Consider the following 244,750-nt stretch of genomic DNA (forward strand, 5'->3'; position numbering starts at 1 on the left):
AAAGTTGATCCTGCAATTCCATCTTAATCGAATTTCGAAGGCTAGACCATGTAAAAGACAGCGCTCGTGTTTTGGCCGTGCGGAGTAGATTAGTTAAAGATGGCGCACACTTATTTGCCAGCCTACCGCGTCGCATAAAATTCTCCAGATGGAAAAAATGACCATTCGAAACGTTATACGAAATCAACCAATCAAATGGAAGGAACGTACTAAATCAACCAATCAAATGGAAGGAACGTACTAAATCAACCAATCAATGATCTCATGATACGTACTTAAATACAAACAGTAATACACTATAAGTACTTTATTAATGTACACTATTATTAGTACACGATACAAAAACATGTATATACCTATCACTGATGGTAATAACATTCAGGGAAGAGTGGAGACTATAACTTCACTCTTCCCTCGATTACTTTAAAAAAGAATAAAGTTCATATTTAAAAAATCTTCGATAATTATATTAGTATTACATAATGTCGCTAAAACATCTCGGTTCGTGGAGAAATAATTATTTACCTAATATTTCTTCATGATTGACAAAAACGGTGTCCATCATTTTATAAACAGGCTACAGTAGTTTTGACCACCCCGTTTGACCCAATCGCTAACACAGATAGTAGGCCTAAGATTGGAAAACCGATGTCACGGAACAGTGAATCGCGCTCGCTAAAACTCTATTCTTTAAGATAAAGAATTTTATTATCATAATCATAATAATTTTAAAATCAGGAGTTTGATTAATTTTAGGCTATATAACCCAAGACGGTGTACGCTTTGCCTGAATTCAGTATGGTCATTCACTTGTACCCGCAAGTAAAATGTATACGTACTCTTTTAATGTAGGCCTAACAGATTGAAAATTCACGATCTTTTACAGTGAATTGTCACTCTTTTGGTGATTGTGCCCGAGGAACACTCTTAACAGAGTGAAAGTCACCCTTAACAAAGTGAAATTCACTCTTGATAGAGTGAAAGTTACTCTTAATAAAGTGAAGGTCACTCTTAACAGAGTAAAATTCACTCCTGACAGAGTGAGTGAAATTCACTCTTGATACATATTTCCACTCCTATAGAGTGAACTAATTTAAGCGATTACATAATTTCGGACGAGTTTAAAATATTTTACCATCGAGAGCCATTTTCATTCGTTTACAGTAAGAATGTATAGTCTATACTATTTTCACAAAACTAGCTAATCACAGCTTAGTATAGTATCACGTGTTTAGATTTCTAAATATTTACTATATATACAGTTATGACGTGTCATTTTTTGTATATACATATAGCTTGATATGTTTGTATATTAACTGTAACAAAGTAAACAAAATATACGTTACTATATAAAAACATATATTAAACATAAATTGTGACAATATACATTATGATATAATATAATCATTAACCCGTACATTGTTTGTTTATAAGCCAATTGACCGTGTGAATCCGGTCTTGGGCGGTTAAGTAGGAAATTTGTTCTTAAATAAGCTGTAGACTATAGATTTATTTAGAATATAACCAGGGAAGAGTTAAATTACTAGTTATTACTAAAGTATTAGTAATTGAAGTTAGTTTATTTACAAAACAATAGAGAACAATAGCGATTTAATTGGATTAACACGCATCAACGGCTCGTGAGTTTTCTATGTAATTTAACTCTTCCCTGATATAACCTACTGTACATGAAAATGAAATTCAGCGAAATACAGGTAGGCTATACCCAAAGCAGTTGTCTTAACCGTAGTGACCCTGGATGCTGCAGGATTTCATCCCTCTTTTGAGATAATATTTCCATTACTATACCCACGCCCTCTTTGGTTTGCCAAGCAGCCTTGGTGCGCACGTACGCATTTTCACAGTACGCCTGCGTAAAGTGTGTAAAGCGTCAGAAATAGCGGTTTAAATATATTTAAATATAATATAACTACTAAACCTACTAAAAACATTGATATTGGTTGTAATCAATTTAACTGCATGTCATAAAAGATCTCCATAATTATTTACAAAGTTACACACTCTAATATTCTAAGAAAAAAAAAATATTAAAAGAAATATTATTATTGGTCACGTTTTTCAAAAACATATAAAATATTAAAAATTTACATAATTTACAATTAGAAAATATAATATAACTACTAAACCTACTAAAAACATCGATATTGGTTGTAATTAATTTTAACTTCATGTCATAAAAGATCTCCATAATTATTTACAAAGTTACACACTCTAATATTCTAAGAAAAAAAAATATTAAAAGAAATATTATTATTGGTCACGTTTTTCAAAAACATATAAAATATTAACAATTTACATAATTTACAATTAGAAAATACTTTGACGTCATCTAAGACATGGCATTAGAGCCAACTCAGACAGCATCGTACAACGAGGCCCGACCAAACGTCTTGACTCGTCGGTGCTGTTTGAGTTGAATCCTGACGAGACAAGTCGTTTGAGATAGCGTCGGGCGTAGTTTTTAGGTCGTCGGGAGAACTTTAAACACGTATAAATTTCTCCCGAAGAGACGACTCGTCGGGTCGGCCTCGTCGTACGACGTTGTCTGGCTTTTATACGTACTTTTGTACGTATAGCCGATTGTTGTCGGTACTGTGTACATTTACCGTAAACAAATACTGTGATACAGCGTCATATATAATTGTATAACAGTAGGCCTATGTGCCACATGTAATACATAATGTGACCCTAAATAATTTGCCTATATGATACTTGACAATAATGTGTTTTGTATCGGACACCGATCCCGTATATTATGATGTTGGCCCAGGCGGTTCTTGAACAGTAGGCCTACATCTTCAATAGGTGGTGATACAGTACTTTCTTCTTGAGAGAAAAGCTGGTTAAGTACCGATTGTCATATTATGGATGCGCAGCCTATCATCGTCCAGCCTCGTCTTTAACATCAACATGCGTACCAGGAACTGTTATATTAGACAAGTTCTATTTCCTCTGAAATATGATGTAAGAAGCATTTTTGGGTAGAAGCTGGGATCCACTTGATTTAGGATATTTCGACCTCGCTGATTACGAATATGGCGGATCCCAAGCGAAATTCGGCCATCTAAGCCCTTAATTTGCATAATTAAAAATGGCGGCCATTTTTTATAATTACCCTATATCTCGAGAACCACTAGTCACAGATAATTAATTTTGGTGTCAAAATGTTTTAAATATATGTTTTTATATTCACTTTAATGACACATTTTCTCAAAAAATGGATGCAAGTCTTATTTCTGACATTTTGACCTTTGACCTTGATTTATCGTATCTCAGTAACCAATAATCGGAGAGACACGAAATAGGGCTCAAATTGTTCAGAAACTATACATTCTTATTTATTATAATGAAATGTTTTTACAAAAAATGGCCGATTCTACAACTATTGACCTTTGAACTATTAGTCAAATATAATAATATAATAATAATATAACTTTGAAAATTGTGGTCTTATGAATTTTTTTTTCTTTTTAAATTGTTTAAAACATGTGTGTTTCTATACAGTCTAATGGCACATTTTGTACAAGAATGGCCGATAGTATGGTTATTGACCTTTAAACTACAGCATAGGCCTACTGTATACTGAATATAATATAATTGCATAACTATGAAATTATTTATACTCAATAATAATTAGTAAAATTATAAAATTCACTGCCATCAAATATGATGTGTTATGATTTATATAGATTAAAAAAAAATTGAACACGCAAGTTACATTTGTTGAAATTTGAAATTACCTGCCATCAATATGATGGAGTATGATTATAGATTTTTAAAAATGTGAACATGTCAGCTACATTTGGAAATTACCTGCCATCAATATGATGGATTATGATTATAGATTTAAAAAAGAATTTGAACACATAAGCTACATTTGAAAATTACCTGCCATCAATATGATGGATTATGATTATAGATTTAAAAAAGGATTTGAACACGTCAGCTACATTTGGAAATTACCTGCCATCAATATGATGGATTATGATTGTATAGTACCTGCCATCAATATGATGGATTATGATTGTATAGGTTTGAAAGAAAAGTGAACACGTAAGCTACATTTGGAATGAACATGTTAAGGGCATCAGTTTTGATCATTCATGCAAAGGTTTCCGTCATCTTTAGCGTTGTTACAGTAGCATATTAAAGCTGTACATGGTAGTTTTGACTTTTTGCACCTACATCTATATGGTTATGCATCGTGTCTTGCATCAACAATAAATCATCTCTAACGAAGCAGTAGGAATAGCTCCATTTTTCAGAAGCACTGGTTGAAGTTTACCATTAGATAGCTCCCAACCAAAATATGTTGGTGATGGCAAATGCTGGATTGGCGATACAGCTTTTTTCAATACGAGTGCTTGGAAGTGTGCTCTTTTTATATGCTGGTGCACTGCATCGCTTGTTGGAGATAATGCCTCTGGTTTTTTGTTTTTTTTAACATGGCATGCCTAACTTAAAACTGTCGATAAAGGACACCACCAGACAAAGATGAACCAAAACACAGAGACCAATTCGTCGAATTATAGAAAGTGGTGAAATACCGCTGCCAAATTGCTGGTCAAACTTGTTGGCATTACAAGATAATAATGCAGATCTGACACGATTTCTATCAGAGGAGTTGATTCGTCAAGCTCCTGTAGACAAAGAAATTGTCACAGCTGGTGGATTTATGAAAGAATCAGTTGTTAAATCATCAAAATTGTACACGAATACGTTGTCTCTGGTCAGACCATGAAGAATAGGACACGAGACTTGTCATGCTGCCAATGTCCGATACGACACAGTTGTAGTTGCTTCTAGGGATACAGACGTACGTACTAGTGATTCTAGTGTCTAACTACCAAAGCATGGTATCCAAATGGATGATGATAGGGACATCCAAAAAAAGAAAGTATCTATAAAAGACATTTTTCAAGCCTTGCCCGAGGGTTCTGCAAAAGCAAGCGATGCAGTACACCAACATATAAAAAGAGCACACTTCCAAGCACTCGTATGGAAAAAAGCTGTATCGCCAATCCAGCATTTGCCATCACCAACATATTTTGGTTGGGAGCTATCTAATGGTAAACTTCAACCAGTGCTTCTGAAAAATGAAGCTATTCCTACTGCTTCGTTAGAGATGATTTATTGTGGATGCAAGACACGATACATAACCAATAAATGTAGGTGCAAGAAGTCAAAACTACCATGTACAGCTTTATGCCGCTGTAACAACGCTAAAGATGACGGAAACCTTTGCATGAATGATCTTAACTGATGCCCTTAACATGTTCATTCCAAATGTAGCTTACGTACGTGTTCACATTTTCTTTTAAATCTATACAATCATAATCCATCATATTGATGGCAAGTAATTTTCAAATGTAGCTTACGTGTTCAAATTCTTTTTTAAATCTATAATCATAATCCATCATATTGATGGCAGGTACTATACAATCATAATCCATCATATTGATGGCAGGTAATTTCCAAATTTCCAAATGTAGCTGACGTGTTCAAATTCTTTTTTAAATCTATAATCATAATCCATCATATTGATGGCAGGTAATTTTCAAATGTAGCTTACGTGTTCAAATTCTTTTTAAAATCTATAATCATAATCCATCATATTGATGGCAGGTAATTTCCCAATTTCCAAATGTAGCTGACGTGTTCAAATTCTTTTTTAATTCTATAATCATAATCCATCATATTGATGGCAGGTAATTTCCAAATGTAGCTGACATGTTCACATTTTAGAAAATCTATAAGCACACTCCATCATATTGATGGCAGGTAATTTCAAATTTCAAATTTCAAAAAATGTAACTTGCGTATTCAAATTCCTTTTTAAATCTATATAAATAATAACACATCATATTTGATGGCAGTGAATTTTATAATTTTACTAATTGTTATTGTGTATAAATAATTTCATAGTTATGCAATTATATTATATTTAGTATACAGTAGGCCTATGCTGTAGTTAAAAGGTCAATAACCATACTATCGGCCATTCTTGTACAAAATATTCCATTAGACTGGATAGAAACACGTCACATGTTTTAAACAATTTAAAAAGAAAAAAAAATTCATAAGACCACAATTTTCAAAGTTATATTATTATTATATTATTATATTTGACTAATAGTTCAAAGGTCAATAGTTGTAGAATCGACCATTTTTTGTAAAAACATTTCATTATAATAAATATGAATGTATAGTTTCTGAACAATTTGAGCCCTATTTCGTGTCTCTCCGATTATTGGTTACTGAGATACGATAAATCAAGGTCAAAGGTCAAAATGTCAGAAATACAACTTGCATCAATTTTTTGAGAAAAAGTGTCATTAAAGTGAATATAAAAACATATATTTAAAACATTTTGACACCAAAATTAATTATCTGTGACTAGTGGTTCTCGAGATATAGGGTAATTATAAAAAATGGCCGCCATTTTTAATTATGCAAATTAAGGGCTTAGATGGCCGAATTTCGCTTGGGATCCGCCATATTCGTAATCAGCGAGGTCGAAATATCCTAAATCAAGTGGATCCCAGCTTCTACCCAAAAATGCTTCTTGATTCGTTTTCTAGGCCGTTTTTTGAGAAATGGAACCTGTCTATATATGGTATGTATTGTGTGCATCCCTATTCTGACGAGCAGGCTTCGCCACCTTGCTTCCCAAGTTCCTCTTGTGGTATTTTACCTGTTGAAATATAATATTGATTTGATTACTTCATTCAATATATAGCCTAATAAAGTAGAAATGGTATGTTGGATGAAGAAGGCCACATTTCACATTGTAAATACATAATGCAACCGTCACTAGGTAGAACATAACTGACAATTGCAAGTCAGCTAGTGACTGGGAATATATAAAGGTAAATAATACACTTCTACTTTTTAGATGACTTGCAATAGTCAGTTAAGTTCTACCTAGTGACAGCTGCTAAAATCTTTACTTTACGTGTTTGTGTACCTTCTTTGCTTATGTTTTATTTGTATTCGAGATCGTTGTTGTTTCAGTAAATATTTACCTTTGGAATTATATTTTTCCGTTATTAATTATGTTTTCCACATTTTATTTGCAACTGACATTTAAATTAAACGCTACAAAACACAATATACTATCGAATTTCGTCAACATTCGACAAAATTTCTTTTTCCTAATAACATATAAAAAAGTCTCACGTCAACGGTCGATTGAAATCTCTGATTTTCCAATCAGTATTCATTCGGACAAAAAATGAGTTTCGGATTACAAAAAACTATCAAATGAAATGTGTTATAAATTATATTGGCTTCTTATAGCTGGAATTATTATCAACTACTCAGCGTATACAGTTACCGTGATTTGGTTCGATTTCCGCACATTGTTTGAACAATAAAGTTTTTACTTTTTGCCTGTGAAGGAACTGTGAAAGAGTGACTTTCTACTTTTATAGTAGGCCTAGTTGTATAATAAAGGAGTGAGAGACGGTCTTTGTCGTGAGATGTCGTGGTGGGCCAGTAAAGGGCTATCCTGGGCCAGTAAAGGGGTGTCCTGTGCAAGTAAAGAGATATCCTGGGCCAGTAAAGGGGTGTCATGGGCCAGTAAAAGGGTGTCCTGGGCCAGTAAATGGGTTTCCTGGGCCAGTAAAGGGTATTCTGGGCCAGTAAATGGGTGTCCTGGACCAGTAAATGGGTGTCCTGGACCAGTAAAGGGGTGTCCTGAGCCAGTAAAATATTCAAAGGTCTATCAAATTTATGTTATGTGATTTACGTTTTCATGCTAATAAATGTGAAAATAATGATAATGACGTCACGATGCCGTTATGATTCTACAGTTTACCGATTGTGCCAATGAAAAGTTTGTGATCATGATTATGATAATGGTTTCATCAAAAATAAATGTTGATGACAATCACGAATGATCACACTTATCATGCTCTCTTACGTTGGTTCTTGCAACTGCTGCTGTACGCCTGTGATTGGTTAAAATATGACAACAAAATTACGCGTATTCATGACGTCACAATGATTTTTCTGTATAGGCTGTTCTAATAATAAGCCTTGAATTAATCATATTCCAGACATTGTCCATTATATGTCTTGAATTTGAAAACAAAATAGAAACAAGATGAGGACATTTTTAATTTAGTAAATCACAAAAAAAGTGGTATTTACCTGGCGGTGTATTTTCTATAAATTTGCATTTGAAACAGACCACCTGTAATTGAATATATCAATTTAATCTAAATTTTAGCCATCAAAAGAGAACATAGAACTTGTCATTTCTTGAACAAATACTGTATATTTAGAAGCGTTACAGTACTCTGTTACAACCTGTATGTAAATAACACACACATGTGTGCTCCGATTCAACTGTTGTTTACGATTTGTGTGTAACAATAACCGCGTTGTTGTTGCTGTACGGTAAGTTTATACTTACGAATAATGCCTATAATATATAATTATTATTATTAGACAGTTAATATATGCCTAATATGATACAGGTATTATTGGTGTGGAGCGATCGATTACCATAGATTGGATATTGCATACAGAACTGAGACAACTAGTCTCTCTGTAGAAAGCAATATGGTATTTAAAATGGGTACTTTACCTTTTTTTATAATAATAAGCGTGTTTTGTTGAAAATTTTTGAAATTTATGAAGTATATTGAGTACGGCGGTAGCGTATCCTTGTACTAATCTCATAAGCCAGATTAGCTCTTTAAAAAAAAAACCGGGTATACAATCATGAATTGGATATGGTGTATTATTAAGATATGAAGCCATTCAGGAAGTGTATATAACATAAAATAGCATTTAATTAAATATATGATTTTTCTTTAATGACTTTTCAACTTGTAGAAAATCTAGGGTTGCACCACTCCGTCTTTATAATGTTGTCATAGACTTTCGTCTGCTTTCTTATAGATTCTTCATTACCGGCATTCTCGAGAGTTCCGCACGCAACTGGTTTTGAATACACCTGTAATGTTACATCAAATCAATACAACCGCTATGAAATGAAGGTAATAATCATTTTTAATTGCGTAATGTGGCTTGCGTTGTAATCAAATCAAAACCCTATTTACAAAACAAATGACGTGACCTTTGATTAGTTAACGTCTATTCGTCCGAATACACTGTAATAAATGCATCGGTTTCGATTCGCCTCGTAGAAATGATTACGCCCTTTCCAACGGGTAGCGTCGTTACCAGCACGGAAGGATAACGTTAACGTGCACGCACACATACGAGCGACCTTTGATTATCTAACGTCTATTCGTCCGAGATACTGCGTCACCTGGGACGAACATCCACTGTAAAATGCATCGGTTTCGAATTCACCTCGTAGAAATAATGATGTCCTTCCAACGGGTAGTGTTGTTACCACCACGAAAATATAAAGTTAACGTGCGCGCGCACACAAGAGCCGTTTGTCATTTAAACGCCGGCGAAAAATATGTTCTTGTTTATCTTCAGTTGAGTTAGAAATGCCCATCTACAGTAGGCCTAACTTTTCCGTTGATTTTTATAATAGAATAATGATTTGTGGCTGTAATTGTTCGGATTTATTATTCTTATTATCAATGGGAAAGTAAAGAAAGCTCTCTGCCATTTCTTGACAAGATAGCCTGAACGGTACACATTGGCCTCCCCTCCTTTATACAAAATGTCTAATAATAATAAATTACGCCTAGAAAATAATCAAGTCATCCTAACTACTATAATAGTAACTTCATCAATCGAACAAGGTATTAAATCAAAACAAATATATCAATCAATGAAACAAGTCAATCATTGAAACATCATTCAATCAAGTAATCTAAAATTCAGTCTATCATTCAGTCAATCAATCATTCAATCAATCAATGATACAGTCAATCAATCATTAAATCAATTATACAGTCAATCAACCATCATAGCAATCAATCAATCAAACGATGACGTAACTGTGTGCGTAAAAATCCATTTATCGCCTAACTGATGAATCAAACAAATCTCGTAATAGTTACTGTGAAAATATATGGCTATTGAAAACTTAATTAATTAATTAAAATGTTGATTATTATATTAAATTTACCGTAAGAAGTCTCGCTGAACGTCATCCTCGTTGTATTGTTTTCTTGTCTGGCATGGTTACGGTTCAATGAGCGCACATTCTTTTCGGGCTGGCAGACGATAATGTAAACCTTTGGCAGGAACATACAGCCTAAAGTAACTGTAGCACTTAGGCTGATTGCTACACACAGTGTTGTACTTTGCACCTATAAAAACAAAAATATAATTCATTTTAAGAATGTGCACTTAGAATAACATTTACAGGATGTTGGTGTCCTGAAATAACACGTATAACTTTCGATTTAATTTGATTTTTATACATTCGATACGTACAATGTAATCTCCATATAATTTCATTAAGAACTATTATCGATACGCACTTAAGCATAGATGTAAGTCTTCATGAAACAGCTGAAAATAGTCTAAAGAAGTTAGTTCTTTCTAACATCCACAAAGCAATACATAGAATTCTGTACATCCATAGAAAAGAATCATACCATATTTCCAGACATCAAGAAGTATACCTACTTCTACAAATATAGAAAAAACTTCCTATTTTCAAAAAATTACTTATAATTTCTTAAGATCTAGTTTAAAGTACCTAGTTCCTGACATCTAGTCAGCCAGAAAGAAATATGTTCCTTAACAACCAAAGAGAAGCATCTGCGAGCCACCCAAAAAAGAAGTAGCTACTTCCCGAAATAAAGAAAGAAACATCCACTCCTCCCTGACATCCAGAAAGAAGTACCTACTTCCTGACATGCAAGAAGAAGTATCTACTTCAAGACATCCAGAAAGAAGTATCTACTTCCCGACATCTAGGAAGAAAAGTATCTACTTCCTGACATCTAGGAAGAAGTATCTATTTTATGACATACAGAAAGAAGTATGTACTTCCTGACATACAGGCAGAAGTATCTACTTCCCGACATCTAGGAAGAAGTCTCTATTTTATGACATACAGGAACAAGTATCTACTTCCTGACATACAGGAAGAAGTATCTACTTCAGACATCCAGAAAGAAGTAAATACTTCCCGACATCTAGGAAGAAAAGTATCTACTTCCCGACATCTAGGAAGAAAAGTATCTACTTCCCGACATCTAGGAAGAAGTATCTATTTTATGACATACAGGCAGAAGTATCTACTTCAGACATCCAGAAAGAAGTAAATACTTCCCAAAATATTGAAAGAAACATCCACTTCTAGACATCCAAAAAACAGGAACTACTTCCTCATATCCAGGAATAAGTATCTACTTCCAGACATCTAGTAAGAAGTACAGTATCTACTTTTAGATACACTAAGAGAAAAGGACCCTCTTTGTGCTAAATGATAAACAAGCAACTTAAAGTTCGTTTTATTCTACTGCAATCCCTAATATTTATAAAACAGAAATAATCAACAAGCAAAAAGCTGACGTGTTTTTCATTTAATAGTATGGGTAGACTTTCAATGATATGTCTTGCATACAGTAGGTTTTCTTCATACATAACTACGTATTCAGATGGTAATTGCTTGGAAGATTAGTCAACAAATCAGGACAAAAATACATCTACGAATCTTGTGTTCAGATGCCGATTCTTGTCAAAATGTATTTACATCTGTTACACAGTTAGCGGGCACAGTAGGCCTACGTGGAATTGATTGCAAGCGCGCATCCGAGATGAACAATTTGAAAATTGTGCAAATTTGTCACAGACGGCGACGGATCACTTTTCACTACATTACTTTGTCAATATTTGTTTAATATGTTTGCACATTGAAAATCAAAGACCTGTTTCTATGGAAACCTGTTTCTATGGAAATTGTAATTTAAATCTATGAATGATAAGAGTATATTGAGTTATATTAATTAATTCCCACTTTTTCTAAGCACTGTGGACATTCGTTTGATAATGTATTATATCCGGGAATTTCACTATTCCTAGGCCTTGATTATAATTATTTCTAGCATGGTCAGATCAGACCAAACATACTATACGTTTCTAGGCCAGTGTTGCCGGATGAAGAAGCATATTTTTTGAATAAGATACGATATTGTTTTACTAGGCCTAATATATTTAGGCAAGTCATTGATACCGATTGCACCTGAAATGTTTACCCCAGCCCCGTGGGCGAGTTTGTGCCAAACAATCCGTACCGACCAAAATCAAGTTACACCGTTAGGAACCAAAAGATAACATGCGTAGTTGAAACCCACTATTTTCCTTAATGTGCATGGTTGAGAATTATTACATATTTGTTGCCGTTTCTTATCCGAAAGTTTGTTCAATCGCCACTGGATCAATGCAAAGTCTTAAAGCCCACGCTGAGATTTAACGAACATTGAACCCCTTTAAATGGTTGGTTTTGTGTACTGTCTCTTTAAGGCATAGATGACAAAAATGACACATAAACTAGAATATCGACACTTGATGGTGGAAATATTCCTTAAATCTCTTCTTGAAATACTCGTTATAGATATAATCGTTTTCAAATCTATTTCAAGTGTGGCTAGTTTTCTATACTGCGTAGGTTTGTCCATTTCGTGCTCTAAATTATTTATATTTTCAAATTAGAATGTAGGCATATTCGACAATGCTTGTGGAACTAAATGGTTAGATTTATCCGGCTAGTATTTTAACTAGATGTAGGTATAGTAGATTTTTACTGCAAATGGGCATAGTAGAGGTTTTTTACTTTAAATATAACAGATCTGTGTTTTGATAATTCGTTTTTTGTTTTTATAACCGACCATGTGTTCATGTAACCATTTGAATCACCCGCTCTGTCCCCGTATGCCGACTTCAGTTGTGTCCAGGCAAACAATATACATTCGGTTTCGATGTTTAGATGTCTGTTTATCGATCGTCGTTTGACCGGAGGTCAAAATCACTGATGCGTGTGTATCTACCATCTTCTACTTTCGATATGAACTCGTTACGTAATAGCTTTCCGCGACCAGACATAAAAGTAATAGAGTACGCCGCGTACATAGCGCTACATTTGAGTCTTGATTCGGAACATTGACAAAGACTGGTTTTTATTCACCATTGAAACATTTTTTTCTAAATAGTAGAAAGATAAACTTTAGTGTCTTCCGCGTTTTTATCTATTATTTATCTTCTTAGTCACTATTGAATACCTTTTGTAAACAGTAGAAAGAGAGGAAAACTCAACAAAATATTGAAAACATCTTCGGGTCTTTGTCGAGTAAAGTTCTATTTATATTATTGGTATTTATTATATATTAATTTACGTTATGATATAAACAATCGGTGTGCTACAAACACATCTAGACACTAACACCATTCGGTTTAGTCATACACTTCCAGATTCTAACTTTTGTTTTAGAATTGCATTCTACAATAAATATTCAATTAACAGAATATGTAATTGAGCTTTTTAGATTATGTATTTATTATATCTTTTGTAGACCGGTTGGTTTAGAGTTTCTCTTTATGTCTTTAAATGAACATTAACTTTTGATGTTTCATTTTAACGACGGATTTATTAAGTACTTTCCTATCTAAACACGTTTCATTGTTGAACGAAACTAAACATAAAGAAAGATATATACCAATGAAATGCAACTAATCTAGATTCCCGAGTGCTCTTTCTTCACATACTATTTATTTCCGAAGTATCATAGCAATATTTCGTAATACAGCATCTCATTTATATCACATGTGGTGCAATGTAAGGTTACTAAAGATACATTTGAAAAACGTGATGTTGTATAAAACTTATGTGACAGAAAAATGTAATGGGGTTAGGTTACTACTGGAAATGGACATGATGACGTCATATCACAGCGATATTTGGCCATATCACTACCATATTTGGGCACATCACACTTTTTGTTGTCAAATTGGTTTGATAGTGTAGACGGAGCCTTATCAAATATTCATATGATACTTCGGAATTATGCAGTACCGAGAATCGGCTGTTTGTTGAGTACTGTATGTGTGTATCAACTTGCTTATGGCATGCCCCCTAAACCAGACTACCCTCCTTAAACACAAAACATTATTTTATTCAAAAGTCATGTAATTTATTTAAATCTGATTCTATAGCCATTATTTCTGTCTGGCACACACGAGTATTTAACTTCAATCGTATTCCCGTATATAGAGATATTAATTACGATTATTAGATCGAATTTGACGCAATCCTATACTGCTACTCCGATGACATTAAAACGTAAAAAGACAATCTGATTATCAATTTGTGGATTTAGTTTGCCATAGAATAATTTTACGTTCGACTGTGCTGATAAATTGAATCAAATTAAGAACATAAGATTAGATTCGCTATTCCTGTAAGAGCCACTCTATAGAATATGTGACATTATACAGCATTTTCTATCGTGACGTGATCAAAACATGTACAGTATTTCATATAACGCTTAAACACACGTGATCAGGGGTTATTTTTTCTACAAGCGTATCAATATTTGCGTACACAAACAGCACGCTGTCGATTTTACGTAATTACATCCTGCCTACCGATCACGTTTTGCGCTTAAAAGATACTTGTAAAGCTTGCTGTAGTGTTTCAAATTACGCGTAAACGCACGTAATCAGGGGTTATTTTTTTCTTCAAGCGTATCAATTTTTGCGTACACAAACACGTATACGTAACTGACTGACTTACGTAATTACGACGGTCATCCTGCCAATTATGCGTATTCTGGTGCGTACATACGACTGCGTTTTACGCTTAAAGATTGGGGCTTGTAGGGGCCTAAATGTTGCTAGCTAACATGTTACGCATAGTCTGCGTGTTTGGTTCACTGACAAAAAGAAAACAGCTCGAGGAAAATTGATGACTAGCGCGGTAATTGGTCATCCGTCACATAATTGATATTTAGTTCTTAGCTTTTAATGCTCTCAATAAAACCATGATCTCAACTGATCCACTTCCTAATTGGGCTTAACGAGTTTGTTTAGGCTGAACATAATTAGTTTTGATGTTGACGCGTTGACATCCCGTCATGCGTTAGGGATGTACACGCGATAGCGCTGTAAGCGTTTCGTTTTTTCGTTTGTGTTATTTGACCATATATTTCTATTTCACTGCTATGTTTTTGTGGTAATTACAAGAAAATTACTAACTATGCATTGAATATATGTAATTTATTTATTAGCTTGTTAGGCTCCGAGAAGAATACTATTTCTATGAAAATATACCCTCCCACGACTACAGCGTGTTCCACCAATACAGTACATCAAGTCCATTGATTGTGGGTAATACCCCGAATCGGCCTTCAGGAAAATAACATTGCTTAAGATACTAAACTTGTGCTTTCTTGATATACGTCATTAGTTTACGCCGATTCGCTTAAATAAAGTCAAAACAACTAGTAGATACCTAATGCTAAATTTCCGGTATTATATGTTATATCATCAATAGCCATTTCGGAAACGACTCATATCCAATTATAATACAATTATTGTAGAATAGTTTCTTTTTATTGCAATGTCGCCATTCAATAACTGGCATCTGTATACGCACATCATCAATAGCGCGTTTTGTAGTATTAAAATGCCTTTGTACGCCGCGCGGTAGAATATTTGACTACGTCCCCCTTCGCGAAAAGTTTAGTTTGGGGCTTTTTCGACGTACGGTAGGTGTGATCGGCTACTCTTTAAAATACCTCGATGTACCTCCTTTAAATCGTTGATGTCCCTCCGTTACAACGGCGATGTACCGTCCGTTATAACTTCGATGTACAGTCCGTTATAACTCCGATGTACTGTCCGTTATAACTCCGATGTACCGTCCGTTATAACTCCAATGTACCGTCAGTTATAACTCCAATGTACCGTCTGCTATAATTTTGATGTACCTCTGTTATAATTCCGATGTACCGTCCGTTATAACTCCGATGTACCGTCCTTTATAACTCCGATGTACCATCGTTATAACTCTGATGTACCTCCGTATACTAACTCCGATGTACTTCCTTATATCGTTGATGTGCCTCCGTTATAACTCCAATGTACATCCGTTATAACTCTGATGTGCTTCGTTATAACTCCGATGTACCTTCTTTATAACTCCGATAGTTTTCAGATATCTGATTTAACGTTACACCATAATTACACAACCGATTGAAACACTGTATTTAACAGGTCAAAGGTCAAAGTGTGTTTACACAGAAGCATGTAGTGTAGCCAGTGGGAGAGTTAGTTTAGAGGCATTTAAGCCAACACATCCAAGCTAATTAATCACATATTATGGCTTAACAATTGGCTGGTGAGTGTTTACGGACTTTTAATCAATTTTTTCATTTCCTTACAAAGTGAGTTATGAATGCGTTAATGTAACGTCGCCTCTAACCCTAATGACAGAATAATAACCAAGCCCACACACTCTTGATCACTGTCTGTAGATACTCAAAACATTCCATTAAGTAACCATCCCCCTTCCAACCGCTTATAGATTTTGTAACTAATACAACAGCCTCGGAGAAAGTTAGCCCCTAGCTATAATGTTTCGTTACTCTCATCAGCCTGAAAATTACTAAAATGAGCCGACAACTCAAGAACCAAAATGTAATTATTATCGTCCTCAAGTTTAGCAGGAAACTGAGGAAATTCGATTAGACCATAGAGATATTCACTATAATATCTCTATGATTATACCCTATACCCACACCCGCAGGGCAGCACCTCTTAAATGAATGACAGGGGATCGGATCAATTCACCGGGGTACCCATGCTAATTTAAAGGCCAGGTGCGGGCAAAAAATTTCTATTGATCATACATTCCAATAATTATCGATCTATAGTTTCCCCTATGTTTCATAATTTTTGGGATTTTATTTGTGTTACACAAGCTTGTTGAAAATAAGCACTTTCTTATCAGTGGGGGGATAGTTCAAATTACACAGTAAAATCTCTATTCTTTTATACACAAATTTTGTAAATAGAGAGGCATTTTAAAAAGCTATGAAAAATAAACGGTGTGGTAAAAAAAGTTATCAGATGACTAAATATAGGTAATATAACTTGAATATTACATTTCTGATATTTTTATTCAACTTCAGATTTTTATTTTCATGCTATAGCAAAAATTATCCACCGTATATCCACCACCTTTTTTCACCGTCTAGGGAGTCACCAGACATGTTATTACATTAGGTTAACTACCTAGCTACTGAAAAAAAGGTCTTCCTGGTTTTTATGGAAGAATTTTGCAAAATTTTGTATTTGGCCATATTAAGGGAAATTCATGTTTTTTTCGTCTTGATTTCTGTTACAAATATTTGATTTATGTACAATTAACCAAATATTATATTTAAAATTCATGCCTGTACCTGAGCTTTAAAAGATACACTGGGTTCTGTTAAGCCAGATGTGTACCACTGGACCTTCAGTCCTTATCCAACACGAACTATGGCCTAGGGGAGCCTGGAACCTATGTCGATTGTATAGCTACGGTTTTGTAATCCCCTGCTTTGATAGCTCAAACATTCGAAAACAACAACAACACCAACTAAGTGTTTAGAAAAGAAACTTTATCGTCATGAAGGAAATAACTAAATTTCCTCCATGGTATCGTAAAGCTTTGTCTACACTATCAAACTTTATGTGACAAAAAATGTGGTGTGCTCATATATGGTCATATCACTACCGTATTTGGGTATATTACAACCATATTTGGGCACATCAAACTAGTTTTATAGTGTAGACAGAGCTTTAGTCTACATGTGCTTTTTAAACACGTGCCTACACTGTACTCATTTTCCTTGCACTTTTTACTTTCATTAAAAAATCTAGGCCAGTTCCAAATATCACACAAACGTTTTCGTAGAATTTTAGAGTTCGTAGAAATTAAGTTTGGAATCTTACAACAATTGAATGTCTTAATAATATTCCGAGCAAAACAGTACGTTACTGTTTAATTAAACAATTACGTGTTCCATATTTTTATTTCACACAATGTGCTATAAAATTCTAGGCCTATGTGAAATAAATAACATTACAACATCAAAGCTATCTTACGCGAATGGCAATTTCACTTTAGTAAATTTATACGTTAAATGTGTTCTTGATCTTATCAATAAATCTGCTGTAATTTTAGTGATATTAAATTTCTTTGCTACAAGAGCCGGTAGTAGGCCAATAATTCTCTGCTTTATTCAATGTCTTTTCTCTGACCGACTTTATGTTATAATTTTATGAAGAAAATCCTTTGATTTTTATAGTTTTCTCATTCTCGGTGATATAATAATTGTCAACCTGTATCATAAAAATAATATCGTAACTTGTGTTTTATGTATTTTTAATATTAGTTTATATAAAATTCCGGAAAATAGGCTACACCAATTTCATTTATAAAGAAAGGTTCAAAGCATGTATGGCCTTGTGGTAATTAATATTAAGTCCGCATGGATATCGTTATTTTATACGTTTCCATTTTTGCAAGTTTAAAATACAACATCATTTTTTTTTCAATTGATTAATTACAAACATGAGCATATTGTCGATCGTTCGTATACCACTCACGTCAGATGAAAAAATAGCGAGATAAAGTCACGTGTGCAGTGTTTCGACCAATCACGATAACGTTTATTCTAACATTTGTTAAACTCTACTGAGCCTTTGGTTCAACTGACTCAGATGCCTGTAAAGTTTTGACAATTTCTTTTGAATGCTAATCCAGTAAAATAATTCACTATAGCAAATTGATGATACAACTGTGATTATAGCTCTCACGAGTAAATATATTAAAATCAATCAAATATTGACAATTTCGTGGACTGTACTTTTCCAAGACATTTGTCATCGTTTAAGAAACACAAAAAGCATTCTAAAACGTCTGTACAATCGTCGTCGATTAAAGTTGAATTTTAAACTACTCCATCACGTTAAACAATCTAGTTTCTTCTGCAGCTTTCGTGCAATCAGTACGAATACTTTATTTATTTTCAGTTATATTCTATTAATATTCTGTTTCTGTTGTCGTTATTTTCTAGTCAATCTTCTCTCTAAAGCTTTGTTCACACTAGAAGACGCAACGCGAGGACGTAGACACAATGCAAGCGAGTTTATCAATGTCTTACCTTAGTAAAAATTTGGCAAATTGTAATCAGTACGAATACTTTATTTTCAGTTATATTCTATTAATATTCTGTTTCTGTTGTCGTTATTTTCTAGTCAATCTTCTCTCTAAAGCTTTGTTCACACTAGAAGACGCAACGCGAGGACGTAGACACAATGCAAGCGAGTTTATCAATGTCTTACCTTAGTAAAAATTTGGCAAATTGTAATCAGTACGAATACTTTATTTTCAGTTATATTCTATTAATATTCTGTTTCTGTTGTCGTTATTTTCTAGTCAATCTTCTCTCTAAAGCTTTGTTCACACTAGAAGACGCAACGCGAGGACGTAGACACAATGCAAGCGAGTTGATCAATGTCTTACCTTAGTAAGAAATTGGCAAATTGTAATCAGTACGAATACTTTATTTTCAGTTATATTCTATTAATATTATGTTTCTGTTGTCGTTATTTTTTAATCAATCTTCTCTCTAAAGCTGTGTTCACACTATAGGACGCAACGCGAGGACGTAGTAGCAACCAAGCGAGTTGACCAATGATAAGCGACTGTTTGAATAATCCATAATTTGTGATGGGTCGACTCGCTTACTTTGCGTTACGTCCTTGCGCTGCGTCTATAGTGAGAACCCAGCTTTAGTATCAATAGGAAAGCTGTAATATGGATATCTAGCCAATCTGTTTGAAAACTAAAGTAAAAGAAAAATGTGTAATGTAACAGTTAGTAATCATTTATTTGAACTTTCAATTGCCTTGATTAAATTTGCAAGTTGAATTTTCCGCGTAACCTTATCAAGAATTAATGTAACATTTCGACCGCTTTCGAAAGATGCTTGAAAGAAGATGATTTTGCAGTAATACGAACATTGAATTTTTCATCAATCTCAATGTACTTAGTATGAAGTACCGTACAAATTACGTCAGAGTAGGGCAAACAGCTTACCAATTACTCAACACCCTGACGCAAAGCCACCGTAGTTAAAAACAATTACAAAATTGAATAAAATGTCTTTCAATTGCGATCTTTGATATAAACTATAACAAATCTATAGTATTGTAAAAGCTCTTTTCTAGGCCAAACTTCCTAAAACGTTCTCTCAAAAAATTGCATTGACAAATTGTGCTTGAGTTTGGCGTTTGTGAGAGCATTTTGTCTGTTTTATAGTACAACTTTAAATAATAGCTCTTTTATATGTTATAGTATCGTATTAGTCATCTGAGTCAATAACTGCCAGTTTTCTTTGTACATGTAACAAATAGCGATTTACTCGTTTTTGAAAGATAATTACTGTACATCTTTATTAAGTTATTGTTAGTGTCTACTAATATATGTTATGTCCATACACTGTAGACCACTAAACTGTGTCAGAAATTCCCCAGTTACTGCAGCACAGATAGTTTTAGAATTGAATACGAAGATAAAGATATGAATCATGTATCTTCAAAGATCCAAAATGCTAGAAACTCTCCAATTCTAACGTTAAGTGACCAAACTTGAAGACCGTTATTTTATTGACATTGGGAATAATACAATACGGGAAAAAACAGTTAAGTGTTAATTACGCTGCAGGCGTTATCATTACTGTAACCTCGCGCCAGTTGCAGCATTCATGGTTAGATGTTGCAAAAACAAAATTCTTGCTACTTGTATTACTTAGCTATTTGATATTATCTTTCTATGTAATTTGAGCCAATCACATTATGAATAAAGAAGAGCCCATTTGGTATCGTACATTAGTAAATGAAGCAGTGATAGCGTGATTTCTTTGAAACCACTTAGGCTGCCCATGTTAGATGGAGTAGGCTATAAATTGCGCCAGGAATCTATATTTGTTTACCTTATTTAATTACATTGTATTGTTTTTGAAACATTTATCTTTAGTCCCTTTCCACAACTCACTCACTCTTTACTATCTATTATAACAGATATTGAATGATTATTATAATTGCTAAAATCAATTTAATTTCCAATGTTTTATTTAGCAACACATTTTAAGCACACTCATGAGCCCCGCGCAAGCTTAAGTATTTACCGGGTGAGTTTGTTCATGGGCACCCGATATCGCTAACTGTTGTGGGGGAGGAACCAACTTACACTGGTAAATGACTAAGCCTAGCCTCTATATAATCTATGTTAAATTGTTTATATTTACATTTGTTTTTGTATACATTTTTTTCTATTAAGTAACCCATTACAGCAAATTACCACTTCAAATTCGGGACCAATATCTTAAGTGATGCCTGTTTTCCATTAAACGAATGTATTCGCGCGAATCGAATATTCCTGAGGTCTGATTGGTTGTTGCGCATTTCTTTGCATTTCAAGTTGGTAGAAACATGTGGTGAAATATGCATTTCGATTTGCGCGCCAATAGTATACATGCACACACAAAAAAAAAAATACAAAAAATCGTTTGAGGCATCATATATTGAATTATACAGGACAGTACAGTAAATTTGTAAACATAGATCAATACCTTCTCAACTTGTAATCAATCGTTCTTTTATAGCTATGAGGCGGCGTGACTCACCAAATGCACGGCTGGATCAAACCCATACGAAACGCCTACGGTAGAGTCCAGTAAGGAAATCAAGTTGACAACACTTAAGTAAGTAAAAGCATTAATTATAATAGTATGAAAAATATGGAAAACTTACCTTAAAATCGTTTGCTGTTCCAAAGTATAACGGTACAAATGCCAACCATACGATACACGTTGTATACATCGTAAACGCAATAAACTTGGCTTCGTTAAAATTCTCTGGAATTTTTCGCGTTTTAAACGCATATACAGTACAACAAAACACTAAAAGTATCGCATAAACTAACGAAACCATTAGAGAAAGTTCAGATTCACTGCATTTTAAAACAACAGTTGAGTTATTGTTTGAATAATCCAGTCGCACTCCGGGCCTCTCAATTATAAGCCATAATAATGAGCCAACTAACTGGATAGCCACCATCATCATGCATATGATTAATTGCGAGAAAGGACTTATATACTTAGGTCTTTGAGGACTCTGCGTTGAATTAAAAATTCTTGCTATGCGATTTGTTTTTGTTAGCAATGCGGAATAGCACATAGCGAACGAAATTCCTATACCAACTCTTCGTAAAGTACACGATGGCAGAGATGGCTTTGCTAGGATCACAAAAGTCATGAAGTAACACCAGATGACACCAGCCAATAGGAAATAACTTAACTCGCGCGCGGAAGCACGCACAACAGGCGTGTCGTTATACTTTATGAATATGCAAATTACAATAGATGTAGCAATGACACCGCCTAAACTGAAGATGACTGGAATAATTGACCACACTTCATTCCAGTGCATGTAGTCGATTGGAATGACGTCACAGCCAGTTTTCTCCTTGTTCGGCCATTCTCCTAATTTACACTTTTCGCACAGGAATTCATTCAAAAGAAACTCGTTTTCGCGACAAGGAAAGCAGATCCAACAACACGGTTCTCCTTCCTGTAGATTCTTCACCTCTCCTTTTTTACACGGTTCACTGCACTGCGAAAGAGGTATCGCATTGTCTGTGGAGAGCTTACTGTTGAATTGCACCATGTCGATATCTAGGTGTAGAGTTCCCATAGACCAGTTTCCGACATTCACATAGTGATAATGTTTGTCCGATCCCATACGGTAATTCATGATGTCGTAACGGCCTGGTCCATCACCCCGCTCGTCAAAACTTACTCTTGAGCCCGTGATATCTGTAAGAAAGGAATCAGTGAGAATCAGTAGAATTATACAACACAATATAGGGAACTTCGATTTCGGAAGACCAGAGTAGGCCTACGTATACATTGAGTTTAGGGGTTTTTATCATTTTTGGACCAAAATTTCCGTCGATTATAAGGACGACCAGACCTGATAGAAATGTGCAGACTGTTACTACCCTTATATGTGTTGATATTGACTTATAATACTCAATATACGTATGCAATGAATTTCTATTTTTAGAATGACAAAGTAATGTATTGTTAATAAACCCATCATAATTATTTCAGAGTAGCTATTAAAGCGTTTGTATTTTTGTCGGCAGCGTGCACAATATCTGAAATTACTCAAAATTGGCATATCATAAGTAATTATTCTATAGATCATTCAACATAAACCTACCCAATTGAGCACGTAGGTCTATTAGCAATACGGATGAGATGTACATAATGAACAAATAAAATGTTAGCGCATGACTTTTTCTTATCAATAATTTCGAAAAAGTAGTAGACTTTTATAATAACAATTTTAATTGATTCCTTTTATTAAAATATTGTCAGTAAAAATAAAGTAGAGAAATAGACTTAAATAACTTAGGGCGGAAACGACATATTTGTCCCCATGTACAGTATAGTGAACAGTGGTCTAATGTGTCACCATATAGTGAACAGTGGTCTAATGTAACCCCGTGTATAGTGAAAAGTGCTTCAATGTGTCCCCATGTATAGTGAACAGTGCTATAATGACGGTCTTCGTATTTAGTGGACAGTGTTCTAATGTGTCACCATGTATAGTGAACAGTGCTCTAATATGTCACCATGTATAGTGAACAGTGCTCTAATGTGTCATCATGTATAGTGAACAGTGCTCTAATGTGTCATCATGTATAGTGAACAGTGCTCTAATGTGTCACCATGTATAGTGAACAGTGCTCTAATATGTCACCATGTAATAGTGAACAGTGCTCTAATGTGTCACCATGTATAGTGAACAGTGCTCTAATATGTCACCATGTAATAGTGAACAGTGCTCTAATGTGTCACCATGTATAGTGAACAGTGCTCTAGTCTGTCACCATGTATAGTGAACAGTGCTCTAGTCTGTCCCCATGTATAGTGAACAGTGCTCTAGTCTGTCACCATGTATAGTGAACAGTGCTCTAGTCTGTCCCCATGTATAGTGAACAGTGCTCTAATATGTCACCATGTAATAGTGAACAGTGCTCTAATGTGTCACCATGTATAGTGAACAGTGCTCTAATATGTCACCATGTAATAGTGAACAGTGCTCTAATGTGTCACCATGTATAGTGAACAGTGCTCTAATGTGTCACCATGTATAGTGAACAGTGCTCTAGTCTGTCCCCATGTATACAGTGCTCTAATGTTTCTCCATGTATAGTGTACAGTGCTTAAATGTATCCCCGTGTGAACTGTGTTCTAATGTGTTACCATGTACAGTGGACAGTGCTCTAATGTATCATCAATAGTGAACAGTGCTTTAATGTATCCCCGTGTAAACAGTGCTCTAATGTGAACCAGGATTCACTGACACTGTATAGTTACATACAACATGATATAACTAATTCCCATTATCTTCAGTGACCAACTATTAATCCGTGTAATTGCACTAGAATCTCGCGTACCTACTTGAAACCTACTACTAGAGTTCGTACGTTCACAGAGCACTTAACTCACTGACCCAACATGGTGGTTTAAGCCTAACAGTTCGAACGGTATGTTAAGCATTCTGTCACCCACATCATGGAGATGGACTGTATGCCTATTGTCAAGCGGTCATTAAAAAGTTCAGATATGCCTAATTTTCTAGCGTTAAATGTAAACCTAGGCCTACTAGTATTCTCGGCTTGTTATTCTGTGGGCGCCTAGGCCTACTAATATTCTCGGCTTGTTATTCTGTGGGCGTCAGATAACGAAGATGATGTGCCCGGTGTATCCACCGCCAGTTTATCTAACCATATTGTCTGCAGAACGGTAATTTCCATAATTAGGCCTATATACTGTATACCCTTGGAAATTGATTACATTGATAGATTGATAGATAATTGTAACACAACAATAACACGATTTTTCTAGCATCAGGTGTTACATTTGGCTTTTAATTAGGAAAGCTAATCTTGTTTTCAACCCCACTTGTTAAAAAATGAATTCAATTTGGTGTTTAACCTTGTGGTGACGTTTTAAACACTGCTAATAGGCCTAAATACTTTTTTTTGCTCCACAGCGTGTAGCAGATGTGTTAGTAAAATTATTTTAATAAATTTATTTTATTTTATTAATTTCTTACACAATTGGCGTATTTACTAGGTCTAGTAGATTGGTTATCGTTCATGGAGGCTAAACAAATTGTAATTATGTCAGACACTCTCTGTCTACACAATCATACTAGTTTGACAAAAACAAGTGTAATGTGCCTAAATATGGTAGTGATATGCACACAAAAAATGTAGTGATGTGACTTCATCATGTCCATATATGGGCACATCACATTGTTGTTGTCACATAAAGTGTGATAGTGTAGACAGAGCTTTAGATGGCTTTATAGGTTTACGTAATTGGGCGCACACGTACAGGCTACTATTGAATTAACAGCTTTTGAACGCCGCTCTGACCAGACGATCATGTGATAGTCTGCGTGAAGTAGGCCTAGATAAAAATCCCGCCACACTGCATCTTGATAGGTACGCCATTGTCACGTCATATTCTAATTTGCAAAAAGCGTGGAAACATAATTAAAAACACGTATTTAATCTATAAAAGTAATTAAATATCGGTTTTTAAATTTGATTACCAATTAATCTGTCGCTATTACCGTTGCAAAGTTACTGTGGAGTGCTTTTGTTGAATGGCGTTGTTAAAAATGGATTCTCTAACAGATTTTATCAATTGAATCGATTTTATTAATGTTAATATCTAAAAAGAAATTATAACCAGATCTTGTGGGGATCGAGGTTCTTGTTTTGTTATTGCGTCATAAGCCTTTATTATAACATTTCAGATTATTTTCCGGAGTCAAGCTATTGTGTTAAGCTATCAACTCCCATCTTATGCAAGACGTATAGGCCTACAGAAATCATATTACGTAATGTATATAGATATAAAACCGAAGCCATAACGTATCAGTTCATTTGTGACCACCGCGACGACCAATGGTGGCGTAGGCCATGCGCCTTCATTTCCGACTGATTCCGGGTAGAATATAGCCTAGGCCACCATGATATAGAGCTTTTGCTTTTACGACGCGCCTCTCGACTAGCACCCGCGGCTGTCGCGTCATTTTGCGTACGCTTAGCAATATGAGCATGCGCAGATTTTTTACTCGACAGTTACTCAGAATATAACAAACAGTATTTGTGTAATTTTCTTATTACTTTGAAGCAGCAATTAACACGTATTAACAAAAGCAATTTTGTGAATGCATACGGGTGTGTACCGTTTTGTGATAAAATCTTGACATTAAGAATGCTTGAACACAAAAAAATTAATTATCCAGTTATCTACGACACGCGGAAGAATGCAGACGGCGCGGTATTAATAAATATCCCCGATGATCCAAACATACGACCTGTTATAATGTTATCACTTTAGTTTCGATAATAGCGTTCAAATGAGAAAAACTATTATTCAGAACATAAATATTCCTAAGCCTAAGTTTCAGAAAACGACGGGTAAATGCTGCGATTTAAACGCATGCGTATATGCCATGCGTCTCTGCACGAACATGGTGTACAAACGTCTGTTCACAAGGTTGATTGGCTACAAGTAATTTCTGCTGACAATTTTCCTCATTAAAAGAACAATATATAAGAATCCTCGCTTATGGTAAAAATAAACATTTAATTAGTAAAGTATCGGTCCCAACGGCCCAGGGCTTTGTTGAAGCTATCAAAAATAGTTTTTAGTCTCACAGAATACCCCCAATTGTATAGAAAAAAAACTTTTAAAATTGGTTGGAATATAGGCCTATTGAAGGATGAACCAATTAATTATGAAGATGGCAATATATATCCGTATTTTTCTGTCTCAGAAAATACCCCAACTGTATAGAAAAACAATTTTTCTGTCTCACAAAATACCCCAACTGTATAGAAAAACAATTTTTCTGTCTCACAAAATACCCCAACTGTATAGAAAAACAATTTTTCTGTCTCACAAAATACCTCAACTGTATAGAAAACAAAACCGTTTAAAATTTGAATATATTGACCGATAACCCAATTATTAAAACCATAAAACTGGCACCGTATTTTTCTGTCTCATAAAAACCCCAACTGTATATGAAAAAAAAACCGTTTAAATTTGGAATATATTGGCGGATGAAATATACTGTAACAATAAGGCATTATGCTTGTAGAGAAGAATTAAATTCTTATTAGGCTAGTCGCTTAGTCATAAACATTAATCGAAACACTCGTAAACTGTGACATAATATTGCTCACTTAGGATTAAAGATTTAATAGGCGAAATAGCAGATAAAATCCTAGTGTTCCCAAATCTAAATGTGTGATTTTTATACGTCCCTTGTTACTGTACTAATGGGTATTTTTGTAGGAAAAAATTCAACTTCAATAAGTTTATCGAAAAAGGCGAGGAAAAACAAAGCCTGTGTAACATTTAACACAAAATAGAACGCGGGAAAAGAAGGTCAGACAAGTATTTAGTGATAAAAAGGGCGCGAAAAATATCTTTACGTCTAAACATGAATGTATATCGTCTGCCAAGTAGAGCGCAGTTTACGCGCAAATCCAAGCTGCTCACATATGTTTTAATAACGTGTCAAAATGATGATGACTTTTGAATTATAGCAATTATCAACAAAGTCGCGATGTTTTAAAGGAATCAACGAAAGAAGATTGAAAAGTAGGCCTAGGTTGAGTTGATCTAACGTCGACGGTGTGCCCACACAGTTATACATTAATGCAAAAAATCTTGTATGTTATGACCAATAACAGAGACACACTATTATAGTAAATCCATTTAAAGCACTGAAGTTAATTAATTTTGATAAATTAATATAAACGTTTATATGACTTGGTATTAACGTTTGCACTTGCATTATTTGCCATGCCATACATTAAAAAGCTATAAGTATTTGATTTATCTCCGTCGTAGAGTAGTTTAATATAGGTCTACTTTGTTATATAAACGTCGTCGAGTACGTTGGTATAGTTTTACACCGGTTGGTGAGTACTTCGGTATACTTTTTACCCGTCGTCGATTGTTACCTGGCTATAAAATTATACCCGTCATCGCCGGTACTTTCGTATACATAGTATGTCATCGAGTACGTTAGTATAGTTTTACACCGGTTGGTGAGTACTTCGGTATACTTTTTTACCCGTCGTCGATTATTACCTGACTATAATGATATATCCGTCATCGCCGGAACTTTCGTATACATATTATAGTTTTATAAACGTCAACAAGAACCGGTACTTAAGTATATATTTATTATTAGTCTACTCGTCGTCAAGTGTACATGCTTTAGATCTAGGTTTATTCCCGTCGTCGTCGGTACTAAAGCTTGGTTCCCACTAGAACGTAACAAAAGGACGTAAACGCAACGCAAGCGTTTTAACCAATGACAAGCGAAGTTATAGACAGTTAGCAATCACAAGCGAATAAGCCATCGCTTGTGATTGGTCAATTCACTTGAGTTGCGTTACGTCCTTGTGTTGCGTCGCTAGTGGCAACCACCATGATAGTTTGTTACACAGCCGTTGTCTTGAATACTCGTCGTCGTCGTCGTCTCGAATATAAATCCCATTATGAGACACTGATTCAATTAACCTATATTCATTATTATATATTATTATTATTATTATATTAACATTTTGCAATTCAACACCAATTAATTGTACCCAAATTAATCCTATTTATTGTGACGTAATAAAATGAGTTGACTTACCTTCAAATGTAACGTTAAGTAGATAATCTAAGTAAAATTTCTTGCCTTCGTCCGCTGTAGGAAGTCCACAAAATTTGTTTTTCTCAAAAGTACAATTTGTAGTCGATTCGTGCCGAAAGTTATCCAGCGCATGCGCCATCGCGTAGACGGCATCAACAACAAATTGTATCTTTTTCTCTTGCGCGTACGTATCGTTCGTGAGTCGCAAAGACTCGTCACATGGATTTTTTGAATTGTTACCTAACTGGCAACTGAACTGATCTTCCCAAAACTCCTTAAACCAGGCATTCCCTTTTTGGTTATCGGGGTGTAAATTTAAAAAATATTCATCAAACTCTTTGATAGTTTTAGTTTGTAATTCTATAGTTATAGCACCTTGAGCGACTTCTTCGTTGCCTTGTACGGGTACCTCCTGAACGCCCCACCCGTCGCTTGCGAGCCAGACAAAGTTGTACCCAGCTCGTTGAGCCGCAGCCATGATTTCCCTAGCGTCATCCATACGGGTGAACAGTATCACAGCTCTTGCCTTGGCGTTATTGTTATCAAGATTTTTTACAATTTTATCAAACGTGATATTGTTCGAGACAAACGGAACCGTCTCGGACGCTGCTATACATATATTTCTAGCCCGTGCTTCCCGTTCAAATTGATCGATTCCAGGTTCGCCATATTGGCCTTCCGATGCCACAGTAGATACGTAGTCCCACTTGAAAGCTGCAACGATGTCAACCATAGCCTTAGCTTGCAATGTATCAGGCGGCACAGTTCGAGCGAAGTAATCAAACCGAGTCTTGTCTGACAATTGAGCGCTGGTAGATGCGTAGCTTATCTGCGGTAACTTAAACAGACGAAGAAGATTCGCAACTTGCGACGTTACTGTGCTGTAAGAACCACCAATAACGCCGAACAATACTTGATCGGCGATGTTGGTGCCATCTTGATTACACGGACAATTTGAAAATTCGTCTGAACTCAATGACGACCTGACAAACTTCAAAGATTGCTCTAGCGCGTATATATCGAGGGAGCACGTATCGCGAATTTCCGCGCCTAATGTAAGTCCTTTTAGCAGCGTCGAATCATTGTTGATTTTCTTTACGGCGAATCGCATCGCTTCCGCCCGCTGGATGCCACGGTCAACGTTCATCGGTCCACACGGCACTCCATTCGAACCCTTCTCGTGAATAGGAAACAATCCACCGAGTATCACATCCCCAGGTTCAAATATCACATGAAAGCCTTTTCCTTCCTCTTCATTCTGGCCTGTCAAGCATTGATAACATGTAAAAAGCACGATTGAAATTAAAAGTGAATTTGTATGCGTGCGTCCAGCAGCGTACATGATGCTCGATGTCTATCTCTCTTTAGCTTGCGGCTCACAAGGCACTGAATGGCAATATGTGCACCAGCGTAAACACACATCTACTTCAGACCGTCTTCCCGAGACTACTGTAGTACAATTAAACAAGACTTCGCTATGACGTCACACTAATCAATTATATCATAATTTGGTATACGAAATTAACAGTAACGAGTAGAAATCAAAATTACTCGCTACTCCGGTGTACGCATGTTGAAATAATATGCTCGTTTTCTAGTTATTAAACTTGCTTTCAAACATTAATTCCTTGTGTACGTTGTTTCGAATGTCAATCGTCTGACGGCAGTACGTAGGATATATACGTTCGAAAGGTAATTAATGAAATTATTTTACGACCACATGCGCATGTGCACAGGTTAATTGAACTAATATCACGTGTTAATGTTGGTTAGATACCGTTGCAGACGATAACGTCGGTTAAACGTTGTGACTTCTGCGCATGTTCCCTTAAGCTTCGTTTAACATCCCAGTTTTGTTGATCTGAAATGGGAAAAATAAATTATAAAGATTGTAAAAATATAAATAAAAGAAAATGCATCTATGAATAAAATGTTTAAGAAGTAAAAGTCGTTTAAAACTACCAATTTACGTTTATAGCTCTTAACATTATGGAACGCTACAAGGGCAACTAAAAATACTAGCAATTCATGGCGTTCCATATGAAGTAAGAGTTAATATAATGTGAGTGCTATTCAAAAGGTATACAACAGCCGTAGAATTATTTGTCAAATATTAACAGAAATCATAAAACTGTCCAGTATGCACCTGCCAATATGCTTTTTGTATTCTGCTCCTTTCCATGAAAATGTCATTCGATTATATTTAATTATTAATGAATATATTTGATAATTTACTAAATTATTACAAATGTCCATTAATGTATTTTATCTTTTTGAATAATGATTATGAATGCATTCGGAAAATAACATCGTAAATTAGAGTTTCAGAACGAGAAAAACATGAAAAAAATGAAGATTAATTAAATCACACTTTAAATATGTTATTTTGTAGTTTTTATAAAGTTAATCACTTCCATAGAAAAAAAATATTTTTCACTTATAAAATGACAAAATAAATGGTTAAATTCAACCAAAAACCCATTGGCTGACAGCCAATTTGACCATTTTTGTTTAAATTGCAGTTTTTTCAGGTAAATACATTTTTTTTCGATCCAATTTTTGGTCAAAGTGGATAACTATTATGTTACATTAAAATGGCATACTCCAAAAAAAAATGTAAGAATTATTTTTTCAGGGGGACAATGCATCTTTAATGTATTGTCTCATTTCGAATAATGATTATGAATGCATTAGAAAATAAATCTTACATTAGAGTTTCAGAACAATAAATTGCTTGCATCGAACGAGAAAAAGGAGAAAGGTGAACTTATTAAAGGAAACTGTATTACTATCAATGCAATTAAATTTATTTCCACAATACACAATAACATACAAGATAATTAATACAATGAAGTAATCATGTAGGGGGGGGGGGGCGGTCATATAAGTCAGAAAAACTGAGTATTGCCCACCCCAAGCTATGACATTAAATACGAATACGAAAAGAGAGAAGAAACATCCAAATATCCAATCTTAACTGGTCTTATGAAATATATATTCAACGTTCATCATATCTTGAAAGTAAATATCACTAATTAACCGTTAAATATATGCATTAACTTTATAAAAAACACCCGTAAAATATTACATTACAAATGCATTTCTTTTATTCAAGCACATTTTGATGTTCAATCTCTGAAAGGAGAATGCTACCCATGTGTGAGTAATCGAACTCTACGTTTTTATGAGTTTCTAATCGTCAAATGTTTTTTTTTTTCATTCCTAGCTTCTTTGGGGACTAATTCCTGATTGTTTTTCTTTAAGAATTTCAGACGATCGATAAGGATGCGCGCGTAACCTGTCCGACAGGAGAATATGATCCTGCGACTCGTATTGATTTCGTGTTAATTGTTAGGCAATCAAGCCCATTCTGACAAAGCTATAGTTACTCGTTATCAAGGATCATGTATTATTTAACATTGATAAGAGCAAATGCAAATTGCACACGTAAAAATAGTTATTCAATACATTTCATATTTCTTCTCGGTATAATGATAAAACATGTTTTTATTGTCACCCTCGAATTAAACTCAAACAATTCACGTTTTTGGCCCTCAGATTCTTGATTTCACGCTATTCTTTTGTTTGTCAATTTACTGCTAATGATTGACTAGAGAGACTATGCAATCGTTATAAGTTATGCTATTGCTATAGGGGGCAGTATACTTCCGGTATTATTTAATACTTATAGTTAATAGAGGGCGGGCTATATCTTGTTTTTTTAAATAACTTTTTAGTTGTGTTTTTTCAACACAAAGGCACGGTTCCACTCTCCCATTGGGACACCTATTACGCATGGGCAGCAAATACATAATAAAAGATGTGTTAGAAGTGTCTAAACTTTTCATTCTTAAGGACGATGAGCTCGAAAAAAATAGATCGAAAATCTACTTTCGACTTCAATGTACAGTATACTATAGCGCCGCTGCTGTGGTTATTAATCAGAAAACACGTCTTAATGTTACTGTTCTTGTTTTTATTGTCTTAATCTTAGCTAATATTACTCATGTCAGTAAATCACGCAACTAGGCCAAATTTCATATAGAGTGTGGGTTGTAAGTGTTACAGAGATATACTTAAGAGAAAAACACACGCCTGTTCTAGGGAACGTGCTTTTATTCGATGACTTTCTTACTCGAAGTGTATCGCAGGCTACATTAGTTAATTCGCTGTTAAGTATAATTTATACTTATATCGTGTAACGGTACGCGCTTTGTGCTCGTAAACGTGTTTGTGTGTATATCTAAATAAAAAGAAAAAATCTGCAAGAATTTCCAGACCTTATACTGTACTACTGAGCAAATACAGGGCCCAAAAAACAACATGGATCGGACCCGTTCAGGCTTAAGTATGGACCAGGCATAAGTTACGGTTAAACCCACTAGCGCGTTCGATCGCTTTTGTTTTAGTTGAGTAAATCTAAATGTAAACTGCTGTCTGTAGTGAGTAGCTTGTGTTAATTATTGACTGTTTGTTCTTCAACTTGTCTGGCAGGCAAAGTATTTCGGGGTTTTTTTCTACGGAAGTGAATAAGTTTATTAAAACTGCAAAATAACCTATTTGATTTTCGAAGACTGATTTAATTATTAATCTTCTTTTTATGTTTTTGGGGGGACAATACATCTTTAAATAAAGACGAAATGATGAATGAACGAACGCCACATTCAATGCCATAGTAAGCCGTTGCACTTTTCTCAATCAGGAATTTGTGACAATTTAATCCCGGATTTATGGGGGGAAAAAATTAAACCAAAAACATCTAAAAAATGTAAAATTCACAATGACTTATCCTTGTCAATAATGCAGTCAGACATAACTATGAATTCTATTGTATTTAGCAAGCCATTAAACAAAATCCAAGAAACGATAACATTGATTAATTAAACCCGTAAACGCATGTGAACCATCAGACATGCGCATTAAAACCAGACATGCGCAGTAAAACGTAGATGTCAAATTGCATCATTCTCTAATTAATCCCTTCGTTCAGCAATCCTAAATGTCTCGTTTAGTTTACGCTAATTGTTTTGTTCTTTTCAGGAGGTAACAAACTTTTATTCGAATCAATGCCCCAAAGGTGCAATCGGTTACATTTGAACCGCAGGAAAATAAAAAATGGAGACAGTTCGCCCACGCTTTTCTATCTCTTAATTTCATGCGAATTTGTAATTTTTTTAACAAATCACTTAAGATTTACGCTAATGAAGGAATATATTTTATGACAGGATACAGACTATCAATGTACTTGAATGCTGGGTAGGCCCTATATATCCTTACTGAAAATGGATTTGTCTTTCTTCAAACTTAAAGAACCAAACCAAACTTATTTTCACCATATATGTAAGCGTCTCAAAATGTGTTTTTGTTTTAATTTTGAAAGAGAAATCGCCATTGTTATGATTAGGCCTAAATCGCCATTGTTTCAGTTTAGGCTAAATCGCTATTGTTTAGGTTAGGCCTAAATCGCCATTGTTTCATGGTAAGGCCTAAAGCGCTATTGTTTAAGTTAGGCCGAAATTGTCGTTGTGTCAGGTTAGGCCTAAATCGTCATTGTTTCTGTTAAGCCTAAATATCCAGTTATAGCATGAACGAGGCACAAACCGTGCACGTTTTTAAAGCTAAGACTGTAATTAAACGGCTTAGGCCCTAATGATATTTTATCATGAAATTGCGGCTACTGTTTACAAGAACTAAGAAAGCATGCCATATCATTACTTTAAAATAATGTAACAACCTAATTTATTTGATTTAAAACTATAGATATTATGCCATATGTAACACGTTTCTATAATGATGGATTAATAACTGATTTATATGTTATATAAACTAAAATAATATTATTTACCGCGATGATGGATTGGGCGGTGTGTGGAACTTGTGACCTTTGTCAAAGAAGTGACAGATTACGTCGTACGAAGGGTATTCCGCTGCCGGGCAAAACGGTGAGTCGTGTAAATTAAGACGTAAGAACAAACCGTGATGCCATGGCTGGTTCGTTCAAATTAGTCGTATGTTTGGTTTTTACTGGCCTAAGGGTCATTACGCTTTTAGCTTCTGACGTTTTAACATGGCCGAAGTGAAATATCCAGTCGGCTGGAAATAGGTGGATTTGTTGAACTGAGCGTCTCCTCGGGTCAGAATTTTCATTTAGATGTCGTCGACACAGAATCAAAGTTATGTCGTTTCTTTTAAGAGGCGGTGGCCATTTCAGAACTGTCAAATTCCCGCACGTTTGTCGCTGAAACAAAAATACAACTTCCTCCGTGTAATGCAATGGTCGATAAGCGCGCAGAATCCAAATTATTCACTTTATCCCTTTTTGTATCCCATCCTCTATCTGAGATTATGATATGTACATTCCCGGATGTTCTTCTTTTTCTTTCTATTTCACCTTACACATAGCAGGAAAGAGTGAACTCTTCCTTGATATTTATGATGCATTTATCCACTTATCACTGAAATAAATTAAATACAATTTTCCATAATTTCCTAAACCTTTAGAAATTATCTAGAAGCTTTTATACGAAGTTTAGGCCAATGCACTGTACCATTATTTCCTATTGTATAATCTCGAAACAAATATGTATAATACTTATTACATCATGGTAATATATACAAAGAATAATGTCCTTAAACAATATGTTTTATCAAAGGTCTTTTCCGTTACATGGCCTAATCGATCTTCCATAGTTTCAAAAGTTTCGTAATTATCTATGTTATCAATGCGGAGGTCGACAGAGGGCGCGCTATTTAATGTTTCGATCTATATTGAATATAGAGATAACTCGAGATTTTATTAAGCTTATGTGGCTTGACCAATATTGGTGATTATTAATAACAATTTTCATGAAAAAATGTTATCTTTGTTTTGGCGACAATAGTTGATTTCCGTACTTCCTGCCGTTTGCTAAGTTGTCTTTGACAGCCTCTCTCTCTCTCTATCCTTACCATGCAGTATTTCCATTTATCTTGACAGTAAAAACTGTATAGAATCTACGATGTTGAGGGTCTCTACTATATATAACTTAGGAAATCTGTAGCCGTGCCAATGCAAGATATATTGGTTCGTAAGCATGAAAATATATTTACTGCATTCCTTTTGGTTTGGCACCGCGGTGTTAAATGCGTCAAATCCGTTGTAGTGTTTCTCAGTCTATCTTTGTAATATTTGGCGCCGCGGTGTACATGCGTCAAATCCGATGTAAGTGTTCCCTGGTCTCCGGTGTAAGACGAGCAGTTTTTCAATCAAAAACTAACCCATGTTTAATTTTTTTGTTTTAATTAAAATCCTTAACTCAAACGCGAACTCTACAATCTTCAATTTCCCGTGTCATTCATCAATCTATACTTTTGATTGCTGTTCGGATCATGCATATTTTATTATTCTTCTCTCTATAATTTTATGACTTGAACATTAAATAATATTAATGACGCTGTTTCCTGTTTCATTGTACATTCTTGCCAATTTGTTTTATTTGCATGTGAAGGTTTACTGTCTCTACTTTAATTTATTTATTTATTCACTTTATATTTTAATTTGTTATCTCTCAACACCACCGCTGCTGCTGCTGTTATAATATTGACTGTGAACGTTTGTATTAGTAGACAATGCGGCATGAAGTACTGTCGTGATGGCGCTAGTTACTATCCGTTATACATGATTGATTATTAAAATGACGTAATGCAAAACGTCATAAATACGTAGAAAGATGGGTACTCGGAGGTTCGTACGGCCGGGAGGACCAGCTTACGTTATGGTATTGTAACAGGCCAGATGCTGGTCAGAAGATTATTTACATAGCACACTACGCAGTGACTAACGAGCATACGCATTTACATTTACTAGGTTTCTGAGCGTGCGCAGAATGTATTTTAAGCTCGATGTACTTGCGTAGTATGTCATATTTGAGCGGGGTTTGTTTCATCGTACGGCATTATATCATATCAGAAAAGTCATAGCACAATGCATGATGGGAAGGGTTTGGGAGCAATAGCGCCACTGTATAATACAAACTGTACATATTGGTGGTGGCGCTATTGCTCCAAAACCCTTCCCATTATGCATCGTAGTAGTTATTTCTAACTTGTGACTAAATGTAAGTATGTAAATAGACAGGTATCAAACCCTGGAACTCTCTGGAAAATGGCAAGATAATATCGAAGTACGGAATCTAACCTACGCATCAAAAACAATATTGACAAGACTTAATCAATCCATGATAGCTTGACATAAAAATGACATTAACTAAAATTTAGGATTATTTATAAAAGAAAAATGTCAATAACTAATCAATATGAGACATATATTGTACATATCAAACTCGTTGAATACATTTTCGTTAGATATCTGATATGACGAGTAAATTATCTTTAAATGTATAGATAGATTGTAACAGTTTATTAAAATACAAACTTAAGCTCTGTCTGTGCCCATATATGGACATGATGATGTAATATCACTACCATATTTGGCTACATCACACTTTTTTGTCACATGAAGTTTGATAATGTAGACATAGATTTAAGTGGTTTCAAAATCAACTATGAATATTGGTGTATGCAAAATAGGCAGCTAAAATGTAATAACGGTATTACGATTTTTTCTCAAGCTTGGTTCCCACTAGGATGCAAAGAAATGACGTAATTTGATTAATTAAGCGTGGTTTCCACTAGGACGTAACGCAAGGAAGTAAATCGCGACGCAAGCGAATTGACCAATCACAACCGACAGTTCGAATAATCCATCGCTTTTGATTGGTCAATTTTTTTATTTCGTTAGATTTCTTTGTTTTATGTTGGAAAAATGCGGAAAAAATCGTCGATCTTTATCATCCTGGTGTAAATGAGCCTTTATTATCATTACAAAAAGAAATACGCCTACTATAAATATTTGTTTATTCTAATAATCATTTCAGTTGGAATTCTCAACATCAATGGTTCTATAACGTAAAACATAACACTATAAATAATTGTATATGCAAAATTAACTGATGTCCATGATATACATACTGAAACAAAAATATTCTTTTTTGAAAGTTGGATGTGATTTATTGCTGTACGGTGATTTCGTTTCTAACTAGTCATTTGTGTTTGCTAATTACACTCGCGATACCTATGTATTCCCATTCTATCTATTGTTCATTCCAAGTATTCCTCGGTGACCAAGCTGTAGTTAGTTACCACGGAATATTTAATGATACACATGTTTCACTTTCTGTCAGTTGTTCATTTACATTTAAGACCGTTGATATGAATGATATATTAATGGCACCTTTGGCGTTTCATAGGTAGTTTTTTGAAAAAAATCGAAACGTCGACTGGTGTTGGACTAATTTTAAAAATGTATGACATTAGTCTAGGTTCTAGACGGAATTTTTAGATAATTTGTTTCATATGTAGTAGAACAAAATTCAAAACGCCGACATAAACAGGACATACTACAGATTTGGGCAAGTTTAGTATGACATGTGTATAATATCTGTTAGGTGGTTCAACCACCTTCAGCATACAGTTAAGGTATGACCCGTAACGGCAATAGAAACTAATTCCTGACTATAGATACAATGTGTGATGTGCCAATATTATGTACATGATGATGTCATATCACTACCATATGTGGATATATCACTACCATATTTGGGCATATCACTACCATATTTGTGCACATAACACTTTTTTTTAAACTAGTTTGAGTGTAGATAAAGCTTTACTTCAAGTTATTCCTTTTAACTTGAATATTCTACTTCCTTTTTGCTTTATGCATTTTCATTCATAATTATGTATTTCCTGTTGGTTTTTCTGAATTAATTAATACAATATATTACAACAATGCCATCTCTACGTTTGTTTGGCATTTATTGAATGATACAGTACAGTGTAATTATATGGCTTTTAATGCACTACCTGTATATATACTACATATGTACTATGTTGTATATTGTACATCGCATGCAGGGCTCAATAAAATATTCACTTCTCTCTGTGATTTGACATTTAACGTTTCGTTTCATTCAGTCATTTCATTAGCATTTATTTTGCCAAATCAAGAAGAACAAGACTACATACGATTGAATATAAATTAGAACTAGGTAGGAGCCCGAGGTTTATCATTTGGAAAATAGAATCTCTTTTATACTAAAATAAATGGAATAGTTAATCTTATTTATTTGCAGTATGTTGGTTCGTTTCTCCAATTATATGAGCTTTGTTTCCCACTAACGTAACTCAATGACGTAAACGCAACGCAATGACGTAAACGCAACGCAAGCGTGTTGACCAAACAAGCGACAGAGAATAATTCATCGTTTGTAATTGGTCAACTAATTTACGTTACGTTACGTAACGTCATTGTATTGCGCCTCTAGTGGGAACCAAGCTTAAGACACACCGCAAGTGACAAATCACAAGTGATATTCGAACTGTCGCTTGTGATTGGTTAACTCGCTTTTGCGTTGGGCTAAATTACGTCGTTGCGTCTTAGAGTAACCCAAGTTTTAGTTAAATAATTTCTTAAACCCCAGTAGGCCTATTCCTTTCTCAGTAAGGCCTAACAACATGTCGCTGAGTTCTTTAATATTTTATTACCTAATAGATAGGCCTCTTATCCTACCAGTAAACTATATAATTCCCTGTTTAAACGACTATTAAATTAAATTGTCCTATTAAATTAAATGTAATACTGTATAAAGTTCTCCTTGAGTAGGAGGCCTATATTACGTCATCTGTTTCATTTGTTTTTATGGCTGTATGTTTTACATATTTTTCTCATTGACATAATCTCCTATAACCTTTTAACAACGACCATATTTTGTCGTAAAACAAATCGGAGGACATCTATGAAATTCGACATTCATGTATCGAATGGGATGCAGCAATATGTGGCGATATAGTTACCACCTGTTTGTCAGATCTCGACAGAGAAGGCCTCGAGATGATTTTACAACCAGCCATTATTCTAGCTAATGCATGGAATTGGCGTTCAGACGTGATATGAATTTCTCAGTTTTGTAATCAATGTATCGCTGCTGATATCTGAATGTAATTTTCTAACGAGATTATATTATTTGAATGGCTTTTATTGGTTTTATGTGTACCTTTCGTTATTAACGTTATTAATTTGACGTACACGTACTATAAATAAAGAATATATAAATATGAATGATTTAACATTTAATTTCTCGTTTGAAACAGATATTTTTGTTGTTCTATTTCTCGTTTATAGCTTTTAGCCACCTTAAGCTTTGTTCACACTCACACAAGGTTCCTTGTCCGGTAGCCAAATAAAAAAGGTGTAGGTCTACTGTTAGTAACCGTTCACACTCTCATTCCGGATTCCATACAAAACATGTAGGCTTATGTAATGTAAGCACGTTATATCGTATATGGAGTTTCCTCCAACCACCAGTGTGAACGCAGTTTTAGCCGTGATAAATTCTAACATAATAATACTTTTTTTAGTTTTATAAAAAGCTTTTGTTGTTGCTGCTGTGATGATAGTATGAGATGCCACTTCAAAACTCAACAAATTTCTTTCGTCCATTTCTTTTGTTTCACTAGTGAATGCTTGTTCTTTTATTCCTTTCTGTAGTATTTAATGCAACCGTGGAGACGGCCATATGTCCAATTATATAGAGTAATTGGCCATCAGTTTCAGAATAACATGTCCAAATAATCCATTCATGAGTGTTGTTAGGGACAGCTGATATCATAATTTCATCCAGACGTCTTTCAGAGCCTCGTCTAGAATTCATCATCCAGACGTCTAGCTGTCTTCATTTTAGAAATTGCTTAGATTAGGTGTCATTACCAATTGTTTTAAATGTCCATGTAACTAGTAGCTAGATCTTCCGTGTCTGTCATGACATACTCTCTACAAAGTCTATGCTTTTTTAAGCTGTCTATTCTAATTCATGCTTCGGCTTAAGAAATTCACACTGCCGCCGTGTTTCGGTGCTCTAATCAAGAAGGAAAACGACAATAATGTTGGCCTACTTTCAATAGAAATGTAACTTTGCTCCTACTCTATATATATTTTCGACAAAGCGCTGGTTTCAGCAGTGGTCGTATAGAAACGTAGCAAGAAACAGTAAAATTCTTTGTTTAGCCTTTTGGGCCAGGAAAGATACGTTCACACTGTAGCGTTGTGTCCAGTTTGCGCAAGCGTAAAGCTCTATCTACACTATAAAACTAGTTTTACCAAAAAAGTGGGTATGGCCAAATATGGCAATGATATGACATAATCGTTTCCATTAAGGATACATCATTTGACAGAGACAGAGCTTAAAATACAATGAATGGTGCTGAGATGTGAAAATCCAATATATCGTGTGAACCAACACTTAGTGAGCATGTGACAAAATTGTGCTTAACTCTTGGAAAATGCAGTTATACGTCATTACAATTTTCTTCGAAATATGTCGAATACATATAATATAATTACCAACCGGATTTCGTATTGTGGATTTAATTACAAATATTTATTCTAAACACATAAATCTATGATTAAATTAAGGATTGGTTATAATCAACACTTAAACAATTAAGTACTATTAATTCTAGAATAGCGTAATGATGAATCGCGTTGTATTGTAAGCACTCATTTCAGAGTTATATTTAATAGCTTGAATGTAGGAAAACATTAATCGTCAAGCGTGGTTCCCACTAGCGACGCAACGCAAGGACGTAACGCAACGCAAGTGAATTGACCAATCACAAGCGATGGCTTATTCGCTTGTGATTGCTAACTGTCTATAACTTCGCTTGTCATTGGTTAAAACGCTTGCGTTGCGTTTACGTCTTTGCGTTACGTTCTAGTGGGAACCAAGCTTCATCGTCACAAAAAGATCATGATTTTATTATTCCGCAATACAATATTCAATTTATATTGTGTGGTTTGGTTTTTAATATACATTTTATAGTATATCGACAGGTGCTGTTTATTACATGTAATATATTGCTGCTATTTACGTACTCTTGTGTAGTGCACTGACCTGGTGCTACACGTACGCTTTCAAGTAATACTACTACACGTACTACGCGTACGTACGTGTCAACATTTGTTGTTGCTGAACACGTACCTTTGCGTAATTCGTTACTGCATGTTTCACGAGTCGTGTATAGTGCTACACGTACTACTGTGTAGTACAATGCTGTTAGCACATATAACGTTTGATAACTGTACGTTGCTACTACGCATACTATTGTTTCGTGTGTTACACATATAACGTTTGATAACTGTACGTTGCTGCTACTACATATTGTGTATATAGTGTTACCATGCTGTTAGCACATTATAACGTTTGATAACTGTACCTTGCTACTACACATACTATTGTGTCGTGTGTTACACATACGTTTGATAACTGTACGTTGCTGCTACATATTGTGTATAGTGCTACAACGCTGTTAGCACATATAACGTTTAATAACTGTACGTTGCTGCTACACATACTATTGTGTCGTGTGTTACACATATAACGTTTGATAACTGTACGTTGCTGCTACACATACAATTGTGTTGTTTGTTGTTACATTATAACTTTGTTACGATAATTGCTGTTACACACTATAGGTGTGCATTGCTGCAACATATACATGTTGTGGTGCCACAGTATCATTCTTCGCCTGCGTATGCCTTCCAGAAAACATTTCCTAATATGAACACAATGTTTGTTTTTCCCACCATACTAGTTAGTTACGTCGTAGTAATAACCGTCACACGCACACGTGCACACTACGTATATATGCTATTGTTCGTTCAGCGTGGTTATCACTAAGACGCAGCGCAACGACGTATCAACGCAAAGTGCTGTATTGCATAATCACAAGTGGGAACCGACGACGCAACAATGCTACAAACATAGCAGGTTTGATTTTACGCAGGCGGGGGCAAACACAATTATGGGAAAGGCATTTTCTTACGTTGCGTAGGTTGCGCTATGTTGCGTCGCTAGTGGGAACAAGCATTAAGCGTGGTTCCCACTAGTGACGCAACACAAGGACGTAACGCAGCGCAAGTGAATTGACCAATCACAAGCGATGGCTTATTCGCTTGTGATTGCTAACCGTCTATAACTTCGCTTGTCATTGGTTAAAACGCTTGCGTTGCGTTTATGTCCTTGCGTTACGTTCTAGTTGGAACCAAGCTTTAGGCATTTTCTGTTTGATGATACAAAAGTGCTATTAACTTTTTAGCAAAATCAATCAACATATAATTGTTATTTCAAGTAACTCTAATCGCCATTACGAAGCATCTCAATCACTTATGCCTATAATTAAAATAATGATCTAAAGAACTAATCTAGACCCTTGACGATTGAAAGCATTAATATGTCGTAATCACGATGTCATGTGATGTTGAAAACCAATCAAGTGATGGACAGTTTGCACATGTGACGTTGACAACCAACTTTCGGACAGTTGCTTGCATAGCTGGGTGTTTATTGTCGACGACCTCAACGACGTAAACGCCGTTTGACTTACGAATTGCATACGGTAAAATTAAAATATGTTTAATGGCAAGAACCGTTTATCTGATCGGATTTAAAATATACTGACAATATTCCTCGGCAATAAATTAATTAAAAGCTCAGAACTATTACAATAAAGAAAATTCTTTATTGTAATAAGTCCTGTGCTTTTAATATAAAAATCGCTTGAAATTTATACGTAGGAAAATTAGTTTAATATCCATTTTTTCTCATTTGAAAGCGGCAATTATTCAACCGCGGTACTTATTCAAATGCAGTACATATTCAACCGCGTTACATATTCAACCGCGGTACTTATTCAACCGCAGTACTTATTCACGGTACATTTAGGCCTGCAACCACAGTACAGTACATACAACCGCTGTAATAATTCAACTGTGGTTCTTGCGCGCTCTACCATTGCGGTAATTGAGAATCCATCCCGCTGTTCTAATTTCCTTATTCGCGACATTGACACTTATTTAACTTTCGACATTACTCAACAACGAACCTTAATCTATTAGTACGACACGTATTTAACTACGGTAGTTACTTTATACTTACTTCACAGCACTTATTTATAGAAAACCCATCTCGTTGTTATTCACTTATTTAACTTATTCGCCATTACTCAATAACGAACCTTAATATAATCTATTAGTGCGACACTTATTTAACTACGGTATATAGTTACTTTATTCTTACGTTGCAGCACTTATTTATAGAAAACCCATCTCGTTGTTTTTCATTTATTTAACTTAGTACTTATTCGACATTACTCAATAACGAACGTTAATCTATTAGTACGACACTTATTTAAGTAAGGTAGTTACTTAATTCTTACGTTACAGTACTTATTTAACTACGATAGTTACTTTATTCTCACGTCACATCACTTATTTATGGAAACCCATCTCGTTGTTTTTCTAATTTCCGTCGGCTTTGTTAGATAAACATTTCCCCCATTATGAATGATCAAATCTATTGAATGGAGTCATATTGACTTAAGGGCAAAGACGACGACTCTGCTGGTCAATTTTCAACAATGCATGTTTATATTTCTCGAGGCTATAAGTGCGCTGTTGTATAATCGCGATACAGTTGTCCAATGGTTAACATTTTAGGTTAAAATGGCAGCTTACGTTATTAAGAGCCTGTTCAGATATGTTTACAATAGGCCTATTGTTAAACCCAAATTAACATGTATGTATAATGTATGGATGGATATAATACAAGCATGATCCACGGGGAATTTACTCAATAATTTGTTACTGTTCGATGGACTAGTTTGGCACTTTATATACAACGGTGCAACCGATACATACACACACCGTATCATGTCTAGCGACAATTAACATCTTTCTGTATCGCGCCTTCTGGCAGCAACATTCATCCCATATTAGATAATATAGCGTTTCTCTATCTTCTGTTTAGTTTCTATCTTTAATAATAAAAAAAAAACAATAACGTGTATGCTTTTTTATCATAAGATACCAACTCGGGAATACTTTAGATAAATACTGGTGATTTTTAATTGTATGAATGCGGTGCTGTCTTCTCGGCGAACACATTAGTTAAATGATAAATAGATAGGCCTAACATGGCTTCGACAAGTATACATATTTAGCTGAATTTTCTAACAAATGAATTGATTAAACTGTCATAAAGCCTTGAGACGGTTTTTTGTTTACAGTTTCCAAAAACAATAAGTATGGTTAGTTCATGAATTATTGTAATTTGATAATGAATTCAGAGCTTTGACTTGAGGTGTTATTAAAATATGTCATATTTTGTCAAACATCAATTATCATTTTTCCTAAGGCCAATTGCATTCGATTGAATTTGAATTAGCTATGTTTACTCAATCCATGCTGTATGTGCAGAATATATAAAAGAATATCCACAGATTATAGTTACCTTTTATAAAGGATCTATAGAAAATGCTGTAATAATGATAATATTAGCATTTTCAACACTAATTATTATTTCGACGTAAAGCTCTGTCTACACTAGCAAACTAGTTTGACAAAAAAAAGTGCCCAAATATGGTAGTGATATACCCAAATATGGCAGTGATATCATAATGTCCATATATGGACACATCACATTTTGTTGTCACATAAAGTTTGATATTGTAGACATAGGTGGTGTGATACTCAAATTGTTGACAACAGCTATAGGTTTTTTTATTTTTGACCATGATTGACTAGGCCTATAAACAATTTGTCCATGGACTGACGCGCATATAGGCCGATTGGTTGGTTTTTTTTTTTGTATGGTTGAAATAGATTTAAAAGTTGCCGTTCTTAATCAGCAAATGTAGTGATACGTATACACAGCATAACAACCCATATAAAGCCTATTTTACATTAGTGAAATTTGTTTGCACGAATCTAAAGCGTCATGTTATACGCATTCGCGGAGTGGAAACATGAATGCGCATGCGTATAAGCTGACGCTTTCGATTTGTGCGAACACATTCGCCTTGTGGAAAATTCCGTTTCCTTGTGAACATTGTGCTTTAATTGCCTTAATTTCCTTCCTCGAAAATATCGCATATCATACGCGCGCGTACTAAATCTGTACTATCATTATCGACTTTTCAACGCTCACGTAAAACGTATGTACTGTCATTAATGATTTTAATGATTTTCGAGCTAAATTATTCTAAAAATAATTACGCCAAGGGAGGAGGTTCGCTGGAATGAAATGGGATTTTTTCGCGTTATTGAAAATATATCTTGAAGCGATTGATCTCATTCTGTGAGATTATCAGCATTCAGTTATGGCATATATTGTCTGACTGCCATAACCATTCTAAATCCAATTGCAAGTACTGTAGGCTCAATTCACCCGATTATCCGTACTGTATCTTAATTTGTTCAGTATCTTTTCAAAGTTCCACGATACAGTATCACATATTCATCACATGTTACAGATTTAGGAGTGTTAACTGTGTCACGGTTACAACTGTGCTATAGGAATTTTAAGGTTAGCTTATGATTAAGATAACAACAATCTCACATATGATACTGTATCTAGAAATGTGCATATTATTGTAATGTACAAATTACATTGTTATTGACATTTTCGTAGAAACCCTGAAAAAACCCTGGGAGGGATACCAATCTACTAATTAACATGTTATTAGGCCTAATCATCTTTAACCTCATCTATACTATGTTTTTTTCTCTGGCTTACAATTTCCAATCGTGTTAATTTTCTTTTCAATCTCCCAGTGTAGCATCTTTGTAAGCTTCAAACGGATCAACGCAACCAGCGTCGATGTTTTGTCACAAGAATATGTCCAATATTATGATATTTCGATACATCAATTTCGTAACATGTTCTTATGTGTGTCTGCTCGAGGGTTACGCACGCGATCGAGAGATTACATGCAAAAGCGTAAAAATAACATACGACTCATATCTGCGTTTGTGTGTTTAGAGCTAGGCCTATTTCCAAGGCATTAATTAGGTGTCGAAATGTCTATTTAGCCTTAGGACAAGACTTTAAATCTAGTGCACTATGGTAAATTAGTTTTTTGGAAAAATGACGACTTCAATGTTAAATTCAGGTTATGTACATAATAAAGTAAATGTAATATTTACATAAAAAATTTTTAAGTCAAATAATGATGGCGTCGTATATTTAGACATTTTCAGCATATGTTTGCACGAGCGTCGCCAAGGGGTTCGAAATGGCAATCCTGTATGTTATCCCTTGGTTTCTTAAATTATGTTATATCATACAATTTGTCACCCTAATAAAAAAAATCGTCTTTGTTGTTTTCAATTTTTGTTTTTGTGGTTAATGTTGGGTTTCCACTTGAAGTTAACATAATGATTTTGATTAGGCCTAGATTTATTTTGCATAAAACAGTGTTTTCATTGATTGTTCACCCTACCCGAGCAGGAGTCCAACGAGGGTGTGTACCCGAGTAGGAGTCCTCCGAGGGTGTGTACCCGAGTAGGAGTCCTCCAAGGGTGCGTACCCGAGTAGGAGTCCTCTGAGGGTGCGTACCCGAGTAGGAGTCCTCTGAGGGTGCGTACCCGAGTAGGAGTCCTCTGAGGGTGCGTACCCGAGTAGGAGTCCTCTGAGGGTGCGTACCCGAGTAGGAGTCCTCTGAGGGTGCGTACCCGAGTAGGAGTCCTCTGAGGGTGCGTCCCCGAGTAGGAGTCCTCTGAGGATGCGTACCCGAGTAGGAGTCCTCTGAGGGTGCGTACCCGAGTAGGAGTCCTCTGAGGGTGCGTACCCGAGTAGGAGTCCTCTGAGGGTGCGTACCCGAGTAGGAGTCCTCTGAGGGTGTGTGCCCGAGTAGGAGTCTTTCAAAGGTGTGTACCCGAGTAGGAGTCTTCCAATGGTGCGTACCCGAGTAGGAGTCCTCCAAGGGTGTCTACCCGAGTAGGAGTCCTCCGAGGGTGTGTACCCGAGTAGGAGTCCTCCAAGGGTGCGTACCTGAGTAGGAGTCCTCCAGGGGCTCGTACCCGAGTAGGAGTCCAAGAGGGTGCGTACCCGAGTAGGAGTCCTCCGAGGGTGTGTACCCGAGTAGGAGTCCTCCAAGGGTGTGTACCCGAGTAGGAGTCCTCCAATGGGTGTGTACCCGAGTAGGAGTCCTCCAAGGGTGTGTACCCGAGTAGGAGTCCTAATATGGAGGGGTTGCTTCAAAGGCGTATCAACTGAACCTCTTCTTTCTTTCATTGATACTTGAAACTTTTCTTTTTTTATTCTTATTTTTTGTCGTGGTTGCATGTGAAGCTCAATAAAAAACTAAACAAAATCATGTAAAGCGATTCGAATTATTGTGTAAAAGATTAACATCTTAAAACATTGAATAAACCTGCTTAAGAATACTCTTTGTATTCCATTAAGTCATAGCCCTACATTATTTGTATTGATGATCGACACACCATTATATTATTTTTTTATTTTTTTTCTCATTTTAGTTTATCTAAGACGCGTCGCAACTAATTGGTGACGCGTCGCAACTCACCGATGACGCTTTTACATACATGTACGTCTGTGGTAATATAAGTAGAAACATGTGTTACGTTTTATCCCGTCACTCATAGCTGTCATAATCTTCTGTTTTGAGAGGATTTTAGCATAACATTCAAAATGATGATCTTGAAACTTTCAAACAGAACAGATTTCCATTAGGTTAATCGCCTTAATTATTTTAATCACTCTTAAGTGCGTACATTGAGTGAATTTACTCCGAAGAGTATATAAATTAAAAGTACGTTTACTTTACATACATCAGGATATTAATAACATCAGTCCGAAATTCCTGAACGTGTTGTGAGAACCCAGAGGGCTGATGTATGTTTAGACTGACGATAAACACACGACTGGAGCGTGCGTGGGGACCTGAAGCGTTATGATGCGATGTGTTTAGGCCTGGCGATAAACTCCCGGCGAGTGTGTCTAGTCACGCGCACAGGCTATTTTCACTGTTGTTCCCTGGTGTTTTGTATAATTGCGTACCATAATTATCAAATAAGTGGCACAGCGATTATAGAATTGTTTGGGAACTCTGTTCAGTGTTGTTTGGAAAAGAGCTAAGTACTTATCCGAAGCGGCACTTACATCCAAGAGTGACAATTAATAGATAATTAGGGAGAGTGATGTTTACCATGGATCAACATCTCTTGTAGGTCTATTATAATATTGTATAATGTAAATATATATTGATGAATAAATGTGATAAATCACACGCTATTATAAGCTATGCGGTCTATAGAAAATAGCAACAACATATATAATTTATTTTTGAAAATAACTCTATCAACTAAAGTAAATAGAGAATGTATACATAAATATTTAGGCCTGAATATAAAACGTTTCTGTATACGTGTAGAGAACCCAAAACGCTAAGTGTATAGGCTTGTTGGCAGTGTATAGGCCCTAGTACGTGTCATGTTTAGTCCACCATCACACTGTTTGAAATAATTTTTTTCACATGTGCATTATGGCCGCTGTATTGTTGGATAGGCACCGCTGAGAGATATGGCGTATGCCAGAGTGTCGTTATGATGAGTACTGTATCTCGTCTGTACTACGCCCCTATATGACCACCTAGGTCATGGGACAACGAAACGAATTGTGGAAAGGGTTCATGCAAACTATCCCATCTGACATTGGCATATAACATACTTTTACAAAATCAAAGAATTGCCCACATTAGCACTTGCGAGGCCATAATTTATCGCGATAAATCCAAACAGCACCGATCTCATGTTTGAAGATCCCTGCGTTCGTCTTAATCGGGTATGTTGACTGTACCCCTTATACCAACTTAACCAGGTACATAACTTTGCCCAAATGGGCCCTGAGCAATACTGTAATAGGTCTAAGCCCGGTGAAATTGAATTTTTGGAGAAGGCAAGAAGGAGGCGGTAAGACACTGCTATCTGGCGGCTACAACAAGCTTTACAATCATCATCCACAGCCTAATAAGTTTTCAGATGATTAAGAAATCGGACGGTTTTCTCTGTGATTGATTTATATGCTAGTTGTGTAAGTATAGTTATGTAATTACACAGTATTATAGTTAATACAGATGCACCGGGTCTAATGAGATATTTTATTGACAAAAGCTTTCAGCGCTTCGTGATTTCCTCGGGTTATCTGACCCATCCACTCCACACGCGCGTCGCTCTCACGTCATACGCGTTACAAATGAAAGGGATAGAAAGAAGAAAAAAACGATACATGTTGTGTACCTCCTAAGCCTTGTCTACACTATCAAACTTTATGTGATGTGTCGATATATGGACATGGTGATGTCATATCACTGCCATATTTAGGAATATCACTACCATATTTGAGAGTGAGGGGAGAGAGAGAGATAGAAAGAAGAAAAAATGATACATGTTGTACCTTCTAAGCCTTGTCTACACTATCAAACTTTATGTGATGTGTCGATATATGGACATGGTGATGTCATATCACTGCCATATTTAGGAATATCACTACCATATTTGAGAGTGAGGGGAGAGAGAGAGATAGAAAGAAGAAAAAACGATACATGTTGTACCTTCTAAGCCTTGTCTACACTATCAAACTTTATGTGATGTGTCGATATATGGACATGATGATGTCATATCACTACCATATTTAGGAATATCACTACCATATTTGAAAGTGAGGGGAGAGAGAGAGATAGAAAGAAGAAAAAACGATACATGTTGTACCTTCTAAGCCTTGTCTACACTATCAAACGGTATGTGATGTGTCGATATATGGACATGATGATGTCATATCACTACCATATTTAGGAATATCACTACCATATTTGAGAGTGAGGGGGAGAGAGAGAGAGATAAAAAGAAGAAAAACACACGGATACATGTTGTGTACCTCCTAAGCCTTGTATAAACTATCAAACGGTATGTGATGTGTCCATATGGACATGATGATGTCATATCACTGCCATATTTAGGAATATCACTACCATTTGGGCACATCACACTTGTTTCGTCAAACTAGTTTGATATTGTAGACAGAGCTTTACTATGGGGGCTCTAGTATTATACTTATGAAACGCCATGTGTGACAACATATTAAGTGGACATTCAGCCGTCTACTTCGAGTATTTGCGAATATAAAAAAATATTGACATTCATATCTATCAAGATGGTATTTGGAAACAATATAAATATCTTCGTTATTGCATTGAGATATTAATTTCAGAATACAATATCTCTTGGTTCGGTAGTTCAGCAACGGACACTTAACGAACTTCCGGAGGCATTAGATGGGGTAAACAAACGCGATTTTTGTGAGTAAATCAGTCAATATTGATATAGTCTGTGGTCATTATTGTGCCCTCGGGCTTCGCAGTCTTGCGCCAGTCGATGTTTTTGTTTTTCGCAATGCAACGTTAATTCCTGATTTCATTTCGTCGTCTGATATTCTAGACATACGAGATAGTAAATCCGTGTATGAGTGTTTATCCTTTAATCAAACATCTAAATGATTTGAATATATTTGCATATTTATATTTTGGTCCAGATTATCCATACATATCTAATCGCACCGGTGCTAATCGTGATTTTCGTATCTGGTGTTATAATTAATTAATTAATTAAAACTAACGACTATACGTAGCAAATACGCCGACAAGTAATAATTACCGTACGGTTCACCACAAAGTAGGCCTAACAAATATGAAACGATTGTTTGTGCACGTAGAAGTTCACAGGGGGAAATGCGGTGTCGTAAAGTTGGGTTGATCCGACGAAGTGCAAAAATAATAATTCATTTTAGGGCCTGGGAAAATCCTCTTTGCTTAAATATTCCAAATTCTTCTTAAAGTTCAACTCTACATGAAATTTAAAGATCTGCTTTATTTTTCTTACTCGCTACGGTGTGAATGCTCACACGTATAGAAGATTTAGTATTTATGTTTCACAGCGGGTTAGGGAGTCAGAGTAAAGAAGTTAGAAAAGTATATCCTTAACTGCGTGATACTAATAAAAATGCTTACATTCGCCAAAATTATATTAGGACATTTTTTTTGCAAGTATGAATACATGACGCGATGTGTTCATCGATTGTTTAACCATGATTTGGCGTAATCGCAGAAGCTTTCACTACATATATCGGTCTCTAAGAAGCGTGGTGAACGTATGTTACGCTCTATGACGTCATATTTGTCATTTAATTTGTTTAATTCATTTTCATTTTTTCGATTTCATTCTGTAACTGTCACTAGATAAAGTCTGACTGACCATCGTAATTCGTAAAACCGACAATAACTGAATGAATCCCCGAACAACGACAAACCGAACGACAACCTCTATAGTGGCCAAACCCAACCCTTTCCAAACCATCCAAAAATGTTATTCGTATCAGAAGTCGCTATGTAATCGAGTTTAATATTATCATAATTTGATTATGATTACTCAATTTAATATTGATTATTTGAGGTGACCTCGTAATGACCCAAGCGCTTCAAGGATTTTCAATTACTCTGGTAGATTACAGTAAATAATACCTGCGTTATTATTAGTATCCAATAAGATATTGAAATTTAAATGCTTATATCGGATAGTTAATGAAATCGTGGAGAAACAATCAACTCCGTGGTAACTGTATTCACTGTGTCTTATTATAATAAATGTCATTGTCTTGTATAATTTTTTTTTTTTTCTTTGAATAGTAACCCAACCTGTTGTTTTTTTTTCTTTTACAACGAAACTCACTCACTCACTCACTCACAGGTATTTAACAACTCTATTGTCTATTTGTTTCTTGTGTGTTGCATGTCGAACATTGGTTTCTTGTATTAGAGGGATAGCTAAAACTAGTTAGCCTGTCAGTTTTCACATAATGTCTATCTATACATTGTATAATAAACACTCCATTGTGGTATTTATACAGTTTTGTTTTCTTTCTTGGATGTTGTCGGACATTTGAGTTAAAATGATCATTCTGTCAGTTTTCGTATGTCCATTCGGTGTATTTATGAATGTTTAAAGGCTTAATACGTTTATTTGCCGCGAGTGTATGTGGCGTTGTCGAACCTAGTTTCTTGAGATGGACAGTACAGATAAACATATTAACCTAAAGGCCAATTACCACAGAAGCGGTTACGGTAAGCGGGACATCGCGTAGCTTTTCCCACGTATAATCTGTATCTAAAGCTCTTTTAACAATTGTGTTTGCACCCGCCTGCGTGAAATCAAACCTGCGATGTTTGCAGCACTATTGCGTCGTCCCACTTGTGATTACGCAATACAGCACTTTGCGTCAATACGTCGCGCTGCGTTGCGTCGTAGTGGGAACCACGCTTAAACCCGACCGCTCTGCGTTGTGTGTAAATATAATCATAAGGAATAACATAGATTCTATATTTTTATTACCGTTACCGCTCATCTGTGTAATTGGCCTTCAATCAAAGTAACATTTATTTCTCTTGTCTTTCATAGAAAATAAAAATTAACTGTAGTCATATCTTGTTTGTTTGCGTGTATGCCAATTTACAGTTGACATTTGGTGTTTTGAATTTATGAATTTTTGTCATTAATATTGTAATGGGTTTCGATGAATTCGGCAATAAAAATGTATTCAACAACAACATGCTGTACTACATCCGGGTAATCACGTTATTTTGATCCCGTATCTAATACCCATCATTCATTAGTAACTTTGTCCTAATGGGCCTTTTACATTAATAAACCCATATTTTATATTAGAAACTAATGTTAAAGATGTATTGTCCCCCAAAAACATGAAAAAAAAGAAGATTAATTAAATCAGACTTTGAATAGTTTATTTGTAGTTATAATACAGTTAATTACTTCCAAAGAAAAAAAACGATGAAAAAAAATGTTTTCACTTATAAAATAACATGATATATGGTTATATTCAACAAAAAATTTGACAATATTTTGCTTTAAATTACAGTTTTTTTCAGGTAATTATATTTTGTTTCGATCCAATTTTTGGTCAAAGTGGTTAACTATTACATGTCACATTAAAATGGAATATTCAACAAAAATTTGTTTAAGAATTATTTTTCAATTATTTCTCGTTATTCCTTTCCCTATATTCCATTATTTCGTGTGGTGTTTTTTTTTTCGTTTTCGTCCTAATACAATAATAATATTATGTTCAGTATTCATATTTCCCTTTTGATTAATTTTATTTCCTATGAATATATTCAATAACTATGGTTTCAACGATTACGGTGTAATTTGAGACGTTAATCTGTATTTTGATAGAGGTCTGGCTAGCTATTCCCCGAGTTTGATATTGCAATCACTGGCGGCTATTCTGAAAAGCCTTTAATCTATTCGAAAGAAGACATTACATTTGATAATGTTCCTCTATGTTTAGAAACAGGAGTCTGCGATACAGTTAAAACTAAAGCTTGGTTCACACTAGAAACGCAACACAAGGACGTAAAGCTAAGCAACGTAAAGCTTGGTTCCCACTAGATGCAACATTAGGACGTAACGCAACGTAAAGCTTGGTTGTCACTAGACGCAACATAAGGACGTAACGCAACGTAATGCTTGGTTGTCACTAGACGCAACATAAGGACGTAACGCAACGTAAAGCTTGGTTGTCACTAGGAACGCAACACAAGGACGTAACGCAACGTAAATCTTGGTTCCCACTAGACGCAACATAAGGACGTAACGCAACGTAAAGCTTGGTTCCCACTAGACGCAACATTAGGACGTAACGCAACGTAAATCTTGGTTCCCACTAGACGCAACATAAGGACGTAACGCAACGTAAAGCTTGGTTTCCACTAAAGCTTGGTTCCCACTAGAACGTAACGCAAGGATGTAAACGCAACGCAAGCGTTTTAACCAATGACAAGCGAAGTTATAGGCATTTAGCAATCACAAGCGAATAAGCCATCGCTTGTGATTGGTCAATTCACTTACGTTGCGTTACGTCCTTGTGTTGCGTCGCCAGTGGGAACCACGCATTAAAACGCAACACAAGAACGTAACGCAACGTAATGCTTGGTTCCAATTAGGACGTAAACGCAATGCAAGCGTGTTGACCAATGACAAGCGACAGTGATTTTGATTGGTCAACTTACTTACGTTGCGTTACGTCCTTGTGTTGCTTCTCTAGTGGGAACCAAGCATAAGTGATTTGACCGATGACAAGCGGTGAAATATTCAAACTGTCTGTTGTCATTGGTCAACTTGCTTGCGTTGTGCGTCTACGTTTTTGCGTTGTGTCCTAGTTGGAACCAAGCTTAAAGCGTTTGTTCCGACTTGAACGAAACGCAAGGACGTAAGATCACATCAAATACTTTGACCAATCACGACGCGGTGGATCATTTGAACTGTTGCTTGTGATTGTTCAACTTATTTGCGTTGCGCTTATGTTCTTGCTTTGTTTGGTAACCAAGATTTAAATTCATGGTAAAGGCTAGTATGGGATTCAGACGGAGTTTTGACTTAATATAAGTAAAAAAGATAAATATTTTGGCACATATGGCGTTTCATATGTATACTGCTTGAGCTCGAAATAACTACAGACTTGGGGCAAGTCTAGGTTGTATAGGCCTACTCACGTATATGTAATGAAATATGACAGACACATTATGTTCAGTATCTCATATATTGTACTTGTGTATTATTCAAGTCTTTTATATTTTGGTCATTAATTATCTTTCGAGCTTTAGATTCGGGACGATAGAAGAAAGATGACATCGTCCAGAAACGCTATAAATTAATTAGCTAATTAATTTAATTAGACCTAATTTTGACGACGACGTACATTGATTAATATAAAGTTCGCCACGAATGTAACTAGTTAGTTCTCTCTATGATATTCATTCGGGAGAATAAAGGTCAAAGGTTAACGTCTTCTGGTTGTATAGATATAGCACTATCGAGACTCTACCTAGTTCTTTCCATGCAATTCATTTGGGAAAATAAAGGTCAAAGGTTAACATCTTCTGGTTGTAAAGATATAGCACTATCGAGACTCTCCCAATTCTCCAGTCAACATTCGTATAGTCAACAAAATGAGTGTAAATACACGGTACGATGTATGAATCTAAATTACTTTATTTTAATGTGTTCACCTGGGAAGGTTATTTTATGATTTTCACAATATTGTAATTACCTGGACAATAATAAAAACCTTGTTGACGTGGTAACGTGCCTTACAGAATGTTCAAAGCACTATTCACTGCACGCCTGAGAATCGATATAAACGGGCCTTGATAACGTGTTAGCAACTATGCGCAGTTGTGTTGGGCGCAGTGAACATTATGCTAATTAAGGATTGGTTCCTACTATATAGTACACAAAGATTTAAGCACATCGCAAGTTGACTAATCATAAGAAGCGATGGGTTATTCTGCCTCTCTGCGTTGCATATACATCCTTGCGTTGCGTCCACGTTATTGCGTTGCGTCTACATCATTGCGTTGCGTCTACTTTATTGCGTTGCATATACATCCTTGCGTTGCGTCCACGTTATTGCGTTGCGTCTACATCATTGCGTTTCGTCTACTTTATTGCGTTGCATATACATCCTTGCGTTGCGTCCACGTTATTGCGTTGCGTCTACGTTATTGCGTTGCGTCTACTTTATTGCGTTGCGTCTACATCCTTGGGTTGCATTTACATCCTTGGGTTGCGTCTACGTTATTGCGTTGCGTCTATATATCCTTACGTTGCGTCTACTTTATTGCGTTGCGCCTACGTCTTTCCGTTGCGTCTACGGCCTTGCGTCTCTAGTGGGAACCGAAGATTTAAACCTAGATCCCAGTATATGGGCGCTGTTTTCGTTTTGTGCATTTTTTCACTTTTGTCTACTATATTACAAATTGTAGGCGCCATTTTCGACCGTGAATAATCTTCACTTTTGTGTACTACTATTAATAAATGTGATAATCTTATATATATCCTACTTTTTCTTTCATTTCTGTAAGAAGGGAAATACCCACTCCCACTGCTCCTCGCATAATAGACAACAACGAAGGGTTTGAGAATCTATATTTGCTGATTATCCGCCGCTCAAAACAGCTCAATCGAATACGGCTATATTAAGGGAGGGATTATCCGAACTGGCACTGTGATTGGTCAATTACTTGCGTCGCGCATATGTTTGTCGCGTCATATTCACGAGCTAAATTCAAAAGGTGGGATGTCCATGTGACGCAAGAATTCAAGTCTTCCAGACACAATTTTGGCTGTTTTAATATTTATTTAATATTAATTATATATAATATTATTAATTGTAATATTCTTTTGGACCTCAGTGAGGTCGGGTATTAGGAGAGCCGATGTTATATAATACCACAGTCAGATTGTTGTAGTGTAAAGCGTGGTTCCCACTAGAATGCAACGCAGCGACAAGGTGCTGTATTGCGTAATCACAAGTGGGAACCGACGACGCAATAGTGCTGCAAACATCGCAGGTTTGATTTCCCGCAAGCGGGGGAAAACAAAATTATTGGAATGGTATTTTCTAAAGCGACGCGACGCAACACAAGGACGTAACGCAACGCAAGTGAATTGATCAACAATCACAAGCAATGGCTTATTCGCTTGTGACTGCTAACTGTCTATAACTTCGCTTGTCATTGGTTAAAACGCTTGCGTTGCGTTTACGTCATTGCGTTACGTTCTAGTGGGAACCAAGCTTTACGTCGCGTAGGTTGCGTCGCTAGTGGGAACCAAGCTTTAGTAAAAGCTCCTAATCTAATACAATCGATTTGAAAAAAAAAGTCTGAATAATAATTCTGCGAATGCCGAAGGCAATGAACGATCTTTAACAGTCAAAAATCCCAACATGTTCTTTGATAAAAAGTCGTCTGATTTAAATGTAAATTGCTTTCTTTCTAAATTATTTATTGCTTTTAATTAACAGAATATGTCTACCTTGGCAACTATACGAGAGTGTTTAACTAGCCTGCTATATCGTTTATATCCGCATCAGCATGCAAAAGTAAAAAATAGGGACTTTTTATTCGATTGCGAGGTGTGCGACTCTAACAAAGTTTTATGCGCGTAACAAACATCTACGCATTCGTGGCATACAATCGGTCAATGTGATTTGAATTCAATTCAATTCAATTCAAAGTAACATTTATTTTCTTCAAATTAAAACAGTATACAAAATGATGTAAAGAAAGGTAATACGATTGAAGAAGGCATGTTGGTATCCGATTTGATTCGTAGACTTTTTAGCTTATTTTAAGCATTAAGCTTGGTTCCCACCACAGAAGCAACGGAACCGATTTGACCAATGCCAAGCGACAGTTCGGTTAATTCATCGCTTTTGATTGGTCAAATCACTTACGTTGCGCTTACCTCCTTGCGTTGCGTCTTTAATGTATGGAGAAAACATACGGCGCATGTCGTGTGCTCATTGTGGATGTGTAATAATAAGTAATAGTAGGCCTACCGTGAAGGCTTATGTATTACATACATATTTACTTAACAAAGCTCGGCTAGAGTGGTATTTATTTATCCGGCGTGAATCGATCATAGATAGGTTTTCGATCTCACGTAACGGTAGATAATCCGTATTAATAGCCAGCCTAAGCTAACAGTCGCCGTGTATATATCTTGTGTTATACATCATATATTATTTGAATATTATGTATCTCTTTTGATAGCCTATTTGTAATTAAACCTTTTAAATCTTTTCATTGTTGATCCGGTCTTGCTTACTGCGACCTTGTTTTCTAGCTTTATTACTGATAATTGTTCGTGAGACATAATTTTTGTATCGCTTGCAATAACTAACTAGATTAACTGTTGTCGAAATTAAAACTATAACTCTGCCTTATAATTTACTATGAGGCGCTCGTAAAACTGCATTGTTAAATATCTGATATATATACTACGTATAGCTATACACTATTTATTACTTTTACCATACACGTTAATTGAACATATATAAAAGTGTACAGCAATTACTTAAACCATACATCATATAGACCATTAATTTCCGTAAAAATTACCATGCAACAACTGTAAAAAAACGGGAGTATGTAAAATAAATGCTAATTTTTTGTTCAAACGTAAATTTTATCACTTTGCAGAAAATGGACCCAACGAAAGGACTGCCTCTGAAACTTGTTCCATCCCGCGCGCCATAAAACGGAAGAGCGTGTGTGGGATGCGTACTAAACGAAAGAGCGTGTATTCTATATCTGATGATCTCCCGCGTGCCATGAAACGGAAGAGCGTGCATGATGCGTAAAACGGAAGAGCGTGTACTACGCGTATCTTTGATGCCTACCGCGCGTACGTACTATACCAGCTATGACTCTGATATGGCTCTATCTACCACACGTAAGTATTGTGCTTTTACCGAAAACGCTTATCTCCGTTTTATGGAATAAATTGATTTTGATTGATTATAAAGGAAGACATATAGGCCATGTTCACGGGCCGTTTTTACAGTGTTAAGTTGGTTTCTACCCTCAACATTTACCGTAGCGATAATGTGACATCAACTAAACCATATTGTGCGCGATAGATAAGATAAGCAAGAACACGTTTTTTAAGTTTCGGTTTTAAACAACTACAAAACAATACTTTAAAAAAAAATTGTTTAAAAATCACCATTTCTCAACCTTCCTTACCTTACTTAGGCTACTGTTAACTAAGCGATATAACTATATTCCTTTACGAAAACCGAACGTTTGAATTAGTACCAGTTTTTCTTGAAGAATGAGTGTACCTCTTTATAACTAATCCCACTGTTCGTTACAATCGTTTTTAAGATAAATCTAGTATACGTTATAATAATTTGCTTTTTGTGCTGTAAGAGCAAGTGAAACACTATATTTGTGTATATTGATCATGCAGTACAATAATTGATTCATAATTAGTCTGTTTTCGCTTTTCTCTGTACACAATCATATGCAACTAAATAGTAATATTGTATTTCGCTATTGATTTTAGAGTCAAGAATATGACTTACATCGGAAAACAATAGCTCTACTTTGACTCGTTTAGTGAACTAGACGCTAGGCTAACTGAAAATCTATTTTATTTACTTCTGCGCTCAATTGAAGCGTATTTACTTGGTATTATAGTGTGGTAATACACAACAACATAGGCCTACAATAATATAGTATGATTGTGTTGGTTGAAAGAGTCAATATTGTAATTGTAGGCCGTTAAAAAAGTACATTCTGAGAATATAGTCGATACGTTATCCTATGGAATTGTCTTTTATAGTACTCCACCAGAATTATAGGACCTCTAATGGGACACATTTGGTACTAATCATAGTGGTGTGCCCTACTGATTTGTTCGGGGAGTTGGCCATAGTGCTTAAGATATTGCTGCCCCAGTTCACTCATCAACCAGAATTGTTAAAAGTGTGATTTAAATAAATAAATACAAAACAAAAAAATACGTTCGATTCACGTCGGAAAAGTGTTCAAGGGGTGTCCCTCAATAGAGGAGTCCCAAAGGAGCTTCTAAATAACAAATTGAGTACGATGGGACAGATTTGGTGAAATATTTCTATAATTTTTACTATACTGATAATATATACGGTAATATTTTACGGCGGTTTTGTTTTTTATCAACTCTCGCGATCTACCAATAATGTGTTAAAAACATGCCTCTATGTTGCAGTAGGCTATCACATTTTTGTACCGGTACTGCAGTAAAGATTCTTCCTTCAGTAACCCGAAGTCTTGGTTTGAGTCGTGAATTTGGCTTAAACCGAAATACCCCCCACATTAATTGACAAAACAGTAAAACACGTAAGCCATAACTGTATCGTGAGAATGAGAAGCGTGCGAATTAGCGAAAATTTTCCATATATGAACTCCATTATCATTTTCCAGACGAAATTGCAATAAAACTAATTATGATACTAAATTAAAAGTCACGCAAGGTCATTTTAAAAAGCACTCGCTTCCTAATTTGGAGAATTGGATTATGAAAAAAAAAAGGAACCAATTACCACTTACTGTTATTTTGTGATGCAGTCGTCAAAATTCCCTAGAAATCGAATAAGTCGCATTAAAGGTATTATAATATGTATAATCCGACGAGAACTTGGACGTGCCTAAGTGCAGATGTCGAAAACCATGTTCTGTAACGTTTGTTTCAAATAACAAGCGATCGTATTGGTGGTTAATTGATGACTGCTGGGTTCTTCACTTGATGGTAGATCCCTGGCACGAACGAGCAATTTAGAAATGGTCATTATAGAGGGCGCTAGATAAATATTAAAAATGTATAATAACATATTCCAGCGAACACATTACACGTCAAGTGAGATTTTTGAATTTTATAGGCTGTTTTAATATCAATTTTCAATTCGAAATTTTATTTCAGAAATATATTTAATTTAAACTAAAATTTAAATAACTTATCTATATTCATAGTTGAGTTGACTGTATATTGTTTGTAGTTTTGTCATTTATGCGTGACATTTAAACATTGTTTTTTTGTAGGTACATTTAAAATAGACGGTCTAGGCCCTACAGAGAAAATTGAAATTATCAGTCAACCATGAAAGAATCTAAGTATGACATATATGGCGGCATGTCTTTCATGATGCAGACATTCGGTCATGCATATCTTTCTAATAGTTGTGTTCATTAAATATTTACCATTTTCAAACAAGATCTATAAAATCTTACAGACTGAACATTAGTAAAGTGAGAAAAAACAAAAACATATTGAAAATTAGATTAAGAAGAAAAGTAATTGAAGAAAAGTTGTATTTAAATTAAATTTGGCATTGTTTAGCAATCTTAGTCTGGTGCAATACGTCTATAAAAGATTTTTCCACCGGTAGAGGGCCGATTATTGACCTCATTTGACCCACATTGAAAATTGTAAACATTGGCCTAGCCTAGATCTGAGCTACGCAATCATTAAATAATCAAAAACGTGCATTTAATTGCAAAAAATGTCGACTGCTATTTTGTGGGGGATTGCTATTCTCTTCCTCTTGCTTTGTTTGACAATTATTTCACTTTTGTTTTACTCTGGACTTTTGTATCCGATTGAATTCAAGGCGGGTAAGCCTCCCGTTGGAAGCCTGCAAATCGCGTACAAATTCGGGCGAGGACAATACAGCGATGTCGGCGAGTATTTTGGCGAAGTAGGCAAGCTAGTCCCTTCAGCCTATCGTAGTTTTGGAATGTACTACGATGATCCAGAAAAAGTATGATACATTTTTCGTGTAAAATCTTAAACACAGTTTATGAATTATTATAATTTGCTATAATTTTTGGAAGATTGTCACAAGAAGACACACACGTCACGTTACGCAGACACAGACATTTCCCTCCGTCTGTAAAAGTCTAAAGATATTATTACTCTAATAATATTAGATATAGGCCTAGCTAGAATTTACTCCATGCTAGTACCTTATATTGTAATGTTTTTTATTTTTATTTATGAACCAAGTAGTGATGAGTAACAAGAAGAAGACGAATCAATTCTTTATTTATACCAAAATTGTTTTTTGTTTGTTATTTTACTTATTTAGTTTAACCCATGTTATGTAAATTGTTTATATTGTTATTTCTTAATTTTTTTAATTTATTTATTTATTTATTTTCTTTTTCCGTGTTGTTTTTATCTAATCTTTGTTTAGGCATGTCTGTCACAAGCTTTTTGCTTTTTTGATCATGCCTTCTTCAATTATATTACCTTTCTTTACACCATTTTGTTGACTGTTTTATTTTTAAGAAAATAAATGTTACTTTGAACCAAGTACATCAAATATTTTATCGGTCTATAGTCTGCCAAAATAAATGTATTTATTATAAAAAAATCCACAGGTTCCATCAGGTAAACAAAGATATGCGGTTGGGACTATCTTAAGTGAGGGCGACGCAGAACCCGACAAAGAACTAATGGAGAAGCTTGAATCTAACGGATATAAGTTCCACAACATACCAGAAGTAACAAATATGGTCCACACTACGTTTCCAAATAAGAGCTTTTTGTCCATAATTATCGGAATGCAACGTGTCTACCCAGCATTTGGAACTTATATTGAGGTATGCATGGGATCTATTCAGTGGCGTAATGGCTGAGCACTCACTGACTAAACTAAGCCCTGGACCGTATGGGGGGGGGGGGCGGGGCGAGCGGTGCCCAGAGGAAAAACAGGCATTCAAGGGTACAGTACACTTAGGGTCCATAAACCAGGGTCCCTATACAGGGGCCTCTGCGTTACGCCACTGGATTTATGATAATAATGAAATCAGCCACAACATTTTTTTTAGTATCAATTAACTGCATAGAGCATTAGATCAAACTTACCGTTTATTTTTAGGCCGATATTTTGTGTGGCCATAAATGAAATGAAAATAATCCTGTTTGTGCTGAGTGTAGTTATCAGTTTAATATAAAGCTCATTATAAACTTTACTGCCAATGAGTCCAATTTAAACAATATAGGCACACATAAGGGTGTATACAATGGGACCGCTTTGGTTGCACAACTCTTCCTCTACAACAAAAAAAGAATTGAATTTGTTCATATCATCTTTCATGATATCGCTATTAATTCGCTATTGATACTTTCCTGTGAAACAAACAAAGAGCAAAGAGCAAAACACTTCTCTTCAGGTGGTGAAGAGTCCACACCTATTCGGGAAGAGGGAGGAACACACTTATTAAGGTTATTTGTTGCTTACCAAAATCTTCTTAGAATACTGTTCTACTGGTATAGATACTGTAGAACTGATGAAGCCTCCTCTGATATTTCTCTAGATAAAGTCCTTTTTTTTTCCGGCAGATACAACACTCCTTCAAATCTCTACATAGATTTTGACCCGTGCTAATCTTGGCAATTTTCTAATGAGTTGATCTGGTATTTTCAGTACTAAATTGATGCCGTTAAATTCACTATAATTTGATTTAAAGTAAACAAAATTGAATTGGATAATTATAGTCATATTCAGATATTAAAGAGACCTCTCGAGGGAAATCATTTACGTTGAATTAATACAGTTACTTAAAGGTGAAGTGTCGGGGAAAAAAAATTTAAGAAGATATGAATGAATGAATTGTGTTCACGTGGTAAAGGTTGATGACATTCAAACTGTTTGACAAATTATTGTATTGATATTCTAATATCTTTTTCTTCACTTTTAATAATCTTATTAGGTCAAAGTTCAGGTCAATATTGATATGATAATTGGTTGGTCTATCATTCATTTTGGGCAGCTAACAGATAGTTGTAATGTTGATGAAGTTCTTCCTTTTTTATAGGAGACTGGTCTGTCCGCTCATCCATGTTTTGAAATTTACGACAATGATTTGATATATTTTATGGCTCCGCTGGCCAAACAAAGTGAATTCTACGTTCCAGAAGCTAAGGAAAAACAACAGGATCCGGAGACGGAAAGCTTGTCGCTAGATGGCTCTCTGGACGAAGACAACAGCGGCGTGGATGGCAGCGGCAGCAGCTCTGGTGAGGACAGCGGCAGCTCCTTTGAAGAGCTTGATGCCAGCCAAGTGACAGAGGAGGAGGATGAAGAGGTTGAGGAAGAAGTTAAAGATGAAGGAAGTGTTTAAATTATGATGTATACCATAATACATTTATTCAATGTTTATATTCAATATTTCAGTACTGTACTTTATTGGTCAGTCATATTATATATATAATATACAGTGAGATATTCCATTGAGTTTGGCTTAAATCAACAAGCATTTGATCATTGCGATATAATATATGTACTCCCTTGGCTAATTTTCTAATATTTGAATTGTTCTCCCTATCTGATTGGCTGATTTTCTAATATTTGAACTGTTCTCACTATCTGATTGGCTGATTTTCTAATATTTGAACTGTTCTCACTATCTGATTGGCTCATTTTTTTCCTTTTAAACCTTTTAAGTCCTTATATATATGATATATATTTAGTATAAGATCATGATAAAGTCATTAAATATTATAATAGTTTAAAGATGTATTGTCCCCCAAAAACATGAAAAATGAAGATTAATTGAATCAGACTTTGACTGTTATTTTGTAGATTTAATAAAGTTAATAGCTTCCATAGAAAAAAAAACGGAAAAAAATTATGTTTTCACTTATAAAAAAAAAATAACAAAATAAATGGTTAAATTCTACCAAAAATCTATTAGCTGGCAGCCAATTTGACAATTTGTTGCTTTGAATTCCAGTTTTTTTTTCAGAGGTAAATACATTTTTTCTCGATCCAATTTTTTGTCAAAGTCAATAACTATTATGTGACATTAAAATTGCATATTCAAAAAAAAAATGTTAAACAATTATTTTTCAGGGGAACAATACATCTTTAAGGGGTTTCACTTAGAAACCAAGGTCGTAATTGTTTCATTTAAAATATATGTGTCAAATTAGTAACATTTTTTATTCTAGTTTCTTGATTTTAAATATTTTTTTATACAAAAAAAAAGCAAAATTCCGATAGTATTTGACGCACACTAGATTTAGTTTATCTTTATACACTAAATATAAAGATTGTTATGAAGTCAAAAATTGTGTTTATTTGGTAGAATAGGTGGTAGGGGCACTGGCAAATATATCACCATGTGTTAGATAAACAACGGGTTATTTAAACATTTATTTATTGTCCAAATTATGTCATTTTGCTACCACACACAAATGCATGACGTAGCCAAACAGATTCAAAGCAATGAAGTGTAACGACAATCTGCACATGCTCACAGACCAATCTGTGTTGTGATAGCTTGGGTAAACGCCCATTTTTCTATGTAATACAATTGAAAGTTTCTATATAATATATTTTAGTTATGTTTTATGTTATTTTGTTACATTATATCGTTAGAATATGAATATACATATTGACCAAATTGAAAAAATATATTTTAATTTTTACTAATTCTTAACATGCATTCCTTTTAAAATGGAGGCTACAATGGTCACAGAAGTTCACCATAAATATTACGTCATTAATTACAATATAATTTTGATGATTTATTTTTCTATTTTTTTGTTTTAGAAGATAATATAAATTGTACGCAGTTAGTGGCATTGTTTAGATTTACAATTTATTAATAATTATTATTATTATTTATTAATTTATTTATTTATTTTCAGTTTTGAATAAACTAGCTCTTCCCTGCTTTTCTCTTGTACTCTGTCGATGCAAGTCAGGCTATTAATAATAGTTGTATAGAAAGCCTGGTTCCCACTAGATCGAACTAAAGCCTGGTTCCCACTAGATCGAACTAAAGCCCGGTTCCCACTAGATCGAACTCAAGTCTGGTTCCCACTAGATCGAACTAAAGCCTGGTTCCCACTAGATTGAACTAAAGCCTGGTTCCCACTAGATCGAACTAAAGCCTAGTTCCCACTAGATCGAACTAAAGCCCGGTTCCCACTAGATCGAACTTTTTGCGATGTCAATTGAAAATGCAAAAGCAATCTGTGAATGAAAAGATTTGCGTCCAGTGGAAAACCAGCTTTACTCATCTACCATACGTGATGGGAACGATGGGTATATAAGGCTTGATTCCCACTAGAGATACAAGGACGTAACGCAAAGTGATTTAAACCAATCACAAGCGATGGATTATTTGAACTGCCGCTTGTCATTGATCAACTGGCTTCCGTTGCATCTACGTCCTTGCGTTGCATCTACGTCCTTGCGTTGCATCTACGTCTTTGCGTTGCATCTACGTCCTTGCGTTGCATCTACGTCTTTGCGTTGCGTCTACGTCCTTGCGTTACGTTCTAGTGGGAGCCACGCTTAAATACCTATTAAAGTTAAACATTGTTTATCTTCTAGGCCCGTCAAGTAGGTAGATGACGTCATTTTAATCATGTATAATACAGTAAGAAAACGTTATTTTTTCGTTAACAGTTTGTTTTCATAATTTTGTTCTTTAGTTTATGTAGTTATAAATTAATTTAAATGATTAAGTGAAATGTGCAGGGACAAAATATTAATTATGCTGGGATTTTTTGAATGCATGCGTGAGAATTATTCGCATTAAAACCAAATGTAATTTTAATGTGCTCAATTTTTTAATATCTGATAAATAAGAAGGCCATTAAAAGATGATATGATAATTATTGGATGACTGCAAAACCAATGTTGTATTACCGTATGCTGTGATGTGCAAGTTGATTTCATTTAGTCAGAATTTACTGCATGCGAAGTACATAACATATAGGCCTAATCATCCACCAGTTGAACATCGTATACCCAAGTTGCAACGTGTGCGGAGATTGGTCGCCACTAGATTCGACCAATCAAAAGCAGTGGATTATTCAAACTTTCGCTTGCCATTAGTCAACTTGCCTGCGCTGCGTCTACGTCCTGCTTGCGTTGTGTTTCTCTGGTGCGAACCAGGTTTTGGGTTGTGTATTACGTAACTATTTCAAATTTAATCGCGTGTAAAGAAGATTTGCCAGTGCTAGTAGTACACTGGTCTTCGTGATCTATCAAAATAAACTGGTCACAAAAATTAAGATAAAGTGCTTTTTATAAAAGTCCTCTCTGGGATAAGGTTAAAGCTTGGTTCCCACTAGAGACGTAAGCGTGATTTGACCAATCACAAGTGATGGATTATTTGTCACTGGTCACCTTGCGTTGCGTTTACGTCATTGCGTTGCGTCTCTAGTGAGCTTTATTGGCTACCTGTTTTCATCCCACGAAATAGGCCTATTTCTCATGCATATATTGGTCTTAATTTCGCACATGTGTGTACACGCAGGCCTACTCAAATTAAGTCCGATTTAAGGGCCTAAAAAATGCATTGATTTTTTAATGTTATGCACAAATGCTACAGCAGAATCGCTTCACGTCACAATATCTTATTATTATTACGTCTAATAATGTAGAATAATAATAATAATATAATCGCATATATTCTGATTTGTTTCTAATTTGTTACGCTTCATTAAATCCACCGTAACGAGCGAAACGCGTCGTTAAATCTTCTGACGCGTTAGATTTGGCAAATACTTCGAGTAAGTATCTTTCCAACAGTCTCTCTTTACATTTCAATTACCCAGAGACATTAGGAACATTAATCGTGGTTCCGTATTATCGCATCTACGTTTGCGTATCTACTCCATCTCTTAAATAAGTCTAAACCCTTAGAGAATTTGAACTTAATTGATCCAGTACAGTGGTTAAATTATGTATGTATAAAGTTAGTGATGAATTCGTAATCTGAACGAATCAAATTATGAAGTTGAATGCAGTATTCATAAACATGTTAGTCTGTAAATATTATAATAGGCTAACATACAATTTTTATATAACTGTTACGTCAAAACCAAGCTGTAAGTGGCGGATTTGTTTCTGCTGTTGTTTCTGGTTTTAAAAATAAAATAAAAAAATAAAATAAAAAGCCGAGCGGCGTTTTTTTGTAAGAACTATTTCTTGTTATATGTATTGTATAAATATACATTTATACATTTTTTAGTTTTAAGACTCGTAACATGCCGAGATCAATTTTAACAATATTATTGTTGGTTACTAATCAATTTGAATTAAAATAAATAAAAAATTAATGTTAAAAGCATAATACTAAAATTTTATGATAACTGAAAAAACTGGTCTGCCGCCCTCTGTAGTTTTGTAATTAAAATACATGAAAGTAAATATTTTATGATAATTGAAAAAACTGGTCTGCCGCCCTCTGTAGTTGTGTTAATCAAAATTGCGTGAAAGTATTTTTTATGATAATTGAAAAAACTGGTCTACCGCCCTCTGTAGTTTGTTAATTTTGAAATACGTGAAAAAAGTATTTTTTTATGATAATTGGAACATCTTGTCTGCCGACGACCTCTGTAGTTTTGCAAAATTAATTTTTGGGAACACAGAATAATTTACTACTCTATCAAAGATGGTCAATATCAAGATCTAATTTTTATCATTATGTGTCTTATTAAGTATCATATAATAAACCCCATTTATCAGTAACATAAAAAAAAAAAGATATGTATTTTCTTTTTATTATTTATGTCTCAGAAATGTGCTTCTCAGCCAATATTTGCAATAAGTCTTGAATATTTTTTTGTGTTCAAAATTATATAATTGTAGTCTGCTGGTGCTGTGCTGTGGTTTGTGTTTGTTTATTGTGAATTTGCGCATGCGTAAACAGGGAGTTTATATTTCGGACATGTTTTAGTACTTGAATGAATTTGAATAATTGTGTGTTTTGTTTTGCTAGTAAGCGACCACTTGCGGTCTTCTTTTTATATATAACAATTCTTTTATCAAGTAAGTATGTGTAAATGAGCTTTTGACAAAATAAATCGTTTGTTTTTTCTATTTGCACAGCTTGTGTTGTGTCCAGCACGGCGACCAGAATTTGGCCGCAGGTAGGTAAGGAAGACGCTGCAAGCCCGGCTACTGGGCTAGGCTAGGCCTCTATGCAAAGGACAAACAGTTGAATAAAAGCTAGGCTAGGAAGATGCCTAGATTTGGATGTCTTTTATTTAAATTATACAGTATGCCTAGCATACATTATAGCCTAGGCCTACACAATATACTTCTGTACAATAATAAGTATTTTAGCCTAGTAGCTAGGCTTGCCTTGGCATTATCATTTATCTTATTTGTAACAAAACAATGAAATATAAAATATTGTAGTTTGCCTATAGGGTAGTTTTTAACGATTATACAGTTACTTAATACAGTACTGTAGCCACATTTCTTGGGCTATTTCAAACTGTCATAATCAGGTACTGTAGGTTGTCTAGATACTGTACTAGGTATTACAGACAGATTGATATACTATAATGTTGATATATAAACCATTTAATCTTACAGTATGTATAGTGTGACAGAGTTGAGCTGTTTTGAATGGAAATATTGTAATTGTTTTTAAATATTCACTATATGCTATGTGTACACTTCCTTTGCAGATGTTGTTTGTAATATATCTTCTATTATTATCTGTCTTGTTCAATAATGACGAAGGATCAAACTAAGAAAGGAAGCAAACCTCCGAAGCATTGGTCGCAAAACGTCCACGATTCTGCCATCTCCAGTTCCGCCAACGGCAATCCTCTGTTCCACATCAAAGGGGGCGCCGAGAACGGACAGTTCATTTACCTTGGAGATATAAAACACGAGAAACTACTGATACGCAGCGGGAAATTACACTCGGACGAGATATTGTTGCAGGTTAACGGAAGCAAAGTCTGCGGGTGCACGTTATGGGATGTCGAGCCAATGCTGAAACAGCTCACGGATAAACCATTTTATTTGAAGACTGTGAAACCAGGTAAGATTGTTATTAAGCCCTGTCTACACTATCAAACTAAATGTGCACAAATATGGTAGTGATATGCCCAAATATGGTAGTGATATGTCCAAATATGGTAGTGATATGAAATCATCATAACCATATATGGGCACATCATTTTTTATCTCATCACAAGGTTTGGTTACATGGTTTAAATGATAAGCAATACCTTCCGTTATTGCCAAATATTGTTACAGTTTAGTATACTGTAGTGGTACTAATGTGTTTACAAAAATGTTACCTCTCTTTGGTCGGTCAGCAGTGGACGAGTCCGTCCAGCAATCCGGCCATGATTTGCAGGCTGCAGACCACTATGCTTAGAACATCATAAATAAATCACATCCCTTCATTATTAAATTTTGAATTCATATTTTAAACTCTACATTTCAATTTTTCCTAATTTTGTATGTTCCATATTTTCATTGTAAATCTTGAAACTAATCTTTTATTCACATAGAATAATTAATTTTTGAATAACGAATGCTAGATCCTGATTTGTATAGGTTCAAAGTGTATTGTGTTCTAAAAATAGCACATTTACAGCTGATAGCCTTACTGTGCATTTTGTGTTGATGTTTCCTGTTTGAAAATAATGATAACTGAAAAATGAAAGCTGCCTAAAAAATTTCTTTTATTGTCACTTTATCATCAGGCCGGGTGCTTATAAAAACTAAGTTGTTGGTATTAATGGCTAAAATTGACCTAGAATGGCCAGTTCACATGTTGTCCAACTTTTAGCATTTACAGTAGCCTACAGTAGTACAGTGTAACGAGGGAAGAGTTAATTTAATTTAATTTTTAGTGTAATTTAACTCTTCCCTGGTGTAACTACTTCAAACTACTGTATTACTACAGTAAACAGGCTATTCCTGTAAACCTTGCATTAACTACTATCAGTACAGTACCCAGGCTAGTAAAATGAGCACACTACTGTACAGTACCCATACTAAAGTAGTCCAACCTCACCTTACAGTAGGGCTTTCTCTTTTGTCACTGTATTCCCTTAGTCAGGCTTTTTGATAAATTATTAAAAATGACTGTTTATGATTAATTTTAGGGCTATGTCTAGACAGGGGAACATGGTTAAATTGTGCGTAAAAAATAGTCTCCTTTTCTTTATCATTCCTACTACTAGTAAAAGGCTCCATCTTTTAAGCTGCTAAAGTCCGCTATGGTGCGATGATATCATAATTTGATTTAAAAAAAACGTGCATGAGCTTTTGTCGCTAATATGTAAAACGCTAATGAATTCTAATGCTTAATTATCCCATCTTAATAAACCAATAAAGACTGTACTTTATTGACTGTCAGTTTGGACATTTAAAGTGATAAATAAAATCTTTTAATTCGAAATATTAAGATGTGTGGTCACAGAGTTCGCAGAGATATGCTAGACTGGTTGTGAAAATGTTTGTTTAATATCTCTAGGAACCTAAATGTATTTGATATAAGTAACTGTGTTAAATCATAAACTTCCAATGTTTAATATTAGGAAGAAGTGTTTATTTATAAATGGTTTAAAAACATTAAAAAAAACTAGCATAAAAAGAAACAAAGTACAAACAACCGAGGTATTAAAAAACAGCCGTATCCATGGAGTGGAGTAAATTTACAGTACATGTTCAGTAAATTTAAATGTTCTTTTAAATTAAAATGGAAAATGCTTTAAATTTAACTTCATGTGAAATATTTCCCCTTTGTAATAATTCTAATCTAACACAACCACAGAATGATACCATAATCATTAACTCTTCTTAAAATAAAAAGTAATTAACTGGAATTTTAAAAAGTAATTTTATTCTTTAATAGAAGAAATGAATACCTAATTATTTTGCCTAATATTATTGTCTTGTTCCAAGAAACTAGAGAATGATTTGAGGCAATGGCCTTTATTTTGTTAAAAAACATTTCCGAGTACGTGTACGCATTCCACTTTTTAAATTCTGCTGTATTTTGTATTTAAAACTAGTAATTAGTTTATTTAAAATTACAAAATGATCTTACTTATTGTAGACTTAATTGCCTATAGCTTTCTTGCCGTGTGGTAACCTTTGCATAAAGAAGAACAGAATACAACAAAATTTATGATTTACAGGTGTGTGTATTAGTATGCATTGAAATAGAACAGATGAAAATATTACATACATACGTTCAGAAGAATGTCGGTTATGGTACACCATGAGGGCGCTCTTACTGTTAGAAAGTTGTTTTTTTTTGCAAGACAAACTGAAATCTCATTGTTTTGTAAATCCTTAACATTCCAAATTCATATTCAATGGCTCTTAGGATTTTTAAAGTCCAATTTACACATTAAGAATTTAAAGTATGCCTGAAAATGTAAAATAGATTTTATGTTATACTTCCAGCGTAAATTCAGCAGCCCAAACACGTCATCTATGATAACTGCGTAAATGTTAGTCTGTCGGGAATTATTGCTATTGATCCACCAGGTTAAGTCAACGATGTACAGTAGAGCCCGTCTTATTAATGAAACCAAATCTGGTGATGAAATTGCACTCATTAAGGAGTCTATGATCAATACATTGACACGTGATACGAAGGTGTCTACGGAACCCACGGTTCGGCGCTTGATTGATTATTAGTTTGCTGACGTTTACTTTGAACTTAGCGACTTCACAGCTGTGTCGTTTTTAAAATGACATTTCCTACAAGTGAATTCCGTGTGTCACGCTTTCTCGATAATTAAAGCGTTTTATACAAAATGCTATGCACAAATTTATGCTACGAACTGTACTATCTATTAATACTATATAGTTAGTAGTACTGTACAGTACATGCAATGATCACTGAAATGGGTTAGGGTAGCAAAGATTTTCAAATTACAGTATATATTCCTCTTAAATTTTATTTGGTGGAACTTTCCTGTAAAAATAATAAGGGGCCACCCATATGAGTTTAAGCACTTTGTTGGTTTCAACGGTTTTACCACACTAGGGGTTGTATTTCATAAAAACAATGTGTTGAGGAAATGGTTCCAAAAAAATTTTTATGATTGTAGCCATCATTTTAAGTAAGATCTATCGTGCCTAGCTTACCTGGATAAACCGACAATATCCCTTTCTCTCCAAATGTAGAATACAATAGGAAAATAATAATTTACATTCTCCTATCAGATGATGGTATTGTCCACAAACCGTGCTCTCAATCAAGATCTAATTCTACAAACATGTCTTATTCTACGACACTTGTTTTTCTAAATTCTTTAATTCTACTAAGTATTTCGTTATTTAAAACGGATGCGAATAACACTAAAAATGTATAAACTCGTTATTTGTATGAATTCCTCTACATTCCAACCCGTACTCTACATTCATAGTAATTCTCTGAATTTCATTACATAGTATTTATGGCTTTGACATCATGCGTTCACCGTTAGTACAACCAATTAAACTAAAGCTCTGTCTACACTATCAAACTACACCTACAAAAAAGTTTGATCTTTCCCAAATAGGGTAGTGATATGCCAAAATATGGTAGTACTATAATATGACATCATCAAGTCCTTATGGGCATATCACATTTTTTTGTCACATAAATATTAACTGATAGTGCAGACAGACAGAGCGTTAGAGATACTATAATCATACCAAATAGTAAAATCATGATGAGTTTGACTACAGTATGCTCTTGTTAGCCGGAAACACAGTAAGTAGAGTTGAAATCTTTGTTTACAACAATACTGATTAATGCAGCAGTCATGCTATATCATGTACAGTAGTAGGTGCTACCATTATCTATGCAAGGGTGACTATTAAAGCAAGTTTGAGACTGAGTGTTTAAATGTTTGACACAAGACTTGATAGCAGATACTCGAACACTAGACCACCAATAAAGTTCAAGTCCAATAAGATATTGAACTTTCACCCTTAGCATAATATGATTACTGTATAAATTCGATTTGATACACAATTAATTTGATACGCCCTCATCTTTTAAATCATCTTCAATAAGGGTAGAACTACGAAAAGTAAGAGGTTGGAGACATTTTTTCAGATTTTCAATTTCTATTCTAGTAAGTTGGAATGAATCTTGGTTAGAAACAACTTTAGGATCCTAAAAACTGTACTATGTTTGTTTAATACATAAGTCCTGTAATATTTGACTATTCTAGTAAGTTGGAATGAATCTTGGTTAGAAACAACTTTAGGATCCTAAAAACTGTACTATGTTTGTTTAATACATAAGTCCTGTAATATTTGACTATTCTAGTAAGTTGGAATGAATCTTGGTTAGAAACAACTTTAGGATCCTAAAAACTGTACTATGTTTGTTTAATACAAAGTCCTGTAATATTTGAAGGTATAAGACTAGAGTGAATCTTGTGTAAACCATCAAACATTAATTTAATTGAAAATTAATGATGTGAAACATTACAGATACGAAAATAAGTAACCTACAAAATGAAATTCAAAACCTTTAAAGAAAAACAGAAATTGATTTTCATCTTCTTCTAATTTTTTACTGACATTTACGGCTTTCATAACCTTTCAATTATTTATTTGTTCATCAGTGCATTATGATTTTCGACTTTGAACATTACTTCGCTTCAATCGGTTGCACCTTGAAATGCTTTTAAGCAAGTCTAAAAAATGTGATTTTATTTCACTTTGTGCAAATGAGTTAGTGAACTGCACTATTACTGTATATTTGAAAATGTAGATATTTTTATTGAATTGCCAAATTCAGTTAGAACTCCTGCTTTGGGACAGCCTTATTACTGTAAATGAACACCTTTGTAATTAAATTAAACAAAGAAATGGCAATGTTTCCTTAATTTTTATGGGGACACTTTTTGTGAAACACACAAGTTTTATCCAACACCTACTGTATTCAGGGACACATATGCAGTAGGGGACACACCTACATTACAGAAGGGGACACACCTACTTTACAGTAGAGGACACACACAGTAGGGGACACACCTACAGTATGGGACACACCTACAGTAGAGGACATACACACAGTAGGGGACACACCTACAGTAGGGGACAAACCTACAGTAGGGGACACACCTACAGTATGGGACACACCTACAGACAATAGGGGACACACCTACAGACAGTAGGGACACACACACAGAGGGGACACACCTACAGTAGGGGACACACCTACAGACATTAGGGGACACACCTACAGACAGTAGGGACACACACAGAGGGGACACGCCTACATTACAGTAGGGGACATGCCTACTTTACAGTAGGGGACACACACAGTAGGGGACACACCTACAGTAGAGGACACACCTACAGTAGGGGACACACCTACAGTAGGGGACACACACACAGAGGGGACACACCTACAGTATGGGACACACCTACAGACAGTAGGGGACACACACAGAGGGGACACACACAGTAGAGGACATACCTACTGTACATTATGTGACACTTTCTGTGAAACACTTAGTTTATCATAACTAATCTAGGCCAACCCCTATTCAGGGACAGTGCTCACTAAAGTATTAGATTTAAAAAAGACGCTTTCTTATGTCCTCAAGGTGTCCCTTTAATAGAGGTTCTATACTGTACTGTATAGTATTTAATACAGTGCAATATTTCTTCATACATTTTTTCTCCAATTTTTATCCTTGTGATCTTAATATTTTTTTTGCAAATACTGTATAATAATAAGAATAAAAGTATGATAGACAAATTTAGAAATGATCTTTAATAATTATTGGGTTTATTTAATTGCATATATTTTCAATACTGATCACTCTGTAGTACTAATAATAAACTAATGTAACCATACTATGTGCTGAACAAGAATTTAAAGTCATTTTCAGCCAGTCTAGTCTTTCTCAAAGGACTGCAATAATGCCGTTGGAAAATATCAAATTTCGCTTATGATTTACAATGTCCATAGACTCAGTTTGATGCTCTAGACCATCTGAACTACATTTTTTTATGACATCATCAATAACTTCTTTGTTTTCCGTCTTGTCCTGTGGTGATGAATATTAAATTTGATAATTTAAATACTTCTTAAGGAGTTTTAACAACAAGACCTATATAATGCATTTAGAACAGCCATGACTAATTTTTTAGGGCGAGACAAATTTTAGGCCAATGTTTGACTATTAAACAGTAGCTTTTCTTGTAGTGTAGGTACAGTAGTGGAGCATAAACAATGCAGAACTATAGGGACAATTTTCATTCAGTTGGCCGTTTTCCGAGAGAGCAATGTAAAAACTCAGAACCAGCCATGAACAAATCTATAATGTTATAATAGTTTTGGACACTCGGTACAATTAGTATACTATAGCATGCATACTGTATACAAATTACAATTTAGGAAACTGGAGGATAGCTGAATCTCTACAGTAGCTACAAAGGTGGTTAAACCAATTACGATTTTATTACAATATTTAATATAGAGAACCCCTCCTTTTGGACACCCATTCAGGTGCTACCCCTTTCAGGTTCTACCCCTATTAAAAGAACACCTTTTTTTCTATGAAACAAAACAAGGGTAAATATGTTTTTCACTAAAGCCAAGGTGTTGTGGGAACCCTACTTTAATTTTATACATCATATGGTCAAGGCTTACCAAAGAGTTATCTACAGTACGTACAGCAAAATATAATTAATGAGAAAAAAAATTATATTCCAGATGTAATTTAATATGAAAAAAATATGGTGGAATTATGATACCATTCTCGGGTAGGTACGCAGTGGGGAGTTATCCTGATAGATTAACTCTGGATTAATGTTATGACGGAATCACGTGATTCAGATGGATTACTGGAATCGGAGCTTAATCCGTAGTTTACAGATCTATTAGCCTAATTCTGCTCCTTAAGTTACTATCAAATTTTATGTGACAAAATAATGTGATGTGCTCATATGGACATGATGATGTCATATCACTACCTATATTTGGGCATATCACCACCATATCTGGGCACATCACACTTTTTATGTCAAACCAGTTTGATAGTGTAGACAGAGTTTTAGTACAATTTAAACAAACTTTTAAAATTTAGCATGCTTGATTTTGATCTTTCAGTCTTGAGTATCTTTCCTATCATACAGTGGTATAATGGTAGGGCACTTTCATATAAAGCAAAGACAGGGTTTGAATCTCAGATTGGACAAATTTGTTGTTAAAATAGCATTAATTATTATTACATATTTATTTCAGTATTAATATTAATAACAGTTTAGATTGTTATATAATGATTTCAAATTTTGTTGTATCAGTAATTATATTCTCATTAGCAATAGTATCGTGTCCTAGGCCTACATATTATACATATTTAGTTTGAATGTGTATTTAATGAGAGAATATTGTTACATGATCGAGGCACATTATGTACTTTCCATTGGCCTGTTGTCAGGGTTATAGCCACAGCTGTTGCTGTACATGTTCAATTGCAATGTCAATCGCTTCCTTTCCTGGTGTTTAATTAACATTTTCAGTCCTCCGATGAGTTTACAACACCACTCAGTAATTCAATGCTGGCTGTATGTACAGTATGTATATTACTACCAGACAAAGATTTTTAGGAAGTATAAAGTAAAAATTAAAGTCTATCTACTGTATAATTGTCGAAATTTGTAAGCATTCGAAACATGCTGCTGGAACTAACACTAACAGAACATTCTCAAAACTAGTCAACTGTTTAAATTCAAGTTTTGGAAACGCACCTAATTTGTGTTACTGTGTAGCTACAGTACCTATCCTACAGTACAGTACAATTCGTCCATTGACGTATTGTATAGAGAGATTGGGATTTCTTGTCTAACCATTAATTAAACTTATAATAGTGTTGTTAAGGAGACTGGGTTACAGAATTCAGCAAATAAATTCAGATTCGTTATCACAAAAAATTATAAATTGGATTTTCAAAGAAAATCATTGTTCATTTTGGAAATAAAAAATGTCATCGGATACTGTAGGACTCGAACCCACCACCACCAGATCATTATCCGGCCATTTAAAAGAAATATAAATATTAAAACAAAATCAGGGCATTTACTTTTTATTCCAACAACCCTGGGAACAGATTCCCAAATGGGATGCTCTGGTAGCTTTACAAACACAAATTGGATAATGCATTGAGTGCAAACAACAATGAGAAATATAGAACAGAAGATCAAGGCCATGATAAAAAGGTAAAAAGTTATGACATCATCAATGACAAACTAAACCTTTTAGTTCATGGAATGCTGCTCTATTAAAGCTGATAGCGTAATAGACAACAACATAACTGTTGGTATACAAAGACACTATTGAGATTACAGTTATAATAAACAAAATACTCTAAATAGATCTTTTGAGAGCGGGAATCGTATTTGGCAGCAATTTAAATAATGAATGAATGAAGATTATTGCAGTTTAGATCTAGATTTCAATTAAGTATTAATGTAGGATTTATAATGGAATATTATGAGATTATACTCGGGGCTGGAGAAATCTACTTTTTTTATCCACTAGTTAGTATTTGTAAACCTTTGATAGTTAATGTTAATTACCAAAATGATCAAACCAACTACTGTAGCAAGCAAGGAAATGTTTAATAAATGAATATAAAATGTATATGTCCAACCGAAATTACTGTACCTTTGCTCTAGACATAATGTAATGAACAACCCTCTTTTGGACACCCCTCTTTTGGACACCCCTATTCAGGAGACAACTCTATTAAAGGGACAATGTTTTTAATGATACCGAATGGGCAATATAAGTTTTTTTACACTACAGGCCACTGTTTCAGGGGTACCACTATTAAAGGGACGCCTGGTTGGGTACTGACCGTGTCCCCTTAATAGAGATTCTATTTGAACAATACAGCATATTCACAACAAGCAAAACATTTTTCAATATGAATGACAAATCTAGGGCCCTAATTTCTTTTAAATTCTGAATCTTGAAATATCTAGATTTCAATTATAAATTAAAATAAAGAATGAAATATGAAAAAGTCAGGATGAGGTAATGATAGAGAGTAACTACTAACAGTATGTATAAATATTAGACATGACAATATTGTTTTAGCCACATTGTGTCATAAAGTGTGATATCGAATATGATACTGATGACATCATAAAAGAATCAATATTGTCATTGTTATTGTTATTAATTGGTATTGAATTCTATTTACTATGAACTGTAGTGAACTCGGCTGAACTTTTAGAATCAAAATAAAAGAACAACTGTTTGTTATTTTGAAACTACTGTATGTTCGTGATTTGATAATACACAGAAACTCCTATTGGAGGGACACCTTCAGAACCAAACAAAGTGTCCCCTATATAAGTATATTATTTCCTCTTGTGTCCACTTAATTCATTTCCACTCATCAGGACGATCAAAGTATTGATCAAAATGTCGAGAAACTCAACAAGTCATTTCAGAACTATCGTGGTGTACCACAAGCTTTATATCAGAATTTATTTCAAAATTAATATCAGGAAAAATGGTTCAATGTTGTGTATTGTATGTAAGTTGGTATTTTAAGCACTAGTGTTAACGCTTCCACGTTTGGCTATGATGTAACTAAGCCACTGGCCGCGCTGTTTTTATCATTGAACCATTTAAGTTTTCTGAAAGTTCTGCAGTATTCAAAGAATCCCACACTGTGATCCAACAAGTCGCAGTTAAAATCCCATAAAGTGAGTTTACATATTTATTTGTGGTCAGTGAAGCATAGTGAGATACCATTTAGTTTATTTGTAGATTACAATACATTGTAAATAACTGTAGCCGGCTCACTCACCAAGTTTCTACATAGTTTACTATGGCTGAAAAAATGCGTATTTGGAAACTCGGACTGGGCATGCGCACACCCCAAAGCACGTCTAGGAACTGAGAGTTTATGAAAACATTTGCTGATAAATATTGAAATGCATGTAGAGAGTATCATAATCAATCATGAGATGAGCAGCGTTTTTTGTAAGAAATATTTCTTGTTTACATGTCCTTTTCTACCTGTATGTGGAAATTGCATTGCGGTCAAAGTAACCTTACAGTCTGGCTTGTTCTACATTCAAATGCAAAACAATCATTCCATATTCTCTGTCCAAGTTTCTATCTAAAACAACAATACTGTACCATAATGGAACAATTTGTTTTAGGTAAATGTAAATTTTTTGTGATCAATTGATGAATAATGAACTGCATACATTAGATGTGGATAATGCACACAACATACATTAGATGTGGATAATGCACGCAACATACATTAGATGTGGATAATGCACGCAACATACATTAGATGTGGATAATGCACCCAACATACATTAGATGTGGATAATGCACGCAACATACATTAGATGTGGATAATGCACGCAACATACATTAGATGTGGATAATGCACCCAACATACATTAGATGTGGATAATGCACCCAACATACATTAGATGTGGATAATACACGCAACATACATTAGATGTGGATAATGCACGCAACATACATTAGATGTGGATAATGCACCCAACATACATTAGATGTGGATAATGCACACAACATACATTAGATGTGGATAATGCACGCAGCATACATTAGATGTGGATAATGCACGCAACATACATTAGATGTGGATAATGCACGCAACATACATTAGATGTGGATAATGCACGCAACATACATTAGATGTGGATAATGCACGCAACATACATTAGATGTGGATAATGCACGCAACATACATTAGATGTGGATAATGCACGCAACATACATTAGATGTGGATAATGCACGCAAAATACATTAGATGTGGATAATGCACGCAACATACATTAGATGTGGATAATGCACGCAACATACATTAGATGTGGATAATGCACGCAACATACATTAGATGTGGATAATGCACGCAACATACATTAGATGTGGATAATGCACGCAACATACATTAGATGTGGATAATGCACGCAAAATACATTAGATGTGGATAATGCACGCAAAATACATTAGATGTGGATAATGCACGCAACATACATTAGATGTGGATAATGCACGCAACATACATTAGATGTGGATAATGCACGCAACATACTGTACATTAGATGTGGATAATGCACGCAACATACATTAGATGTGGATAATGCACGCCACATACTGTACATTAGATGTGGATAATGCACGCAACATACATTAGATGTGGATAATGCACGCAACATACTGTACATTAGATGTGGATAATGCACGCAACATACATTTTACCCACATACATTAGAACCTTTCAGGGCCCAACAATGTGTCCCATGAGTAGGGGTGTCCCATGAGTAGGGGTGTCCCATGAGTAGGGGTGTCCCATAAGTAGGGGTGTCCCATGAGTAGGGGTGTCCCATGAGTAGGGGTGTCCCATGAGTAGGGGTGTCCCATGAGTAGGGGTGTCCCATGAGTAGGGTTGGCCATACTATAGTAAAATTGTCCCTTGTTGGTTTCACAGAAAAGTGTTTACTTAATTATTGTACTATTATAATATAGTTCAAGTTGTACATTTGTAAATGATTTGATACAAGAAAACAAATTTACAGTACAAAATATTATATTATATGTCAACCTATTTTTAAATGTCAACATAAATAACCATTTCTACAGCATATTCTATGTATGAGGTCACCAGTTGACCTTTCTACTTCATTGATGATATATGAGCAGAGCATTCAAGTTCATGGCCTCGCAGGCTAGATTAAAGCTAGTAATCTAATGTATCCCAGGCTAGGAATTCTGCCTACTGTTTGATGTTAACAGCACCCTAATGACTTAAGCTAAAAATATGGAAAGAAAAGCTGGTTGGATTTAGGCTAGTCACCTGTTTCTCATTGGTCTATTTGAATGATCACCTGTTTCTCATTGGTCTGTTTGAATGGTCAAGAAAACAAGATAAAGATTTGTTTTTTGTTGTACTGTAGCTAAGGTGATTGTTTTATTTTGTTTATACTTTGTAGTATACATGTCAATTTTTGTAGTGGTGTTGGTTCACAGTAGTATGTTAGCCTGTAGTATACTGTGTAGTTTTGTATTGTAGCATAAAGACATGCATTTTGTCTGTGATTGCAGGTAGTAGTAGAGTAGAATACTGGAAAGATTTGACAGCAGGTTACTATAGTATCCATGCTTACTACAGATAGGATAATATTACAGTTACTCGGATACTGTATACACAGTGTTACTGCACTATCATTAATAATATACTGTAGTAGTTTTTTTTCGCGCTGCTCCTTTAGGCAGTTATAATATTCAAGAGAACAGAATCATTAGGAAACAGTTACCATGCAGTAGCTTATAGTTTACTATGGCTGAAAAAATGGGTATTTGGAAACTCAACTGGGCATGCACACACCCCAAAGCACGTCTGGAAAAGAGAGTCTATGAAAACATTTGCTGATAAATATTGAGATGCATGTAGAGAGTATCATGATCAATCATGAGATGAGCAGCGTTTTTTGTAAGAAATATTTCTTTTCTAATTGGAAATTAATTAATCAAAGTAACATTACAGTCTGGCTTGTTCTACATTCAAATGCAAAACAATTATTTTTTTTATTAGTTTTAATCCAGTAGGAATGTATTATTATTGCTACGGTAACAAATACATTAAATAATTATACAGAACTGATACCTGTTATTAGGTCAGAGGTGTGTACAGTACATCAGAGATATGGCACAATGTATAAATTGATTTCTCCGAAAAATAATTGCGTAATACACACTGCAGGTTAAAAGTAAACAAAAAGTAGTAGTATAGTATTAGTAGTAGTACTGCAGTAAATGCTGTAGATAATGTTGACATTGTCCCTAAGATATATTAAAGTGGATATACCTCTTGCATAATTGTGGTATGTTAATCAATGCATAGAGTTACGTGTGAATGCCTTAACAGTATGTCCAGATCATACAAATAAAAGCAATAACTCCACGTTAGTTACACCCTATTTTCTATAGGTTAGCGGCCTCTGTGTTGATTATTAACAGCTCAAATGTGTTGCTTGTTCTAAGCTAGGTTAGCCTTTTGTCCCGAAGCACTGTTGTGTCAAGATCACAGAGACACAGCAAGCACTGGGTTTGTCTATTGGATGATGAGGCCTATTGTTCCCCTCCTGCCTAGAAATCAATAGAACTCCATGGGACCTCTCTGTTTTGTTTGAATAGATTGTCTAGATCACGATGCGCCTATTCATGTATGTGGTGAAAGTACAGTCAGGTTGTAAATTTGCAGTTGATAAGCATGTAGATTTTGTGTTTTAACGGACGGAACTATCGATTTGCTGAGGTTAATGTCCAACCAAGAATCTACAACATTTTTACATGTGGTAAGGTATTTAACTTATTCACAACTTTGGAAATATATAGCCTAATGGATTAAAGGTATGTTGATAATTGCTAAATGAATAATAATTTCTATTAATTTAGTCAGTCATTTTCAAAGAAAGTACAAACATACAGTTATAGTATTAGTATTAGCACTCTACAGAATTTAGTAGTCTTACTCAAACCCTCTGATTTCTGTATTCAAGCTCACTACGTGCTTTTCTGTAGCTTCACTTCTTCACTGACCAATACACTTATCTACATTTAAGTTCGAGAAAGGGACTTTATTTGTTAGCCAACTGATGACTCTGAAACCCATTACAGTACGTTCAGTATCCTCTAAAGCTCTGTCTACACTATCAAACTAGTTTGACAAAAATAGTGTGACGTGCCCAAATATGGTAGTGATATGCCCAAATATGGTAGTGATATGACATCATCATGTCCGTATGGGCACATCACAGAAAGTTTGATAATGATAGTATGCAAGGTGAACTAACTGTATGTATTGCGTGGCCTCATAACTAAATCCAAAATTGGCTGGTATAAAATAAATACTATGTGTTGTACAATATGTATCATGTCCATGGGTCCAGATAATGAAAGATCTTCTTTATTTATTATGTATAAAATATCATTTGAGTATAGGAACTCGCACGTTTATTTTCTTTTAAATAAATACTTGCAAGTCATATTAATACACAAATGTTAGGTTATTCAATAGACTGACTATACTTGACAATTAGTATTCGATTTGTGTAGATTTCATTAGACCAGTGTCTAACAACAGTCATTGATTGCTGATGGACTACCATAATACTGTAAGGTTAGGTCTTCACAGACATGAAGGTATACCTCCATGCACAGACAGTTGGTTGACTCCTGCTTAGACTGGGTTATGCAACAAACTAAAAGGAGTTCATTGACCTTTTCCAGACATGCACCTACTACAGTAGGTGGTAACTATTTACTATACCCGTGGGTGACTCATTGATAATATTAACACCTTAGGTAACCAATGATTACTATCTATGTACAGTACACTCAAGTCACAGGAAACCGGAACTCTCCCAAAAGTCTTTTTTCTTTAAAATTACAACCATCTTTTAAAAGTTTAGCCCAGTGGGTTAATTTGTCTTATTGTCTCAAATGTGGTTTTATTCAAAGTATTAGTAAGCAAGTAAATTTAAAAGATAAGACTAGACGTGTTGGACCAATCTCAACCAAATTTCAAGAAATAATGTTACTTTATTTTATTTGCTTGTTTTTTTTTTTCTGTCAAACTTGTGTTTGTATTTGTAATTAATTTATGTTAGTAGAATTAGTATTTCTTTTAATTGACTTTCTATTGGCTATCAAAGTACTAATTTATCTTCAATTGCTAAAATAGTGCAATTACCGTATATTTCGGTGTATAAGTCGCACCTGTGTATAAGACGCACCCCCAACTGAGAGTAAAATATCGGTATTTTTTATATCGTCGATGTATAAGACGCACCTTATATTTCATCAAAACAATGTTTTTTTAAATTGTAATCAATATTATTGTAATAATATATTTTGTTATATCTACAACGGCGTCCTTTATTTAGGTTTTTCCTTACCTAGGCTCGGCCGCGCCCAGCCTCAACAAGTTCTTTTTAACTTGTTATTCATGAGTTTCGCCGCAACATCGAGTGCATGACCGTGTGTGTAACACGCACGTGTGTGGGCTAGCCTCGCTCGATTATTTCGAGAGGGCGCACGTTTTCACGGACAATCGTATTCGATTAGTATCTATGTATCCGAGAAGTGTGTACGCTAGGTCCATGCTATAATCACCTGGAGAATATACTAGTCGAATACCGTACACCATGTGGCCACCAAAAGAAGGGCTTGCGCTTGGGGTACGGCGATCGTGCGTATAACTACTGTATAAATAAATACTATTCCAATCGTACATAAACGTTTACAAATGAAATTTTATCGGAGCGCCATAATGAACAAATCTTTTCATCATATTTAGTATAACATCATGCTAAAATGACTTGAAAACTAGGCAGAAGCAGGTTGCCGTTACGTTAGTTAGTTACTGTAGCTAGGCCTAGCAAACGAGGTGACGATAGCCTAGGCCTAGGCCTATGTACAATCTGTGTGGTGAGGCATTTATGTTCGGTGTATAAGACGCACCCTTAATTTAGAGGTCAAATTTGCGTGTCAAAAGTGCGACTTATACACCGAAATATACGGTATATGAGGTGATACAGAATACCATACATTAGATGTACTACAAAAAATGAGAGAAGGTTCCAAAACTCTGTTAATATTATCTTTGAAAGAAGTTCTTTAAAGAGAAACAAAAAAACTTATAGAGATAAAGTACTGTATGTGGTTGAATCAGGTTGAATAAATAGACTATAGGCATACACTCTACATTATTCTGATAATTGTGTGTATCAGTCTAGGCACTGTAGAATTTAATCTTTGCTTTGATTAAATCATTTTCTGTAGGATATTTGATTTAGAACGACTACAATAGGTGCTCCGCCCGTTGATAGTTGGCGATGATCACCTTTAATAAATGGTAATCCATGTTAAACTAATACATTTATGCATGTAGCGGCAGACATGCATAATTCATCAGTTGGTATCTAGGTACTGAATGAAAAGACAATTACTTGAGTCGCGATTATTTCTTAAGCTCTGTCTACACTATCAAACTTTATGCAACAAAAAAATGTGATGTGACCATAATGGACAATTAGGATGTCATATCACTACCATATTTGGGCATATCACTACCATATTAGGGCACACACACTTGATGAAATTGTTTTCTTTTGTATTACAATTCAATAGCCAGGTCAAACCAACCAGCATCTTTTCAATTCAACATAATTGATCAGATAATAGTCTGTATATCCATATTATGTTACATGATTGATACTTATGTTAATTTGAGATACATTGAGTACAAATCCAGCTTAACAGTTTAGTCTCTCCCATCTTGTTACGTCTTTCAACAATAGTTGTATTGTTAGTACTTCAGGGGAGGATTCATGGATGCACTTCTTTCTTTTGTATTAATATTAAATGTTTATTCCCAAGTTAAAAGATATCCTGAATCGGCCTTAACCTACATTCATTTTACGGAAGGGAAGACGTCGCTGTAATTTATTTTTGAAAATCATATAAGGAATTGAATTTTGCCGTTTTCCGTTACATGAAACGCACAAGTGTAAATGTAGTGTAGGTAATCAGTAACAGTATATCTTACTGTACTATACTGCTTGTACTGTTGCGGTGTTTGATTCATTTCCCATTTTTTCATCAACATAATTTATCGTTTGTATGCATCTAGGTACTGTGACGTGAGATATGTTGATGTGTGTCATTTCATTTAAAGCTAATGATACTAGAGTGCTCTTGGCCTAAATTGATCAGAGTTGAGCTTACCTGGATAAACCAACAATAGCTTATTCTACTCTCAAACACAATGGTGTGGTCCAAAAATCACTCTCTCTAATTAAAACATCCAAACACAACATCTTGTCTTATCTCGACATTACATGAACAATATCTATAAAAATGGATCAACTCAGAGTGAGTAAAACTTTCCTGGATAACCGAAAATTAACCTACTGTATTCACTTGAGGGGGAAATGGTACAGTCCACAGACCAGAGATGAGCTTCTGCCATATGATATGATACTAAATGTTGGTAAGGTTAAAGGTTAATTTTAAAATAAATAATTTGTGTATGTTTCAACTGCCTTAAAGTCTGTAATACCAAGCAATACACACAGTAGTATCAGTAAAGTATGCATTAACTGTTGATTGACCAAGTGCTTGATACATTGGTCAAACAGTGGTCACTTGACCTTTAGGTTTACATTTCAATTTATAGCAAATGCATACACATTATACACCTGATTAAAGGCACACAAAAATCAGGAAAATCTTATTACAGTATCAAATCATAAAGAATAAGATTAACAAATAAAATCGAATGGTCAAATGTTTAGAACATCAGGTATGCCTGAATTAAAACTCGGCCCAGGTGTATCACAACAATATAATCGAACTAGCCTTCCTGATTTAAAAAAACGAGTACAATAGTTGTTTTATTTAAGTGAGAAAGATATGTCCGATTTAAAGTTGATATCAAAATGATTAGCCTGGCCTTGCGAAGGTATATCACTGCATAGAGTAGCAGCCTATCAGTATCAGATCCAGGCCAGGTGTCAATGTGGTTTGGATAGTTCCTCTATTGGGTGATAGAGGAAATATTGCAAGGCCTAAAATCCAGCGAATGGAGATCAAAAATATCAAAACGCGCACACACAGGCTCCTTGTCAATTAAAGTGCAAGTTTAGTCGCTGTTTTTTATCACGCTTTTGTCGTGTCATCTGGATATCAAATTTAAAAGCGTGAAAGTAAAAATGACATAAACATTCAAATACAAGGCAAAACTGTTAAAGAGATTAAATATATGACACTGGAATATGGTTAAACGAATCTTAAAAAAACGAATATTTAAAAGTGCTTTTTAACACTCTGATCTTGTAAACGTGCACAAGGCTTTGTTATACTTTCGTCCTACTGCAATATAGTGCCACATTTCTTGTGGTTTGCGTAACAAAGTGATTGAGGGGGTCACTAGCCCAAAGCGAGGCTGAAACAGACCAGAATCCTTAGGGTGACCCCTTAATCTATTGAAATAGATCAGAAACCGTAGGGTGACCCTTAATCTACCGAAAAAAATGGTCCGCCACCTAAACTATGGCTCAGGAGTACCTTGAACCTTTGGCGTTGTGGCAGTTGTTTTGATTGTGTTCGTGTCGTAACTGCTCGGCCATATATTCTTAAAAGTTTTACAAGTAGAGTAACTGTAGTTTGGATTCAGTAAAGAAAATTAAACCAAGGAAAAAATAAGCATTTGTTATGTCGATTTACGCAAAAATAAAATTATTTTTGTCTACAAAACTAAGGCATTTATTTTGTACAGACTTTTACAGTATGCAATTTTCTAGTACAATAACAAATTTTAAAAATTTAATTAAATATTTTCCATAAAATAATAATTATGAAAAGTATTAATGATGTGGAACCGTAATTATGTAGCCATAACATCGGTAAGGGTTTGAGGCTCACTCATTCTATGGTTCTCGTGGTAGAAACATGTGCATTTTAAAGAACCTGGTACATGTTTTGAGACAAGTAGGGGGTTACCCAGTGTAGTAGTACACACAGCCACTGATCATAACTTGGACCTCTGGGAGACTAGTCCTTGAAGAGGTCACCTGTATAAATAAAATGAATAACAAATTATTTACTTGCTACAATGCTATTAGATATTAAATGTTAATTAGTCATAATTAAATTTTCAATTCATATCAAAATTGTTATTATAATACCATCAATTATTAGATAATACAATTATTCATAGAAGCCAACAGTTATGAGTAAGCATTCGTTGGCCCACTGTATTAACCCAACCCAAGCTTGAATGACAGAAAACAATAGACCATGCTGGTAATGGTATAATCATTGATGATGTCATGCTTTTGTTATGGTAGAAATACTATTGTTATCATGCTGTGCTGTCATTAGGTGGGTGTCTGTCTAAAGGCTATGTTTAGAATCGACATAGAGGGTTTTAGTGGAAAATGCAGACAAATGTTGTCTGTATATGGTCAATGTTTTAGAACATACTGAGCAATGTTAGACTTTTTGGCACAAATTATTTGAGAACCATGAATTATTTGAAGTACGCAAGCATATCAAGGAGGGTTCAAATTTTCCTGAAATGCGCCCTTTCCAATTAGAGTAGAAGGGGGTTGTAAGTAGGCCTAGCATAGCCCATGACAAATCAAAATCTAAGCTTTAAGAACCTGGTACTGTATAATTATAAAATAATTAATTGTAGAGGTGTACTAATAATTTAAAGTTGATTATTTAAAAATAAAAAATGTAATAACATAAAAAATAATTCATGACAATGTGAGTACTATCATTATAATAAGACTATTTTACATACTTTTATTAAGTATTACAGTATAGCTATGCTATTGTACACTAATGGGTTGTATCATTAACCCAGCAAGTAAGATTAAAATACACAAATATAATTTATTTACTTCATTAAGGCTTCTATGAATGGATGACGAGTTGGGAGCAGGAACGCTAGTAGACCAAACCCAGTACCGTTTTTGATTACGATCAATCGGGAAATTACCTCAAGACAGAATGCTAGTAGACCGAACCCAGTACCGTTTTGATTACGATCAATCGGGGAAATTACCTCACGACTATTTTACATACTTTTATTTAATATATTCATCAAATTATTTAGTTCATGTACATTAGTTGCTATGCTATTGCACTAATGGGTAATTGTATCTTAACCCAGCAAGTAAGATTAAAATATACTAAGTATAATTTATTTACTTTACCTTAATCTTTCCCATTTATTAAATGCATCTTTACTTAACAGAATTGTAGGTATTTCCCCCATTTTTTACCGTTGTAAGTTATATTTTAAATGAACTATAATGTAACTAACAAATATATTTCAAATTATAACTCCTTGTTTTATTATGAATCCAAAGGCAAATTACTGAAAAAATGACAATGCTGTGGGTATCAGTGGCTGGATCTCAATGGAGATACAAAAAAAAAGCAAAAAAAGCTAAATCAAAACGATAAGTAAAACAGCCAGAAAAGTTCTAAGCAGAGCTTTTGGGCAACACTAGCCCTTCATCAATGCAAGTGTCATTGTTTTATTATGGTTACACTTGTTTACTGTACATATGTACTTGAAAACGTAGATGAAGAATCTTCTACTATATTAATAAAAATATAATTACATTAAAAGTAACATTTGAAAACAGTATGTAAAAACCAATATTGTAGTGTATCAATTCAACTGTTATTTAATACAAATTAATATTTTAAAAATGGATTAAATTAAATAATATTAGTCTATATATCGTGCCTAGCTTACCTGGATAAACCGACAAAGAGAGAAATTTGAAAAGTTGTCAGACATGTTTTCTCTTTCATGAAAGAAATGATGATTGCGGTTTGTGGGGATGCTCCCAATTGAGGGCATGATTTGTGGAATGTACCATTTATATATTCAAAGAATTCGGGTATATATCTCTCTCTTCGAAAGGAATATGGCATTTGTCGGTTTATCCAGGTAAGTTAGGCCAGAACTTATAGACTACCAACACCATTTCTTTTGTGTGTAAAATTATCTTTAATATTAATTAGATCATTGTAGAGAAGTTTCATCAGATAATAATTCATTCAGACAGCTAGACAACTATTTTTTATGAAATACAAGTATAAGGATTTACCTTATACAAGATGATTTGTCCAAGACCAATACAAGATGTATTGTCCCTTGAAACACACAAAAAAATGAAGGTCAAAATATTCTAAATTTAAATTGGCCATATCAAAGTAATATTAAAGTTATTCACTTTAAGTCGAAAATTCAAGCCAAAAGCAACAAGTTTACATAATTAACAGGTAAATTAGTTTGGTTACATTTGTCTGGAAAATCGTCGCGAGCGAAAGTAAACAAACATTTCAAACCATGAGTACGCATTATGCATGATGCTAATTAGGATTGTTTACAACTCGTCACGATTGAGAAGGTGTTTTCACACAGATCGCGAGGAAGTTTTATGATTATGCATACAGAGTAGCCAAACAAGCGCGTTTCATTATGGGATATGTTTTGATCGAAAACTTTGACTGGAAGTCAAAGTTATTTTTTTAACAAAAAAACCTCTGTATTTCAGTTAAATTATTTTTTTTCGACATATTTTTGGTGATAGTTAATAACTATTATGATACTTCAAAATGACCCACCTTTTTTCGAAATCTGTTATTTTTTATTTTTTGGGAATTAGTCAAAGGGACAATACATCTTTAAAATTAATTACCATTATAAATAATCATCATCTATATAGTAGATATTTTTTATGTGTCTCTCTGTCTAATTTATTTTGTTGGTATTTAAATTTGAATTAATTAACATGTAAATCATGATTGAATGACATTTAAATCTTCCGCATGTAAAGAATCGTAAAGGGAAAAAATCATAAGCTAAGGAAGGAGTGGGTGGGATAATTTCAATGGCACTTATAATGTACAGGTGAATAAGATTCTCTTTGCATGTGACATTTTTTTTTGGAGACCTAGTATATAAAAAAGGAAAATTCAATAATGGTCATAATATTGGTAATCATTGCAGAAAATTTAAATAAAAATAAATAAAATTCAGCAATATTTTGCCTCATAAAATTGGAGTGTAAGATAAAAAAAAGAAAAACAATAAAATCAATAGTGTATTATTAATTAATTTTATTAATGCACCATCATTTTTGTGTCCACACAGACATATTTTTGGACAGACGTTTCTTACTTTTGAATGGTGTGCCTTCTCCCAATAGACATCCCTTCTCCCAATAGACATCCCTTCTCCCAATAGACATCCCTTCTCACAATAGACATCCCTTCTCACAATAGACATCCCTTCTCCCAATAGACACCTCTTCTCCCAATAGACACCTCTTCTCCCAATAGACACCTCTTATCCCCATAGACACCACTTCTCCCCATAGACACCACTTCTCCCAATAGACACCTCTTCTCCCAATAGACACCTCTTCTCCCAATAGACACCTCTTCTCCCAATAGGCACCTCTTCTCCCAATAGACACCTCTTATCCCCATAGACACCACTTCTCTCAATAGACATCCCTTCTCTCAATAGACACCACTTCTCCCAACAGACACCTCTTCTCCCAATAGACATCCCTTCTCCCAACAGACACCTCTTCTCTCAATAGACATCCCTTCTCTCAATAGACACCTCTTCTCCCAATAGACACCTCTTCTCCCAATAGACACCTCTTCTCCCAATAGACACCTCTTCTCCCAATAGACACCTCTTCTCTCAATAGACACCCCTTCTCCCAATAGACACCACTTCTCCCAATAGACACCTCTTCTCCCAATAGACACCTCTTCTCCCAATAGACACCTCTTCTCCCAATAGACATCCCTTCTCTCAATAGACACCTCTTCTCCCAATAGACACCACTTCTCCCAATAGACACCTCTTCTCCCAATAGACACCTCTTCTCCCAATAGACACCTCTTCTCCCAATAGACATCCCTTCTCTCAATAGACACCTCTTCTCCCAATAGACACCTCTTCTCCCAATAGACACCTCTTCTCCCAATAGACACCCTTCTCTCATCACGTCCTGCTCTCTCAACATACTGTATCCCTTCTCTCATCACGTCCTTGTACAGAATCTTATTCTCGCAAACACGGTTTTCACATTAACTTCCTCCATTAGAAATTAAATACTAATGAACCCTGAACATTTTGGAGAACATTCTCAATGTTCTGGTTCAATAGACCATGTGAATGGGCTTTATGGGATATAGAATATATTTTCTTATTCTCTTAGTGCTCTCGTGGGACTCATTTTTTATCTAGGTAGGTTAAAAAATGTGCTATCAATTATATTTAATGTTGAAGGTGAGAAGATCCAAGTGTTACGAGCTCTTAAAAAAAGAAATGTCAAATTTATTATGACTTTTATAACTGTAAACTGTACTGTATTTCGTTACAACTGTGATAGTTTTTGATGGTATAATTATTTGCACTATAATTTTTTGCAATGCTGTGATTATGGAGTAGACTGTCTTGGTGTCTGCAAAGTGTCCGATTTATTATGACTTTTATGACTTTAATTGTTGCTGTACTCTATTTCATTAAACGAATAGTAGCGATAAGTCTATTTCGTGCCTAGCCTACCTGGATAAACCAACAATAGCCCTTCTCCTCGAAGAGCGAGATATAACTCAAAAAGTAGAAGTTTTCATTGGATCTCCCTCTCCACAAATGGTATAGTCCATGAACCAGGACATTGATTACTTTTAATAGTGTTGCAAACTGTGAGTGTACATGATGATTTTTGTATTTGTAATCAGTAATATAGTTTAAGCATTTTTGTTATTATTATAGAATATAGTGTCTTCCTGTCTACTACAGTGTCAGATTGACTTAAGTTTGACTTTGATACAGCATGGTATGTTGTACAATTACAGTAGCCTTGTTTGTGTAACTGTAGATATTGCAGACTGAGATTGTACAGTAGTCCTTTTCATTATTACTGTATACAAGAATATACAGTATAAATAAAATAGTGTAGTTGTTTTTGCCAATTACATTAATGCACTAATTACCTAGGAAAACTTCAGAGTTTACTACATACAGGGCGTCAATACACTCTTGTGTGTGTAAACTCTGTAAAGGCCGTTGGGCCTAACAGTAACACCCTCTATTGGATAAAGGATGTGAGCTAAGACAGGAATAGAGTATTTATTGTAGACATAACAAACGTTTAAGAAGGAAAAGATATCAATATATCTTAATTGGCATTTTTCAATGTCAACCATGCATTCAGCAGGTTGTTGGGGGCCAAAATGTGTTTGCCGTCTGATGGACCATCATCTTTTGTTGATCAGTAGAAAAGTAAATAGATCATGCATTGTATTTAGCATGGGGTCAGTCAAGATATGTTGACTGGCACTTTAGGCCTTAACCACCACTAATGGTTATCACATGTCTCCTCATACAGACATGGACAATAGCATACAGGAGCCAACATGCTTGCAATGTTTATTTCATGTTTGGTGATGCCTATGAGTAAGGTATAAACTATCCACTGCAATACTGTATATAGACCCATTTCGTTTAGTTAAAACATGGTTACCATGTAGACATGTTCATCCCAGGATTGAGCTCAAGTAGGGGTGGATATATAGAGGTGCGCTCTTCCTTCTTATGACAGCTCTAAAACGAAATTATGAATTACTTTTTGATAACTATTTTTACAGGAATAATATTATATTTTAGTATCTCTCTATTAAAAAATCCTGAATCCACCCCTGTTAAGCATCACTCTGATTCAACAAAGTCTCTCCACCTTCCACCATACACCCTTCACCCCTTCCCTACACCCCTCCCACCGTACCCGTAGACCCCTCCCACTATGCAATTATTCTTGTCTGTCTCATGATTGTAAATGATACATCCATCCAGAAGCTTTAAAGTGTGTTTACATTGAGAGCTGACAGTGTTTAGATTGTGTTCTAGTGCTTTTCAATGCATTTTACAAGTGTAATCAACTGTGCTACAATATTGTAATCTGCCACAATTCATTTGCCGTGGTATACTGTTTATTCACATCATAGGGGTTTCTTTGCCTTGAATAGATTGATCTATATTAAGGTCATAATGGACTCCATTATCAATTGTGTTTGATATTAAAAAAAACATAAATTTATAGTTGAATTATCATGTCAATTTTGTAGGAAGGCTTTGTTTTGTACTGAAATATTAATATTAGTGTATAACACAGAGAAATAGAAATACAGTAGGAATAATGCAAACTGATTACAGCAGAGTTCGTAGGGTTTGAAAGAGCATCCCTTTTCCAGAAAACAAATTATTTGTATCTACTGTACTCTAGGCTTGGTTTAAATTTATTTTTAGTGTGCTTTTGCTTACACTTTTTGTCCTTTTTTGCAGAATAAACTCTCTATTACTGTATGTGTACCATTTGGTGCTGTACTATAATGATTATAAATCTATGTTATAAAATTATACTTACTATACTATACAAAATTATAATATATAACATTTAAAGATTCTGTCGTAAATGCCATATTCGGTGAACATGCCATATTCAGAAACCCTCATAATTGCAGTATTAAATTAGTAATAAGTATATTTATAGAAAATCTACAAAATATAGCCTTGATTTGTGTTGGCACGGTGCCAAAATATTGGGTTTATAGGAGTAATTATTATTGAATATTTACATACCAAACATGTTTGATTTGATTATGACTGTAACTGATTTAAGGGACCACCATCACTGTGAAATTTGTTCAGAAAAGTCAACAGTTCGTCATTCTTACGGGTTGTGAGTGCCAAGATATTTTGTGGTCTAAATAAAAAGTAGAGACACAACACTGTAGAATAATAATTGACCTCTGGTGTACAGTATAAAAAGCTGTTGCTTTTCTTCTGCATTTCTTGGCATCTTTTCCCTATTTCTCACGTTTTGTAACAACAAATTACTGATCTTCAATTTTAGAAATAAAACATAATAATTTGATAATTGCCATGTTTTTTGGTCTTTTATTTCGTTTTAATATTGATAATATTAAGTGGCAACTCTCGTTGCTGTTGGTTTTGATGAAATAAAATGGGAAAATATAATGTTGCCAAGTAATAAAACTGAATACATAAAATAGTGTTTGCTGCCCTCTGTTGAGTGATTTGTAAAAAGAAATTGTTATGGCATTGAATACATTATTTATTTTATTTTATTTAACAATATTTAATGAGGATAATCCATCCAGCAATTAGGGACCCTCAGAGGATCACAAGACAAACATATACACAAGATGCTCTACATAAACAAAGTCTTATTACAAGTCTTTGGGAGTGGAGTTGTAATTTGGTCCTTAGAAAAAATCCTGACATGTGACGGGACTTGAACCCAGGACCCTTGGAGTGGTAGCCAAGCATCATAACCACCAAGCCACAACTCCACTTCACATTCAAGCAATTAACACAATATAATCATAAATTTATATCTGAATGATTTTTAAAAAAAATATGTATTTTGTTTATAAGAACGTTGAATTTGATTCACCTTCATATGCGAGGAACGTGGGACTATATCTGAGCCATTATGGTAAAAGACTATAGTAACTGTAAATTCACAGAAGTGCCTGATTAAACTCAGCCACTTAACAAGAAAGTGGGACTATATCTGAGCCATGGTGAAAGACTGAGTAAACTATAAAATTTACATAGAAGTGCCTGGTTAAAGTCAGCCACTTAACAGGAACGTGGGACTATATCTGAGCCATGGTGAAAGACTGAGTAAACTATAAAATTTACATAGAAGTGCCTGGTTAAAGTCAGCCACTTTAATAACAGGAACGTGGGACTATATCTGAGTTATGGTGAAAGACTGAGTAAACTATAAAATTTACATAGAAGTGCCTGGTTAAAGTCAGCCACTTAACAGGAACGTGGGACTATATCTGAGCCATGGTGAAAGACTGAGTAAACTATAAAATTTACATAGAAGTGCCTGGTTAAAGTCAGCCACTTAACATACTCATTAATTCTTAACATTGTAGACACAACTAATCAATATTTATTATTTAGAGAATAAAGGTTGTCCGTACATTATCCAGCAAATCCTAACCTTTTAATCGTAAACTGTATATAGTGCAAGCAATTCTAAGAATAAGAAATACCATAATTAATGTCTATTATTCGACATTAACTAGGTCAGTGGTTGTAAGTAAAAAATTAGATGATTCAGGATCAATTTGTTGAGATTAAGAACGCTATCCAATTACTTTAAGAAAACAAAACCAAATCTATAATCAATATTCTTTCATCTATTTTGCTTTTTTGCTTTCATTTCTAGGCCCGACACTCTCGAAAGATCTCAGACGTTACCTCAATACAAGATTCCATAAAGGCTCCGTGGACCACGAACTGCAGCAGACGATAAGAGATAATCTATACATGCGAACAGTTCCTTGTAAGTTGGCTTTATTTTCAAATTTTGATTCATGTTCATGCTTTATTTTCCTTAAACTAAAGTTGTAAGCTTGGTTCCCACTAGGTCGTAAGCGTGACAAAAGCAATTTAACCAATCACAAGCGATGGAATATCAGAATTTTCGCTTGTGATTGGTCAACTTGCTTGTGTTGCGCTTACATCCTTGCATTGCGTTCTAGTGGGAACCAAGCCTAAAGGTTTGCTTGGCGAATGAACCATAGTAGAGTTATGTTGGTTTTCTTACAACAGAAGATGGATGCATTTAAACAATCGAAACGTCGAGAATTTTTCAACCTTGCCATCTTCTATTTGAAAACCCATTGGTTCCTTTAAACTTCTTCTGTATGTTAAATTATGCAAATAAAAGGCCGTTCAGTTCCGACTGAGCAACACCTATCCTCTGTTACTAACTAAAAAAAAATATTTCGCCAAACTTGGTGTGAAATTTTCAATTTGAGATGACCTGAGACACGCATGAGTTGAGGGGTGGGTCAAACTTAAAGTCCTTATGACTTATATGACTCTTCCCCCACATACCGTATATTTCGGTGTATAAGTCGCACCTGTGTATAAGACGCACCCCCAACTGAGAGTAAAATATCGGTATTTTTTATATGGTCGATGTATAAGACGCACCTTATATTTCATCAAAAAAATGTTTTTTTAAATTGTAATCAATATTATTGTAATAATATATTTTGTTATATCTACAACGGCGTCCTTTATTTAGGTTTTTTCTTACCTAAGCTCGGCCGCGCCCAGCCTCAACAAGTTCTTTCTAACTTGTTATTCATGAGTTTCGCCGCAACATCGAGTGCATGACCGTGTGTGTAACACGCACGTGTGTGGGCTAGCCTCGCTCGATCATTTCGAGAGGGCGCACGTTTTCACCGACAATCGTATTCGATTAGTATCTATGTATCCGAGAAGTGTGTACGCTAGGTCCATGCTATAATCACCTGGAGAATATACTAGTCGAATACCGTACACCATGTGCCACCAAAAGAAGGGCTTGCGCTTGGGGTACGGCGATCGTGCGTATAACTACTGTATAAATAAATACTATTCCAATCGTACGACGTAAACGTTTACAAATGAAATTTTATCGGAGCGCCATAATGAACAAATCTTTTCATCATATTTAGTATAACATCATGCTAAAATGACTTGAAAACTAGGCCTAAGCAGAAGCAGGTTGCCGTTACGTTAGTTAGTTACTGTAGCTAGGCCTAGCCTACTCAGGCCTAGCAAACGAGGTGACGATAGCCTAGGCCTATGTATAATCTGTGTGGTGAGGCATTTATGTTCGGTGTATAAGACGCACCCTTAATTTAGAGGTCAAATTTGCGTGTCAAAAGTGCGACTTATACACCGAAATATACGGTAATCACTTATTATTGAAATTGAATTAAATGATGTGCAAGCAGTCGTCGTTTGGAACTAGAACCATCAAAACCACTGTACTGTATGTCGAAGAGTACAAGGAAGAAGCATCCCCAATGAATTAACTTTTCCTACTGTATGTTGTTGGTCGTCAAATCAAAAGCTCCCTAGGAACACAAAACTCTTTTTGTATATTTTTTATATAAAATCATTTTATGTTTTTAAGAAATTTTGTTATACTGCCCTCTATATATAACTTGTAAATTATAACCATGAATTATTCATGATTTGATGACCTTTTATAGCTTTCAATTGCACATCCAAGCTGTTGACAAAGGAGATACAAAACTCATAATTCTTCTTTATCTAATGAAATATTAAAATGATGTTTTAAAGATATTTGTTTTTTATTACTGTAGATTGCCATCTTATAAATGGATTGATGTAGTATTGATTTTTCTTGTATAGTAGTATGGAAGGAAAACGACAGGGTAGCGTTTTAACAATATTTATTGAGCGTTTTTAATAGTGTTACAGTATTTTTTAATTTTAAATTTCTTAGCAAATAAGTAAAAATATTGTTACCCCTTCCAAATCCCACCATCCTCAATTTTCCATCAAACTTATTTAATGTTTTTGCAGTCATCATTCTAGTTAAAACCCAACACCAAACATGTTTATTTGGGGTGGTTCACTATGGTGCATAAGAAAAACTTTGTAGTTGTTTTGCGAGGTACAGGTAATTCAGTTATAGTTAAAATACTGTAGTTGGCAATTATTAATTAACACAATGCAGGATAAAAGAGAGAATATTACTAAAGCTGACAACAAATTGATGTTGTGATAGAATGTGTTAACATTAGCTGAGCAATGAATAAATAATGATCCGGTATTGTGTACATAAAAATCTGTTTTCTTCATATACTCAAAAAAATCTAAATTTATAAGTGGACACATCAGATCATTATTGTTGCCTGTAAAGGATCGGTGGTAGTCGCTTCTTTAGACATCCTTTAGGCACTACTGAGATGAACAAGAAACCATTTCGCTTTTCTGAAAAATGCATGTTCATTTGTAAACTGAACCCCCAGTTTAATGTTCTACTGTACCTCAAAAATTATGGAGGATTGCCTTGATGCTGTTCTGATGTTTTGGCTGTGTACTGTATGGTCAGCAACACCCTGTTTAACTTACCATACGTTAACAGCACCCTTCTTTAACCACTCGGCCACTCAACTCGTCAATTTCACAGTTGTGAAACTATAAGAACAATCAAAGTTTTCTTACTATAATTTAATTGTAAATGTATAACCAATCACTAGTTTCAAGGCCATTATAGAAATTGAATGAATTTTCAAGTTTTATTAATTAATTTTTTCAATTTCCCTTTATAATTATCCATTTAAGGAAAGGAACAACTAATGTTCTATTATTATTGGTTTGATACCACCATACAAAAAAGATCTATTAATAAAATTACAGGCTAAAGGCTGTCTCCATATGCCCAAATATGGTAGTGATATACCCAAATATGGTAGTGATATGACATCATCATGTCCATATATGGTCACATCACATTTTTTTTTTGTCACAAAAAGTTTGATAGTGTAGACAGAGCTAGACTTTCAATTCTTATTTTTAAAGATTTTTAACATTAACAAGCAAGTTACAGTACAGTAGGAACAATGCAGTTTTGTATGGTACAATATTCAATAATATAATATGATGATGAATATTAATGATCATAATATTATGAATAGTTGATAAATAAAGCAACATAAAAATAAGCTAAACATAAAATAAAATAAATGCTTGTATGTGAATATTAATGATGTTGAAATGATTGATAAAATTAATAATGAACTTGATTATATAAATGCTACACAGTAGTTGATACGATAATAATGTTAGATACATTTTTATGAATATTAATAATCTTGATGACTAAGATATAGTAATATAAATTTTAATGCATTGCTAGTTGATAATGATGTTGATACGTTTATATTTTTTAATGATTATGAATATTAATGAGCTTATTATAATATTAAGTATGGACGCTTGTTGATTTATGTTAATGATGTTGATATGTTTTGATGAATATTAATGATCTTGATTGATTTATTTATTTCAACAATATTTTACGAGGGTGGTCTATCCAGCCGAAGCCGATCATTAGGGACCCTCACAGAAATACGTCATTTACAAGACATAAACATGTAACAATAAAAATAAAATTAATATGAATATACAGTAATTTCTAAAGATAAGATAATAAATGTAAATGCATTGCTAATTGATAATAATGTTGATACATTTTTTGCGATGATGAATATTAATAAGCTTATTATAATATTAAGTATGGATGCTTGTTGATTTATGTTTATGATGATGAATTGATTGATTGTTGAAGTTGAAAATGTTGATATTATGATACATTTATAGTTGATGACTTTGAATAATAAAAAAAATGATGTTAATATTGAATTCAATTTATGATTACTGTACAGTATTAATTTAATTTTTAGTTTGAAAGAAGCTTGGGATGATAAGTATTGAGAATTATAATAATAATGTAAACATTATTATTATTATTATTATTATTTTAATCTTGATGTTATAAATCAAATCTGTTTTTGTTCTACATAATATAATAAAAACGTGTACTTGGAAAAAATGTTTTCCTCGATTGAAATGGTAAACCAAACAAAACATTCACACTTACTGTACAACATACTTTTGATAAAATTACAATTTACAAAAAAAGATGCTGGTATTATGTCAGTGATTTGCGTCTGATAAATGTTGATGACAAACAAGACAAACAGAATCAGTATAGATAACAATAGGGTCATTATTGATGCTTGTTAAATGTTAATAATGTAAATTACAAAACATTAATTTTCAAGGAGAAATTTTTCATTTCGAGCTATCACTACCGTATTAACAAAATTATTGTAAATAGAAATTAATTTGGACAACAATGATGGCATTCTTCTTATTAACTTTTTATTTTGTTATTTTTATGCGAAAGCAATGTTTTATTGCTGTAAGTAATTTTAACAGATAAATTGAAATAAGTCTGCGTAAATTTACACCAAAATAAGTTGACACCGACACAAGTAACTAGAACATTGTATTTTATTGGTTGTTCAAGGAAAAAATTACTGTACAGACTTTGTATACAAACAAAGTTTTTTTTTTCAATTCTAAAATTAAACATATTGACAATTATTATTGAGTGTATAGCAAAAGTTTGCATTTTACGATGTAATAAAATATTAACATGAGACGTATATAAAAACATTACAGTACTGTTTTTACAAAGTTCAGTTATTTTTATGTACACTACACTATTTTGAGAGCAGTGCGTGTATCTGTATAATTGCGTTATACAATGCAACAACAGAAATAGATTGTTTATGTATACAGTTTGTAATACAATCAAGTCTCTAAAAAGTCGGTCACTGTTGTTGATTTGTTAATTAATAATTGTATTCACAATTTATTTTGGGAACACATACAGCAGTACTGAGAGCTTTAATGTATTATTATTTATTATTTATTATATAAAAAGAGAAAAGAAACCCCAAAACCATTGTCTGGCAGACAATTTAAGTATTTGTTGCTTTAAATTAAATTTTTTTTCAGGTAAAATAACTATTATGTGACAATAAAATGACACATTCAAAAACATTGAAATTGAATTGAATTGAAATAAAAAATATTTTTCAATAAGCAAGCAGCGTTTTTTGTAAGAAATATATCTTGTTAGTTTTACTTTTTATTATATCATAATAATAATAATAATAATAATAATAATAATAATAGAACTGTACATAACTGTGACTCTTCCAACAATTACTTTAATATTACAATTATGTAATATTTAAATAATTGTAGTTTTTTAGAGTTCCATGAAAATTTACAATATTTTGCATGGATTTGGACCCCATATTCTGTATAATATATTATATTGTATTATAACACACTTTCATCATTCACCTCATGCCATTATTTGTACTATTACACTCATAAACATATACTATTGAATAGTACTAAATTGTAACTATTGATACTGTTATCATGTGTAATCTTCCGTATTCCACTCATTTTGAATATTTTTATCCTCAGGTACGACAAGAGCTCCGCGAGACGAGGAGGTAGACGGCGTAGATTACAAATTCCTATCAACCGAACAGTTCATCGTACTCGAGAAGACTGGCCACCTTCTTGAGAGTGGAATTTTTGACGGTAGGTTTATTGAACATGGTTTGTATCTGTTGGTATAACTTCTGTTTCTACACCAAATATAGAAACTTCTTAAGTGTGCAAGTTTTGACAGTAGGTTTATTAAACATGGTTTGTATCTGTGTTGTGATAACTTAAGCGTCTACACCAAATATGGAAACTGGCAATGTAGAAAAAAGTCTTGCTTGATTGCTTTCATATTGTGTAGAAAACACAAATAGAGAAATTTGATTTTTGTTGTATTATTTTTTTAAATCTCTATTTTAACTCATATTCATAATTAATAAAGTGTGTATTGTATATGATTTGGACAAATTCAATCAAATAAATTATCAATTCTTTGTTTCGCTTTTGATTCACAAACTACATAATTTGTTTTGAAAACATCTAATTTAGAACCAAATAGAATTAACCAAATAGAACTAAATCGATTCCTATCATTTTTAAGTAGCTACTGTATAACCATCAATAGTAAACATTTTAAATTATTAAAAAATTAACACCTTCATTTAAAATTTGCATTAAAAATTTATTTTTATATTAATTTTGAGCTCAAGTTGACCTTTTCTTTTTATTTATTGTTTCATGTTCTTAGAAAAGAAAAAACAAAATGTTTTTCCATTTGCTAAAGCCATTAGATATCCAGTAACAATGATTCTAAACTCTGTTTACACTATCAAACTTTATGTTTGTCCATATATGGACATGATGACATCATATCACTACTATATTTGGGCACATCACAAACTAATTTGATAGTTGTAGACAGAGCTTTAATAATATTTTCAAAAAGGAATAGAAAAAAGAACTGAATTTTTAATATAAATAAATAAATAATAAATATACTGTAATTTCCATTTCAAGAAATGTAATCACAAAGTAAGCACGTTTGAAAATTACCGAATCTTTGATATTTTTTCATAAATTACAAATCTTACTTTTTTCTTTATCATTATTATTTTTACTGTACTAAAATAATTTTGAAATACTGATGGTGGTCTTTGGTGTTTTGATTAGGACTTTGTAAAACTCTGTCTACTCAAACTAGTGTGATGTACCCAAATATGGTAGTGATATGACATCCTTATGTCTATATATTGGCACATCACATGTTTTTGTTACATGAAGTTTGATAGTGTAGACAGAGCTTTAAATTGGTCAATAATTGGAGGGATTCACTTAGTAAAAGTTCTTGAATGGAAACCTGTTCATCACTCACAGTTCCTAGTTTTACTTTGAGCATTTTTTTTTTTCCTGCTCAATGCAATGGTACTGTAGCTAGTGTACTGTAAAATAAGCTTTTTTCTTTCTGCTTTTGAACTAGTGTACATCTCATACACGAAATATAATAACTGTTAATTGTAATAATAAAATAGAGAATGATAAAGATATGATGAGAAAAGAAAAAAAAAATTCATAACACTTTACATTTTCTACAAGTTCCTTCAATTCAAGAGATATTTTCCATTTTGTTGACGATTATCAATTTGTTTGTATTTGTTAAATCTTTAGGCTTTAAATAAACTTTTTATGGGTACTATAAAGCACCACTAGGTGAATTTGTTCGTGGGAATCGAAATTGCCAGCTTCCAAATCTATCTCTACGCATAAAAACCTGACGCTTTCGATTCCAGTGAACAAAATTCGTCTAGTGGTAAATTGACTTAAAAGCCTTGCATCTCATGCTTTAAAGGGATTCCCACATTTTGCCTTTTGGCCATATTTGAACATTGATTAACTCTATCTATGTACATACCTACGCCTAAATAAATAAATATAATTTCTGTTTTAAATATTAAATTGATTGATTTTAACCTAAAATTTAGAGAGCTTTTCCAGATGTACATGTAACAGTACATTATGGATCTACAGTGAAAGCATTTTACAACTAGTCTGATGAAGCAACAGATATTATTATTAATGATGTAAACATATAAACGGAAGGAAGAAAAATAAATATTTTAACAAATTTACATGATGATTAATTATTAATAAGGAAAGTATTTATTAATGTTTAAAAAAAATATTATTTCATATTTTTGCTCTTTGTAAACTGTATTTATTTATCATCATTTGTGGAGCACTGTGGCGCAGTGGTTAGAGCATCGGACAAGAGGTTGTTGGTTCAAGCGCCGGCTCAGTCACTGCAGTGTTGAGTCGTTGATCAAGATTCTTTATCCACATTGTTCCTCCCCACCCAGGTGATAGAAATGGGTACCAGTATGTAAAAAGTACTGGGAAGGTAAATCAGACTCGTTTGTGCGGGAGGAATGGCGTACCCCCCACAAACATACACACTAAAAAAAGGAGATGGGCACCACGGCCGTTAGCATTAGCTTAGGCTTTACCTTTACCTTTATTTATCATAGAGAATCTGTACTGATCTACCGTCGTTGAGTTTAAAAAAAAGCAGAAGTAGAAAGGGGCTTTGTGCAGTATACCCTACGCTAGACCAGTACAGTATCTAACTCTTACAACAGTAATATGACCTTTAAACTTGTTATCAGAAATAACATTACCAAAATTATAGTTATTTTTAAAAAAACATTAATTAATCATAATAATAAGACTTCATTTGCTTAAATATTATCAAAGAAAACTTAGAAAATTAGTAAATAATAATAATTAAATAAATATTTTTTATATTCAATAATTGCTAGTTAGACCCACCAATTCATTTTTTTATAGAAATGTTTAGCTGCGTTTAATAAAGATCTGATTGGTTGAATTTTTATAACGCATGAAAACAACTAAATTTAACGGGTAAACAAGTAAATATAAACAAGTAAATACTGTATAGACAAGTTAATTAGGTTTGCTAATAATAGGCTAAGTATAAATAAACACCATTATTTTCTGTGGAGTTCTTGCATCGAGTCCAACCCACATTATGGCATTCTCTGGCATAGCTCTTTTTAAAGTTTTCTTTTAAAAACAGTATCAAAAATCAAGAATATTTCAGTCCGTTGATGGTTTAACATTATCCGTTGGTAGAGTAAAACCCATATCAGATGTTGCGGCAGGGCTTGATGCTGATTGGCCAGCATCTGCACCACGTTGACCATTTAAAGGTATTTGCATTCCAGTTCGTATGAGCATCGCTTGCGATAACCACATCATGTTCGTTTGCATCGATAACAATAACTGTCTGTCCATCTCCAATCGCTGTTTTTCCAAATCAAGTCTTTCTCGTTCTACCCGGACAAGGTCTTGGAGAGCGCGTTCTAACACGCGGTGTTTCTTCTTAAGTAATCCTGACGTGTTACCGGCAGATGAGAACCGTGAGGTGCCTAATGGGCTTTTTTGTGACAAAAGGCTTAACCCTTCGTAGTTTCCAGTTGGTGGTGCTCTTTGTAGATGGTTCAACAGACTAAAACTAGAAAAAACATAAAAGATATTTAAAAATGTGAATTACCGTATTAAACTAGCCTAGTGTTTTGTAACTTGCCCAATGTTATTAACCTGCTTAGTGTTTAGTAACTTGCCCAGTGTTATTACTGTAACTTGCCCAGTGTTTAATAACTTGCCCAGTGTTTAGTAACTTGCCCAGTGTTTAATAACTTGCCCAGTGTTTAATAACTTGCCCAGTGTTTAGTAACTTGCCCAGTGTTTTGTAACTTGCCCAGTGTTATTAACTTGCCCAGTATTTTGTAACTTGCCCAGTGTTTAGTAACTTGTCCAGTGTTTTATAACTTGTCCAGTGTTTTGTAACTTGCCCAGTGTTTAGTAACTTGCCCAGTGTTTAATAACTTGCCCAGTGTTTAGTAACTTGCCCAGTGTTTAGTAATTTGCCCAGTAAAAGTTAATAGAGAAGAAAATGGTGAATCATAAACGTGTTACTACTTGTTTAGTTTATTGCGTGTGTTGTACTTTTTAGATTCAAATAATGAAAGTTTTACAGGATTTAATTACAAACCTTTGATAGATTTATTATCGTTACCGGAAGGAACAAGTTTATGGATGATAAAGACTAGAGAATAGTAGAGTAGAAGGTGATGCTCAAATTACAACCACTTAAGTGACTACCATACTAAACATGGTTACATCATGGTCATACTGCTTGGGCTAGACGAAAATGTCTGGTTTTTCCGAAAATTATAGTTTTCAGAAGAATTATCAAAAGTTTTGGACCTTGTAGTGTAAACATTTTCAGTTTTTAGAGTGTAATGGTCGCCATGAAATGACTATAGTATAAAGCTCTGTCTACACTATGAAACTATGAAAAAAAGATTGTAAACAGTTGAGAGACACCCCTATTAAGAGGACACTATTTTGGGGTTCAGAAGGTGTCACCTAATAAAGGATTCAACTATATTATGTTGTATTTCAATGCGATTTTAGTTTGAGGAGGTTGTTTTTTTTCAATTATGTAATAGCTTTCTTTAATTGTTTTTTGATTTAAGATTGCAGATCGATCTTTATAAATTGATAGTTTTAATTTCTTAGTTCTTATAAGGAGGTTTTTAGTTTACAAAAGTCTCTAATGAAAAATTTATTCGAGAGAAAAACAACATCTATTTTTCAATCTATGAAGCTTTTATAGCACTAATATTATCAAGCAACCATAAATGTATAATCATGATTATTTAATAACTGATGCGTGTAAAATTGATTTTATGTTTTAACATCTCATACTAGGTCATGTGACGTTGATCATGTGGTAGGTAATTAGCATATATGCTAATGAGCAACACTTAAGCAATCATTCGACTCAATCTTAATATCGTGAACGACGAGTGTACGTTGATCATGTGTAGGCTTTGTAACGATGATTATGTAAATTACTGATTATATTTCTATATCTCTCCATTCTTGTTTAATGATAGCTGTAGGCGTCTGTACACAATAGTACAATGCAGCTGCAGCTCAGATAACGCAGTTATCAACTTTAATTTTCCTTTTCTTTTGTTTCTTTATTTTTAATTATTTTGTTGATCAATTTTACAAGATTCTGTTTTTAAACAAATATTTCTTAATTTAATTTTATAGAAATTACTTTCAATTCATTAGATTACAACATTTTTTTATAAGTAATTTTTTTTCTTTATAATATTCATACTGTACACAGTATTATTATGATTGTAGATGCAGAATCAGATTATTAAAATTTATTGTCATTTTTATTTTTTATTTGTATAGCTTCACTCATCATAGAAAATTAATTTTATTACTTTTTGTATACAAAATACACAAATATTTAAACATTTATAATTTTTATTAATGGCTGTTTTGGTCAATTTATAGTAGCAATTTAAGCATTAATTTGATATTTTATTTATGATATTTTTCATTTATCAGATGGTGAATGTTGCATGACGATTTTAGTTAAATTTTTAACGTCATCCCTCTAATGACATTTGAATATTAAGGCAGTTAGTCATTTATAATTTATTTCTATAATTTTAGTCTGTCTCCTCAACATTTCAAATTACTTATTTAAGTTTTCATCTGTTAGAGGAAATGCAATTTAGCTGTTTAATTAAGTTTCAATACAGAAGTTGTGTGTTTCACTAGATCGCTATCGCTGTTCAAATAAGTTTTTCTGAAAACGAACCGGTATCAGTTGCCCGCAGGGCGGATCCTGGCATTCTTTAAACATATTAATAAATAAATAGTTCATAATTTAACTGTGAAAACAGAGAGCGACCAACTCGGCGCTATTTCCCCTGGTTCCTCATCCTGTGACCTGTACGATCTCAAATTTACATTTGGAACTAGCCAAAGCTTGTGTACAGTAGTTTTGGAATAAGTCGAATAGTATTAGTACTGTACTATAGTTTGCTTACCTTTTGCGTGGGTATGGAGATTTTCTACTCCATTTTCTAGGCCTAGGCATTGGATCGGAGACAGGGTCCTCCTGTGTACCGTTGGTTTCTATGGATGCCTCCTCTCCTTCTGCTTGCCCATTTCTTGGCACTTCATTTCCCGTACCATAAAAGTCCGTTAATTCAGTGTCTCTGTAATGAATTAATTAAATTATTGTGTGGTCTAGTTTGTGCCTATTTGTAGTAGGTCTATTAACAGGTTTTTATTCATTCTTCTTCTCACCAATTTGTTAAGCTGTGTTTACACAGGAATTGGGGGAAACATGATTTATAAGTCCCCATTCACTCACAGCAAGCTTAAGTACAAAAAAATTATAAATTTTACTGTGTGATGATGTTGAACATAGGGAGGATTTCCCCTCAATATAGGGGTGTCCAAAAAGGAGGTTCTAACAGGGAATAATTTCACCAGTGTAGCATAGCAAAAAGCTATACAAAACAACCTTATTTTCACACATTTCTAAAATTGTGTAGCAAAAAAGACAATCCAAAACTATGTTTCTCGACTAAAAAATCAGTTTGATTAGCAATAATTGCTAAACAAAATTTTAAAATGAAATTTTTCCCTGTCTAATGTATTGCAAAATGTCTAAAGCTCTGTCTACACTATCAAATTTTACTGTAGTGACAACAAATTGTGATGTGCCCATTTATGGACATGATGATGTCATATCACTACCATATTTGGGTATATCACTACCATATTTGGGCACATCACACTTTTTTTCTCAAAATAGTTTGATAGTGGACAGAGCTTTAAAATGTTAACTTGCAAGGTGAAGCTTCTAGGTGTCAACACACTTTTCTGATAAACAACCGTGAGAATATTTTAACCACATTAAAATTACAGGCATCTGGTAATGTGTATCTACAAATGTTTGTAAAATGATAATGTGAAAACATAGTAATCATCTTTATTTGTAGTAGGTCTGTAAACAGGTTTTCATTCATTCTTCTTCTCACCAATTAGTTAAGCTGTGTTCACACAGGAATTGTTGGAAACATGATTTAAAGTCCCTGTTCACACTCAGAAAGCATAAAACCTTGACTACAGTATATCCAGAGGTGGTCTAATAAAAAATTGTTTAGTTTTACGTCCAGATTTAAATTTTAAAAAGACATTTTTTTTATTAAAAAAATAGTGACTTAATCATTATTCATGTTAATAATATCAATTATTTTTACTAATGATATTGACTGCAATTATTTTACAAACTATGATTTTATTTGAAAAATTAAAATAAGCAAAGAGTAAAAAAAAATTATAAGGCTTCAAAATTCTGATGAGGGACAGGAATTGTTTAATTTTTTTTTGCCTAAACCATTTGAACAAACAAATTAATTTCAACGTCACTTTTTTGATATCAATAAAATCAACAAAAATGTACAGTAGGTCTTCAAAATTGTGTGATGATGTTGTTTGGTGGTAAAAAAACAAATTAATCTCAACGTCACTTTTTTCTTGTTTATCAATAAAATCACCAAAATCTTCAAAATTAAATTTAATTCTACGTGAGTTGTTTTTCCTATTCATCATACATTGTCTAGAGACTGGCTGTTTATGATCAGCTTTGAAATCCGTAAAAATGTTATCAATATTTTCTACCTGTCCGTCTATAATTATTTCCTTTCGAGAGTGAGGTAACCGGCTCACGTTTACATACTGTACTCGTTAAGTTATTAAGACCTGACTGTGTGGAACCATATCAAGATATATGCATTCCTTTAATCAAATTTACTACCATTGTAATAAAAAGGATATGACTAATATTTAGAAATGAAATTGATTTTCATATTATTAAATAGCTGATTATTTTGATATGATTGTGATGGTTTTGGTACTTTTTTAAGTGATCACGTCAAAGTTATTTTACCACAGTTTTTGAGGTAACTACAGTTTTTTTCTGCGTCACCTCCCTCCCCTGATTTTCGAGTCGCCTCTGATTTTATTTTTATTTTTTAAAATGACAAAGAAACAACTAAAAAATCGTAACATTCAATTATCGCCAGCGCACAAAAAAACATTTTAACGCATTAAATTAAATAGTTTAAAATGTATTGTAGTGACTTTTCATGTTTTAAAGAGTTGTTGTCAGTTTATTTCAGGATAGTAGCATGAAAACAATGTCAATATACTATAAAAAATGTAGTATATTACATTTAGAAAGAAAAAAGCAAGCCTCCCTCCCCTAAAATGTATTCATTTATTAGGTTGATGCTTAACAAGTATACTTTGTTTTTCTGGCCTTACATTGTTTTCAGTTCGAATTCGTGTTGTTTGGATTTGTGTTATTATATCATAATGATTGACAGAGAATCCTTTAATAATGTGATTGTAAAAACAAATTCATATCACAAATGTTATTGATAAAAAAACAGTTGATTTATGATTATGCTAGATCTTAATGATATTTCCGTTGCTGATAACATTAAAAGCGACCACTATCAGTCAACAATGACATATGTGTGGAGAAGAAAGAAACATTGTCTACAAACAATAGAGGCTTTATTGTTACAAAATACCAAGTGACTAGCTTTCTAACTAAATTAAAAAGTATAGTAATGCTTGTTCTTTATTAGATTTTCATATAGTTTTACTTTTATTTGACATCGAAGGTGTAAATAAAATATTAAAATAAAATAATTTTTTGTTTAAATAAAAAGTTTATTAAAGATGTATTGTCCCCCTGAAAAAATAATTCTTTTTGAAATTTTGTTGAATATTCCATTTTAATGTAACATAATAGTTATCCACTTTGACCACAAATTTGATCGGGAAAAAAAATGTATTTACCTGAAAAAATGTAATTTAAAGCAAAAAATGGTCAAATTGACTGCCAGACAATGGATTTTTGGTTGAATTGAACCATTTTTTTTCTATAACATATTCAAAGTCTGATTTTATTAATCTTAATTTTTCATGTTTTTGGGGGACAATACATCTTTAATGGTTTAAGCAAGAAGTTGAAATGCATTAATAATTTCATCATAAAGGAAATCATTTGATCATTTTCTTCATCATTTATACAATAACCATTATTTTATCATGATGTAATTTTCATCATAAAGAAAATCACTTGATAATTTTTTTCATTATTACAATAAGAATTATTATGCCAAAATTAACATATTAAATATCATTACCATCCATCATTATTTCATCAAGAAATTTATCATTATTTTCATCATCATTTCATAATTTGCATAATTTAAGCTTTTCATACTGTAATATCATTTTCATCATTACCATTGTACTGATGATACTTTCATCAAGAAATTCATCATTTCATCAACATAATTTTATCGTCATTATCATAATTATCATCATCATCATTTTATCATCATCATGTTATCATCATCATTTTATCATCATCATGTTATCATCATCATTTTATCATCATCATGTTATCAACATCATTTTATCATCATCATGTTATCATCATCATTTTATCATCATCATGTTATCATTACAAAACATATCATGTCTGAATACAGCATTTAAATTAGCATGAAATTACCATAATGAACATTTAATGAACATCACTGTCATTATCATCATCTTTTACAGTTACTCATTATCTCCATGGAAACCATCTTCATCAAAGACTTCACTAAATCTCATATCAAATGTTTTATTTAATAATTTTAACATTTACATTTTCGATTTTGCTAGTCAGGACTACAGGGTTAAAAAGATTCCACAGATGTGTCTAGCAGCAGGCCTTTTTTATAGTGAGACTGTTAACACAAATGGTTTCAATTAAATCATGTTGATGTTTTTTAGATTGAATAAAGGTTAAAGTTTATGTGATTTTATTTTTATTAAATGTGAATTCATATTATTGAAGCAGACAAAAACATTATAGTAAAAAATGAAATTTAAAAATGTTTTAAACTAAGTCCTTAACTCATATGATGTTTACTTTTATTCATAAAGAATCAGACAAATTTGGTTAATTTAAACTTTATAAAAAATTTTCTTATGTCATGAAAAAGAAATAGTAGAAAGGAGTAGCAATGGTTATTAAATGGTAGTATTAATATATATCCAACTAACTCATCAACCAGCATTTAATTTTAACAATGATATTTTTTCTTTGGTACGTTTAACAACCGTTGTTGAAATCATTCATATTTTACAATCGTTTTTATCATCACAGGAATAGTTATGTTAATGAGGGTAGCGTATACTGAGGCTTAAGCTAACAGTTTGTCCGAATGAATGCGGAAAATCAATAATTGCAACAACTACAGTGCGTACATATCCCGCCGCATTCCTACGGGAATTTGTAGAATTTAATTTCTAGTCAACATGAGTGATATTCACTCTTAACGCTTAGTATATTAACAAATGCTGGATGTTTAAATGTATGATGAGTGAGATGGGTTGTAAATATTGTTTTGTTTTTGTGTATGGTTTTGCGAGGACAATGGGAGAGCTGTTCCGTGTTAATTTAGCTCGTTACTATTGATTGCTTAATTGATTATACTGGAAAAAAAATGTGTGTATATAGCTATTGGCTTTAATGATCTAGAATCTATATTCAATTATATCCCATCTCTTGCAATTGAAGATTCTTTGCAATTGTTTTACATTTTCTGTTTTGTTTTGAAATACTTCCTTAATTTTTTATATATTTTTAATTATTCTAATTTAATTATTAAACTATAAAACTTTTGAAAATATTTTATTTATAATTCACACACAACAGTGAGCCAAGCCAACCACTTTAGAAAGAAATTCACAACAAACAACTATTTCTTCACTAGAAATATTTCTCAAAATGTCGTTTAAAAATAATTACATAACATTAAAAACTACTTTAACTAAACCAATGTGTCATTTCAAAAGTGCCATGAATTTGAAAATTCCTATACCTATACTGTAGTTCTAAAAAAGCTTATATTTTAAAAGTACTGTGTGACCCTGTGGTAGTACTACAATACCAGACCAGTGCAATATTTTCTTATTCCTGTACATAATATATATATCCAAACTACTGTAGTCATTACATTACATAAAGTATGTATTGTCTATATTTCAGTGAAAATATAATTTCTGGTATTTCTAAGAAAAAATTTTAAAATTTTTGAAATTCATTATTTATTATTCATCTTTTAACACAAAGAAAATTACAAAGCAAATCACTCAAGTAATTTAGAAAAAAAAATGTTAATTTTGTGTTTCCTGAAAATTAACTATAATCAGTTACATTTGTTTGTACAGTTAATCAAACATTTTTATTGCCTTAATTTTCATAAGCATAATTACATTGTTGTTGCAAACAGGAGGAAGATCACATAATCAGGCCTATAAACCAACAGTTGTATAACAGTCTAATTTATTGCAAGGCTACAATTTTGTGTTTTTATCCACCAGCTACAGTAGTAATAAAATATCTAACCAACCCAACTATAAATAAACTAACAATTTAGTGCAAGGCTAGATAATATGTTTTTATACACCGCTTTAATAGTTATAAAATAAAAAAATATCAAAATGAGCAACACAACTAGAATAGCCATGCATAAGTTTTTGGTATTTTTTAAAATCTTTTATTTATTTGTTGACCATAAACCAATATGCAGTGAGGTCCAGGAAACAAAACATGCATTTGATAGTTTTGAAATGTTCAACATCAACAAGGAACATTCTACTAGGAAATAACCTGTTAGCTAGGGTGAATTTCGAACCATTTATTATGGCAATTGTATACCTACCCTGTGTTTTGCTGTTGTTGGTATGCTTGTACATCCTGCTCACATCCATTCTGTGCAATAGCGTTATTATCATTTTGTTCCTCATCTTCCATTTCTCCGTATTCATCCTCCATCTCTATGGCATCTCCACCATCCCTCATATCCCAATCCGTCGGTCCTTGTGTCATAATTCCGTGCACTGTATCCCAAAAAGGCCATGATGGTGCCGGATCACCATCCAGTAAGTTCTTCCTAATCCGGAAATATATTGCTTTTATATTGTCAATCCGTGTTTTACAATTTTCCGGTCTCCTTGTGTACCCAAGCTGTGTCATCTGCTCCGCTATCTTATTCCATACGAAGAAATGCCTTCGTTTCGTTTTGAATAGATTCTGTATGCCTTCGCTTCCCCAGATTTTTATCAACGCCAGCGATTCCTCATAGCCAAAGTTTTTACATCGTACAATACCTGTCCACGGTTTCGAAGATTCAATAGTTTCTGGCGAACTTACAGGCGTGGATTTTTCTTGAGACCAGTTGATAGTAGCCATGCTTTACTCTGGTGGATGTTTGTCAGACAAAGCAACTCTGTTCCCAACCCCACTTATAGTCATTAAATCTATTTGACAACCAGCTAATGACATTTGATATTTAAATCTGCTATTTAATGATCTTTATCATTAGAACATTCCATTTTGCAATGGGTAAGAAATACTTAATTAGATTTCCATTGTAATGGGGAAGTGACCTATAAAATATGTGAGGTTATCAAAAGTTTCTTGTTATACAGCCAGCCTTTAATGATTAACATGTGCTGTTTTTTTGTTACACCCCTTCTCAGAAATGCACTAGTCACCCCCAGCTTTTAAGGTTGAAATCATTTAGTATTCACACAAGCAATTATAAGCTGGTTTTCATATGATTACAAATTCTCTGTTAGAACACAAACAATGGTCGCCGACGACGCTTACGCTGCGAGTAATCATTCATCAACAGAAATGCATTATCCAAATTAAAGCCAGACGGATAATAAAACAAACCGTTTCAAAGAAAATTTAAATAAATTGTCAATACTTTTAGTCTAAAAAATAAATAACTGGAACTAGGAATAGGTTTTTAATTAAAAATTTTAACACAGTTGTTTTTTGTTTTAGGATTACATTCCAAAGCGTTGTTTGTTTAGTAACAGTGTGTTTTTTGTCTCCCCACAAATTAAGATATGGTTGAGTCCGTTTGTAATCTCTCTTACAGACACAGCTGTGATCTATTTATGCAATTCATCCAGCACTCTTAATGGTCATAAACCTGGCATGTTCCACTTTACTAATAGGGGTGTCATTAACTTCACAGGAAGTGAGTCAAGTTGGGAAAGCAAAAAAAAAAGCATGTGAATTTTTCTAGCGTGAATCGCAACACCGATTAATTTGTTGAACAAGTTGTTTGATAGCTACCTTGTGGGTTGAAAGCAAGCTAACAGGAAGTTGTTGTTAAATGTTTTAAATGAGAGTGATCATTGAGATAATAGGTTGAGGATTAACACTGTTTGTCCCTCCCTGTTGGATGATTCAGCCCTCTTCATCGACTTCTTTGATGACTTCAGGTCTTCAACTGATGATATCTTTAAGAATAATCTTTATCATGAGGAATTTATCCTTTCTGACCTTCGTATGGTATGGTAATATAAATTACAAACACAGTGAAGAAAGCTAGTAAGAAGCCAAACCCCTTGTACATCACATTTTCTTTATTTTTCAGTTTTCATCATTAATAAACTTCTAAACTAGATCCTAACCAAAAAGGGAAAAAATGTTATGTTAAAAAATGTTTAGATATTTATGTTAAATATTTATTATGTACTGAACTATTATACTTGTTTTTTTTTTAAATAAATATCACGAAATGATCGGTGGTTCTGGCATAATATAAAAGCAAGAAATTGGTGTTTTAATTGATATGGGTATTTGGAATGAGAATTGAAAAATTGATGTGATCATTATCTGTCATCTCCATCATGATTACTGTATCATTATTATTATCACAATTATTGTTATTTATTAACAACATATTTATGAATCGACATCATTCATCATAATCACAAATATTAAAAGTTAACTTTTTCATCACTATCTTTATCATGAAATATATCATTTTGTTATCAGTATCATACTCACCTTCATAATCTTCACAAACATTTTTATCGCTATCATCATCAGACTACATTTCAACATCATTTATCAACTCAGTTATCATGATCAACATTATTGCCATCATATCATCCTTATTGTTAATATTATCAACATTTATATTGTTATCATAAATAATCATCACAAAAAAATCAACTTTCTCATCAACTCCATTTATTAGAAATACAAAATTTGATTTCAATCATACACAAAACTAAAGTATATCTTGTTTAATCACAATTTTTTCATTGTTGTTTTTTTTCTTTTTAATCTAAATCGAGCACACATCATACTTAATTATCTCAATTAATACATTCAAAAGTTGATCTGATTTACATTAATTGTGTTGAGTAACTAGGCTTAATCACTGTAAGTTAGTCATTAGTGGATTAACCTAAAACAATATTTTTAGCCAGTTCTACAGATCGTGTCAATTTAATAGTTATGGTACAATCAGTTATTTTTAACCACATGACGTTATAAAATTATGTATTTGAGAATTTTCAATTACCTTCGTTGATGACAAATAATGTTTATATTGCCTCTCTTATATCTTCCTTTCTACTGGTGACCATAATTAGGCCATTATGAGAAATGTTTATTTATTTTTAACGTTGCATTTATATTTTAACTTTTTAATTTATTTTAAATAAAAAAATTATATATTGTTTTCCCTGAAAAAAATAATATTATTTTATTATGTTATTCTATTTATTTTCTTTCGTTGTTCATGTTTTTGGGATATTATAACATTTTTATTTATTTTTAACATTAAATTTATGTTTTAAATTTAATTTATTTTTAATATAAAAATTGTATATTGTTTCCCTGAAAAAAATAATTTGAAAATATTATTTTGTTTATTCTTTCTTATTTCCCTTTATTGTTCATGTTTTTTTTAGGAATGCCGTTAATAGAGAAAACATCTTTAGATTAGATTAAGAAAGTTAATCATTTTATCATGTGTCATTTAAAAGAGATTATCCCAATGACTAGGTTTTTTCCCATTTTTTAATTTGATTGGATAAACTTTATGATTAGTAATTTATTCAATAAAAGAAATAATTTACTTAGTGACATTTTATTGGTTTTATATAATTCTATTTAAATAGATTAGCCATGGATTAATTTCAGATTATAGTAGGATTAACTTTGGTTTATAATGAACAGATTAGGAAAAGGTATAGGACATACACCCCATTAAAAGATTTGGGTTGTATGGATATTAGAAGTGTAGCAGTTGTGAGAAAGTAAGAAAATCTGGAAAATGGGTAGGTTTACGTGGTTTACATGGTTTATAAAGTTTTAGATTTTTTGAAAGAGACATATATGGACATGATGATGTCATATCACTACCATATTTGGGCATGTTACACTTTTTTGTCAAAAAGTTTGGTAATGTAAAACAGAGCTTTACATAAAATATTGTTTCCAATTCTATAATTGGTAAGTTATGTGCTAATGAATTGTGTTGCATTTAAAAAAATTTAAATTATTTTTGTATTTTAAATAGGTAACCACTACGGTACCCCTAAGCCACCAGCAACACCGGACGCATCAGTTCCATCCACGCCACAGAAGCAACCAAACCCCACAGAGAACAACCCAGACCACCGGCCTGGGGCAAGGCCATCGTCCCAAGGCAAGAGACAGAGGAACAAATCCAGCATAGAAGCAACTACGTTAAACTCAAAGATGGTTGATGAAGCAGAACAAAAAAAGCAAGAAGATGTGGATAAACGTACGACTGAACTTGGTCTGCTACCCCCGGACTGGGAGGTAGCATTTACAGACCAAGGGGATATGTACTTTATCAAGTAAGTAGTGTTGTTATTAAATACAGTACTCCTATTAAGGGGAAACACCTTCGGGACCCAATAAAATGTCTTCATTTGTGAGTTGATAGTTAATTTCTTTTCTTGTTTATACTGGGTAATCTTCCAATCATGGTTACCCCAGAGTGCTCATTACAGGGCCAAGATCAGCATACCATGGAAAATCTAATCTTTTTGAAAAGTATACCAAGTTATTTATCATGCACTAGTGTATGTATGTATGTATGTATGTATTTATTTATTCTGTCTTTATACTGAATGACACTTTTCAATGCTAAAGCATTGATTTCCAAAGTGGTTCTGTAGAGAACATTAACAATTATATAATAGAAATAATTCAGAATCAAAGGCAACTAACACAGTAATTTACATATGACAAAACAGCTTTATGAGAAACTACCAGAGAAATTAAAATTCTGTTTAAATTTTTTGAAATACTTACTTAAATGGATTAAATAATACAAATTAATTAAATTGCTAAGAATTGCTATTTTTATGAATGAAATTTGTTTTCAAGATTAGTTTAACAAAACTAATTGGTGGTGGTTTATGGTGGCTTAATCCAAGTGTATACTTAAACTAGTTGCCTTTCTATTATATAAGATGAATAATGAATTTGCAGAATTGAATGAAACCATGACCAAATGATGTCATCAATTAATGATGTAAACTTGTAATAATTATTATAGATTTTTTTAAAGCTACTGTATATAAAAAAAAAAGCAGCTACTGTATATAAAAAAAAAAGCGGCTACATTATACAATACTAATAGATAGATGTTTAGGACAAACACACATGAACAATCATTTTATTTAGAAGATCAGGTGTCTGCCCTCTGTTGATTTACTGTACACCAAAGGAACAGGATATTGTTTGTTTTGTGGTGCTGTAGCTTGGTATTAAACATGCTATCAATCATAAGGTCCAGGGTTCAATCCTTACTTTATTCCAAGGTTGTAACAACTGTTTCTACTCCACATAAGCATCAAGTGATACTTCAAGTTAAAAGCAGTTTTTCCATAACTTTGCAATTTGTTGTCTTTGCAAAATTCAATTTCTTTTTATAAAAACATCAAACCAAGATATGGATGCTATAAAGATGTTGCACAGCCATAACATTTTTATATTTGATCACATGATTGTGAACATGCATACTAAACATTTTAAAAATTAGGTTAAAGTAACGGAAAATTTCTGTATGCCATTAAAACAAAAGACGATAAAAACATGATTGTGAAAAAAATATCTACCAGCCAATTTCTCAAACAACATAATAGATTATTGTGGTACATTAGAACTAAACTAATAATAGATTGTTAGGATTGTTGTGGCACATTAGAACTAACGTATTAATAAAACGGTTATAGAGGGGTGTTATAAATCACACAACGAGGAAACAAATTAAATCCGTAACACAACGAAAAGGTGGTAAGCAGAAAAGCAGATCTTTCCTACTGCTTTACATCCTGCAGGAAAAGGCTTGGCATCTGGAAAACCCTTGACTACACTACGTTTATATGTTTCATCATACTTGTTTATGATATCTTTGTTGAAAATTCTATTCGGATATATTTTTCTTCTTTAATTTCGGTAAGTGATGTTGGAATGCTCTTATTGGGTACATTTAGCTTTTCATTGGCCATTATGTTATTAATATATCCTCGCTAGGAACCTGAATGTAGTTATTGTATACCAACCTTTAGTGAATTTACAATACAGGTATTCCCATGTAGTCGAACCGTACCTGATGATTAAGTCATACGTTAAGTTATCGCTGCAGAACTTTTCACGAAACTCTGGATTTTTACCTTCAGCTTTGACCCTCCAGCGAAATCAATTTTTGGTTTTTAAATTTACAAATGTTCTCAATTTTCATCTAATTCTTAGACAGGACTACTAATATAAGACTATTGGATTAATCTAAAGGGAATTTGTAGGAGTATATGTACCCATAGAGATGTTATAGTTCACTATAATATCTCTATGATTTACCATATACAGTACTGTATGTCTAAAGTATGGCAAGTCATATGGTGTCTCTATGATGTACCATATACAGTACATGTCTAAAGTATGGCAAGTCATATGGTGTCTCTATGATGTACCATATACTGTACAGTACTGTATGTCTAAAGTATGGCAAGTCATATGGTGTCTCTATGATGTACCATATACAGTACTGTATGTCTAAAGTGTGGCAAGTCATATGGTGTCTCTATGATGTACCATATACAGTACTGTATGTCTAAAGTGTGGCAAGTCATATGGTGTCTCTATGATGTACCATATACAGTACTGTATGTCTAAAGTGTGGCAAGTCATATGGTGTCTCTATGATGTACCATATACAGTACTGTATGTCTAAAGTGTGGCAAGTCATATGGTGTCTCTATGATGTACCATATACAGTACTGTATGTCTAAAGTATGGCAAGTCATATGGTGTCTCTATGATGTACCATATACAGTACTGTATGTCTAAAGTGTGGCAAGTCATATGGTGTCTCTATGATGTACCATATACAGTACTGTATGTCTAAAGTATGGCAAGTCATATGGTGCCTGGGTATAAAAAATTACATAAGTAGGATCATACTTGGGCATGTGATTACTCAAGTTATAGTACCGTATACAATTCCGAACAACAAGTAATGTGCAGAATAATGCATTTTTTTGTGTGTGAATTTCTTTCTTATTATGAATGGATATTGCATAACACTTAAAGATAACAATAGTCACAAACATATCTTGTTGGAAGTTCTGTTATTTATTTTTTCTCCAGCCATCCCTTTTACTATATTACTTTATTTGATGAGGTATTTTAAAACACTTCCACAAGTTGTACTTAAACTTCTAGAGTCCCAATCAAACGAAAACAACATTTTTCTTCTAATTTTGTCTTAATAGCAGATACTGTAATTTGCCAATAATTGTCTCTTACAAAAATATTTTGTTTATTTGATATGAATACCATTTACTTTTTATTATTTTCTAGGAACTAAGTTTTATATTTGGCAAATTTTCTTAGAAATTAGTTTTTCATTCATTATTCATTGTTTTCAGATGTTTTTCTCATTTCAATTAACATAGTTTTGTCAATGTATAAATCAGACATTTTTAGTGCAAGAATCTGTAAATTAAATTAACCATAAGACCCAATTTTAATGTGATTCTATCTCAATTAAAATGGACCTGAAATGGACTTTCGATTTTCAAGAAATTCACTTCACTGTTATTTAAATGTATCAAATTAACACAAACCCATACAAATAAAAACAAAATGTATAGTATTTTGAGTAAAAACGAAATTTTAAGATACCATGGTAAATTAGCGAAAATTACTCACGCCATTGCAATATTCTATTTCAACAGCCGTCGGAAGCCTTTATATTCACGACGTCACATATACACACACAAGAGAGCGTGTATGCCGCCCGATAGTCAGTGATTGATTGACGGCCTGGAAAGATACCCAAAGCGTTGACACTAATACTAATTTATTCAATATCTAATGTTGTTGAAATATAGGTCCCTAAAATGTACTTCGTTTGTTCTAAAACCCGAATTTAGAAGGCCTACCTCCCAAACCTTTACTAGGCTAGGCCAGCGCGCGGAGTCGATCCACCACTCACATCATGCGGCGAGGCTCCGTTTCATGTGCATCCAAGGACCAAAGCGATATCAACAACTTGCTGCGCTCATTGTCAAGACAAAGTAAAATATGAATAAAATTCGTTTTCGAACTGCCTGATTCGTGACAAATAAATTATCATCTCATATTACTAATTTAATTCTGTTAAACTAAAAACTAAAGAAACTAACACATTTTAGCAGTATAAATTACGAACGATATATACAAAATACACGAACGGAAAATATGGATACGCATCATTGCGCACGGAGCTGTATCCCGGACAACGTTGCCAGGCCAACTTCGGTATTGCCAGAAAAAAAACGTTGATTTTAAGATTTTAAATCGTCATTTACTCGCTGAATAACCGTTTATACGGTAATAATTTTATCTAAAAAAATTCTAAATACGTTTCTGCAAATGCACAAGCATTTTTTAGAAAATACTCCATAGATTTCAAGAGTTATAGCCAAAAAACTGCAAATTGTCCATTGGAGGGATAGGAATATATTCGCAAAGTGACATCACCCGCGAATTTTTTTGATTTTCAAATGGGGCTTTCCCCAAAAGGGCCAATTTATATTTTGTAACAATATACATTCTAGCAACACCTAATAGCCCCCAAAACATCATTCTAAAATGAAAAAAAATCGAAAATCCATTTCAGGTCCATTTTAAGTAATGACAAAGAGTTGTCAAATGTTTTTCTTTAAAAGAGTTCGAGGAACCAGAACCTGGTGGCTTGAAATTGTAGGATTATGGTTAATGTGAAAAAAACTTTTCTACGTATCATTATAAGGAGTGAGATTATCAAAATTACTTACAACTCTTCTTAACAATTTTTTCAATCTTCTATCAACTAAAAGTCGTAGTTAGTCATGTCTCGGGTCACATTCTATGGTCACCGTACAGATAGGCTACTACATCAGTCTATGAATGGATGACTAGTTGGTGACAATAACGCTAGTTGGTCATACCCAGTACCGTTTTGATTTTACGATCATTCGGGAAACCACCTCACGACGAGATTATTAAAATTACTTAACAAAACAAATTCATTTTTATTTTAAGTTAAAGATATTATTAAAAACATTTGTTTACATTTTTTTTAATATGCCATATGTTATGTTAATACTTATTAACTTCAAACAAACAATGGATCGGAAAAAAAAATTATTTACCTGAATATTTGTAATTTAAAACTTTAAAGTTGTCTGTAAAGCTTGGTTCCCACTAGCGACGGAACACAAGGACGTAACGCAACGCAAGTGAATTGACCAATCACAAGCGATGGCTTATTCGCTTGTGTTGTGATTGCTGTCTATAACTTTGGTTGTCATTGGTTAAAACGCTTGCGTTGCATTTCTGTCCTTGCGTTACGTTCTAGTGGGAACCAAGCTTTAGGCAGTGAGTTTTTGGTTAAATTTTAATTATTTTGTCTTTTTCCAAGTGAAAACAATATTTTTGTTCTTATTTCTCTACGGAAGTGAATAACTTGATTAAAACTACAAAATGGCCTATTAAAGTCTGATTTTATTCATCCTTCTGTTTCATCTTTAAGTCAGTTTTAAATAAATTAAGCACTTTTTTTTTAATCTGAAATTATCAAGTCCTTTCCATAAGATTGGTTTAGTTGAAATTGTACATTTTCAAAATACAGCTTGTACAAATACATGTCCTTTCAAATTTATTTTTTTATCAAATAAATTGTTTTATCTCTCCACTGTATTTTTTTTATTTTGAAAGAAAAAGATATCAGTATATTAAATTATTTTGACTGGTTATTATTTGATTGTGTCAATTTTCGCATGATACCTGGCCTCCGCAATAACAAAATGACTCAGAATTCAGAATGTTGCTGTCAGGTCATCGACTTCATCTACCTGTTAGAGCATTACCTGTCCTTCCTGTCTGGCTGTCCAATATAGATATTGAAACAAGCCTAAAATGGAAACAAACACAATATTAAATTCAAAGCTTCAGGGGAAAAGCTAAATTTTTATTTTGTAGATACAGATATTCTTGGTAATTAGTCGATATTTAAATTAAATATATATATGCCCCTCTGGTATTCATGTCCTTGTATAGGATTCCTTTATCCAAATCACATAGTATACCCTTATATAGGAATCGCATGACCTTATATGGGGATCGTATATCCTTATTTAGTTATCGCATATCCTTATTTAGTTATCGCATATCCTTATTTAGTAGTATCATATCCTTATTTAGTAGTATCATATCCTTATTTAGTAGTATCATATCCTTATTTAGTAGTATCATATGCCCATATATAGTTTTCCTAAGTAATCTTATGGCAGTGAACACACATTCTAATATAAACATTAATAAGTTTACATAAACAAATATTTAAAATAACAAATTTATCTGATATTTTTGTAATCACAAAACATTGTTTTATTTATTTTTTTCAACGTTGATATTGCAAAAGTGTTTCTTGTAATGTGAAGGTTTTACTATGCATAAAAACGCAAATGCATTCTGTTTGTAGTAGTTATAAAATTGGATACAAATTATAAATGCAAATGTTAAATTTTCAGTTTACAAATGTGTTTTGAATATTTTCACGTACTTTCATTACAAAAAATGTACACACTAACTAGATTTAAAATGATCAGTAGTTTTACTGGTTAATTTTTACAAGATTTTCTACACAATTGTTTGCATGTCCTTTTAACTAAAGGATTTATCTCAAATGAAATAACATGTGAATTGAATTATATATTTATATTTTTACCGCTTTTTTAGTCACGTTACAGAGTCGACACAATGGTTGGATCCAAGGCTGGAAATGAAACGAAAGAAAGATCTTCTTGAATGCCAAGATGATGGTAAACACTTTTTTTAGTAAACAAATTTATAATAACGTCTGTCTGTCTGATAATAAATTTATTTTTCTTTAATCTATTTATTTCTAATTTAATTTTCCATCTTAATATCCTCAAATTAATAAAGATACAACTTAAGGATCCTTAATAGAAGAGTTTGCCTTTGTTAAAACCTACATTTCCATTTTACAAAAATGTATCTCCTGAACAGGATGGGTTGTACTGTAACAACCTGAATGTGCTGCAAACCAACAGCTTGAAATCCTATCCAACGGGCATCATTTAGAGAAAAAGCAAGATAGATCTTTCTCACACATAAGTTTAGTGCTCACTTTTTCAGTGCATCTAAAATTTTTTTAATAATCATTTGCAAGATACAATTTTGTGAGAAAGATGAATTAAATCGAAATGATACAGATTCAAGTTTCTTTTGTATTTTATTGCAGAATTACCGTATGGATGGGAAAAAATAGATGATCCTCAGTTTGGTTGCTATTACATAGAGTAAGTTATTGTCCAATAAAAACATTTAACCTTTATATAGAAATAGGAATTGTGTATCCTTATATAGGAATCATGTATCCTTATATAGGAATCATGTATCCTTATTTTGGAATCATGTATCCTTATATAGGAATCCTAGCTGTATCTTTATATAGGAATCCTGTATCTTTATATAGGAATCGCATATACCAATATAGGAATCATTCATCTTTATATAGGAATCATATATCCTTATATAAGAATCATTCATCCTTATAAGGAAACACATATCCTTATTTAGTTATCATGCCCTGATTATTAAACACTTTTTGAGATTTTAATTTATTCTTCCTTAATTTCAAAGTCTTTATATTTTCGTAAAAATAACACCTGGATTACATGTTGCACGGCCTTATTTTTAGCAATTAATATAAAGGCATGCGAAAATAAATGGCTTCAAGATATTACCAAACATTGTGAATCATTGAAATTTAAATCAAATTATCGCAAAATGATCGAGAATTAACGATGACTACAATTAATTTAATTAAACCAAAATGTGCTTGAATAAGATTCCCATAGCATTAGTAAAAATAGCCAATTATTTATAAGTGGATTATGAGAATAGGCTCATGACAAAGCACTTTGCTCTTATTTCATATGTTTTATATTTTCTTCTTCCAAAACAAACACAAACATTGAATTATAGAGGGGGTAATTTTACCAATATGAAAAACCGAAACGTCAATTATATCAGGGATCATAGAGAATTATAAGGTGTCAAAAACAAAAGGGTGAGGCGGAATACAGTATATTTTTAGGTATAGATTTCTCGATTGGGTGCAGGGTTAGGGTTAGGAAATTAGGCTAGGTAGAAATTCAGGTATGAAACTTTTTGTTGTTTTTTTTTAGCCAATATTGAAAAGTGCACTGAAATTACTCATTTTTTATGATTCTCTTTTCTTCAATAGTCACGTTAACAGAAGAACTCAATATGAAAATCCTGTAGTACAAGCTAAGAAAGAACAAGGCAAATCGTCAACGTTACCGAGAACTAACAAGAAGGGCAAGACACCGCCCCCTCCCCCACCCCGAACAGTTAGCGAGGGTAACATATCTTCAAAAGCCACCTCTGCAAAACAGGCCAACGGACCAGTGGAGACTGAATCGGCGTTTACCCCTACTATGTCCCCTACAGGTAGTGGAGTGTATTTTTTTACTCTTTTACTCAATATAGTAAAGTACACTGTCAAAATGGCCCTACTGCAGCAGTTACTGCAGTAACTACAGTTTTCTTTTATATCAGATGTTTTGCCCTACTCTGACATAAATTGTGATTCATACTAAATACAAAAAAATCTTAAATTTAATTTTCGGGTGCAACTTGAGCCCACAAACTTCATTGTACTAGGTAGCACCTGGTGTTCATACCTAGACCACCAAGCTTACCATGATAGCTAGGGTTTAATTCAAGACCAAGGAAGCAGCGTATACTGCACCAACAGGATAATAAAATGAAAAGTGATATTTATGCTCATAGCATAGAAATGAACTATGGAAATGTGTTATGAAGCTAGCCTAGAAAGTTTAGAAGTTTGAGTCCAGAAGGTCTAGGAGTTTGCGCCTAGAAAGGATAACGGCTTGAACCTTTAGAATCTAGGAGTTTGAGCCTAGAAAGGATAACGGCTTGAACCTAGAAAGTCTAGGAGTTTGAGCCTAGAAAAGATAAATGTTTGAGCCTAGAAAGTCTAGGAGTTTGAGCCTAGAAGGAATATAGGCTTTAGCCTGGAAAGTCTAGGAGTTTAAAAAAGATAGAGGCTTGAGCCTAGAAGGAATATAGGCTTTAGCCTGAAAAGTCTAGGAGTTTAGAAAGATAGAGGCTTGAGCCTAGAAAGAATATAGGCTTGAGCCTGGAAAGTCTAGGAGTTTAGAAAGATAGAGGCTTGAGCCTAGAAAGGATAAAGGCTTGAGCCTGAAAATCTAGGAGTTTAGAAAGATAGAGGCTTGAGCCTAGAAAGGATAAAGGCTTGAGCCTGAAAATCTAGGAGTTTAGAAAGATAGAGGCTTGAGCCTAGAAAGGATAAAGGCTTGAGCCTGGAAAGTCTAGGAGTTTAGAAAGATGGAGGCTTGAGCCTAGAAAGAATATAGGCTTGAGCCTGGAAAGTCTAGGAGTTTAAAAAAGATAGAGGCTTGAGCCTAGAAAGAATATAGGCTTTAGCCTGGAAAGTCTAGGAGTTTAAAAAAGATAGAGGCTTGAGCCTAGAAAGAATATAGGCTTGAGCCTGGAAAGTCTAGGAGTTTAAAAAAGATAGAGGCTTGAGCCTAGAAAGAATATAGGCTTGAGCCTGGAAAGTCTAGGAGTTTAGAAAGATAGAGGCTTGAGCCTAGAAAGAATATAGGCTTGAGCCTGGAAAGTCTAGGAGTTTAGAAAGATAGAGGCTTGAGCCTAGAAAGGATAAAGGCTTGAGCCTGAAAATCTAGGAGTTTAGAAAGATAGAGGCTTGAGCCTAGAAAGGATAAAGGCTTGAGCCTGGAAATCTAGGAGTTTGAGTCTAGATAGAAAGGATACTGTTACTTGGGAATCGGAAGAAAGATTCTTCACTGACGTCCAATGATTGATTGGTGTGAAAAATAGTTTTGAATGATGATATTTTACAAATGGAGCCGAGGAGTCTTATTTTCATTTCCGTGTCGTCAACATAATAGCATTTTGATTAAAGTGATTAAATTGGCTGAGGTATTGGCTATCATTAACGCTCTCTCAACTAACTTGTAACATATTATTATCGTCAACTTACTCAGTCTGGTGACTTTATCCACACCTTTTGAAAAAAAAGTCTTTGGTTTTTTTGGACATTTTTATTACATAATTTTAGATTCATAATTTAAATTACACAACAAATAAGATTTCTTGCTTACTTACTAACATTAGTTACATTTTTCTTTTCTACTTGTTTTTTTACTTCGATTTTCATTAAAGATGTACTGTCTCTAAACCACCGCCTTTGATAAATAAAGATCATTTTAATTTCTTATACAAAACTGGATCTAACACTGATAACACTGTATTTTAAGGAAATATTTGTCTTGAAAGGTGAAATATAATTATTTATTTGAAATATTTTTTTTTTTTTTTGAAAAAGTGAATAACTTTCTTAAAGCTACAAAATGGCTGATTCAACATTTTGTGGGATGATACATTTCTTTCTTTCTTTTATTCAATTTTTCACACAATAATAATACAAGTTATGTGAAACACTGATAACAGGTATCATAGTAATAAACAATAAGGTAATCAAACTAATTAAAACAAATATATAGAGATACTTAGTACTTTAAAAAAACAAAGATTACATATTATTAGAGGTTTGGATTAGCTTTTACGGATTAACAATAGGAATAGATGTTTTTGATTAATAAGATCATTATCTCTTTCAACAGCTTCAGAGTGGAGAGCAATGTTCACCAGTAATCCTAATGAGCTGAAAGGCACCAGAATCAAGACCACCCTTCTCAAGAGCAATAGAGGCTTTGGCTTCACCATCATAGGTGGAGATGACCCTGAAGAATTTCTCCAAATTAAAAGTGTGGTAGAGGGTGGTCCTGCTTATGATGATGGTGTCTTACAAATGGGTTAGTAAATTAGTTTAATTTGTTAACTTCCTCAGTATTTAAGTGTGTACCACTATAAGTATCAATCATTTAAAAAACTATCCTGCTAGCAGCAGCATCATCATCGTCATCATCATTACTGCATCATTGTCATCATCATTACTGCATCATCGTCATCATCATCAACATTATCATCATCATCGCCATCGTCATCATCATCATTGTCATCATCATTATCACCACCATCATCATCATTATCTCCATCATCATCATCACCGTCGTCATCATCATCATTATCACCGTCGTCATCATCATTCATCATCACCATCATTATCACCATCATCAACATCATCGTCATCGTCATCATCATCATCATCAACATTATCATCAACATCATCATCATCATCGTCAACATCATCATCATCATTATCTCCATCATCACCATCGTCATCATCATCATTATCACCGTCGTCATCATCATTATCATCATCACCATCATTATCACCATCATCAACATCATCATCATCATCATCATCAACATCATCATCATCAACATTATCATTATCATCATCACCATCATTATCGTCGTTGTCGCCGTCGTCGTCACCATCGTCATCAACATCATCATCATCATCGTCAACATCATCATCATCATTATCACCATCATTATCAACATCAATATCATCATCATCATTATTATCATCACCATCAATATCATCATCATCATTATTATCATCACCATCATTATCACCATTATCACAATCGTCGTCGTCGTCGTCGCCGCCGTCATCATCATCGTCAACATCATCATCATCATCGTCAACATCATCATCATCATCGTCAACATCAACATTATCATTTCTACCAATACAGTCATTATTATTAATATTGTCATCAACTTGAACTGGTCTCAAGTCTGTAAATTTTATTATTCATGTCATTGTTTTTTTTTAGGTGATGTTCTTGTGTATGTAAATGACACGTTAGTATTAGGTTTCACCCATCATGACGTGGTCAAAATGTTCCAAGCGGTTCACCCCGGAGAGCCTGTTGATCTAGATGTTTGCCGTGGTTATCCATTGCCGTTTGATCCGGAAGATCCTTATACACATGTAGTACCGAATTCAAAGAAACCGCAAAATGAAAAAAGCAGACAGGAATTTGACAATGTTTCACACACCAGTATCAGTAGCCAGGATCATCCCGACGATTCACGTTATTCAAAATATAACGACGTGCATAAATCATTACCGGATCTTTCGCAAAAACACGCGCCAGAGGAACTGAACAAACGTGCGAAGACCCCCACGCCGGGCAAGCAGGGTTACATTGATCCGCAGGTGTCTCCCGAGCATCGAGCTAGTTTAGAAAAACGTGATTTCATAGACATTGGCGTCACGAAAGGAAACATGGGATTCGGTTTCACGATAGCAGACAGTCCATATGGCCAAAAGGTCGGTATTGATTGAAGAATTGAATTATAAGATTAAATAGAAACTTTAATGAAAGTGAAAAATGATATAATTCAAAACTATCAAATAAAGAAGAATAGCAATTCAAAGAAATAAATATTCCTAGAATTACACTTTATATTACAATTCTAAATTAAATATGTTGAAAGAATTTTAAATTGCCAATATGAAACTGAGATTATTAAGTATACCAGTATCAATCGGTTTTGAAAAGACGTAATCTTTATATTTGTTGCTAACATAGCGTAAGGGGACCATTTCAAAATTATTCTACTATGTTACTTTTTGTATATAAATCCTTAAAATTTCCCCAAAATGTGTCAAAATTATTTATTTTTAGCTCTCATAGACTATAAAGTCAAGTACTACATCCATAAATATCTTTAACTCTTCAATTAACTATAAATACGTTATGTTATCTTCAAATTCTTGCTTGTTTGCTTTGTATCAGGTGAAACAGATCCTCGACAGCGAGCGTTGTAAAACTTTACGTGAAGGCGACATTCTTATGGAGATCAATGATGAGTATATTCGAGACCGACCACATACGTACGTTGTTAATCTTCTGAAGAACTGTCCCAATGGGGTTGAAGCAGCGCTTGTCGTGCAAAGAGGAGGTGAGTTTCTTTATTTTTATTATCAATGTATGTACAGTAGTTTAGATTGACTTTTTGTGGTGTAATGTTGAGACTTTTGATTTTGTGAATCTCCGAACCTTTGTATATTCTATAAGAGTCATTATCAAACTTCTCAAAAGAGGGCAGTACAAAGAATGATATACTACTGCCCTCTTGTGCCATGTATTTGATATTCCAAAGTTTTCAATTTTGTAAATTAAATCTCTGAGCGTAATAGTCTAAAAGAAAACAGTGAAAAAAAGTTAATTCTCAAACTTGTCAAAAGAGGGCAGTACAAAGAATGATATACTATAACTGCCCTCTTGTGCCAAGTATTTAATGTTCCAAAGTTTTCAATTTTGTAAATCTCGGAAGAGAAAACTGTGCAAAAAAGTTCATTCTCAAACTTGCCAAAAGAGGGCAGTACAAAGAATGATATACTACTGCCCTCAAATATATTTGATGTATCAAAGTTTATTTCTGAATTTGTGACATTTGTTGAGAGAATTTTACAAGGAAATAATGTGATATTTTATGTGACATTGACAATGACATTTGTTGAATGTATGTGATGTGTTGGAATGTTGAAATACCCCTTGCTGTGAATTGTCTTTCAGGGTAAATTATTATCAAGTTTGTTATTTAGGTATTTATGACCCATGACTTTGTATGACTAAGTTCCTCGGTGGTTTACTTAATTGTCTATCTACAATTGTGTTGTCATTTTTTCTAGTACTTCGGCATTCAATACCTATACACATTAATTTTTAATTATTTAAATTTATGCAAAATTTCACAAACATTCTTGTCTACATGGAATTGTACTCTATTCATGCAAAAATTTAAATATAAAAGGGAGCCCTCTATGATTTATTAACTCATTCATTCAATATGCATCATTTTGGAATATTGTTATACTAGAACAAAGAAAATTGAAAAAAATTCTTATCAAACAGCCAAATCAACCAAATGTCTCCTTTCATGCTACTGTTAATAAACATCATCCATTGTGTTTTAAGTATTTGCAATAAAATACCATCATAAGGTCATAGGTCAAAGAATATTGTATCCTTAAAGAATGTTCGATGGAGGTGACATAACAAGTAGCAATAAACTGGGAAAGTTACCAAAAATTTGACCCATTTTCAGATATTCTACTTTAGTGGTATGCTTGTGCTAGCCTTCCTGACAATCCCAGTGTCCTAGGTTCAATCCCACCGACAACATTTCTTTATCATTGCCACAAAAAAAATTATAACTGTTGGAAAAAAAGCATTTCTTCCAATTCATGTACAGTGTTTTGCTTGTTGCGTGGTTGACAGAAAGGGAGAACAATTTTTAAGCAATTTTGTATTAATAAGTTTGAGGTCAAGTGATATTTAAGGTCAAGTCATTTAAGGTCAAGATCAACCAATCAACACTAAGATCTTTGTAGAGCAATGCAAATCTCTTTATAATCCTTCTTTATTGTTGTTTTCTACATTTTGGATGACCTCCGTTGTGGTTTGGTGTTAATTTGTGGTTGACTCTTAATTTCTTCGAAGTCTAGTTTAAGATTTTATCTCTGAACAAAATCAGAGACTTGAACAATATTTTCATTCAATACTATTTTAAAAAATGTTTCTAATATACAACAATAAATAATAGCATTGTTTTGAAAAATTTATGGAATTTTATCAAATTTTAATTGTTGACAAATATTGTAGAACAGCAGAATTTTATCAACACAGGTATTTGCAGACTCCAAAAATTGAATGAAGCACAATTATTTTAATTGTATTTAATTCACAACCAACAGAGATAAAACAAAACAAAGAATACAATACACATTATTTAAACAACTTTTACTATTATTTATTAAAAAATATGTAATCATAAACATTCAAAGTATTAACATTTAAAATAATTATAAACCTCTCTTGGTATACGTCTACTCGCCCAAAAGGTACATGAATTAAATTCATACAGCAAGTACAAATGACAAAAATAATATGTACATATAATAAATATAGGTTAAAAAACACTTTAAGTAATTTTATGTTATCAATATTAACAGTATAAAGCTTAGTCTACACTATCAAACTTTATTTGACAAACAAATGTGATGTGCCCATATATGGACATGATGATGTCATATCGCTACCATATTTAGAAATACAACTACCATATTTGAGCACATCACACTTGTTTTGTCATATAAAGTTTGATAGTGTAGACAAAGCTTTACTATTTAAGCATTATTTCCACATACACAAAAACTTGTACATAGAACTTGTTTATGTAATGTTTATTCCTCAGGTGACATGACACACCTTTGCACCTGGTCCATATTAAATATTAAAGTGCATTATTAATCCTACTGGAAGGAATGCTAATTCTTTATAGCAACTTAAGCCACTGAAAGTTAGAAGTTAGATTTTTATCTGTTCAAATTCATAGATCATGTTAAATTATTCCACTGCAGGAGTTACTGCAGTATCTACATTTGTTAATGCAATAATGTATGATTGTAATCTATTTAAAAGTTTTATCAGGCAGTTAACTGCAATAAAAGTGTGTACAATTACACACAAAAAGCCAGATATTACATAAAAGTTTAGTATTAAAAGTGCAGTAACTTACCTTATTAAAAAAAGCATTTTAGGATTTGATGAATACATTATTAATAATACTATTTCTCTCTCCACCCCCTTCATTCTGATTCATTAGCCAATCCACCTGCTTTTTGTCATTATTTTTATATGTTTCAAGAAAACATTTAATTAAAGTTATATATACAATTTCAGTTTATACAGTATTTCATAATTTCTTATTTCAACTGTCAATTTCCCAACACCAGTTTAAATAAATAAAGTTTTCAATTAGGTATACCTCCTTCCTACTTTTAAGTGGTTTAGATTATATAATTACTCCCTTTTCAGCAACACTGAAAATAAAACACACATGGGCCCCTGTAGAAAAACAACAATAGCTAGTTATGAAAGTAAACTTAAAGGTGTTACGACAGACAAAAATACCCTACGAGGCTTTTCTTAAAGTCGATTGCGTCCTCAGGCTTGATACACGTGAATAAACATTCCAATCTTTTTAGAACAGTTTAGTATTTGTCGTTGCACACTTGATTGTAAAGATCGCGTGTAAATTGAAATTCCTTTATTCGTATGACATCTAACGTGTGCCATGTAATTTATTTAATTTTGATTTAATTCGGTTTTTTTAAACATTTCTCTAGGATTTTTTTTTTTTTTTAGAACAAATTTTTTTTTATCATTACATTTTTTTTTTTCAACCATTATTTTTATTAAACAGAGTCAGAGACTTTTTTGTTATAACTTATAGATATTTACTTTTATCCAAAATTTAATTCATAGTTTCTATAAAATAGAGACCTTTTAGCTTAATGCTTTCTGCATTTAAATGATGATAAATGATTTTCATTTGATTTACAATGTATTTACATAAAACAATCATAAACAAACCTTGGAATTGCAGAGTCTGTCAATTCCTCCTCCCTGCTGATTCCACTCTCCTTTCACCTTGCCTGCACACCTGATGATGATGTCATATCACTATCATATTTGGGCATATCACTACCATATTTAGGCACATCACATTTTTTGTCACATAAAGTTTGATAGTGTTAGACAGAGCTTTTAGAGGCTTCCTGTGGTCTTTTGATTAATATTGGGCAAGTAAAAATTGTTTTAGATCAACTTGTAGACATTGCTTGCTAAAGGACAACTTTAAAATTTGTATTAATAAAGTCCAGAATATAAATTACTATGATATATACAATTAAAACATATGTTTCAACCCTGGGGAATAAAATCTGTTATTTATTTAACTTGACATAATGGAGGAGGGATGGTGATAAATCACATTTAACTTTATACCAATAAACAATGTATATTTAAATTTCTTTAATATTTTAGAATTTTTTACTGATACTGATTAACAATAGGAAACTTATACTTTATATTTACTGTATTAAAACTATTATACATACACATGTACAGTATTAATATTAATTATAAGCAATTATCATAAATTAAAGTAAATCATTTAATTTAAATGTTTGACATAATAATGTTTCATTCTCGTTCTTAGGTATTTCCTTTTTATTTTTAAAATTACATCAAAAATTAAAAGAATACAGTACTTTTATCTAAAATTGCAAACATTTTTAGGAAAAAAATAAATAAAATTTATGCTAAAACAAGACAAGGTACAGTAAGAATAGTTTATATTTTTTAAGGGTTTATTGTACCAAACATTAATAGGTTTAGTGACCACTTCTCATAGATTCATAAACATGTAACAGTTCCATAAGATAGGAAGGTGTTTCCGGCAACTTAAAATTAGATTTTTATCTACATCTAAGGGAAAACATAAAGGAGTGGAACCATACGAATAAATCACACTTAACACCAAAATAACTGCTTGAAAATGTCACGTCACTAGGGGTAATCGCCATGGTAACAGATACATTCCTGGTATGTGATTTACTTTCAAATTTGCTTAAATGGAAAAATAATGAATGGCTTTCAGAGAAATTTATTGGTAAAGGAAAATTGAATTAATATTATGGAAATATGGATGATTGAGAGTTACACGAAAATAAACCGGCCAAGGCCAAATAAAACCAACAAGTCCGGGATTTGGATTTTTTTTTATCAGGAGCTTTACAATTATCTATTTCATTGTTATATCATCAGTTTGTTAGTTTAAAAGTATGCTTTGATAAAGTTTAAAGAAGAAAAACAATAGCTTTTCCCCTTGTAACATTTTCCTCCAAGCGTAATATTGGTTTCCCCTAAAATGTGCAAAACGATAAAACAAATCTTAATTTCTTATCATATTTTTATGGCGTTTATAACACATCATTCTTTCCTTCATTATCTGTTTGTTTTTTTTTCAATACCAACACGATTTTGATAATTTCCTATTTGCTTTGATAATGCTTAGCCAGGCATGCCTGTACCTTCCTTCCGGATAAACCGTCCTATCTATAGTTAAGTTTCCCTTTAAATCTATTTTAATATAAAGTGTGTAAATAAATTTGTTATGTTGGGGCAATAAAATTATTTTGAAACTTTCTACTGAGTGTGTTGCACTTAAGTTATTCTAAATACAACTTTCACTTAAAAGTACTGTAGGATCGGGAAAAAAAATCGAGGGACAGAAGCCTTTTAACCATTGTTTAGATCATCAATCCTGAACAAATTCTAAAATATTAAAATTAATTATAACTTAGTTGAAAATGTTTATTTGTATGAAATTATCATAAATGTGATAATTATTGCTACTATTAATTATAATCATTTCTTGTATCATTTTCTTGCAAACATATGGCCGTGACATTTAAGTGCTAATCCACAAAAAAACAATTTAATGTCAATGTCATTAGCAATTAAATTCATATTAATAATTGGTATGTTGTCATTGACAATGCCATTTAAATATGCCACTAGCTTTCCATTGACCAATAACAAGTAGCCTCATTTGCATAATAATAACATGCTGTCATTGACAAGTAGCATGACAAACTATAGTAATATTTTACTATCAAAACAATCTCGAGGCCTCATTCAGCAATTTTCAAACCTAGTGTGAGATGGTTTGAAAACTCCTATAATAATCCATTAAACCACCCAAGACATTTTCAGCATACCAAACGTTGGTAGTCTGACATCAGGGTCTCAGAGGACACGCTTCAATGGTTTCTGTTTCTCTCTTCAAACAAGCTTACAACTCCAAGTTGAAGGATATAGCAGTTGAACTTAATATACATAGGGAGTGTTCTGATACAAAACAATAAAAATGTTCGTTAAATAGGATTACAGACAAGATAAACATTAATTGTTATGTTGCTGTGGGATTGTTTATTTATGTTTCGAATCATACCTACGAGATGTTAGCTCATTGTTGAGTGTTTTTTTTTTCTTGGCTTTTTATACTGTGTGTGTACCACTTGTTGCCATAATGCCTAACATTGTTTTGGATTCTAAATTTGCTGCAGGTATGTTGAAGCCAGTCAAGAACATGAACATGCTCGGAAAATTACCAACGGTAAGTTCATATTTCTTGCTTTGTTTGTTCACTCATCAATGAAATACTGTATATGACCGAGTATTCCATGCTTGATTATAATCCCACTCCTAATTTAGGTTGGCTAAACAGACAGACAACAGACTTTGGTATTACTCCATTGCTAATGCATTCCATGTATAATTGCACCCCTAATTTTCTCCAAATTTCATATCCATGTGACTACAGTATACTCAGTCATATACAGTACTATTCATTTTTGCACTAGGCTTGTTAGGACCAAGTTCAAGTTACCTAAATTTTGGACAAGCACTGGTCCAAAAATGGTCTATAATTTGAGCATGCCACATTCTTTGTAGATGAGAACATATACTGATATTAGTTGCTATAAAACATACAGTATAATTAAAATTTCTAACTCAAATTATACTGTAATACATTAGGTCTGGTCCTCACCGTGTCCCTCCCTCCCCCTTCCTCCACTGTTTCCTCCCCTCCCTGCCCTCCTAATAAATAAACCTATTTCCATTTTAAATCTCTTTTTTTTACACAACCATATTTTGGTCAATCAAAGAACTGAGCCCACCATCTTTTCCCCCAATACCGAACCAATAACAATGTTCAAACATGCAATTGATTTGGTGTTTTTAACCAAAAATACCAATTGAATCCTTGTTCTAAGAAAAATTGAGCCATTATTCACTCACGATTTCCTTATGTAACTGTTCTAAATTGCATGTGAAATATTTTTTTCATTTTTATTTTCAATCCAAAAATACGTGCGTGTAATAATTAGAGTATATAATTATATAAGTTACATTATTTTAAACTATATTATAAACCATTAACATAATTTAAAATGAGATACTTAATTTTCTATATTAAAATTAATTAATAATAACCTTTACAGACACTGCACTACAACTTCATTGTTTGGCAGGATCTAGAATATAAATGCTTTAAATTAAAAATCAATATTTTCTATTGATCTCGTTCTTGTCAGCTTGCTAGAATAAGCAGGTGGAATTTAGTATTCTTGCAAACAATGTTAAAGGTTAAGCTCTGTCTACACTATCAAACTTTATGTGATATGCCCATATATGGACATGATGATGTCATATCACTACCATATTTGTGCATTTCACTACCATATTTGAGCACATCGCACTTTTTTTGTCAAACTCGTTTGATAGTGTAGACAGAGATTTACAAACAATGTTAAAGGTTATAAAATGTTGGGAGAACTGGAGTTTAGAGCAAAATAAAATGAGGAAATTAATATCACCTGAGACCTGTGATATCATTTATAATGTGCCAATTCATCAGCTGTTACCTACAAAATAAAACCTGAGCTGTTTAGAGCAATATGGCATAATTGTAGGGTTAGTACTTAAGAAAATCCTGGTCAGCCAGTATAAATGATAAATTAAATGTTCCCATCTCATGACTGATGATAATATAAAACCATCCAAGTTAAATAAATAGCATTTAATACCAACTTCTGTCCTCTTTGATTGATTGATTGTCGATCAATTCATTGATACCTTGAAAAGACAACCTGTTAACCATTTCCTATGTACATAATGATATAACAAATAGAAATAGCAATAATAGCTCACTTTTATTTATGCAAATTTTTCAATAATAAAACAATATGCAAATTAAACTATGCATACATCTTTCAACTTTTATTATTATTATTATTAATAATAATATTACATTATGTTACAATGTGTTTATAGATCTCCTTTAATATAGTACTGTAGTATTAATGTGATAGTGCAAGAAATAATCTTGTAGTAGTATAATAATAGACAGGAGGTTTATTACAACATATTTGCATAATTGGTTGCCATGGATACATCAACCCAGACATAAATTTGTAGTTAATATAATAAGATGCTGTTTTTATTATTAGTGCTAGATGAATGTAAAGCTGATCGTAAACTCCCCTCCCCCCCCCCCCAAGAAAATTGTGTAAACATAAAAAAAACATATGACTGGGGTAACATCCCCCACCCCAATATGACTATGTAACCCCCCTCCCTGTGGGACTAGTAACCCTCCCAGTATGACTAGTAACCCTCCCAGTATGACTAGTAACCCTCCCAGTATGACTAGTAACCCTCCCAGTATGACTAGTAAATCCTCCCAGTATGACTAGTAAATCCTCCCAGTATGACTAGTAAATCCTCCCAGTATGACTAGTAAATCCTCCCAGTATGACTAGTAACCCTCCCAGTATGACTAGTAAATCCTCTCAGTAAGACTAACTTTGCCTTACTAATATTGTAAATTTGTAGTGCTCTTAAAATGTTACTAGTATTAGTAATATACTGTAGTGTTATTGTTTTGTATTGTATTTTCTTTATTCATATTATAGTAATAAGAATGTATGAATCATAATTCCCTTAATAATTTATGACTCATTATTGTTGTTGTTAAATAACATTTTCGTCATTACATATTTATTTTTTCATTTCAATATTATCGCTGAGAGCTTTCTCTTTCCTCTTTTAAATCTAGTTTAATTAACTTCCACTATTTCCCTCATTAACATTTCTTTTGCGTATATTTAATTATTAACTCCAAAAATACATATGTCCCTTATTCTTAATAATAGTAACATAACCAGCAATTATCTATGATATTAGAATGTTTGGTAAGAAACGCCAACAATTACTGATGACAAAAGCGCTTGGCTTTGCAATCAATGAATCGGTAAAGAAAATATTTATGAAAACAAACCAACAATGAATATAGTTAGCGGAAAGCATTCATTGCTATAGTAGGATATTTGTTTTGATGTGAATGGAAGTGTGATTTAATTGCATTTGGTTAAAATGACTTGGAGGGGTTATTTTCAGAAAGCAACTGGTGCAAGAGATTGTATAATACAGTGTATTGATTCGACTGTATCTATTTCTGAAGGACCAGCTTAAGGCTGTAACAATAGACTTCCTATTAGGAATAATATTAGGCTGCATAATATTGTTGTACAATAGGGCCTGTTTCTGCAGCAAACAAATATTAATACATTATTAATAACTGCTTGATTGCATTTACCCCAATTTCTTAGTTTAGTAAATTACATTTAACGATAATTTTTAAGGTGTTGGATTAGAACACCAATTGATTGGGTGTTAAAACGCCATTTAACCGCTTATCTCTGTGCAACTTTTAGCTGCAACACCAAATAATGCTCAGCTTTTTGAATAAACGCCTTGAAACTTCTGTGGCATCTTGAACTGAATGGTTAACCGCATTGACCACATTGTATTTTGAGATAATTTTTCCATTGACAACAAACCATTCATTTTAACAATTTTTTTGGGAATACAAACCTCGCAGAAATGTGGACGTTATAAACATTTATATTTTAAAAAGTTTTGCAGCAGAAATAGACTTATATTAAGTATCCAGGTTTTATTTATTACTTAAAGTTCATTCAAAATGATGTCATTTGCTTTTCTAGTTTGTTATTCTAAAGACAGTTGTTTACAATAAATCTGGACCCTTTAATAATAGAGAGAATCAAGGAATTTAAAAGGGCAATATTCTTTACAATACAGAGATTATTTTGAAGTATTTGTCAGCAGAAAATTGATTTTAAAGGCAAGAACGCTTTAAGAACAAAAGCAATCACCAAGCTTTTTATTGTTATTGATACTCAAAATATTTATATGCAAGAAAAAAGAAAGAATATATTCTACATTGAATAGAAAAAGATATGATGTGAAAAAACTTGTAACAACAATCATAGTAACAATCTTCATTGTAAAATATGAAAACTATTATAAACTATTCTATATTTCAATGTCAAACACTCTTAAAATAAAAAATATAATTTTTATCTTCATAATATTTTGAAAAAAGAAAGAATTTACATTGAATGGGAATGTGTTTATTGGAAAATTTGAAAACTTGAAAAATTAATCAATTCTATATTTCAATTTTAAACACTATATAATATATAAAATATTAATAATATTTATCTTTATAATATTTTGAGGGGTAGGAAGATCTCCTCCTTAGGTGTCCTTGTAAATGCATTTCCTGCTTCCGGAAAAGACAAAGACTTTTCCAAGTTTTCAATCGGAACGATAAGGAAAAGACTACGTACATGTGGTTAATATATGATGCAGAAATTATCTTTGAGGATCTTTTAATCTTTTTTCGAAGCAATTGAGTAGGTCCTTTTAGTCAACAAGTTGTGTGGGCTATTAGTAATATTCTTGTCTAGAAGTACTGTGAAATGTTAGAATGGTTATTAGAGAGGTTGGTTGAAAAGGAATAATCTGAAAACATTTATATAAATATATATAATTATTTAATTTGTATGAGGTCTGTAGTTCTTAGTATGCGTCATGATGTATGGACATTCCATGCCCAAAGTGTAGCGAAAGTGGCTATAGTAAAGTGGTCTTTCAGGATGCTATTTTTACTTGACCTACTTTCAGAGCAGTCTATTGCTACTATTTACAATTACCTGTAGTACAGTAGGTGGGCATTTAAAGATCAAACTTTATTTTTTAAAGGGACAGTGCAACACACTGGTTCAAAATACTTAGTTTTAAAGGGACATAAGATACAAAGGAGAGAATGAAATATTATACAATTAATAAATGAGTTCAACAAATGAAATATTCTCCACTATCCAACAAATACAAAGCATTCATTATTTATTCTATTGAACACTGCTATGAAGTAACTCAGAATTGCAATACTGCCCTCAATCTGTATAGTATGAACTTTTTCATTTCCATATAATGTTGTGTTCTGCGTTCATCAGGAACAGATGTTTATGACACATAACTTATTTAAAAAAAAAAAAATTCACAATTCAATTAATAAGCATATGTATTATATTATATGACATATGATATCAAAATGAACTTTCAAATAATTTTTAATTCAATGTTATCTCAATATGTATTTATATTTAAATTTCCAATCCAATGAAAGCACACCAGGAATAAAATTAGACTATTTTCCACTTGGACTTTAGTTGGTCTAAATAAAGGGTGAAAGAAAAACAAAAAAATACTACCAGAAAATGAAATTCATAATAATATATACATTATGTTTTTATTATGCATCATGTTAATCATAATTACTGGCAAATTATCTTTATAGACTGAAAATTATATTTGTATTGCTTACCATTATCGCTATGGCAAATGTACGTGTCAGTGTGATTACTATTTAGGATACTAGTATTTATTCAAGGACAACCCAATCTGTAATTTAGTTTTATTACAAAAAATTATGATTTTTGCAATATATGCAAGAAATAAAATGTTATGTTTCATTTATATATTTCTTTTATTGAATTTTGGGAAACAAAATAAATATCTTTATTCTGAACTATGATGTCATTTAGAAATTGGGCAAGCAGTAGTATTTGGGAAAGTAAAACTATTAATTAATTTTTAACTTAATTTAAATCAATTCAATTTAAGGCCTGTCTACAATACAGGTAATAATTTTAACATAGTTTATAATCGGACTAGTTACTAACATGTGGACTAGTAAAATATTGTTAATTAGCCCAAAATAAAGATTTAAATGATAAATACATATATTCTTGTTAGAAATCGAGCAATTTGAAAATAGTTGCCCAAAGGATTATTACAAATGTAAATCATCACATGCATTACAAAAATATCTCAGTTGTCTTTTGAATAATTCAAAGTGTGATGTGTGTATAAAGACGTATGATTGTAAACAGTTAGTTCACTACTCTGTTCTGTTGACAACACTACCAGCTTATTTTTATACGAGTTTGGCAGTTACCATGAAATGGATTTTAGCACGGTCTTCGTCTCATAATATATTCTAACATGGAGGAAACTAATAAAGAAGTAAGTTGTTTTTAACTGTTTATGACACGTTTAAGGCGTGATAGGTTTCCATACATTTAATTGCTGTTATTAAAAGTTGATACTTTTACTGGTGTAAATTAACTTTCATTTTCATTTCTTCTTTTAAACAATGTCCTTTAATGGTGTAGTTTATGAATTGTTGTTGGCATAGGTTAGCTTTGTGTTATTAATGTTTGGTTGTTTGTACATGGTACAATGTGGAAAAGTGCAGGAAATAATGTTTGGCATCTTGTAAGTAAACTACTTTCTCTACAATTTGTAGTTTCAAAATTTAAACTTAGTGGTGGTATCAAGAAAAATATTTATTAAAAGATTCAACCTGATTTTTTTAAAGTAATGAATTTAGATAGTGTAGAACAATTATGAATAGGTTGTGTCCCTGAATTGGCTGTGTCCCCTGAATAGGAGTGTCCCCTGAATAGGGTGTGTCCCCTGAATAGGAGTGTCCCCTGAATAGGGTATGTCCCCTGAATAGGGTGTGTCCCCTAAATAGGAGTGTCCCAAAGTAGGGGTACTACTTTCTACAGTTTGTAGTTTCAAAAATTAAACTTGTAGTGATGGTACAGTATAAAGAAAAATATGTATTTAAAGATTCAACCTGACTTTTTTAAAGTAATGAATTTAGATAGTGTAGAACAATTATGAATAGGTTGTGTCCCCTAAATAGGGGAATGTCCTCTGAATAGGGTGTGTCCCCTGAATAGGGTGTGTCTCCTGAATGGGAGTGTCGAAAAGGGGTACTACTTTATTTCAGATCAGCTATCTTTATCTACAGTTAGGTCATAAAAAATGGTCTTTATTTGGAGCGAGTTTATGCTATATTTGTTTTTATAGTGTTTTCTTTGTTATTATGACGAGCAATGAATTTCCTTTTTGAGGATCAATAAAAGTTATCTTATCTTATCTTATCTTATCTGTCTTTAAATGAAAGGACTTAATTTGGAAGAATGCCTGTGATACAGTAACATAAATTATATATGTATCAGTAATGATTTTCCAGTCATGCTATGTAATTTTACGATTTTAAGACACATCTGCCCGATTGACATCGTACGTTCAATATGTCAAATCGTGATGCTGTTCAACTTGGGTAATGTCAAGAAAATGGGGGTTTATTCATTTAGAAAACCATTTATTTTTTATAGTTAGAAATAAAACGCCCTAGACTACCTGGCTGTCGTTTTTTAATGCTGAAAAATTATTTATAGTTGAAATGAATTGATAGATATTTGCCTTCACGGCTATATATGAAATTAAATTTTCTTTATTAATTTCCTAACATATTCAACATATTTGTTATTTCTCATCTATGCAGAACTCAATATTTCTTCTTTATTCATTATGGTTGGCATTCTGTCGTAGTACTGTATAATTTTTAAAACTTTACGATTAATTTTTCTATAAATTTTTAATCATGATTACTAGAGTGCAAGATCATTAACCATAGCTTATTTTAATTTATTTTAATATTAAGAATGAAATTAATCTATAATAATGAATTTCTTCTAATTATATTTCAATACAATTTCTCTTTATTTCTAGACATCCAATTTGTCCATATTTCACAACCTCTTGTTTTATAAGATTCATTTTATTTAAAAATTATGTAGGAATTTGTACAGCCGTAGGTGCCAGCACTTGTATTAACTTTTCCGATACAAGATTGTGTTAAATGTTATTGTAAAATATATTTCAATCTTTAAAAAAAAATTTATACAGAATCCATATAAGAAATTGAACAATATTGCATAACATCTGAACATATTAACCTTTGGCATCTTATGTCCAATTACATTTTTACAAGAGATTGAGTTGAAATTTTATTAAAAATATCAATATCATAAATAAATATTATTGAACAGAAGTAGGACAACATTTATTATACTTTCATAACTCCTGAAATATGTAAAATATCAAATAATAAAATATGTAGGCTCAGTCAATAGTGGAATTTTAAATATGTTCTAAAAGTGTTATAAGGTATATGTTTCAAATAAAATAACAGTTGCTTGCCTGCACCCTAATCCGTTTCGTGTTCTAAAATATCACATTTTATTCAAATAGATTCTCTCTCTGCCTCAGTGCATGAGAGTTTTATTGGAGGCAATGACACTGCCTACAATATCAAACTAGTTTGACAAAAAAAATTCCCAAATATGGTAGTGATATTCCCAAATATGGTAGTATTATGACATCATCATGTCCATATATGGGCACATCACATTTTTTGTCAAATAAAGTGTAATAGTGTAGACGAGCCTTTAAAATGCATATTTGTTACTAGGATATGATTCAAACCAGCTTAGTTTGGTTCATGCACCAATATTGAACACTAGTGTGAACAGAACCTATGTCGCTTTATTTAAATAGTAGAACAACCATCAATCATTCTTATTAACTATTTGATAGACAGTACATCGATTTTTTCATCATCTTTTCCTGTCAAACATCCTTAGCTTCCATCTGTTTTAAATACCCAGGTTTCAACAGAATCTTATTACCTACTGTACTTGCTGACCTGTGGAAAACTTAATGACCCATTACGCCCATTGATGAGCATGTAATGAATTCTCACGAGAACAACAACAACCAAATCTCACTATCAGATCTTAGAATTAATAGCTGTAAACTCAATGATCTGATGTAATAGCATCATAATATAATTGTAATGGTGGAACCTTCTTTTGGACGATAATTGGAGAGTTTTTCTTATTTTTGAAGTTGAAATCATGTCTTGTTTTCCATTCAGAAGATTCCATGCATCAATGGTTTTCTGATGATATCCAGATGTGGTTTGAAGAAGTGTTTTCTGGATGAGTTACTTTAAAAATCACAGAAAAGTAATTAATAAATTGTTCAGAAAGGTTGGAGAAGTGTTTATTTCAAGTTGACTTTCAAAGTGGGAGGATAAATTTGTTTATCTAGACTTATATTGGATATAAAACTGCTTGTTGTGGTTTGTACCATTTGATTTAGAAAGGAGAGGATAATGCTGTCCCTTTTTCAAAGGTTTTATGATTGGATGTGAAAAAATTGATGAAACAAAGTTAGAGAACATTTACCAGTGTAAGTTAAGAAAATTGTTGTTTTTCACCACTCTTCAAGATAAAGTAGACCAAAACTGAAGTTTATTAAGGATTTTAAAGGAATAAAGATTAAGTTTCTTTCTTCTCTGTTTCAGGAAAGTTTAAGTCATGAAGATTTCTTACAGGTACCAAAAAATACATAAAAGGAGTGTATTGTAATTTATTTCTTTTTAATAATATAATAAAATCACACATAAAGTTATAATTTATTTGTTTATTTTTAAAACATTAATTGGTAACGTGTCCAAGATGACTTAATCTCAAATAAAGTTTATCAAAACATACAACATCTAAATTACAATGCGATCAATACTCTAGCAACAGGAGGAGCATATCCACCATTATCTTTAAGCTATATTAATTTCTAGACCAAGTATTCTCTTTCATCAATCGTAACTTTGTTTATCAACACATCTCAAATTAACTTTTTTACTTGCTGACGTCTGAAAGAAACTTTTGGCCTGTAGCCTGGTCACGTGCTTGTTGAATTAAACTTGTAGACATTTCTTTACAAGAGTTACTGTATTTTGTTGGTTTTTGTTTGGGGATTGCAGAGATGGATAGATTACAAAAGCGAAGATTTTCTTGAGATTAAAACTTAAACAATATGCTATAGTTACTATGATTTTTAACAGTTTTCTTTAATTTATGGACCAATTATTTTTGGATTATCAAAAGAGTCATCTTTGATGTTTACATTTTTGCGATAATTTATTATTTGAAACAAGATGATGTGGGAGGATAAAGAAGAAAGCAACATCAATTTTGATTGGCGTTTCACACTATTTGACACATACATTTGAATTCATGAGTACATTTACAGTACAGTACAAAATATACCCAGGTGTTTATGCAAATCAGTGCTGTGGTTCCATAGATAATATATATTGTAGTTATATTACTTGCTGTTAGAATGAGCCAAAAGAATAGAAGGAAATTACGGGCTAGACAAAAGGTAAGTAATTATTTTGTCATGAACAGGTATGCCTCCAATTAAGGATCATTATTTAGCTCATTCTAAAGGGTTTATCAATGATACATTTAATTAAATTTAAATAATTAAAGACATAATTATTACCGGCTAAGCAAATGCTAAGTTTTCATTTCTAGGTTTTTCAGTTAATTCTTCATTTGGGTCACTAACGGATAATTTATCAATGATATAGTTAATTAAATTTAAATAAGTAAAGAAGACATGATAATTATTTATAGTTTAAGATTAATTCATGCAATATCACACACATCATGACATTCATTTTAGACGATTGCCATCGAAGCTGATCATGGTTAAGTCAGACGAAAAAAATATTCGAACATGTTGCAGATGTGATAAATTGTTAACGGTTTTAATAAAAATGATTTGTAGCAAGGTAGATGGCCTGTGTAATAATTTTTAAAAGCTCTTGTAGATGTTAAAACTCGTGCAAATACATCACGTCTTTGTTACGCATGATTAGGAATGTGATAAGTCTCATTTTCATCATTATACGTTTCTGAAAGTCCGTCTCAGACACACTTCACGCGAAGCTGTTCAGCTTTTTGCAGAGGAAATCTGTGTTGTAAAAAAAATTGTGTTTCTGATCTAGTTTAAAAAAATTGGATTTAACTTTATTGCGGATAACTGTTATCAACTACTGTACTTTGTATTTGGGAGTGAACGCTTTCGTTTCTTCATGTTTGTGTCAGATTTTAGTACGAATTTGCTTCGCAGACTTTATGAATTACAGGTTGGTTAGTTCAGTTTAGTGTACTTTATAATTGGTTGTAACTATGAATATTAAATAATGGTTGTTTTTACTATTAGGGCCAAATAATAATAATGAAATGGAGTTTGCTCATATACAACCAAGTTTTGATTTGAGGAATTTAAGTTTTAAATAGTTAAAATTAAATGTAATTCTGGGATTTATGTTGTAATAATAGTTAGTGTAGACTTTTTAGTTCATAAATTACTATTTATCAAAATTAGTTTGCTGCAGTAACTACATGTTTTTACTGCAATAATAATTTGTTTCAATGTAGAAGTTTAATTGCAACAACAGTGTGTATATGATTATATAAAAAGCTAAATAAATAATTGCATAAAAAAGAATGTAGCTACTGCAGTAACTGCAGTAAAATTGACTTTCATATTAGAGTAGAAACAGCATTAAAGTTGCTATATAGATTAATTAAAGTGTGAACAGGTTTATTTTATATCAAGAGCTCTTTCCTTTCCTCAACATAAATTATATGAAAGAAATATTTTTATTTTTCTGTGAGCTTACGAAAAGCTGGGTCAAAATTAAACGCTTATCACATCATAGAAATGAATATTTTTTATTAGGTGATATTGATCTCTTAGTTCCACATGTAAAAATATTCTTCTCAACACAATTGCTAATACATAAGTGTCAGAAACGCTTAGTATATATAACCAAATGATGGATGGTCATTCGTTTTGTATTGTTCATTTGTCATTGGATGATTACTATAGTTGTAATTCACCTCAGGTGTTTATGCAAATTAGCCAATAAATTCATCAGCAGATGTAATTAATCGTTTAAATCGGTGAAGCATGTCTTAAAACTCGTGGATAAAATATGACGTTTATAGTTGGATTTTTTATGGGGATGATTGGTTTGAAAAAGTGAGTGGAGGAAAGAAGAGTTTGTATCTCTATATTCTTAAGCTCTTCCAAATATGATGATATTCCCAAGTATGGTAGTGATATGACATCATCATGTCCATAATATCGGCACATCACATTTTTTTGTCACATAAAGTTTGATAGTGTAGACAAAGCTTTACAGGTTGAAATAGATTTTTGAAGAGTAATTTTAAGTCAATGAATAGAATTAGAAACAGGATTTCAACCCACGTTTTCCTACCAGGAAGATGTTCTGCTCCTAAAGACATTTTTGCTTTTGTTTTGTTATTTTGCTCAATAATCAATTCTAACTAAAACGAAAGCAAATCTATTTAGAAAATAGAAAGAAAGTTGTCATGGTCACAAGTTACATAGGAAACGGTTGCATAAACAAAAACACTTTTACATTAACATTGCAAGATCATTAAACTCGCGTCACATGATTATTAATGGAAGCATATAAATATTAAAATAACGGTCATTGCATATTCATTACGATTGAACATTGGCAAGGTTGCTGCAATCAATAACTCAAAGCGTGTTGTTATTAATATATATGTTTGTAGCGTATTCTTTCATAGGGAATGATTTATCGTAACTCGGTGTAAAATGGAAAATATTGTACGAGTTTGAGGCAGTTTTTGTTGTAGTAGCAATTTTAAACAAGGTTACAGAGTATTTGAGGTTTGTCAAGGTTGAAACATACAGTGTTGCTTCAAGTAATGTTAATTTTAGTAATACAATGCTATAGATACTTGTGTCGCGTCTTGTGTCAACTGTTATAGTCCTATAGATTGACATGTAATGTGAGGTAATACAGTTATTCAATACAATGTGGCATAACGTAAAACAAATTGAAGACCGTTCATTTTCTGTGACTGTTGGAACAATTCACTAAGTTTAATGAGTGAGTGAGTGGCCGAGCGGTTAAGACAGTGGAACCGTAATTACGTAGCCATAACATCGGCAAGGGTTCGAGGCTCACTCGCTCCATGGTTCTGGTGGTAGAACGAGTCTTCTCGGATAAGGACTATAAACCGTAGGTCCAGTGTACACATCTAGCTCGTGTGCACTTTAAAGAACCTAGTACATCTTTCGAGACGAGTAGGGGGTTACCCCGGTGTATAGTACATCACAGCCACTGATCACCAACTGGGCCCTCTGGAGACCAGTCTTTGACTGAAGAGGTTACCCAGTATAAATATAAATTTCAATTCAATTCAATTCAATTTCAATTCAATTCAATTCAATTCAATGTTATAGAAATGTGTGGTATATAGGTTTGTATGTTAATATTAATATTAATTCTAACCCTCCTAATGGTTTCAAGGCACAGCAAACCTAAGTTGTTCTGGTCGTCTAAATTCATATTTTATTTTAAGGATTTTGATTTCATCATCATACTATTTTAAAATGTTTGTGTTTTTCTCTTGCAGAATGCGAGCCCGTTAGACATGAAGAAGCAGGATAGAAATCAAAATTCATTAACGAATGACAACAGATCGCCAATAGTTGGACAAAGAAATGATGGTATGTACAAAAAATATTTAAAACTTGATTGAAACTAAAAGTAATTGTCAGGAATGAAAATGAAACAAATATATTAACTTTACTTTGTACAAGTTACTTTCTCTTAAAAATTGCAATTTTGATCTATATATTTTGTTGGAATTTATTTTAGTTACTTTGTCTTGAGTACTTGTAAATTGCATTTTTAAATCTTGGATGTAAAGCGTGGTTCCCACTATACTAGAACGCATCGCAATACAACGTATTGACGCAACATGCTGTATTGCATAACCACAAGTGTGTACTGACAATGCAACAGTGCTGCAAACATTGCAGGTTTGATTTCATGCAAGCGGGTAAAACACAATTATTGGAAGGGCATTTTGTTATGTTGCGTCGCTAATGGGAACCAAGCTTTATGAACCATTTCAAAATTATTCTTTAACCTCGAATGCTTTGTTACAATTTTCAGGTAAATATAGAAATGAATATAATCGTCAGAATGGACCAATGACTGGAAACCAAGAAGACGATCGTAAAACATCTGAAAGAGATCTTAATGACAGACATCCAGAGGATGACCGAATCTCGACTGGATCTGGAAAACGAGACTTTGAAAATGAAAGATCTGACAAAGAACGACGAGAATCTGAGAGGAGTCAATATGATGAAAGAGGGCGAATGAACGATTATAGGCGACCTGACGAACACGAAGATAGGATAATACGCGAAAGACAAGAACTTGAAAGAACAGGTCCACCTCCCAGAGATCGGTATGATCCAGAAGGCAGGATGGGTAATGGAAGGTACGATGACCCACGAGGTGCGCCACCATATAATGATGCCTATCCACGAAAGACCCCACCATTAGAATATGATGCACGGTATAACGGTAGGCCGAAGACGCCAAGTGGTGATGGGTATATTTCTAGGCCTCCGTATCAGGATGAGAGGAGTAGAACACCTAAACCGGATCGCATTCCATCCCCATCAAAATCTCCTTATTCCAGTAAGTTAAATTTCTTTTCTTTAATTCTTTATGGTAATGTTCAAATAAATTAGATAAATGATGATTTTAATGTATAATTGGTAAAAAAATACCAAATCGCTCAAATTTAATATGCAGACCAACAAAGAAATTCAATGGGATGTTGAAATTCATTTCAAAAGTGTAACATTCTATACTTTGTTATACAAAAATCAAGACTTATATTATTTATTTCTTTTCTCAACAATAACTTAATAATACTACACAGCACATTTTATTTACTGTAGATCTTTATTGATAAGCATGTAAAAGAATTAAAGTGGAAAAAACTGTTTTGTGAATATTTAGAAATGGCATAATGCAATTTTGTTACAGAAATGAATAAACTACTTTTTAAATGTAGTAATCTGATTACAGGCCTCCATGTCGTTTTCTTCGCAATAACATTTTCTTGAAGTAAATTATATTGCTTTTAGCTATTAGGTCACGTAAGACCATCTATTGTAAATTAACTTCCGAGCATTTGAAATTGCCATTCAACTTGATTTCAAACGTTTTTGATGTAGACAGGAATAATTAATGGAACAAATAAATTAAGCGAAAATATAGAAGTTTTAACTAATTGTATCTGCAAATGTTACAAAATATTTGTTTGCCTAATTTTGTTATTATGTTAAAAAATATTTGTATAAAATTCTGTACGTTAAATCAGTAATTAAATACATACATGTGCGTGTACATAAAGAATTGTATACAGATAATTTATATAAAACCAGATAAAGCAAATTTTAGAAAGTATGAGACTGGTACAAAAAAAATTTAAAAATTATGTACCGTAACGAAAACATTGTTTTGCAGAAGGAGAAACTATGGATAGAAGACCGCCCTCAAGGCCTGAGGTCGACGATAGAAGACCGCCCTCAAGGCCTGAGGTCGATGATAGGAGACCACCTTCACGACCAGAGATGGACGATAGGCGGCCTGCCTCAAGACCAGAGATGGACGATAGGCGACCACCTTCACGACCAGAGATGGACGATAGGCGACCACCTTCACGACCAGAGATGGACGATAGGCGACCACCTTCACGACCAGAGATGGACGATAGGCGACCACCTTCACGACCTCGGATGGAACAGGACCCTATGGGAGATGAAGCCAATTATATGGAAACAACAGTATTCTTAAAAAGGAAAGAACAAGGATTTGGCTTCCGGATTGTGGGAGGACATGAAGAGGGCTCACAGGTATCAATCTAGTTTATCTTTTATTTCCTCTAGTTCTAGGATCCTGAGATAGGGGTGAAAATTGTATTAAAAAAAACTTCTCCCTATCATTTGCAATTTATTTTCATTTAGTGGGTGCGAGGCTGGCAGTCTCCTATTCCCAAATGTAGATTGAACAAAGATCTCTATAAAAAAAAAAACCACATGTAATATGAAAAAAAATGTGTAATTAACTGTCAAGTTAAGTTAATACAGTCAACTCTCCCAATACCGGGCTAGGCTACTATATCTGGTTTTCTAGAAACTCTGGATTTACGATGTCAAGAAAAGTCTCGTTTACGATGTCAAGAAAAGTCTCGTTTACGATGTCAAGAAAAGCCTCGTTTGGGAAAGTTTATACAAACTATGATGCTATGTGTTTTTTTTAAATTCTCATGCCTCATAATTTTCTCTTTTTTTTTATTGATTAGTAAACGATACTTGACATTTTGACACTGTTTTTTTCTAATACAAAAATAAAATTGACAGACTTGATTGATTAGATTGGAATTTTAAGACATATTTATTTTAAAGATTATTTTTGCATAACTTGAACAAAATGGAACGTTATAGGTCACCATATCTTAAAGCTGTTCCACATAGTGTAAAACGCTAAAAATTATGGCATACATGTTGTTTCGTATTAATCTATCCAATGCAAATTAACTAATGATCGTCCGAAAGCCATGTAAAAATGGAAACGATTTAAAGTAATGGATGGCATGCATTGCCAGCTGCTAGTCAGTGAAAAGCATGCTGAAGGAAAACAAGTTGTGTTGATTTATTAGCTGAACGTATTCCTTAGTTATTGCCAAACGGTTTGGAACTTAAAAGGATGCGCTTATTGCAATGAAATGTTTATTGCGAACATTAATAGCGATATTAGTGATATTGGTCCAAGAGGTATGCATACTGTAGTTCAATGCATGGAGATACGCCAACAAATGTATGTTAAATAAATTCCGAAATGTGAAAAGCAGCCTTTCAAAAAAAAGTTATGTAATTGACAGTTCATCAACATAACATCTTGAAAACTTAATCAAAGCCCCACAGGCTTTCGTTTCATAAACAGCTAACTTGACTAAAGATATTTAAAATTTTCTCTTACTTCGGTGTGTATGCTCCAAGGAGAGTATGTTAATTAAGACACATGCGTCAAACATTTAAACGACCTCCTTAGGCAGTTGCACTGTTTTGGAGACTCGATAGTTCAGAAGAAATTTGAGTAATATGTTTAAAAGTAATTAGAGATTACTGTAGAAGAAAACACATCCAAAAAAAATAGTTTACCAATTTTGTCATTATACTGGAAATGAAGATGTCCACTTAGCGTTGTTAATTAAACTCTTAATTATAAAATGATGTTCATTTTCTTTGATGTAATTTGTTATTTGATTTTTAAGTATGCTAAAATCTGCTGAGTACCATCATTTACTATTAAAAGTGTCACTGAGGAAATAAGTACTTTACGTCTTTCTCGTTTAAGATCTTAAGAAAACCAATTGTGATTAAAGTTCATTGTTGATTCTGTTATATTTATTTTTTAATTATAATAAAATATATATTAAAAAATTAAAAACTAATAAAAAGAAATAATTCCTTAACATTAACAATGTTTTCTTGAAGTAATTAGTTAAAAACTCTTACAAAAAAAATTTATAAAGCTAAAAATTATGTTTGTTGTATGTTCCTGATTTTTTCCAAAAAATGTTTTCTAATTACTTAAATATTCTTATTATTATCAACTTCTCTCAAAATTAAAAAAATACACCTTTTCTACTTATTAAATATTTATTAATTGGTCATGTCTCGATCTGCAGTACCAACAGATTTTTTTTTTCTGTTATTCATATTTTAGATTATGAAATTTATTATCATTTTCTTCAATGCATTTCTTTTCTTTTTTATTTGTGTTAAGGCTCGCCCAACACAAGATGTTACAAATATCTTTCAGGGCTTTTGCCTTCATTTTCTGATATACTTTTATAATTCTGTACAATCCTGTTTCTTGTTTTCCTACTGTATGTATTCAGATTTTGTAAATAAATGTCTATTGAATTGAATTGAAAAAAAAACTCAACTCCTATGTTTGGCATGTTGCTTTTAATTACTATGTTAATATGTTATTTTCAAAATAGGTTTCTATTGGTGCTATAGTCGCCGGTAGTGCCGCCCACCTTGATGGACGACTGTTGACCGGTGATGAGCTACTATATGTTGATGGACAATCCGTGATTGGTTCTTCCCATCGTAAGGTCGTGAACTTAATGGGTAATGCCGCACTTGCCGGAAGAGTATCGCTTGGTATTAGGAGAAAACTTCCTGCAAATGGTAAGATATGAAATACGATTCTGGGTACAGTATCATAGGGTCTGTTTCTGCTGAAAAAATCAAAATAATCGATTTTTTCCAGTCACCGCTAGGCCTATAGGCTATATATTTCTACCGAAACAAGTCAACAGACAACAGGTCTAAAAAAGGACATGTAAAACATCGTTAGCCTGGACTGGTGGGATGTAACGGTGTACTTGTAACACAGAATCGTGGAGTCTCTTGGTATAATTCTCCCCCACAAAATAATAAATTCAAATGTTTAACATTTGATTGTTATTCGGTCTACATCGCGATCGTTGTTTTGCTGATCGTCATCGATATCGCGCAATCAGACAGCATGCTTTGTGACATGAATGAGTTTGCCATACTCTAGAGGTCAAAGTGGGGTCAATAATCGCTATTTGTGTTGCAGCTCAAAACTGCTCCGAAATAATCGGTTAAAACAAGAAATAATTGATTAAAACACGCAGTGGATTGAGTGTTTTTAACCGGTTATTTTTAATCTGTTATTTTATTTTGCGTTGTTTCTGCTGCCAAAAAACAATCGATTAAAAAAATAAACGGTTAATAATCGATTGTTTTTGCTCAGCAGAAACAGGCCCATAGACAAAGGCTGTGATACAGTGGCATTTATGTGTCACATGTTTGCCTGTATCATAAGCCTAACCAATAACCGTAACAAACACATGATTTACATATGTAAGTGGTCATCTTTTTTTTAAATAAAGGAGTTCAATCTACACAATTTATCTATAATGTTATCTATAATAATATAATTCATCATTATCTCAACTTGTTTTTGTTAGCTGCGCCGTTAGATGATAGAAGTCCTATGACGAAAAGACCTCCATCAACTACGTCTCAGGGATCCGATCCCCATGTCACTTACCCCTACGACATCAACCTGAGTAGGCGTGACACTGAAGGATTCGGCTTTGTTATCTTATCTTCAACTTTACAGTCTGGATCCAAAATAGGTATAGTTATGTGATCTATATATTGCATATTTTCTAATTTGACTTGTTTATTTGTGTACAATATAGTAGTTTAAACAAATCCCACACACTTGCTTGGGTCAGGCCTAGTTCAAATCTTGATCTAATACCACTATTCATTCGTACTAGTACACATACACAGCCACTGCTCATAACTGGGCCCTCTGGAAGAACAGTCTTTAACTGACGAAGCTACCCAGTTTAAATAATAATATATATACTGTATATAAAGCTTTGTCTACACTATCAAACTTTATGTGTCAAAAAAATGTGATGTGCCCATATATGGACATGATGATGTCATATCACTACCATATTTAAGCATAGCACTACCATATATAGGCACATCAAACTTTTTTTAATCCAATCAAGCCAAGCTTTTCCAAAATTGTTTGTACATTATCATTTAAATGCCCAAGACACAATAACACTTTGTTTGGATATGGGAAAGGCTATATCATTTTTCTGAAATTGTATTTTGTTTATGATTAAGAATCTATGGAAATTCAATTTTGTACTTTTTCAAATGTCTTGGCTATTTTTATGTTTTATTTGCCAAAAGTTTCACAAATTCTTATTTTCATTTCTTTTATATTTCAAAATGAATTTAATTAATTTTTGCTACATATTTTGCTTTTTGGGAGTTGATTGTGGTTGCCATAATAAGGGCTTCTTATATATGTATTAATGTTAGTTTTATGTGAATTATGGTGTATATATTTTCATATTTGATAATTTAAATTTTAAACTGAAATAACTTTAAAACTGATAAGAATTTAATATTAGGTTTATGCTATAAAAAATATATACAGTACAAGATTTTATATTAAATGCGTAAAAAGATGCTCACATATTCAGGAAAAATGATTTAAAATATTAATAACCTACAGTTCATACGTATATTTTTATACAATAAAATAATATATCTAGAGTTATAATCTACCAATTAGACATTAATGACGTTATCACCGGCCTGTTCCAGAGTTTCTATCATATAGCAATCTACAGTTTATTTTATTATTAACATTATATTACTTTTTTTGCACTTGCCAATCACACGGTCAAAAAGTGGCAATAATCAGTTTTCAGTTTGAGTGATAGAAAATAAATGTCCAGGTGTGGTCAATACAAAAAGACTGAATATGGCTTTTTAACAACAAAATGTTGCTAATTAATATAATATTGATTACTAATAATTGCCAATTGATAACTTGATAAGATTTAAAACTGTTTTGTTTTTGTCTTTTAATTTTTTTGTTTGTTGCTGAACTGATTGTTGTCTGTGTGTTTTTACCGATTGTGTTCAGGGCGTATTATTGAGGGCAGTCCTGCGGATCGTTGCGGGCAACTTAGTGTTGGTGATCGGCTTATAGCTGTTAATAACATAGACATTACAACGATGCACCACAAAGATATAGTCAATATGGTGAAGGATACGGGCAGGACTTGTACTCTTACTATCGGATCTCCAGGTAAAGATGGATGCGTCTTCATTCCTTCACTCTTTTCCCAAATTTCTCTTATCATTCCATCTTTTTTCCTGCTTGTGTATTACTATCCTATCCATCATTTCATATTTTTCCATCTTTTTTCCTGCTTGTGTATCACTATCCTATCCATCATTTCATATTTTTCCATCTTTTTTCCTGCTTGTGTATCACTATCCTATCCATCATTTCATATTTTTCCATCTTTTTTCCTGCTTGTGTATCACTATCCTATCCATCATTTCATATTTTTCCATCTTTTTTCCTGCTTGTGTATGTCCTATTCACTCTTTTTCCATATTTCTTATCCTTCCATCTTTTTTCCTGCTTGTGTATCACTATCCTATCCATCATTTCATATTTTTCCATCTTTTTTCCTGCTTGTGTATCACTATCTTATCCATCATTTCATATTTTTCCATCTTTTTTCCTGCTTGTGTATGTCCTATTCACTCTTTTTCCATATTTCTTATCATTCCATCTTTTTACCTGTTTATTAACACTATCCTATCCACTCTTTTCCCATCATTTCATATTTTTCTACTACTCTGGAAAAAGCAGCTGAAACATCAGAGAGCTACACTACTGAAGTGATGGAATACTTTTCCATTTTCTTTTTTTTCCACATTCCTCATCATTGTTGTTGCATCTCCATTTTTCCGTCTTATTAGATATGGCTTTATACTATAGTGTGTAGAGTGCTTGCTGCTACTGTGTTGTACCATTCCATTACTACCCTAGCTTCCGCACTTTTCCTACATTATTCCACTTTCCTTGTCCGAGTTTTGCGACCACAAAAAACTGTTATTTTAATGTACTATTAGGACAGTCGTAAACTCATTAAGGTCAACAAAGGTGAAGAAGTTATTACAACAGATAAAATAAATAAATTCCAAAATACTAATCAGATTTCCTGGTGTCTTGTTAATGTCTTTTTACTTTTCTTTAATATACTTATTAATATCCCACTTTCATTATTAATATTAGATAGCCTTCACTTTTTCCTACATTGTTTTTTCAATTTAATATTCAAACTCCTTTCCATTTCTGACCTCATTTTTAAATCTGTATCTAGTCACTATGCATGAGTATTATTCTTTTCTATTTTCTTTTTGCATTCATTTACTTATTTTTATTTTTCACTTTTCTTTTGAAGGAAAATACACTTTTATTTTATATAATAATTACACAGTAAATAGCATTTCACATGTTTAATTTTTAATAATTTTACATAAAATCTGTAACATCAACACCAAATAAAAGTTTATATATACAATTCCAAATAACTATTTGTACTTGGTATGGGTTTAGTGGGGTTTGTATTGTGTGTATAGTCATGTCTGCTTGTACATGGTTATTTTAATAAGGGTTTGGTTTGTTCGATGGTTATGAATGCTATTTAAAGGGCAATGGAGTTTTCAGTTTCAATATAAACATAATATTTATTTTTAATCTTATGTTTTATTGTACAGAAATCGCCTCAGGAGGAAGCTCACCTAGGGTAAGTTACTTTTAATGTTTTTGTATATGTATAATATTCCTGAAATATTTCATGAGTTTAATTTGCACATCATGTCAAGCAGTATGCTTTTATCACTGTAGAGTTTTATATTTTTTGGTCTTCTTTTAAAGGGCTCTGACAGTATGGTGAATGCTTTAGCAATGCCTGCAGATATAAAAGGAAGCGATGCAAGCTTAAGACCATCAAGTGGACAAAAATCACCAGAAAAAATGTAAGTACTGGCTAAATGTATGCCTTACAAATGATGTCATGTGTTATTTAAAAGTGCAGTTGCAATACTGAAGCAAATTGTGTAGTTTTAATGCATTAAGACACCTTAACAGGTCAAGAATTTCATCTTTGCCTTTCAATTATTTTTAATGACACTATTTCATTATCAGGTACCATGATGAAAAGCTGCGAGGGCAGGACCCAAGACAAAGGCAGCCAAGTCGTTCATCAGATATTGGACCATCTTCACCAAGTAAAGGTCCAATTCGAAGAGACCCATCTTATCCTGGTAACCCAGCATACAGGCGAGAGGATCCACGTCTCGCTCATGGGCCACCCCCACAAGTGAATGGAATAGACTATCGTGATTCATATTCAAAACCTGATCATGGAAGGTATCCACCACCAGGTGGCCCTTCGTACGGCCCTGGGTACAGAGAAGGACCACCATATAGGGATGGCCCATCACCGTCATACAGAGACGGGCCACCACCTCATCGTGATGTACCGCCCTATCGAGATGGCCCATCACCATCATATAGAGGAGATGGTCCACCTTACTATAGAGATGGCCACCCACCTTTTCGCGATGGTGCTTCCCCATATTGGGATGGCCCTACATATAGAGAGGGTCAGCCACAACATAGGGATGGACCTCAAGGTAGACCTAATTCACGGCCGGCACCAGATAGATACGCACCCATGGACAAAAGAGGCAAACATCCTCCTTCACCAGATAGAGGACCTGGCCGGAAAACACACCCTTATGATAATCGACGTGAAGACTTTAATCACCCTTCAAACGATCGATTCAGCGACCAGTACCCATATCCAGAACGTAAAACATACTCACCATCAAATCCTGAACGTTGGCAGGATGGCTACCATACATCACCACATCCTAGACGACACCCACCTCCTCATGTAGTGGATGATAGAAGGCAGAAGAATTCACCCATGGCAGATAGGAAGGGTTATCCAAGTCCAAAGTCAAGGTCACGAGAGGCATCATTAAGTTCACTCGTTAGTTCGCCACAGGTTAGTATGGTCATTCCAATAATACTCTCCTAAAAGAGCTGCTGCAATTATCATTATTATATCAGGGTTTGGGAGGCATTCCTGACATCTTTCTGGTCGTGGAACAAGTCTTCTTAAAAACTAGAATATAAACTACTTTTGAGTTCTATATGTCCTATTTTATTTGTAGAATGAAGTTGATACCGGAGGATATTTTAATGTTGTCTTAGAGAAGGGAACAACAGGCTTTGGCTTCAGTATCCGAGGTGGACGTGAGTATCAAAATACACCAATCTTCATCCTTAGAATGGCACCTGAGGGCCCAGCAGGGAAAGATGGAAGGATAAAGGTAAGATTTGCAGGTGGTAGAGAATGCTTACTTTAAACTTTGGTTCTTTTCACTATGTAAAAACTTCAAATTTTAAAAAAAATGTTATTACTGTACCTTTTAAACATGTTTTCAAGGCCTGCTTTGTTAAAAAGATCAAAACATCATTTGTCCAAAACACTTGCGATTTCGCTCACAGACAATTCAACTCGATTTTAATAAAATTGTCTTCAATAACTTTTGCCTTTAGGTTGGCGATCACCTTCTTGAAATCAATGGTCAAAGTACGGAAAACATGCTGCACACAGAAGCTATTGACGCCATTAAGAGAGGAGGTACACGATTACATCTGATACTAAGAAGGGATGAAGTGTCACCAACGCTAGGTATGTTCTATCTTATATTGAACTGTATTTTGTCTTTTAATATTTTTCAATGACAAAACTCATCAATCAAAAAAAAATGTGTAAAATTTGTATTTTAATATACTTAGCAATTAGTAGTGTTATTTGATCGTTGAAGATTGTAGCTTTATATGGCATTTTCTATCCAATATTAAGGTATTAAATCCTGTACTTAAACATAGAAATGTTAATAGTGCAAGTAATTAAATCACTGTACTCTCTTTGTGTTGTTGAAACATATTCCTTGTATGTATTAGAATAGTAAAGTACACACATTTGACCACCTGTATTCTTTCTTAGCATAGTATAAAACATCCATTTGGTTTTCTCCTTTGTTCCTTTTTACCTAAGCCGAGTTTCCACAAGTGACTTTGTTTGCACAAAAATTAGGTTAGGTGCCAACACTAAAACCTATAGCCTAAGCACTCTGCTGACTTTCTTTGCAAATACTTTTATTATTGTTTTAGAATCTATGAAAAGGTTTATATTTTAAATCCATATTTAGACATTGTTATTGTATTCTAACCCTTTATCTGTTTCTGCACAGTGTGAACATGCTGGAATTATCCCCATAAATACATCTCACATGTAGGTACCTAAATACTGCCCTCATTTGACTTTACACTGCTATGCTGCCCTCTCTTGTCTTGGTTGAATGAATGTTCAATGAATGATGGTTTTAAATGTGTATTAATAATAGCATGCTGTTATAATATTGGAATCTATACAATAATTGATTGGTTTAAATATTGATTGAATCTGATTGATTGATTGATTGAATTCCTGATTGACATTAATTGATTGAATAAGTGCTATTTGGATTGAATTTAATGAACACTTTTGAATGCTGTGAATTGAATTTTAATTTTTTATTTAAACCATACCTCCATGTTTAAACTAAACCATACAAAATCGTCATGTTCAATGATTAAAAAAAAAAGGTTAGGTTATAATATATAGCTTTAAGATATGAGGTAATAAGAATTTTATAATAGCAAAAATGTTTCACTTTTTATTATTTGTAATCAGTACCTAGTTGTGTACGTATTACTGCACTACTATCTATTTAATGGGAACACTATTTTACAGTATTTGATTTGAGACTTTGTGATTCTTGTTGAATGTATCGAAAAATAATATTGTATTTACAGTGATATTATTATATATATTATTTTTCTTTGTCTTATTTTTCTTTCTGAATGTTTTATCTAATTACAATTTTTTGTTAAACCACTAGTAATATTACTTTCTTTTGTTGTTACTTTACACTATGTTGCTATCTCTACACAGTTTTAGGAACAGAGAATAATCACCTGAAGAGGGCGCTGTCTCCGTCGATGGTAAGCTCTGGACCACCGGGGGCTTGCAGTGAATAGGCAGACATGAAATATGATAATTAATTTTTCATTAACTTAGCATTGATTGCTAATTTTGAAGTGGGAAATTTGAAAAAGAAATGAATCCATTGAAGCGTGCAGTAAAAATTGAAATTATTTTAAACTTTAACTTTTAAAGATTTGGACCTCAACCAAACTTCCATAGGCCCACATTCTAGCATATATTATGTTAATAAAACTTTTATTAAGGCAGGTACATCTGCATTAGTTCTAGCATAGACTCCTCTTAGCCCAAGCCAAACTAAGAATTCATTAAAAATTGAATTTCGCCTTTATTATACAAAGACAAAAACACCAAGCTATCACCCAAATTAAGTTGGTTGTCTCTACATTTTCCACTTTTCAGCGTAACCGGAGGTCGTATATTAACGGATACTAAGCGTTTTGAATCATCACAACATGTAGGCTACCCAACATCCAAATTATTTTCGCTTTGCAATCTACTTAAGCTACTTTACTTCCGCTTAAGTCTTTTAAGCTAATTGTATTTTTGTCGTTTCCATTTAGCTACTGTATCTTCAAATTTCTCACTTCAATGAAACCACTTAAAACTCTAAACTTTCTGTGCCTAGCTACATAATATATATATTCTTTTATATGTACAGACGTAAATTGTATGTTATATTTAAATTTTAGCATGAATGTGACTTGTAGTTGAATGTCATTGTTATTTCAATAACCATATCTGCAAAAACCCAAAATAATAATAAATAAATAATTAATAATAAACAAACTAATTCATCCACTACGTTATATTATTTCAAATGTTTGATCAAAATCTCAAGAATCAGCGTCAAAATCATTTATTAATTTGCAATTATTCTTAGACATTTTATATTATTTCCAATCCCAATTGATGATTAATCCCTGTTAGTCTGTTACTAATCTTATATATCCAATATCGGTGCAATTGAATGCTAATCTCACTTAATCTACATGTAAATTAGTTAATTAGCCACCAAAACATCACAATATATTTATTGGTAAAATAAGTTTTTCCTAATAATTAGTAAAATATTTAAATTAATAACATGTGTACTATACAGAAATATGCAAATTTATTTAAATGTAACATGTGTACTATACAGAAATATGCAAATTTATTTAAATGTATAAAATCACATACGTTCAATGTTGGTGAAGGCTCTATTCTTTTTTCTCTCTTCGTTAATATATTCTTGAACCATGCAAATGATTTTATAATCAGACACAAACTTTAGAAAATTATGATATCAATTATTTGTATGGTTTTATGACTATTAAGAGAAACGTTGTATTGCAATCCAGTCAGCAAGAAAATGGTCTGCTATATCTGTATAGTATTTTTACTCTTAAGCGTCTTCCACACCTTCTCCAGTTTGGTTCCGGCAAATAAAATCGCATCTCATCGGCAATCATTGGCTGCTCGAAGCCACACATGGTGTGTCGTAAAAACGAAAAGTCGCCGATGCTGTATGCGCAATCTGACGCGAACCTGAACAGGAGCCAGACCGGAGCAGGTGTGAAAGATGCTTTACTGTACGTCTTTAACTAAATTACTGTATTTTGCTTTCAGAATGTCAGAATGTAACTTTTCATCTTATTCAATAAACTTCATTGCTATTTGTTAAGGATCATGTCAAATTATTCTACTGCAGTTACTGCAGTATACATACTGTTTACAACTACACATTGTTTATGCAATTATTTAGCCACATTTTTTGGCTAATGATTCAAAATGTTTATTGCAGTAAATGTCTCGTAAACGTCTGTATTTTATACAATATGATACAACATTAGAGTACAAAAATGTATACTGTGCACAGTAAAAAAAATGTTGACATGATCCTTTATATGTATGTTAACTAATTGATAACATGTTTAATATTTCTTTCCTTCCTATGTCAATTGTTAATGTCTTCTCATCCATGTAACCATGTTCTATTAACTCCATTATGGATGCATCATTTTGTAATAAATATTTATATTTTTTCAATATTGTATATAATGCACTGACATACCTTAACTTTTGAAACTAAATAAAATTGTCAAAAATAAACTTAGAAAACAAATTTTTAAGAAAATATAATCGTCAATAAACTTTTTAATTGTTCATGTATCAAATATTTATCTGGCAACCAATAAAAAAATCGTGATATTTTAAATAAGTTTCAAAATGTAAGGATTGTCAGTGCACCTAATGCTATGATGAATTTGCATTATTTTGTAACATAATGTTTTTAATATTTTAATGCATTAATAGTTTTTGATGTGAATGTTATAATTACAGTTCTTGCAATTAAACCCCATAAGTTTACTCTAATTTGAATTAAACTTATTAATAGAACAGCTATATATATATTCAGCAACTAAAGACAATTTGTGCAGTTCTTCTGCTAACCTTTTTACCTCTTCTGATAACCTGGTTAATTATTTTGATTACCTGGTTAACTCTTTTGATATCCAGTGTTGACACTTGGTTAACTATTCTGATAACTTGGTTATTACTGTTCTGGTTACTTGGTTAACTTTTCTGTTAACTTGGAACACTTTGATAACCTGGTTAGCTTTTTTTGATTCCGGTTACAGAGACTGGTAAAGAGAGGTGGATTTTATAATAATCTGTAATACAACATATTGCACAGGGATATCAGGAAAATTCTGCACAAAGAGCACTATATATATTGTACTTAAAAGGGATGTTGGTCAACTAGACTATGATGTTTTTCAAATGTATAACTATTGATTTAATACTATTGTTGTATTTTCCAGAGCGTACCATGAATACCCAGACGCCAACCCCAATGTACAGAAACCCATTGACATCCCAGTCAGGACCCGGACCCAAGACCCCTGTAGATGCTAGTGGTGCTAAAACCTTTGACCACTGGACTTATCGTAGTTTACCAAGAAATATACGATATTGAGGAAATTAAAAGACTAAAAGTTTTTGTAGTTTACAACATACAGAGATTTCCTCCAATGAAAATTCGTGTTGGAACAGTGTTTGATTTCCATATTTGGGATTGTATATAGTACCCAATGAAAATTATATTACATCAACTCTTGGTAATAATAACATTATATTTGTATGGAATGTTTAATCAAAATGTCTGTTTATATCAAGCTATTCCATATTTGGTTAAGGTACTGTTTATCCAATAGAATTGACTGTTGTATCAGCTATGGTGTGAAGTACTTGGTTGTGTTGGAGCCAATAGAATTGGCTGTTCTATCAGCTATTGGTGAACAATTCCATATTTAAGATGTTAGTGCCAGCTGTTCAGAATTGCAATAGAGGACAGGGGAAAACACAGTACTTTGTATTTTGTAGAGATTATACATGATAATACTGCCAAAAGTTTGCTGCAAAAGAGGATTTCTTTTTGTTTGATAAAGTAACATCGTGCTCCAACAAGCTGATAGATGAGGTTGTGGTATGCCATGGATTGAACTGAATGGAGCCAAGTTGTAATTGGTTGAAACAACACTAACTTATGATTGGTTCAAACAATACCAACTTATGATTGATTCAATTAACATCAACTTATGATTGGTTCAACTAACAACAACTTGTTATTTGTTGAAACAATGACAACTTATGATTGGTTGAAATAACATCAACTTGTGATTGGTTGAAATAACATCAACTTGTGATTGGTTAAAACAAACTTGTGATTAAGTGGAATCATGTAAAAGATTGGACATAGTATTCAATAATTGTTGAGATGAATTAAGTGTAGAAAAAGAATCTTTTCTTGATTGGACCAGTGAAGTTTGAGCCACGATTTTAAAACACAATGTTCAAATTGAAAAACATTGCAAGGAGTCAAATGATAAGATTAACTGATAAATCATATTCCATGATTCTCTCTTCGAAAGAACGCAGAGATTTGATTGGGTAATACTGATAGTGTTTATTTGTCATGTGACTTTGTAAGAGTGGTGTTTCTATGTTTTTAACCGCTCTCTTTGTCGTACATGGAACGAATAGGAATTTTTTAGGATATTATGGGTTGTATATTGGAGTATAAAGAAGGTTTTAGATAAGAATGGTGTTAAAATAACTAATGAATTATACAATTAAAATGCTTATTGCTGGTTCCCCAAAAATGTAATTTTCTTAACTTTAGCATGCATACCTTAGCTCTACTGCATACAGTATGGACTACTGCATGCATACCTTAGCTCTACTGCATACAGTATGGACTATTGCATGCATACCTTAGCTCTACTGCATACAGTATGGACTACTGCATGCATACCTTAGCTCTACTGCATACAGTATGGACTACTGCATGCATACCTTAGCTCTACTGCATACAGTATGGACTACTGCATGCATACCTTAGCTCTACTGCATACAGTATGGACTACTGCATGCATACCTTAGCTCTACTGCATACAGTATGGACTACTGCATGCATACCTTAGCTCTACTGCATACAGTATGGACTACTGCATGCATACCTTAGCTCTACTGCATACAGTATGGACTATTGCATGCATACCTTAGCTCTACTGCATACAGTATGGACTACTGCATGCATACCTTAGCTCTACTGCATACAGTATGGACTACTGCATGCATACCTTAGCTCTACTGCATACAGTATGGACTATTGCATGCATACCTTAGCTCTACTGCATACAGTATGGACTATTGCATGCATACCTTAGCTCTACTGCATACAGTATGGACTACTGCATGCATACCTTAGCTCTACTGCATACAGTATGGACTATTGCATGCATACCTTAGCTCTACTGCATACAGTATGGACTACTGCATGCATACAGTATTCCACGTATTGTTAGTGAAATGTAATAAAAAAAAAACTTGTTCTCCGAAAGGGATCTGTTTTGTTATCATAATTAATTAGCCTATTATATCTAAAACGCATTTATAGCATGTAAATGTATCCATATTTCTATTATTTTAACTCTGTAAAATATATATAATTATGTAGTAACTTTTAATTTTAATTTTTTTTTTTTTGTGCTTGTAATTTTTAAAGTTTTGCCATTTTTATTGACCATACATTTTTAAAACAACATGTATAATTTCTGTTTTATAATTATTATTGTATAATAATTTTATTTTATACTTTATGTAACATTGTAATAGTTTGATCAAAATATTCGCATTCATAATTCTTTTAGTTTTAAAATTAAAAATTGTGATATCGAATTTATTATTATTTAAATGTCAGGTTTTTTTTCCTATTTTGTTTTTTCTGTATTTGGAAAATTATTGTTTTTTGTCTTTCACTAAAGTCGTGTTCTTATTCTGTAATTGGATTAACTTTACTATTATTTTATCCTATGACTTTTATTAATATTTCATATGGGGAATAAAACAAATCAAAATGTTACACCAGCAATCAAAATAGAAAAACTTTTTAAACATACTGAAAATCAGTTTTAATATACCACAGAATTTATTCTTTAAATTTAATATAAATAATGTGATGATTTGTGATATATTAAAATCATTATTTGTAAAATAAAGGTAGGCTGAAATTCATTTTTGTACAGTACAGTTAGATAAATCATTGTTATTGTAAATATACTTTAAGATTATCTTGGATAAGAAATTGACAAAGGTGTTTCTGCTGGATAAAATGAATCTGTTCCATATAGAAAGAATGCAATATTCCAGTTTAATAGTAGCCATTTTGAATTACCATAGTAACCGACAACAAACTAATTATCATATTTATTTGCCATGATTTTAGAAACATTCCCAACTGTCGAATTCCATTTAGAGTTAGATACTGAATTCAAATATCAAATATAGTTAGGTAGGTCATTATTTTAATCTGCTACTGCACTATTCATTTTGATAATGGGGATGACGCCTTTTGTTGTTCATGGTTGATCCAAATGATATATTTGATTTTCCAATTTATTGCACTGGAACTTTGTAAAACTCCGATTTTACCACAAGTCTATCATAATGTATTGGATGATTTTAATTTTACTAACATAAAAATAAAACACCATTATTTGATACCATATCTGACCTAGTATATTCTTACCAAATGTATTCATAAAACGTGGAATTGGAGTGTAGTTATAATAATAAAGGGAACTGTGTCATAATTCTTCTACTTCAGTCACTGCAGTTAACTACATTTCGTTTATGCAAGTAGCAAGCATACAGGCTCTTTTGTTGGGTAATCACAAACAAAGCTTAGTTCCAACTACGACGCAAGGACGAAAGCGCAATGCAAGCGAGTTGACCAATGGCAAACGACAATTCAAATAATCCATCGCTTGTGATTGGTTAAATTACTTGCGTTTCGTCCTTGCAAACGAGTTGACCAATGGCTATTGAAAATTCAAACAACCAATTGCTTGTGATTGGTTAAATTACTTGCGTTTCGCTTTCGTTCTTCGGGTCGTCCTTGCAAGCGAGTTGACCAATGGCTATTGACAATTCAAACAACCCATTGCTTGTGATTGGTTAAATTATACGGTGTAGATGATAACTTTCTCCATGGGTGGATTATACTAGGACCAGATATGATGATATTCAAAATCTGATGGACGTTCATTTATTTGTGTTTCAAAGTCATTGTTGTTGTGAGATTTTGGGTGCATTTATTGTAAGATTTTGTTTACAACTGTATGCGATACAATATTGTACAGTCACTTTTAATATGCCAAATATAATTTCTTTACATATAAATGTAGTGTAATTGTCTTTGTTCTATCGTTATATGCTGGATAAAGCTTTATAAAGAAAGAATGATGGATGGGTAAATGATGCATCATTTTCTAGCAAATTCCTGTACTATAGTACAGGGATTTGATCGAAAAATGGGCGCCAAAAAATGTACTAAAAAGCAATTATTATTCCCTAATATTTCCATTATATAGAAACCAGTCATGTCCAAAACAGATTATCAAAATGTTCCTATTCGACAACATATCTGTGCTATAGTACATGAATTTTGTCGGAAAATAAGTGAAATATTAACTTTTTATAGAATCATAGTAAGCAGTTTTGTCGAAAAATAAAAGGGTTGAAAATTGGCCATTTTTTAACCATACATCGAGATCATTTAAAAAAATTCAATTTTTATGCAATAATAATAAATATTTCTATAATTATATGCATTTTATCGTCATCTTATGGTGTCAAGGTAAGTAGTTATTTCGAAAAAATAAAGAGAACAAATTGGCTTGCCTATTTTTTATTTTCAAACATGAACAACTATTAAGTAAAGCTTAGTTCCCACTATGACGCAACGCAAGGACGTAAACGCAACGCAAGCGTGTTGAACAATGACCAGCGACAGTCGAAAATTCATCGCTTGTGATTGGTCAAATCACTTACGTTGCGTTACGTTCTTGTATTGCGTCTCTAGTGGGAACCAAGCTTTGCGAACAATCTCTATGGAATGACGTATTAGTTTTTTTTTTATGGAAACGAAGGTGGACATCGACAACACATTCCCAATTACGGAAAGAAAAACACGAGTTACACGGAAACGTAAACAGTACAGAGACAAAGACGAAAACGGGGAGAGACAAGAAGCACGGTGCGAGCAGAACAATGTGCATGTTTTTTAGCGGAATTCAGGTGAGTCATCAACATTCCAGAGTGACGTGATATCCAATCACGGTGTGGGTTAATTTGCATATCCAGCAGATCGACGCGTAAGCGTGTATACGCACACGCTCGTCATTCGTCGTCGACTAAGCAGCGGAGGAGGGTGTGAATGGATAGTGGCTTAAAGCGGGTACGTACTTACTTATTATTACATCATTTAGGCCTATTATTATGTTTATTTTTTAATTAAAATCTATAGTTATGTTTATTCTATTCATTATAGGCTTCATTAAAGAACAAACATTAGCTTAAATTGCACATTTTGGGGATATTTTCCCGTTACAAAACATTGACCACCACGGTGCACTTGGCATGTTTAAAGATGGCGGTACCACCGAGTTGTATCTTGGCTCGTCGGTGCTGTTGAATTCCGACGACGCGGGAGTAGTTTTTACGTCCCGACGAGACGATTCGTCTGGTCTGGCCTTTCGTCGTACGACGCTGATTGTGTTGGCCTTTAGTTGCCGTGCCTATGTTGTCCAACTTAATTTTGTAGTCTTTACTACTCATTATGTGCTCGGTTTATATACTCAAATAAATTAATATAGCCTATACAGATTTTAAGATATTTTGTCTTCTATTAACTTAATGCAATGATAATTATACATAACATGAAGTTAAAATTATGAATAATAGAAATTACGGCCGCCGTTTATTTAGTAAAGATCGCACTGATTTTTTAACCGATGTGATTTGCTTTACTTTTTTAATCCAATATTAATAACTTTTGTACTATTTAATTTCAATTATAGGCCTAGTTCTTTAAAATCATCACATTTTTTATGTTTTTATATAGGTCGTACTCATCTAACGGTTGATATTGACCGTGTTTTATAAATAAAAACTCAAAATTCAAAACGACAAACTGAAGTCGCTTGACATTTACGCCTTGTTTAGTATCCTCCAGAAGAAGATGATAGAGGGAACGGACGAAGGATAGAAGGTCGGGGACAGACGTTCGATCACTGATGAGACAACAAAAAATAGTAAGACTTAACCCCTGGAACCATTAAATCTAACATGTGTTTACCAATATGTGTGATGTAATAATATTTATATTATGCATATAACACATGGTATGTTTCAATGGTTCTTTGTTTTTCAGATGGACTAATACATTTAGTTTAAGGACATTGTATTTCAGTGGAGTGAGCTGGTTCCTGATTCCCCCATACCTCTCAAAACGCATAATATACATGTAATACTTTTGGTATTATGATGATATATTATGTTGTGTGTGTTGTATCATGCGTTATAAAATGTATTCTATGCTTTGCATAAATGTCATGTTATAGTTTGTTGGTGTTCCGCAAACTTGGATTTGGTATATTATGTGGTTTTTTTTACAGGACTTCAGTTTATATATTTGTATTTTCAAAATTATATATGTATTTGTAATATAAATGTTGCATGTATCACCGATATAGGCCTATAACTATAGAGGCGATATGTGTATTGCAATTTTTCTTTTTTATGTCTACTAATACACAGCAAAAGAGGATAACAACGTCTGGAGAACAACGGCTGGATAACTTAGTCGTACAATCATCATTCATACAACCTTATATACATTATTGCTAGACAGTAGACAATAAGTTACTTACGTTAAAACATCTTTACAACATTAAAAGAAATCCAATTGTATTAATCAAAAGTATTACATTAATCATATTGTATAAAAGTGTAATTTAAGTATGTGAAATAAAGTTTTAAAAAACGTGTCAATATAATTATTTAAAAGCGTCTTTAACCCACTTCTAATTATGTTTGTGCATGATACAACACGCCGGCGTATAATATCCCTATAATGTTGTACGCTGGCTTCCATGTCTATCCACAGTGGAAGGTAGGTACTAACGCAGCAAGACTTCCTTAACACATTGGATTGTAACTTAGTTGTTAGGCTAGGCTTGTGACTTATCCCAAAACTACACTCGTGAATTTTTTTTTCTCTTCCGTGAATTGTTGGTAGCAGGCGCTTCTGACAATCTCGGAAGAGTTTTTTTTTTTGTGGCATCATAATGTCTTGAGAGACATCTGACGTGTAAATTAATGCTTTATCTATCTTTAGTGGCTTCTCACGCCAGCTTACTTCGCATGGCTGTCACTAATGTAAAATAATATTTCTGTCGAGTATGGTTATTCATAGCAGTTGTATAGGGCAGCTACTTGGGTAACTGTATTTGATATAAACTTAAAGATTGAAAGAAAATGTAAAAGTTTAAAATATAAATTAAAAAACAGAATGTTGAACAAGATTTACCGTGAATTCTTTATAGGGAGTCTTTACGTGTATGTCCTCTATTCGACATTTAAATTCAAAATAAAAAAGTAAATTAGATAAATTAAATAAGTAGACACAACACAATAAATGCAAAACATAAAACGCATTCGACAACATAGACATAAAACGTGCTCATTTTAATATTTTTATTGTATTAACAAAATTTGTTTTATTTCAGCGTCTTGGGGGAGGGAACACTCCACTAAAAGTAGTTTAAGTTTCTGTTTGTAAACTGTCTCGTCTATGGCGAGCAGTAAGCGCATTCTGTAAACATGTTTTATTTTTCAGGTTAGGGTCATTTTGTAAACTGTCCTCTCCATGTGAATGGAAGGCGGTATTAGAAACTACTCTAGTAAATTCCTTAACTGTAACAATTTTATCCGGCCTATAGGCCAAGATAGCTAGCTATTTTCTAGTTTCTTTCAGGCTGTCTTTGGTTTGGTATAGTGGTCGTAGTGGTTGTGCGTAGACATTTCGATTTCGAACAGTCCAATTCGATTTATGATAAAGATAAGTAAAAAACTTCTTTTTTTCAAAAGTCAATTGAGTGGTACCCCTACCCTCTATCCCATCCGAACCATTAAATGTAATCCCAAACAAATTAGTTTAAACATCATTGTGCAATGTTTATTCATTTAAGACGGGAATTTTTTAATATCGGTACTTTGTTATCTAATAATTATATATTTTAAATAGTTACAAAACACATTTATAATTTGTTCAAAATGGTAATTTGAATTGCAGTTGACTTCTGATACCTTAAATGTTTTTTTAAACATTAACTTTCATGACGTGTGCTGTTACGTGTGACATGTGTGCGCATGTTGTCCGTCTGGCGTTTTTGGCGCGTTGGCGTTTGAGTGTATTTTTAGATAGCATCATATCATATCATTGTCCTTGTAAAATTGTCTTTCTTTTTTAAAGCAGAGCCTCGTTCAGAGCCGAGCCTTGCCGAAGTATGCCGAGGATATATGTTCTTACATGTTTTAACATTAACCTTAAAAAAAACACGAAAGGCTACAGAAGTCAACAAAAATTCAAAAACTACGAAAACAAATTCACCTTTGCAGTTGCGTAAAATACCACGGGTCTAATAATAATGTGGGCACTACCTCTGGCAAAATTAATATCCACAAATTTTACTTTGATTAAATTTATTGTACGCGTATTTAGCGGGAAACTTCACATCCTCCAATTCTGTTGCAAATACGACTATTTTTTTAAAGTTTTCAATGTTGTTGATTTTAATCGATGTTTTTGTTTTCTTAATTCCCAGACCAGGAAAATTGAGCCTAAATTTTGCATTCTCAAGATCATGTCAGACGGTAATGGTTGGTGGTTAGACTGGCACAGGTGTGGAGATAATTCTGTGAGTTCCTTTTCTGTACAATAAAGGCAGTGAGGGCCGATGATTACAACGTTTACGTATATTTTGTAATGTGTTTATTCATTTCTCTTTATACATTTCACTTCTCTTAATCGCAGTAAAACATTGTCTTTGTTACAGAAATGGTGGTGCATCTGGACAAAGAGCTCAGAACCGATGTATACTGCTGGTTGTTACCAAGAAGTTCGTCAGAAGCATTGTGGTTGATGGTTCTTCTGGAGGTAAAAGAAGTTTATAGCTGTAATGCATAAAGTTTCACTGTACAAGAACAGTCAAACCATTATCTGTTTTCTTTCTTGCAGGAACTGCGTTGCATCTGGACAAGGAACTCATAGCCTGCTGGTTGTTACCAAGAAGCTTGTCTGAAGCCTGTGGTCGATGGTGTTTGTGGATTCTTTAGAGGAGGTAATGAATTAGGAATCAACTTATTGGTGCTAACTGATACCTCTTAATGCTATGGTTTATACAAACACTTTTGTCAGTATAAAGGCCCATTCACACTAGGACGATAACGATCGACGATAAATATATAAGCATGCATTTTTTTAACATAAAACAAAAGAAATTAGAAAGGGTTTCGTTCTAGGACTATAGGATAATCATTTATGCTGTCTTTGATAAAAATAATATTTTTAAAATTCCAATCAAATGACGTCATGATACATAAAAACAATAAAATCGTTGTATTGTCACGCTATTATTGCTCTTACTAATCATGACATCATTTGATTGGACGTGTGAAAATATAATTTTCATCAAAGGAAGCATAGATGGTTATTCTATAGTTCTAGAATGAAAAGGTTTTATATTTCTTTTATTTTATGTATGAAAAATGCAAATCATTGTCTATTATCGTCGATCGTTATCGTCCTAGTGTGAATGGGCCTTAATACGATGTTTTTCTTTTTAAATGTGTATATTTGTCTTTTCAAAGACTATTGGAGAAGATGCATAAACCAACTTCGAGTGGATTCTCAACATTGATGCAAACTGATAGAAGGTGATATACTCTATGTTATAATATATCATTTATATTTAAGTTTTGCTCCTAATTTCATATAAGATATACTACTCATTGGCGACGAATTTTGCTTGGGCCTTACCTGCGTCAAATATGAAAAAGCGCTCAACGGCTGATAACTGATGGTAGTGATGCGTAGTATGATATATAATATTTAGAAGAATTTGTAGCATTATTTTTATTATTTTCAGTCATGTCATTGATGGTAGAAGCTGTGATGGATCAGGGCGATGTAAAAACATCTCCCCGATTGGTGGCTGATTAAAAGGTGGTTAACATTTTTTTATATTTTTTATTCCTTGATTCTCCTTTTTTTCTTGAACTCCTCTTCTGTGTAATCCGTTCGATATTTCTATTTTCAGTATGTTATGCTTTATTAGTTAATTTTAAGTCAATTTTAAGTCCTATGGTGACGCAAATTCTATATAATGATGACGAGAATAGTATAATTATGATGCGAATATCCTATAATGACGCGAATTCTAGGACTATGGCACATAATACTAGGCCTAAATAAAAATTTAAAAAACTTAATTAAGACAAAAATTAAATCTATCGCATATATCTGTATGATATAAATGCCATTTAAAATAAATTAAAACCGTGAAAAACTTTAATTAAACAAGAAACATAATGTTTCTAAAAAAGTTGAAATGTCTCAGCGTTTCGGTGGTTAGACTTCAACCTTCTCGAGATCGACTTCACACCTCCCTCCATCAAAAAAAAAAAATCTTAGGCCTATACAAATCAAATACAAATATCCATAACATGTCATGTAACACTGTGTAATCGGTATTATTGGTTTAGTTATAAAACTAGTTCCCTTAGCCTAGGGTAGTTAAGTTCGTACGGGTTTAAGTTGTTAAGGTGGTTAAGGTAGTTAGGCCTAGTTAAGGTAGTTAGGCCTAGTTAAGATAGTTAGGCCTAGTTAAGATACAGAGTAAAAGGTAGGCATTATCAAAAACTTAAGTTATAATTAGAATGATACCGATTACACTTTCATTAACTAATCATCATATTTGTCATACCATTCAAAAATCACTCGCAATTTCACATTCGGGTTAAAAAAAAGTTGTTTAATAGGTATATCGGTTTAAAAAAAAACCAATATCGATCGCGAGCATAAAAACGTTATAAATTAATGACTCTTTCGTTTGAAATATATGAATCGATTCGGGTACTAAAAATAAAACCATGTAAACATAATAATTACTGTTTCTCGTATCGTTAAAATAATTCTTTTTTTTTAGGACAAAAAATAATTATAGTTAACTAATAGAGCATAACATACTTGTGTCCGTTAAATGTTCAGGGTCATATGGGTACGAAGCGTCTCGGAAAAAATTACTATGAAAACCAATCTTTAAGGCGAGTTTTGACAGTGTTTAGCCTCTCTACCCAGCAAGCCAACCCACACCTTCTCGTGGTTGATCCTGGTTAACCAAAGTGTATTGCTTTGGAACAGACGTGGGCAATGGCACTTATTGTTCATGTTGTGTAATTCTAATGCAGTGAATATTGTCTAAATACTTTTCTTTTTCTTTTTCAAATGTTCCCGATTTAATGGCCGAGTTGAACATCTTCCTGATGATAATAGCACCAAGACAAGATATCCATTCATTCTCGCATCACTTTAAAGTTTGAACATTTGAAAATGTTGTTGTATTATCAGAACTCTATACCGGTAATGTAGTACATTGTCAGGGAAAAGTGAAACCGTTTTATGCTTATTTGAATGTGACGTTTCACCGCAAATGTTATATCACGAATTATTAAAAACAATCGAACTTGAAGAGGGACTAATTAGCCTAACTATCAGCAAAGATTCAATGCCAGAATAATTGTATTAAAAGTGTTGAAATATGTGCTGATATAGACCTTCATAACTAAGCAGTAAATTGATGACATTTGAAAGAAAAAACTTAATCGCTATCTTTTAAAGATTTGTTCAAGTACTTAGAGATATTCAAGATCCAATCAATTTGATTGGTCCGCTTCTTTTTATTCAGGTTTGCTTGCCATAGAAAAATACTTCAGTTGTAAAATTGTTAAAATATTTAATTAATAGAATGTTATCTATTGAAAATGGATTGATTAAAACAACTTGGAATAATAATAATAATGTAATACATTTCATTCCTAACGATTGAAGTAATTGCATCACATTTTATTTAATTCATCTTTAAAGAAGGTGCCGTAACACAGCCACAGATAAAGCCTTTTGAAAATCTGCGTAGATAAATTCTAAGTTTCTTTAGGTATAAAAAAGTAATTGCAAGTAATTCATATATAATTTTGTTTGTAAATTTAAACAGCATAATTCTAATACGGAAGCAAAAGAGAAATTGGGATGGCATAGTTAAGGTAGTCAATGTTTAGACGGTTAGTAAAAATATTCTGTCACACATGGCGTTTCATATGTATTACGCATGGTATTACGCAACGAAATGTTATGGAAAATTTAATGGGTTTTTCCCAGGAAATTATAAGCCTGTGTAATTTGTTTTTCTAATCCTGATCATAGATGTTTACGTCTTTGTTCTTTTAAAAATAAATACTACTGTATACGTGTTTGAATATTATTTGAATGTTAATCTTTGATTGATGTTTTATTTATACCTCGCAATAAAAATGTTACCTTGTCATTTTTCTTGTATGGTTATTGTAACTTATTTTGAACATTTGTTAAGCAAAAATATAAACGTAATATTCATGTCACCGGCATATAAGCTTAAGTTTTATTATTTTTTAATCCTATGAGGTTAAGAAAGGAAAGAAGGAGGTTCATTTGTTTATATTTAAAAAAAGAATATGGAATATTTTATCGTAATATATAAAGCAGAATATTTGTGTTGGCTCTTTCTTTCAAGTTCACTCTAAATATATAGATTGATAAATACTTGCCTGATTTTCTGTGTTCCTATCTCCACATACAATATACCAGTGGCTACATAGGAATGTCTAGTTATAGGGCATAGCGCTCATTTTTTATCGAATCTAATTTCAACACGTAGATTTGTAGTATAAAATATTCCTATGATGCTGGAGATAGTGTAGTGGATAAGTAACCACAAACGTGGAAATGCAAAAATAAATTTTATTAATAATTATCAAAATAAAACTATTAAAAAAACCTTACCTAGCCGGTATGATGCTACGGTGTGTATGTTTCTCCCAGTTGTCAGGATGGCCGAGCGGTCTAAGGCGCCAGACTCAAGGCTAACCTTACCAAACACTTGGTAATCAGGGTATTCTGGTCTCCGAATGGAGGCGTGGGTTCGAATCCCACTTCTGACAGATCTTTTTTATTTTATGTTTTAAAAATATTAAAGTTACGTTCTTTTTACAAATATGTATATTATTTTAAGCGTCCTAAATTGAATTTTTTTTCACGCTACTGCTCTAGCCCGCTACGTCCCATATTAGGACTACTCAATCAGAAGCTAAAGCAGCAGTTATAGGACGACAGTTTTGCGAAAATGGAAACTCCACTATAATTTATTGATTCCAGCTGCTACAGTAGACCCAAAAAACTTCTGCGAAAAGAGTCTGTTAGGACATGTCATGCTAAAATTAATTAAAATCCCAAAGCATTTCTGGTATATTCACTTTCAGATATTCATTGAATTATTATCGAAACAGTCCATTCAAGTTTGTGTTTGTAATATAGGATACTTCACACTAGAAATATCTGGGGTGATGAATTGAGCCCCAGACTTGACCTTAGCAATAACATTAACTAAAGTGACAGAAATTGAGTATTCACTTCTGTAACAAAAAAATAATATTTATTCGGATATAAAAAGAGAAAAGAAACCCAAAAACCATTGTCTGACAGACAATTTCAGTATTTGTTGCTTTAAATTACATTTTTTCAGGTAAAATAAATTATGTGACAATAAAATGACACATTCAAAAACATTTGAAATAAAAAATATTTTTCAATAAGCGAGCAGCGTTTTTTGTAAGAAATATTTCTTGTTTATTTTTAAAACGTAAAATAAAAAAAAAGGTGTGTCAGAAGTGGGATTCGAACCCACGCCTCCATTCGGAGACCAGAATACCCTGTTTACCAAGTGCTTGGTAAGGTTAACCTTGAGTCTGGCGCCTTAGACCGCTCGGCCATCCTGACATCTGGTAGAATAATACACAACGTAGCATCATATTGGCTAGTTGGTTGAACTATAAGTTTTTAAAATCCTTTTTTTATTTGGATAATATTTATTAGATTATTAAAAACGGAACGTGTCTTAAAAATGAATCATGCACATTTTCTGATATTTATTGACGGTATCGAGCGGCGGGGGAGAGTGAGGCGATCTTTTTATAAATTCTAAAGAATTGTTACATTTGAATAATTTCTATTCTTATAACAAATTTTAATTCTAAATATAGAAATATTTAAAAAATATAGTACTAAAATATATATTTTATTGTTTATTATAAATAAATTCATTTGATAAATACAACTTTTAAATACTGTATATATTCAAAATACTTTTTTTCTAGGCCTATATCAAACAAAGATGTCTGCCGCCGCGTTGTAACAAAGAGGCAACAATAATGAATGAAAACCAGATATTTTCCTAACTTGTAAGGGTACTAGCTTTGTTTGTTATAGATATAAAATACAAATTGATAATGATAAATTTTAGGCTAATGTTTGTTGCTAGTGTGTGTAAATATTTGTGATAATTTCGGCTTACCCTTATGCAGAAGATCAAGAAGAGGATGGTGTCAGAACTTACTTATAGCCGTGTGTAGCAAGGGTTATGAGGGTTGTCTATCTCGTGGTCGTTTCGCCCTTATAATGTTTGTATACAAAAGGCATGTTGTATTGTTCTGTAAAATTAGGCATTGTTTTAGAAATTCAGAAACTGGGAGTGCTAGTACACGCCGGTATGCACTTCAATCAATCCATTTTATATCTTTGTTTAACTTCTTTTTTATAGATTGGTTGTCAATTAAAAATTATGATATAAAAAAATAATAAAAATATAAACAAAAATAATTACTAGTCACTAGCTAGTCCTATCAAAATAATATATACAAATATAAATACTGTATTTAATGCAGTATTAATTAATTGCAAATTGACACCAGGACAAGACTAGGCAGGCAGATCGATTATAGAAAAATAAAATCTAAAAAAAAAAAAATATGAACTACTTATTGACATCTATTTTTGACAAACTGACAGATATTTTAGCACTACCCCCCACCCGCCTTTTTTTGTTGTTGAAAACCCCTTGATCCGCCCTCTTCTCTGCTTTTGCCAACTATCAAATTTTGAAATCAGGGGCCAATTCCAGTTAAGACTACGATAACTCATGATAAATTATCGTTGGCTAAATTTGCTGGTATACGTACAATACAACCACTAAAATCTTATACTGGTACTCATAATATAAAATAATGTCATCTGCTCCAGTCTTAATATCCTACCGATTCTTTAAAAGGTTTTCTTAAACAAGCAACAGAAGGATAGACTGTGTAATAACAGTGAACTTTTGTTGGTGTATTAATAGACCTATTAATTGTTGCACTGTGTAAAGATAATGGTAGGAATATGAATAAAGTTATCTGTAAAATAGTAGCGAATTGTAATAATCGAGATATTCCTCGTAAGATAAGGTAATGGCGTGATTATTGACATGTAAAAGGACAACGTAAAATTATTGGATTTGATTGGTTGACCCGTGATGCAGATTAGAGCAAATGCTTCACTTAGTGTCAAACAAGAAACCCTTGATAATTCAGGGCCGTAGCCATCACTACGGTTGGTAAGGTTTCAACCTGACCACTTTTTCACAGAGGCCTTTGATAACCCAGTTGCTTGAATTGAACAGTGATTGTGAAAACCGCACCATTTTATTTCTTTTGACTACATCACTGTAATTAGCCTGAACATAAAGGACTTAGCACTCTGAAGCAGTATGGGTTTCTCACATATTCTCAAGCAATGCTTTCAACTTCTGTAATTACTAACTGTTTGAAATTGTTTTCCCATTTTTCAGATTGCTAAAACAAAATGGAAGAGAATCCAAGCTTGAAACGTGATGGTGGTGATGAGGATGAACTTGAAACGTGCTCGAAAAAACCGAGATTTCAAAGCGATGATTCCAATTCAGACTCTGGACCGATCGAGAAATTCCAAGATTCTGATGTTGTTACTATCAAAGAAGGTATGTTTGCTTTGCCGTGCCATACATGCCTAAATGTAGAGGTGCATGTTCAAAAAGATGAACATATTTTAATCAGTTGTCTTGAGTAAATAGTGATGTGCTTAATCCAGTGGCGGATCCAGGATTATGAAATAGGGTTTGAGGGGGGGGGGGGGGGGGGGCGGCGGCCAGGGTTTAACAGTAGTGAAATGAAGTGCCAAACTTAATTTGATTTGATGTACTATCTATTGCAATACAATTTGTGAAATTTAGAGGCCAGGACTCCTTGAATCCGCCCCTGTATTCAATAGTTATTGTTTTTTTTTAATAGAAGCATTGAGTGCTGAAGAAAACAATGATGGGGATGGGGGGCTTGTTGGTCTACGAGAAGCTGATGTGGGCATCGTAGAATATGTAAATGAGGAAGACGGATTTCAGGGTGTGCTAAAGCAGAGGTATAAATATTGTCAACCATTATAAAGTGATAATTGTTTGTGTCCCCATAGTAGGGTTTGACTGTATTCTCAACATTCCTGCGATATTATTAGCAGGTATGCTAAACTGTTGACTGGAACATGAGTAAATCCATGTCCCATTAACATTACACTGTGGCTAAAGATTTGTCTACACTATCAAACTTTATGTGACAACAAAATATGATGTGCCCATATATGGACATGATCATGTCATACCCCTATCATATTTGGGGATATCACTACCAAATTTGGGCATATCACACTTTTTTTGTCAAACTAGTTTGATAGTGTATACAGTGGTCTTAAATTAATTGGTGTTTTAAATTTCTCTTTTGCAGATTTCAGGATTTTGTGGTAAATGAACAAAACAAGTCAGGAGAGGTTGTACGACTGTCCAACGTGGAACCACCTGAAAATGATGTTGAAGTAAGCGTAACGTCCTGTTATCAGGAATAGTATGCCTATGTTTAAATAATCAGCCAACCCGCTAACTGAAAGCATCCCTTACTTTGGATTGAAAACACTTTACTCCAAAGTACAACAAACCAACGCATGCGTTAAACTAATGATTAAATCTACTGTCATAGATGAGTAATTTCATGTGTTTACTAATTTGCATAATTAGTACTTTACATGCAGTTAATAAATAGTATATTTACCCAAACATCAAAAGCGGTATTTTCGTAGGCTGTCCATTGATTTATTATTATTACTATCAACCTTAACCCAAATCAGTAAAGCCGAAGTATAGTCGTTATCTCGGAACCGTTCTATGGTTACCACCAGGTAGGCTTACTTCATCAAAGCTTCTATGAATGGATGTACTGGTTGGGAGCAGAAAAACTAGTAGACCATACCCAGTACCGTTTTGATTACGATCAATCAGGAAATTACCTCACGATATATTTTTAACATTATTTTTATTATAATTTATGTTGTTATTAGACTCCTGTTTCATCTACAAGTCCAGTACTAAATTCAACGGACATCGATCGGTTAAGTGGACTCATTGAATCCAACAACAGGTCTAGCTCTGTTAATATTATGGTGAGTATAAGTATAAGAACACTAGATAAAAACTTTAGTTTCCTGCTACTTTTGACGATTTTTTATCATCTGGACGTGAGGGGGTGGGAGTGGGGTGCTTATATCTGCGTAGCACAATATAACTGATAAAAACGTGTGTCTATGAAATGTACACATTATCTGTATTTACGGTATGTATAATCAGATCATAGTGGGTTATGGATCTTGAATGTGTAAATCTTAAAGTATAAACATAAAAATGTTAAGCTCTGTCTACACTATCAAGCATTATGTGACAAAAAAATGTGATGTGCCCTTATATGGACATGATGATATCACTACCATATTTGGGCACATCACACTTTTTTGTCAAACTTATTTTATGTTTTGTTCCATAAGGATGAATGACCAGTATGTACATTTACAACTGCGAGGTGCCCTAATAAAATCAGTTACAAATGTTTTCAACTTTTATAGATAGTGTATTGTGATAGTGTACTGCGTTTACTGTATGTCTTAAAATTTAATAGTTGAAGATTAGATATTGGTAGTAGATATGTTTTAGAAATACAGCATTTTGGCGTATTGGTGGTTTGCTTGGTTGTCTTCCATTTCCAAAGTTCCTTGGTACAAATCCAGATACTTGCACATTTTTTTATTGCAAAAACAAATTCACACTGATGGTAAATTAGTATACAGTAACTAGGGAACTGGAAATAGAATGTTAGGCACAGCATCAGCCTATCATTGCTGTCTTGCTAACCTAACATTAACATAATACAGCCACCATATGTCATTATATATGACACTGTATTACAGAATTTGCCTATGATACTGGACAAATTATGTACCGTACAATTATCTATTGAGTCTGAAGGTTGTTTGATATCATTTGTAAACATTGTATTTACTCTAGAAAAAGGTTCAGTCTTCTGGTAAAATTATTTTTGTTAATTGGGATAATTCAAAAAGTCACAACAATACACAGAATTCTTTAATTGAGACATTTAAAGAGTTTAAAAAAAGACTGGACCAATTTCCAAGAAAAGACCCATAAACGAATGAAGCAAAAAGAAGTGGTGGCTAAGAATTGTTGCTAGAGGAACAGATGAAGCGCTCAAAGATGTAGTGTATCAAGTTTTTAAAAAAATACCTAGCATCTACAAATTTCTATTTTTTCAGACACCTTTCACTCCTATGGTGCGAAACATCCGTCGCAGGGTTTGTGCACGCTGTCAGGCTCGCTTTACAAGTAAGTCGGCACTTAGACGCCACATGGCTGAGCAGCACGAGGGCCGTGTCCGTCTCGTTTGTCTGTTCTGCGACCGTGCATTCAGTAGAAAATACGACCTTAAAAGACATCTACAAGATAAACACACGGCCACCGAACAGATCACAGAGCTCTCCACAAGTATCTCATCAACGTCCACTTCCCCGGCAAAGAATAACCCACCGCCCTTACCGAATCCTCGGTTAGTTGGTGCAAATCCAAAAATTCCGATTCCACGGAGTAGTGATCGCCCGTTTCCTTCGGTACAACAACAGCCACATGTGTCCAGCTTGCGACCTCCCATTGCACAGCCGGCAAGCTCGTCTACTGCTAGGGTCAACAACATGCTTCCGCATCACCACATAAATATGGGTGGTCCTCCTCCTTTACGTTTACCCCATGTCAACAGTCCTCCGAGTTCGGTTTTACAACGTTCCCCGACAAGCAGCCAAGTGCGTCTGATGATACCGCCGAATGTAAACACAATCAATCAGCCACATCCAATTGCATCTTCCAACGTCACACAACACAGAAGGCTACAACCTTCAGTTGCACATTCGCAACCAAGTTTGCAGCGACCATCACCGAGTCATACCATAGTACATGCTGTACAGAGATCGAATGAACAACCAGTGATCAAATCAGTAGCTTCCACTGCCATTCAGACAGAGCTGCCGCCCAAGAGTGAGGTTCAACCAGTACCCAGAAGACCCTCCAGACGGATTGTCAGTGAGACAACCACGACAGAGTTACTTGATGAGGGAGTGGTTGTTGCTCGAGTAACAAAAACAAGAAATTATGAAGTGTCATAATTAAAGACTTATTCTTCCTTACATAGATGGTGATCGATCCCCTTTCATTGTCTAGTAACATTCTTACTTCTTGGGTATCTCATCTTCCTCTTTTACACCATTTTTCATACCTTCCCTGTAAAGATATGTAGTACTAGTAGTTTAGTAACAGGATATCAACTCTAAATACTCGCAAACACTCAATCTTTAGCCCTGTTCAGACTTAATTATATACCTAGGGTAAGTCTGTTTCGTTGGCAAAGTCTGCTAACTTTGGTAGGTATGAACCAACGTACCCGGGTAACTAACAATAGACATGTTTCTCGCTCGTGACCAATCAGAAATAGTAGGTATAGATTTGTAAACAAACCGAACACCTCTCGCCTAGTGCGTGTTGAAGCATAGCGAAATGGCGACTGCCGAGTGCTTTTGTTGCAAGGTGCATCATAAATGTTGTATATGTTGGATAAATCATGAATTTAACTACACAAAATCACTGAATAATATTCCTGTTTTTAATTTTCAAACACTTGCTGAGTGGTTTGCGTCGGCTCCGAAGGATAGTGGCGCAAAATCTTGGAAATTTTTCAAGGAAATGACGATGTGCTCGTGTCTCTCCGCCCGCCCGGTGGCGTTGCCTGATGCGGTATTTCGTCTACTAGGCCTAGGAGGCTTGGGTGTCCGTTTAAGCGCCGAAGAACATCACATAATACATGGAAGATGCAATAGGAGCATGAAGAAGAATGAAAGATAATAATTAATATATTTACGCAACATTTGTAAATAAAATCAACAGTTAACATGTAGTAAATGCACCGTAATATATATGTCAAACCAAAAATGACAATACATAAATAAAGTCGATGATTCCGAACCAAATGCCCAAATAATTCTACAGTGAATATAAAACATAAGTTTAGAAAATAAATAACATCCTTACCATGCCATTCCATCAAAAGGCTAGTTTTGACGATTGCTTTTTAAGATGATCATCTCTCAGTTCTCCCATGCTTTAACATACCTCTCGCTGTGTTTGTTTACCATTGTATACCCACTAAAAGGTCAAACTGACGGTGACCTCGCGAGCGCGAAACGTGTCTATTGTAAACCTGAACAAACCCATAGTTTTCTGTTGCTGATGTCTTTACGGACCCTTGAAATTGTTCCTAGATCCTAGGCCTCCTACGCTTTGAAGACAGGCATAGTATCAAGGCTGTATAAGGCCTGTAGAATGACCTTCTACCTTGCTTTTGCTTAAATGCATCTCTATAGATATGTGTCACTTCAAAAGTTCCTAACTGTTTCAAACTAAGCTAACCCTAATTGTCTATGAATAGTAACTTCTAGTAAATATACAAATATAAGTGTTTTCCTTATACATCATTTAATTTATTCATAATTAAACTACTTAAAATATCTGCCATATTCTTGCTGTAGATACAATACGCAATATAAGGTCTTACTTTTAAATTATATTTATTATATATTTTGTGTGCATGTGTAAAAAATGTGATAAACTGAATTATTTAATGTTATGGAGATAATGATCTCTGTAAAACAATATAAATATGGACTACAGTGTAACTTTTTATATTGCTTCGTAAATTTCTTTCGTCCGTAAGGAAAACACAAACTGGAAAAGAATTGTTTTTAAACGCCATAGTCTTAAGTATATTTATTTTAAATCAAATGTAATTTTAATGAATTTCTCGCACCTAAAGTATTTAATTTAATGTATTTATTGACAAAAATTGTGTTTGTGTAAATTGGCTATTTCCATAGGTGTATATTATAAGTACAGTAAAAAATTATGTGATTACTGTAAAACTACTGATCTTTGTAATAAGCCGAACCCAGCACCTGGTAATTGGAAGCAAGCATGTTAACCACCATGCTACAGTGCCATTCTGTATGCTAAAATCTTTATATTTTAAAAGTGTACCAGATGTGCGTCACAAAAACTGACGTAATTTCTCCTGATTCGAGAATACTGGTGCAAAAAATCAAAATTGTGCAAAATGTCTTGCTACTTAAATTCTTGACACCAAATACCAGTAAAAATTATTATAAGGAAAAGTTATATAATTATGTTGGTGTATGTTATTAAAAGTATACAGTATTCAGGAATATTCATAGTAAAATTAAATGCAATGTGGAATTTTTTGTTTTTTGATGTATATAAATAAATGTGTTTAATGTACTGTAGTAGCTATTCCTTGGGAAATAAAACATTTAATGTCATTAATGTCCACATTTTCATAATTTGTTTGTAAACCAAAATCTCTAGAATTAAGTTGATATCTCCAGGCAGGTCATACTGTACTACCATTGATAACAAATCTGTTTAAGATTCGTGGTTATCTTATCGTCTCCAGAAGGTTTTTGCATTGTGTAAAAAACCTCTTTAAGTATCCATCGTTGTCTTGTCTCAAGGTCTTTTCTTTGTGTTATCGATAAGAGACCTCTTTAAAGCATCCATGACTGTCATTTTGTCTTCATAAGGTCTTTGATTTGTGTTATCGATAGAAACCTCTTTAAAGCCTCCACGATTGTCTTGTCTCCAAAAGGTCTTTGCTTTGTGTGGTATCAATAAGAGACCTCTTTAAAGCCTCCATGATTGTCTTGTCTCCAGAAGGTCTTTGCTTTGTGTGTTATCGATAATAGACCCCTTTAAAGCCTCCATGATTGTCTTGTCTCCAAACAGTCCTTGCTTTGTGTGGTATCGATATGAGACCTCTTTAAAGCCTCCATGATTGTCTTGTCTCCAGATGGTCCTTGCTTTGTGTGGTATCGATATGAGACCTCTTTAAAGCATCCATGATTGTCTTGTCTCCAGATGGTCCTTGCTTTGTGTGGTATCGATAATAGACCCCTTTAAAGCCTCCATGATTGTCTTGTCTCCAGATGGTCCTTGCTTTGTGTGGTATCAATAAGATACCTCTTTAAAGCCTCCATGATTGTCTTGTCTCCAGATGGTCCTTGCTTTGTGTGGTATCAATAAGAGACCTCTTTAAAGCATCCATGATTGTCTTGTCTCCAGATGGTCTTTGTTTTGTGTTATCGATAAAGCGACATCACTTCTCCAGGATTGTCCTCCAGTCGTTGGAGGTTCCTGGAATGATATTCTGTTTCATCTTATCATTTTCTCGCAGAACATTGTGGTTTCTACAGTCTTGTGAAGGTTCCTGGAAAATGATCTCATCGTTTGAACAAATATATTGTACCATAATATCTTTTTCTGGCAATACACAGTAGTTTCTTAAAAATATGTGCACACTCTTTCATCATTGCTTACTAGGTCCTAAAAGACGATAAGGAGACTCGAACCAAAATGCACGAGGCTGTGAGGGCGTTCTCATCCAAACTTGAGAGCAGTACAATCGAGATCGACGGCCAGAAGATGATCCAAGTTTCTTTTGCGACCCAGGAAGGTATGTTTAGTAGTGCACTCATTTACAAGCCCACCCTGGGTTTATTCCGAAATTTAAAGTTCTCTTCTAGCAAACATTGTTGATATGTGTAGCAGAAATTCTAAAGTATTTTCACACCTCTTATCATAACTTCAAAACATTTGTTTTCAAGGGAGATATTTGTGTACTAGTTCACACACAGCCACTGTCACAAACTCATCATATATACTGTACACTGGGCCCTCTGGGAGAACAGTCTTAGACTGAAGAAGCTACCCAGTATAAAGAATAAATAAAATATATGCAACTTAAAAACAACATAGTCTTATTTTTGTTTTCAGGTAGAAAAAGAAAAAATGCAGGATGGCCAAAGAAAAGACCCGAATACTGCAAGTTTGCGCTGTACAAAGAAAACAAAGACATCAATGATGTTATAAATATCATATGCAAATACTTAAAGTAAGTGAATAACTAAATATTATATCTGTCCCAGCCATTTGATTGGTTAATTATGTATCATGTGCAGTTCAGTATTACTTTTAATGAACGGTAAATGTTGAAATGTACTATTCATCAATGAATGTTTTGTATTTGTTGTGGAGGAATATTTCATTTGAGATATCCAGAGATGTCATCTGGGTGCTCCAGTTTATCTTCTACAGTTTTGATCTGTCTAGGGCAAAGGTCATTTTAAAAATGTGTATATGTACAAATACTTGGTGTTAGTCTGGGCTCCAGACGGAGTTTTGTAAAAATATAAATATTTTTGCACATATGGCGTTTCATACGTGTATTACTTGAGTTTGGATACTCCGTCTGGGGAAACACGCATAAGTCACGTGGTTTGACACCAAGAATTCTTGGTGCATAAATTATCCAGTTGACTAGTTTCAGCCGCATGCCATTGGCTACTCACTCGTACGTCGTTTTAATATTCATATTTCAGAATTTCAAAGACTCAACGTCTAAGACGATGCGCATGCGCTATGTTACGTTTAGACAATGTGTACTTGGGTACATTGATGAAAGTTTCTGAAGGCTAAAAATGATTTTATATGCCTAGTAGTAGTCTGGTAAACATTTGATGAGATTTTTCCCAACAAGAACATGAAAACTCGTCGTGATATGATAGGCTATAAGCTTCTCCGCCAAATCAAACATTGAATGGATCATTTATTATGCGGAGAAAATTTGATTTAATTCCCACCCAGACCATGTCCTGTTCTGTGTGGATGGTGGTGTAGCCCTGTTATGTGCCGGTCGGTAGATGTACCTTATTGGCGTTTTATTTGGAAGGTCATACGTACGAGTTGAGTAGCCCTACGAACCCGCCTACGAAGGAGGCCTAGGCCAGAACAATTAATAAACAAAACAACTTGGCAACACGATTTTATATTTCAACAGTTGTTCAGTCTCGATCATACATTCAGCACACTGTGCGTACGTACTTGATCTTTTTCATTTTGAAACAAAATGATCATTGGTTGATTCGAAATCCATATTTACATACCGCCCGCCCCATATAGCCAAATACGGTATGATAAACTACGTCATTCTTATCGGATGTTTGCGGTTTTCAAATCGATTTCTATACGTGTTTCACAAGTCTGTATTTTCAGACAAAAATCGCGGTCGAAATAAAAACAAATAAATAAAAAAAAGACAATAAATACAGACTTGGGGCAAGTCTAACTTGGTGTTTGCATCATTATGATAATGCTATTCTACATTAATATTTTAAATTCAGGATGAGCACACACTTATTTTCCTTTGCTGGCAGTAAAGACAAGAGGGCCATCACAGTTCAAGAAGTTACTGTAAAAAAGTAAGTAGTCTTTGATATCCAGACAGCAGGTTTGTATCAGAGATGAGTGTGCTGTTTTATCTGTGAATTTACTGTAATTATTTATTGGACATCTGATAATTGGTATTTCCTACTAAAGATGTATCATATTGGTATTTATTTTTGGCATTTAATATTTGCATTCATTTTTCCATTTTCAGCCTTTCCCTCCCAATTATATTTGATTTAAAAGAAATCTTTAAACAAAATTGATTCCATTCAAAATGTCGTGTTACAATAGTATTCTGTATATTTTTGTTACAACATATTTTACCACACATCCCATATATAACATTTCCGATTTTCTGAATATGAATTGTTTAAACTTTAACCTTATTATATTCAATTTCTCATGGAACAATTAGGTTTCAGGAAATTCTATTGTAGGTTAAGATCAAGGTAATACAAAGGACATTTAATAGGTCAATAGGTCATTGCCCGTTTTTGTCACCTTAAAACATATTGTCTGATGATGTATGAAAAGATGGTTTATTATAGTAATTATGCAAAGCATATGTTTGACCTACAATTGATTAATTTTTAGCAATCAAAGGCAGCTGAGAGGCTACTTAGTCACGTTTAAAGCTCTGTGTGCACTATCAAACTTTAGGTGACAAAAAATGTGATGTGCCCATATATGGACATGATAACTGCCATATTTGGGCACATCACACTTTTTTGTCAAACTAGTTCTACAATTTGATAAAAGCTTTTCATGTAGTTATGTAGTTCTTTCATGTTATCAAGTGTTTGTGTAATTGCTCAATCATAGTAAATAAATAGCTCCCAACTACGGTATACTTCTCCAAGATTTCTCACGGCAGGCATATGCCTGTAAGAAATATATAATAAATCCAGAGAACTATTACAAATTGTTACAAGTTGTAACAATTTATGCAGATGTGAAAAGGATATTAGAATATGAAAAGGGCAATATATATTATTTGCTTTTTCTTTTTATTTTAAAACTATAGCGAACGGCAAAACAAAATAATGTTACTATAGTAGAACCCCTCTTTTGAGATCACTATTCCTAGAACACGCCTATTAAGGGGACACGCCTATTAAGGGGACATGCCTATTAAGGGGAAACGCCTATTAAGGGAACACGCCTATTAAGGGAACACGCCTATTAAGGGGACATGCCTATTAAGGGGAACACGCCTACAGTATTAAGGGAACACGCCTATTAAGGGGAACACGCCTATTAAGGGGAACACGCCTATTAAGGGGAACACGCCTATTAAGGGGACATGCCTATTAAGGGGACATGCCTATTAAGGGGAACACGCCTATTAAGGGGACATGCCTATTAAGGGGAACACGCCTATTAAGGGGAACACGCCTATTAAGGGGACATGCCTATTAAGGGGAACACGCCTATTAAGGGGAACACGCCTATTAAGGGGACATGCCTATTAAGGGGAACACGCCTACAGTATTAAGGGAACACGCCTATTAAGGGGAACACGCCTATTAAGGGGAACACGCCTATTAAGGGGAACACGCCTATTAAGGGGAACACGCCTATTAAGGGGACATGCCTATTAAGGGGACATGCCTATTAAGGGGAACACGCCTATTAAGGGGAACACGCCTATTAAGGGGAACACGCCTATTAAGGGGAACACGCCTATTAAGGGGAACACGCCTATTAAGGGGAACACGCCTACAGTATTAAGGGAACACGCCTATTAAGGGGAACACGCCTATTAAGGGGAACACGCCTATTAAGGGGAACACGCCTATTAAGGGGAACACGCCTATTAAGGGGACATGCCTATTAAGGGGACATGCCTATTAAGGGGAACACGTCTATTAAGGGGACATGCCTATTAAGGGGAACACGCCTATTAAGGGGAACACGCCTATTAAGGGGAACACGCCTACAGTATTAAGGGAACACGCCTATTAAGGGGAACACGCCTATTAAGGGGAACACGCCTATTAAGGGGAACACGCCTATTAAGGGGACATGCCTATTAAGGGGACATGCCTATTAAGGGGAACACGCCTATTAAGGGGACATGCCTATTAAGGGGAACACGCCTATTAAGGGGAACACGCCTATTAAGGGGAACACGCCTATTAAGGGGAACACGCCTACAGTATTAAGGGAACACGCCTATTAAGGGGAACACGCCTATTAAGGGGACATGCCTATTAAGGGGAACACGCCTATTAAGGGGAACACGCCTATTAAGGGGAACACGCCTATTAAGGGGACACGCCTATTAAGGGGACACGCCTATTAAGGGGAACACGCCTATTAAGGGGAACACGCCTATTAAGGGGAACACGCCTATTAAGGGGACACGCCTATTAAGGGGACACGCCTATTAAGGGGACATGCCTATTAAGGGGAACACGCCTATTAAGGGGAACACGCCTATTAAGGGGAACATGCCTATTAAGGGGAACATGCCTATTAAGGGGAACATGTCTATTAAGGGGAACACGCCTATTAAGGGGAACACGCCTATTAAGGAGACACGCCTATTAAGGGGACACGCCTATTAAGGGGACCACGCCTATTAAGGGGACCACGCCTATTAAGGGGACACTTTCTGCATGGTGGTTTGGGTATCTTTCCTAGTATTCTATATTAATATAGAAATTTAAAATTTTCTTTCATTATATTTATTTAATTGATTGCAATTAATATATGCAATTAAATTGTAAATCATTTATGTATTTTTTTGTTAATGAAGGACAAGTCATGATAGATATAGTAGCTTATTAATTTGATTATAACTATTATTTCAACATAATTGTCAATAGGCAGGAAATAAGCATGTAGATAAAATAGAAAGTTGCCCCAGACGTGACGTGGATTATCATACGACCAGGTCTACGTGTGAAACGGTGTAGCACACATGGCGGGGAGATGACTCTCATAATTCTTATAGCAAGTATTTTAATCGTGAAACAATTTTTGGATCTCTGTCAGACTTCTTGTCTTATATTAGGCAAAAAAGTGCTTTATAATTCATCGGGGAGCTTTTCCCACGGTTTCTTAAATCTCATTTGTGTGTACTGTATCTTTAAGGATTTGTACTGTATGGTCTACGTGAGAGACCATGGTAGTTTTCTATCTGTTGTGTCTTTTTGTCTGTATGCTCAAATTTTGTTGAATGGTGTGTGTTATTCTTTTCAAGTTTTGTTTAGAGGCAATAGAAAAAAACTGCTTTAATAATTTTCTTGAATCTCATTTTTTGTTTGTCTACTGTATCTTTAAGGACTCGCATGGTCTATGTGAGAGACCCTGGTAGTTTTCTATCTGTCTATCTATTTTGTCTGTATGCTCACATTTTATGGAACAATCTGCATCATTCAAGTACAAAATACATAAAGCTATGTTCAGAAGCAATACAAAAAAAATGCTTTATAATTTACCAAGGAGCTATTTTCAATATGGTTTCTTGAAACTCGTTTTTTTGTCTACTGTATCTTTAAGTCAAGTCAAGTCAAGTATCATTTATAGTCATTTGTTTTAAGAAAAAAACATAGAAATTCATATGTCTGGTTTTGTGTCTTTTTTGTCTGTATGTTCACATTTTGTTGAGTGGTCCGCGCCATTCAGTATACAAGATATGGGAACTACATATAGTTTTGTTTTTAGCCTTTTAGACTTGTCATTTTATTTTTGTATTTTGAATCAAATTGCCTACCGTTATGGGCCTCATGATAGACTATTGTCTGAGAACAACATAGTTTTGGTTTAGGCTTTTCAGTAAATTTTCTTTTATAATTGCTTTTTTATTAAAAGTCCAACTACACTACTCCTATTGCACAGCACTATATGGACTATATGATAGACAAAGGAACAACATATACTGAACAGTAGGTACATTTTTTGAAGCTGTTATTTTATTTATAATATAGAGCTAAAAATAAACTATCAAAAACAATGATATTTCTGTTGTAAATCTATTTACAATTACCAGAAATTAATAAATGGGATTCCTAAAGGTCACTCCTACTCGAGGATTTTAAACGACAAGTTTGCTGCTCAAAACGCGGTTGAGTCACGCAGGATACACAACTCTGACATAGGAAGCGTCAGCCAATCTGCCATCCTAAATATTTCGCTGAAAGACTTCGTTCAAAATGATAGGTTGAAAAGTTACCTGTGAAAAATGTTCTTTTAATTTGCAAATATTTTGTGTGTCGGAAAAATTATACGTTTTGGAGAATATATAATGAGAAATGAAATTTTTATAAAGGAATAAGAGTGAGTCATTATCATGAAGTTTGTAAAACAGAATAAATTATACAGTATATTGCATACTGTAGTAATATATGAGTACCTGAAATATGTCTATATTATTGGTGCTTTTTTTTCTGTGGACATAATTAGAGTCCTGCTTTGGGACCCCTATTTAGAAGAACTCTTATTTAAGGACTCTTTATAATGTAATGATGGACAATATATGTTTGCGACCAACCTCTATTCAGAGGACGCCCCTAGTAATGGTTTGATCCTAAATAATAGAATTTCTACTTTGCAGTTTGTTGAGAAAAATACTGTTTTAGAAAGAAACACATGGTGAGTCATTATCATGCGTTTTATGATATAAAAAAATGTAAAAGTAAGTCAATATAAGTTTCATGAAATAATTTGAGCTGCCATTGTTGGCTGTTAAAATATGATTCATAGGGGGTTTACTGGGCCAAGTGAGGTTCTTTAAGAATGGAGGTTTTTCAAAACCATAAATCATTCTTTTCATAGTAAACATAGTATTTTTTTAACAGATTTTTAAAAAAAATATCTGTAAATTCAATTAATTGATTTATAATTGCTTTAATTAAAAAGAATACCAGTCCAAATTAGAGATTCTCTTGTTAAAATAAATTTATGTTTTTCTATTTAAATTCAAAATATTAAATTTAACATGATCCTAATATGATTAATTTTGACTTTATTTATTTTAATACATCAGGGACAGCATATCCGTACCAGTTGTTTAATAATTTACTATTTTTGTCGGACAACTGAATTATATTAACAGTTAATAATTATTAAACGGAAAGAACAGAGGACATTGGGTAAATACAAAGCAATGAAATATTACCAACCTTTTATTTTCATGACACGGCACTACAGAGCTGTCAAGACGAAAAGTCATTCTGTGTACTAGAAGCAATATGAACATACACCGAATGACTTTTAGACTCAATAGCTGAATATTCGCATTAACATGACTACTGTACACACAGCTACACAGCTTTTGGTTTCACAAAAATTCATTCTGTGTACCAGAAACAATATAAACATGTATAGAATGACTTTTAGACTCACTAGCTGCATAGTCGATATGCTATCGGGAGATTTTAAATACATGCAATTTGCGGTGAACTACGAACTAGTTACATTAACTGATTGTGTGCAGGCAGAGACTTAAGAGATGTTCCCATGATTGATTACTCAATTAGTCATTAAGTCCAGTCAGTGAGTAGGTCAATTCTCCTGAAACAGGAAATTAAGAAAAATGACTTTCCCAAGTCCCAAATCCTTGCCTTCTGCGGCTGTAAAGCTCTGTCTACACTATCAAACTAGTTTGACAACAAAAGTGTGATGTGCCTAAATATGGTAGTGATATGCCAAAATATGGTAGTGATATGCCCAAATATGGTAGTGATATGACATCATCATGTCCATATATGGGCACATCACATAAATTTTGATGTCAATATTTAGCTATAATTATAAATATAAAACAAATTGAAACTAGAACAACTTTTAAAAGTCTCATGTTGCATATTGCACATTTATTTACTTTAATTCATTCAGGAAACCATTCAATAAATTATTCATAAAAATTACTCGTTCTTGATTCACTTCCTGTTCCAAATAATTGACCTCATTTGCATATTTGCCTTTCTTTATAAGAAATGCAATGCGAATGATGAAATAAACTGTATACATTATTTACTTAAAAGATTTTTTTGAAATATTTAAAAAAAGAAAAAAAAAATTTATATACACTATTTAAATTTTTAAGTATTTTGCATTTATGAAAATTAGTTATAGTTTAAAAGAATTTATAGAATTATAATAACTTTATGTATACCAAAAAATTATAAGATAAAAAATCCTTAGAATGTCTGCCATTCTTACATATACAGTGGTATAATTTGCCTATTCAAATTTATAAGCAAATTAGTGACTTTTCGTTAAAAATTTGTATACAGTATATAATCAATATATAAATGTTACACTGTTTGTAACTCAATATATACAGTATGTTAGTTTTATATGTATATAGTATATTCAATATACTATTTTATGTATTATTAAATTGTGTCAAAAATATATACAATATACATTTATTGTTTTTATATAATTATGTATATTAAATATACTATACAGCAATTACATATTTTATTTTTTAAATTGTCAACAATTATATAGTTTACATTTTTGTTATATTAGTGTATATTCAATATACTGCATAGTAATTATATATTATATATATATATATATATAAATACATTTAATCATGTGATGTTTTTCAACCAACCATTTAGGGTATGGTTTTTTTTACATAATATAGTGGATAGTCAATATAATGCACAGCAATTTTGATATTGTGTGTAAAGTTTTTCCAGGCATACCTTAATATAGAAATTACAATATCAGAATTCTTTAGCTTTTTCAATTATACAGTTACACATTCCTCGCCATACAGTAGTTAACTTAAACAGGAAAGATTCCACAAATAAGGGTCAAGCTTTTTATTTGTGACGACCTACAGATTGATGTCGGTTGTCACCTAAAACTAGACATCAGGACTGTGTCGAAGAGATAGGAAGCGCGTCCTGACCTTTCCTGCATGGTGAATTAACATGACCTAAGTAGTTCCTAAGTTGGTCAAATCGAAAGCTCCATATTATCTGAGTTTAAAAGGATTTATTATTCCAAGTCTGACTGTATCTGCAGCAGCCTCTTCTTTGGTTTGGGTTTGATAGCTTTCTGAGGTGCGGGAGGTGCAGCACTCGGGTTTAAGTACATCATGGACGGTATCTGTGGGTTCATATCCAACAACATAACGCTATCATTACTATGTGAATAGTAAATGGTTTCAGGCCTGACTGGTTCACGAGCTGGCTTAGCAGCTCCTCTGCCTTTCTTTTGTAGCCCTTTCTTCAGGTTGTCGGTTCTTTGTTGCATGGTCTCTACAGGCTTGTTCTTCTTATGATTGTATCTATAATAACCCGCTGATGCTACAATTGCGATCAACAGTCCAAGTCCACCAAGAGATACCGTTAAAATTGAGATATTATCTTGCGATTTTGTCTTGTCGGATTTATTGGTGTGAGCTAAAATGCAATTGTCATCACCAAGATCGCTTTCACCACCGGTGTTATAAGCAACAACACAAATACGATATGTTGCTTCGGTTTCCAACTGATGCAGTGTAAATGATTTGACATCTGGGTCAAGGGGCATGCTCACTTCAATTGGTTGATCACCTCCCATTTTTCGATATAGTACTTTATATCCTGAAAGATCACCATTTATTTCTCCTTTATGCCATTTTATCTGTATGTAGTTGCTGTGTGTATTGGATATCTGTACTGCTTTTGGTCGGCCTGGAAGACGTACCTCACAGTATCGTCCACCCCACAACTGTGTACAAGTGCACTTAGCCATGAGAACGACTGGCTCAGCAACTGCTACTGGAATAACTGTTTTGCTTGTTACCTTTGGTTTCTGATGGTCACTATCTTCAATGCCATCAGCAGGTATTTCTGTGCATTTACCTCCATGGAGACAGGGGCTTGGTGTACAAGGATGTGGATCGTATGCTCCTGGTGTTGTATGAGGAAACCTTGTTGGTTGTAGGTGGGGGACCCTGCTAGGTAAAACGTTACCTGTGCCTGGGTGTATTATACCTGGATAACCAGGTACTGGAAGTACAGGATTCCCACCATTTCCAGGATTTATACCTGGATAACCAGGTACACCATTTCCAGGATTTACTGGGTAACCACCATTAGGCCCTATTGGTCTATTTGGACCACCAAATCCTCCTCCTGGTCTGCCAGGTAATCCTACTCCTGGTGTACCAGCACCAGGTGTTCCAGCTCCTGGTGTTCCAGCTCCAGGTATTCCTACACCAGGTGTCCCTGCACCAGGTATTCCAGCTCCAGGTGTCCCGACACCAGGTGTTCCACCACCAGGTGTCCCAAAACCAGGTGTCCCAAAACCAGGTGTCCCAAAATTAGGTGTCCAAAAACCAGGTGTCCCAAAATTAGGTGTCCAAACACCAGGTGTCCCAGCTCCAGGTGTTCCTGCTCCAGGTGTTCCTGCTCCAGGTACTCCTGCTCCAGGTGTCCCAACTCCAGGTGTCCCTACTCCAGGAGTTCCACCACCAGGTATCCAACCACCAGCTCCAGGTGTTCCTACACCAGGTGTCCCGGCACCAGGTACTTCAGCTCCTGGTGTCCCGGCCCCAGGTATTCCAGCTCCCGGTGTCCCGGCTCCAGGTATTCCAGCTCCTGGTGTCCCGGCCCCAGGTATTCCAGCACCAGGTACCCAGGCTCCAGGTATTCCTACACCAGGTGTTCCACCACCAGGTGTTCCACCACCAGGTATACCACCACCAGGTGTCCCAGCTCCAGGTATCTCGCCACCAGGTGTCCCAGCTCCAGGTATCCCACCACCAGGTGTCCCAGCTCCAGGTGTTCCACCACCAGGTGTCCCAGCTCCAGGAGTACCACCACCAGGTGTCCCAACTCCAGGTGTTCCACCACCAGGTGTTCCACCACCAGGTGTTCCACCACCAGGTGTTCCAACTCCAGGAGTACCACCACCAGGTGTCCCAGCTCCAGGAGTCCCACCAGTTCCAGTTGTTCCTGCACCTGTAATAAAACATGCACATTTTATTGATTTAATATTTACTGGTATTAACGAATCATCTGAGAAGGCAACATTTTGACATTAGAACTGATCCTTTACCTAAATGGGCCTAATACATTTTGTCATCTTATTTTCTACATTATTTTACCTGGTGCAACGACTCCTCCCGTTGGTACAAAATCCACAACTAATATATTGTATGTAATCGATGTAATGCCTTTTGAGTTTGTTGCTGTACATGTATATTTCCCAGAATCAGTATAACCCGCATTTTGTATAACAAGTGTTCCATCTGTTAGAGCTGTAATGTGCTGCATTGCGATAACAAACGCTGTTGTAGGCGTTTTCCCAACAGTGATCTTTCTATTCAATGGAATCGTCCACACCTGTTCTGCTACTACATGTTCCTGTAGATCGCATGGTAACTTAGAATGCGTACCGACTTTGATGAATATTTGCGGAGCTTTCGGTTGTGATGTGATTGAAGGAGGAATACAGACAAATGGAGTACCGGAAACTGTGTTCATCACAGTCGTTATCGGATTATGAGCATATATTGAGGGCGATCCACAAACGGTTTGCGTTAATGAGAATATCTTATTTTTATTGTTATTAATCCAACGAGTAAATGGCAGTATGGTACAGTCACAGTTTATAGGATTGTTCGAGATGTCGAATCTTGCGAGCGACATCAATCCGCTTAGAGCGCCGTCTTGCACAAAGGTTATACTGTTATGATCAACTTCTAAACTTCTTAAATTCCGAAGGAAGTTAAACATAAATGCTGGAAGGCTTGGAATCTTGTTATTGTCCAAACGTAGGTTTATCAGTGTTTCCATGTTTCTGAATGCAAACACAGACAACTCACGGATTTTATTATACTGAAGATGCAGAGTTTCTATTGCAATTAGCTGACATTCCGCAAACATGCTTCCATCAACGAATGTAAGTCGGTTATCAGAAAAGTCTATGGAACGGAGTTTGGACAATCCAAAAAGTGCTCTTTGTTCAACGGTGCTAATTCCACATTTCGGTAATGATAGCTGCTCAAGAAGACGATTATCTTTGAAAATATTATTTGATAAAGTGTTTATGCTGCTATCTGTAATTTTTAGTGTTTTTAAATGAGGAAGTCCGTAAAAAGTTGTTGCGTCGATACCCGTAAGGTGACTCAGAGTTATCGTTTCTAGATTTGGAAGATTGCTGAAAATGCCTGGGGGTAAAGTTCCGATAGCGGTATTCTTTGAAAGATCAATCGTCCGAAGATTGTTGAGTCCTCGGAACATAGCAGTAGAGTGAGGAATAGTACGTAGCATATTCTCCTGAAGGTTGATTTCTCGTAATCTTGACATTCCCACAAAAAGTCCGCTTGGCAGTGTTGTCAATTGGTTCCTTTGTAAATCGAGACTGCGAATATTTCCAGCCATACGGAAGGTGTTGACATGGAAGTTTGTGATCTGGTTGTCACTCAGCGCAAGATAATCAAGGCTCCGTAAGTTACGGAAGAGATTTGCCGGGATCGACTGTATCTTATTCGCATTCAAATAAATATTACTCAATTCTGGATTTCGCAGGAACACTGTCCCTTCAATTTTTGATATTTGATTATCATGTAAATTTAAAAACTGCAAACTATCTAATCCGACAAATGGATTGTTTTCAAGTGATGTGATTTGGTTTTGGTATAACTGAAGAACCTGTAGTGTACGGAGACTACTAACCGCATACGGAATCTCAGTCAATTTGTTACCAGCAAGCGTCAAATCTGTCATATCCTCTTGCCTGCGAAACACCGCATCTTCCAACGTTTGTATCGAATTCCAACCGAGATTAATCAACTCTAAATTACGGTTATAATCAAACACTCCCTCTTTGATAAATTGAAAATTATTATACGATAAATCAAGATATTTAAGGTCAAAAACTGAACGAAATGCTTGGCCTATACTACGAATTCTGTTGTTGTTCAAAAGAAGAATGTTGGTTTCAGGAGGTAGGTTACGCGGGATGAAGTTGAGTCCTTTATTTGCACAGTCTACTTTTTGGTACACACCTTGACGTAATGGGTACAAGTAATCATTGGTGATGGTACAAATACATCTTGCGGGGCAATCTACCCCTCTTGGCCACATAGGTAACGCTCCAACCAAATCAATCAAAATCACTCCTAAGATTACAATGTTTAACGTTTTCATTTTCATTTTTATGCTAACTGCTTTCAAAAGTAACTCTCTTAATATTTCTTGGTATTTTTTTTTCTGAAACTATTTTTTTCTCACCATATCTGTAAGAAAAAGAAAAAGATATTGATAAGATATGTATTTTATTAATTTTATATCATTTGCAGTCAATTATTGGTACTCAATGTGTCCAGTATTATAGGCAAAGTCTGTGATACAGATGAATACAGTATATCATGTGTTTCACATGTGATGCCTGTATCATAGTAATGATAGTGATACCACATACAGATACTGTCATGGAGATACAGCACAGGAAATCTGATGCTATTTTAGTGTCTTTCTTTGACCTTTGAACTTTAAATTCAATCAGGTGACAACTGGTATAAGAGGAAGGGTTTAGTTCCTAAAAGGAACCAAGTAATTTAGCATGATTTCCCGTGATTTAAAAGTTTGTCTTGAGACTGTTTCTTCTACTTAATATTACATCATACAGGGTTAATTCAAGACTTTAATTAGTATGTTTATAATTGTTTTCAACTTCTCAAATGACCTCGTAAAATGACAACATTTGTATGTTGATAAAATTAAATTCAAAATATGAATGTTTATATATAATAACCTTGAAACCACTCCTTTAAAATATTTTTTTATCTTCATTATACAAGGTTAATTCAAAACTTTATTTAATAACTTTGTTATATTTTTTCAACTGTTCAAATGGCCTTGTAAAATGACAACATCTGTATGTTGATAACATTAAATTCATAATATGAATGTTTAACCTTGAAACGCCCCTATAAAATATTTTAAATATATCAGTTTTAATTCATGTTTATCTTCATTATAAAAGGTTAATTCAAAACTTTTATTTAATCAGTTTGTTTAATTTTTGTTCAACTTTTCAAATGACAACATTTGTTGGTGAAAATAAATTTAAAATGTGGATGTTTATTTTTCAAGATAAACTTGAAACAACCCCTTAAAAATATTTGTTATTATTTCAGTTTTAATTAATGTTTATCTTCATTATAAAAGGTTAATTCAAAACTTTTATTTAATCAGTTTGTTTAATTTTTTTTCAACTTTTCAAATGACAACATTTGTTGGTGAAAATAAATTAAAAATGTGGATGTTTATTTTTCAAGATAAACTTGAAACAACCCCTTAAAAATATTTGTTATTATTTCAGTTTTAATTAATGTTTATCTTCATTATAAAAGGTTAATTCAAAACTTTTATTTAATCAGTTTGTTTAATTTTTTTTCAACTTTTCAAATGACAACATTTGTTGGTGAAAATAAATTAAAAATGTGGATGTTTATTTTTCAAGATAAACTTGAAACAACCCCTTAAAAATATTTGTTATTATTTCAGTTCTAATTAATGTTTATCTTCATTATAATCAAGCTTTCATTTTTAACTTGTGATGTAAGTTTAAATGTTCTATCTTTAGATAGTTTGCTTATGTCAAGTTAATCTAATAACTTCAAAACAAATCCCTTAAAATATTTGTTATTTGAAATATATAAGTTAATTAATTTTTATCTTTTTTTAAGTTTTAAAACAAGATTATCTTTCCCTTTTAACTTGTAATGTTATATTTTTCATTTAATTGAGAAGTTGCTTTTGTCAACTAAATATCACAAGTCATTTTATCATATCTAGATAACCTCAAAACAAATCCCATCAAAATGTTAACTATTTGAAAAATATCATTTTGAATTGATTTTTATCGTTTAATGTTTTAAAACATATCTGTGCTTTTCCTTTCAACTTGTCTGAACTGTTACAATAAATATTTTTTTAAAGTTTGGAAATTAGGAACTAACGTTTTAACAAAGAAGAAATATAATTTTATTGACACGTAAAGTTAGAAAATCCGTTTAGATAATGATATAATTGGTTAAAAGGTCATTTTTTTGTGTGTGGGTGGGGGCCTTAATTGCTACTTTTGAGAAAGACATTTGTATGGTATAATGTATTTAATATTATTTTTATCCACTAAAAAAAAATCATTTAAAAAACTAATGCAAACTAACTTCCAAAGACAATAAATTGTGAATTTGCGAGTTGACCATGGGAAGTTAATGTCATGTAGTTTTTTCCTAGATTTAATTTGAATCATTAAAATCAATAAAACATTTTAAAAATTGGCAATTTTAGTAAATAGTGTAAATTAAACATTTGTCTGTCGTTCCGATTGTCTCCCTTGACATACAGTGGTGTCATCAGACAATAACATAAGTATCAAATATTTGTTTTTTTGATTCAAATTTTTTTGTTTACTTATATTATAACATTGTTTGTTTTTTTTACAAACTTTCAGTATTTGAGGTTTTTTTTTTCATTGGGGACCACTAGAGGTGTATGTTTATATGTTTCTAATTGATAAACTAATGCTAACCAAGAAACTAAAAATTCCTGTAGTCCACCCCACTTAATATTAATTTTGGACACAAACTACAAATTGAGGATCTAAATATAGCAACCTATCATATCGTCTATAAATAGAACTGACCTTCGTTGAAACGTACGATTGGTCGATTGTTGAAAGCAATGAATCATACAAAACTTGTGTGTATTGAAGACATATTATTAAATATCAAACATTCACTCTTTTGGGATACAACTATTAAGAGAACACTAAAGAAATGATCAAGGGCCTAGTGTATCACCCACTAACGTAACATTTAACAATCAACCACTAATTAACTGGGTGATTCAGGGCCAGTATATGTTTTAACAGTACAGCTAACCCTTACTCAGGGGACACCCTAATATTTAATATTAAATTTCTTATTTTCTTAAAAACCAAAGTCATAACTACAAATAGAAAAAAATATTTTTAATTTATTCAGATTTTATTAATCCTTAGGGAAATTGTCAATGATTATCTTTATTATTATTCTTACCAAATTATGGTAATAAAAAAAAAAATTATTTTTTTTTTCCAAAATTTTAACTGAATCTTAGTTATATAGAACTCGAAGACATAGATGTTAATAATATATATAATAAATAAACATATTATACAGTTTTAAATAAATATAAACTTACCTTTCATATATGCAAACCTTAGATTAGTCATCAAGTTAAAACGTTTTAGTGTACACGAGTCCAAACGTACACGAGTCCACGCTGTTAGTCGTAACAAACACAAGCCTTGAGAGCCACTGTCACAATGACACACTACACAGCAACAGGCAAACCATGAACACACATTCAACCAATCAGAATCGCTCATTTCTGAACACAGCACCATTTAGGTCAGAGTGTAGGTGGATCACATATTCTTATTATCAGGAAGCGCAATATGAAAGAACTTTTCACCAACATTATCTAAGCATTTTTTAGCACGTTTTTTCAAGTTCAAATAATTGAGTTGGCATCACATGGGGGCTAATAATACATTGCATGTACATTCACAATTTTAATATTAAAATGTAAACTTTACCCATGATAATAACATAGGAATCATAGGACTCAATATTTCTTTCATATAATATGATAGCAGGTTTTATAATATATTTATATACACGTAGTATTGTTTTAGAAACCCCTTTTAAGGGGACACTGTCCTCTGAAACAAACAAGAGGCAATTTAGTACAATATATGTTTTAACACTGCAGTCAACCCCTTTTCAAGGAACACTTTCTTGTGAAACAAATGAAGGGCAATATATGTTTTAACACTGCAGTCAACCCCTTTTCAAGGAACACTTTCTTGTGAAACAAATGAAGGGCAATATATGTTTTAACACTGCAGTCAACCCCTTTTCAAGGAACACTTTCTTGTGAAACAAATGAAGGGCAATATATTTTTAACACTGCAGTCAACCCCTTTTCAAGGAACACTTTCTTGTGAAACAAATGAAGGGCAATATATTTTTAACACTGCAGTCAACCCCTTTTCAAGGAACACTTTCTTGTGAAACAAATGAAGGGCAATATATGTTTTAACACTGCAGTCAACCCCTTTTCAAGGAACACTTTCTTGTGAAACAAATGAAGGGCAATATATGTTTTAACACTGCAGTCAACCCCTTTTCAAGGAACACTTTCTTGTGAAACAAATGAAGGGCAATATATGTTTTAACACTGCAGTCAACCCCTTTTCAAGGAACACTTTCTTGTGAAACAAATGAAGGGCAATATATTTTTAACACTGCAGTCAACCCCTTTTCAAGGAACACTTTCTTGTGAAACAAATGAAGGGCAATATATTTTTAACACTGCAGTCAACCCCTTTTCAAGGAACACTTTCTTGTGAAACAAATGAAGGGCAATATATTTTTAACACTGCAGTCAACCCCTTTTCAAGGAACACTTTCTTGTGAAACAAATGAAGGGCAATATATTTTTAACACTGCAGTCAACCCCTTTTCAAGGAACACTTTCTTGTGAAACAAACGAAGGGCAATATATGTTTTAACACTGGACACCCTTTATTCAAAGAACATTTTTCTGTGAAATTCACTTTTTTTTAAACACTACACCCAACCCATATTTAAGGGACACTCCTATTTACATTTTTTAACCTTGATTTTGTCCTCTTAAAATAGTTCAGTGGCAACCAGTGTTATATTTAAACTTATACAGAGTAAAATACAGTACTATAGTATTAATATTTATATATTCTCCTTTCTTATTGATAATATGATGTTAAGCTCTGTCTACCCTTATCAAACTTTATGCGACAAAAAATGTGATGATGATGTCATATCACTACCATATTTGAGCATATCACTACCATATTTGGGCACATCACACTCTTTTTTGTCAAACTAGTTTGATAGTGTAGACATAGCTTAAGGATGCAATTTTTTCACATAAAGGTAGTAACAATTTTTGTCAATTGACTTTTTAGTTTTTTAAACAAATTTAACGACTTCCTTTTAACATCTTACAACTAATGTATTATAATGACTGATAAAGGAAGCGACCTAATGTTATTAATTAGGAGACGGATAAAGTCAAATTTAAAGTATTACAACTAATTCACATTTCAAGTGAATACTTGTGGATTCCGTAATAAGATTAACATCAATTATTAAGGTCAACATGTTGTGTTTTTTGTTGTTTTTTTTGTCATTACCTTTGACCCTGTCGGTATTAATTAATTAATAGCAAAACATTAAAAGTCTACATGCCTAGTATGGTACAAGAAGTACAGTACTTTCATTAGCTATTAATGTAAAGTAGAAAGCCTCTCCCTTAAGACAACCCTATTCAAAGCCAATTAAAAGGACACCCGCCTATTAAAGGGATACGTGCACCTATTAAAGGGACACCCGCCTATTAAAAGGGACACCCGCCTATTAAAGGGACACCCGCCTATTAAAGGGACACCCACATATTAAAGGGACATCCACCTATTAAAGGGACATCCACCTATTAAAGGGACATCCACCTATTAAAGGGACACTTTCCCATGAAATCACCCGATTCCAAATCACCTGTATCATGTTAGGTTACTACTAGAATACATATGATGTTGTAATATTCCTATGATACTTTGGAAATAGATACAGTACCGAGAATCAGCTTATGAAATGAACAAAGGGCAATATATGTTTAAACACTACGGTCAACCCCAATTCAGAGGACATCCTTATTAAGGGGACAGTTTGCTGGGTCCTAAATATATCCCTTTAATCAGTCTGTTAATTTTAATTGAATGTACATCTTATTTTGTCAGTTGCATCTATAATTGGTGGAAGATATCTTCAAATTATACAATACTTTCATTAATTAATTATTAAAATACTACATGTACATAAAGCACTCAAATTCATCTCAAATTGGATTGTTGTTTTTTTAGTTTACTTTATTTCTTCATATATGTTACAAATAAAGGAATACAAATGTGCAATTCAAGCTAATTCTAAAGTTAGAACAATTCTTCTCATTATAACTGAACCAGTGTGTAACGTTCACGTTTCTAGCTCGTGTGTAGAGCAGCTGATTTAGTGTGACTCACATACTTTTAAGTAAACCCTAGTGAATAGCACCATAATCAGTGTAAAGGGCTTCAGCTTATGATTATGATCTGTTCCTGGCTGATTCGACGATCCCTCAGACTATAACAATGAGTATAGGAATATAAATATAGGTGCCTGGATGTATTTCAGTGTCTGCAAGGACAAAATAAAACATTGTCTGCCGCTTGAATACTCTTTTTTACAATAGAACCCTTCCTTTCGAACACCCCTACTAGTTTGCAGCAATATATGTTTTCCCAGGTCAACTCTATACAGTATGTTTTCCCAGGTCAACCCTATAGAGTATATTCAAAGGAGTCACTTTGTTGGGGCCTGCAGGCAAGGGAGTTGGGAGGTTTAATAATGATACCAAATGCCTTCTTCCTTACTCCTATCGAAAATGTGTTGATTAAAGAAGATTTAAAGAATTGTTTTACAACTGGATTTATTGTTTTGTGACAGAAGTATTGTCTCTGTACTAACTCTCACTTCTGTCATAATATATACATTATTTTGTAATTTTTAATTTCTTTATTTCAGACATAATTGTACATACAGCATTCATATACAGTATACCCTATCTCTATTTAAGTACTCTTGCAATGATGAAGGGAGAGAGATCCAGCCACACAGCATTGTCATTTTTTTCAGTAATTTTCCTTAATAATAAATACTATAGTAAATAAATAAATAAATGTTTAAAAAAAAAAAGACAGCTACCTCCTTCCATTTCCAGTATAAGAAGGAATCAAAGAGTTATTATTTGTTTTTTAAAATCATTCGTTCTGTGTGTATTTTGCAGGGTGTTTGCTACAAGACTTAGCCAGTTGAATAAAGTTCTTCGTGGTATTAAGTTAGGAAACTTCAGGTGAGTGCTTATCATCACTTATTCACACTTTTCTAAAAATCAATTATAATTATGTTAATTGTGATAGGAAAGAATACATATCATTTAAAACACACCATCACTTTCACAATTTATTGCCATATCATGACCTTAATTATATTATTAGCAAAAGTTTTTGCCAAGAATCTTTCATAAATTTACATTGTTAACAACATGATGGAATAGTCTACTGATTTCTCTATGTTATCACCGTGTTGAATCAATTATAACCCCACCATTAATCTCATCACTAATTCTATTTCCATGCCATGACCTCAATCATGTTAATATTTAACATTTTTGCCAAAACCCCATCATAAATTTGCATTTTAAACTCTGTAGACACTATCAAACTTTATGTGACAAAAAACAAATATGATGTGCCCATTTATGGACATGATTATGCACCATCACTACCATATTTGGCACATCACACTTTTTTTTGTCAAACTAGTTTGCATATCAACCCACCCTAAATCACCACCAAATCTATTTCAATGCCATGACCTCAATCATATTAAAATAAAAAGATTTTTCCAAAACTCGTTCATAAATTTGCATTTTTAACACTGTGTTAGATTATTGCATATCACCCCACCCTAAATCACCAAATCTATTTCCATACCATGACCTCAGTCATATTAATATCAAAGCTTTTTGCCAAAATCCCTTAGTAAATTTGCATGTTTTAACATTTTTAATTACTGCATAACACTCCACCCAAGATAATCCTATTGTCCAGAAGCTATTTCCTCAATCAAATCTTTGCCCAAATCCCTGCATCTTATTGTCAATGTTTACTGTGTAAAGCCTATCTTATCCTGTTAACCCCACCCTAGATTTCATCACTAAAATTAATTGATATAAAATGTTTTGCCAAGAATTCTGCATTGTCAATGTTATTAATGTATAATTCCTGAATACTCCACCCTAGATCGTATCACGAGGATAAACTACTGAGCATAAATAGTTTCCTGATCTTTCTTGAGTCATTCAATTTACTATTGAACAAAAAAATGTTCCTCATTTGCATATGTTTGTTCTGGGACACCACCTGTAATCTAATTCCTATTTTATGTTCTATTTAGTTGTAGAACATACACAGTAGAACCCCTTGTTTGTACAATATAATATATTGTATTCTTAAGCTCTGTCTACACTATCAAACTTTATGTGACAACAAAATGTTATTTATATATGGACACGATGATGTCATATCACTACCATATTTGGGCATATCACTACCATATTTAGGCATATCACTACCATATTTAGGCATATCACTACCATATTTGGGCATATCACTACCATATTTGGGCATCACACTAATTTGATAGTGTAGACAGAGCTTTATAGGCATACAGTGCATCTAAAACAAGTCTGTACATTCATTCTTAACATATACAGCAGTTCTTCATTCATGATTGAACTTTTATAACATAACAATTTTTCAATGTTAATTCATACTCTCTGTCATTTCTGTTTCGTCAGTTACGTCAAGACACCGCTGTCCTTGGGTGATCTTTCTGGCAACCATTTTATAGTTGTTTTAAGGTGAGTATGTGACTGGTACAGAATTAATCCAATTGCACAAATGTTGCAGTAATTCGTTCGGCGATTGATGATTATTTAAAACATCTTGAACTAATACAGGTGCTATCACGTCATCTATTTTTATAAATTGAGTTTTTTAATGAAGTTGTTAGTTTCAAACAATTTTGAAAACTATACTTGTATTCAGAAAAGTCAATCCACACTATACATCTGCGGGTGGTACTCCTACTCTATTTTCCAAAATCATATATTCACGTCCTGCTATAATCATTTCCAGAGTTTTTTTTCTATTTTCTATTGGTTTTCTTTTTCCAATTATTTTATGGTATATGATGATTAAAACTAGTAAAAGGTATTTTCAGGGGCACAACCATTTTTTTCAGTTGGAAGGGGACTGTGGGTCATCATTAAGAGTCAAAATGCTACTTTTGACCCCCTGACCACACTACTTGCCACACCTCTTTTTGACCATATCTCCAGCAAACTACCATTATCAATGAAGTCGTGTATCAATTCTTGTTTCTTTTTTTCATATCATTTTTTCTATACAAACTAATATTAATAGTTTCAAGAATTTAACACCCTGGTACTAGCTTTCACAGATGACAGCTTGTATGGGCTCAATATTGAATTATCGCATGATTGGTCCGATTTCCTTCCCATTTTTTCATGTCAAAATTGAATCAGTTGAAACAAATTTATGGTTCAATGGGTAAGCCATTTTTCTCTGAACCGGATCTTCAGAGTTTTTAGATTTACTGTAAAACATTAAAATGATTTTACATTTTTTTCCATTAACGTAGTAGCATTAAGTGTACTATGTGACTAAACAAAAATATTATGTTTTAGGCTTTAGTATGAGTGATCCAATTGGCTATTTCAAAATTGGCCATGTAAGTTGTAAAGCCTGCCAAATCACATACATGAGGTTCAAGGATAGTAACTATATTGTAGTGTGTTCTCCATACAACCAATGAAAATTTAAAAAATGTTCCCCCATTGAATTAAACTTTTTAAAGTAAAATGCTTTTACTTTTTGCCTCAACTGACGAATATTTGCATGTGCTGCAAATACCATATCAAAATACGTACCAAATATAATTCCATGCTCGGGTATAATGTAATTCATAATTTTTAGGCTAAAGACATTGGTAAATCCAATTTAATAATCTGAATATAATCCCACCTCTCTAATATTTGCCCAATTTTGTACCCAGACCCAACCTTCCTTATCAAACCTTATTATATAATGTTATACTAATATTTAATATTACTTCTATAGTATAAAATAATTTTGTGTTATAATTGAGAGGGAAAAAATATTAATTGAATTAGCTAATCAATAAATTTGTACATGTAATTAATTAATTAATTAACCAATCTGTTGCAAGATTTGTAAACTTTCCCCTTGCGTCATTATCTACCCCACCCCCAACTATCCGCTTCATCCACCGACCTGTTTCTAACATTGATGTAAGATATAGATATAAACACGTAATTGACCATAATCCGAAATGTTCATTAATATTTTCCCCTTTGTAATTTGAATATTTCAGTTTTACTTTCATTTTAGACATTCCTTTCATTTTTTAATATGATAAATTTTCATCTTATTTTTTGAAATATTAAAATTAAATTATTTATAATTTTATTGAAATGGTATTTTACTATAATTGTATTGGGTTGAAATGATATTAAAGAATAAGTGTGATATTTCAAAGTTGAAAGGACCAGAGTATCTATGACGTATAAAAGCCCTATCTACACTATCAAACTTTATGTGACAAAAAAATGTGATGGACATTATGATGATTACTACTGTATTTGGGCATATCACTACCATATTTTGGCATATCACTACCACTTTTTTCGTCAAACTAGTTTGATATTATTGTAGACAGAACTTAAGTATGTACTTCATCCATTTCCATATTGTTAAAAATTTTTAGTCATATCATTATTTTACAATTTGTAAATTTAATACGAAATCGCGTAATTGAAAACTTTTTTTTTTACTGATTTCATAGATTATGAATGCGTATGAATATGTATAGAGTTGATTCTCCACATTATTTTTAGATATATATATTTAAATTATATTTATTATAATAAAATTATCTTCTGAATGGTCAAGAGCTTTAAAAACCAGGTCAGCAGCATAGCTTTCTGATTGGCTAAACTATATATGACATTGTTAGAGATAATGTCACTGCACAGTGAAATTATAGTGACAACTATCATGTATAATGACATTGTATGTTAGTGACAAAATCATTGACCAGTGACATAGTGACTATCATACCCAGTCACATTGTTAATGACAATATAATTCCACAATGACATTTTTGGTCACAATTTTCATACACACAGTGATATTGTTAATGACATTATTACATAGCATATCATCCTTACAGTAGTACCCCATTGGAAATCAATTTTCTATTTTGATATAAAGTTTCATTACTTATTCCAGCATTGTTCATGCTTGTAATTGAATGTTTTTTCCCCGCAAATTGTCAAAGTGATATATAAATCAAATGGTTTCAGGGACAGAGAGATCCCATAATTAGACGATTACAGAGATAAGTTTATACATCTCTCAAACAGGATGCCTGCGAAGTATTTCATTTTACGTCAAACCATTATTCACAGGATGATCCATTCATGATTGACTCATTTCAACATGAATCTCTTTCACACTGGTTCAGGTTAAACGGGTCAGACGTTGACTACACTTTAAAGTGTGAACGTACATTGAGGATTTTCTTGGTTTATAGAGCTATGGACAAAAATTTAGTTCTCTAGGGAGATTATTCTCAGACTATCTCTGATGAAAATCTGCTGCGATTGATTGGTCGACAGGAAAATAACCGTGGGAAACACAGTCATTGATTTGAACATACTTTTTCAATGTTATACATAGTGAGTGAGATAAACACATGACCTTTCTGTGACCTTTATTCTTATTGGTTCATCATTCAGTTAAGACTTTAAGACATCATTATTCACAAATTGGAAAAGAATAGTAGGGATGATATTTTCTCAGGTCTGCCGATGTCCATATTTCATTCAAACTGGCTGCATCTATACGTATAGTAGTAGTAGATACAATTTCCAAATTATATCTACGCCTATATAGTGCTCCCTATGTCTTTTGATTAAGTACTAGTGTGTTTATGTTATTGATGCATCGTAAGCCGGTTGGATGGCTGAAGGTGTAGTGCCTGCGTCTCACGTCATGCTGTATCTTTAGACTAGGGTTCAAAAGTCATTGGTACCTTTTTTTTTACTCACCGTCTTCTTCAGTGACCATCAGCTTTCTCACCATATTTACCTAGAGGAATGTTCTTTTTTTTGTTACAAGGGCTGGAGGTCTGATTGTCTCCATATCTGTCATCTATGAATAGGTGTTGACCTAGCAACTGTGTATTTCGTTTTCTCAGGTTTTTGTAAATATATTGGTCAACTAAATACACACTATTTCATGCTTAGGCACATATTTAATATAAGTTTAGGCATCATCACAATGAGAACCATCCCAGTGAACCAATCATTCTGTGTTTCATAATGCGTCACTACAACATAACCTGTTGTGTAAAATTAATAATTTAGAGAATAGATTATAATTTGATAGATATGGTATTAGTTTAAATACTCAATTATCTGTATGATAAGATAAAGATGAGACAATCTACAACTTTGATGTCACCTTTACTCATCATCTACTAAACAAAATATATTATAATATATTGTTTACACTCTTTAATGGTTTTTCAACAAATATTGAAATAAAAAAAAAGGGTTGGTTTGAGGATATCATCATTGCCTTGTAAAGGTTTACTTACATCCTATTGAAAGAAAAACTGTTTGTAATTGTTTAAGAAATTATAATAAAGAATGATAACCATTTAAAAATGTGTTGCTTATAGTAATAAAAATGTGTACATGTTCCCATTTATACTCCTGAATTTGTATTTTACTGTTTAGAAATGTGACTGGAGAGGATGGAGCTATGAACAGGGCAATGTGCTCCCTTCGAGATGTTGGGTTTATCAACTACTTTGGCATGCAGCGGTTTGGTAACTCTCTAGTTGCTACCCACCAGGTTGGAAGGTAAATGATGGCTTCTTGTTTTTTGTTATCATAAGCCATAGGATAGGTTTTATATATTTGTGTGTGCCTTATAGATACACTTGAGCCTCTGGAGATGTAACTAAGCATTAGCGTGGTAGTGACATAAACGGACGGCTGAGAGCTTACTGGCTAAACCCAGGGGCCTCAGAGAATGAGGGACAATGGTACCCAGCGTTAAAGTGCTAAACTAGTGATCTATGCCTCATGTGTTAACCACTGATAAAATAGTAGTGTAAATGTTTTTTTTCAAGTAAGTTTGAATACATCCACTGGGGCCTAGACATTCCTACACCTCTCTTTCGTTAAGAAAAAAACCCATCCATTAGCTATATGAAAATATGATTTAAAAAAAAATATGATTAAAAAAAAAAATTTGATTTTAAAAGCAAAGGCAAGAAGTTTGTTTAAATTCATGTTTCTTGTCAAATTGATGAATCACTTCAGGATTAAATCATGTGTAGTTATTTTCAAACGTGAAAGTCAGATTCATGTTCTGCTTCTAGAAATTTCTGTTCCATCAAATATTTAAAAATCTTTTACATGTTGTGTATATTACAGTAGAAACCCTTCTTCGGGACATCCCTATTCAGAGGACACCTTTATTAATTGAACACTTTCACATGAAATGAACCAAATTATAGCCCTTCCTCGGGACATCCCTAATTAGGGAAACTTTATCGGACACTTTCACAATGAAATGAACAAAAGGCAATATTTGTTTTAACACTGTTTCCAACCCATATTTAGAGGGACGCTTTGTTGGGTGCCGAAAGTGTCCCCTTATAGGAACTAACGTACCCAAGTAATTAACTCTTCTGGACAGGCCAAAAGTGTAACCTTATTACAAAGAGGTGTTCTCTATTGTGAAAATATACAGTATTAGTTCCCTTAACAGGGGTGTCAAAAGGGTCTACCATAATTTAAGGATTTCTGTAGAAATCTCCACATATGGATTAGAAATGTCAGCGGTTTAAAATATTTTAGAGAACCAAACCTAATGTATCATGTTGTATTCATTCATGTCATACAACCTTGACCTACAGACTCTTTTAGATCATTAAAAGGAAATTTATAACACTGTTGGAATAATTAAGTAAGACTCAGATGTCAATAAAAATTATATATGCTTGAGTAATTGGCACTGAATGAACGCTGCATGAATGTTCTACAATGGTTTAACATTCATTAGCGATTGTGTGAATAATGTTATACAGCTACAGCTGTTGACTTAATTAGATGTCGTAGTAGCTATTCCTGCAAATTTATATATATTATAAAGTATTTCTGCGGAGATCCCTCCTTGTGCATCTATCTGCTATAAGATAGGAGCGTACCGATTTACTTTCTGTTTCTTGTGCTTACAATTGAGAATAAGTGTTGTTTAACCATACCGCGCCAAGGGTATTAGATGTACAGTAGTAGTAGCTATTCCTGCAAATTTATATATATTATAAAGTCTGTCTGCGGTAATCTCTCCTTGTGCATCTATGTGCTATAAGATAGGAACGTAGCGATTCAACCTCTGTTAGTTGCTTACAATTGAGGATAAGCATTGTCCCATCTATGTGTATTAAAGGTTCACTATCCAATCAATTTTGAACCATGACAGCTCCAATGGTCTAGTGGTAGGTTGCCTGCATATTAACGAAAAGGTTCTGGGTCCGAATCTCATTTGGGGAATTTGTCAATTTCAGCATCACTGGGTGGTTTGGAGTTAATTTATTCATAAACACAGGTGCCAATTAAATTTGAATATTGGGATAGGGGTTGGGGGATACCATTCCTCAGAATCTGCACAAGGTTTGGTTTGAATATACAGATAAATAAATCATTTTTATAAATGTATGTAACAGTATGTGTTTCCTGGATTATTGCAGCCTATGATTTGTCATAACATTAATTATTTTATGACAAATGCATGCCTCGATGATTAAACCGGAAATTGAATGAGATCATCTGTTAAATGTGGAATCTAGTATTGGATATGTAGATTAACTGCCTGCTGCCACCTGGAAATGCCTATTAGGGGGTCAAATTTGCGTTCCTGGTACCAATTAATAACTAGAGCCTAACATGTCAAATTAATAAAATGCTGCTATTGTTGAAGGCTCTAGCAGGATTTGATCTTGACGGTCATACAGACAAGGAAGTGTTAATGCCAATTAGACCACACATGCTGTAAAACAATGTGTAAATATTATTGTGACCCGATTCTTTTAACTGTGTCTCTACATATGGCATAATTTGCAAATTCTATAATACAGTGTCACATATGTATCACATGTGACATTTTTATATTATTGTTATGTTAGGCTTTAGTGTAACATGTTAAACATATACAGTATTTGTCACTGTATTTACAGAATTTGCCTATGATATTGGACAGTTGTAGATACAATACCGAGAATCAACTATAATGTGTAATACTAACCATCACATTTTTTTTTCTTCAGAGCTATACTTTTGCGCCAGTGGAATGAAGCCATTGACCTCATACTAAAGCCCCGCAGTGAAGGTAATTAACTGTTTTACTTAATATAGTCGAATCTCTCCTTTGTGACATCTCTTACTTAGTGGAACTTCCCTGTGAAATAAATGAGGGGCAATATTTGTTTGGACACTATTATAGCCAACCCCTATTTAAGAGGAGAAGATACTTTCTTAGGTCCCAAAGGTTTTCCCCTTAGTCAAGTCAAGTCTAGTCAAGTCTAGTCAAGTCAAGTATCATTTATTATCATTTGTTTTAAGAAAAAACATAGAAATTCTGTTTGCTCTGTTGGCGGAGCACAATATCGTACTTTATATCTGTAAACATTACAACAAACAATAGGTTAGTCAATTATTATCTTTATAGAAGATGAAAGAGATAAATGGCGGGTAAATTGGAAGCAGACAAAAGATGCAAGGAGTACCTTGGAGATGTTACCTAGCAACAAACGACATTCAGCTGAGAAAGAGCTTCTACTGGGTATTTTAAAGAACTCTGACAATCCTATTTATGCACTCTCCTATGTAAGTTTTAATTTGTTTTAACCCTATAGCCAACCCCTATTCAAGAGACACATTTTCTTGTTTCCCAAAGCTGTCCTAAAGCTACACTATAATGTGACAGAAAATATCAGTCATAGCACTACCATATTTGAGCATATCACTACCATATTTGGCACACTAGTTAAACTAGTTTGATAGTGTCAAACACTGTAATCCCTTTACATATATTCTCGAAGAGAAAGAATTTTCTGTCTTTTGCAATTCCAATTTTTTGTATGTATCATATTTATAGTTCCTTCATTCTGCTTGGAAGAGTAACATTATAATATAAATCAGAAGTTTGTCTTCAAAACATTAAAACAAATACTTCATTCAATTTTTTGTTTCTGCAGATTCCTCGCACCACAAGAATGATGTACGTACACAGCTATCAGAGTAAGATATGGAATGCAATGGCAACCAAACGTATACAAGAATATGGTTTGAAACCTGTGGTTGGGGATCTTGCTTTAGGTATGTGAAACAAGGGATACTTCCCTGTGAAACAAACTAGTGCAATAAATCAAACCTTTATCCGTGGACACCTCTAAAGCTCTGTCTAACTAAAAAGTGTGGCCAAATATGGTAGTGATATGACATCATTATGTCCATATATGAGCACATCACATTTTTTGTCACAAACTTTGATAGTGTAGACAGAGCTCAGCTCAGCTCAGCTTTAGTTATTTATTTATTTATTCTTTCTTTATTCTGCAGGCACTTTCAGTACTAGTGCACTGATTTCCAAAGTGGTACAGTAATTGAAAATATAACAAACATAATAAAATAAAGACAAAGAGTAATTGAAATATACATTAAAAATAGTAATCAATTTTAGAAAACAAAAAAAAATTCAGTTAATATTTTTTTGAGTACTAATTGTATTTTGGAATGAAGTTATTGAAAAATCTTTAAAGCTTGAGTCCCCTTGATAGGTAATCTACAGTGTTAGTATTTTGAACACACATTTAGATGTGTAAATAAAACATTAATTGTATTGATGGAATGTAAAGCCGTCCTGTGTACATATAGTAAACTTGGTATACTATTCGAAAAAGAGTAGGTGATCGTCTCTCCACGTATCTGGTAGGCGCTGCACTGCTGGCTGCCGTGTGCCCATAGTGGGCCTAATCCGAATTTCCTCAGTTTCCAGATAAGCTTGAGGACCAGCATAAATACATTTACCTTTTATCTTTAGATGGTGACTCCAACAAGAATGCTTATGTTGTGACTGATAGTGACCTCAATGAGTTGAAAATAGAAGATATTGTGCTCCCTCAGCCAGGATATAATATAATATATCCTACCCATTCAAGTAAGGCCCTGGAATTACTGACTTATAGAATCAATTAAATTTGCATACATGTGTTCAGTGTTTTTGATTTCCATAATAAAGTAAATAATTGATTCAAAAAATAAAATGATAGAAATATTCAACAATACATGACATTTTAACATAGTTTAAAACTGACTCCAAATAATGAGAGGCAAGCCATGATTAAAAGTGTCGATCTTTATTTGATCATCATCAGGAATAATATTAATTAATAATAGAAAATTAATATTTCATATTAAAGATTGTCCTGAAAAAAAACATGAAAAATAAAGATTAATATAATCAGACTTTGAATATATTTTGTTTACTTCCATAAAAATAAAATGAACAATGAAAATGATGTTTTCAGGCGATAATATATCTTTAATATGTAGTCTATGAAAAAGTAGAGTATATTCAGAATTAATGTTTGGTTTTATTTCTGTGTACAATTTGACAGTTGGTGACCAATACAAAGCTATGATGGAAGAAGATGGAGTCACCTTACAAAGTCTCAAACATGAAGTAAAGTAAGTGGTATTCCTACTATATGGCTGTTATTTCAACTGAAGCTTGCTTGCCTATCCTATGCTATTTGGTTCAAATCCCAAACTCATCATAATTTTTTCTATTTTTGTTCTTTACTTTCAGAGAGTATTCTCTGCCCGGTGCTTACCGTAAAATAATCGTGAAACCATCTAACGTTAACTGGTAAGTCAACAAAGAGGATATATTATTAATTAGGGTGGCTTTTTCTTATTCTCACAGATTTAGGTTTCAGTGTACCTCTGGCCTTTATTTTTTTTTCTCTATATCATCATCAATTCTTATTCTCTATTGCTAGAAACATACAAAACAACAAAAAACACCAGAAAGTAAAGTTGAAAAAAAACCCAAAAGGGAACTAAATCCCTGTAGCCTGTGTCCTCGTATCAATACAATAAACACTATCATCAATTATGTTTTGTTTTTTTTAAACCATATTTAATGAGGGTGATCCATGCCGCTATTCCTGAACATTAGGGACCCTCAGAGGTTCACAAGACAAACATATACACAAGATGCTCTACATAAACAAAGTCTTATTACAAGTCTTTGGGAGTGGAGTAATTTGGCCCTTAGACTTTGAAAAAAATCCTGACATGTAACAGGACTTCAACCCAGGACCCTTGGAGTGGTAGCCAAGCATCATAACCACCAAGCCACAACTCCACTCCCAAAACACCAGAATGTGAATGTTTATGAGTGCAATGGTACAAATAGATTCATAATGTAAAAGATATAATTCTACTTTGACATAAGGAATTTATTTAGGTGTTGTATAAACACAAAATAGAACTGAAATATGCTGGGCAAAGCAACTTTAAAGCAAAATGCTGAAACTCAAATGAGCCAGCTACCCTTACTCTGCTAATATTCTTCTTTAATCTCCGGTTTGTTAGCGTCAAAACGTGTTAAATTCTAAACCAAGAGCTTAAATAAAAGCCTTAGTCACATCATGAACATTACTTTCCAAAAGTATCGTGAACATTTGTCACTATTAATTCAAATTACAGTTTAATATGTTCACGGCCAGTGAAGGTAATTACATGATAAATGGAATAATTGCGTTAAGAAAATGATTTGATAATTTCAGCATGTTAATTTTCAGCATGTGATAGAATGTGTGTGATTTATGCAAACTATTATAAGTCTCATAATTCTTAAAATTTGTTAAAATTTGCGCTAAATCAATGTCATGCTGTTTATGACGTCAACCTGGAATGCAACAAAACAACTAAAAGCAACTAGTTTCACAAGATCGCTTATGCGGAACTGAAAAGATCCAGTGTGGGCGCTTTATGTCAACATGGAAATGATTGTAACTAGTCGTGGTTACCCATACCGTGGGTAACGATTCAAAGTTGTTTTTGTTTCGAATACGAATACGAATAGAACTTTATTGCAATCGAAAGATTGAAGTTTAACAAAAGCGTTTCACTCAGAAAAATAACATGCAATATAAAAATATTAAAAAAAAGGTAGTACAAACAATCAAAAAATTAAAACAAAATTTCAATTAAATATTAAAAGCTATATATATATATACATTCATAATTTTAAAAACAAGTTTAACTGAAAATGTTATAGGCCTCCTTTCCTTTCATTTGGAACGTATAAAACTTAACTTTGCTTATTTCAACTGTGCTCTGTTGTTCTTTGTTGACATACCATGAATATTTTGCGAGAAAATTATTTTAAAACATCTACAGCTTAATACAACAAACTTTCTTCCATCTTGTATTCGCTGAGTTTGTGTCAACCGAAATTGAAAGTCAAGGTCAACTTTTTCTGGCTTAAGTTCAACATTTTAGTAAATAAAGACATTAAACATAATGACATTACGATTCCCTGGTGGAAAAGGGAACAAGTGTGACAACTGAGGGGTCCTCCCGTGAGAAAAGTGACAAAAGTTTTTTTAAACTAGTTAACATTTAATCATGGTATACGTGCAAGATGAAACAAAATAGTATGTCGTTATATAATTAAGTAAATAAAAATAAATAGTTATACTTAAAGAGATCTTTTTAGATTGTTATCGTCTCTGGGTGTTAGCATGCCGTAGCGTATCTTTGCAAACTCTAGGGCATTTTGTACGTATGGATGCAGTGTTCATAGTTTTATTTTATTTTATTTTATTTTATTCAGTCAAAACCAACAGCGATAAATACCGCCACTAACAGGTTTGAAACATAAAACAATACAACATCAAAAACGGTTGTTATATACCATATCCAATTGCCTCATTTATATAATATTTATATCATATTTTCATATTAGAAGTAGGCAGCTAACACAAACATTGAATATTTCTAAAGTAATTATTTGTTTTTTTTTAATTTCAGGTCAATTTTGAAGTATAATGATAGTCTTTTACCACTGACTCAATCGGATTTAGAGGTATTCGAAGGAAAATCGCTCCCACAGTCTGTTACAGGTAAGTTATAGTTTAATGTGACATGATGATGCAACCATTGTCTCTAAGGGCTTTGTTTGTTTAATTTAGTTTTTCTAACTTTCTATCCAATAAGAAATGCAGTATATTATAATATATCTGGTTGTTGTAAAGCGTTTTGCTTCATAGTTTTGAAATTTTTTTTTTGCTGTGTAGATGGAAAGTTGAAAGCGCTCAAAATGGAGTTTTCCTTACCACCGTCTGCCTATGCAACAATGGCAGTCAGAGAGGTGACCAAGATGGACACATCTGTCAGTTTCCAGTCAAGCATAACCAATTACTGATCATGTGACCAAGATGGACAGATCTGACAGTTTCCAGTCAAGCATAACTAATTGACAGTGAGGTTCATAGATCAAATGTTTAAAAAGGCAGAAGAAATCATGGCATAAAAGCAATACCTTACTACTCAAAGACCTCATATTAATAAGTTCTACTTCCATTACAAAAATAAGAGCTGCTCGTTGCAGCCCCATTGCAGCTCAACAATACCTTCACAGCTACGTCGAATTATATCCCCTTTAACTTTGTTCTTTCTGGTATAACCAAAAAATATACAAAAGAAGAATGAGCAATCGTTGGTTTTTCCTGCAACACTAATGGTTTCCCATGGAGTAATGTATGCGTACGTCGAGATGTATCTGGAGCTGTATTACCGAAGCTTTTGCAGTCTATTTCCTCCTAAACGTAGCCAATACATGTGGGCTAATGCACCTTTCGCAAAATACAAATATGTTGAACAGTGATTTTCACGAAAAATGTGTTTTTAGACAAAGTTCTCAATCAACAAGCGTTCAGACATTTTCAGGTCACATTGAGGTCAAAGATGTTTGTAGAATGTGGTATGAGCTAGTCTACATGTATACAATTTCTACATTGTCCCTCTTGAGAACAGGCAGCGGAGCTGGTATGAACAAAGCGGGTGAACAATATCAACCTTAAAGCCAAACATGTTAAGGCCTGTCATCTAGAACGGAAACATTGTGGAAACATAGGTGACACAGATATTCAAAACATTACAATCAAGTTATTAAATTTATAAATGCGGGTGGCAAAAGAATTTATTGCATACAGTACTCAAACATAAAAAGAGAAAAGCACAATTCTTAATAGTATTAATCAAAATATTAGACAAGAAAAAGTAAGACAAATCAAGTGTACGACATTCATTCACAAAAATATAAAATTATTTTACTACTTTACAAATTCCTTAAATCTGGATTAAAAAAATCAAGAAATTACACAAAAACTATGTACCTAATCTTATTCCGATAACAGAGCCAACCATCACACCCTGGCGATTGTTGTTTACAGGGGTGAATTAGAAAAGTAAACATTCCCCCTCCTGCTTTTGAAGTTGCAAAAATAGTGTGCAAAATTATAAAAGTTCAGCATATGAACTATTGTCCCTCCCTTCCACCATTCTAAATTTTGGGAATGCAACTGTCTAGTAACGATAAATTATTCGTGTAGATGGCTCTCAAGAATTACCTGTTGAAAAGCACACATTTAGAACACAAACACATCATTTTTATGAAATATGGAAATGGCATATCAAGAAAAAAAACACAAAACAGCACATTTAAGAATATACAAGAGAAACTGTCATGAAAAATATATAAAGGACCACAAAGTACAAATTTTAAAATAGAAATATGAAATTAAGAAAAAGATATTTACATCACAAAGGTTATCACCTTTGACAAGTTAAATGAGATAGAGTTCATATTTACAAATCCTGCCTTCTATTTTTTTTCTTCAATAAAGACATACTTTTAAATATATTTGTGTTTTTTTGGTTATTTTAATTAATTAGATATATTTATCAATTAATTTCATATGTGAAAACATGTTTATTTTATACAATCTGTTTTTAGTGTGTATAATAGGATATTTCCATAGCTGTGATATACGTAAAGAGTGTCAACTTTAATAAATTTGCACCGTGGAGAAGGACCATGAAATATAGTTGCATCGCATCAGAAAATATACACCGGTTTAAACCTGAAGACGAATTCACAGTACAGTACGCTACAGTATTTGTTTACAGATAAGGCATTCATTTTGAGGAGTTCCTCCCCCCGTTTGCATCACTTGGCTTAGTTGACTCTCTAGTTGTATAATACCTATATGGGATTTTCAATGTTGTGTGCTGTTAAAAAAAATCCAATGAGGCTGATGATGTTGATATACTACAAGGCAGTCATTTTGAGGAGTCCCTCCCCCTGTTTGTATCACTTTGCTGTCGCTAAGTTGACTCTCTAGTTGTATAATATGAGATTTTCAATTTTGTGTGCTTATGTTGATATACTGTAACAATGTCTGCAGCATTTCATGAAGGCTTTGACCATATTCCATTCCTTTGATTGAATGCTTGTCAAATGAACTGTTCAATCCAACAAAACAGCATGCAGCATAAATTAATCACATCTCGTGACCATAGCATTAAGATTGCATTTAGAGTGAAGCACTTAGAGGAGCCATATACTGAAATATTTGTATATGGCCAACCTCTATTCAGGGGACACCCCTAAAGTTTCCTCTTAATAAGGGTTCTAATGAATTCAAACTTCTTGAAAACTCCTACTCATCTTTGGACAACTTTGCAATAAACTAAATTATCCCTATCCCCCCACCCTATCCATCGCACCTGCACAAAGACACTCTGATCTTTGATGGGAGGGTAAGCTGTATTCTAACAAGACTAGCTCCCTCTTGAGTTTAAATCCTTTAATTGTAGACGATTCTGAAGTGTCTCTGGCAGATGCAAACTTTCTATGTTCTTTAGGCCATGCTGTCCTAACCGTTTGCGTACCACAATGGCGCACAGTTCCTGAAGAGTGCGTGGCGTCTGAGAAACTTGTCGCAGCCATTTACACATTTGCGTATGTCTTGCTAATTGCTTTGGTATACCACCGGTTTTCTGTTTAAAATAAATAATAATTTATATATAATAATAATAATAATAACACTACTAATAATAATAATAATAATAACAATAAAGAAAATAATAATATTGATAATGTTCATCACTGAAAAAAATGTGGATTATGTTGGTCCTCTGTGGACCCATGGCAGCCACATTGCAGCGCCTACCAGGCTGATATGAATCCTACACAGGGTAGCGCATATGCTAAAGCCTCAATGCACTTAAAATACAATAAAATTCCAAAAAATTAATGAAAATACATAAAAACTGCCTTTGATAAAAAAAAATGTTTATGTTAATTATTTCTTGGACTTTTTCAAACAGAACAAATTAGTTTTTTTTAAATTTATAATTACATTGTTTGAAACTTGCATGATAAATAAACAAAAACAAATCTGTTTTTGTTGGAATCAACCAAGTTGAAAAAAATATTTGTCATTTTTGACAGCTAAAAAATATAAGTATCTATATAATTTAGCAAGAAAACTCCTAAACAACAATGTATTAATAATACATATAAATCTGAAATACATTACTGTATAGCATAACATTTTAAATTACCTACACCTCAATGGAATAGACCATGTGGCTCTACCACTTGTTATGCAAATGAAGGTCAAAGATCTCTGGAAATAGCAAGTACAACAGCAGTGTGGTATTGGCGGTACTGGGAAGAAGTATTGGGATAGTGGTAGTAGTCATTAGTTAATACAAAGCCTAAGTAAGTCTACATTCAAATATTTTGACTCTATTTTAGTTGATTATGTGAAGAATAGCTTTTTAAAAAATGTTGATGCAGTGTAGTTAATTGAGCAAGACTATTCTAGGCCCTTTGAAGACTGTAATTGCATGTACATTGCATTCAGTTTAAACACTGCTATTGAGGACTGGTACAGACTAAAAGAATTGAATGTGTAGGCCTACAACACCTTCACCCATTGTAGTACAATAACCACTGATGTTTAGTAATAAATTATTGTGTATTGTTAATATAAAGGGCATGTTTTGGATGCAGTTCAAAATGGCTGCATATTCTGTGGATTACCATAGAAATGTATATTGATGAATCTACAGTATTCTAGGTATAGTACTGTGTTAAGTTTGTACAAATGGAGTGTACTGTAAATTTTAAATTTATTTATTGTTTTGTCAGATTGTTGTGTCTAAAACATTGCAGCCATGTTGAAGAAACTTCTTACGATTGGGTGCATTGTCTGTCTTGTCTTCATTTACTGTGATGCAGTCACCGACAAATACAAAAGAACCAGTGCCTTCGCCGCTACTAAGATCACTCCTATTGGCAGTATCCAAAGCAACATTACAAGCTACGATAACATTGTGACTAACGTCGGCAACGATTTTGACGACGCTGCTGGTTCTTTCACGTGCAGGGTACCTGGGTTGTACTTCTTCAAATTTCATTTCCCGCAAACGGTGACGAATTACGAATTGACATTAATTACGCTTTTTAAGAACAGCTTTGGTTCAGCAGAAACGGAAATCACCAGTGCTTTTCAGCCGGCATCACGGGAAGACTACGGTGGCGGGGGCGCATTAGCCGAACTGGTTGCTGGTGAGAAAGTGTACCTGTACCTAGATGGGAATCTGCCTTTACAAGCAGATAAACCATTAGTTTTTAATGGATTTCTACTCTACAGAACTGATAAAGATGAAATAAAGATGAAAAAAGCAATGTTCTCAATCTGAGAAAGACACTATTGTTTAATATAAAAAAAATTAACTAATCTGTTTAGGCTATAATAGAGAATTGATTGGAGTATGCATATGTTTAGAAATATGAATAAAGGATTCTATTGTATTTAATATTCACATGAGTAAATGACGTTTGAATAAAGAACACCAAAGATAAAACTGTGATGATTATTCTAATTTACTAAGTAGCATATTATATCCCCTTAAAATATTCCTCTACAGGTACTGTGGAAATATAACCTAGAGAAAAAATTGTAAAGAAATAGCAATACTTGTTACTTCCTAGAGAAAAAATTGTAAAGAAATTGCAATACTTGTGACTTGCTATCGCTGCTACTTAAATGAAAACAACTAAATGAGTGTTCTCTGCACTTGAAATATCCAACCAAATTCTGCTGCATTAAATGTATTTTGTCCAATCAAACACCTGGGTTATAATTACATCTGTCTGTGTGATGCATGAATTAAAATAGTCATCATATTTATATTAATATAGAGGGGGTAAGCCTCATTCTGAATACAAGAGTCTTTGAAATAACTAATCTAGAACTATAAACTAAAATCAAACCGTGTTCATAATACGAATAATACTAAACACAATTTTTAGAAATGGAGAACTTGTGCATTTAATATGCAACCCTTGAGAGGGAATATGAATTTTCAAGTAATATGATTCTAAAAATCCTACTATATTTAGGAGATGTTTGTGCTTTTTAATTGTTTTGATAAATAATGGATTTTGTGTGGGTTCAATATATGACTATGAATTGAAAATAGTTGTAAATGCAAAATCTGGGCATTTTAATATCTTCAATAGTGGTAAATTCAATTTTTTTTTAAAGTTAAAACTCTCGTTTAACAAATTATATTTTGGCTTATTCATTTATTTTACCAGATGTGTAAACTTTAATAATACTGTATTAATAACAAATATTTAACACAATCATCATGGAACCTAAATGGTATAGTCCAAAACAGATTTCCCAGAATTCTTCACTACTAATTTGAATAAGCAGGTATTTTGAGGAAGTATCTTTAGTCACTCAACAGCCTTACAGGGAACAGCTACCACACTCTACTGTCTGGTGTTGTCCACCATTTTGTTTTTACAGTAGTAACAACTTGAAACATACAGATAATTTATCTTGTGGTTTTTGGGGTAAGTTTTCAGTATTAAATTAGTTTTTTTATTATTTTTCTTTTCAATTTAAAAGTACTTTGATTATAAATAACTAAACCTTAACTTGTCTAAGCTAGGCCAGCAAACCTAGAAATTCTATTTAGTCTGGTTCAACACAGTAGGTGCTCTTTCTAGGTAGTCTTTGTTGGTACTAAAATATACTAAGATGCATGTAGGCCTATGCCTGTACATTGTGTGTAATGACTATCACAATTTTACTTTATTTATCTAAGGCGATTAATGGTTCTTTTAAGAGTAAACTACTTTATAAAATTGTTTGTGTAAATTGGTTTTGAAGATCTATCAAAGATTTATCTGTGTTGACAAACTCTAGCATATCAATGGTGTTTAGCAGCTTTCCTTTTATACCTCTGTGTTGTATTTATGAATGGATAAATAAAATATTAACTTTTCAATTTCAGCTGTTGACATCATAATGCAACGTGTCCTACCGGTGTGTATATTACTCGCACTGTATCTACCAACATCATTTGCTCTGTCAAAGTATTTCCAAGACTCGGCTTTCAGTGCTAAATTCACTGGCACAATCAACAAGACAATTTCTGAAACGATCGAAGATTTTCAAACACCGGTTTTAAACCGAGGAGAAGATTTTAACAGTGCTACCGGAACATTCACATGCGAATTACCTGGAACGTACTATTTCGAGATTGACGTACACTTGGCTGATGATCAAACGAACACGAAATTGTCAACAGATCTGGTCTTCATTAGTAATGTTGACAATCTGGTGTTGACCTCTAACCTGAAAATCTTGAATTCAGAGACGGCCAGTGTCGTTGCTCTTGGGGTTGGCGACAGAGTTCAGCTTCACGTGCCGTATGGTCTAGTTGAAACTTTTGACGATGATCATCCACTTGTATTAACTGGGTTCCTTTTAAATCGTAAGTTGTTTTTTTTTAAACTTTTGTTTCATAAATTGATTTTGAAAATAAAAATGCCTGGCCCACTGTGGTGGTATTGATATTGTGGCGATTTAAAAAAAATTAATTGATAACCTTAAGCATTACAAACTAAACTACCAATATGATCTAGTACTGAGGCCAGATTCATAACTTCTGAATGAGTGTAATAATCGCAAACATAATTTCTTAAATGTATGTTAATAAGATTATCTTATAAAAATAAATAAATCAAATCTTGCAGATGATTGTCATTGCGGAGGTAAGTTCACCAAAGAAGTGTCCTTTACAGTGGTCAACTTGATCCAACCCGGTGAGTCTATCGAATTGGGCAACGTCACCTACCAGTTGGCGCTCAACAACATCGGCAACTGTATCAACGCCGATACAGGCATCTTCACGGCACCATACAGCGGAACTTATTACTTCTCTTTCACCGCCATCACAAAAGGAATGGTAACTTTCGAAATTAATAAAAATAACGAAGCAGTCTTAACAATGACAGATGGTGCGGATTTTGATTCTCTCTCCGGTAGTACTGTCCTTGCACTCGTAAAAGGCGATACGGTTCTGTTGGAATATTCTGCGGGTAGTCCAATTGAATTAGTAGGTGGATCTATTGTGTTTACAGGGTTTTTATTGTGAACATTTGAATTTTATTTAATTAATAATTCTATCAAATTGTGTCAACATCTATCTATTGCAGTAATACCATATCTACATTTTGTAATCATTTTTTTTTCCATCAAAATAAATTGATTTTGAATTGGATTAACTCCAGTGTTTGGACATTGTCTTAATAATAAGATTTTATATACAGTACTAGCATTTATTTACTTTTGATTATAAACCATATTATCTGAAAGAATTCATATACATATATTTTGTTAGCTATTTTTTAGTTAGTTTAAATCATATATATTTACATAATTTTTTAAGTTGAATATATTATTTGGACTTATTTGAGCAAGTTATTAATTTAACATTTTGAGACTTCAGTATCCATTTAAGTAATTACAGTATTATATTGGTATATTGCATAATGTATTGTATTGTTACCATCGCACCACACCTGATAGTCATAGTCCTTACCTGACCATGTCGAAATGTTTACCTCACTTACTTGGTTTATAAAAGTGAACTTTGACCCAGCTTTGATGAGCAGCTTTATGCATTCAAGTTGACCATTGCAGGCAGCAGTGTACATTGGCGTGACACCCCAGTTGTCGCGTAGATCTACGTCAGCACCAGCCTAGAAAAAAAAACATGTATTAATATCAAATACAAAATAATAAAAATTATAAACTGGTGAATTTATTGGTTTTTTTTTCTCTATGTCCTCAATTTTAGTATGGCAATTTCTTGTAAATTAATAAGTTGTTGTCAGAAGAAAATTGTTTTCGTAAGGTTGATTACATCCCGTTACCTTTATAAGAAGAGACATGCATTCTGGGTAAAGAGCTGACACGGCATGTAGCGGGGCTTGTCCGTGTTTACATTGACTGTTCACGTCTGCTCCGTTCTCAATTAAAACTTCTAGACAGTTTGCGTGTCCTTTATAAGCTGCCCAGTAGAGGGCAGACTTGCCATAAAAGTCTTTCCTATTTATACCTACAGTACCTGCAATAAAACAAAAGGTAATAATTGTGGTTTTAGGTACCGTAAAAAAAACCAGTTTATGAATGTTTTGGCATAGTCAAGGGGTTTATTCATCCTTTAATTTGGATACATGTATGTATAAATTTGTACATAGAGAGTAGAACCTTCGGGACCCAAAATATGTCCCCTTATTATTAAATAGGGGTGTCCCCTGAATTGCAAGGTTGACCATAGTGTTAAAACATATATTGCCCCTTGTTCATTTCATAGGTAAGTGTACCCTTACTTAGGCAGCCACTGCAATAACGCCGGTGTCATTCATGCGTGACATTTACCTTCTGCCTGGTATATTTGCTGTATTTTCTCTACATTGCCATGACTTGCAGCATAGTGTAAAGCAGTCCAATTATGTGTAAACTTTGGAGGTCGACCTGAGCTTTTTGGCGTTTTGCAATCGTCTTCGTTTTGTCCAAAACAATCAAATTTCCATTCCATGGGCAATGAACTCCACTTTGAACCCATTGCATGTCCTCATCTAATAATAATATATTTAAAAATTATAGTAGCATTGCAGTTTTGGCATTAAATACTGGTAATAACATGTTGTCATTAGTTAGCGTACACAAATTCTGTTTATATCCTCCCAAAATAAGGACCACTGTTCACTTAAATCATGGTCCATGCTTAAATGAATAATCTGTTTACCACTCACCCCAGACTGACAACAAAGGAATATTAATAATATTATTAAATAACAAAACAAAGACTTCTTCTGCCAATAAATTACCTACAGTAATTAAATTGTTAATGTTACCATAGTTAACATACTTTTTATGCCACGAATTATTGTTGGAACTTGAAGTAACTAGGCCTACATACAGTATATCCTAATGCAATAGCTATACTACTAGGCCTAGGCTCATAAGCCTCTCTACCTCCTTTTGGTTGGTCGTCGAAAAGTTCGCCTTCCGTCCGTGGTGGTGATGGAAAATGATTCACTTCGACTCGCTCACCGTGTGGGGCTGGGCAACATCGAGGGTTGTTTGCTCTAAGATCCAACTTTTAAAATAACAGTAATACTAGAAAAAGTATGAAAATAGTGAATTAGGATTTGAATAATATTTTATGTGAACTAAACATTTAAAAAAATTAAAATTACTGCATACTTACGATAAAAATATCAAAACAAGCAACAAACCACTGTATTTTTTTAGAGCAGCGCCACCTAGAGTTCCAAGGTACGTTCGAGCCGCACGTACGACGTACGTACATATATACATTTCATCAATCATATCCAGGGTTGTTTTGTAATTTAAAAAAAAATAGGGCCTAATACAGTAGTATTAAATTGCTTTAAATTCTGTAAGTTTGTGTACATATATGCGTAGAATTTACTAACGTCGGTCTAAGAGATGTTTTACTGTCGTATAGCTTTTCAAACAAATGAAGCGTTCAAAATGAACAATAATAGAATAGCCTACATTTCATTCAAACTCATTTAAAATAAACCATTTAGTTTCTATTGTTTTGAATTATTCGTTATCTATCTTTTATTGCTTCATTTTGTATAATTTAATACACAAAGTACACAATAAATAAGTAAAATAGATGAATTAGGTACGTCTACTTCCTAGAACAGAGGGGTGGTGTTTGCTGTTCTAAACAGCAAAGATACAGAAAACATTTTGTGAAACGTCGTCCAATCATCGAAGCCTACCGGTAAGATCCGGTTTAGGATCGCGCGTTTTGAGGAGACGGGCTAATAAACCAATCAGCGGCCAGTAATTTGCTAATTAACATACTTAGTACAACTTTTTCTTCCTTTTGGAAGAAGACGGCGAGGAAGATGGTCGACAACCAAGGGACATGATGTAGGCCTTACGGCGAAGCTGAAATGATGCCTGGAAAAGCAATCCCGTTCCTCATCAAGCATAATACTTTTTTACTACATATACTGTTCTAAATAAATACTAATAGTACAAAAAGTAAAAGTTCCACAAAAAAATACCTGGCGTTTGGTAGAAAATTACCGTTAAAGTTGGTAAATATGCCAACGATTTCCTACGAAATAGCGAGGCTGAAACAACTGGTGGCGCACTATAACTAGACTGTACTATTATTATCACGGTTTATAAGAAATATATAGGCAAGTTATTTATTATCAAAATAGATTTATTCTTTATTTTTTTAAATAAATTTGGTGAATACAAATTTATATTAACTCTAAAATTGAAATTTAGAGTTAATAATTATCCCCCGACATTAAAACATTTATAATTACAAATGGCTTCAACTGTTCGTATAATGGTTTCTCCCGACAGGTAGGCTATTAATAGCAGTAGAAATACAGCAGCAATATTATGCGAAGTTTATACCGTAGGATGTACATAGTGACTGATACGATTTAACTGTGAAACATATAGAACACATATTCCTAGTAATAAACACCAATGCAATAGTAAATTTAAATTATTAAATAAAATACAAACATCAAATATTTGTTTTGTTTCAATGTAATTGTATTTATTCTCATGGTTAATATTTTTCTTTATATTCTCATGGTTACACAATTTCTTTTAATGGTTACACAATTTCTTTATATTCTCATAGTTACTATTTTTCTTTATATTCTCATGGTTACAGTTTTTATTATTATATTCTCATGGTTAAATTATTTATTTATATTCTCATGGTTACAGTTTTTATTATTATATTCTCGTGGTTACATTATTTATATTCTCATGGTTACAGTTTTTATTATTATATTCTCATGGTTATATTATTTATTTATATTCTCATGGTTTCCATTTTGTTTTCATTTTTTTTAAATCTTTTTTTTTATTCACATGCTCACAGTTTCTGTTTGCATAACCATGGTTAGTGTTTCACATTGGTTATAGTGTAGGCCTATTACATTACAGTTACTTTTTATGATGATTTTGTTGCATTCAAAACCGTATAAACTATATTTCATATTCATCTTCCTTATAGTCTAATTCATCATCTTCAATGCCATAGTCTGGTGTGTCTTCTTTTTCTTCTCTTGTCCTGTTTTCACACTCATCTCATTCACACTCGAACAGTTAATCCTAGAGCAAGTGACTTTGGAGTCTGCCTTCTTCCTTTCCAAGCAAGGTACAGGATGTCCTGGCTTATCGATAAAATTTTCGTTCGAGTTTCTTCAGTAACATCTGAAAATGAGGTTTGTATAGTATCTTCTGCAGCACCAACACACTTTGCGATTAGATTAAACAACTCATATGGCACAATTTCAGATATGTCAACATCATTAATGTCCGCTGCTCTTGGAGGCCATTCACTCTGCATACCTTTGTTTGATTTGATGGCATTATTTACTATCGTACCTGCAAGTACATTTTATAGCATTGGGTGAATGAAACATAGTAATAATAAATTTATATAAAGCATATACTGTATTGTGTACAGCATTTATGATCGACACCACTTACTATCATAACAGTTTTGTTTTTTGAGTGTATACAGCTTTCACCTCTTTGATCCACAGCATTTCCTTAATTATGCAATAACATTTATTGTTGTTATTTAAAAATAAACCAATATATACAAGTTATTGTATTTTAACCGTACCTGCAAAATATAGAGTCCTTAGTTTGTCTCTATTGTCACCATCAGTGGAGATTTCGTGTGTTGTAGAAGTAGTTGGAATATCTATGTCATACTTTGATGATTCATCTGTCTCCGTTGTACTTTTTCCTGATGACAAAAATGGATCAGCCACAAATCCAGGGGATACATTGCTAAAGTACACCAGAACTGATTCATTTCTAATTAAGAAAAAATAAATAAAATATTTAGTTTGACCAATCCACAAAAAGATTTTTTTTTTAAATTATCCCTGGTGAAATAATCATTTAATATAAACACACTAAGCAACTAACCTTCTTGTGGGTGAATAAAAAATTAGGTTAGGATAATCCATCTTGAGCTTCTTCTTCAACACGTCTGATCTATAAATAACACATTAATTGATTATAATTAATTGTAACATAGATACAATGAAGAAATTATTACAGTAACTGGATCTCAAAATTATTTCATCGTTTTTAAGAAGGAATCGACAGCCTACCTTATAGTTGACAAGTAAACTTTTTCTGTTTTTTCAATTGATTTCATGAAAAGCTTTTGGAGTTTTGCGAGTCTTAGTATCTCCTGTCCATACTGTAACCGTTTATCAATTGCATCTCTGCAAAATACCTTATAGCTTTGCTTATATGTTAAAAAAACACTTTCCAATTCCCTGTAAATAATAATAAATACTGTATTATTAAAATATATTTTAATATTTTATAGATTTTGGTGTTTAAAAATTCAACATTTAGACTGAAGCAAATAAATAAAAAATTAAAAGTGTAAATTAAAAAAACCAACAGAGTTTTAGAAAGTTACGTTTTACTCACTTTCCAGAATCATGTCGTTTACGTGAATTAACAACTATTTTGGTGTAGTTTTTGTAACATTGGTCATGATATCGCACTTCAATACAAGCACAGCTTTTGCCTCGAATGTCTTTTAAAATACTTTCGTCCTCTCTCATTTCTGCAGCTTTTCGCAACATTCCTGTCATAAATCAAATCAACAAAAGCAATAGTGTGTAATTCCTAAATGATTGAAATGATATTTTGTTATGCATAACTACAGCATGGAGATATAAAATGTATAGCTCCATGTACACTATATAGCAAAGGTTCACATGGAAGAAATGTCCTGGAACACCTCATTATGCTGTACAGTAGGAAGGTTTTCTAATTGGATTACATCAGTTGAGCCTGCAAAACTCATTATAGGATGGGGATTAGAAAGCAGATTGATTAATTAACCATATGTTTACAAATTTAAAGGATAGGAGAAACAACAATAACAAGTAAATTTTTTTTCTTCAAATAATTACCTGCATCATCTGTTAAAGCCTTTCTTAATTTATCATGACCTCTTTTGCCTTGGATCGTCACTAATTTGTCTTGCAATTTACAAATGATACATTTCTTTGGCAAAATAGTGGCTTTTTGAACCATTGCTGTGGCTGAACTACTTCTCAAAAAATGCTTGGCCCTCTTAACTGGTGGCTCATCTGGGCTCTCACTGTCTCCTGCTTGGGATCTCTTTTTGGCAACTCTTGTTTCAGCCTAAACATCAATTTCAACGTATAATTAATTTATACAGCATTTTATTTTGTCTTATATAGAGCCTATATTGGTATTTACCTAAAATTAATTTTGTAGCCTACTGAATAATATATACTGTATAATATAATATGGCCTAGGCCTAGGGCCTGGTACTACAGTAGTAGAAAGCCCAATCAACAACCAAGCACAGAAACTAAGGGCACAATATAGATCTATAAGTAAGTGCAGTAGCACCCTATATACTGTATCATTTAACTATATTATTAACTCTTAGAGTATTCTGATAATAATCGAAACCAAATATTACCTTTTTTAGTCGAGATGTATCAGTATATCGCCTGTAACAGGTAGCATGAAAACCTAAGCCTGATGCTCGCGTACGACATCGTCAAACGATTTACCTTCATCAGACATACCAAGCTCCGTCAAATGTATGGCGATTTCCTTGCCGTCTCCATCTAATTTTATCCAACTCTTTGAACAGAGCAACACTTTATTCCATCGAATCTCAGTAATTGGACTGATAATTTCATTTGAATGCTTGTAAATTTGGAAAAAACAGTTCAACTTTACTTTGTCTGAGCGAGAAGATCCTTCCTCGTCGGACGCCATTTCGTGTTTACATCGTGCTGATTTTGACGTCTGCTGCCTAAACGTCGCGTATGATTGGTTTAACTGATGTCATGTGATACAAAATGGCAACTGCGAAAATATATTCTTTTATACTTTTAAAATCAAGATTTCTTTAAAATGTCAGGAAAATTTTCGTGGAACTTTTTAATACGTGATTAATTTATTTTTATGTATATGAATCAAGAGAGTTCACTTATTATGCTTAATGAGGAACAAGAACAAATGTTTTTATCTTCACCGTAAGGCCTAATGGAGGTATGTTTTATTTTACATCTAAAATATACATAATTCAAAGATATTTAACTACCAGAGGCAATTATAATAAAACTATTACTGTATAGTGCTTTGTTGGAAAATTTTAATTAGTAAAGATACTTGAATTTGTTAGATTTATACAGCTCAAACTGAGCTCTTGTAGTGCGCCCGACCCCTGCTTGAGAAGGTGAACCCTTGAGAAACCATGTTTCTTTCGCCCACTGTTCAACAAACGGACCTCATCTCATTTTCTGACTGCCTTTATTCAGATTATGTGTACATTATTAGACTTCTATATTGCAGTGTTTGTTTCTATTTAAATGCAAGATGTGTAGAATCTTTATTCGCCGTTAATATTCTTCCAAGATGAAGCTGTTTTCTGGTCTAATTTTTTTTTCTGATCATCCCTGTCGCACACCTAGTCACACGCGCGTCAGCGGCGGCGATGGAAAATAATAGCGGCGGCCACCAAATCCAAACTAAATGATTTATGAAGGCCTGTACTATGGTCTATTTCTTTGTTATTTTATGCAAAATTACTGTTAAATCAATGCAGTGGATTTCTGGTATTTTAAGATTAGAAATTTGGTTTTGGAGAGTTTTAATTTTTAATTACAGGATGGACCAACTGTGATGTGTTCCAGCCTCTGTGTCGTTGGTGCATTGGTGTACAAGTTGGTGGTGTTTTTATTTTCTTAATTCACAAATATACAAATAAAATACAAAGGTGTTGGTGTCTTTTTTATTTTATTTCACAAAATAAAATAAAAATGTGTTTATAAAATGTCTATTTTAATTTTAATTCACAAATTTATGAAACAAAATACATGTTGGGGTTTATACATGTTGGCATTTATACATGTTGGCATCTAATATTTCTTTTACAAAATGACAAACTAAAATACAATAATGTTTGTTGGTATTTATTTTCACAAAATACAAATGTGCATTGGTGCCAATTTTTTATTTACAAATATATGGTTGTGTCTATTTTTATTCACATATTTACAAAATAAAATAAGGTGTGTATGGTGTCTATTTTTTTTTTTATTTCACAAATTTACTGTTTGCTGCCCTCTTTATCTATAAACTTTTTTTAATGTAAACTTTTAGGCATGGGCATTCTTAAATAACACTCAACATTTACAATCAAATACAAATATGTGTTGGGTGTCTATTTTTTATTTTCAAAATAAAATGTCTATTTTTTATTTATTTCACAAAATGAAATACAAATATGTGTTTGGTTTTTTTTATTTCACAAATATGTGTTGGGTGTCTGGTTTTTTTATTTCACAAATATGTGTTGTGTGTCATTTTTTATTTCACAAATATGTGTTGGGTGTCTGGTTTTTTTATTTCACAAATATGTGTTGGGTGTCTGGTTTTTTTATTTCACAAATACAAACAAAAATGTTGGTGTAAATTTTTTATTTCTAAATATTTGTAGGGGTTCATGAAATAAAATACAAATGTGTTGGGTGTCTATTTTTTTATTTTACAAAATGAAATACGAAATATGCGTTCGGTTTTTTTTTTTATTTCACAAATATGTGTTGGGTGTCTATTTTTTATTTTCAAAATAAAATGTCTATTTTTTTTTTAGTTCACAAAATGAAATATAAATATGTGTTGTGTGTCTATTTTTTTATTTCACAAAATAAAATATAAATAGGTGCCTAATTTTGTTTTTACACAAATTAAAATACATATATGTGTTGGGTGTCTATTTTTTTATTTCACAAATATGTGTTGGGTGTCTGGTTTTTTTATTTCACAAATATGTGTTGTGTGTAAATTTTTATTTCACAAAATACAAAAAAAATGTTACCTGTAAATTTTTTATTTCTAAATATTTGTAGGGGTTCATGAAATATGAAATAAAATACAAATGTGTTGGGTGTCTATTTTTTTATTTCACAAAATAAAATATAAATAGGTGCCTAATTTTGTTTTTACACAAATTAAAATACATATATGTGTTGGGTGTCTTTTTTTTTATTTCACAAATATGTGTTGGGTGTCTGGTTTTTTTATTTCACAAATATGTGTTGTGTGTCATTTTTTATTTCAAAAAATCCAAAAAAAATGTTAGTGTAAATTTGTTATTTCTAAATATTTGTAGGGGTTCATGAAATAAAATATAAATAGGTGCCTAATTTTGTTTTTCCACAAATTAAAATACATATATGTGTTGGTGCATATTTTTTTTATTTCACAAATATGTGTTGGGTGTCTGGTTTTTTTATTTGACAAATATGAGTTGTGTGTCATTTTTTATTTCACAAAATCCAAAAAAAATGTTGGTGTAAATTTTTTATTTCTAAATATTTGTAGGGGTTCATGAAATAAAATATAAATAGGTGCCTAATTTTGTTTTTCCACAAATTAAAATACATATATGTGTTGGTACATATTTTTTTTTAATAAAAAAAAAAAAATACAAATAGGTGTTGTTGAATGTTTATCTTTTTTCATTTCACAAAACAGAATTTTCTTTAATTTTCAAAAATAAAATACAAAATATGTATTTGTAATTTTTTTTTTTATTTCACAAATATGTGTTGGTTGTCATTTTATTTTACAAAATAAAATGCAAATATATCTTTTGTCTATTTTCTAATTTAATTCACAAATTTATTGTTTGCTGCCATCTTTGCCTACAAACTTCTTTTACTGTAAGTTTTAGCCCATGGAAGTGAGACCCAGCCATTGAAAGCCATTTGAAGTCTGACCCTGCCATTTGAAGTCTGACCCAGACATTGGAAGTCTGACACAGCCATTGGAAGCCTGACACAGCCATTTGAAGTCTGACCCAGACATTGGAAGTCTGACACAGCCATTGGAAGCTTGACACAGCCGTTGGATGCCAAATCAGCATTTTTAATTTACATATGTACAAAATAAAATACATTATTATATGCATTTGGTTTTGTTATTATTCATAAGTGGTGTGTGTCTATTTTTTGCATATTTACAAAATTTAAAAAAATACATTGTTTTTTAATTTTATGTGAGTTTTTTTTTAATTCAAACATTTAAAAAATAAAATAAAGTGTTTGTTTTTATTTTTTATTTTGATTCACCTATATTTACTGCTTGCTGCCCTCTTTACCTTTCTACTTTTTTTTTCTGTATAGTCCGTGAAAGCCGGACACCGTCACTGGAAACCGGACGCAGTCGCTGAGAGCCAGAAGCGATCGCTGAAAACCAAATACATTCGCTGGAAGACGGACACAGTCGCATAAAGCCGGACGAGGTCACTGAAAGCCAAACGCATTCGCTAGTAGCCGGACGCAGTCAACTAAAGCCGGGCTCAAAGACGGTCATGCTCGCTCAAAGCCAACCGCGCTCGCTCAAAGCCAGCTGCACTCGCTCAAAGCCAGCCGCGCTAGCTCAAAGCCATTAAAAAATAATCTGCATTATTATTTTCTTTTATTTATTTTGTTTATTTACTTTTTTCTGCTTCTAAATTTATAGGTATACAGCTTTCTTCAGATGTCATGAGATGTGCAGACAAATGTTCACCAACACATTTTTTGTGTGTGTATATATAACCTAAAATAGGAGGGCTATAAATGATGCTATCAATAAAGTTATGTATTAAATAATACCTAAATTATTTTAATAACCAATTGATATATTTTATTTTGCAGTTCAAATCAGATTGCTCAATGGAAGTTTCTTATCAGTTATTTTTGTTATAATTTTATCTTTATGTCTTTCAGTTTTCTTTATATTTCATTCATATTCCATTTTAAATTTTGCCATGTCGATTGCAGTTTTCTCTGCATTTTTTGGATACTAAAACTGATGGTTCATGATATTGTTTCTGTATCAAGTTTGCTGACTGGTATGGTCTAATGGTAAACATGCAACTGATTCATATTTTTTTTTTTTTTTTTTTTTGCCCTCTTTTGCTGTGTCTGACTGAAGTACAAATGATGGATCTAGGTTTCTTCAGTCTCCTTGCAGCAATTAGTCTACACCAAGATGATTCACATCATCCTAACAAGTCTACACCAAGATGATTCACATCATCCTAACAAGTCTACACCAAGATGATTCACATCATCCTAACAAGTCTACACCAAGATGATTCACATCATCCTAACAAGTCTACACCAAGATGATTCACATCATCCTAACAAGTCTACACCAAGATGATTCACATCATCCTAACAAGTCTACACCAAGATGATTCACATCATCCTAACAAGTCTACACCAAGATGATTCACATCATCCTAACAAGTCTACACCAAGATGATTCACATCATCCTAACAAGTCTACACCAAGATGATTCACATCATCCTAACAAGTCTACACCAAGATGATTCACATCATCCTAACAAGTCTACACCAAGATGATTCACATCATCCTAACAAGTCTACACCAAGATGATTCACATCATCCTAACAAGTCTACACCAAGATGATTCACATCATCCTAACAAGTCTACACCAAGATGATTCACATCATCCTAACAAGTCTACACCAAGATGATTCACATCATCCTAACAAGTCTACATCAAGATGATTGACGTCAACCTTAACAGCAAGTCTACACCAAGACGATTGATGTCAACCTGAACAACAAGTCTACACCAAGAAGATTGATGTCAACCCTAACAGCAAGTCTACATCAAGAAGATAGACGTCAACCTTCACAGCAAGTTTACATAAAGACGATTGACGTCAACCTTAACAGCAAGTCTACACCAAAACGAATGATGTCAAACTTTGGTTACGTTCAACACTTATTTCACCATTTTTAAACCCTGTCCCTTCCCCCTTCCAAATTGTCCTTAGTGTGCAACATTTACATCCAGTTGCTTTTTTCAAAGTTTGTCATGCTTTAGCGCAACATTCTTGCCTTTGCAATAGCACTGACTCTCTTGTCTTTTTTAAAATCTTGACCTCTTTTAATTGCTTTCTCTGATGTACCATACAAAAGGTGGGTTTAGGTTTCTTCAATCTCTTTACAGCAAGTCTACATGAAGACAAGTGATGTCTACTTAAAGTGTAAATGAAGTAGATAGCTGACGTCAAATTGCAATGCAAAAAAGGCATTTAATTTAGGTTACATTCAGTCGTAATTCCACCATTTTCAAGTCCTCATCCCATCCCTCCTATTTCAAAATCGTACAAAATGTTTTTTTACGTCGCACATAACATCAATTCCACATGAAGACAATGACGTCAACTCTAACAGCAAGACTACACCAAGATTGACGTCAACTTTAACAGCAAGTCTACATCAAGATGATTCACATCAACCTAACACATCAACATGAAGACGATTGACGTCAACCTTAACAGCAAGTCTACACCAAAACGAACGATGTCAAACTGTGGTTACGTTCAGCACCATTTTTAAACCCTGTCCCTTCCCCCTTCCAAATTGTCCTTAGTGTGCAACATTTCCATCCAGTTGCTTTTTTCAAGGTTTGTTATGCTTTAGAGCAACATTCTTGCTTTTGCAGTAGCACCGACTCTCTTTACATCAAGTCTACCTGAAGACAAGTGATGTCAATTTGAAGTCTAAATTCAGTATTTAATTCCACCATTCTTAAGTGCTCATCCCATCCCTCCTATTTCAAAATCGTACAAAATGTTTTAAATCACACATAACATCAATTCCACATGAAGAAAAATGATGTCAACCTAAACAGAAAGTCTACATGAAGAATATTAAAGATGTATTGTCCCTTTGTCAAATTCCCAAAAAATTAAAAAAAAAGATTTCGAAACTATTTAACTTGTGAATTACTCTTTTCAGATCTTGCTTCTATGAAGGTATATTGAAGGTATCAATCAACGGCAAGTCTACATGAAGACGAATGACTTCAACCATAACAGCAAGTCTACACCAAGATTGACGTCAACCATATCAGCAAAAGTCTACACCAAGACGATTGATGTCAAACTTAACAGCAAGTCTACACCAAGAAGATTGATGTCAACCTTAAAATCAAGTCTACATCAAGACGATTGACGTCAGCCTTAACAGCAAGTCTACACCAAGAAGATTGATGTCAACCTTAAAAGCAAGTCAACATCAAGACGATTGACGTCAACCTTAACAGCAAGTCTACACCAAGAAGATTGATGTCAACCTTAACAGCAAATCTACACCAAGACAATAGATGTCAACCTTAACAGCAAATCTACACCAAGACAATAGATGTCAACCTTAACAGCAAGTCTACACATAGACGATTGACGTCAACCTTAACAGCAAGTCTACCCCGAAGTCTACACCAAGACGATTGACGTCCCATCCCTCCTATTTCAAAATCGTACACAATTTTGTTTTACGTCACACATAACATCAATTCCACATGAAGACAATGATGTCAACCCTAACAGCAACACTACACCAAGATTGACGTCAACCTTAACAGCAAGTCTACATCAAGATGATTCACATCAACCTAACAAGTCTACATAAAGACGATTGACGTCAACCTTAACAGCAAGTCTACACCAAAAGGAACGATGTCAAAAAATGTGGTTACGTTTAGCACTTAATTTCACCATTTTTAAACCCTGTCCCTTCCCCCTTCCAAATTGTCCTTAGTGTGCAACATTTCCATCTATTTGCTTTTTTCAAAGTTTATTATGCTTTAGCGCAACATTCTTGCCTTTGCAATAGCACTGACTCTCTTTTTTAAAATCTTGACCTCTTTTAATTGCTTTTTCTGATGTACTGTACAAAAGGTTGGTTTAGGTTTCTTCAATCTCCTTACAGCAAGTCTACATGAAAACAATTGATTTCAAATTGAAGTCTACACGAAGAAGATGCAAAATATAAGACATTTAATTTAGGTTACATTCATTCTTAATTCCACCATTTTTAAGTCCTCATGCCATCCCTCCTATTTCAAAATCGTACAAAATGTTTTACATCACACATAACATCAATTCCACATGAAGACGAATGATGTCAACCTAAACAGAAAGTCTACATGAAGAATATTAACTTAACAAGTCTACACTGAGAAGATTCATGATGTCAACTTTAACAGCAAGTCTACACCAAGACAATAGATGTCAACCTTAACAGCAAATCTACACCAAGACAATAGATGTCAACCTTAACAGCAAGTCTACACGAAGACGAATTTTGATTAATTAAATTAATTGTATCGACATATGAATATATATTTAACTTGTGATTACTCTTTTCAGATCTTGCTTCTATGAAGGTATATTGAAGGTATCAATCTTAACGACAAGTCAACATGAAGACGAATGACTTCAACCATAACAGCAAGTCTACACCAAGATTGATGTCAACCATAACAGCAAGTCTACACCAAGAAATTGATGTCAACCTTAACAGCAAGTCTACACCAAGAAGATTGATGGCAACCTTAAAAGCAAGTTTACATCAAGACGATTGACGTCAACCTTAACAGCAAGTCTACACCAAGAAGATTGACGTCAACCTTAACAGCAAATCTACACCAAGACAATAGATGTCAACCTTAACAGCAAGTCTACACAACGACGATTGACGTCAACCTTAACAGCAAGTCTACACCAAGAAGATTGATGTCAACCTTAAAAGCAAGTCTACATCAAGACGATTGACGTCAACCTTAACAGCAAGTCTACACCAAGACGATTGACGTCAACCTTAACAGCAAGTCTACACCAAGACAATAGATGTCAACCTTAACAGCAAATCTACACCAAGACAATAGATGTCAACCTTAACAGCAAGTCTACACCAAGACAATAGATGTCAACCTTAACAGCAAGTCTACACCAAGAAGATTGATGTCAACCTTAAAAGCAAGTCTACATCAAGACGATTGACGTCAACCTTAACAGCAAGTCTACACCAAGACGATTGACGTCAACCTTAAACAGCAAGTCTACACCAAGATGATTGATGTCAATCTTAACAGCAAGTCTACACCAAGACGATTGATGTCAAACTTTGGTTATGTTCAGCACTTAATTTCACCATTTTTAAATGCTGTCCTTTCCCACTTCCAAATTTTCCTTGTGCAACATTTCTATCCAGTTGCTTTTTTCACAGTTTGTTTAGCACAACATTCTTGTTTTTGCAATAGCACTGACTCCCTTGTCTTTTTTAAAATCTTGAACTCTTTTAATTGCTTTCTCTGATGTACTGTACAAAAGGTTGGTTTAGGTTTCTTCAATCTCCTTACAGCAAGTCTACATGAAAACAAGTGATTTCAAATTATAGTCTACACGAAGAAGATGCAAAATATAAGACATTTAATTTAGGTTACATTCAGTCTTAATTCCACCATTTTTAGGTCCTCATACCATCCCTCCTATTTCTAAATCGTACAAAATGTTGCATACATCACACAGAGCATCAATTCCAGATGAAGACGAATTATGTCAACTAAACAGAAAGTCTACACCAAGAAAATTGACATCAACCTTAACAGCAAGTCTACACCAAGACGATTGATGTCAACCTTAACAGCAAGTTTACATGATGAAAGATAGGACACTTGCGTTACATTCAGAACTTTCAGAATGTTTAAGCTCTATCCCCTCCCTTTAATTTCAAAATCGTCCTTATTGTGCAATGTTTCCATGCAGCTGCTTTTTTCAGAGTTTGTGCTTTAGCGAAGCATTCTTAATTTTGCAACAGCACCGACAATTTTGTCTTATTTTTTTTCTTATTCTATGATGTACAAAAGATGAGTCACAGGTTTCTTCGGTCTCTTTGCCCCAAGTTCATGTACATCAAGGCAATTGTAGTCAACCTTAACAGCAAGTCTACATCAAGACGATTGATGTCAACCTTAACAGCAAGTCCACATGAAGACGAATGACGTCAACCTTAACAGCAAGTCTACACCAAGACGATTGACATTAACCTTAACAGCAAGTCTACACCAAGACAATTGACGTCAAACTTTGGTTACGTTCAGCACTTATTTCATCATTTTTAAACCCTGTCCTTTCTTCCTTCCAAATTGTCCTTAGTGTGCAACATTTCCATCCAGTTGCTCTTTTAAAGTTTGTTATGCTTTAGCACGCCATTCTTGCTTTTGCAATAGCACGGAATTTCTTGTTTTTTTTAAATCTTGACCTCTTTAAATTGCTTTCTCTGATGTACTGTACAAAAGGTGATTTTAGGTTTCTTCAATCTCTTTACAGCAAGTCTATATGAAAACAAGTGATGTCAAATTAAAGTCTACATGAAGAAGATATATGTCAAATTGCAGTGCAAAAGATAAAACATTTAATTTAGGTTACATTCAGTCTTAATTCCACCATTTGTAAGTCCTCATCCCATCCCTCGTAGTTCAAAATCGTACAAAATGTTGTTTTACTTCACACATAACATCAATTCCACATACAGAAGAATGATGTCAATCTGAACAGAAAGTCTACATGAAGACGAGGTTGACACAGCTGTTGGAAGTCTGACCCAGCCATTGGAAGTCTGACACAGCCATTGGAAGTCTGACACAGCCATTGGAAGTCTGACGCAGCCATTGGAAGTCTGACGCAGCCATTGGAAGTCTGACAAAGCCATTGGAAGTCTGACACAGCCATTGGAAGTCTGACAAAGCCATGGAAAGTCTGACAAAGCCATGGAAAGTCTGACCCAGCTATTGGGAGTCAGACAAAGCCATTGGGAGTCAGACAAAGCCATTGGGAGTCAGACAAAGCCATTGGAAGTCTGACACAGCCATTGGAAGTCTGACACAGCCATTGGAAGTCTGACACAGCCATGGAAGTCTGACACAGCCATTGGAAGTCTGACACAGCCATTGGAAGTCTGACAGCCATTGGAAGTCTGACACAGCCGTTGGAAGTCTGACCCGCCATTAGAAGTCTGACCCCGCCAACGTTAACAGCAAGTCTACATCAAGATGATTGACGCCAGCTTTAACAGCAAGTCAACACCAAACGATAAACATCAACCATGACAACAAGTCTACACCAAGAAGATTGACGTCAAACTTTGGTTATATTCAGCACTTATTTCATCATTTTTAAACCCTGTCCCTTCTTCCTTCCAAATTGTCCTTAGTGTGCAACATTTCCATCCAGTTGCTTTTTTCAAAGTTTGTTATGCTTTAGCATGCCATTCCTCCTTTTGCAATAGCACTGACTCTCTTGTCTTTTTTAAAAACTTGACCTCTTTTAATTGCTTTCTCTGATGTACTGTACAAAAGGTTGATTTAGTAATGAAAACATTTCTTCTGGTTTCGATTCGTATAATGATATAAGTAGTTCTTTGAGGTTGGTTTAGGTTTCTTCAATCTCTTTACAGCAAGTCTACA

At 33.5% G+C, this 244,750-nt stretch overlaps 9 protein-coding genes and 2 non-coding genes across 20 annotated transcripts; 5 read left to right on the forward strand and 6 right to left on the reverse strand.

Annotated features, from left to right (window-relative positions):
- Nucleotides 1-292: 292 nt before the first annotated feature.
- LOC140059625 (metabotropic glutamate receptor 3-like) lies at nucleotides 293-60,876 on the reverse strand. Its single transcript, XM_072105614.1, has 6 exons — nucleotides 60,673-60,876; nucleotides 28,771-30,631; nucleotides 21,772-22,835; nucleotides 10,085-10,268; nucleotides 6,630-6,715; nucleotides 293-2,949 (listed from the first exon to the last, which is right to left on the reverse strand). The coding sequence occupies exons 2-5, from the start codon at nucleotides 30,110-30,112 to the stop codon at nucleotides 6,657-6,659; spliced, it is 2,649 nt and encodes an 882-aa protein (XP_071961715.1). The 5' UTR covers nucleotides 30,113-30,631; nucleotides 60,673-60,876; the 3' UTR covers nucleotides 293-2,949; nucleotides 6,630-6,656.
- Nucleotides 60,877-61,553: 677 nt separating this feature from the next.
- On the forward strand, nucleotides 61,554-66,447 carry LOC140059054 (testis-expressed protein 264-like). The gene is made up of 3 exons (XM_072104871.1): nucleotides 61,554-61,880; nucleotides 62,503-62,724; nucleotides 63,943-66,447. The coding sequence occupies exons 1-3, from the start codon at nucleotides 61,623-61,625 to the stop codon at nucleotides 64,246-64,248; spliced, it is 786 nt and encodes a 261-aa protein (XP_071960972.1). The 5' UTR covers nucleotides 61,554-61,622; the 3' UTR covers nucleotides 64,249-66,447.
- Nucleotides 66,448-68,825: 2,378 nt separating this feature from the next.
- Nucleotides 68,826-168,501, forward strand: LOC140059608 (membrane-associated guanylate kinase, WW and PDZ domain-containing protein 3-like). Of its 6 annotated transcripts, XM_072105582.1 has the most exons (26): nucleotides 68,826-68,918; nucleotides 69,566-69,927; nucleotides 96,763-96,879; nucleotides 102,417-102,536; nucleotides 117,755-118,058; nucleotides 124,477-124,559; nucleotides 125,003-125,060; nucleotides 126,011-126,237; nucleotides 128,481-128,672; nucleotides 129,606-130,105; nucleotides 130,575-130,740; nucleotides 136,760-136,809; nucleotides 149,825-149,918; nucleotides 150,370-150,906; nucleotides 151,744-152,132; nucleotides 154,289-154,481; nucleotides 155,291-155,461; nucleotides 156,787-156,951; nucleotides 158,439-158,467; nucleotides 158,599-158,699; nucleotides 158,869-159,736; nucleotides 159,906-160,064; nucleotides 160,294-160,429; nucleotides 161,738-161,787; nucleotides 162,191-162,245; nucleotides 164,596-164,677. In XM_072105582.1, exons 2-25 carry the CDS (start codon nucleotides 69,612-69,614, stop codon nucleotides 162,221-162,223), a joined length of 5,058 nt encoding a protein of 1,685 aa, XP_071961683.1. In that variant the 5' UTR covers nucleotides 68,826-68,918; nucleotides 69,566-69,611; the 3' UTR covers nucleotides 162,224-162,245; nucleotides 164,596-164,677. The 6 variants fall into 6 exon arrangements, with proteins under 6 accessions (XP_071961683.1, XP_071961684.1, XP_071961682.1 ...); XM_072105583.1 differs by lacking the exon at nucleotides 162,191-162,245 and having other exon boundaries at nucleotides 164,596-164,733; XM_072105581.1 differs by lacking the exons at nucleotides 161,738-161,787; nucleotides 162,191-162,245 and having other exon boundaries at nucleotides 164,596-168,501.
- Nucleotides 105,185-115,159, reverse strand: LOC140059610 (uncharacterized). Its single transcript, XM_072105588.1, has 3 exons — nucleotides 114,080-115,159; nucleotides 108,320-108,490; nucleotides 105,185-105,909 (listed from the first exon to the last, which is right to left on the reverse strand). Exons 1-3 carry the CDS (start codon nucleotides 114,607-114,609, stop codon nucleotides 105,492-105,494), a joined length of 1,119 nt encoding a protein of 372 aa, XP_071961689.1. The 5' UTR covers nucleotides 114,610-115,159; the 3' UTR covers nucleotides 105,185-105,491.
- An 8,815-nt stretch (nucleotides 168,502-177,316) lies between the features above and the next one.
- Trnal-caa (transfer RNA leucine (anticodon CAA)) lies at nucleotides 177,317-177,433 on the forward strand. The gene is made up of 2 exons: nucleotides 177,317-177,354; nucleotides 177,388-177,433. It is a non-coding gene; the product is annotated as a tRNA-Leu (tRNA).
- A 718-nt stretch (nucleotides 177,434-178,151) lies between these two features.
- On the reverse strand, nucleotides 178,152-178,268 carry Trnal-caa (transfer RNA leucine (anticodon CAA)). Its single transcript has 2 exons — nucleotides 178,231-178,268; nucleotides 178,152-178,197 (listed from the first exon to the last, which is right to left on the reverse strand). It is a non-coding gene; the product is annotated as a tRNA-Leu (tRNA).
- Nucleotides 178,269-178,657: 389 nt separating this feature from the next.
- On the forward strand, nucleotides 178,658-221,121 carry LOC140058368 (pseudouridylate synthase 7 homolog). Of its 3 annotated transcripts, XM_072103935.1 has the most exons (19): nucleotides 178,658-178,729; nucleotides 180,154-180,321; nucleotides 180,632-180,755; nucleotides 181,115-181,202; nucleotides 181,722-181,823; nucleotides 187,162-187,294; nucleotides 187,615-187,732; nucleotides 189,021-189,098; nucleotides 206,949-207,014; nucleotides 208,524-208,586; nucleotides 212,574-212,699; nucleotides 215,174-215,235; nucleotides 215,575-215,732; nucleotides 216,104-216,224; nucleotides 216,949-217,065; nucleotides 217,526-217,595; nucleotides 217,717-217,776; nucleotides 219,951-220,042; nucleotides 220,217-221,121. In XM_072103935.1, the coding sequence occupies exons 2-19, from the start codon at nucleotides 180,168-180,170 to the stop codon at nucleotides 220,342-220,344; spliced, it is 1,860 nt and encodes a 619-aa protein (XP_071960036.1). In that variant the 5' UTR covers nucleotides 178,658-178,729; nucleotides 180,154-180,167; the 3' UTR covers nucleotides 220,345-221,121. The 3 variants fall into 3 exon arrangements, with proteins under 3 accessions (XP_071960036.1, XP_071960037.1, XP_071960038.1); XM_072103936.1 differs by lacking the exons at nucleotides 219,951-220,042; nucleotides 220,217-221,121 and having other exon boundaries at nucleotides 217,717-217,780; XM_072103937.1 differs by lacking the exons at nucleotides 187,162-187,294; nucleotides 187,615-187,732; nucleotides 189,021-189,098; ... (9 more) ...; nucleotides 219,951-220,042; nucleotides 220,217-221,121 and adding an exon at nucleotides 182,985-186,078.
- LOC140058474 (uncharacterized) lies at nucleotides 195,629-203,370 on the reverse strand. The gene is made up of 3 exons (XM_072104096.1): nucleotides 203,223-203,370; nucleotides 198,131-200,266; nucleotides 195,629-197,984 (listed from the first exon to the last, which is right to left on the reverse strand). The coding sequence occupies exons 2-3, from the start codon at nucleotides 200,181-200,183 to the stop codon at nucleotides 196,033-196,035; spliced, it is 4,005 nt and encodes a 1,334-aa protein (XP_071960197.1). The 5' UTR covers nucleotides 200,184-200,266; nucleotides 203,223-203,370; the 3' UTR covers nucleotides 195,629-196,032.
- Nucleotides 221,122-221,215: 94 nt separating the features above from the next.
- Nucleotides 221,216-229,626, reverse strand: LOC140058371 (ankyrin repeat and SOCS box protein 5-like). 3 transcript variants are annotated; one of them, XM_072103940.1, is made up of 6 exons: nucleotides 229,575-229,626; nucleotides 229,340-229,483; nucleotides 228,740-228,939; nucleotides 228,232-228,425; nucleotides 227,929-228,057; nucleotides 221,216-222,983 (listed from the first exon to the last, which is right to left on the reverse strand). In XM_072103940.1, exons 3-6 carry the CDS (start codon nucleotides 228,924-228,926, stop codon nucleotides 222,765-222,767), a joined length of 729 nt encoding a protein of 242 aa, XP_071960041.1. In that variant the 5' UTR covers nucleotides 228,927-228,939; nucleotides 229,340-229,483; nucleotides 229,575-229,626; the 3' UTR covers nucleotides 221,216-222,764. The 3 variants fall into 3 exon arrangements, with proteins under 3 accessions (XP_071960041.1, XP_071960040.1, XP_071960042.1); XM_072103939.1 differs by having other exon boundaries at nucleotides 229,233-229,483; XM_072103941.1 differs by having other exon boundaries at nucleotides 229,418-229,483; nucleotides 229,575-229,617.
- LOC140058370 (complement C1q tumor necrosis factor-related protein 4-like) lies at nucleotides 225,722-228,120 on the forward strand. Its single transcript, XM_072103938.1, has 3 exons — nucleotides 225,722-225,861; nucleotides 226,305-226,787; nucleotides 227,050-228,120. The coding sequence occupies exons 2-3, from the start codon at nucleotides 226,319-226,321 to the stop codon at nucleotides 227,448-227,450; spliced, it is 870 nt and encodes a 289-aa protein (XP_071960039.1). The 5' UTR covers nucleotides 225,722-225,861; nucleotides 226,305-226,318; the 3' UTR covers nucleotides 227,451-228,120.
- Nucleotides 229,627-230,834: 1,208 nt separating the features above from the next.
- On the reverse strand, nucleotides 230,835-234,391 carry LOC140058758 (uncharacterized). Its single transcript, XM_072104492.1, has 7 exons — nucleotides 233,877-234,391; nucleotides 233,335-233,569; nucleotides 232,844-233,003; nucleotides 232,513-232,683; nucleotides 232,325-232,393; nucleotides 232,014-232,210; nucleotides 230,835-231,769 (listed from the first exon to the last, which is right to left on the reverse strand). The coding sequence occupies exons 2-7, from the start codon at nucleotides 233,456-233,458 to the stop codon at nucleotides 231,474-231,476; spliced, it is 1,017 nt and encodes a 338-aa protein (XP_071960593.1). The 5' UTR covers nucleotides 233,459-233,569; nucleotides 233,877-234,391; the 3' UTR covers nucleotides 230,835-231,473.
- Between the last annotated feature and the right edge of the window lie 10,359 nt (nucleotides 234,392-244,750).

Source organism: Antedon mediterranea, chromosome 9 (assembly GCF_964355755.1).
Source record: "Antedon mediterranea chromosome 9, ecAntMedi1.1, whole genome shotgun sequence".
NCBI lineage: Eukaryota > Metazoa > Echinodermata > Crinoidea > Comatulida > Antedonidae > Antedon > Antedon mediterranea.

What these genes read in the sequence shown, in the direction of transcription:
- LOC140058371 (XM_072103940.1), bottom strand. Translation starts at nt 228,926, where the DNA reads ATGGGTTCAAAGTGGAGTTCATTGCCCATGGAATGGAAATTTGATTGT. An exon ending in GCAAATATACCAGGCAGAAG is followed by an intron (nt 228,426 to 228,739) that starts GTAAATGTCACG and finishes GTTTTATTGCAG; the next exon opens with GTACTGTAGGTATAAATAGG. An exon ending in AGTTCACTTTTATAAACCAA is followed by an intron (nt 222,984 to 227,928) that starts GTAAGTGAGGTA and finishes TATTTTAAACAG; the next exon opens with AAAACCGGTGGTATACCAAA.
- LOC140059625 (XM_072105614.1), bottom strand. Translation starts at nt 30,112, where the DNA reads ATGTACGCTGCTGGACGCACGCATACAAATTCACTTTTAATTTCAATC. An exon ending in GAACAGCAAACGATTTTAAG is followed by an intron (nt 10,269 to 21,771) that starts GTAAGTTTTCCA and finishes TTGTTTTTATAG; the next exon opens with GTGCAAAGTACAACACTGTG. An exon ending in GTTCAGCGAGACTTCTTACG is followed by an intron (nt 6,716 to 10,084) that starts GTAAATTTAATA and finishes ATATTTCAACAG; the next exon opens with GTAAAATACCACAAGAGGAA.
- LOC140059610 (XM_072105588.1), bottom strand. Translation starts at nt 114,609, where the DNA reads ATGGCTACTATCAACTGGTCTCAAGAAAAATCCACGCCTGTAAGTTCG. An exon ending in CAACAACAGCAAAACACAGG is followed by an intron (nt 108,491 to 114,079) that starts GTAGGTATACAA and finishes AATTCATTACAG; the next exon opens with AGACACTGAATTAACGGACT. An exon ending in TCTCCATACCCACGCAAAAG is followed by an intron (nt 105,910 to 108,319) that starts GTAAGCAAACTA and finishes TGTTTTTTCTAG; the next exon opens with TTTTAGTCTGTTGAACCATC.
- LOC140058368 (XM_072103935.1), top strand. Translation starts at nt 180,168, where the DNA reads ATGGAAGAGAATCCAAGCTTGAAACGTGATGGTGGTGATGAGGATGAA. An exon ending in GCTACCCACCAGGTTGGAAG is followed by an intron (nt 212,700 to 215,173) that starts GTAAATGATGGC and finishes TTTTTTCTTCAG; the next exon opens with AGCTATACTTTTGCGCCAGT. An exon ending in GGTTGGGGATCTTGCTTTAG is followed by an intron (nt 216,225 to 216,948) that starts GTATGTGAAACA and finishes TTTTATCTTTAG; the next exon opens with ATGGTGACTCCAACAAGAAT.
- LOC140059054 (XM_072104871.1), top strand. Translation starts at nt 61,623, where the DNA reads ATGTCGACTGCTATTTTGTGGGGGATTGCTATTCTCTTCCTCTTGCTT. An exon ending in ACTACGATGATCCAGAAAAA is followed by an intron (nt 61,881 to 62,502) that starts GTATGATACATT and finishes AAAAATCCACAG; the next exon opens with GTTCCATCAGGTAAACAAAG. An exon ending in CATTTGGAACTTATATTGAG is followed by an intron (nt 62,725 to 63,942) that starts GTATGCATGGGA and finishes CCTTTTTTATAG; the next exon opens with GAGACTGGTCTGTCCGCTCA.
- LOC140058758 (XM_072104492.1), bottom strand. Translation starts at nt 233,458, where the DNA reads ATGGTTCAAAAAGCCACTATTTTGCCAAAGAAATGTATCATTTGTAAA. An exon ending in GTTTACTTGTCAACTATAAG is followed by an intron (nt 232,394 to 232,512) that starts GTAGGCTGTCGA and finishes TGTTATTTATAG; the next exon opens with ATCAGACGTGTTGAAGAAGA. An exon ending in AAGGACTCTATATTTTGCAG is followed by an intron (nt 231,770 to 232,013) that starts GTACGGTTAAAA and finishes ATGTACTTGCAG; the next exon opens with GTACGATAGTAAATAATGCC.
- LOC140059608 (XM_072105581.1), top strand. Translation starts at nt 69,612, where the DNA reads ATGACGAAGGATCAAACTAAGAAAGGAAGCAAACCTCCGAAGCATTGG. An exon ending in CCCTACTATGTCCCCTACAG is followed by an intron (nt 126,238 to 128,480) that starts GTAGTGGAGTGT and finishes CTCTTTCAACAG; the next exon opens with CTTCAGAGTGGAGAGCAATG. An exon ending in AGTTGGACAAAGAAATGATG is followed by an intron (nt 149,919 to 150,369) that starts GTATGTACAAAA and finishes TACAATTTTCAG; the next exon opens with GTAAATATAGAAATGAATAT.
- LOC140058370 (XM_072103938.1), top strand. Translation starts at nt 226,319, where the DNA reads ATGCAACGTGTCCTACCGGTGTGTATATTACTCGCACTGTATCTACCA. An exon ending in AACTGGGTTCCTTTTAAATC is followed by an intron (nt 226,788 to 227,049) that starts GTAAGTTGTTTT and finishes CAAATCTTGCAG; the next exon opens with ATGATTGTCATTGCGGAGGT.
- LOC140058474 (XM_072104096.1), bottom strand. Translation starts at nt 200,183, where the DNA reads ATGAAAATGAAAACGTTAAACATTGTAATCTTAGGAGTGATTTTGATT. An exon ending in GGGAGGAGTCGTTGCACCAG is followed by an intron (nt 197,985 to 198,130) that starts GTAAAATAATGT and finishes GTTTTATTACAG; the next exon opens with GTGCAGGAACAACTGGAACT.